The 239,454-nt window shown below is 46.2% G+C and overlaps 4 protein-coding genes and 1 long non-coding RNA gene across 6 annotated transcripts in view; 2 read left to right on the forward strand and 3 right to left on the reverse strand.

Moving 5' to 3' along the window:
* Nucleotides 1-13,203: 13,203 nt before the first annotated feature.
* On the reverse strand, nt 13,204-17,629 carry LOC125758989 (uncharacterized). Its single transcript, XR_007416539.1, has 3 exons — nt 17,354-17,629; nt 16,524-16,604; nt 13,204-13,582 (listed from the first exon to the last, which is right to left on the reverse strand). It is a non-coding gene; the product is annotated as an uncharacterized LOC125758989 (long non-coding RNA).
* Nucleotides 17,630-25,788: 8,159 nt separating this feature from the next.
* LOC119395912 (uncharacterized) lies at nt 25,789-37,149 on the reverse strand. Its single transcript, XM_037662930.2, has 7 exons — nt 37,020-37,149; nt 35,677-35,722; nt 34,318-34,450; nt 34,003-34,039; nt 28,990-29,120; nt 27,806-27,923; nt 25,789-26,000 (listed from the first exon to the last, which is right to left on the reverse strand). The coding sequence occupies exons 1-7, from the start codon at nt 37,092-37,094 to the stop codon at nt 25,914-25,916; spliced, it is 627 nt and encodes a 208-aa protein (XP_037518858.1). The 5' UTR covers nt 37,095-37,149; the 3' UTR covers nt 25,789-25,913.
* A 7,285-nt stretch (nt 37,150-44,434) lies between these two features.
* LOC119395914 (26S proteasome non-ATPase regulatory subunit 6) lies at nt 44,435-67,348 on the forward strand. The gene is made up of 8 exons (XM_037662931.2): nt 44,435-44,685; nt 45,922-46,127; nt 47,138-47,283; nt 56,105-56,324; nt 59,325-59,433; nt 63,812-63,980; nt 65,436-65,541; nt 67,239-67,348. Exons 1-8 carry the CDS (start codon nt 44,544-44,546, stop codon nt 67,305-67,307), a joined length of 1,167 nt encoding a protein of 388 aa, XP_037518859.1. The 5' UTR covers nt 44,435-44,543; the 3' UTR covers nt 67,308-67,348.
* Nucleotides 67,349-81,929: 14,581 nt separating this feature from the next.
* On the reverse strand, nt 81,930-171,918 carry LOC119395918 (sulfotransferase 1C2). Of its 2 annotated transcripts, none has more exons than XM_037662937.2 (4): nt 171,706-171,918; nt 101,962-102,363; nt 90,090-90,338; nt 81,930-87,573 (listed from the first exon to the last, which is right to left on the reverse strand). In XM_037662937.2, exons 2-4 carry the CDS (start codon nt 102,277-102,279, stop codon nt 87,052-87,054), a joined length of 1,089 nt encoding a protein of 362 aa, XP_037518865.1. In that variant the 5' UTR covers nt 102,280-102,363; nt 171,706-171,918; the 3' UTR covers nt 81,930-87,051. The 2 variants fall into 2 exon arrangements, with proteins under 2 accessions (XP_037518865.1, XP_037518864.1); XM_037662936.2 differs by lacking the exon at nt 171,706-171,918 and adding an exon at nt 130,701-131,038.
* An 11,131-nt stretch (nt 171,919-183,049) lies between these two features.
* Nucleotides 183,050-239,454, forward strand: part of LOC119395915 (thromboxane-A synthase) — a 162,599-nt gene continuing 106,194 nt past the window's right edge. Inside the window, exon 1 of the mRNA XM_049416815.1 lies at nt 183,050-183,137. The gene's annotated coding sequence lies outside the window, so the exon portion shown is untranslated. The remainder of the gene's footprint in view (nt 183,138-239,454) is intronic.

The raw sequence follows: 239,454 nt of genomic DNA on the forward strand, positions 1-239,454 counted from the left end.
TTCGATTTAAAACACTTACGCACTACACTTTCACACCAAAAAGATGACACGCAGTAAAAAACGCGAAAAAAGACAGAAAAATGAGACAAGTTAAAACGGCAAGAAAAAGAAAGTCTGAAGTCGTTCATGGCGACGAGGTGGCTACAGCAGCAATGAAGACTGGGGAACTCCAGGCCCACTGGCAGTTAGGAGTGTAGAGGGTGCCTGCGATGCATTAGGTAGCCAAACGCATGCCCCTCACTCCATCGACAAGCTCCGGATGCTGCAGCTAGAGAAATTCACATAATGTACTACAGGCCACTTAATGCAAGAACACACAGGAAACCAAACTAATGCTCCATCGGTTTCATTCGGATAGGCAGCGATGACAAGGAATTTGTCATTGAGCTGAAGAAAAAATCCAACCATTCTTTGTTATTATACGTTTAAACCAGGGCCCAACCACAAGAAGTCAAATATATTTGAAGAGTTGGTTTCATTTATTTTTGATCCATGAAAATGTGACCCCCAATTGACTCCGCTTCTTCCTAACCTCGGTACAAGCACTTTAAAGTAGCATCGTTAAATCCCCACACTTGAGCCTCCTTTACGTGAAAAAAAAAAAAAAAACTCGGAACTTGGCGAAAAACTCGTAGCACTTCTAGCCACACAACCAAAACCAGCCCGCCGTTGCTGGAACAGCCTGATAGGTGGCTCCGTAAAATTTCCCCTCTTTTTTTTTTTCAGAGTTCTCGCCGCAACGCGGTAAACCAATGCAGCATATATACAGTTCTTTGCCGGTTACAACAATTATACTTATCAAATTTATTCGTTATATCATCACACAAATGAAACACCGTGGTGTGCATGTTAACACAAATGTTTTACGCAACACGTTTCTTCTGTGCAGGTTCGATTCAGCAGAAATGTAGTACGTAAAATGCGCAGGGGAAACAACTGAATGTGCACGTCCATGTACGCTGTAACTACGCTCGCTCCCGCACTATCGTTCACGAAATCAAAAGGTGAAGCTTACTAGATATCAGACGATAGAAGTACAGGCTTCCCCAGTTGATAACGATTTTTTTTTTTTTGGCTACCTGTAAGAACCAAAGCAAAGTAAGCATAACGCGGTAACGGCATGCTCGGCATTGTTCACTCACCTTGCGGCTAGAATTCCACGTTTTCCTTGCTCTTCGCAGCTTCCGATATTCCTCTGCGACGAAAATACTCCCCGGTAGTCACGATCACATTCTTTTCGCAGCATTATAGGTGACAGAACAGAAAACACGGCTCGCAGAGACGATCAGCTGTTTCTCTCGCAACGGCCGCCTTAAGCGACTTGGATTGGATGCAAAAGTGACACCCATGTGGCTACGACTCTCACAATACGTTTGTTTTGCGTTTACTTCGCAATACGCTTCATTGACCTTAGCATCAGAAGCTCATAAAACAAATTTATTTTCATTTACGTACAATTATTCTTTTGTCACACGCTCGCGGACGAAATAAAAGAGTTATACGGCCCTTTGCGGCCCTCAGCAAAAAGTCACTGAAGCCCCTAAATTTCCCCCCCGAAAATACCTAAAAAATACTAGGGATTTCCCAGAATTTTTACGTAAAAAACGCCAACTGCCGCACTTGTCTTTCTCGACAAGCTATGGGCGGCTACGAGCGCTTTTTATTGGCTAAATCGAAAAACGTCGCGGCTTCCGGCGTGGGCGGCGCCTCAAGCGTGACGTAACAGGGAAAACGGAATACGGAACACGGAATAAAAGTACATTATACGGCCGCTAAACATCGCCCAATGTTAGCGGTGTAAGCATTTTTCATGTTGGCTACCATGTGCTGCCGAGCAAAACTAGCGCCGTGGTGTACCCAGAAATTCCCTAGTCCAGTTGACGAGAGCAACGAGAGGCCGAGTTGAAACAAGTACTTGATGGCATCTTGATGGCGTGTCTTCTTTAAAGATTTTGTGTACCTGTGTCATGCCAGCGCCTCCTTGGTCATGCTTTGTTGTGTTCCCTCGCGAGTGTTCGCTTAGAAGTGACTGAGATTGCTAAGACTACCAGCAGCTACTCTGCTGTCAGTTTGGATGAAGCGCGAAAGAAAAGGCACACATATACGCATATACTACCACTCATACAGCGCTACGTGTGGGTGTATGTGTGCCTTTTCTGTCCCTGTCTTTCGCGCTGCTCCCTTAAGTTATGTTGAACCAACTAGCCAACAACTTCACTCTTCGAGGTATCAGCGGTGTTCCGATCGTAAGCGCCTGGTATAACTCGGTGCGCTCCAGAATGAGTGATTTGCCTTGTTAAGCTTCACCGCTGCACAGTGGCGTTATGCGAAGAAAACTTAACGTCATGCTGAGCTCTAGCCCTTCGTGGCCGAGAAGGGTTCGCTGCCGCAAAGTGGTTGATTTAAACATTTACGGCTTCGAAGCAACTTAAGGAATCAGTCATCTTATGGGACTGTCCGAGACGTGTGAATATTAAAGCTTACAGGTGTATTTTCGATTTGTAATAATGAATATATCGAATTATTTCGCGATCTCCTTCGAATCCGATGTGTCCGACGGTCTTGTGAGGTGAAACTTGAGGCACTCGAGAGCGTGCGTTGCGTAAAATGTCTGTGTATGCCCTGCTTTAATTATGTTACCTCCCCAATGGGCAACCAATAACTTTGGGACGTCTATCGGACCACTTACTGGACATTACGTACATCCGGCGGATGCACGACAAATACCGTGGGACGTTCAACGGGACGTCCGCAGGACTATATGGCGCAAAGGAATTGAACATCCCGAGTTAATCCCACCGGGCGTCAAAACCGGATATTCGGACGTGCTTGGACGTATGCAAATTCAGTAAAAATCTTACCCGACGTCCAGAAAACGTCCGTGGAATGACCCATATGCTGGACACATTGAGGCTTTTGGTCATTATCACGTGCAGAGCTGGACTTTCTGTGTATTTTTGGCACGAAGGTGCCCAAAAATCCACAGAAAAAGTACAGCTCTGGACGTGATAATGACCAAAAGCCTCACTATATGACCAAAAGCCTCATTGTAAATACAGCTCAAAAATCGAGACGCAGACAATAGAAGTAAGGACACAAACAAGCGCTTCTTTGTGTCCTTACTTTCTTCTACACACTTATATCCAATTTCCATTTCTATTCACATCGGTTTACTACTGAACAAATAATAAATCTGAACATGCAGAGGATGAACACGTACTTCATAAATGACGTTTAGTGTATGGCGCACAAATAATCATGCTTATCAGAAACAATAAATTATCCAATGATCTTGTAAAAGCGGCTTTATTAATGAATAAAGCGCACCGAATGTGGCACAAAATACGACAGAAGGTGACCGCACAAGGTGAAGCTGATTGACGCAGCAGCAACATAAATTCAAGTTCTGCATGAATGCACTCCAGGTCCCGTCAAAGAACTGCGCTGGCTTTCACACAAGCTGGCGTGGTCTCGGGCCTCATGTCTTGTACAAACAGCGTGAAGAAAAGCTGCATACAAGAAGAAGCAAGCAAGCTAGGTATAATTTACAACAAATAACTGAGTATCAAGTCATTCTAAAGACAGATTTCGAATTACAGATGTGCACAAATGCTGTCATGTATTTATAACGACAATCATAACTACTCACAAAGCGAGGCACCTGTTGTAGAATCGTTGCACTATTTGTCAGCGACAGGCCGGCATGGTTGTAAGCAAGCAAGCAAGCAAGCAAGCAAGCAAACACTCGCTCGCACGCATACACCCATGCATACACCCACCCACACACGAGCTGTAACCCGCAGAAGAACAAGATGACCGACCTGGAATAGGGCGAGTAGTCTGGCTTACGATTCGCAACGGCGCGTCCTCCGTATATAGTTTCGCGTTCGATCAAGATTCAACCACCAGCAAAGAACTGTCAAAAGTTCTAGCAGTAATGACGAAAAGTCAGGCACACTTAATTTCACTTACCGAAAGAAGTAGGTTATCCGAATAGCTGCTTGCTAGCTGCAACGAAGTGGCGAGCAGATCAGGCCATTGTTGTAAGGGACCGTCGGCGAAAACACACAGTAGAGCTTGTTTCACGAATCACTGATGGAAAATATGCGGCAAATGGCATGAGCACAGTTACTTCATGCCAGATAACAGCCAGTGAACCGTACAGAAAAGCTGGCACGCTACACAAAATGCGAAACGATGACAGCCGAGCTGCTGCCAACGCAAACGACGCGACGACGCCAACGGCGTCTCCGCAGTCACCGGCACAGCACGATCGCGAAGGCCACGTTTCAACATGAGTACCGCCGAAGCTGATTGCACGGTGCGCCGCATGGTGCGCCGGGTGCGCTGCGTGCGTGCCTGCGTTTTGCCGGTTTTACTACTGTTGTCTGTCGCTGCTGTGCGAGTGTGCTGTTAGAGGCATCGTTGTGAAACAAATTTATTGGGGGTATGGTTCTGCGTCATTTGTTTGCGTAAAACCGACGGTAACCGCTCTTTTGACATGCCGTTTTTGTATATTGGCCTTCTCGAGAAAACATTCGAAGAATCATTGAGATAGTCGTTGTGCACTCGTACTTTCAGACAAAATGTCTGAAAAATGTCTCGAACTAGGCGTTATGAACTTCTTTGGCAAAATAGACTCTGGGTATGCCGTAGCTGTTGAACATGCTAATAAAAAGTACGCAAGCACATTTGAGGGGCGAATTAATGCTATATTTAAAAAATGCATATATTTTTTGGTCTTCTCGTAAACTAAGACGTTTTTTAGAGGTTTTGTGTTTCGTGGGAAGAAACTGCAGTCACGTTTACGTATGTGCGTCACCCATTCACCTTTCTCCTAAGCACGTAAATAATCGCGAGAAATGCCACGAAGCAATGCACATACATGCTCGCACAATTATCCATGATTATTTCCTCAATCACATATTTTCCGAAAGATAAAATCAGCGGCGGTTTCCATATGTTGCAAAATCAGTTTCACGCATTGTCAGATGAACTAGCGTGTAGCGGTTTGCATCCAAACAGCTTTGAAATGTCCGCACGGCCATCTCCTGTCGACGTCCTCTTGATATCCACGCCTGGATTATTGAAAACGTCCACGTGCTATATATTCTTGGACGTCTGTCGGAAGACCTTTTTTGGACATCCAAAACGCGACGTCCGCTGCACGCCCCGTGAACGCCGTTCTGGGACGCGGACGTTAGGCTCTTCTTCGGACGTCGTCAGGATATTCGTTGTCCATTGGGTCGAGAGTGTTCGCTTGAATTGATACAGATTGCTAAGACTATCAGCAGCGCTAAGAAATCCATCATTTGCGCAAGGAGATTTTAACCTCCTTTTGATCTGCGCATTTATTATTTGACCTGAAATGTAGCAGCTGGTGTTTGAAGTAGACATCCGTAGCGGCGCCTCGTCGCAATTGTGCAGCAAGTTCACTATGCGATAACGATTCAGGCCACCTGATTCATTGGTATTTTGTAATAATCTCTGTTGGCATAATTAAGTTTCTCCATGACACTGGCTTGGTCTGTTCCCTAATGTAGAGGTTTGCTGCATGCAATTCGTTTGCGTGGTAGAAGAATTGAAGAAACCTTTGCTATGCACTTGCGCATTTATTAGACGTGTTGTGCTGGTACTGTGACTGTAGACTGCGTGGGCGCCTTTTTTGTAATTAAAGAAGACAAAGCATCAGGTAACGTATGTGGCAGTTACGATTTCTCTGCTGGTGGGCTTCGCTGCACAACGAATCGTCAATGCACAGTACATGCTTTGTGGCATAACACAACTGCAATGCCATAAAGCTGACTATAGTGAATCTGTCGTCTTGTAGCACGTATATATAATGTAAATTATATATATAGTGCATTGAATACAAGGGGCAGTGCAAACATGGCGTAAACAAGCAGGGTACGAGTCAAAACATGGGCCGTGTGCGCAGCACAGATTTCTTTGCGCTCCACAATGAAGGAATTGCCTTGTAAGTTTTACCGCTACACAGGGGTGTAATGCGACGAAAACTAAATGCCACGCTGTGAAGCTTGCTACCTGTGGCTGTAATTAGTTGCTGGAAAGATGTATCGCCAGGTGCTTCAGTGGCGCAAAGTGTTGTCAGGACGTCCGATACGTACACGTTCACACGGGCAGGTTGATGATAAATAAGTAATGGGAAAACTTTAACGGCTTCACAGCAGATTAGAACGAACAATTGTCTCGAGGGACAGTCTGAGACGCATGAATATTTATTGATATTACTGAGTATGTGCAGCACAATCTTCGTTTCATTGAGCTGCACATACTGAGTATATATCAAGACATGTACCAACTATTAAGCCTCAGACAGGCATTTTATGCATTTTATTTATGGGTATATCGAACTTTTAGCGATGCCCTTTGATATTGATTTTCTGGCGTAAACAAATACTTTTTTTCATTATGTGATATTTAGGAGATGCTGGTGCTTCTGTATAGCACCGGCTACTCCTTTTTACTGATGATAGGATATGTGAAAAGCACAGCAATGAAAAAAAAATATTTCATAAACAACAGCTTGTCAAAAAGAGTTATTCACAATTAATGTGTTTCATATATCGGCTTGACACCGTACGCATGCGATGGGAGCATGCATGCATATGCGACATATATCGGTTGAGGGTGGCTATCCATCCCACGATGTACGTGTTCCGTAGGCACCGGGAACTCCACTGATAGATAATAAGCAATCTGCATCGCTGCCCCTAGTACACACATACTGTACTCCAAGTAGGGAGGCCAGCTTCGGCGTGACGCTCGTTCGCGTGGTGGCTCGATCGCCACAAGCATTCGTTTAAAACAAGCAATAATTTGATTATTCGGCGACTATCACGGAATATTAAAGCTAAACGTCTTTCTAAGCCACCTTTTGGGAAAAGCTGGCTTTTCTGGAACCACAAAACAAGGCCCAAACAGCAGCTCATATGATATATAGCACGCTAGCTGTTCCGATCATGTCTCAAACTTCGTGGTCCAAAAAGAACCAGCTTCGTAAACTAATGCGCTTGATACGCCAGCAAGGTTAACACAAAAATGTAACCTAATGTACTGTGCGGCTATGCCTGCGCAGTGATCTCATTGAGCTGAAACAAAACTGATTCCTCCTACTTGCGAACTGCGTGCCCTTAGTCAAAAGTGGCCCTTCCCAAAGAAAGCAGCAAGTGTGCACCTTTATTCGTGCGTCCATCAAATCAAGCCACCTGCATTTCCATGGTTAAATCGCATGATCAACGTCTCGCACGCACGTAGAGCCACGGGACTAGGCTAGGTACATCTCGCTTGGAATTTCATAGGGACAGCACCAAAAAGTGGTCTGGCAACGCGGGCATGTTTGGTGGCTTTTAGTCGCTCCCTTCTCACCCGCCGCGAAAGCAATGGGAGAGTTTCTCCAGTATGTTTCGCCGCCCGTCGGCGGTAGGGGCGCTGCGACCCTGACCGTGCTAGAGTGCCTCGATGCGCGCGCGGAGCGGAGGCGATCGAGCGCATCGAGGCACTCTAGACCGTGCATCTCCTGCGCCGCGCACTCGGCACAAGATTTTTGCTCGATGTGAAACCGCGAAATGGGGGTTCTCGACGGAGAGGGGGGAGAGGATTTATTCAGGAAGTCGGGGGTAGAGGGAGGATCGTCTCCTTAAAAAAAAACTAATGTTATCAGACGGCTCGCCGCATATAGTGTAGGTATGCATGTGCCCGGGACTGTGGACGAATCGGCTAACGAGGCATAATGCAGGAGGGTAGCGAATTGGGCGAGTTGGAAAATGCTGATTGGTTAGCGCAAACGCAACACGGACGAAAAGAAGAAAAAAACGACGACACAAGCGCTATCTGACAACTGAATGTTTATTGGAAAAATCAAAATATATAATATGTAACAGAAAGAGAAAAAAACAACAAACCGCACATGCGCCAAAGATAATTGACAGATAAAAACGTGTATGCTAACAAACTACGCCTTTCCAGGAAAGACACTTCTCATCAATCAAAAGCGATAGAAGGGCAGCTCACGCAGTTCTCTTCTTAGACATACATATTTGTGATTTTTCCAATAAACATTCAGTTGTTTAGATAGCGCTTGTGTCGTCGTTTTTTCTTTTACGTCCGTGTTGCGTTTGCGCTAACCATCATGAGGCATAACGCAGGAGGCATGAGCACTGGCAACGATCAGAGAGAGAGATAAACAACGGTGCACCTGTTCTGCAAGCAGAGAGCATCAAATACCTTTGGCCCTTGGTCTCGTTGGACAACGAGGCCGCAATTAAGAGAGGTCGCTTACATAAATGACGAGCACGCCTTCCCCTATTTTCTATTTCTTTGTTTTTCCAAATATATTTGGAGTGGTTTTCAGGGCTAAAAGCTGCAGTCTGCAGCTTGACAGCTCTTTGAAACACGTACGTGAGTTGTATCTCTAAGGGTTGAAAATAACTGCGTATAGGGAGAAAGAAAGTAAAAAAAACAAGAGAGGACTCTTGCTGCTGAATAACCCCTACGGACGGCACGCCCCGAGAGTGGTGGTGTGCATTGTCAAGGTGTTAACACCACCTGGAAACATTAATTGCGGGAACCCGAGCTCTTTCGCGTTCCTTTTGTTAGCGTCAGGATGGCTGGGGCGTAAAATAAGACACAATAGAAAACGCAACGCACGACACACAATTAAAAGGGAGAAAGAAGTTTACATTAATTCTCAACAATTGGTTACAACGGAAAACTCATAAAAAAGTCGCATACGCATATTCACTCAAATCGCACTACTAACAAGCACAACCGCTCCCCTCTCGCACCGCTCAAACGCACAACCGCTCATATCGCTCGCACTTTTCAGACTCTCCTCGTCGCTTATTATTATACATACCTCGGATCCTGTGACTCTTACGCTGCGCTGCTGACGACCAACAACAGGCCAGCATCAGCTGTACAAGCTACTGCGAGCACAAGACAGGAACGAACTACACTACCCGAGGCCTGAGTTTCTAGCTCTTTTGGTCAAGATAGTGGTCTTCTTTCGATAAGGCCTCTGAACACCTGCCACGCAGGAATGTGCTAGAAGTTTTGGAAACAGCAGTCCAGCCCTACTTGCAACGCGCTCCATCTTAAGCTGCCCTGAAGGCGTTGACGACAGCCACTCCCGACGATCCGCAGATCTCATAGCCGAAAATTCCCAAGACTTTTCCTCGTCAATCACTTAAACCAACTGACTGACGCAAACGACAAGCCTTCCACTACGCACACAAGCCGACTAGTAAGCATTTTAGGTTGTGAAATTTGTGAAGTCCGGAAAGTTTTCACTTGAAAGGGTTCACTATTTGCGAGTGCTTCCCCCCCCCCCCCCCCCGAGCAATAAATATTTATTTCTAAACCTCAGAATGTCTACACGTTTGATGGCGGAGAGCTGTACTCCCGGCTCTTGCATTTATACGTTATTCGATAAGCTTAAGCTCGATGCACGTTGCGCATATAAGAAGTCAAAATAAACCATTTGTGCGTCATCAACGATTAGGCAGCTTGTTTTTCAACGCGCGGTGAGTGAAGAAGCGCGCCCGAACTCATGTGCCGGCGTTGCGCGCGCTGCACGGGCTATGCACGGAGCGGCGGAGGAGGGTCAGGGTCGCACACAGGCCCCCCTCAAAGCAGCGGCGAGAGGCATGTACTACACCCGATGCGCAGGCCGTAAGAAGCGAGCGCGCGTGCAGTCTAGCCCGGCCGTGCCTGGGCGTACGAGACGTACTAGACCACTGCCTTTTTTTTTTTTTTGTCTCATGGTGTGTTGCTGATAGTCTCTTTTCCAGCGAGAGCCGCGACGCGGCTCTTGGGGTTACGTACGCCTCTCGCCTGCCCGAAGGGGCAGGCTGCGCGCGGCCTAAACACGAGCGTGGCCGCGACAGCGGCCAGTAGCGCGTGACCGTGACCTGACAATCGGCCACTGAGACGTAGCGAAATGGCCGCACTCGCGGAAGCGAGGGCGAAGCCACGAATTAGGTTGCCGCGCCCGAAGGCGCAGAGGGCCTTCACTAGCAACAGGAAAATAATGTACTCACGTTTGTGGGAAAGCACATGACTATGAGTCCCTTAGATTTTTGCCCTGCTCTTCAACGGGAAAATCTGGGATCTTTAGTCTGGATCGTAACGATAGCGTGTGACTAAGTAGTACGTCTGGACGTAACCCTAGCAACAGCCTGAAAAGAAATCGATTGAGAACTTTGCCCACGGGTAGTTTTTTTATGTGTGGATTTTTGCTGTATTTAACACACCTATGCGCCATTTTGGCTAAAATAAAGGTGTCGAATAGTGGTTTCTGCATCGAATTCTTCATTCAGCAGCAATCTTTACCCTTGAAGAAGACAAGACTGCTTGTCAAACGCTGACACCAGCGACACTTCGTGTCCAAGAATTTTTCACCTTTTCAAGCCTCCATCTTCCCCTGAACTTCTGCCGTTTTGGATTATCATACTGGCAGGGTTTTGCAGCGCGCGAACATAGGAAAAAAGGACAGAGTAGACAGAAAGAGTTCTCAATTTGCTGGCTAGAGAAGCTCCAGAAATTAATCCGATGCCACATTATGCAGACTTCCCTTTAGTTATCACTTTTCTAGCCAGCAAGTGAACAGTGAATAGCTAAAACTTTTGATTGTGAAATGCTGGCATGGTACGCTTTGACTAGTGTGTCACTGGAGCCAACATTTCGACAAGACTTGTCTCAAAGTTGCAGCCACGAAGACGACAAGTATGCTTGTCAAAACAGCTCCAGCATCACCCCGTGTACAATAATTTTTCATATCAGCAAAATCGGTGTTCTTTTGTCCAAAGAATTAGTTAATGCTGTTTATTCCGACATGGCACTCGCTTAATGCATTGCGCTCCAGACAACCTAAGCATTTTAAGTTGACTCATTTTCATTAGTAATGTTGCATGGAATGCGTTATACTGTGCTTCCAAAAGTAAATGCAAAATTTCAACAAATGTTGTTGATCATAACCTTTATTGTAGCAATTTCAACCATTATCCTGGCCACTTGGCATAGGAAGAGCAATGGAATTGATGACTTTGTCCAGAAAACCTGCACGCAAAAGGCACAATAAGTACAAGGTGTCTCCATCGAGCAGGCATGTATCACCATTCACCACAATAAAAATCGGAAGGCTGACTTGGCAAAGGCACAAACACAGCAGCAATACTTTGTCGAATTGTCAAACATTTGTAAATGCCAAAAGCAGGGGCGGTTGAACAGCTGATTTTGTCTCACTTAATGAAGTAAATCTAGATATGCTAAAGAATCTAGGGTAGGCAAAATTAACGAGCTCCTCCACAGCACTGTGTGTGACAATCATATTGTGGTTTTGTGAATATCTGGAATTCTAATTTCATCTTGCACACAAAAGGCATATTAAATTTAAAAAATGTTTCAGTCAAGCATGCACATACACCTGCATACCAAAAAAAAAAAACAAACAAGAGGCTATAGTTTGGTCAAAAGACAACAGACGATGCAGCACAGGGTGACAGAGGTTTAGGGAAAAATTCAGCCTAGTTGGCAACATACTAAGAATTTTTTGCACATAAGCAACACGAGGAGAAAAATGGAGAGACACAACACATGCGCTAACTTTAAGCAAAATCGTTTATTGCACACGAGGCAAACATTTATACAGTGTTGGTGCCCTCACACTGCACCAAGAAGCCATACACAGAGATTTGTATTTTTCCGCTTCATTTTACAAGATGTACGTAACACTAATCAACTAACGAACTATTGCACAATCAAGAAAGCAGATTCTTTATCCGACAAGTACAGGGACAGAGTGCTAACACGATTGGTACCCAATTTTTGCAATTCCTGCAGCTAATAGTATTATAAATCTCGTTATTTCAGCTCTGTTGGTTGACAAAACCTTTGTGTTCTGCAAGAAAGGTTCACACATTACAATGCTATCTTAACCTATCATTCATGCAGCTGCTTGTTTGCCCAGCATACTGCTTACTGCAGAAACGAGGTATCAGATAAGCAACAGCTTGTCTACATTCCGCAAACCACATCCTATATCGTTTTTTTTACAAGCAGTTTTCTTCCGTGCTTGACTGCAAATTCTGCAAATTGATTTCAGCTTTCATAGAGCTGGAAAACTATTTGCACATTTGTATGTGACACCAACATTATTATGTAATGCTAAATTTTGTGCAAGTATGGCACATCAGCTATTCTTTTTTGAGCGACATCACTGTTGGAACAGCCAAGTAGAGCAATGGAGCAGTACTTCCTAATTTAAGCCTTTTACGACTTATACTTCTGTTTGTGCGACGCGTTGTGTGTGAACCTTTCCCATGTGCTGTGTGTTCTGTTGAGTTGTTACGCTATCCAACTACAGTTATGGAGAGGATGGCATCACGTGCTAATGTACAAGTAGTTTTTCAGCTCCATGCAAGCTGAAATCGATTTGCAGAATTAGTAGTCACGCACCAAAGAAGACAACTGCTTGCACAAAATGGCATAGGACATGCTGAGAAGCTGTCGTTATCAGATACCTCTTTCATGTGGTAAGTGGTATGTCAGGAAATGGGCCACTGCATGAATGATAGGTTAAGAGAGCACTGTAATCTTGTGAACAAATGCAACGATGGATGGCTGGCGTCACAGTGTAGGGCATGAGAGTATGAACCTTTCTTTCAGGACACAAAGGTTTCATCAGCTAATAGAGTTGAACTAATGAGACTGATGACAGAAGCTGCAAAAACTGTAATAGTGGGTACCAATTGTGTTAGCACTCCACAACTATCCTTCTGGAATAAAGAATTGACTGTATTGAATGTGTAGTAGTTCGCGAAGTGATTATAGTGTGCCATATATTTTGTCAAAATAAAACAGAAAAAGACATATCTCTCTGCATGGCATCTGGGTGAAGTGCTAGGGCACCACCACTGTGTCTATTAGTGCCTTGTGTGCAATAAACCATTTCGTTGAAAGTTAGTGCAGACGTTGTCCTTCCCTTTTCGTCCTTGTGTCGCTTATGTGCTAAAGATTCTTACCAAGTGAGTTGAGGTTACTTATGAGTACAGACGGGAAAAAAGGTATGTTAAAGGAGTACTGACATGAATTTTAAAAATTTTCGGATTCACGCTCTAAATAAAAATACTGGTGTCGAGAAACCTAAAACGAGTATTGTGGTGCCTGGGAATGCATCGTATATATTTTATTTATCGCTACCTTAAAAAGACACTTTTGGTTACGATGTCGAGGGGGCGGCTTCTCGATGATGTTTCATAGCAGTGTGATGTCACGGGGATACAGAAACTCGCGACGTACTTGCGGCAAATCCATCATCTGCCCGTGGTGCACATAAACAACGATAAGTTAATTGTCATCCAGTGACCCTGACAGTGATTTCTACGATATAGGCTGCATGCAGGATGCAGAACTTGCAAAGTCGGGGGAACTGTCTTGACTCATCAGGATAATGTCCATTGCACTGTGGCTGGCTTGCAGATGCTCAGCGACGAAAACTTCAAAGTCAAATTAAAATATTTGATACGCGTTCTCCGACTCCGGTGTGTGGACATCGTTGACACTGCATACCAAGGAAACCAAAAATGTCCCTTTTACGATGTCTCAAAATCGTGTCAGTACTCCTTTAAAATTAAAGCAATTTCAACCACAAAATACACATAAGCGCAGCAGCGAAACATTGGTAAACAGCACTAAACTTGTAACAGCCAAAAGCAGGTGCAACTGAACAGCTGATATTGTCCCGCACAGTGCAATTAAATTTAGGTGTTTTATGGAATCCCGAGTAGGCAAAATCAACGAGTTCCTCCACAACAGTATGTCTCACAATTGTGACCTGGTTATGGAATTATCAGAATGCTAATTTCGTCCTGCATGCAAAACGCACAATGAAGTCAGTCAAACATATGCATGCAGCAGCTTATCCTATGTTTCAGAAATTACGACAAATCGGAACATTTTCCAAGCATGTTTTTTACACTTTCTGCGATGCCGCAATGGTTATTTATACCACCTGCACAAATCCTTATAAGTGAAACACACGGCGTCTTTAGAAATGTTCACGCATCCGAGGGCAAGCTTGTGAAGCATTTGCGCGTTTTCAAAACCTTTAGTACCGATGAAAGTGCCATCTGCATTATACGTTTCGTAGCAAGCCCACTTTTGTAGCTGCCGAGCCATTTGGTCTAGAAAGTCTACATCGTTATCAGTGCCACGGTGCAGTTAATAGGTCCCCAACTGCTGCAAGTTCATAGGTAGAAGGGTATGGCACACCAGCAGGTGTTTCTTGTGTGAGGCGGTACTGGACATAATACACCTATGCTATTTAAAACTCGGCATGCCTTAGTTGGTTACTTGTTTTGTACTGAGCGCACTATGACAGTATGTACTTACAAATGCACATTATCATTTTCATAACCACTGCTATGTTTGTTAGAGCAAGCTTACTCTCTCTTTGCACTTTGAAAGCTCGACACCTTGGCAGACATCGCTTGGTGTTTAGTCAATGAACTTTTTTCCAGACATGCAGCACTGCACTTTCCCCTGATGTTGGACTTTGGCAAGAGGATGCGCCAGCCAGCAAATGTCCACTGGAATGTGAATGCATCGTGCAGAATTTGCACATTTTCTCCAAACTTGTTGACTATCTTCTGTCCTGATCGGTTGGGACATTTTAGTGTGCACACCGTTGAACCTTCGGCAAACATTTCACAAGGATTTAATTGGCTTCAGCCCGTGGCAGGAGCACCAGAAAGATGGTAGACAAGTCTGCTATCTGAAAGGCTATGCCTTACCACCCTGCAACTGCCAAATTAAGCATAGCACACAAACTCAGTGCACTGATTCCAGACAAGGTAATTAAGCAGCCTTTCCCTATACAAATAAACTAGTTAACAACATGAAAAGTAATACCGAAGGATTCCAACGAAAATATGCAGATCTTATGCGAATTTGTCATTTTTTTTTTCGAACGTCGATGAATTTGCATGGAGGTAAAGCATCACCTTCGAGATTGGAGTCCAGGAACTCACTTTCCAGTTTTTTTCTTCCTTCAGAAACTAGGCAACTAACAATGCCAAATGCTACTTTGAAAGATGGTGACGATAATACTGAAACTTTCTGCAGTATTTGAGCACATATGGATCTGCGGTATGTGCAATATCTATCTTATACAGAAACGTACCCATCCCTACAACATGCTTTCAATAACAAACAACGGAAGAAACTGTTGATGTTGTTGATGAGCCTCTAATTCATGATAGAACATAGCATGCAATGGAAGAATTTAGGAAGCTTGTACATTAACTGCTGACCTAAAACAGCCAGAAAATATTCCGGTATGTCGGTGTTTGTCATAAGAGCCATGCTAATACATGGCAATAGCAGATTGTAATGAAACTGGCATGCTTTCATTTGGGCTCTTTGGCTCGCTCTTGCTAGTAATCTTAGCACTGTTAACGATTACAAGAATCTAAAAAGGAAATTTCCTTTTCCTGGAGGGCTATTGAAGACTGAATGACACAGTTATGCCCTGCCTTCTGTATTTTGCGGGCCTCGAAGATTTCGCGTGTCAACTGGTCGTGGTGGCGGAAAAGAATCCTCATTCTAGAAAATTCTGCGGTGTACCCGCAATGTTGGCAGTGCATTGCCAAGTGCGTCGAGCAAACATTACCTCTCGGGGAATTTTGATGCTCCCTCAGTTGCGAGTTTACGCGTCGCCCCAATTGCCCAATGTAAACACTTCCACACGTGAAGGGTATGCTGTACACAATGCCAATGGCACAAAAACATTCGTGTGCTTAATGGAATATGAATCCCTCACCACTGGGCCTTTTTCCGCACTGCTGTGCCGATATCACCAACTTTATTCTTGGCTGCGAACACCACTTCAATGCCATGACGTCGTCATGAGTTTCTTGCCTTGTAAGAGCATGCGCAGTAAGAGTATATTATGATGTTTCTTCAATAAAATTTTCAGTTGAAAGTCAGCACTCGTGCCGTGTCTACTCGTCCTTGGTCTCTGTTATTTCGCACTGTTTTGCCTCTACCAGCAATGAACTGTTACCAACTCGCCCAATTTTCAATCATACTAACCTGTAAACCTTCGGCCTAGATTTCTTTTACTTTGAGCGGTAGTCCTGCCCAGGGTTTTTGAACCACGAGAGCCCTATTGTATGTGTTAGCCTCTTGTAAAGCTACGAACAACGGCTTGAAAATAAAATTTTGAATCACAGCGCAAGTTGCCCTCATTAAAGCCAGACCGATGCAAAAGCTGTGTCCCCTTGAACTTCATGTCTGGCTCCCTGGCAGAGCAGTGGCTGTGCCCATTAAGCTAATCGAAAAGAGCCCATGAGCAGTGAAGTGGGGACACTACGGCTCATTAGTTTTATTAAATGCTTTTTGTTTAACGTTGGCAGATCAATTTTTGTGCACTGATTAGTACACCACTTTGACATATTTCGCAATGGTCAAACGAAGAATATGCACGCACAAAGTTTACTTACATACAGCTCTACAGCTCCAACTTTCTCCATGGGCTCGGATCCAACGCCAAAGCGTTACGACTGCACTCGCAACATGGGCACCTGCGCAAATAAAAGCTTTTTTGCACGGCTGTTGCTAGGGTTACGTCCAGACGTAACTGTAGTCACCGCTATCGTTACGTCCAGACTAAAGTCCCTAGATTTTTCCCTGTTGAAGAGCAGGGAAAATCTAGGGACTCTAGTCATGTGGCTTTCCACAAACGTGAGTACATTATTTTCCTGTTGCTCAGTGAAGGCCCTCTGCGCCCTTCGGGCGCGGCAACCTAATCGTGGCTTCGCCCTCGCTTCGCGAGTGCGGCCATTTCGCTAACGCTCAATGGCCGGTTGGCAGGGTCACGGTCACGCGCTACTGGCCGCTGTCGCGGCCACGCGCTGTTTAGCCCGCGCAGCCTGCCCCTTCGGGGCAGGCGGAGGCGTACGTAACCCAAGAGCCGCGTCGCGCTTCTCTGGCAACAGACTTCAGCAACACCTGAGACAAAAAAAAAAAAAAAAAAAAAAAAAACACAACTTTCAGCAGCAGCGAGGTTCGAACCAACGTCCTCGCAGTTCCGAGCACGACACGCTAGCCGCTGTGCCACTAAGGCCAATCGGTTCGGTAGGTCTAACGGGCTGTATTTGTATTGCCACGCTGGACGTAACTTTTAAGACTCGTTATTCTTACGTCTAGACGTAACTGCAACGGCTCGTACCGTTACGTCTAGACGTAACGCTAGACACTCCCTTTTTGCACACTAATGTACAAGCGAAGACCTAGCTTATTGCATTCGTTCTCATAAGTGTGTGTCACAAACCTTTTACTAGTTCAACTCTAGGGCAAGAAAGTAACTACAAGCGGTATTCAACCGTTTCCATACAATAGCGTGAGACGGAAGCTGCATAAGTTTCTGTCGCACAAATTGAACGGTGTTCCCAGGCTACAAGAAGATACAAAAACTGTCACGATGAAAATAGTTCTAAGTGAGACGCGTACTGCGTGGAGAAATTTCATCGTCGCGCGTACTATTTACTGACAACTGAACATTACCGGGAGGTAACTCATGGGATCCGGACCTACACTCGTCGCGCGTAGAAAACATCGCAGAACAAGGAATGCAAGTACTTACCTTGACGTGAGTTGACGCTGTTTAGGGACAAGTGGAGCTAGGGGCGTTCTCCTCCTCAGTACCTAGGCCAGCGGCCGTCTTCAGGGAGAAAAAGTGCCCAGAAGCGCGTTTCAGGCGCTATCGGATGGCGGCGCGGCGGTCGCTCCCTGTAGTGGCCACGAAAACAAATGTCGCACGCGCGAAGGCGCACGCGAAGCGCGCGCTTCCTCATACGTGCAAGACATCGTTTCGTACAAAATTACTGATAGTTCATCAGAATACTTACAAAACCTCATTCTGTTACCTTTTTTATTGCTAGATGCATGCAAAAGTAAATAAGAACTAAAATTTTTCATATGATGTGTATCATCATCCGTCGGTCAAGCCGGTGCTGGTAACAGCCATGCCACAGTTGGGCTCCAAGCGCTTCCAAGCGCGCGCCGTCTCAAGGTCGATATCAGTCGGGCAGTGTCTCCTTCCACCGGGTGGAAGGAGACGTTAGGTGGGCAAAGCGTTCGGTTCACCCATATAGCCGCTTAAAACCGGCTTGACTTGGCTTGAAGTGTATAAGTAGGTGGCGGCAGAGTAGCGTTCAGGCCCGTTTGTGTGGCTTGCGTTACAGTGTACACTGTACTTGCGTGGTGAGTGTTGGCAGAGGAGGCGCACTACTGTACTGATGTTGATATTGAGCGTGAACTGTGTGCATTAACGAGAACTGTGTGTGTTGTAGAAGTCGTAGCAAATCGTTGCCGCTTTTGTTGCGATGTCCTCCGGTTCAGTGGACCACTGCCAAATCTATAAGCATTGATAACGAGCTGTACGAGCATGAGATAAAGGCCATGTGTTACGTGATTTGTGAAATGTGTCTGTTTGACGCACAGCTTGTACTGTGGCGTACGTGTATGTGTGGTAAGTGCGTGCTCTGCGTGGCCCGTTTGTGTGGCTTGCGTGGTGGGTGCTGGCAGGGGAGGCACGGCACTACGCACTACTGTACTGGTGTTGATATTGAGCGTGAACTGTGCGCATTAACGAGAACCACCTCTGACCGTAGGGACGTGATCGCGTTGTGTATGTTGTAGAAGTCGTAGCAAGTCGTTGCCGCTTTCGTTCCTGCGATGTCCCCCTTGTTCAGTGGACCATTGCCAAATCTATCAGATATGATAACGAGCTGTACGAGTATGAGATAAAGGCCATGAGTTACGTGATTTGTGAATGTCTGTCTGACTCACAGCTTGTACTGTGGCGTACGTGTATGTGTGGTAAGTGCGTGCTTTGCGTGGATCGATCGCTTACAGTTGGAAAGTCATTTGGGCGAAGTGTACTTGAACCATCACTTTTATTTAACGGTGCGGCTAGGGTTACGTCCAGACGTAACTGTAGGGGCGTAGCCAGAAATTTTTTTCGGGGGGGGGTTCAACCATACTTTATGTATGTTCGTGCGTGCGTTTGTATGTGTGCGTGTATATATACGCATGCAAAATTGAAAAATTTCGGGGGGGTTTGAACCTCCCCCCCCCCTTGGCTACGCCCCTGGCCCAGACGTAACTGTCCACGGGCTCCACGGTGCAATTCTGCCTCCGTGGTTACGCGTCCTATGCGCAGACTAAAACAACACCTTGCTGTTTGCAATCTACTGTCCCTGAGAATATTTGACGTAAGTTAGGGGTGGTCACCTTGTGGTCGGTGTGAAAGGTTAGACGTTTACACCTATCCACTGTAACTGTAACGTTCAGCACGGCCTCTCGCTGAATTAAGCAGCCATACATTCAGTATCTATCACTGTCGTATCACCGATTTACCAGCATCACTTATGTATTGAGACGTGCGTGGTTTGTTTTGCCGGACTGTTTCGCGTATCAGCAGCTCTGTTGTCGAGACAGACCAGCTGACGCACTTTAGGAAGACGTTAATTTCGGCCTCCGCCAAAGCCACGCTGCCTTCAGCCATCGTATCGGGTGCTGCCTTTTCCTTAGCTTCGTTGAGGCGGTCAGCCTCAGTTTGGGGCAATCACGGTTAGTGAAATAAAAGTGAAATAACTGCAGGTCTCCATCGAACTTGATGTAAGTACTATTTGCGTGCCCGTGTTGATGTATCACACGTCCACTAGGGTTACGTCCATACAATAACAATCGGTACAGCTGCCCCGCGTGTGTACACATAAATGTCGTCTTTAGAAAACCTCCTTCCGTCCAGTTATGTTGGTGCAGCCTTACTAGGCCTACTCGCAACACATTGATGTGAGGTTGGGCTCACCGTCGCGGCGTTAGCAGTGTAGTATGGATGGGCGGTCGGCCGCCGGCGGCACATATCCAATTAAGTGTTGCACATATCCAAGAAAGCGCGTTGAGTACAGCCCAATGGTGGTATATACGCCCTCCATTGCCACATTAATGCACGAAGCCGTCCTAACGTTCCTATTACGTGTGTGAGAAGTGCAATCCGCCAATCAATGGGGTACTGGCCTTCGGCGACAGTCGTGTTTTCCACTGTGCTCGATGGTTTTTTTTTTTTCTTGCTTTATTTGTACGTGCTTATATAGGTTGTGTTCTGCCCATACTACAATATAAATGGTGTTGTGCGACTGAACCAATATACTTCTTGCTGTAGCGGCTACAAAAAAAAAAAAGCCTGTATTTCTGTGTAATTATTAGTTGAAGTGGAACTCTGTGCACTCTGCTTTTCTGTTTGCATGAATCCGTGTACCTCTCTAGAAGTGCGTGACTTGAGGTCTTTTTTACTGCTAACCGGCCTTTGCAGACTATAGTTCATGCTTGGTATCACAAGGATTTCTAAATCGCCAACACTTCACGAGATTGCGAACAGTCATTTACGAAAAGTCCTTAAAACACAGTTCTCTCCCGACTGATTGGAAAATGGCATTGGTTCCACGCAACGTTATCAATAACTTCCGCCCCATTTCACTCACTTCTGTGTGCTGCAAAATTCTTGAACACGTTTTATATACCGCCATTGTTAAGCATATAGATAGTAATCCTTTATTGAACTCAAACCAGCACGGATTTTGACATGAACTATCGTGCGTCACACAATTCTGGTAGAGTTCACACATGTTTTAGCAGCAGCACTGGACGATAACTCTTCGGTTGATTGTATTTTCCTCGACTTTCAGAAAGCGTTTGACACCGTTTCGCACTACTTATTACTGCAAAAACTGTCCAGCTTTGACATTAATCCCCAAGTTATTGCATGGGTTGCTGAATATTTACGTGAGAGGCGACAATGCGTAGTTGAAACGGCGAACAGTCTGCAATATACGTCAGGGGTGCCTCAGGGATCGGTTCTGGGACCCCTTCTTTTCTTACTTTATATCAATGAGATTAACGAAAACGTACAGTATCTTATTAGGCTATTTGCAGACGACTGCATATTATACCGCAAAATTACCTCTGAAACCGACTGATCAGTGATCCAAAACGACTTATGTGCGATAAACGCATGGTGTGAGCGATGGGAAATGAAACTGAAGCTTAAAAAACGGTGTGCATGAAGTTCACCAGAAAAAAGAAAGTCCAGGTGAATTCGAATACACTATAAACTGCTCACCGGTAAAAATGGTGTGCGAATACAAATACCTAGGCGTTTACTTTTGCCCCTCTTTATCATGGAGTCCGCATGTGGATTATACTGTAGGTAAAGCTTGTCGGAGTTTGGGATTTTTGCGACGAAATACACGTGCATTTCCACAGCAAACCCAGGAGTTATTATATAAAACATACGTAAGATCACTGCTGGAATACGCGTGCTGCGTGTGGGACCCTTCAACAGCATCAAACAAAGAAAGATTAGAAAAAGTTCAGTCCATGGCGGCAAGATATGTGCTTAATATACCCATGTATGACAGACAGTTTAGTGCAACGGAATCTAAGGCGATATTAAAATGGAAGTCTCTGCAGCATGCGAAGAGCGTCATTTCGACTGAAGCTATTACACAGCATATATTATTTTCATACTCGAATTCCCCGTGACGTATACATTAACCGGCCTCACTACACATCAGCACGCAAAGATCACGAACACAAGATAAGAGAATATAAATGCAATACATCGTCCTTCAGCAACTCTTTTTTTCCCAGAACTATCAGTCAGTGGAATCGATTTCCTTCCACAATTGTAGGAATTTCGTCTAATGACGCATTCTTTTCTGCAATAAAAATGATTGAATCTTTTGACCACTGAGCCTTAAAAGAAATCATGCGTACGCCTGGTAATCACCATGATCTATACTGTATCCCATTTGTAAACTGTGTTGTTTTCTTTTAGTGCTTCCTTTGCATCTTGTGCTGTACTATATATTTACCACTGCCGCGCTTTGTTGTAATTACTGTTCGCATTGCCATTAACTATTATCACTGTGCTTTCTGTTTATTTTAGATTGTTTTCCCAATGTATACGACATTTTTGATGCTATAGCTGTGTTCGACGCAGCTGTGTACGTTTGTGTCGGCGTAGAATAATCTACATTTTCATTTGCACCTGCAACTTTCATGTTTGTCCTTCTGTACACCCCCTCCCCCCCACTGTAATGCCTGTATGGGCGCTATGGGTATTAAATAAATAAGATAAAATAATAATTGTGTCTCAAAAATTCTGCATTCACACCTCCATACCGACACGTGCATGCACTCACTTAATAAAAATATAAAACAGCGCTTTTTTAAACACAAGACGAAGGAAAGAAGAGACGTATGTGTCCCTCCATTCCTTCGTCTTGTGTTTAAAAAAGCGCTGCTTTATATTTTTACCATGGAACCTCACCAACTCGCCCAATTTGCGTGTCTTCCTCACTTATTAGTCTGCATACAAGCCTTGGAAATTGAAATGCTTGTTTATATCGTGCAGACATACGTACAAGCATTTGATGCTGTGCTAACACAACGGAATAGGCTGCCCTCTGAGGACGCGCGCAGGACGTTCGCACACTAGCGAACACGGTGTGGCTAGCAGACGACGCATGGAGCCATAATCAGCTGCTAAAGTTACGTCCACCGTGTGATTCACAATGCGCACTTAAGTTTAATAATTATCTTGCCAGTCTCAGTGGTTGGCTCGTGTCACTGGGACGCTGTCGCTTCGCGGTGCGCCGTCGTCGCTCCACTGTTTTGCTCGAGTGGCTCGTGTCACTACAGCAAGAGTACGGAGCGCCAACGACGTGGGCTGGGGCGTCCACCGCTGCCACCAAGGCGATTTCCTTAAACAAAAAATATTACGGCGCCCGTGGAGCACTTAATAAAAAAAAGAGAGAAGGACAACAGCGAGGTTCGAACCAATTCCTCGCAGATCTGAGTACGACACGTACTAGCCCGCTGCGCCACTATAGAGCCGATCGGCTCGGCGCGTCTAATCTCACGCTGGACGTAACTTTAAGACTTGTTATTCTTACGTCCAGACGTAACTGCAACGGCTCCTCTATAGTTACGTCTAGACGTAACGCTAGACACTCCGTTCTTCCTCTCCATCAAGAACCAATTATTACAGACATTCACAAATCGCATAACACATGGCCTTTATCTCACGCTCGTTATCGTTGCTTATAGATTTGGCGGCGGTCCACTGAACACGGGGACATCGCAGAAACAAAAGCGGCAACGACTTGCACATGAATAACTTTCTGCAACACTCTACACAACGCGACCACGTCCCCACAGTTACACCACGGCCAGAGGCGGTTCGCGCGCACACAGTTCACGCTCAAAACCAACACCAGTAGTGCCTTCTCTGCCAACACCCACCACACCACGCAGAAATAAACGGCGGCCTGAACGCTACTCTGCCGCCACCTACTTATACACTTCAAGCCAAGTCAAGCCGGTTTTAAGCGGCTATATGGGTGAACCGAACGCTTTACCCCACCTACCGTCTCCTGCCACCCGCGCGCACGAGACGCGGCCTATCAGTCGCCGCAAACACTCGCGTACCGCGCGCGTTTTGCCGCGCTTGCTTCGTCTGCGCATGCGCGGCCTCCGGAGCGCGTACAGCCAACGTACAGCGCGCGCTCGGCCAGCGTACGTGTGGTTCGGGCTTTAGTCGCTTTAGTTCTCCGGTTTTGGCCGGCGTAGCTTAACCGCGTCGCGCGTGGTCGCGCGTGGTCGCGCGTGCACGCTACGCTGGACTATATCTAGGCCTGTAGCCCTTCTCCCTGCGAAGCAACGACGTGAGGCGCTGCGGCTTTTCTTAAACGTTCTATGACTGCAAGAGGAAACGTTGTCGAAATGCGCCTCGTGGACTAACCCCAACATAACGCAGTTTGCAAAGTGCGACGTAGCGTAGGCAGCGTACGCTTCCGGGCGCCCCATGGGATCACAGCAGATACTACTGCCGCGGTTAAACATAAGATTGCGAAAAAAGGAAGTCCCGAAACGCTTTTATGGCATCTTTATCTCAAACAAGACAATAATAAATTTGGCATGTTGTCATTCATCTACTCTCTAATTCTTTTTCGTAATTTGCCTGCGTGAGCGCAATAGTTTTCAATCGAGCAGCGCGACGGAGCCCGTTTGTCGCAGTCGCCTTCGCTCGAAAGTCGCGTGCTATGCATGCGGTTGGGCCTTTACAAAACCTGATGCGTTGTCGCCTCCGCAACGAAGGGAAAAAAAAAAAAAAAGTTCTCCGCCCGCGTCTTTCTCACTGATCTCCACTCAGTGGTCTTTCTCCTCCCGTGCCATCTCAGGTTTTAGCGGGAGGGCGTCCGCTCTTCGCGCTGCGTCGTCTGCTACCTTACAGCTCCGACTGCCATGACCGATACACTGAAATCTAAGAATCCTCGCATTTCGGGATATAAGTTCGTAGTACTGAGGCGTTGTTAAGATTACACGGGAATTAAATAACGATCGTTATTCTGAAATGTTCGTTAATCTGAAGTTCGTAGTAGTGAAATATTTTTACATTGAAACTATAAGCAGTCGGCACGGGATTTCTTAAAAGTTCGTTAATTTGAAATGTTCGTTAATGTGGTGTTCGTTGTAACGAGATTTGACTGTATTTGGATGGTGCTGCCCCTAAGGTCATTCCAAGCAATGGGTGAATAATTGGACTTCTTCATATATGTACAGTGATGCTGTGAATACCTTTTACCACATATAATCTTCTATGCAAATTACTAGAGAGAGTTTCAATGCTTGTGCAGGTGGACCGAGGTTGCAAATGTGGCTTCAATGGTATGCGTCATGTCGGGTTGCCTGTACTTCATCCTTCCAGGTTGCTAACATAATATTCGACAGAATAGTGCCATAAATGCAACAATTAATGATGAACATACAAGTGCACATAGTCTTAATGCCCTCATGCATTCAAGAAATAATTTAGTGAAATTTTTAACCAATATATGTGTATACAGGCAGACGAAGTGTAAAGAACAAAGCCATTAAGAGTGTTTAGACTAAGCCATGTTCAGAAACAAAAAAAAAACACTCCTTGGGATCTCTTATCGATTGCTAAGACGACTTTGATGGCAAAAGCCTTTATGCATTGAGCTCGCTTTGTTTGCAACTGTTCTCTTCCTTTCACATATGTGTAATACCATTATTAGGTAGGTCATTATTAGTCCTTATCAACTCTTATCTATGTCCTCTTGTCTCCATATGTCTATCTGTATTCCGGCTACTCTATATGCTGATGATGACGTTTGGCGCATGTTTCAATATTGTGCCTCATACATTTGTCAACACCGCCTGGCAGTCGCATTTCGCTTCTAACGAGGCATTCAAGGCCTTTGCCTTATTTCATTCACATGGTTGTTGAAATGACTGCAGCACCATTCTTTTGACACATGGCTGCAGTAAAAGTATTGTTAGGTACCATTGAGCTGCTGACAACTCTTGCCGACATCGTCGGTGTACGAACATCAGCAAAATCTATTTGACGCAAGTTCTTAAGCTTACAGAGGGGGGGACTCTTCCGACCATTTCTATTATCTTCCCCTCTGACTAGAATTAATTTTGCTCCATTAAACCGGCAGTCAGCATGACATGATAAAAACAAGAAAGTTTAAAGTTCAAAACCTTGCCTTTGAAAGAATGTGCGGGATTGATCGTTCTTTCGACTGCAACATATTGGTTCGTTTGGCAGTCCTCGGGATTGTGAAAACTCTACACAAGCACCACAGTGAAGAGTAATGAAAAACAATAGTGACAACCGCAGGAGCAGCCAAAAGCTTTATCTGCATGTTAAAGCGACAAAACGTGAAGGAGGTTGTGAGAGATCCCGCAGCCAAGGCAGTTTGAAGTGCCATTAGATCCAGGCGTGGAGAGCATCAGAATGTCTTGCAGAGTTCCTCTATGGCTTCGCAGAGCCTCTTCACCTTCGGATTGTTCATGTCCTCCGCCCGCACTTCAGTTACCTGCACCCAGAGAAAAGGCAAACGTAGCCATGTGCTTGGTCACTGTGCAGAACTATCCTGTTTGGTCACCGCATACACATTTGAACACTTGGCTCTTTTTCTTACCAGTTCGGCACTGCAGTGGCCAGGAAAAACATCATGCAAGTTGATACATCAATACACAATACATTGATTCACTACCCCCATCACCATATTGTTACCGACGTTCACATTGCTGAATGTAGAGCACACTAGCATGTTTGGTTAATTTGTACCTTCAGCGCTTCGCCAGCAACAATGAAAGACAAATTTTTCAGCTCTCTTGATAACTTTAGCCTCTACACGTGTGTGTTCAGTCAGTAATCATATTATTTCAATAATAAAAAAATACACAGAGCATTACTTACTGCAAAATAAATTGGTACAGCACCGTGTCTGTCACTTTGTCCTCTTTTAAGCACTGTTTGATCCAGTTCCTGCACATGCTTATATAATTACCTTAATTATGAGGACTATGAAAATATTGCAGAAGGAGTCATATCCTGCACACTCTGCCTTTCTTGCAGTCAAGGCTGCAGCACTTGATTAAATATGTCACCTTGTCATGCTTATAAACACTCTATCTTAATCAGCAACTAAAGGTATAGTGAACTTGAATAGAACAAATCACTGGATAAGTCAAATCCTAACATCACAAATATATATCAAAGGAAGTCTGACCGATATCTGTGCCAGGCGGATATTGGATATGGTGAGTATGTATGTGAATATATACTAAATAGCTGCTACTGCAACAATACTTATTGTCGTGTTGCATGTAACTTCATTACAGTGGCATTCAACTGTATAAGTAAATCTAAACTGCTTCACGCCAATATCTGCATGAAACTAATTCTGGGCATAATGAAAGTAATAGAGTCTTTTAGCAAGTTACGGAAATACGGTACGCAAATACGGTAAGGCAGTACGGTAGCGTTCCTCTTTTCCCGCTGGTTGTGCTTTGGCCGCTCAACGACCGGGAAAGGAGGAGCGGTACCCTACTGCCTTACCGTATTTCCGTAACTTGCTAAAAGACTCTAATTTTGTGCCAGATACAGCTTCATTAGAGCAATGTTCAACTGTATTAAAAGGACCTGGCAAAATATTTTAAAATTAAATCAAATTAAATTTTGGAGTTTTATGTGTCAAACCACAATATGATTAAGTTGCAAGCATCCTAAAAAAGTTATTAGTAATTACAGTACGTTTTTAAAAGCTAGCTTCGGTTTCTACTGTACCCTGACGTTGCAACGCGGTATGAGCTTCTCGTCACGTGCTCACGCAAAATATTGTGATGTTTCCACGGCCGCTTTGTTCCTGGCTCTAATGGCGATGCACAGGCGACCATTTTGAATGTTTTGGTACTTGACGTCATCACAACTAGCTAATACAGCTGCATGAAGTCACCAGAGCTGACGTCAGAGTAGTCTCTGTATACAGGAAATTTGCATGGCAGAGTAAACATCCCCTACAAAAATTTGTCTCGTACCCCTTTAACTACATGGGATTTTTCGCATATGGCCCTTTCAAAATGCTGCCATTGGCCGTGACCAAAAGTCGAACCCCGACCCTCAATATTAGTAGTGAAACGTTTTGTCGCTGAGGTAACTTGGCAGTTTTTTTTTCTTTTGCTTAAGCACGTACTATAGACAACGCTGTCACGAGTGCCTGAGCGAAATATTATTGACTAAATAATAATTTTCACTGTTCAGACAACTTACTGTGTTGAAATCTTTACTGAATTGCACACTCTCGTTACACGACATGCTGCCATGCTGCGCACTCACCTCGTCATCTTTGTTGAGTAGTAAATGTACCTGCGGCCGCCCGCTTGTAACAGGGCTGCCTTGTAGAGACATCAGTGTCTCGCCTAAGCGTGGCTCGCGCGCACTGGTTGGCTTCTCTCTGCAGGTGCAAGGAGATGGCCATGGTTAGAGCCCCTAACTCTGTGCCAAGGAAAACTTGAAGTTCTGCAAACTCATATACCAGAGGAATCTGCAAAATTCTGCGACGATATTAAGCGGGCATCAGGTACATGCAGCAGTTTATTTATTAAACACTTTCAGCCTTCAAACATGCTTGCATTGACTTCACACTGAAGGACACTGTTGTGGCTGAGCATCAGGTGATGCTTTGTACTTTCTTCACTAAGAGAATGACGCTTGTGAGACAATTGATGTCACCACCTGATTGATCCTTCTGCGTCAACAGAGGTGATCAGCATTTACATGTATTTAAGGGCAACGGAAGTGTTGGAGTCAGGTTTGCAATCCCTGCCCAGAAAGCCAGAACACCAAAATCTACACCTGACTTTTCTTTTTTTGGTGGAAGAAATAGTGCTAAGCCATGGTACGTAAGCTATTACTTTAAAAATGCAGAATGTGTTTCACTTGCCATGGGTGGCATTTGTGATAATGCTATTGATGATGATCAAACATTGAGGGGCAGCGAGAAGTGATGCCTGGGATCCACTGTTGACGAGATGCAATAAATTCACTTTTTTCAAGTTAAAACAAATTGACTTTGCTTCTTCACTTACCATGAAGGTCAGATAAATGAAGTACTATATCAAGGGCACTGCATTTTTCACTTTCTGAACTTCACAAGCTAGGGTGCCTGTTATACTGAGTTCTTTATTTCTGGTCATGGAAATCTAAAGTACATTACAATCTGGCTTATCGACGGCATGTTAGCACTGAATATAATAACTGAAAAGAAATCAATTAGTTAACAAATAAGTGATTATATACTATGGTACCTCATTGTGCCTATCTGGGCAAATGATGTCATGTTGCAAAAAAATGACTCTTTACCTCATGTGATGTGTTTGCCGAATCATCTCATAAAATGGAGTGCCACATTGACCCTCCCCCCCTGTTTCTTTGTTTCGGCTGAAGTCCGTGCCCCCTTTCAAGTTTCAGGCTTAATTTCACTCATCTAATTTAGCATTTCAGTCAAAAGCTGTACTTGCCGGATGTCAAACTTCGGTCTGACTAACGGGGCCCTTCCAGTGGCACGGAGTTGTGAGAGTGGAGTTCGCATCCTCCCGCCGTGAAGCACCTGCAGAGGCTTGCTGGAAATCGGGCAGTCGTGGTGTCCCACCTGCAAGCATGAGCACATAGGTCAGAGAAACGCTGTAATGTTTGGTTGCTGAGCCGTGACAAAGTATTGATTGATTGATTGATTGATTGATTGATTGATTTGGTGAATTGTTGGATGGTCCTGTAGCTGTCCCATATTTTGAAACCTGTATATTTTATATGCTGTAATGAACATGCTATGTAATAAAAACAGACTGATTGTGTGAGCAAGTGACAGGTGATATTTTATGTCTGAAAACTAGGGGTGAGCGAATATTCAAAATTTCGAATATTTTTCGAATAGTGTTTGCTATTCGACTCGATTCGCACTGGAATTTTACTATTCGAACTATTCGAACTTCCCCCCAAAAATACAGTCAACGTCCTATTGAAAGCAGGGTGTCTACCGAGTTGACCCCCCAAAAATACAGTCAACGTCCTATTGAAAGCAGGGTGTCTACCGAGTTGACATTTCTAAATTCCCTGAGTTTTCCAGGTTTTCCCTGAGTGTTTTTGCTGAAATTCCCTGAGTGAAACAGAACTTTTTTTTATGTCAAGATGGGTAGAGACCATATCGCTCGGTGATGTCACTCTCTAATACGCATTTTAGAAAATGAAAACGACTTAATCCCATTTGAATAGTACATAGAACAGATAAACCTCAATATAGCGAAGTTGGTAAAAGTGGCAACTCACTTCGTTATATCGAAACTTCGTTAAAGTGAAATTCGACCTTTCATGCAAGGCATAGTTACTGAAGGATTAATCTTAAACTGAAAAGGCCACAAGAATGCTTGACTAATCATGAAAAAACTTTTCTTTTTTATTTTTTGCGTGAAAAAAAATCAATTTTGTTGAGCCTGAGATGCAGCAATCACAGTTAGATGCCTTGCCAGAGTGTCACATGTAAAGACGAAACAAATGCGGGTTTAATGCACTGTGGAATTGCGCTTGTTCTGCTGCTGCGGGTTGTTGTCAAATCCTCGCGCGTTGCCCAGAGCAATGCAACACCTTTGCTATCATGTTGCCCAACCGAACTATTTGCTCTCCACGAACGCACAACATCGAAAACCATCCCACGTTAGAAAAAAAGAGCCAGTTTCACTGCGAGAGCAAAATAGTAAATCCGATAGCAACGAAGAGGAATTTTATATGAATATAGGCTAACAGCTCGCTCCTTCAGGAAACGTAGCCGCTGCCCTAAGAGAAGTGCCCTATCTATGATCTATGGCTCAGGGGCGGATTCAGGTACATAATGGGGGGGGGGGGGGTTACAAAGGCTGAAGCCAACGCTCAGCAGTGCATTTTGGTGGGTCACGCATATTTACAACAGCCCAGAGGGGATTATGGCGGTGCCTAAGAAGCCTTCGTTGGAAATGTGCATAGGGAAGCAGGAAAGGGTAGAGCAATGAGAGGTAGAGAGCAGGGACAAGATTCTCTTTACCCCTTTTGGACAGTGGCAGGCAAAGCAACCTGACAAAGGGGGCAAACTCGACAAGCAAGCCTGACAAAGGAGGTGGACGACAGGCACTGAAGGGAGGGAGCGGAGGCTGGCTTGGGGGGGGGGGGGGGGCGAACGCCGCTACCGCCCCCCCCCCCCGGGATCTGCCACTGCTATGGCTTCAACGGAAGTTTTGCAATTAGAGCACAACACCTACAAAGGTATGAGCCGTATGCTGATCCCCACTAAAGATACCGCGGCGCACGCGACCATGCCCGCTGGTACAAAGTACGCACTTCCTGTCGGACTCACGCAGCCAGCGCCCCCCCCCCCCCCCCCCTTCCCAACGCGCCGGCTCCTATCTATGTGCCCATCGCGCGAATGAGACGGTCGGCTCGTTTCATCTCTGCTTAAGCCCCGTTCGTCGGCAGCGCTCGCGCACTTTCACTCGCACATGGAGCATGCGACGCGCGGGGTGATGTAATCGCGATTTGGACTTGATAGGGAAGATCATGGCGAAGGCAAAAAATTCGCGTCTATCGCAAAAAAGAAAAAGCAACATAGCTGCGGGCTAAGACCGCATGAAAGCACGGCAACAGCCTGAATTACGGCACATCCGATTATGGTGGTAACGTTACTGTTTTCCGACATCGCGCGCCGAATCGAGCAAATGGGACCCGTGCTGGTGTAGCGAATTTCGGTCGCCGCTATGCCTTGGCTCTGAAAAGTTTTGTAATTCGGCTTTGTAGCAAACATCCACGTGGTGTGGCTGGTAATTGCGAGCTGCAGCCCCCCAAAATATCGGTCGACTGCCTAGAACTTGTTTCAGCAGTGCCCTCATCGGGAAAAAAAGAAATAAAAAAGCTTTCACTTGCTGTGAATGGGCCCGTTAGTTACGCTAGCTCTCGCCTTGAAATTTATTATATTCTTCACGGAGTCCTAAATAGCATCTTTGAAGCTCGGAATCAGAGCGAGTGAGCTCTCCGATAACAGCCAACAAGCGTCTTTTTTCTCGCCGATCGGGATGGCTTGCCAGATGCGAGCCTTGTCGAAGACATCCGCTTCCTGCGCGATCGCGATCGCTTGCAAGATAACTCAAGCTCGTTACATCTACTGCTACCGCTTCTACAACTAATCATGCTTGTTACTTGATACGCGGCGATAACAAAAACACCATATCGGGCGCTAACGCACAGCACGCGCGAGAAAGATTACAGAACTACACCGCGTACTCCCAGAACATCCTGACAACATTGCGCGATACGATGTGTCGTGGTTCGCGGTTCCCGCATGCCACGCATTAGCCGGATTCTCTCCCACTTCACCGCTCCGAAGGCGATGACAGCATCAAGGTGCGCCACTTCCCCGCAGCCGCAGCGGCCGTTTGATTTGAAAAATGCGTTCACAAAATATCGAGCAAGCGCTACCGCTACTTTCGTCGCCTTTCAATAAAGATACTGTGGATTTTCCCTGATGGGAGCACAATTTCCCTGAGTTTTCCCTGAGAATTTCCAGACTACCCAAAATCCCTGAGAATTCCCGGTTTTCCCGGTCGGTAGACACCCTGGAAAGTGACCCCTTCAGATTTTTAATATGCTTCACCTCATTACACTCCCGTATTGCGGCAAAGCTGCCTTTCAAGCTCCGTTACGGTCAAATTTTGCCAAGACACAGTCAACGTCCGATTGGAAGTGGTCCCTAAATTTTCAATATGCTTCACCTCTTCACACCCCGTTATTGCGGCAAAGCTACTTTTCAAGCTCCGCTACGGTCGCAAATGTATTAACTAAAAAAAACGCTGGTTCCAACATGGAGATGAAAGATGTGGCAGAGGTGGGGGCTCAATTAATGCTGTTTTGGACCTGAAATTTGGGCAGGAAGTCCGAAAAATCGGAAGCCGAAGCTTTTTAGCACCCAAAATTTCAGATGTTCTTATATATTGACGTCTACGAGGCAGATTTGGAACTCCGGACTTGAAGGGAACACACCCTTGTCCGCCACATCAGTTGGGCTTCCACAGAAGTTGAAAGAGGAGGAGAGGCTGAGGAAATGGCATCTTTGCCTATCACGTGTAAAGTGTTGTCCGCAACACTTTGGTTGCACCAAATCATGTACTTAAATACACTTCCGCCTCTACATTGCCTCATTCTTGATAAGACAACTATGAAACACCACCCCGCCAGCACTTCATCTACCTAGCAAAAAGAAACACTTTCATGTTGCTATCTCATAAGAATATGCTTAGGAATCCTTTCTAACTGCAATTTCGCTTCGAAGTATTCGAAAAATATTCTAGAATCGAGAAATATTCGAAAAATATTCGATTTGATTCGCACTCACACTCCAATATTCGAATTCGCTTCGCACCCAAAATTTTGCTATTCGCACAGCTCTACTGAAAACAATGCAGGCGTCTTTAAGGGCACACTAAATGCATTCCCGTTCAGGGAGGAGGTGGTGTGGGGGAGAGGGATTGATTTGGATTGTGCCAGGTGTGCGCAGACTCTTATGATTTCCTCTGAAATTATGAATTTTCTTGGCTTAAAAGAAGTGCTGCAATGTTTCTGGATAGGTATTTTAACAATGCACAACAACGCTTATATTTGCTTTAACACAGTAGACTGTCATTAAAATGAACCTGAACGGACCAGGAAAGTGTGCGTTCAATAACAGGACTTCTGTTTACCAAGAGGTAAACAGGAGTGCAAACAAAACCAATCAGTTGCTCTGTTTCAGTAGAAATTCTGTTCAACAGATTTCTTTTTACTGAGAGTCCACAGTGTAGTGCTCCTTTAAAATACAACTCATTACAGGGCTCCAGGTTAATTTTGATATCCTGTGATCGTTGAACATGCACCGGAATGTTTGGCAAGCGAACGTTTTCGCATTGCGCCTCTGGTCGACTGCAGTCACAAGACAAATGTGCCACACTCAATTACCTGTCAATCATTTAAGATGTGTCTAGTAAAAGGGGCACCATCGACAGAGGTGCAATGTGCGGAGGTACTTAGGCAAATGCATCATTAAGATGAAGTGCATCATTAAGACTGTCACAACCAAATACAGGAGACTATAAATGCAATATGCTAGCTTGGAAGTGTTATGGAGTAAAAAATATAGTGCCAACAATAGTGCTAGTACTAGCCAATGTAATGTTAATATGCTTCAAATAGCACTGGCATATGAGGGATGTATAAATTGCAGATCTTCTAGCATTCATTGGCAGCATTAGATACTAACATTTTTGTTTGCACCTGACACATTATTTTCGAGCCAAATGATAACGGCTGCTTCACACAGGACCAGACGGACACGGCACTTGCAATTAACGCCACATTATTGCGGCAATTTTGCGTGCACGCTACAATTTACAATTGCGTGATGTACAAATGCACACAGACGATGCATGTATGCCACACCTGCCACTGGTCGCACAGCATTTTCAAAAGAATACAGCACTTACCTTCTTTTTAGTTTCATTGGCGGGAACCTGACCTTTCCTGTAAAAAGTGGGAGGACAGTAGTTGCAGCACTACAGCAGTTGATCACACAAAAGCTTAACCCATTTAATTTGACGCAGTAATGAAAGAGGCAAGTTAAGTTCTCAATAGAAAGTCAAATAACAACACATTGCTGGTATATATCAAATATTAAAGTATATTTTGACACGCTAACTTAGGTCACAAGCCAAGAAAATATATTTGGGAGGTAAAGGGTACCGCACCAAAGATTGCAGTAACTATTGCTTAGCAGAGGAGGATCGATTGTGTTGCCTTACGGCAGCTTCTCCGAAGTTGACGGTTCATCAAGGGAGCTGTTAGTGACAGGCAAGGAGGAAGCAGTAGCGGAAGCAGACATGGCAGAAGTAGCGAGTGACGCAGAGGCCAAGGACACTTCCGAAGTGGGAATAGCTGTTGTGAACAGAGAAGGCAGCAGTAGTTGGACAGATGAATGCAGTGAAACACCTAAAACCGTTCGGTATTGCTTATTTTTTAACACGTTGGTTGCTTGTAGCATGCTTAATGCATTTGCCTCCCTAAAATGTGCATAATACTTTTATTGCATTGCTTGTGCTTTTTGGCACTGTTAAATACATCATCACAGAAATACGTATGATATGTTTTGTCCTTATACTACACTCTGCATGCTTGTAACCATGTTCTTATGTGACAAATCAATGCAGTTACACTTTGAGTACCCTATCTCCTTCACGGTGCAAATTATGATGGACTGTCTGCAAATGTGTCAAATTTGCACAGCCTAACTCCAAGCTTAAAACGTACTTGTGGGCTAGTTGGTTGGTCATATTCACGATAAACGGCAGCGCATGCTGGGTTAAGACAGAAACACAAAACACGAAAAACTCCAAGGCCCTCGATATTATATTTGAAGGAAGAAAAAAAGATATGTTGTTTTGTTTAAGTTGCAGCAATTAATTTTAATTAGCACATAATTAAATATCTAAATATTCTGCAGTCAGTCATGTTCCATTTTTGCATAAAGATAATCAAATCTTAGGCTCAAGACACATGCGCAATTTGTTTTTGGTTGCGTTCATTTTGAGCAAAGAAGAATAATACGTTTGACGCTGGTGGAATGCAACACGTCGAATGACCCATTGAACATTGCAACCTTTGTGTTATATAGTGTGGCATGAAAGAAGTATGCATACAGTGGTGGCCTGATGGTTTGCGCATGAGGCAGCTGCTTTCAAGGATAGAGGTATCAAAGGTTCAATACGTCGACTGGGTGCCTAGGCTTCCTTTATGGATAGCTTTCTTCGCGACCTATTCGGAATATCTAACCACATGATAACGTTTGCTGTCGGGCTAGTTGGTGCATTGCTGAACTTCAATTGATGGCGCAAATGTTAAGACAGGAGCGAAGAAGACACGTAAGACAATAATTAAAAGAACAAAATTTAGTTGCGAGTGTGCGCTTGTTCGTGTCTTACGTGTATTCTTCACTCCTGTCTTAACATTTGCGCCATCAATTGAAGTTCAGCTAACCACATGACTTTTTGTATCCTTCGTGCTAACGCCAACAGAAATTTTCTCGTTTAATGAGGCACCTAAGGCTTTTGCTTGATCTGTGCTTACATAAATAGAAAACTACACATTGCCTCTTGCACACTTACGTATGCTGGTGTCCCACACATCGCGGAATGGCCTGTTCAGGACTTCCTGGAGAGACAAAAAAGATATTGTATTGATTTTTTTAATACTAATTCAAACTCGGGAAATGCTGGAATGTACCATATTTACACGATTGTCAGTTGACTCAAATGTAGTTCGACTGCCTTAACATCGCACGAGAAAAAAAATTTAAGTTAGTTTCGCACTCGTAGTGCCAAGCCTGAAGGAAGTGTAGAGCTGGACGGCCTTCTTTGTTTCTCTTTATTTTTCTTTTTTTTGTTCTCTCTTCTCTCTATATTTTTCTGTCTGCTTTGTCTCTGCTTATTTCTATTTCTTTCTCTCTCTCTCTATATATATATATATTTCTATTTCTCACTCCTTTCTTTTTCTCTATTTCTCGCATCCTCTTTCCTTCTATCTATTTGTCTATTATACAGTATTTCTCTCTCTTTGTTTGATTCTCTCTCTTTCTGTTTTGCTTCCCTTTCTATTTGTGTTTCTCTTTCTTCCTATGCTATGGTTTGCTCTTTCCCTTTCTCTTTTCCCTGTGTGGGCAAGTGGCGGCATCTTGCGGTGACCACAATAACTATGCAGCTCACGATGCTCAAATCAGCCAATTGCCATGGACCTTGGGTTTATGGTGAGGTCATTTGGGTTTATGGCATCATTTGTCGAGAGAAGAGGGAACGTTTTCTAGCCGACTCTGAGAATTAATTGCAAATTCCAGGCCGGGTGCCGCGCTATATAATATTTTGCTTGCATGTTCTCAGGAGCCTAGACTATCAATAAGCAGCATTTTCTGACCACGCTGAAGAAGTGTTGCGGGGCCCCTTTAAATATCACCAAGTTGCTGCAAACACCTGGTGACGCAATTGGTGGATGAATACCAGCCAGACTTTACGTCCAATGCTAATTGTGCATGGGCAGCCTCATCTTATCTTTCCTTCCACTTTAGCTGGCACTAACTTTCGTTCAAGTGAACTGGAAGCTAGCATGACACGACCAAATAAGAAAGCTTGAGTTTCATTGCCTTTGTTTCGAAAGCGCATTTAGGAATGATTTTTCTTATGACCGAGACATCCGGTCGTTTGGCAATTCACGGGATTCTCGAAACTCGTCTTCAGTACCATAGCTCGAAGGTACCCAGCTCTTTTTTTTTCGTATTTCCACAAGGTTCACGGATGGCACCCACACATTATTACGAGAAAAGCTCATAGTGTTAACCAGATGTATTTTAGTTTTGAGTCTGACATCTTTCATGAATTCAGAAAATCTGCTCCCATTGCTCATATTGTTGAAGAAGAAAGAAAATGATGCTGCTGAGCACTAGCACCCGACTTTTCACCTCGGGCACGGTCCGTATGATGTTGTCAAACCACATGTCGATGTTCCTGCAGATCCGGTCGGTCTTTTCTTGCATCTCTGCGCGCGACAATTCTACGGTTACCTCCAGCTCTTCCACTAGCACCTGCAGGTACCTGCAGTCAACAAGAGTCAGGATGTGGGGAAATTAAGAGTATTAATTGGTGCGGGGCATCGTTATTTTACAAGGTAGTAGCTATACCATGGACAACTATTTTCTTACGTTTATATATATGTACAGTATGGTCCACTTTTATTTTGCTGGCCCTCTAACAAGAAGTGGACAGGGAAACATTGTTCATACACTGCACGAGTCTGTCAAAAAGAGGCTGAACTGTCGACCACCAGTAGATTTATGCAAACCTACGCTACTATGATTTTGCAGGAGAGTGAAATCCAAACATGCCCTACACGCAAGTGTTCCCTTTAACAGTCTCGTCTTACATGTTCAAAGTACTGCTACGGGAATTATGTGTGGTGGGGATGCAAACTGTTTCAGGGGTAGTTGTCATGGGTAAAACGAACAAGATAACTAAGCACCAGTAAGTGTAAGCAGGGCTGGGCAAAGATACTTTGAAACTGTATCGCAATGCAGGATGTTCAGGCAACAAATGTTTGAGATACAGATACAAGGTACTACTGCAATTATTGTATATGATATGATACTTTCCAAATGTATCTTAAGATACATTAGATACATTTGCAAATTTGTTATTATCTATTTAATATAGCGGCAAATGCGTAAGCACAGAAGTATTTGCTTAGAAATGTCTTAACTGCGACCAACTTTGTTTAATTTGAACGAAATGTCTGCTAGTATGTCAAGTATAATTGGTATTTCTTGCTCAAAGTATATACGTTCCTCATTCCGAATCAACTTTTATTGGCGTTTGTTTAGGTGCTTAACATGGAAGCTGTTTATTAGGGATGGGCGAATATTTGGGCGTTTCGAATATTCAAACGAATATTACAGTATTCGAATACGCTTCGATACGAATTTAGATTATTCGAAATTTCGAAGCATTCGAAATGAACGAATAGTATGTGTATACATTTGACCGCACATAACCCCCTGTAAAGGTGGTTTCACTGCAGCGTCTAGTTGCTGTGCCGTGAAACAACCCATCCAGGGGAAATCTGCATTGCCGCGAAGCCACACTTCAAGGTCCATTGTACATATTTTTTTATGTTTTAAAGCGTGTTATATGGGCTTATATGCACTAAGTATAGTCATTTTTAAGTTGTAACGTATTGCACCACTTTTAACTTGCACCCTACTGCTTCCACTTCATTTCAGACAAAAAAAAGTGACATTCACTCATACCTAGTTCCAATCCTTAAAAATATTGTGCAAGGGTCATGACAAAAATGCTCATTTTTCTTAATAATATGTGGTAAATACTATTCCAACTATTCAATTCAAAATTATTCGACCAAATCACTATTCGCTTCGGATTCGCTTCAAACCTCCAATTCACTGACTAAAGTGCGTTGGCGGGCTAGTTGGTTGTTCATGCTTAGTTTCTACAGCGCGACTCGCGTGTGTCTATATAAGCGTCACGTGCATATGAAAAATAAACATTCCAGTTGAAAGTCAGCGCTGCGTGTGTGTTTGCGTGTTCCTTCTCCGTCCGCGTCCAGTCGCGCTGTAGAAACTAAGCTCCAATTGACTATTCGCCCATCCCTACTGTTTATACATTGCGCTGTCAGCGATTTTTACTCATCGTTTGAGTAACTGATTGGAGTAGCTGCCCTGCTTACCGACCAGCTCGTGGGTTGCGATCTAACTACAAGAACTTCAATAAGAAGCCTCCGAACGATGGCCCCAGTAACGATGTGAAGCTTTACCTTGTTCGCAAATGTACTACCATTTACGCAATTCTGGATTATGGGGCAGGTGTACAGCAGCAACAACGATGGTAGCGACATATTTTGTGATGCATCGTGTATATGTAGACGACATAAAACTGCAATGACTTTTCATAATATTCTACTCATCTGCTAGCATAAAGCATTCGTTAGCGACATACTAATGTGCAATCTTTTAAAATTTTTCTCATATGAGAGAACGTGTGCAGCCCAGAAATATGTCTCAGATGTATTGTGTAGTAACACAAAGTGTCGCATGCAACCACCGCTATTCACACTGTTGCCACTTATAGCTCTGATTACCTGGTGATTACTAACAGTAAAAAATATAGGGAGGCCTAAAAAAAAAAGGAAACACATATATCTAAGTAAAATAGAAAGGCTTTTTCATAGCGAACAATCACAGTGAATAAATATAGAAGCATAATACAGGCAGCACCTTTAATAGATATCACAATGAAGCATGAAGTATCGTGAACTCATCCGTTAAGTTACGACAAAAATTTGATTGCCTATAGAAAATAGCCTAAACGGCTCGTTGGGATGCTTATGAGAAAAATGGAGGATTTAGTATAGCAATGCTTGTCGAAAACTCTTCGTAACATATTTAAGATGGCTCTTAATAATTTCCATCTTTATTATGCATACTCAATTTCGTTATTTTACCAAGTAGTAAGCAGAATTTGTTATAATCCAGGTATGCCCAGATTATTATAGATTCATCCTCAACATTGCGTTGACATAGCAGTAAACTAAAGTGTAATGTAAATATGTAAACAGCAGTCGAAATGCACCATGCAAGAGAAACTGATAACCACACTATAGCGGTATCAGAATTTGTGTTACAGACGCTTCACACTTTGGAGTGCGCAGCACAGAACAGTGGCTACGAGCAAGTGTCGTGGCACTAAGACAGCTAAGAAGAAAACAAAAGGTCAGCTGGGCATTGACTTTCACGCACTTGTATTTTTTTGAGACAGTACGAGTGCCACCACGCGACTCTGCTTCACCAACAGGGGCGCGCAAACCTCGTTGCCTGCCCTCGCTGGAAGACTCTGGTGGAAAGATAAAAGAATGTCACTGCCTTTAGCTATATTCAGGTGGCTTAGTGACGCGCAGTATCAGCTTGATAGATGGAGTTCAGCCAATGTTTATTAAGGCGAAAGCCCTCATCAAACGCAAAAATTGACCATCAGCGTTAGCGTCGACACGAGTGATGCAGAAAATCCTCACGTGGTGATGTCATCGGGACGTCACAGATCACCGAAATTTTTATGTCATCATGACGTCACATGATAACATCACCACATCACATCATCGCTTGGTCAAAGGTGTGTCGATCGAGGACGCAGGGCAAACCCGGTGAGGTGCAGAAAGCTTTTGGAAGGGGCTGGGACGATCAGTACAGCGATTGAGAACAAAAAAAAAAGATGGCTTTCGCCTTCGAGTCGTCTTAGACGAATGCATAAGGAACCCTGCGAGCTTTTGTTTTACATGGTGGTGTTGCGATCGCTGTATCTTGTATCTTTAAGATACTCGATACATTCTTTAATGTATCGGAAATCCAGACACTGATACATATCTTGTGAGACATATCGCGATACAGATGCAAGATGCAAGATACTCAAACAGTATCTAAGATAGTATCTAAGATTCATGTATCTTCGATACTGCTCAGCACGGAGTGTAAAAAAGTGTGCAAGAATTGAAATAAGGAAAGAAATACGAAAGAAGCCTTCTCAAGCAAAAAATCACAAAGTGTAATTTTTTCAGGGTCAGGGTGAGGGGCTCCATAGCATTGATGCCCTTCCCTTCCTTTCATCATCATCATCATCATCAGCCTGTCTACGCCCACTGCAGGGCAAAGGCCTCTCCCATGTTCCGCCAATCAGCCCGGTCCTGTGCTTGCTGCTGCCACGTTATACACGCAAACCTCTTAATCTCATCTGCCCACCTAACTTTCCGTCTCCCTCTTGTGCTGTTGCCTTTTCTTGGAACCCAATCAGCTTACGTGCTACATGCATGCCCATGCTCATGCCCATTTCTTCTTGATTTTGGCTAAGATGTCCTTAACACCCATTTGTTTCCTGACCCACTGTGCTCTCTTCCTGTCCCTTAAATGGACACTAAAGAGCAATACGATTTTTCTCGCATTAGTAATGTAGTCTTCCACGATACCAAAAACACCACGCTTTCTGCGCGAAGACGCTTAATAAGCGAGAAAACGCGCAAAAAGAAAATACAGGTGGCGACGCCACCTTGGAATTCCCGCACCATTTGCCGTGACGTCACATATTTTTGACGGCGCCTGCTTGGGCCTACGTAGTTCCTAATCGGTTAAATCGAAGTACATTGTCCTCCGAGAGGGCCAGAAACTTGACATAACGAGTTTGTGGAAATTTCGTCGAGCCAGTGGCGCCAAAATACGTTAAATGCTCTTTGAAGTCTTTTACGTCACGAATTACAAAGTTCCGCGCAAAATTTCAAAATGAAACTTTGAACTTGGTTTTCTTCTCTAATAATAAACCTATGGTGGTGAAATAAACTATCAAAGAGTTCTCCGAGCACACTTTGTCAATCTAAACCAATTCATTGTTTCTCTTTAGTGTCCCTTTAAGGTCACACCTATCATTTTCCTTTCCATTGTCGTCCTGATCAATATAAGCTGAACCCTCTTTGTAAGCCTCCAGGTTTCTTCTGCGTAGGTAAGTACCGGTAAGATACAGCTGTTATATACCTTCCTCTTGAGTGATAGCGGTAAACTTCCTTTAGGTGTTCACAAACCTATTTGCAAAGTTTTCGCGAAGCCATTCAAGCTTTTGTGTTAAACCTATGGCAAGCAAAGCCTAAATACTAATGTGGAAGGTTTTCAGAGCTCTTCATCGCCATTTCAACTGAGATACACGAGTAAGCTTTGTACTGATGTTCTATTTGCAAAATAAAAGAAGTTCAAAGACCAAGTTTGCACCCCTCCTTACCTACCTATCAGGTGAAGTCACGTGGCCCCCAAGTGTGCAAGCCTGTGAACAAAGTTGAGAATCCTGATCGTACTGGTAATGAGTCTTACTCGCCTAATTGTCTTGCTGCTCACTGCAGGTCCATCAGGTTGCGGTGACTGGCACTTGACACTTTGCTTGCTATGTCGAGTCTTTCGGGCCATCCTCTAAATCAGCAGTGACAAACAGTGAAAAGGTCTGGGTCAAAAGTAGCAGCTGCACATTCAAACGTTGATATACATGGAACAGATATACAAGTCCATAATGAATATTAACTGGCATAGCTTAACATGAAATTAATATTCAATACATTGCTATGTATAAGTTAGCTTGATGCGAGTTTGCTTGAACTGCCAGAAGCGTCACAGCACTCTAATATTTAATTCAGTAGTGTCATATGTATTCTACATTGGTGACAGTGTCTTTCTTTCTAACCTCTATAGACTTGTTGTAGCTACACAGCACTTACAGGTGCATGTTTAACTAATAAATGTGAGAACATGTGCTGTCTTGGTTGACAGCGAGAACTCTTCTAGGCGACAGTGAAAATTAAAGTTTAATGCCTGGAAAAAACGAAGCCTATATATGCAATTGTGCTGTAGTTCATTCGAAGTCGTGTATTCTAAAAGCCCATTTCCACACTGCCAATGGAAAAAAGCTAGCTGCAGTTGCGAGGCTGTATTTCGTAAAGCCTTCTATCCCATGAAACACAAAACCTCTATAAAACGTTTTATAGAGGTTTCGTGGTTTGTGACACCTGAAAGCAGATGCCGCTGGTATAGTCTGATGGCGATGTTACGTGGTTGTATGAAGTGCCAATTAAAAATGCTTAGCGTATACTTCCTTGATCCACTAAAAATTTTAAACAAAGTTGTCCTCTTATCAATATAAGCCCTGTTCATAATTGATTACATTATTTCACTGCGACGTGCACATCCAAAGTACTATATTTTAATTTTCTTTTACTTATTTATTGTTTTTTTAGGCAGGTAGGTGCCGGCAGAGCAAGTCACGATGCAGCGGTTGAATAGAATTGCTTTTAATCCTCGACATCTTGTGCACTGTTTGTGAGGAAAATTTTTAGCGATAGGCGACGCGGACACAGAGGGGCACAGGGAACACGATGCGTTTGTGACATTGAGCGCGTATTACACATTCAAAAACGCAACGCTCATTGCTGTCAGGACCGTCACAGATGACGAACAAGCAGTGCTGAGGGCTCGTATGCGCGCCCTGTAAGCACAGAGTCAAAAGGAATCTTCTGTTTTCTGCAGCTGCTGCGGGCACAATTGAACGAACGCGCGCTGCAAGTGCTGCAAGCGCACGCTGCAAAAGCAGCAAAAACGAAACTAAGGACCTGCCGACGAAACTGACATTGATGTCGATGCAAGAACGGTTCTGCGCAGTCATAGCGCAGTGTCAGGCGCGACGATAAACGCAAGAATACAGAGATGAAGATTAAATAAAGGCGGAATGTGGCCTAAGCATTGTGATTTTGCTTTCGTTCCCGTTAATACGCAACACGCGCGGCTCAGCAGTGCGGACCCTACCGCTCAGTTAGTTTCGGTTGCCCATTTTGGGAGGCTTTGCGATCGTTGCGCCCCGCTCTGAGGGTTGTGCGGCCATATACGCCCAAATTAATGAAATTCACAATTGCCGCGGCAGCAGTGGTCGAGTATAAATTTATTCGTCCCCCTCCCCCTCGATAGGTGTTCCGAAACTGTTTATGCTTACCGCTTTCTGTGCATGCATCCACTGAAGACGTACGTGGTAGCTAGTGCGAGATCGTGCAGCTGAGTCCCACCGAATCGCGACCAGCCGCAACCACAGGCCAGTGGCCGCAACCTCGATCCTCAGGACGTGCTTGCCCTGTGAACCGTCGAGTCGCGAGCACTGAACCGGCTGGTACTGGCTGTACTGTTTGAATAACGCGGGGCTCGCGCCGCGCGGGCACGCGGAAGACGGTGCACCACCATGTTCACCTTCAAACAAAAATAATAAAAAAAGTTTCGTCAAGGCTTTGGCTGTAGTTATCGACGCGCAGCGTTGGTGGTTACGGAAGTGCATCCTTATTTAATCACTTACTTCAAACACAAATACCAAGTCTCGACTCAGTTGACAGCAAGTGTTCTCTGTGACTTGAACGCACGAAGACAAGGAAATTTAACCACGGAGCGGTTATTTGTAGTGTTAATGAAGATGCATAAACGACAACAAAAGGAAATTGAGATGGACAACGGTATCTGCCACGAGCACGACGCGATTTCCACATCTTTGTGCTCAGCGGAGTTCCTTTAGCTTGCTTCAACATGCACCGTCGGGATGTCACGATGGAAAGTGCTTTTAAACAGTGGCGACAGTGATTCCACAGTATCTAGCGCAGAATTTAGGGAAAAGCAAGGGTAATGCTCATCGCTTCGACGATTGCTCCATACTAAAGTCATGCTAAAGTTGCTAAAATCCGCTTTTTTCTAAAAATACACTTCAAGTAACTCCAGGAAAGCAGGGGGCAGCACCTACCTGCTTAACACAACGACTTCATGATAGCCGGCTTACTCATTTCTCCTGGTGCAGCGGCTTCCGTAAAGTTCGTCGCGTATTTTTGTTGTGCGAGGTGGTTGCCGGAGAAATTTTGATTCATCATGCCGCTGGAGAATCTGGAAGAAGAGAGCTTGGAGAAGAATCCCAACCTCGAGTTGGCGCAGATCAAGTTTGTGCTCGCCCATCATGAGCCCAGCAATGACAAGCTGAAGCAAGATCTCATGTCCGCGATCACTGAGCACAGTAAGCAATGAGCTACTCACAACTCGCGATGGTACAGCATCGCACTTCATTTTCGCTCGCCAAACCTCTGTTTATCTCCCAAGAAAGTTAACTGTAAACAATGTGTGAGCTCTAACGATACTGTTAACGATTATTACGACTGATTATTATAAGTCTCGCGCCGCGCTGTGGCTAAAGTTGAGGACGTGCTTCCTTTTTATTAGGAATAGAACTGTAGAAACAAACGTTTTGTCGAAGATCAACCGCAGCTTCATAACACTTAACTGCGTTTAATGCAAACGCCTGGTTCCAGCTTAGTTTTGGCTTCTAGTCAGTGATATTTGTCGTTAACGCAGGCACCGAGAGAGACGGCAAGGCGCAATGACTCAGCTTTAAAGTAAAGCCTGTGCAAACACTACATGTGGCCTCAACATTGGTTGCTATGTTATTTATAACGTACATTTTATTGTGAGGTTTTATTTTAAAACCATGTAGCCGCGCCGACCAACCTGTTACCCACGTGCGCCCCCATAGCACTGTCACTCGCAACATTGCCGCAAGTTTGTTTGATACAGAATTAAGAACTAATTATGCACAACGCCAAAAGCGTATTCAAGCACTTCAGCGTTGCCGTTCGTCATGCTGGGAAGCAGTGCGCGAAAAAAGGATAATGTTTGGAAGAGTTCAGTTTGTTGGTAACCTTTATGGGAACTTGTCATCATCGCTTGATCACATTACTTTTAGTGTAGTGTTTAGGATGGCGACCTAATGACTTTGTCCCAAAAGAAGTCATCAGCATTGTTCCCAAGGCGTGTGTGACATCCTGAGAAGACGACTAAACAAAAAGTTACATGGATTGAAGTAGAATGTACGCTGCTCATAAAACGAAACACAGCGTACAAACTTTCAGCTGGTATATGCATGCGCTTGCGATTACCATGCCATGTCACTATGTATCTGGGCAATGAAGATGCAGCTGACGGTGATGTAAGTTAAGTGTAGTAGTCAATATACTATTCTAATTTGATTCAAACTGAAGATGGTGAAAACGAAAGCATGCGAATTACTTAACCTTAAAATGGTCCATTTAATCCTGTGAGCGCTGTAGAGTGGTAATGACTGTGCAAGGGTAAAGCATAGGATCAGTGTTGTACAGTTCTAAGAGTGCTTATATTTGGCTGTGGACCAAGGCTGCGGCACAAATCAGATGGCAACTACGAGTACGTGTTGACTTTAGTGTCGCATGTTTACCTGCAGACATGGCACCTTTCTATGAGGAGACATGTGCTGAGCTGGGCTGGCCCGTGGACCAGCGTTTCTTGAACAACATGAAGACGGCCAATGCGGCCGAGATTGAAAAGCTCGACTCGGCTATCGAGGATGCTGAGAAGAACTTGAGTGAGATGGAGGTCCGTGAAGCACACTTGGCCAAGGCTGAGTACCTGAGCCGCATTGGGGACAAGGTATGTGCCTAGTGTTGCGCTGTATTGCTGGCTGCTAGACATTTCCTTTTTCAGAAGCTTCTCACTGCTAGTGCAGTTGAAGAGACGTACTTTATGAACTCAATATTCGTTATTTTCATGTTACTGTTGGGACTTAAATAATGTTTGAAATGTGTCTCACACACCATTAATTGTATAGCATTGCATTTACATCAATTCCGTTTCAGCGAAACACTTGAAGATGTTTCGTAGGTAAGTACTTGTAAGTCCTGCCCTAATCCTTGTTTCAGCGGTATCCAGAAAACTGAAAAATGTTCTCACGAGAAACTGCTGGGCACATACATATAGTTTTGTAGTTTCAGCAAACAGTTTAAGAAGGAAAGCTTGGGCCTTCAGTTTCTTTGACCAACTTCCTTCCAATAAGTAAATTAGGATGACCTGTTCTTTCCAAGCCAATTTAGTAAGTTTTATTATATTTCTAAAGGGCAGCTGTGACAGATACATGATTTAAGGCATGCAGCATGGAATGGTATATACAGAAGTTCACAGTGATCTGATATTAGTAAATCTAAATGTGGCAAATATAGAGTTGATGTTTACGCTGATTATGTAGCAGTTAAATCAGTGGATATACGAATGCAATATTAACAAAGAAAAAAAATATTCAAGTACGACCAACTCGGGTTGCTGTCTCTGTATGCGCATTAGCATCACAGGATTGAAATTGAATGAATACAGTGCTGCTGTTATAACAGTGGATAGTGGACATTAACCAACACTTACCATCATTTAACCAAAACATGGCAACACTACCTGACAATAACCTTTAGTAAGTAGGACCTCATCAGTCATAAATCACAAGCCATTGGGGGGGGGGGGGGGTTACACTGCACATTTACTATGAGCAACAGCAAGCACTGATAAGAAGCTCAACCTTTCCCATAGCAGCTGGTCCTCTGGTAGACTTCAGTATAAAGAAGCTTCTTCCGTGGAGCGGCTCTCCATGTGTCGAACGCGCTTTCTCTTTGCAGGAGGCAGCGCTGACGCAGTTGCGCAAGACCTATGACAAGACTGTATCGCTGGGCCACCGGCTAGATCTGCTGTTCCACCTGATCCGTCTTGGGCTGTTCTACCTGGACCACGACCTCATCACCCGCAACATCGATAAAGCAAAGAGGCAAGCTCTGTCGCATTCCTCACATCCTTCGGGTCAGTTTTGTCCAATGTGTTTTTTCTGTCGCACCAACTGAACCATCATTAAAAGGGGAGGCCACTTTTTAAAAACATTTCTTTAAATTCTTGGTCAATTTTGTTGAAGCTTGGTGAGTGCATGTATATTTGTGTGCCAGTTTCAAATATGTAGTTATTCTATATGTAGTTTCTTTAGGACATCAGACATTTCATTCGTTTTCTTTTTAGTGACGTTTTTCCTAAACTTAGGGAGTTACAAAGTAAATCGGCATGTCACAGTAATTTGAAACGAGAACTGCATGCAATGAATTAAGAATGGGGGTTCTAAACTCATCTGAACAAAAGTGATGGTTTGTTGAACATTCGTAAGGGACATCCAAACTTGCCGTTGGCTCACTCGTGAATGTTCAACATGCCATAACTTTTGTTAAAACGGGTTTAGGACATCGTTCTTGTTTTATTGTATACCATTCCACATTATCGTGATGTGCCGATTTAAATTGTAATTCTCTCAACTTAGGAAAAATGTGCTCCGAACAAGGCACACGAAATGTTTGGTATTTTAAAAACTGCATGCTATACCAGAAAAAATCATTGTATACTTGAAATCAAAACACAAACGTATATAGATGTTGCTAGAAACTCATAAACTAATGAGCTTTTTCTGAGAAATCTGTGTGGTTTTTTATATGCCTCCGTGCTATGAACAGGTGCTTGTCAATTTTTTTCTTTCATAACCCTTCCACCACCTTGTAGGATTCCGCTGAATTGATTTCCAGTCAGTAGCTATGCTTGAAGTTTATGCGCAACCAACTAGCTGCAGTCTTCATTCTTCTACATGCTCCTTGTCTGAAAACACATCATTAAAGTTTCTGGATGTTGCTCATGAACGCTGCAATAACAGGGCTCGTGACATACAGGGTGACTTAGAGGTTACAGGAAAGTACAGATGTAATCATTTTGAATGCATGGCCCATGGCAAGATGCGGATGCGACAGAAAGCATGCTTTCTTTTTAATACCGCAATATTTATAGCCAGAGTATAATTACGTGCATCACTGACAACTAGCGCCCTTTTGGCTCCTGCACGCCTGTAGCGGTAGCTTTTGCAGCATCCATTGATTGTTCACTAAGACTTAGTTTTATAATAAGAAATTTACTGGATTGAAACAGATGGCATGTCCTGTCTAGTGATATTTTTTTTTATATCATCCTGTTGTGCCTGTCAAATCAGGGCTGGTATAATGCAACTTCGTTCCACTTTGTTTTTAGCGCGAATTTGGCATTAGCCTTTCCTAATTGGCTGAAAATTTTCGGCTCTCGTTAATTTGACTCTCGTTAATTCGGGAAATCGGTTAATTCGGACACGTCATCTGGTCCCTGTAAATATACGCATCACTCTATGAGACTGGGCGCTCGTTATTTCGGACAGATTTGACCGCAGATCGGATAATTCGGCGACTTTCGGGCCGCTGGCGAGGCTCGAAAACGAAAAAAGAACAATTCGGAACAGAAGTGAAGCTCAAACGCAGCATCGCCATGGACATCAATTGTCGACTTGGCTTGACTTGAGACTGGTTGAACGCCTTTTCTTCGCGTGTGTTGTTGGCGGTGCCATTTTATTGCTTTGTTCCCGTTGGTGTGCTGCATCGTTGAACGTCGTTTTATCGAGGAACGATTCAGTACGGCTCCTTTAGCTTGATTGCTTTTGTGCTGACTTTTCGTGTGAACGCACTCTCCGCCGATGGCAACGCCGGCGAAGCGGCCCAAGTACGTGGTGAAGGACTTCACCACCAAAGTAGAAATTTTGCGTGCCCTGAAAAATGGGCTCTGCTGACAAGAAGTTGCTCCTGTGCCATGACGCCGGCAAACAATGCGACGTGAGTCTCCCGAGCGCAGTTAGCATTCTTGCGTATGTGTGGCAGAACACCCCTGCGCACGCTATTGCCAACTGTTTCAGGCACAGTGGCTTTGTTGTACCCGACTCCAGCGATGCTGAAGTGTCGCCGGACGACGGTGCCGACGACGGGCAGGATTTCGGAAGTGTTATGCCTGATGCAGTGACACTCGACGATTATATCGGCATTGATGATGGCGTTGCCACTGCCGGCTGTCTGACTGATGAGCAAATCGTCAAGGAAGCGATGCATGGCAACGAATCCGAGAACGAAGAGCCTGAAGAGGAGCAGCCACACCATGAGCCACACAGGACCCCTCGTACTGTGAAGGAAGTCGCGGAGGCCCTCGTCGTCCTTGGAGAATTTTGTTTTGGCACTGCAGACAGCATGCGAGCTGCTGAGCACCTTGAAGGGCTCAGAAAAATTGTGTCCGCGTGAATTTCTGCTCGAAAACAGACACGCATCCGCGATTACTTTGTAAAGTAAAGGTCTGTTGGAAAAACTCTTGCATTTATTCTGTTTATTTCGACCATTCGATAATTCGGACATTCGGTTAATTCGGACATTTTTTCCGGTCCCTAGAAATCCGAATTAACGAGCTTTTACTGCACGTTCCCGCAAAAGACAATTATTCGGCAGCAATGTTCAGCACCGCGGGAAACTGCAGTCGTATGACACATTCTGCAGCCAGAAACTCTCATTCAGGTGTACAATAAAGGCCCTCTCATGTACTTGTGAAGCGCCAAGTGGCAGACTGCCGCCACACGGTGACGGCGGCTTCCCCGAAGTGCCTAATTTTCCCACTCAGCGCCTTCTCTGCTTTGCTCGATTGTCCCATCTTTGCCTTCTCCGAATTGCTCGATCGCCCCGTCAGCCATTATCTCAGCTCTTTGTCAACCACACCGACTCGAAGGCAGGTGGCCATGCTGGCCATCAAAATCTTCAGACGGCTTTAAGAAAAAACGAGTCATTTCTGCACAATTTCGCTGAGCACTGCAAATCCTTCATCTGGAGCATGGTACGTAGACATGCACTCGTTCCACACACTTTTGTTCAGTCTCCATGACTACAACAACAGCCGGGAGAAAGAACACCGAGGAGCTAACAATGCGGCACAAAGAAAGGATGCTGTCGTTCCTCCAGTCTGCCACTGTTCGGTACAAGACCTATGGAAAGGCACACGACGCACCACATAACCATAGCAACGCCACCATTGTGCCCAGTGGATATGGCCAGTGAGACGTCATTTCCTCTGCATCACGATTGTTACATGCACTACGCAGAGTTGAGCTTGTTAATCTGTTAGCGGTGTGGTAGTTTTCTTCACGAATGGGGCGAGCCGCGCGTGATCTTGGGAATGTACAGACGGGTCCACTGTTAAAGGTAACATTTACGTGCACGGCATGTTTGGATTCCGCTCTCTTGCAAAAACATAGTGGCTTATATTTGCATAAAACAACTAGTGGTCGACAGTTCTGCCTCTTTTTGACAGATTCGTGCAGTGCATGAACAATGTTTCCCTGTCCACTTGCTGTTAGAGGGCCGGCAAAATGAAAGGTGCTCATTGGAGTGTTCCCTTTAACAATGGACCATACTGTACATGACTGTATCCCAAAAGTGTCTGCTCGAGAATATCACTTCTGCTCTTCGGCAAACCTAGCCGCATATTTCCAAGCGGCAATGCAGAAAGAACCTAGGCTCACGTGGCACGAAGTTTCATTTGCTGCCATGGCGGTAGCGTTTCTTTACATTTACGCTGATTGTCCCTGCGTTCGATCTTGCAATCTTCAGGTTGTCTCGGGATTTCAACACACGTGACGTTGACGTTGTTCCCTGTCAGGACCAAAACTAGCTGGCTTACCTCTGGCTGCCAGCGAGCTGCCAGAAGTTCGGCAGTGGAAGAGTTCCACTACGTTTTTTAAGAAATAAATGTTTTTTGCCCATGCACCGCAGTATGGGCTTGTCAATTTTTACTGGATTCGGATCGCGCGTTTATTTTTCGCGCTTTTTTTTTCTGAAACGTATCAACGAGGTTTTACTGTATAAAATTGTTCGAATTAAGCAGAGTTTGAACTACCAGGCGGGCGGTAGCATGAACGGACATCGCGCCACACTGTGTGTTCGGAAACCAAAGAAGCCACCTCTGGACTCGTTATTGTGAATTAGGTGCTACTGCATGTTTGTGGCAGGTGATTTCGTAAATTGAGTTCATGGAGCTCTAACAAAGAACAGAATTAATTGACCAGTCCTGCAGTGATATGCCAGAAACAAGGACTGACATGCATGTGAGCAGTGAGCCTTAATGTGAAATATATGACACTACTTACGCCCCAAAACAAGTTTATTTAGATGGCAGAGTTGACGCCGTCAAAATTCAAAGTAATCAGTAATTTGCATTTGCTTGTGCTTCTTCTGTCGCGATTCCGTGAGCATCGTTCGCAGCTTTCCCAAGAGCTGCAGCGTAGCGCCGTAATCCTCATCTGCTGAGAAATCCTGTTGTTTCGTTATTTTGCATCTCTAGCAAATTTGGTTTGGTTTGGTTTTGTAACACATTGTGATCACTCTGGGCCGACTTCTGCGAGGAGCGATGAAAACCAGGGGCTCCCAGTTCGAATTAACCGTTGTGGATACCGACACGTTCGAATTACTAGGAGTTTTCCCCCACAGATATACACAGCTCTGTGCCGAGACCAGGGCGTCGGTTCGAATGAACTGTAAGTTCGAATTAACCGAGTTCAAAATGACGAGCTTTTACTGTACTTTCAAGGACCCAGTTCATTCCTGATTGTGCCCTTGAGAGTACGTAAGCGAAATGAGTTGAAGCTTTTTTTACAGCGAAAGCTGTTATGAGATCATTTCACCGGCCGTTTTTGGCGCCGTAGTTGTCCGCCGCCGCCGCCGCCGGTGTCCGTAACCAGTATCGCTCGAAATAAGAAAAAAAACGAAATAAGAAAAAAACTCCAGGATGGAACGAGGTTCGAACCTGGGCCCTCTGCGTGGGAGCCCAGTATTCAACCTCTGAGCCATGCCGGTGCTTGAAACTGCTTTGCAGAAAGGTCCTATACAGGCTTCACGTCGGAAAGGAACCACATTAGCATATGCAATATAGCGTGGTAGAAGAGTAAAATAAGCACCAAGCGTCGCACAACGCGAATTCTGTAACCAGGCGTCACACAATGCGAATTGCGCAACGAGTAGGTTGTTGAATGCTTCCAACCCATTACAAAGGACTCTGCCATAATTCTTCATCGTCATCAGGCACAGCATCAACAAAGTGCGCATAATGCCTTACATGCGTATAGTAGGTACCAACGCTGTCCGTAGAATGACGAAAAATGGCACAGTGCCTGCTGCCCTACTTCTCAAAAATTACAATGATTTATAGCGTAGTGGGTTCCTCACAAGTGCACTTGTATTGGTTGCCAAGGAAGCCCATAAGCGCATGATCCACTTCCTCGGGGTCTCAGTAAAACTACACTGATTTATAGCGTAGTGGGTTCCTCGCAAGTGCACTTGTATTGGTTGCCAAGGAAGCCCATAAGCGCACGATCCATTTCCTCGGGGTCTCAGTAAAGTCCTTCGCCCCCCCCCCCCCCCCCCCCCGTTTCTCTCCCACGTCAACGTATGTTATACAGCATGACGGGAGAGGGAAATAGTGACCGGGCGTCACCCAATGCCAATTACATAACTGGTGGGCCGTTTAAAGATTCCAACCCATTACAAAGGGCTGAGCCATAATTCTTCATCGTCATCAGTCGTCGCGTCAACAAAGTGCACATGATGCCTTACTGACGTGTAGCTGGTGCCTCGCTTCTCCGCAGAATGACGAATAATGGCTTAGTAGGTGCTTCCCAACTTCACAAAAATTGTGATTTATGGCGTAGTGGGTACCTTTCTAGTGTACTTGTTTTGTAGCCCCAAGAGAGCTTAACGGGCTCTAGAAACGCTGCTCTTCCAGCTTTCGCTGTGACTGTGCTGCGGTTGCAGCGCAGGCCTGGCGTTTTTTTTTCTTTTGAAACTAGACAGTTCTTTGTGTTTTTTTTCCCCTCCTTTTCTATGCAACAACCCAAGTGGGCAGTGTAAGGGAACAATGAATGAATAAATACAGACATTGCCCATTCAACTGTCCCTCCGCATGTAGAAGATCGATTGCTGTAACTAAATCCAGTGATTCCACTCCTGCGCCAACTGCGCCAAAGTGTGCCAAATAGGATTTACTGCGCCATCCTGATAATATCGACGGAAATTGCGCCAAACTGCGCAAGAGTCTTGGGTTTGGGGTCGATCACCGGCAATCGCACCGCCAGCGTGTCAAAACATGTGCAGCTTGACCTTGGGGCCGCTGAAGTCACAATCACAGACCAAGAATTATTCCGCTGAATAGCTCGCGCGTGCGTCCCGAGTATTAGCCATGGCGCCGTGCTCGTTGCCGACGCAGCTTCTGTTGTGCATGTCGGCTCGACGGCAAAACGCACTCTCTGCAGAGGCTCGTGAAGTCTAGGCCAATCGGTAGCGAGAAAGTGTGGCGGCGATTCATCGGTGGATGTTGTCTGTCCCAGAAACGCTGCAGAAACGTTCTTCTGTTTCTGGACATCGCAGAATAAAAAGTGCACTTTATCCATGGATCTTCATCCAGAAGAGCTTTTTCGTAATTCCAAGCTTCCACCAGCACATCCGGGTTCGTAATCGCTCTTGCGGTAAATACGCCCTAGCAGCCTCTGCCCTTTCGAGATCGTGAGTGATAGGGTAAGTCCCAATTCAAGTTTTTTTATTGATTTAAAAAGATTAATTTAATTAATAAAAGCATGCCTCCTGGTCGAAGCAGCCGTAATTCAGTTTTAATACGCTCAGCTGTCTGTAGTGGGCCCGTCGCTGACGGCCCTGACGTCGGAATGCTCAATGTGAAGCGGCTACGCCATGTTACACCTCCTCCCCTCGCTTTCCAGGATCAATAGCTGACGGTGAAAAAAAAACACAGTTTCGCTTAAGGGCGAAGCAATGAATTCGATACCAACTAATTGTTCTGTTATACAAAGTAAGGCTAGCAGCTGACTCTTTTGGATCTGATCTCGCGTAACTCAACAAAACGCTGGTTTAATTGAATATGACCGCTCCAGGGACCGGAGCGCTTTTCTTGCTGTCAGTTCTTTAAACACGAAGTAAGCGTTCAGAACACAGCAAGTTGACGAGCCGTCTCCTGCTGCCTCGAGACAGCGCGCGTGCCAGAGACCTTCGAGCGACGCTGGCGTACCTATATGCTCCTTACGAAAAACGGGCGGGCGGGTCGTTTTTCTCTCTGTTTGATGAGCAATCGACGGCAGGCCTCGCACGCGTGGTAATGTTATCGCATATGCGCCCTCTGTGCGACGGAGACGGCCGACTCATTATCATCTCCGCTTCAGCCGCGTTCACAGCCATAGCTCGCGATCTTTTACTCGCGGGTGGAACATAGGATGCGCGGGCTGATGTTATCAATTTGGAATTTATAGGGAACATGACGGCGACGGCAAAACCTGTCGAGGGTGTCCGTATAATTGCTATCGCAATAACGACAAGAAATGAGGAGCCATTCCACTTTGTGAGGTCGATGACCAGCGACGATTTAGTGTACGGGACAGTGGCGACATGCCGGAGGCCAGTTTGTTTTATACAAGGCCAGGCTGTTAGCGTTCAAACGCAATAGTAATGTGAAAGCCTTAGATGCCTCATCAAACACGAAAATTGACCGTCGGCGGTGTCAACAGGAGTGATGCGAAAAAAAATCATCACGTGATGACTTCATCATGACATCATTGGTCGCTAAAACTTGTCACGTTATACACCGTGAAGTCACATGATGATGTCATCACATGACATCGTCGCTTCGCACTGTCTCAATGATCGGTGCGCCGATCATGGAGGCAGTGCAAAACCACGTTAGGTACAGAAAGCTTTGAGAGAGGGCCGGGTTGGGATCACTACATCGAGTAAGAAGAAAAAGAAGATGGTTTTCATCTTCGAGTCGTCTTAGGCGAATACATAAGGGACCCTGTGAGTTATTTTTTTTTTCCTTTTTGCACTGCTCCCTAGAGGGCACTAGGGGTTTTTTGGCGTACAATCGGAATGCCCTAGCTATATACAGCTTTGCTGTAGAAAGAGAGCGAAGTTTGTTAAATCTTGTAGTCCCCCATTAAGCGCACTTTCGGACACTCTCACTGAAGCTTTACTTTGAAGCGGATCTCCATCTTCCTGGCAACCCGGTGCAAGCGCAAAAGATAGCCTAGAAGCATTGTGAGAACACTCTTGCTACAGCACAGCGGCCTCAAGAAGAGGAAGGGAGTGTCGGAGGAAGTTGGCTTTTTGAGGCTAGCTAAGTGAGTCATGTCACACTCAGAAATACAGTGGATTGAGAAAGAAAAAGAACGTGGCTTTCGCCTTGTATTCATCTTAGGGGAATGCATTAGGGACATTGTAGCTATTTATAGCATTGAGGCACTGTTGTACGTCGCGGCATTTGTCTACCACGTCTGCTGATAACCACATATACGTATTTAGAGTATTAATTTTATTGATCCAATAATCCGTTTATTTGATAGTTTCAAAAATAATAGCTGCAGAGATTATTCTAGAACGCTGAATTGCACGACGCCCGTATTTTTGTGTTATCGAGTGAAATATGGAGTGCTCCTGAGATGATTTTCCCTGTGAGGTTCGGAATGCATTGAAATATTTCTAGCTCTTCATAAGAGCCCGATAATAATTATTCAAGTGCTTGAACGTAAATGTAACTTGCTTCTCCAGCATACTCCAGGATGTGAAATAGCTGCTCCAGATTGCTCCAAGGTGAAAACTTTGCTGCTCCAAAAATTGCTCCAAATCAGGAGTCCTCAGTAGCATCGTTGTAATTCTCTTCAAATCTTCTCTATGCAGCCTGATCGAGGAAGGAGGTGACTGGGATCGTAGGAACCGTCTCAAGGTGTACCAGGGTCTGTACAGCCTGGCAGTGCGGGACTTCAAGGCAGCTGCAGCCTCCTTCCTGGACACGGTGTCCACCTTCACCTGCTACGAGCTGATGGATTACCAGCGGTTTGTTACCTACACCGTGCTCGCCAGCATCATCGCCCTGCCACGCGTCGAGCTCCGCGAGAAGGTATGCAAATTGTTACACTAGCCAAAGTATTGATCCAAGATGTAAGAAACTTAGACATGAGGCAGTGCCTGTATAGTATACAGTAGACTCCTGTTAAGATGAACTCTAAGGGAGTGCGGTCATTTGTTTGTCTTATCAGGAGTTCGGCTTATCAGAAGTGCCTCTGAAAAAGGCATGCTAACATGCCAAGTGCATCCGAATATGTTGCTTGAAAGCACTGAATGGAGTAGATTTACAATGGGGAGGAAATCACAAGAAAAAGCTTTTATTAGGCCCGTATAGATAGGAATGATGTGCACATCTAACGCGCACCTAATTTCGCGGTTTCAAAATAAAAATGCACATGAATATGTTGCTACCACATTTTAACGATAAAACTGTGACACAGCCCTATGTTGACGATTGGAAAAAAGAAAGAAGTGACAGACAAGCACAACTTGCGTTCATAGAAAGGAAAATTTATTCTTCTGGCAGTTCATTCTCTTCTGTGATCCTGTTTTACTGGTTCTAAGGTCACTTCTAGAGAGGCCTCGATCGTGTGTTGTTACCATGACAATGTCAACATAGTACACTGAGCTGCTTAAAGAAAGTCCACAAGCTTTTCCTCGAGGTCTCTACATGTTTCTGTTTTCGGCCTGTAGTAACTTTTCCTTATCGACGTGCGACTGAAGATTTCCCTTCGCGCTACTCACGGTCACAAGCCTTGGGCGCACGAAAAAGATGTGACGCAGCTATACTCAGTGTGCAAAATAAGCTTCCTTCGTCATGCGCTTTCGCAATGAAAACGGAGCATGACAATTTGCACTTCACTGGGGACAGATACGACGTGCACAGGTCCTATGCAAACGAATGCTACCAACGCAAACTGACGGCAAAATGTGCTCGGTCGCCGTTGTGTGACAGTGATGACAATGCGCCTGACTCCTCTGACAGGAGTGCTAGTGCTGTAGACGTTGTTTCGGTTTCCTACTCGATTCTAATGCGCAGCCAATTTTTTGTTCCAGTTGTTGCTTTCATTTTCTCTCTCCTGCCTCCGTGCCCACTTGCGTTTGCCTCTCAGTCCACAGCGGTTTAGATGGCCCCTTACTACTTTGTACGTACTCCAGCTGGGGAACAGAGGAACATGGGGAGAATACAAAAGGATGCAATGGCTTGGGGTCCCTACTTGTAAAGCCCCTCAACTCTTTTTGTTGCTTTTACTGATAAGCCCATCACCTCACCCACAGGCTGGGGGGGAGATACTGGCTTTATCCGCTGACTTTGCTTTTTTACCTATCTCGCCCCCTCCCTCCGCGTCGCGATTTGCTTCACGTCATTGAGCCTGGAAATGTTTTTCCTTTTCTTTTCCTTCGCCCCACCAAGGCTGCAGTGTTCATTGCGTAGAATCACCAGAAAGTTTGTCTCAAAGGGCCCCTAAACCACCTCCGATACTTTAAACATTTCATTAAACATTGTGTGCAGAATGCCGTCACGATCAACGTTGCCACACGTGGCAGCGCTACAAACCGTGGGCACACCTCAAATTCCAAGAAACAATCCCGTCTCCTCTCCGGGCCTTTCCAGCCTTCCCTAGTGACGTGTGTGACGTGAACATGTTGAATCTGTGATGCGGTCTGCAAGTGATGCTGCGATTGGTCAAACAACAACCCACGACTGCTGGTTAATCTGCAAGCAGCTGCCCGTGCTCCTTTGTTCTTCGTGTTGCCCGCATGCACGCGCTTGTGCATCAGCAACTGCGGCCCGTAACGCAAGTGCCAAATCGCTAGCGTACCTGCACAGTCGCACCTAGTGTTCTGATAAGCTGTGCGGACTGCATCTGAGAGTGTTTTGCAATGGCTTTCATGCGTCAGTGTGTAGTGCTTGGCTACAAAAGCGACAACTGGAAAAACGAAAAGACATGACACGGTGTTGCCGTATGGGTCCATCATGTTAGCGATCTTTTGAAGGTGTGCGTGCAACACAGGGTCCATACCGCCACAATTCAATTCGTAGGAGCACGGGCCGGCACGGCAACAAAAGTGAGAATTCGTGTCACCTGAGTTCGTCTTAACGGGAGTGTACTGTACTCTAAAGATACCATTTTCAAATAATTATTTTTATTTGTGGTTTCTTGTTTTCCAAGACCTTTGAGTACCAAGGTGTAGAAATCATAACTGCATGATTAGTATTGAGCATAGGCATGCATACGGGGTAGGGTCAGAGGTGGCAGTGATGTTCTCTTCCTGACAGGTCGTGTAGGGGGGGACGGGGGGAAATGCACAAATTTGGTTTTGTAAGTTAACATTTTGTCAGCAGCACGTGACACCTCGCATATACCGGTTTACATATAGATGAAGAGCCCTGAAAGACGTTCTAGATAAAATGTGCAAACAAGGTTGCTTTTCGTGAGCCTGGCTGTGTGCCTGACTGCATTGCATACCAGCTTAGGTATATGCGCCTTGCTCTATAGTCGGATACAACTTAAGAAGTCAGGAGAGGCCCTGCCCAGACGACCGAAGCACGGCAGCCGGTCGCCTCCGCGACTAAAGAAATAGTCCTGCTCATGCACGCGCCAATGTTCTCCAAAGGCAAAGCCACCGGCCGTCCCGCTCATGACGTCACTCCCGAGTGCACGCCTATTGGTGCAGGCTTACGTTCGTCCACCTTTCAGCAGGAAATGCCGCTGACTTCTAAAGTTGTATCCGACTATAGTTTCTGTGCATAGTATTGCGACTGTGGCAGAATACGCTAGTTTAAATCCTCATTTCACTGGAAATAAGTTCTGTAGATTGTTAAAATGAGCTTTCTTGTTCCTTGGAGGGAAAGGGGGAGCACATAAACATTTTATAAACATCGTCTCAAGTTACACCTGGGGTCAGGAAAAGAACACCAGGCGCTTCTGAGTGACAAGACGCACTCGTGGGGCATCGTGCCAGTGTATGCCTACTATAATAAACAGTTCATCAGTTTAATCTCAGAAAATCATTCCTCTACGATAGCAATGTTGTCTTGGCTGTGCAGGTTGTCAAGGGTTCCGAGATCCTTGAAGTCCTGCATGGTGTTCCTGACATCAGCGAGTATCTGTTCTCCCTCTACCGGTGTCAATATGCAATCTTCTTCAGGAAGCTCGGTGAGTCTATCTTTGAGTTTTGCTCTTTCAAGTGTATCCCTTTGCGACATGAGTTATGATCGACTGTCTGTAAATGCGTGGAATTTGCATAATTTGATGCCAACGTTTTGGAGACCAAATTTACAGCAAGTGGAAGTGTACAATGAATTATAGTGCATTATGCAGTTGAACCCCTTTATAACAGTCACCGATGTAAGAGACAGTTGGGTATAAGAGACACCAGTGTGCCTATAGTGAAAATAAGTGTTGATCAGAAAATCGTAAGGTGGTACCCTGCTTATCAGAGACATCTCATATAAGGGACAAGAACTGCTTCTTGGTGCGTGTCTCTTACAAAGGGCTTCAACTGTACAGCAATTAAATGTAATTACAACATAAATAAGTATTTAATTATTAAACAGTCAGTCATGCAGTATTTATTTGTAAACCGAATTCAATGACCCATTCAAGTTACGTGCGATAGTTATCTGCTGGCAGCAAGCATTCCTGAAAAGGTAAAAAAAATATATTTTGTAATTCCTGCTGACACACCCAATGTCTCGTTAAACGCAGTACTGCCTTCACCGCCCTAAGGGATCGTGTGTAGCAAAAATATATCAACCAGAAGTGATATAAAGGAACATTAGGAAACAGGTATGTTTAATTTACAATTAGCTCAGTGTTCCTGGACTCTTCCTTGTTTATTGTGCACAGAAATGCAAAAGTAAGTCACGTCTCCAATAGGCTTGTGGGAATAGTAAATTTTAGGTTCGAAGTGAATAGTGATTTGGTTGAATAATTTTGAATCGAATTTGAATAGTATATGTCACATATTATAAAGAAAAATGAGCATGTTTGGCATGACCCAACTAACCTGCAGAATATTTCTTTTTTTTAAATTGAAACAACTCCTGCGCAAATGTAATTCTTCTTGGTTTAAAGGAAGTGGAAGCAACTTTTGAATAGTAGCAGGATTTGACTTTCAGTAGAATGCAAGTGATAACCTGTAAAATAAGTTACGTTTTAAAATTTACTATACATACAGCATACAAGCTGGTATAACGAAAAACCATGAATCGATGTGAGGGTAATGTTCTTTAGCCTTGAAGTGGGGCTTTGCGGCAGGGCGGATTTTTCCTGGAAAGGTGTATTCACGGTATAGCACCCCTCCAGTGCAGTGAAACCACCTTTACAGGGGGGTTACATGCGGACAATATACACCTATTCATTCATTTCGAATAGTTAGAAATTTCCAATAATTTAAATTTGACTCGAAGCGAATTCAAATATTCACATAAGCCTAGTCTCCAAATGAGAATACTGTGTCGGAAAGGGATATTTTTGCTTGGTCTCGGCGGATGCACTCGCACCCAGTAAGCCGCAAATGCTATTGCATCATTTGATTACTGCTTTTCAAATACAGGAACAAAGAAGGAAAACACGGACTGACAGCTTGGGTGGTGTCATCAATCAGACCTTCTTTCTTCATCTCTGTCTTTCACGAGCAGTAACCATGTCATGAAGAAAATACAGTAAAAGCTTGTTAATTCGACTCTCGTTAATTTGGAAAATTGGTTGATTCGGACAAGTCATCTGGTCCCTGTAAATATACGCATCACTCTATGAGACTGGGCGCTCGTTATTTCGGACAGATTTGACCGCAAATCGGATAATTCGGCGACTTTCGGGCTGCTGGCGAGGCTCGAAAACGAAAAAAGAACAATTCGGAACAAAAGTGAAGCTCAAACGCAGCATCGCCATGGACATCAACTGCCGACTTGGCTTGACTTGAGACTCGTTGAACGCCTTTTCTTCGAGTGTGTTGTTGGCGGTGCCATTTTATTGCTTTGTTCCCGTTGGTGTGCTGCATCGTTGAACGCCGTTTTATCGAGGAACAATTCAGTACGAGTTTTTTAGCTTGATTGCTTTTGTGCTGACTTTTCGTGTGAACGCACTCTCCGCCGATGGCAACGCCGGCGAAGCGGCCCAAGTACGAGGCCAAGGACTTCACCACCAAAGTAAAAATTTTGCGTGCCTTGAAAAATGGGCTCTGCCGACAAGAAGTTGCTCCTGTGCCATGACGTTGGCAAACAATACGACGTGAGTCTCCCGAGCGCAGTTAGCATTCTTGCGTATTTGTGGCAGAACACGCCTGCGCACGCCATTGCCAACTCTTTCAGGCAAAGTGGCTTTGTTGTACCCGACTCCAGCGATGCCGAAGTGTCGCCGGACGACGGTGCCGACGATGGGCAGGATTTCGGAAGTGTTATGCCTGATGCAGTGACGCTAGAGGATTATATCGGCATTGATGATGGCGTTGCCACTGCCGGCTGTCTGACTGATGAGAAAATCGTCAAGGAAGTTATGCATGGCAACGAATTCGAGAACGAAGAGCCTGAAGAGGAGCAGCCACACTACGAGCCACACAGGCCCCCTCGCACTGTGAAGGAAGCCACGAAGGCCCTCGTCGTCCTTGAAGAATTTTGTTTTAGCACTGCAGACAGCATGCGAGCTGCTGAGCACCTTGAAGGGCTCAGAAAAATTGTGCCCGCGCAAATTTCTGCTCGAAAACAGACACGCATCCGCGATTACTTTATAAAGTAAAGGTATGTTGAAAAAACTCTTGCGTTTATTGTGTTTATTTCGACCATTCGATAATTCGGACATTCGGTTAATTCGGACATTTTTTCCGGTCCCTAGAAATCCGAATTAACGAGCTTTTACTGTATCAACTTAGTCTAATTAAATTTATTCTGAAGCATAGATTACATTTTTTTCTTTCAGTTCGTATGATGATTTACTGAACATAAGAGTGTAGGAAGCCCAGAGACACAGCTGCCTTGTTTTTTATGTACCGTATTTACTCGATCTAACGCTCACCTTTTTTCCGGTAAAACGAGTCCAAAAATCGCATGCGCGTTAGATTCAAGTACCGAAAAAAAAAAAAAAGAAACTCGGTTATCGTATTGCCATCGGCATTTCAACATGGCCGCCTCCTACGAGCCTTGGCCATTTCTGCCATTATTGTTTCAGTTCGTACGTGTGCTGAGGAGATTGTCATCCCGTTCTGCGTTCGCATCGACGGCATAGAAGTGCCGACTCCAAATACTCGACGAGTGCACCACGGTGCAGCATTTAAAAGAATAGTTATTACATGTGCTGAGACGGGCGGAAATCGGGCCGCATCGCGGTCGTTCGGAGTTCCCGCAACGTGCGTGCGAGACTGGCGCAAATAGAAGCAGATTTTTTACAGCAAAGCTTCACGAAAAGGTTTCAGTGGACCAAGGCAGGGCTGGTTTCCCGAAATCGAACAGCATTGACAGCGACAAGGAGTTGTCCGACAGCGACGAGGACTGATCCATTACGCGACTCGTATCGCCGCTGTAGTGGTGACAGTTTTAGCGTCAAGGCCTGCTTTTTGACTTTGTGTTTTACTTTTTTGAAACTTTAGTTCTTTAAAACCCAAATACTTGTTCTTCTGAATGCGCAAAGTTTCACTCCTACGGACTTTTTTGTTCTTTTCTCTCACGAAAAAATGGGTGCGCGTTACAATCGATGCATGGCAACGAATCCGAGATTTTTTTTTTTTTTTTTTTGTCGCGGAAAACGGGTGCGCGTTACAATCGAGGGTGCGGTAGAATCGAGTAAATACGGTACTGCTGTGCAGGTTCGTTTTATATTTAGTCTGGCATCTGCAGAAGTCTATGTGTTTAACTTCATTCAACATTGCCTGTTTCAGACACCAGGATCTTATCACATTAAATTTGGTCATCGCACTCGTTACCTTTGACTGCATAATTTACATGCACGTCGGCAAACATTCTAAATTTGCATGTAATGACAGTTGAATTAGTATAATCAATAGGAAGCAGAAACAAGAGGGACACCGGACAGATCTAGATTAGGTACACTTGAGGTATCTGCAGCATATTTAGAAGAGTGACTGTCAAAGACTACAGATACAAATAATGATAATTGTTAGGGTTTAACATCCCAAAACCTTGATAAGATTATGAGAGACTTCTTAGTAGAGGGCCCCAGAAATATTGACCACCTGGGGTTCTTTTAACATGCACCTGAATCTAAGTAGTACTACATGGGCCACCATGGCCGGGATTCAATCCCACGACCTTTGGATCAGCAGTTGAGCGCCATAAACACTTGACCACCGTGGCGGGTGTACAGATACAAAGTGCTACAACCATCCTCACAGCACTGAAAAATGTGCTAGGTTGGGACAGCAGCGTGACAGGGAGGCCTTTCCTTGGTACACAGTAGCTGGGACACCTTGTATACAATGCAGTCCCTTAGTCCTGTTTCTTTTCAAACACAACCTCTGTAAAGACTTGTGTATTTTTCGTAGCCAAGCTCACTGCTCCACTTGCTGTGTGTGTTTCAGCGCACGTAGAACAGCTTCTCCAGCGTGACCGGCTGTGGGCTCCACACGTGCGCTTCTACGTGCGCGAAATGCGCATCCTGGCCTACAGTCAGCTGCTGGAGTCCTACCGCAGCCTGACCCTGCAGTACATGGCCAATGCCTTTGGCGTTACCGTCGCCTTCATTGACCAGTGAGTATCCGTGTTCTGTCACCAATGCAGGGCGTCAAAGTACTGAATTGACGTGGAAGATACGCTTAACAGTGATGCGACTTCATTCTCAGAGATTATTCTTTTAATGTGCGCTACACTGCTGGCAAAGCAGTAATCTGCCAAGGCAGTAATCTGCTAAATGATATCACTGATCTTAAGCGTAGGCCTACTGCTATATAACTACTACAATTCTTGTGCAATCAAATTTTTTTTTTGAGAACTGTGATTTTTTTTTTCTTTTTTTTCCCATATGTTTATGAAATGAACCTAGTGTGCAGAACATTTTTCAATTATTTCACATGTTGTTACTGGGGTTAGATAGGTCGTGTGGTTTGTAAAAGATTGTGTAGTGCATACCTGGTGATAATAGCTTAACAAATGTTTTCCAAAGGCTGTTTCAGTGGTATGTGTATTCTGAGCTGATTTAAAATGTGTAGAGTACCCACGGATTCAAACGAGACATCAATTTTTTTTAGTATAATGACTGGTATTCGGAATCGCTCGATATAACCTTGTCATGACGCGACGAATTTGGTCTCTAAAAGTAATTTTGGCTCTGATCTATGCGTTAGAGTCGAAATTATGCCTATATGGCCAGAATTGAAGGTGATGGAAGCGAAAGTGTGTGTGTTACTTAGCCCTAAAATTGCCCTCTTTCAATCTGTTAGTGCTGTACTTGTCCCCCCAAGTTGCTGCAAATTTGTTTTCTCAAGCTCCTATAAGACGGCATATTAAATGCCGCTAACTGCGACTAAATCAAGATTTCGCTGCTCCAATAACTGCTCCGAATTCATTTTCAGCTGTCTTAACCCTGTTATAATTAAAATTCATCCCAATGCTACTTCATTGTAACACGAGAAAATATACACGTGTTTCAGTGGAAGCAAAAAACTGAAACGGAAAAGCTTGTGACATTGAGGCTTAGCTGTATTACGATTTGAACATTGAGGGTATGGTTTGGTCTTGTGCAGCACTGCCTGTGTAAAAAGGCCAGAAGTGAACACTTTGCAGTGAGTGCTTCAGCTGCTGTAGCTCAAATATCCTGACCACTGTTTACTTTAATTCAGGCAAAGCTGCGTCTAATATTTTCTCATTCTTGTATTGCCTGCTCTGTGAACCCGTTCTGGTTGGTTAGCGGCTATTCTGTTGTGCTGCTAAGCGCGATGGCACAGGTTCAATACTTGGCCTTGGCGGTTACATTTGTCAGGGTTGGGAGGGGGCTAAAACCTAAAACTGCCCATGTGTACCTAAATTTCAGTGCACGTTAAAGAACCCCATATGGTGAAGATTTTGCCAGAGCACACCCCTTTTGGTGTGCCTCTTAATCATACCTTGGATTGGCACAGAAAACCACGAAACTAGCTTTTTTTTCGTTTGTTTGCATTATGTGTGTCCACATAGTGTATTGTAACAAAGTAACGTTTTTCATCGCAGGGAGCTGGCTCGGTACATTGCCGCTGGGCGACTGCACTGCAAGATTGACAAGGTGGGCGAGGTGGTTGAGACCAATCGGCCAGACAGCAAGAATTACCAGTACCAGGTGAGATCGATTTGCCTGGCATCACTGTGCACCTTGAACGGGCGCTAAGGAGAGATGAATTTAGGCTGATTACTTGCCATTTGAAAATGCTGTATGTGTTGAAATTTACCAAAACATGTTGACTGGAATAGGAAAATCCAAGGTTCAGAATTAAAGAAATCTGTGCCAGGACCTCATTGTCATAGACCAGTGTGATGTGACAAATTTCAAAGTTTTTTTGTGCATTTTGTTTGCGCGTGAGCTATCGGGGCTAAGTAAGTGTTTTTGAGTCTTACTTAGTCCACTCTTCTGGGCGTCTTAGAGTACAGTGTAGTTACCTGCTGCCAAGAAATTGGCTAGGCAAAAATAGACACAGTCGACAAGTCCACAATGTTCATGAAAAGTTGGTGTGCGTATGTTAAAGGTGTACTGACTCAAAAATTTGACATCTTGATTTTTCTTTCGCAATGAATCGCTAACAATCGAGTTAATGCGGCTGGAAACGTCATTTGCTCGAGTGCACAATATTTAATTATTTGGAGACTTTTGTAGTGCCCAGTCGCAGTTTCGGTTTCAAAGAGCACCGAGTGAAGCGGGGCACAGAGTGGTTTTTATCTTAACATCGCTGGCTATGGTGGGCGCACAAAACTTTCGAGGAAGGCTCCTTGGGGGCTGCTACAATCCCCTCTGGGATGTTGTAAGTACACTCAAACCTCGATATAACGAACACGGATATAACGAATTATCGGTTATAACGAAGTAAATGAAAAATAGTCTAGTCATAGCTACAGTGTTACAAATAAACGTTTATAACGAATTTTCGCATATAACGAAGTTATTTTCTACAGATGTGACTTTGTTATAATGAGGTTTGAGTGTATGCATGACTGCCCCAAAAATGCACTGGGAGGCAAGGATGTCAGTCTTTGCACTCCCATGCATGTCCGTAAAGGAGGGAGTCCTTGCAAGGATTATGGCAGCCAGCACAAACTCGTGATGCAAGTGATTGTTGGTTGTTGGCGTTACTGTACTGAGGAGGGGTGTTTCACGTGCAGTTGCACGACACGCAATTTAGAATTACTTTTAAAATATGTCTAGGCTACATTAGCCATTGATATTTCCTAGATGATGCGTGTGTGTCCACATAAATTGATCCCACTGGTTATCTCGCCTTCAAAGTTTTGTGTCAGTACTCCTTTAAGGTTGTGAAGTTAGTATTTCTTTATATTTTTTTCTTAACCGTAAAGCCACCTCTCAATGTAGGTGGGGCCTGTTCATGACTGTAGAAGCACAGTTTACTAGTACAGCCAACATTGCATGGCATTATCGCTTTATTGCCCCCTTAAATCCCTGACATATGTGTCAGTTCAGAAATCCTTTTGTTTGTTTCTCTGTAATTTAAACCGAGCAGTTTTTCGACATTGCCTGTGCTTCTGTTCCATCTCGAGCTGTGTCTCTTGTACAGAGCTTCTTCACGGGCTGGAAAATGCTGTTGTGCACAGCTGAGCCAAATGTTATTTGGAGTTTCAATAGCAACTGCATATATTTACACATACACAACTACAGTATGAGCTTTATACAAGAGGCTGGAAAGTTCTCTCTGTAGGCATTCTCTGAGGCATAAGTTGAGACACTGGTTGTGTCTTGATTTCTTTATTTTTTGATGACTTACAGTGTGCAAAGGAAGTATCAATGCTTTTTTTCATCTCTCTCTGCAGGCTTGCATCAAGCAAGGAGACATCTTGTTGAACAGGATACAGAAGCTGAGTCGCGTAATTAATATCTAAGCTTAGCCCGCAGAGGCAAATAAATGCGTTTTTGACGTCCATATTTGCTCCAAATGTTATTACACGTGTGAAGTGAGCACAAACATGTATACTGCCACACAATTTGCCTGAAACTGTGTCATTTTGCAGCATTGTCACAAAAGGGCATACAATGTCACGTATTTGAGCCTCACTAATGTGCAAGTGAGTTCATTGTTAGGCATGCCAACCTACAAAGTTTTCAGTAACAGTGAATTGCTGGTAGTGCCAGAATTTTACTAGTAGTATGTGACCTTGCTACAGATGTCTAGTGCCACTGGGGATGATTAAAGGGGCCCTCGGCACTTTTTGAGCACGGTCAAAAAATGCTGCCAGTCAATAGTTGAGGCTCCTGAGAACATGTCAGCCAAGCATTATAGCGCAGCACATGGCCTGGAACTTACAATTAATTTTCAAAGTTCGCTAGAAATCGCTTGCTCCTCTCTCGAAAAATGATGCCTTAATCGAATGTCACGGTCGGATAAACACAATCCATGACCATTGGCTGATTTGAGCATTGCGAGCTGCCGAGTTACCGCGGCCACCGCGGGATGGCACGATGTTTCTGTGCTGCACTCTATAGTGCTAGATAGTGCTCGTGATCACACCGAGAGTAAGCTGTGCGTTCAAGGAAGAAAAAGGTGCCCAAGGTCATAAAGGGCACTGATGAACCCTTGCCATCCCCCCTGCATAGCTGTCAGTGTGCTCGCTGGTACGAAAAGAGAGAGAAAGCTCTTAAAGCGTGCAACAAATCCCTGTAACTCCGCTTGTACTTGACAGATTCCAAAAATTTTTATGACAGTCTATTCTTGAGGCAGTAAACTTCTTTAAGGGGGGACACTGGTCTTTGAAGATGTAAAATCATGAAAAAGTCAGTTTTTTGAAAACAGCGTTTTTGTAACATACTGACGAGCCGTTTTGGAGGGGCTGGAAGACGTGTCAGCTGTAGTCGCAGAATTGCGTTGTTTAGTAGATGCAGGAGAGCGCGCGTGCGGGGCGGCAGGCGGGTTGTCTGCCTTCACAGCCATGACTGCCGTCCATAGGCATGATGAGGAGCTCCAGCTGCTACACAAGCTCGGCACATCTCTCATCTTGGCTGATGTCTTGTTGCCTGACTGTGACGTGCCTCTCAAGTGTGACACGTCGACATGATGGATCTCCCATTCCGTTGAGCGGTCTTTGATGCCCTGCATTCTTTGGCTTACCGTGGCATTTGCGCCACACAGCAACTCGTCACTTCTCGTTATGTGTGGCCGAACATTAACATAGACGTTCATCGTTGGTCGCATGTGTGCCTCAGGTGCCAGCAGTCTAATGTGCAAAACGCACAACCACAAAAACAGGCTGTATTCAAAATGAAAAAAAAAAAGCCCAAAAATGGAGCTTTTCATGCTATGAGGCTGTTGATTGATGTATGCTGCAGCAGTAGTCAGGCAGGTTGTATCCCTGGTGGCTACCAATCATCTAACAAAAAAATTTTAACATCGTGTTGCATAATGTTCAAAATCGGCATTATATTTGTTTTTCTGCATTTTCTCAAAACCTGAATTTTTTACTCTTTGCAACCTTTCGAGAGCAGTTTTCCAGTAATCAAAGCACCTAGAATCGTAATTCTTATTGCATTACTGAGTTACATGAATATTGCCCACAAGGGTAGGAGCAGATTTTTGTATTTCAGTTTTAATGTTTTTTTAATTGTCCATGCATTAAACAATTGATTAGCCCCACATTTCAAACAGAAAGCTTTGATATGCTGTGTAATTGTCAATAGTTTGCATATCAAAAAAGTATTCCTACCACTGTGAAGCTTATGTCCCCTAGTATACGGCTATGTGCCAAAGCAAGATTTCGATGAGTAGTTCTTGCTAAATTGTTCCCAAAAACAATGCTAATTAATTTTTAATTAACTTTGGAACTAATGGATTTATACTTGAAAAGTAATTGCATATTTGGAATAGCAAAGACGACTAAACAGTACTGCAGTTTCATTAAATTTGGTAAACGGGATCTTGATGATTTTTAAAAACCCACTTCCCCACTTGATGAAGTCATTTGATGATTACTTGGGGAAGTGTTTAAGGGTCCCTTTATGATTTGAAAGAATACATTCTGTGGTCTTTGAATGTTTATCGTATGTAGGTCAGGTGACAGCAAACACAGGTTAAGCTCTGGGATGCGAAATCCTTCATTTTTAAGCACTAGAACGTCGTAAGTGGCTTCACAATACAGTCAGCTTGTTAAACGGAACCTGAAGGGACCAAGAAAATATGTTCCATTTAACAGGAGTTTAATTTACTAAGAGATGAACGGGGTTGCATTATTCAGGTACAAGACCATTCATAGCCAGAGCAGTTGTTTCACTTAAGCAGCAATTCCGTTTAATAAGAGCTTTTCGTTTACTGAGAGACTACTGTATAATCACAGGCTGTGTGCACAAAGAACCCCTTTTTACCCTTGTCAGAAGGAAGGATTACGGTGAGTAACGTTTCTTTTCAAAGCATAAGTACTTGCATTGCTGCGAGTTACATTGCAGTGCAGTGTTAGCACTTTCTGGTTTTCTCTCTACCTGACTCAAAAATTGTTACTTAAAAAATGAGTAGGAATCAATAAGTGTATGCAACTGCCTTGCATACGCTAGACATTAAGTTGCATGAGATCGCATTAACATACTGGCACAGTGTGAGTCGTCGCTCGGCTTGCCTTGCTGCTGTTACTGAACCAATTTTGACTCATCTCATGGCTTGACTTGCGTAGACCAGTACTGACTATACAGTATTGACTTGTACGTTGTGTCTTCACATATAGCCAACGTTTCCTCTAGCTGGCGCGAGGCAGCAGTTGGAAGGCAAAGCTGTTGATACTTAGGTACAATACACTTCCAGTTGTTTTGCATGGTAAAGTAACCCTACAAGGCAGCGTGAATCATCATCCATGCAAGGTGCTACATGTGGCATGCACAACAACCTTGTGTGTGATAAACTCCATCGTGGACACTCAAAATCCGCCATCTTGTCAAATTTCGTAATGGCGACATTTTAAGCAAATCCTAGAGGCCGTAACAGCCCTCCGGGCCAATCAGAGTTGACCAATGGCGGAATTCGACAATGTCCACAACAGCACCCCGGGCGAGCCTATTTGCACCTCAACAACTGTGGGTCACGTGACCCGAGCATCACGTACGCATGACATACCACCACTGTACAATTTGAACCGAGGGCCTGGCATTCGAATTCCGATTCTTGTATTTGCAGACCTAGAGCATACAAAGTTACCAAAAAGAGGTTGGACCCATAGCCGAAGTGTAGTTCTGGGTATTACAGTAAAAGCTCGCTGTAATTCGGATTTCACGGGACCGAAAACACTTTGAATTAACCGAACACCGAATTATCGAAAGTATGAAGAAAACAATTAACAAATGGCTGTTTCATCAATGCACTTTCATTTTCTTGAGGAATACGTAAATCCAGTAATTATTTTGCATAAGAGCAGTGAAAAAGCCGCAATTTTCGTCATTTGCGTCTTCGTTCACGATGTGAACGCGGCTCAAATGAAGCCGAAACTTGCCTGAAGCCATACCTTATTACTTACAAAGTTTTTGTGAATGGCGACCACGTCTTTCTGAAAGCCCTCGACCATTTCGGCTGTCCGCGAACGCTGTTTTCGCTGCTTCGCGTCGCATATTTGCGGCGCTTAGTACTTGTTGCGCTCCGAGGATCGTCCGAATTAACCGGATTGCGGCCAAATATGGCTGAATTAGTTAAACTAGAGTTTGATGCCATTTGCCATTGAACAAAGTATATATGTCTTACCAGGACAGGGGCGTAGCCATGGGGGGGGGGGTTCAAACCTCCCCCCCCCCGAAATTTTTCAGTTTTGCTTGCGTATGTATACACGCACACATACAAACGCACGCACGAACATACATAAAGTATGGTTGAACCCCCCCCCCCCCCCCGAAAAAAATTTCTGGCTACGCCCCTGTACCAGGACCAGATGAACACGTTCGCATTGTCCGATTTTCCGAATTAACGAGCTTTTACTGTACTTTTTTTGCAAAGTGACTGGTTGGCCCGCGTCACTGGGGTGAGGGATGGTGTTCTGCTCACGTGTGTGATCCCTACCTGTTGATCTGGAAATAGACTCTCCCAAACTACACTTTTAATTCCACAGTGATTCCACTCCTGCGCCAACTGCGCCAAAGTGCGCCAAATTGTATTTACTGCGCCATCCTGATAATATCGACGAAATTTGCCAAAGTCTCGGGTTTGGAGGCGTCTATCACCATTCACCAGCAATCGAACCGCCGGCGCGTCAGAACATGTGCAGCTCGATCTTGGGGCTGCCAATAAAGTCGCGCAATCATGAACCAAGAATTATTCCGCTGAATAAATAGCGCTCGCGCGTGCGTTCCGAGTAAGCCACGATGCCATGCACGGTGCTGACGGAGCTTCTGTTCTGCAAGTCGGCTCGACAGCAAAACGCGCTCTCTGCAGAGGCTCGTGACGCCTAGGCCTATCGGTAGCGAGAAAGTGCGACGGCGATTCATCGGCGGACGTCGTCTGTTCCAGAAACGCTGCTGATAGCTCGTTTCAAGCGTCGCATGGCACGTAAGGAAAGTAATGTTCAGTAATAACTACATGAGTGCAGCTAAAATGTCTGTCACTTCTGTTTCCGGACATCGCGGAATGAAATCAGGGATCGCTCGCAGTAGATATATGGGACAGTATCGAATTTTCCTTGCTTCGCGTTTATGGAAGAGCACGCGAACGGTGGAAACGCGTTGACATGTTTCCTCAGATATACTTTATCCGTGGATCTTCATCCAGAACAGCTTTTTCGTATTTCCTTCCGCCAGCACGTCCGAGTTTGTAATCACTCTGCGGTAAATACCCCCTAAAAGGCGCTGCCCTTTCGAGCTCGCGTGCTAGGGTTCCAATTCGAATTTTTTGCTTGCTTTTTTAAAAATGTCATCTCATTAGTAAAATATCTCCTGGTCGGAGCAGCCGCAAATGCGCAGCTGTCAGTAGCGGGCCCGCCGCTGACGGCCCACAGTGAAGCGGCTACGCCATGTTACACGTCCGCCCCTCGCTCTCGGGGGTCAATAGCTGACGGTTAAAAAAAACTCACTTTCGCTTAAGAGCGAAGCAATGAATGCGATACCAAAAAATTGTATTGTGAAACGAAGTAAGACTAGCCGCCAACTCTTTTGGATCCGATCTCGCGTAACTGAACAAAACGCTGGTTTAAGCGAATATGGCCCCTCCAGGAACCGAAGCGTTTTCTTGCTCTGAGTTCTCTAAACACGAAGTAAGCGTTGAGAGCACAGCAAGTTTACGAGCCGTCTCCTGATGCCTCGAGATAGCGCGCGCGCAAGCGACTGCGCCCTTCGAACGATGCGGTACCCCCCCCCCCCTACCGCTCCCCTGGCGTCCCTTCATGCTCCTTACGAAAGACGGGCGGGGCGTTTCCCCTCTGATGAGCAATCGACGACAGGCCCGCACGCGGGAAGATGTTATCTCATGCGCTGTCCGTGCGGCGGGGACAGACGGCCGGCTAGTTTAATCTTCGCTTCAGCCGCGTTCGTCGCCAGCGCTCGCGAGCTTTTACCCGCGGCTAGAATGCGCGTGGTGATGTTATTAATTTGTACTTTATACGGAAAATTAAGGCAACGGCGACGGCAAAAATCCGCCGAGAGTGTCCATATAATTGCTATCGCAAGGGTCAATGTACGGGGTAGATTTCGCCCCCCCCCCCTAGGTGATTAGGGGAGGGGGCAGCCGCCCCCCCCTGCCCCCCCTGTGCGTACGCCTATGCTCCTGAGATGATTTTTTTTCCTTGAGATTTGCAATGAATCAAATATTTCTAGCCTTCATAAGAGCCCCATAATAATACTCAGGTGCTTAAATGTTAATGTAATATGCTTCTGTATTGCCCTCCAGGATGTAAAATTCGCTGCTCCAAAGTGCTCCCAGTTAAATTATCTGCTCCAAAGTGCTCCAAGATGAAAATTTTGCTGCTCCAAAGTGCTCCAAAACGGAAATTTTGCTGCTCCAAAAATTGCTCCAAATCAGAAGTCCTCGGTAGCATCACTGAATTCCACCATTGTTGCAGCAGCCTGCTTCCGCTTCCTATCTGTGCTTGACCTACTTTCCTGCCCTGTCAGGGGTGGCCAATTAACACCGCCAATCACCAGGAATGTGACTGCATACGTTGAGGAAGGGCTGCATTCCCTCGTTATATAACCAACCTCTTGACTCTAACTTGCACTTTCTGTATCACATTGGGCCAATCCCTTGGAGAAGTGATAAGTAGCGAGGGTTCCAAACAGCAACACTGGTCGTAACACTAGCTACGTGGTGGTGTGTTTGGGCTAACTTTGTTGCATTATTCATCCATTGAATGGCACGTACTCGTCACTGGTAGAAAACAGCACAGAAGAGTCCCGTTGATAATCCAAAAGGGACTGAGGAAATCTGTTTGTTTTGTCAAACGATACCTGTACTGTTAATTTCAGGGACATTAAAATGCTTGAAAATGAGAACAACAAAGATCTGTGCTGAACGAGTGTCGGGCTGCATGTCTTGTTTCATAAAGTTGTTGTTACTTGGCGCTGCCTTCAAACCAATCTTGGCCATCAAATACCAACTATCTCGCAGTGAAATGTGGAATAATTTTGATCACCTGGAGGTATTTAATGTGCACTTATATCTAAGTACACACGTGGGAACTTATGCATTTCGCCGCTATGAAACATTGCCGCTGTGGCCAGTTATTGAACCCTCGTGTTAGCGCAACACCTAAGCTATCACGGAGGGTTCGTAAGCGCCGAAAAAAACAGTCAAGCGGAATTATTCACAATTACACTGAAGTGCATTGCTCTACGCGATAAAAATATAGCTGATTGTAATGCGGTACACAGAAATAGGTTCCACTGAAACTTCAAGAATTGTCTGATGATGCATTCTCTCTGCCCGCTAAATTCACGTATTGCTCCCTGATCGGTCAGCGTAGTTTAGTGACGTCACAGCGTTGGCTTAACGCGTAATGATGCCTACATTAATTGGCAATTTTTATATCATTGCTTTTATGACCGCATACATACAAGGAATATCAATTCCGCGGAATCCCGCAACGTGGCGGAATGTTTACGAAAGGAACGTTTGGCATCCACACTTTTGCAGCACAAAGCTGAAGCAGGCAGCTTTTTACTTAGTGAGGAATCGGCATGGATTTTCTTGTAGTTTTTTGCTACAAATGCCCCCCCCCCCTGATCACCAAGGCGGGGGCTCAAAGTCTGCGCGATACGTTTACTCAGTTATGGCCACGAAGGTTTTGAACCATAATGGCGGCCGAAGGCCCCTAATGTTGCATTCCAAGAATTGTTTACTTATCGTCTTTACTGCCGGTTAACTAGGGACTAAAGGCGGGCCATTGTGAGAAACACGTCACCGCTCCATCTTTTTTTTTATCCGCTGTGCAGCGTGTTGTCTTTTGGGCTCGTCCAACGCGGGGGGGGGGGGGGGGGGGGGGGGAGGGGATGCTACAACGAAACTTTGCACCTCCTAATGGGGAACCCTGCGCACGCCTATGGTCATAGGCGTGCGCACAGGGGGGGGGGGGAAGGGGGGCGGTAGCCCCCCCTAATCCCCTAAGAGGGAGGCGCAAAATCTGCCCCATACATTGACTTAAAAAGGGGGGGGCGCTGCGACGACCCTTTGCCCCCCCCCCTAATGGGGAACTTTGCGCACGCCTATGCCTATGGTACAGTGTACTAGAAGGCGGGGGGAGGGGCCTGGGCACCCCCCCCCCCTGGCTACGGGCCTGGGCAGCGTGTTTCTTTTGTATTTCTTAACGAGAAAAGCGAATGCGTTTGGACAGAATTCCGACAGTATGGATAGCAAGCACTTGTCTATAATTACACAGTCCGCTAAAATAGCCCGCAAAGCCCGCCTAGCGTAGCCGCGAGTTGCGAGGTTCCCTTATTCCAGGAACCCTCCTGCCACAATCGCATCCATTAGGAATTCCAAGGATATGAAGCCTTACTCTTTTTTTTTTTTGTAGCGATACCCTCCCCTGGATTCGAACCACCGCCCTTTCGGTCTCGAGCTTAACGCCTTAGCGACTCGCTCCTGGAACGGCACAACGAACAGCGCTTGCAAGTTGGTCTGTACATTATTGCCGCGCATAATCTTAAAATTAATGCTAGGGTTGTATGTCCAAGCCTAGCTGCAAGTGCCACTTCAAAAATATTTTGGTGTAATTAATGACGAAAGCTTAATGCTATATCCTTTATAACTCTTGTATTTTTCGACTTTTCGACATATCCACGCATTACGATAAAAGAAATCATAGATACATGTTTTACCAAAAAGGCAAGTCAAAAGCCTCAACTCTACGTGGAAGGTACCCCTATAATAAATTTGAGGAAAATCGAAGAAAAGATTGGAAAATAGAGAAACTAAATAGCGCCATTTCGTCGAAATCCGGCGAAATTCCGAAAAATCGAGTGAGCGAGTGAGAACCTTTTGTGGTCCAAAAGTGGCAGAAGCTGAACGCGATTGGCTAAGCTAGCGGGACCTCCGAAAAAATCGAAAAGTACGACATTTGCAAAGGAAGTAAGCTTAATATTTAGGCCGGAAATGGACTCAAAATTGATTTCATCCAAATTAATAATAATAACTGTTGGGATTTAACGTCCCACACCACGATTTCATTATGAGAGACACCGTAGGGGAGGGCTCCGGAAATTTCGACCACCAGGGGTTCTTTAACGTGCACCTAAATCTAAGCACTTCATCCAAGTTCGGCGAAACTTTGAAAAATCGAAAAATACGAGACTTCCAAAAGCTATAGGCTTACTCTTTCAGCCGAAAATGGTCCCAGGTCGATATCATCTGATTATGACGAAACCTTGAGAAATCGAAAAATTCAAGACTTCCGAAGGCCATAGGCTTACTATTCAGGCCGAATGTGGTCCCAGATCGATTTCATCCAAATTCGACGAAACTTTGAAAAATCGTAAAATACTAGACGTCCAAAGGCTTAATATTTAGCCGAAAGTGGACCCAAAATCGTTTTCATTCAATATCGACTAAACTTTGAAAAATAAAAAAATGCAAGACTTCCAAAGGCTATTAGACCGAATGGCAATTTAGGCCGAATTTACTATTGAGGCCGAATGTGGTCCCAGATCGATTTCATCCAAATTCGACGAAACTTTCAAAACTCGAAAAATGCAAGACTTTCAAAGGATCTAGGCTTACTGTTTAGGCCGATATGGTCCCAGATCGATTTGATCGAAATTCAAGGAAACTTTGAAAAATCGAAAAAATACAAGACTGCCAAAATATGGCCGCGAGATCGAGCAGAGTCGGTACCTAGCGGCGAGCGAACGAAACCCCGTGGTGCGGATGGCTCCTTGCGTCGTCTGCTAGCCACACCATGTTCGCATGTGTGCGTACTTCATGCACGCCCTCAGATTACAGCTTATTCCATTGTGCTAGCACAGTATCAAATGCTTGTACGTAAGCCTACACGATATACATAAGCATTTCGCCTTACGAGATTTGTACGTGCCCTAATAAGTGAGTACATGCCCGTGTCGGTATGGCGCTATAGGTCTAACCATCGTACCGTCCATTCGCCAAAATCATTTCAATGTTGGTACCACATTCTCGTTCAAGCACATCACATAGTGCGTTTGGCGTCGTCCTAAATGAAACAAAAAAACTAAATGTCGAGGTGTGAATGCAAAATTTCGGCGACACCATCTCGTGATGTGTTGGCGATTTGGAAATCGTTGTGATACCGCAAAGCATGAATTAGCGTCTGCAGATGATGGTTAGCGGTAAAAAAGACCTGAAGCCACGCATTTCTACAGCAGCACGCGTATTCATGCAAACAGAAAAGCAGAGTGCACAAAGTTCTATTTTATCTAATTGCGCAGAAATACAGGCTCTCTTTCTTTGTAGCCGCTAGAGCAAGAAGTGCATACTTCGTTGGCTGAGTCGCGCAGCACTGTTTATATTGTGGTATATGCAAAGAATTTAAACACGTGCAAATAAACCAAGAAAAAACATCGAGCACAGTGAAAACACGTGACCGAAGGCCAGTACCCCATTGATTGGCGGATTGCACTTCTCTCTCACTTAATAGGTAGGTTAGGACGGTTTCATGCATTCATGTGGCAATGGAGGGCGTATACATCATCGTTACGCTGTAGTCAACGCGCTTTATTCGCCGACAATCGACTCAAACCGCCTACGGCGAAGCGCCGCTGCGTGCGTTTGTATACGCGCCGCCGATCGCCTATCCACACAAACGCGGCGACGGTGCTGCCACCTACAGCCCGATCTCGCGTAGAATAGGCTTACTATTTAGGCCGCATGTGGTTCCAGATCGATTTCATCCAAATTCGAGGAAACTTTCAAAGATCGAAAAATGCAAGAGTTCCAAAGGCTATCTATTTATGCCGAATGTGGTCCCAGACCGATTTCATCCAAATTCGAGGATACTTTCAAAAATCGAAAAATGCAAGACTTCCAAAGGCTGTAGGCTTACTACTTAGGCCGAATGTGGTCCCAGATCGATTTCATCCAAATTCGACGAAACTTTCAAAAATCGAGAAATACAAGACTTCCAAAGGCTTACTATTTAGGCTGAATATGGTCCCAGATTCATTTCAACCAAATTCGACGAAATTTTCAAAAAACAAAAAATACACGACTTCCAAAGGCTTACTATTTGATGAATGTGGTCCCAGATCGATTTCAACCAAATTCGACGAAACTTTCAAAAATCGAAAAATACAAGACTTCCAAAGGCTTTCCATTTAGGCCGAATGTCAGATCGATTTCATCCAAATTCGAGGAAAATTTGAAAAATCGATAAATACAAGATTTCCAAAGGCTATGGGCTTAATATTTAGGCCGAAAGTGGTCCCAGATCGATTTTATCTGATTACAACGAAACTTTGAAAAATCGAAAAATATAAGACTTCCAAGGGTATTTGGACCCAAGATCGATTTCATCGAAATTCGATGAAACTTAGAAAAGTCGAAAAATACAAGACTTCCAAAGGCTTAGTATTTAGCCGAAAGTGGACCCAAAATCGATTTCATCCAAATTTGACGAAACTTTGAAAAATCGAAAAATATAAGACTAAATCGAAAATACAAGACTTCCAAGGCTACTATTTAGTACGAAATCGGTCCCAGGTAGATTTCATCCAAATTCGACGAAACTTTGAGAAATCGAAAATACAAGACTTCCAAAGGCGTACTGTTTATCCCGAAAAAGGTCCCAGATAGATTTCATTCAAATTCGACGACACTCAAAAATCGAAAAATACAAGACTTTCAGAGTCTATAGGCTTACTGTTCAGGCCGAAAGTGGATCCAAAATCGATTTCATCCAAATTCGACGACACGTTGAAAAATAAAAAAAATACAATACTTCCAGAGGCTATAGGATTTCCTTGAGGGCGAAAATGGTCAAAATTTGACGAAAAATTGAAAAGCAAAAATAAAAATAAAAATACAATGTTCGCATGATTAACCTTTGTGTCCTAAAATGGAGGGAAAATCGATTTATCCAAATTCGATGAAGGCGTGCAAAATTGCAAACTACAAGATTTAGGAAGGCTATAATCTTACCAATTAGGACCGAAAATAGACACACAATCAATTTCATACAAATTGGATGAAACTTTGAAAAGTCTAAAATAACCAGACTTCCAAAGGCTATAGGCTTACTATTAGGCCGAAAGTGATCCCGAAATCAATTGATCAAAATCCGACGAAACATTGAAAAGTAAAAAAAAATTAAAAAGAATATTTCCCGAGACTAACTTTGGTGTTGTAAAACAGAGGGAAAATCGATTTCATCCATATTCGATGAAGATTTGAAAATTGGGATGACACTTTGAAAAGTGTAAAATTACCAGACTTCCAAAGGGTATAGGCTTACTATTTAGGACGAAAGTGGAGCCAAACTCGATTTCATCCAAATTCGACGAAACGTTGAAAAATCGAAAAATACAAGACTCCCAAAAGCTATTGGCTTACTCTTTCATCCGAAAATGGTCCTAGATCGATATCATCTGATTAAGACGAAAACTTGAGAAATTGAAAAATTCAAGACTTCCGAAGGCGGTATGGCGCTATAGGTCTAACCATCGTACCGGCCATTCGCCAAAATCATTTCAATGTGGGTACCACATTCTCGTTCAAGCACATCACATTTATGCCGAATGTGGTCCCAGACCGATTTCATCCCAATTCGAGGATACTTTCAAAAATCGAAGAATGCAAGACTTCCAAAGCTTACTATTTGCTGAATGTGGTCCCAGATCAATTTCAACCAAATTCGACGAAACTTTCAAAAATCAAAAAAATACAAGACTTCCAAAGGCTATGGGCTTACTATTTAGGCCGAGAGTAGTCCTAGATCGATTTCATCTGATTACAACGAAACTTTCAAAACTCGAAAAATATAAGACTTCCAAGGGTATTTGGACCCAAGATCGATTTCATCGAAATTCGATGAAAAGTCGAAAAATACAAGACTTTCAAAGGCTATAGACCTCTTCACTGGAGAGAAAAAAAAACGCCGCCATGCTGGGCTGCGCGCGGGAGTACAAAGGCCGAGGTCACAGCCTCCACATTGCATTTTTGGGGGGTCACGCCTATTTAGCGTAGCCCAGAGAGGATTATGGCGGCGCCCAGGGAGCCGTCTGTGAAAAGGTCTATAGGCTTAGTATTTAGCCGAAAGTGGACCCAAAATCAATTTCATACAAATTTGACGAAACTGAAAAATCGAAAAATATAAGACTAAATCGAAAATACAAGACTTCCAAGGCTACTATTTAGTACGAAATCGGTCGCAGGTAGATTTCATCCAAATTCGACGAAACTTTGAGAAATCGAAAATACAAGACTTCCAAAGGCGTACTGTTTATCCCGAAGTGGTCCCAGATCGATTTCATTAAATTCGACGGAACTGAAAAATCGAAAAATACAAGACTTCCAGAGTCTATGGCTTACTGTTCAGGCCGAAAGTGGATCCAAAATCGATTTCATCCAAATTCGACGAAACGTTGAAAAATCGAAAAATACAAGACTTCCAGAGGCTATAGGATTTCCTTTAGGGCGAAAATGGTCAAAATTTGACGAAAAATTGAAAAGCAAAAATAAAAATAAAAATACAATAGGTCGCATGATTAACCTTTGTGTCCTAAAATGGAGGGAAAATCGATTTATCCAAATTCGATGAAGGCGTGCAAAATTGCAAACTACAAGATTTAGGAAGGCTATAATCTTACCAATTAGGACCGAAAATAGGCACACAATCAATTTCATACAAATTGGATGAAACTTTGAAAAGTCTAAAATTACCAGACTTCCAAAGGCTATAGGCTTACTATTAGGCCGAAAGTGATCCCGAAATCAAATTGACCAAAATCCGACGAAACATTGAAAAGTAAAAAAAAAATAAAAAGAATATTTCCCGATACTAGCTTTGGTGTTGTAAAACAGAGGGAAAATTGATTTCATCCATATTCGATGAAGACTTGAAAAATTGGATGACACTTTGAAAAGTGTAAAATTACCAGACTTCCAAAGGCCGAAAATGGTCCCAAAATCAAATTGATCAAAATCCGGCGAAACATTGAAAAGTAAAAAAAAAAAACAAGGTTTCCCGATACTAACGTTTGTGTTGTAAAACAGAGGGAAAATCGATTTCATACAAATTCGATGAAGACTTTCAAAACTTTCCTTTTTGGTCAGAAGTACGCCCCGATTCTCAAAGATACTGTGCAGCACGAACAAACGACTACAAGAGAGACATAAAAACGGTACGAGCGCTGACGTTACGGCGAATGTACTTTTTCTTTGAGAAAAATGTGGCGCGTATATGACTGCGCACACCACCTGACATCACCTGACATCACCTGACATCACATCACCTGACATCACTTGACATCACCTGACAGTCAGCCGAAATCTGGCAAGAAATCAACGTCCTTCTTCAATTGAGATAGTCATAGCGTTCTGACTTTACATGTACAAAGGTTAGTCAAATATGCTTAAAATTTCTTGTAAAGCATTTTTATGTTCACCGGCAATCTTTTTTTTTAAAATAACACAAGCATAGTCGAGCAATCGGATTTTTACTTCATTGTGAATGGTTTTCAGCAAATCGTCGACCTAAATAGATAACGGTAGATGATCGGGGATTCTTTATTTACTTTACATTTTCAAGCCCAGCATAATAAACATTTGCGGCACGTCAGAAGTAACCCGTAGCATTTCAGAAAGCTCGTGCTCTACAGTGCTTTTTGAAACGATAGGCAGTTTTTGCTGTTATATTTCGTTTCAGCTCATTGGAAGGGCTTCCGATTTTAGAGCTGCGTTTACAGTGAATGGCGCTGTCGTTAACTGTCAAAAAATTCGATATGACGTTTGAAAGATAAATCTCAACTTGCAAGGGGTGAACCCCCCTTCCCCCCACCACTGATTTGCGCCACCAGCCGTCATTGCAGTGCTGATTTAGGCAGGAAAACGAGGGAATTACTCGCGAGATTTGCGTGAAGAAGAAACAAACTCCCATTTGTGCGTCTCTTTATTTAAACACTAACAAAACATGATGGATTCAACTATGTACGATGAAGGGCGACCTTTGTGAATAAACTGAATTAGGCGTGCGTCTGCTAAATCACACAAAGAGCAACTGTTCTATTGCACGCTTTGTTGATGGAGGCGATCCGTATACCTGCGAGGAAAATGAAAAAGAAAGAAACCATAAAATTAAAGAAAAAAAAACGGCCTTGAACGATCTGCAGGTAGTTGAACAATAAGAAAGGCGCAAGCTCATAGAAGCTGCAACTGGTGTAGATTGCTAATATTAAAGGCGTCTGCCAAAATAGGTTGATGATGCATGTGCCATTGAGTACGACGTCATCGGAACATGATGGAGTGACGCTGCTGCGATGTGTTTGTCGTTTTGTCCACAGCGTCGTGAACGTTGCACTTGCCGCAACCTGTTAAGGCTCCGACGCGCATGCGCCTTTGTGCTTAGTGAGTTCGATTTTGCTTCGCTGGCTTACACAGTTCGAAACAGTGCATACATGTCAGCGTGCTAACTGACTGTCAAACTCACCCACGCGCGTACCATTTTACGAAAGTTCGCAAAAGAACGTTAACCACGTTAACGTTCTGCGTGCGTTTTAGAGTGGCGGTCGTAAGCTGTCGGTTGTGACACAATCTCCTGTTATTGCCACTGAATTTAAGTTAAATAGAAAATGTGTCTCCGATCGATCGGAGACGCTGTGACGACTTGGAAACGCTGTGTCACCGGTGCGGTCTTTCAGACTGATCGGCTTATAGCGCTCCGGCAACGGTATGAAGCTTTGAAAGGCAGCTTTCAAGGTGAGTTTAAAGAATTTGTGATGCCTGAAATTTACATTAAATCAGGCTTCTTTATAACGCGGTTATAGTGACACCAGCGCTAAATATGTAGTGATAGCGAAGGGCTAACCTTCTGCCAGTGCAAGCCTACAGCGTACGGGACTGCAACTTGAAGGATAAGAAAGTGTAAGAAGTTGTAATGACTGAGCAACAAGCGAGTAACCGAAAATTGACGCGTGATATGAGAGCAACAATGGAGGTCTTATGTTCTAGTTATGTGTGCAAAAAAAGGAATGGAGACGGCCGGTACAAATGGACCATCTCCCCGAAGGGAACCCTGATGGGATGCGAAGCAGCAGCGTTGCGCGCGGGTGGCGTCACGGATTGAACGGTGCTAACGCGGGTGCTGCGGTGAGCGCTGGAAGATTCGTTTGAAGCGAAACTCGGTGTAGCGTTTACTGGTGTAAACGTTTGTTTGAAACGCAGACACGGGAGGCGAGCGGGCGTTGGAGCCGGCAGCTGCGGGCGCTCCGGCGGGTGAGGGAGAGAGTGACATGCGCGCGCACCTGCGAGGGAAGCGTGCGAGGGGAGCGTGACGTCAACGCCCAGCTGCGGCGTGACCTACTTGGTACTGCTCCAACACCTGCGCCGAGGGAAGCGCGTTGCCTCGCGTTTGTGCGGACGGAGGGACAGCGTTACACAGGCTAGTCAAAGAGCTGCTTCGCATCTAAAACAGATTGGGTGCCAAGGCAAGGAGAAAACACAGCCGATGACGGCCATTCAGTTATGTGGTGCTGAAAGTGACAAATTCGCCGCCATTGTTATAAGGTATATAGACTACTGATGCAAGGCAGGAGTAATTGGAGGAAGCTAGAAGAAGACTTCGTCCCGCGTTACACGTGAAATAGGCTGCTGCTAAATAGCACGCCGCTCTGATAATGGCGTTTCGTAATCTATAGCACTTCCTTCGGTATATTTTACTGTGTATTGTATTGTTTTATTGTACAATCGATAAAATTGATTGAGTGACTGATCGATTCATTGGTTAGTTGATTGGTTGGTTGGCTGCCTTAAACACTACCTTCGCAACGCTACTGGATCTCTTTTAAGGCAATCAGCTGAAGGAGCTGCACAGAAACAATCGCCGGCGCTTGCAATAGTGCGATGAAAGTTATTATTATTATTATTATTATTATTATTATTATTATTATTATTATTATTATTATTATTATTATTATTATTATTATTATTGCTACTACTACTACTGCTACTATTGACTGACTTCACACGCGCTTGCAACTGTAAGTGGTCTAAGGTAACACGGGTATGTTGCGTGCGCAAGGGTGAGGGGGGAAGAGTCGCGGTTCCGTTGTGCCTGCATGGATATCTCTCCCTCTGTATAAGCTATAAATATATATTCGCGGAAGCAGCAACTAATGCGAACGACTTCAGCTTATGTAAACAATGACTTATAATATGTATACGCAGTCAGGTAGATGTGATTAAACATTATTCGATTCATTCGGCGGGTTGGTCCTATTCACTGAGCTTAAGAGGTATTCGGCTCTTAGTTGCGCGCATTCCTGCAGAATGTGCATGATTGACTCGATATTTAAGATCATACGTTAAGGTGCACATAACAACTTGTATCTTTCTGTCATGACTTTTATTTTCCATCTTTGTACGTTTTAACAGTAGCATTGTAATCGCAGTAATCCTTCTGCAAATACTTCGTAAGGGTAGGGACTGCTTCAGCTCCTTTTAGTTTAACATCAAGAACTGTGGTATCAGTGAGGGAGAGTTAGCAGTATGTGTTTGACTAGATGGTTAAGCCCGCACCGTGGAGCTTTTTTTTCCGGGATATTCGTCTGTTGAGAGACAAATTCTTACAGCCACTTGCGTAAGGAATTTCTGCAGTCAAACAAAATCAACGCAAATATACGTAGCAAAAGCTGGAAAAAAAATGGCATTACATGCTAACAGTAACATCATGACATGGAGGGGCAGCGCATGGAATGTTCACTTATATTGGCTAACACGGGTACGTCCACCCAACGCTATGTTAGCGCTCTCGTGTGCATGTGTATGTGTACACTTCACGAATTCGTAGTGTGCGGTTGTGCGGTTGCGGAAAAAAAAACATACAATTTCACAATTACAGTGCGCGTGGTCACAGTTATACGCTACATGAAGAAAAATGACATAAAAGAATCGGAACCTTACAATGCGTTAATTTCGTATATCTTTCCAGTTTTAGTAAACCATTCCATCCTCTTACAAGCAATGCTGGCAAGGGCGATAGCAAAGTCGCAGTCGCTGAACTACACCCCAAACGTTTTTGACTAAAACCACTGGACTAAAAGCATCTAGGCTTTTGACGCTATCCGCACTAATGTAAAGGAGGTAGTCGCCATGTCATTCCAGGAATAGTGGATAAATGCTACTGAGTAACTTGGGAATGGATGTTGCCTCGTGAAGCCGCTATTATGTTTGTTGCATACGAGCCACTGCTTCGGAGATCAACCAGCAAATGAACCATCTTCAAGAACTGCTGCAAGATGAACGCTGGTCTCATGCATAAGCGTTCATAGCGCGCACTCCTTCGTGCAGCTAGTCTTAAGCTTCTGGTAAGATGAAAATGAAATGACATGGTTTCATTTCGCAAAGTCGCGATCTGCCTATATGATGGTTATGAGCTATGCTGCAGTATTAATTTGAGCGCTACTATATATAGTTTCGTAAGCACACGCACTCGAAACTCGGTACACCTGCGAGCACTCTCACAATTTGCACTAACGGAACGTAGCCGCCGAATTCGAGTCGAACTCGCGAACTTCCCAGTGCAGTACGCTGCAGCGCAGCCCTGATTTAGGTCACACCACAAAAGTGAACTGACAAATACGGAACCTTCTGGATCAACCTCTCTCATCCGAGTGGTTATAAAGCTACACAATTACACAATGATTGATCAATTATTGATCGAATGATGCTAATGACTGATCCAAAGTCACTGCCACCGAACACATGTTGCCGTCCAGTGCGGTAGCAGACTGTCATCGACGCCCTGTCAACTCCACAAATACTTAAACGCATGGTCACGATACGCAACAACGGTCAACGCTTACAAAGTGCTACGGCACGTACACTTGGGGCTTTTTGCTAGCTTCTTTGGTAAAAACGAGCCTACATTACGCGTGCTTAGATGCACAAGGCTGAGCAGATGCTAAAGCATGCTTTCGCTCATACACAAACGATGCATTCTCAACTCGACAGCGATGTCTTAATCGACTATTACTAAGTCAGACGCACTAAATTTCAAGACCACACCGCTGTCCAGTTTTCTCGCACGTTTCTTGGGGGAAGTCCGGTATTAATGGGATGACTACACAGGTGTATATGTTCCTGCATGCAAACCTGTAAAACGCGTACACTGTACAGTGTAATCAGAACGACTTCGGTGTTCCGAGAACCCGCTAACATTACGCCACAGTGACGTATGTAATAAAGCACACGGAGACGCCTTGCATGCGTAGTATGTAGCGCGGTCGCTTGTAATTCTTTTTAACCACGTCGAACGTGAGTCAATTCAGTGTTCATTCAGGTTTAGTTGGCGACCGCTGTGTCCATACAAGTTCAGCGATCCCAGTGATCCACATCCTTGGGTCCCTTGTCCAAGCGGCAACTCCAATGATGGCTTCACCGTCGTGAACAGCACCGACCGTCGATCACTTGCAGTTTCGCTCCAAGCTAACTTCCTCCTCAAAGAAAGTCATTGGCCCTGCTATATAGATAGTCATTCTTAATCGTATCTAGAGCACAGCGACGGCGATGACTTATTCGTTTACAGCAGGACCAGACACGCTAAAGCGTAATACACTATACATCTATATGCCCGACTTCGCTTCCTCGAGTCGTTTCGAAAATCCCAAGAAAGCCTACGCGTGCGAAAAATATTAAGGGAATGGTAGAAGACAAATGCTTTGTCGAAACGTCGTGGACCTCATTCACACAAAAGAGTTCTGACACTACATCCGTTTGCAAGAGCAGCTGCCAGCCATTCAAGATGTCGAACACATCATCAAACAACGCAGCAGGTCAATAGCAAGCAGCTCTTACGAACAAAAATATTCGTGACATTGGCCCCAGGAAACGAGGCCGACACTTCGACAGCTCCGCAAGCTCTACAGGCGGATTTTCTTCAACGAATAGGAGGAACGCTTGAAGTCCTACATAATGTGTCAAGAACAGAGATTAGGAGGCTTCTTCGGTGGTCTCGCAATGGCTGTACGTCCGGGTGTACTGGCCCACGCGGCCACCACTCAGAAATCGCTGTCGTCCTCCTCATCCAAGTCGATCCAGAGTTTCCAGAGACCCGAGTCCTTGGAGCGCTCCCGGAGGATTCGCTCCAGTTGTCGCTCCTGGCCGGCGTTGAGCGTGGAGCGCCAGTCACCCACGGTTCCGCGGCGCGCGAATGTCCGCGTGCGCAGGGCGGGCGCCTGCACCACCACGTCATCGACGATGTCCTCCTCTTCGTCCTCGTTCTTCTTGTCATCGTCGCCCTTGGCGGCCTCCTGGAAGCGGTGCACGGTGCGCGTCGCGTGCTCCTTCATGAAGTCGTACGAGCTGTGGTGGACGATCATGTCGAGCGCGCTCTCGTCCAGCGCCACGGACTCGAGCCACTCGTCACCAAGGAACTGAGCCAGCCTCTCAATCACCTCGTGCGGGGCCCGCTTGATGTCCTCGTACAGCAGGAACATCACGTTCGGCTCGTCGCGCCGCTCGTACCAGCCGCACACGTGGTCGAAGTAGTCGCCCCAGATCATGTCGCCGCTCACGAACTCCTGCGTTGAATATACGTATAGAAGAGAACATGCTGTTCTATATACAGGCGTTCGGCAACGACGCGAATGGTAAACAGTGAACGGTAGTGTCCTGGCCTACCGTATCTACTCGCCTACTACCAGCAGTGGTCGACACTCCCTGTTGTTGGCTAAATGATGACTACTGTAAGCTTATGTGTTGGCTAAATGAGTGTCGATGTTGCCCGAACAATTACTGAATATGGATGAATGATCGCTGATGTCCCGTTAGTGTTGGACAGTGTGGGCTGATGATGGCTACCCGCCGTTGTGACAATATAAATGCAGGGTCCTTTATAGCAAAATTCGACCCAATGATTGAGTTGTCCACAAAAAAAAAGGATCTAAAATGGCTGAGTCAGTTAAGATTCATATTTAAAGCAGCGCAAAAGACGGAAGCGCAAGACAAAGCGCCTTTGTCTTGCGGGTTCTTTTATTTGTCTTGTACTTCCATCGTTTGCACTGCTCTAAATATATAAAAGATAGGTTCGTTTGGCCGCGTACATGAAGGAGAAAGGATTGATTGATGCGGCAGATTGTCGGCACTCCCTCTAATGCTTTTTCAGAAATAAAGACATTGAATTCCTCACAAGGTGATGCAAGAATGCATGTCCCGTGCTGTGGCAGAGTGCACACACACATATATATATATATATATATATATATATATATATATATATTAATGAGAACTAACAGACAATAACGCCAAGGAAAGTATAGGGGATGTTTTTAGTAATAAATGTATATAAATGTACATATACCCCATAAAGTGGACGGGGGGATGGCCGCCGCGGTAGCTCAGTTGGTAGAGCATCGGACGCGTTATTCGAAGGTCGCAGGTTCGGTCCCTGCCCGCGGCAAGCCATCTTTTCGTCCACTTTTCTTTCTTCACAATTACCTTACATTTATTACTAAAAACATCCCCTATACTTTCCTTGGCATTATTGTCTGTTAGTTCTCATTAATATTATGTATAACGAAAAAAACGAGCCCTTGAAATGAACACTTCTTTCCTTCATATATATATATATATATATATATATATATATATATATATATATATATATATATGCCTTGGAACTCTACAGTGCGTCGTCCTCTCCAGCACCTTCTAGTGGATCACCCTCTTCGTCTTCTTCCGAAGAGAACACAGCTCGTGCTGAGAGCGGCCCCGCCCTGACTCGCTGTCGATCGTCGCCGAATGCCCGCCAATAATATATATATATATATATATATAGTATGTCCGAAATTGACTATTGGTATCTTTATTCACGCAAGGGCTGCTAAAGCCACAAAGCGCCAGGACAGAAGTCTCGTACCTTTGCTGTTACATTTTTAAACACAGATTTAGAATAGATGTTGCAAGGAAGGCACGAATTTGATCCACATATTTCTTTGTCCACTATTTCCAAGATAATTTATTGGTTTTGAAATGCATAGGTAATCTATAATCTTGCATGCCACATGATTAAGCAGAGCTCTTATCCTTCACTGCGCACTTATTTGTCCATGCAAGAAGTGTGGGGGTTCAGGCATGTTCTTGCGCACCGTGCACAGTCGATCTCACTTGTGAGGATGATACCCTAGGGCGGGATGGTAGATTGTAGTTCCACAAGATATTTAAGAACTTCCTTAAATTTAAGAAGTAGGTCTTCTGATGAAAACAACCTGGGGTGGAGGGTATATGCTGCGTTTTTTTTTAAATATGAATCTATTGCCCTTGAATTAGGACATTTAATCGGGAAACGCCGAACGCTTAGGCTCGTTACGCATGTCGGTAGGATGTCCAAAATTTACGGACGTGCCAGCTCGTTGACAAGTTAGCTTGAATAACTGAGAAGAACGTGGTGTACGCCAATTGGTGATTCATGATTAGCAAATGTAACCGCAAAACCACAACACGAAGCGGTACTGACAACAGTTCGTTTAATGAAACAACGCTGCATGAGCTTATATATCAGAAATACGTGTGCAATGTGCATGTAGACCAGAAGTTGTTGTTCTAACGCGCGCATGTGTTTCTGATGTACATAAGCTCGGCGTTGTTTTATGTGGACGTTATTAAAATGCGCGAAGAGACAAGGACACAAGACAAGAACACCACGAGCGCAGTCTCCGACTTCAGTATCTCGGCTGTTCTGCAGACGTGGCCCCCGGATGGAACCAGATGACTAAATAGTGGTTGCACTTGCCTGAAGCGCAGGATAGAACCACAGCAAGTGCAAGCACTATTTTGTCATCCGGTTCCGCCCTGTGGCCACGTCCGAAGAATGGCCAATATATTGAAGTCCGAGTGTTTCTTATACGCGCGTCTTCGTCTTTTCACGCAATTTAACGACGTCTGAAAGCTGTGAACCAACTAGCCCGCCAGAACGTCTTACTGAAGTCGTTTCATTAAACGAAGAGTTGTCAGTACCGCTTCGTCTTGCCTCTTTCCGTGTCCCGTGCATTTATGTGGTCGCCTTTGCTGACTGTGGCTTGAATAAGTGCGGAATCACCTGAAAGGCGGCGTCCATGGACTTCTGCTTGAGGAAGAGCTGTCGGTTGAGGAATATTGAGACGAAGCAGTCCTTGGGATTCCGCGCCACGTAGATGTACTTGGCCTGTTCGGACCAAGGCATCAGCTGGACGGGCAGGTGGGACTTGATGGCGTTTGGACGTGGCATGCGCCGCACCGCCTCCGCGCCCACCAGCTCCAAGTGCGGCGTCGCCTTGTTCCACTGCACGTAGTCGCCAGACGGGTGGCCCTGCGACAGACATGTTTTTATGTCGAGGTGGACCACTAACGAATCAACGAATGAACGAAGCCCTTTATTCCGGCAAAGGAATTCTCCCGGCGAAGGTGGAGCGAGCCCTCAGTCCAGGGCCCCTGTGAGCTAGTGGTACATAAGCAACGGTCCACTAACGAATGAGCTGTCGGATAATGTGGCAGTGTCCACACTGCCCCATTTATCACGTCTTTCTAAGTTGCCCGGACAAACCCAAGCCTCCGTGGCTAGGGTAAGAACGCCAGGAGCAATGGTAGGCTGCTCTGCGCAGTTCGCAACCGAGCTACAGCTTCGGACAGTGGGCTGGGTCACAGGGGTCGCCAAAGCACAAAAGTGTCCGACCATCTAAGCGGCCCGAGCGCCCATCGTATCGTCCCTTTCCAACCCCATCACACAATTCTTTCGGGAATCAATAAAGTTGATTACCTACCTACCTTTCTGAACAATCCATCTGATTTTCCTTCGCGGGCTCGTACTACAAGAAAGTGGAGGACAGTTTCTTTTTTTCTTTCATAACTGTTGCATGGAGTCAGTACCGCGCAATACTGGAGTAGAATGTGAGGCTGCAATTTGAACGCGGTAGCGTGAAAAGCCCATTTCCAAGAAATTCCGGTGTCAGCGTCGGCGTCGGTGACGAAGTCGTTGCTTGTGAGCGAAAAATCATCATCTTGTCCGTGACCGAAAAATGGAGAAAGATGCAAATAAAATAAATAATAAAAACCTTAGGGCTCGCGTGAGAATCGAACCCAGGCCGCCAGCGCGGCAAGCAGGTGTTGTGCCACTGAGCCACGCTATTTCTCTTTTTTTTTCTTTCATGGTACTTATTACAAATGTGCGTAGTTATCATACATAGCAAACAAAATACTGAAGGCGGCCTCTACCAGCCTACAAGCGTTACACAGAAGTCTTAAAAGCTATACATTTCATGAAGAGTGGATACCAGTCCGGCTGAAACTTTAATTGTTGATAAAAGTCTTTTAGCTGAAGAGCCATTTGAATGAAATGCAACCGTGATGATACCATGGGTTCTGCATGCCTGTCTAACATGCGAGTTTTCCATAAACTGTGAATACCCATGCTATGAATACCCATGGGTAATAGCATGTCAACAGGCATAGAATGGCTTTTGGGTGGCACGAGATAACGTATGCTGTACGAATTTAAATCGAGCTGTTTTTTAAAAGTCCTTTGTAGAACGTCCCAAAAGAGTATGGCGTCTTTGCAACGGATGAAGCAATGTTCTGTAGTTTCCGGAACTTCACAGAGGCGACAATTTACTGAAGATACAAAGATGCCTTTGCTGCTTAACCAGGTCTTCACAGGCAGCGTCTGTGTTTGCACTTTGTAGAAAAATGTCTTGGATATTAGTGAAATCTAATATGGCATTATATAGATCTTTTCGTGAACTAGAGAATAAATAGTCATTAGAGAATCTTACTGTCAAAAACCGCGCTGATTCATGCACTTCACGCATGAATCCTTGCAAATAGGGAGGCGAGGCACAATTAGTAGATACCACTAAATTTGGTAAAACATCGACGAGGTTCACTTGTAAGAATGTTCGAAGCAGCGGATGATCGCAGTCCTGAAAATAGAAAAAAAAAACGAGACATCAATTGCCTAATAAAGAGATGCACCAACCCAAGACCACCTGCACAAACTGGTCTAAGAACATTGTCACGCCTCATCGGCTCGTAACTTGATGACCCCATAAAGGTAGCAAAGATGAGGTGAAACTTCTGAATGTAAACCCTTGAACAATGTAGTATTTGCAGTACGTAGAATAATTTTGTTGCCAGGAATAGATTGCATGCTTTAACTCTGCCAAAAATTGAGAGGTTATGGGGAATAAATGTCTGGGCGTAATGCTTTAGGCTGGGTACACGTTCTTTCCAATAATGTGCGCTTGACTTATATGGCATCCAGTGGAACGCCAAGGTATTTCGGTGGCACACAGGACCATGCAATACCCTCGAAATCAGTTGGTTTATAAGCCCACGGGCCAAACCACAGTCCTAAACTTTTAGCAAAGTTCATTCGTGCACCAGAAATGATTCCGAATTCCCGAATAGTGGACACCACTGTTTTTATACTGGAAATGTCTGTACAAAAGAACGCCAGGTCATCCGCATACGCTAATACTTTCACCTCATTTCCATAAACACTGAAACCATAAATATTGCAAGATCGAATCACGCTTAAGCACAATCGTTCCAAATAGAGGGGAAAAAGCAGTGGTGACAACGGACAGCCTTGCTTCACAGAAGAGTGAATCAACACAGGTTTTGACAGGTGGCCATTTCTTGAAACTGCTTCGAAAAAAAAAAAAACACTATATGAATGTCATGTAGTGGAAAGAGTCTCCTTAACGCATGTAATATTGCGCGGAAGAAGCGTAGAATCGCGCCAGGTGTCAAAACATGTGAATTGTGCAACGAGTGGATGTTTTAAAGGCCCACCACTTACAAAGCGCTCAGACATATTTAATCATCATCATCAGCAGCAGCAAAAGCATAGGCAAAGTGGGCAGCTGTGTATATAGGTTCGCGTGTTGCCTTACGGACGCGTAGTGGGCCCTTCGCTGATTCGCAAAAGGAAGAATTATGGAGCAGTGGACACTTCACAACTGTACTTGCAGTAGGCATTCTAGGATACTTTGAAACGAACAATGTTACGCGCACAGTCGTTCGTTTCCTTACGGCACGGTTGAGGCATGCACGGAGAACCGAAGCTGGGCTAGCAATTGAGGAGGCGATGCGCTCGGGGCCCGATTACGCTGTCGCGTTCTACTCTTGAAGGCAGAGCTCAAGCGTCCTCCGAGTCTTTTCTGTCGTTTTGCACGAACCCACACTTGAAGGAGCACGTCAAGTCTACAGGCGGTCGCGAGAGGCCTGTCGACTTTACGCGCACTGTAGCTACGCCTTCAACGATGAAACTAGAATTATACGAGTAAAATGTTTCAAAACTGCTACGGCTCCGCAAAGAAGGACTTATTGACTGTAGCATCATTCAGACGCCTTCCCGATCAGAGTTATTCCATGCTAAAAGCTATGTTTTGTGTGCCTGGACGAGAACATAAATAAAAAAGGAACATATCTAATCGACGATTTTTGCTGTACAATGAAGTTCTCTGTCGAGACGTTAGCAGACTGCGGGAAGCTCACGATACCTTAAGGTGATAAATTCGCAGCCGTAACTGTGCGAATAAAAACCACAAATAATTCCATGTTGTTACGTGACTCAGGCTCCAAGCTTAAACAACACCTCCCATGGGCCTAATTACGGCATGTCGCAGTATTCAGGACATTTTCATAACTGAGCGAAAATACCTTCCGAACCAAGACGATATATATAATATGAGGAACTAAATTGCAGCACTCTAATTTGTTGAATTATATTTTGTAATTGCTTTTTCTTTTTCTAGATATCGCGAAATTGAGAATTAAGACGGCTGTAGATAAGACGAAAGAAAATAAAGCGGTATTCAGCACAATTATACACGTGGACGAATTTTCGTTGGCAGTCACAGACGGACTTACTGACTTAAAAACCCTGACTTGCAAAGCTGACTTACAAGCGTTGACTTACAAGCGTGGACTTAAAAACGTAAAAGATACGAAACGGCCTCGGCACGATGTGCATGGTTGGATGAACGCTTTGTGAACGAAGGTGACCTACATTTTAGCGGTAATAAATACGATAGTCAGGTGAACTGGCATCCGTGGAATCCTGCCGTACACGCATCGCATTGAGGCTGACGCATAAAACAGGTGCGGAGTTCTGTGCGCACGACAAAAACAGCTGTACACGTCGTTCATGGAAACCGCCTGGACGTAGTCGTAAACGTGCGTAGTCTATGACAGACGATGAAGGGAGCGGCGTCGCTTAGTTTGGGGAATGTCACCCTGCATTGCATTCCAATTCTCTTCCGGACGAGCACCAATCTGGATTCCTCGTTCGCTGCAACTCGTTATATAAGGTCCTCCTCTCAACTGCGCTGAAGCTTCTACTAAGTGGATTCGACAGGGGCAAATAGCAAACGCACGGTGTCGGAACGAAATGTTTTAGGGGCGAAGCTCCTCTTAGTCTAACCTTGTCACGTCTCCGTTGTCCGGCGTAACCACCTTTGCAAACTGCCCACTCCTTCGTCTTTGCAAACATCCCACTACGACCCATCACCGATCCTTTGCAAACTGCCCACTACTTCGTCTTTGCAAACATCCCACTACGACCCATCACCGATCCATCACTTCACCGACCATAAAGCCGTTATAATGAAGGGGGAACGGAAGCCACGTCTAGCTACCACTTACGATTAATAAAATTTCTTGTATAAATATATACAGTGTTTGTCACGTCTTTGATGATGTACTGGGCTATCGCTTTGATTACTGCTGGGCGAAATCACTGAAGATTTCACGGTGTAACCATGATTGCTTCAGGAGCTTCGCCCAAGCTCTTCATCATTCACCCGTGGATATGCTATGAATTTTTTTGTTTCGGTTTTAGTTTCGTTCCACCGGAAAAAAGTTCCGTTCCGTTTCTGTTCCGAAACAGAAAAAAATGTCCCGTAACGGTTCGTAACGGTTTTTTTATGCAAAAATTTGAAGTTAAGGTGATCATAAAAAAAAAACATTGGATTTGTGATATAGTTACTTGCCCTCCTCTTAATTAAGAAAGTGGGACAGAGGTAAAACACGTTCCTTCCACGTTCTTCAGAGGAGTGGAAGTCCCTGTACCACGAATTCCTACCAACTAGCACAAACCAGTACTATACCCTTCAAAGCCATAGTATTTATTTTCTCAAAATTCAATTACGACTTTTTTAGCGGGCTCAATGCTTTGTGTCAAGGGAGTGAGCACGATCTCAAAAGCAGCACGTCATTGAGCGCGTTCTCTGTGCGAGACCGCTGATATGATTAAAAAAAATCGCGAGGCCTGCGCGAAACAAGCAGCACAGTCACAGCGTACGTAAGCTGGAACAGCGGCCTTTCTAGAGCCCGTTCTATACTCTCTTGGGGAAACTAATACAAGTACACATGCAAGGTACCCACTATATGCCACAAATCATCATAATTTTTCTGAAATAGCGAAGCACCCACGATGCCATTTTTCCTCATTCTTCGGAGAATCGCGGCACCTGCTACACATATGTGAGGCATTATGTGCACTTTGTGCTGTGGCTAACGACGATGAAGAATTATGGCTGAGCCCTTTGTAACGGGTTGAAAGCATTCAACGACTGACTCCTGGAGCAATTCGCATTGTGTTACGTCAGGTTGCTTATTACTCTTCTGCCACGCTATATAACATGTGTTTAACACGATTCTTTGCCCGACATGGCGCCTGTATAGAGTATTTTTGCGGATAAGTTACAAGCACAAGCGTGACACTGTGGTGGAATACTCGAGTGGCACGCAGAGGGCGCGGGTTATAATCCCATCCGATCCTTGAAATTTGTTTCTAATTTCATTTTGTCTCATTTCACGCGATAGCGGTTACGGACAGCGGCGGCGGCGGGCAACTATGGCGCCAAAATCGGCTGTTGTGATCTCACAACATCTTTCGCTGTAACAGCTTTCGCTGCCGACAATGCCCTCTCCACGCTGGCCTGCGTGACAGGCGGGCAAAAGTCCGCTTGCGTTAATATAAACATCTCTGGTTGCGACCTGTTTTCGTTTTCCGCAAAATTTCAAGAAATCTTTGTTTTGGAATTCCTGCCTGAGGTACGCGCAAATACTGTACTCTGAGATGTGCGTAATTGCTCACGCTGCATGACCTCAGTTGTTCCGGATTACCAAGTTTTCTCGTGAACCGAAAAACGATGTTAGAAATTTCGGTTTCACTCCGGAACAAAATAATAGATAAAGTTTCGGTTACGTTTCCGTTCCGGTCAAAAATATCGTTTTTGTTTCGTTTTTTGTTTTTCGTTCCGTTCCGACACCCTGAGCAAACGGTGTCATTTTGCAATACAACGGACGTCACATGGCAGTATACCACGCAGATACACATACTACTTGCGTGTTTGTGTGCATGTGTGCGCATGCGCGCGCGAAGCATGCATGAACGCACGCGCAGAGAGAGAGAGAGATGGGAATAGAGAAGTAGAGAACGATTGCAGGCTCTTTTCTGTTACACTTCCCCCATTGTTTAGTAGCTTGTCCTCGTAGAAATATCCACGTAAAACGTGCTGTCAAGTATAAGGAAGGTGATGGTAACATAATTAATCTTGTGTAACTATATAACGTATTAACGCGAATCGTATAGGCATTTTGCTTTTGCAAGCCGTGAAACCGAAAAGCAAGATAAGAACGATCGTGCCGCAGAGATAACGACGAGGTCTTAGCCGAACTGCAGCCGTTTTCATAGCGGCAGCTACAAACTAATCTATTTATTGCCCTCTTTCTTCACCCTTTACCTTTCTCGCCACCAGTGCTGGGCCGACGCCACCTATTTTCTAGGTGGCTCTGGCTGGGCAGTATCGGAGAAGCATATATCTTAGATACTATCTTAGATACTCTTTGAGTATCTTGTATCTGTATCACGATACGTCTCGCAAGGTGCGTATCAGTATCTGTATTTACGATAAATTAAAAAAAATGTATCGTGTATCTTACGATACAAGGTACATCGATCAACCACCGTGTGAAACAATAAACATTGGCCGAACTCAGCTTCTCAAGCTGATCCTGCGCCGCTAAGCCACATGAATAAAACTGAAGGCAGTTACATTTTATTATCTTTCCGCCAGAGTCCTCCAGCGAGGGCAGGCGATGAGCTGTGAGCGTCCCTATTGGTGGAGACGAGTCACGTGGTGGCGCTCGCGCCTTCTTGAAAAATAGAAGCGCGCGAACGTCTGCGCCCAGATGACCTTTTGTTTTCTCTTTTCTTCTTTTTTAGCTGTGTCGCCGCCATGACACTTGCTCTTAGCCACTGTCCTCAACCGCGTACTCCAATGCGTGGGGTGTCTATTGCGCAGATGACCATGCCGCTATAGTGTGGTTATCAAAGTCTTGCGTGCTACTTCGTTACGAAGTATGAAGAATGTAAGAATGGGGTTGCTTTGCGTCTCGTGGCTTTCATGGAACGGTGATTTGAAGGATCTCGTGGATTTAAGCTTAACTTTCACGCTATGAGACTGACTTATATGCGAATAAGATTCCAACAATTGCAGAGCCACCGGCAGCGATGCTATAGATCTAATAGAACATGCATTTACCTATAAGAGAAGATATCTTGGCGTACCGTGTGTGTTAAAGCGAAGCTTGTATTGACTAACCTGTGAAGCTAGTGCTCCAAAAAAACTCTTCTCACCCACAGCTGAGGCGCATGAAAAAATAATAAATCAAATAAAATAAATTTTCTTTCCAGGGCTGGGGTTTTAACCCGCTTATACTTATTCATCGTGATTGTTCGATACGGAAGAGCCTTTTTTTCTATTTTACTTGTGTGTTTTCTTTCTTCCTAAATTTTTTACTGTTAGTAATCAGCAGGCACTCGGACCTATGGGTGGAAGCAGCGTGAATAGCGGCAGTTGCCTGCGACGCTTTGTGCAACCGCGCAGTATGTCTCAGACGTTTCAGGGCCGCACATGTTCTCTCGAAAGAGAAAATTGTTAGGAGATAGCACGTTAGTGCGTATGGCCATAACGAACGCTTTATGATAGCAGATAAGTAGAATATGACAAGTCATTGAAGTTTCACGTCCTCTACACTCTCGATCAGGTCCCGCTTAAGGTGCTAGATATCGCCAGGAAACCGGACATTTTTCGTTAGGTTTCCTGGATATAACAGGCGTTTAATCTGGACCTGATTAAGAGTACACATACGCGATGCATAAAAAAAGATTCGGCTACCAGCGTTTTTGCCGCTGTACACCTGCCCGGTGATCCAGTATTGCGTAAACGGCAGTACGTTTACGGATAAGGTAAAACTCCTTCCGGTATTCGGGACATGGTTCGGAGGCTTTTTATTGCAGTTCTTGTAATTAGACCGCAACCCGCTACCTGGTTGGTAATCAGAGCAGCGACTATCATCACTTATTAAAGCGGCAAGCAAGAACCACTGACAGCGCAGTGTATAAAAAGCTCTCATGTTAAGCAGCCAAAGCAACCCCGGTAAGTTGATTCGTAGTGAAATAGATACACTTTGACCAAGAAATACAAACCTTCGAGATACGAACAGACATATCATTCATATAAAACAAAGTTGGTCGTGTTTAAAAAAAAATTTTCAAGTAAACATTTCTGCACATACGCGTTTCCTGCTACGTTATATAGATCTATAATAACAAATTTCCACGATGGCTCCGTAGGCATTGACGCGCTTTGATAATGCAGCGGAAGCAAGCTCCGCACCACAAGACCGCTGTCTGAAGCAAGCGGATGACCCGGCACTCTGGTGGCATAACGCAAGTGAACTCGAAGAAACTCCTGCTGCAGAAGCACTGCAGCTGATAGGCGTCTGCTTTCGGCAAGGGTTCCAATACTTGATGTGTTTTTTTTGGTAGGCCAAGGCACACTCTCAGGGCTTTCGCTTGAGCTCCAGTCAGCGCTTGTATGTTGGAAAATTCCTTCGTGGTCAATAATCACTTTTGTGCCTGGGTTCAAGAACAAGAGACGTACACCCGGACCAGCACTAACATATTTCACCCTACAGCACGTGGAAAATAATTACAGGGCTCACCGTCATATTTACACTGATGGCTCTGTTACACCTACATCGTCTGCAATTGGTGTCTGGATTCCATCTGCCAATGTCACCATCTCTGCCACTCTCAGTCACCGCACTTCATCTACAGCGACTGAACTGGCTGCACTACGGGCTGCTTTTATTTACATTGTAGATCAGACAGCTGAGTCTTGGGTCATCTTCACCGACTCAAGAGCGGCGCTGCAGTCTCTGAAGTCTCCACGCACGCAAGACCAACTCGTCATGGAGATCAAATATCTATGCAACAAAGCCTGTGACCTCCATCACCGCATTGCTCTGCAGTGGATACCTGCCCACTGTGGAATACAAGGCAATGTCCAGGCTGATGACGCTGCCAAAGCTGGACATGACGCCTCGAGAGAAATCATCAAGATACCTTTCTCAAGAAAAGATGCCGCGACAATCGTATCGGCACACGCTTGGCGGCTCCAGCGATCCCTCTTGACAGATGCTAATTACCAGTATGGACCACTTTACAAGATCGACCCATCGTGTAACTTTGACGTGCCGCGAGACCTAAACAGGCAAGATGAAACACGCTTGCGCCGCATCAGACTGAACGTCGCATACACCAACTACTTCAGGAGCAAGATTAAGCTGTCGGACTCACCAATGTGCGTCCAATGCAACGTCCAAGAAGATCTACATCATGTTCTTTGTGAATGCAAGCGATACGCATCAGAGAGACAGTCTCCGAAGGCAGCCTTGCATCTTCAACGGGGATCGTGCTTAGAGTTGCGACATGTTCTGGGCCCATGGCAAAGCAGCACCTGTGCGCTACGTGCCACGAAAGCGCTGTTGAATTTCTTGCGGGCCACGAGCCTGAACGAAACTTTGTAAACTTGTGTGACTGTATGTGTTATGTGGTTATCACTGTATATATCATAATCGTCACCCAGCACCTGGAGTAGCATGTCAGGCGAACAGCCAGGCAAACATCTCCAGCTTCATTAAAATGTTTATCTCTCTCTCAATAACAAATTTGCGAACCTGTCGAATGTAGCTTAAAGCCGCGTTCAGACTGCAGTCGCATCTGTCATAAGTGTCGTATCGCGTAACTGCTGTAACGTCCGTTTACGTTGCTAGCAACCACGAGTGTTCACATTGAGCCCTTCGGTAATATACGTCTTTTACGACGGGCCAATTACCGCTCTGATTTTACAACATGGCGCCGTTGGTCGTAGAAAATGGGTCTTTGACGCACTTCATCGTTGCACAATGAAGGCCTTTCCGCACTAGTCGTGGAACTTGCCGCGAGAACACAAAACAACGAACACGGGCAAACCAGCTCCACAGACACGCTGCTGCATGCCAAGACGCGCATGAAGACGCGGAATCTGGGGAGACCGGAAGCCCCGTGAGCGGAAAGTGATAACCGAAACTGCTTTGCCCATTGGTCGTGCCGTAACGGTCGCATCAGTAGTGGTCGTAAAAGTCGCGGACCCGCCAACATTTATGCCCAAAGCGTTACGTGCTTTACGCTAAATACAACAACGTCTGAACAAGCTCATTACGTTGATTACGTTTACGGCCGCGATCCTTATCGACGATCCGTACGTTGCGCACGTAGTCTGAACACGGCTTAACGGCGGCAGTATCTTGCATCCGTATCTCAAAATGGCACTGTAAAAATGGTCACAAGCGTTCACAAGCGTTCACACAGGCCCGTAGTCCTTAAAGAGCACAAAAGTGCTTTAACTGCCTTGTGGGCAGACGAGCGATGGGGACGGTGCTCCAGAAGCATCTGCACGGAGAGCGACCGATCGTCCAATCGTCGCATCGCATCAGAAAGAGTTCGTCTTTCAGAGGCAAATCGAGGGCAGCGACATAGCAGATGATCGATGTCTTCCTCAGTACTGCAGACCTCGCATGCCGCACTGTCGGTGACTCCAATTATTGTTGTGTATGCCTTCGTGAAGGCAACTCCCAACCAAAGCCGACAAAGAAGCGAATAGGACGCTCGCCTTCAGATGAGCCGTGAAATGCTTTCGTAGAGTCAATGTGCAATGCATTCAGATGACTGCACAGCATCGCCCACTGAGCATGCAGAGACTACTTGAAAGAGAGACAGAGATAACTTCACTGAGTCCAGCGGTTTTGGAACTAGGTTCCCGCTTAAACGGCGACCAGTAGCCCTCGGGCCCTGGCGGCGTCTTCAGCCAGCTGGAAAGCCCAGAGTTGGACTCCCGGATTTGAGCTGAGTGGTACGGCCTCTGACTACTCCTGATTAACTATCATGCGGCCCTGTCGAGTCACCTGAGGGCAAGCCCACAGGAAGTGCCTCAGGTTAGCCCGTTTCCCGCATGACTGGAACTTTCCTTCATATTGGTCTGGGCAATAATTGCTGTAGAACACTAGATTTGGATAGGTGTTGGTTTGGAGGAGGCGCCAGGCCACCGTCTGCGGATTATTAAGACGAAAGCCTTAGATAACTAATCAAATTAGAAAATTAACCATCAGCGTCGGCGTCCAGCGGCGTCGGGGACAACGCGAGTGATGCGAGAGATCGCCATCACGTGATGACGCCACCATATGACGTCACGTGACGTGACGTCACACGATGATGTCATCAACTGACAATCATAGCTTGGTCAAAACTAGGCCGATCACGGAAGCAGTGTAAAACCAAGTGACGTGCCTCCGATCCTGGAGGCAGTGCAAAACCACGTAAGGTGCAGAAAGTTTTCGGAGGGTGGCAGGGCAGGATCAGTACATTGACTGAGAACAAAAAGAACAAGATGGCGTTCGCCTTCGAGTCGTCTTAGGTGAATACGTGAGATACCTTGTGAGTTTTTGAGTTTCAGGTGGGCAGGGGGATAGCGAGCCCTCGCCTATATATGCTACAAGTCCAACCTTGCACCATGCATATATTATACTATAGTAATGCGTACCTTGTTGAAGATGAGGTGCACGATGTGCTGGACGAAGGCGGCCCCGCACTTGGAGTAAGAGACGACGAACACGTCGTCGTCACGCGGCTCGTAATCCATCGCGGACTCGACCAGCGTGCGCGAGAACTCGCGCGGCAGCTTCAGTCCCCGCACCCGGAAGGTCTCGTCGTCGCCCACCGTGGTCGAGTCGACGACGGCCGGCGCGATGCCGCGTCGGTCTCCTTCACCGACGGCCGAAGCCCCGGCGGCCTTGCGGGCGGCCGCGCACGCCGACATCTGGGGCGTCAGCGACTGCGACCGCCGCTCCGAGTGCGGCATGTCACGCCGGATACGGGACGCACCCGCTGCTGTACGGCTTCGGCGAGGTCAGGTACGGACAGTGCTCGGGGTTTACACGCACACCTGTGTAATCAATGGAAACAATCGTGGTTCACTTGGTTGCACCTGTGATCGCAGTGGAAGAAAATAGCCTTATTGCATCATCATCATCATCATCATCATAAACATCATATGTTTTGTCCAATGCAGGAAGAAGGCCTCTCCTAATGAGCTCCAGTTTTGCCCTATCCTGCGTGAGCGGATTCTATTTTATGCCTGCATAGTTATTAAGTTAATCGTCCCACCTAACTGTTCTATTCTGTTTTGACTGGCTCACTGTTGAGAGGTTGAGGCTACTCCATTTCCATCCACATCTCCATATCACATCGGCTACTCTATTTCTATAAGTTCTGCAGCGAAAAAGAAAACAAGTGCTTACCCAAAAACAAAAATTAACAAGTAGAAGAAAAAGACATAGCAAAGTAAAACAAGTGAAAAAGTAACATGGTAATGTGCGGTTCACTTGCAGGAGTTCACATTGCAACAGAACGTTCAGACGCACACATTTCTATCCACTCTCTGCCCACGCTATACGGACCTAACTCTTTGCTGTCCTCGGCTGCGTCTCCCATCCCTTGGTGCGACTTCCGTCGCTCCAAGTGGTCTTCACCTTTTAACTTCACCAGATAAGCTTGACTTTTTCAGTCCTCGAGACCTGTCATTTCTCCCTTTCTCGTTTCGCTTAATTCTTAATGACTTCAATTACATCACAATAATATCTGGGGTTTAACGTCCCAAAACCACGATATGATTATGAGAGACGCCGCGCAGTGGAGGGCTCCGGAAATTTCGAACACCTGGGGTTCTTTAACGCGCACCTAAATCTAAGTAGTACACGGGCCTCAAACATTTTCGCCTCCATCGAAAATGCAGTCGCCGCGGCCGGGATTCGATCCCGCGACCTTCGGGTCAGCAGTCGAGTGCCATAATCACTAGGCCACCGTGACGGGGCGACTTCAATTACAATATTTCTCTCATCTCCTCTGCGAAAAGCAGCCAGACATTGCGCGAATCCATGCAGCCGTTGCCTGACCACTCCATGTTTTACGTATGCCTCTTTGACTTGCATTAAATAAAGCCTATTCGAAGAGTGAATAATAGGACTTCATCAATATTATTTTTCTTGGTCCGTCTCCTTACTTTCCGCGGACAGCTCTCTCGCATAGTAAACTATACATATATATATATATATATATATATATATATATATATATATATATATATATATATATATATATATATATATATATATATATATATATATATATATATATATATATATATATATTGCCTTTGTAGCCGTTAAGTGTAGTGTTTCAATTAGTATATAAACGTTATGCAAGTTCCACGACGCCCAACGTCAAAAGGTCATGATTTTCGTGTCGAAGGAGTGAGTGCACGCATTTCAAAAATAAAAAAAGTATGCGAATGTAAAACGAAATATACATAACCGAGCTCTTGACCTCGATACATTGACGGCATCTTGGATGTTTATTCCATGCCCTTACCAATACCACGGCTATTTCACGTGAAAACATCGTTTAGGGATCTAAACTTAACCGTAATACACTAGAAAGATGCTGTTGAATATTTGTACAAGCAAGCAGTTGGTAAACGTCAGTTCGCTAAAGGAGTTCACCCGAGAACCTTGTTCCGTACTTTTGTATCGCTGTTTATTGTATTTCGCCTCGGGACATTGCACCTGCTCAAGATGCAATCACCACAAAACGAACGCGAAAAAAAATAATAAATAAACGTCAAAGACACTGCTACTATGGTTTTTAGCTATATGCGCACTCGAGTGATCGCAAGCGGATTGGGAGAAGATGGCGCAAGCTGACATGATAGAGATATGACGCTCGTAAAAGAAGGTTTTACCTTAACGCACCGTAAAAAAACCCACGAACTCCGATCCTCAGAATTTTCGCTCGCTGTGACATTTGCCCATTTAATTATTAACAAAGTACAGTTGCAAATAGACCAGTGCAATGATCTGTACCGTGTTACAATGCATCACTGAACTCAGCTACGATCAACCACTAAGGCCTCCCTCTTCATCAGACTTGGCAGTAATCAAATTACAATAAAGAAATTACAGTAATTAAATTATTTTTGCTGTAACGAGTAGTGTAGTGAATTATTTCAAGCGAGCTAGTTCAAGAAAGTTACTGATTACTTTCCCAATTACTTTTGACTATAATAGAACATGTCAGCTTCCCTTATGGTATATAAAGTTGACCAAAAAGGGAAATAAAAATAGCAAGGGCAGCCTAATCTGAGTGCTAAACATCAAGCGCGCATACAAGGCAGCTGCTTCTGCGATGCAACAAGGACCTTTGAGCTCTCAATGCGCTGTAAGTAAAGTGTGCATGAGTTAGTACATGAATGATAAACTTTCGTTAAAGTATTCCAAGGTAAGTTTGTAAGTACTTTTCAAAAGTCCTAATATTGTAATGTCATGACTTTCGGAGAACTGTAATTTGCAACGCAATTTAAGTGCATTTAAAGAAATTCTAGAAAACTATTAGGGATGCAACTTAATTACTTTCTAGGAGCAATCTTGCCATATCTGCTGTTCAGTGTGGATATACGCGAGTGATGTGCAGCCGTACAAGCTAATTATGATGAAAGCAACAACGAAGGATAATGATGACTGGCTGCTAATTTGCGAGCACGCGCACTGGCGCTCTTTCGCCGTCTGGCCAGGCAGCACGTTACAGCGCTCGAAGGATACACGTTTCATCGCTTATCTCCCAAAGGCAACGGCGGAGGCCCATTTCACAAGCGCGGCAGCGGTAGCCGGAAGAGTCAACGCGACGACGACGGTGCAAGGCGTCGTTCTGCAAGACACTCGGCGAGAATCTTGTCTCTTTTTTTTTCGATCCGAATGCACGTGGCTTACACGAGGATTCTGGAAACAAGCAAACTCCTTTCTGCGGAGAAAAAGAAAGAGAGAAGCAGGAACGTCTTCCTCAATCTCTGTGTCTCTCTTGCATACTTAATGGACAGCGGGGAAAAGAAATAATATACGAGACACTTGAAGAGCACGGGACAAGCGCTGACTGCCAACTGAACCACTTTCACGATGTCTATTAAGTATGCAAACATACCAACTTGACCAGCTCCCCCCCCTCTCTCTCTTTCCTTCTCCCTCTCTCTCTTGCATAGAGTGAGGTGGTGGCGGCAATCCGGTATTACAAAGGCCGTAAAGCGAGAATTGGAAAGGTCGTTATATAAGACTGGTGAACGGAAAATAAAAGTTAGAAAACCTATCTACCACACGCGCACGTCACTGTGTGAAGCAAAAAAAAAAAGCAATAATCTTACGGCTATGAAGGGAACTATAAGTTCCTTACATTCGAGAATTCAAACAAGGCAGAAGTAGTCCAGGGAGAGATGAAGACTCGAAGAGATGAAAAGTTCGTGAACGCGGGGTGTCGCTAGAGCCAACGTTTAGAGAAGCGGTTTTGTCTTCTTCAAGGCCTTGAAGAAAACAAGACCCCTTGTCGAGGCGTTGGTTCCAGCAGCAACCCCTGTTCAGGAAGGAATATCCATCTTTACATTCGCAAAGTCACTCGCCACGGTGGTCTAGTGGTTATGGTGCTCGACTGCTGACCCGAAGGTCGTGGAATCGAACCCCGGTGGTGGGAGCGGCGTTTTCGATGGAAACGAAAATGCTTGAGGCCCGTGTACTTAGTTTTAGGTGCACGTTAAAGAACCCCAGGTGGTTCTTTAACGTTAAAAAAAAAACACTTTCTGGTTGCATTATGTCAAGCAATCGTTCACACTGGAGAACCGAAAGCGAGTAACGGTTGCCGTCGTCGTTCTATTGCGTAGGGGTTCAAAATATATTCTTCTTGGAATCATCGTTGGCGCCCGAATGTACTACACGCTTGGTCAAAAGTTCCAAGAATACGTGTTGACCTTCGGGTGGTTGGCGGAGGCTCCCGAAGTAGTATTGAGTCTCGGAAGCCGTTTGAAGGTGACAAGCTGCGCGAATTTTCTTCTTGCAAACCTTGCAACATTTATCACGGAATATAAGCTTGTCAATACAGGGCACGAAGTGAACTCGTTCGAACACGCCGCGGCCTGGTAACTTTTGACAGGTGTGAAACGAGTTTGAAAAGGCGAGCACAGTTCCCCCACTTACGGCATTTCTCTCCTGGCTTCTCGTCAAAAGATTAGAAATGCATTCGGTCCTGACCCCCTTCTTTGTTTCTTTTCTGACACCGTTCACTCGCCCCCTACTCAGAGCGCGGCCTTGCCTCATGCAGCACTGCACACGTAACCGCTCCGGCGGCCGCAAGCAGCAGGCGCGCCGCAGGAGGATGCATCCGCTACTCCCTTCGCACGCGGTGGCGACATGTCGCTTTAATGCAGCTGTCCCACAGCGCCGAGAGGGCTGGGCACTGCTGCAGATGTCGCGATGCAGAAGTCGCTTTTTTCTTTCTCTTGCTCTCACCGTGGTGCTTTCTAATTTCTTTTTCTTTTTTTTCAGGCCCAGCGACCTGTGTTTTCTTCTTTCATTCTTTCGTGTGCTGCTCTACGCAATCCGACAGTCTTTATTTCGTGACCGAAGTGCATGAGCCCCTCGCAAGCCATTATGCTTAATCGTGCGACCTCTATGCGGGGCAGCAAATGAACGTCGCTGAAAGCAGTGCCCCCAAGGCGAATGAAATCACGCTTGCTCCAGTGTTGACCTCCTCTTTAGTGTGGAAGAGCACGTCCTTGGAGCAGTTTATGCCACGGGGTGGCGCTACGTTTAAGGTACTGGTAAGAAGCCTAAACGAGCCGCGAGCCAATGCAAGTTTTCTATAGGAGCTATAGCGCCATGATAGATTAATATTGGTAGCTGGAGGAGGCAAAAGGGCTGTGCGGCCAGATCCCTCGATCGGTCTGTATTTAAAGGTAAGTTGCGGGATCTAACAGCCGAAAGCTCTACGGTACGTTACGAGGGCGTTGCAGCGGAGTGCTTCGGCATAAATTTGAGCCGGAAAGTATTCTTCAAGATGGTACCAAAGCACGGCAGACGGGCGTTCTTTATCTCCACCTCCGTTGGAATGCGGCTGGGAATCGAACCTGCGACCCAGCGCTCAACAGCTCGGCACAATTAACCACTGAGCTCCAGTGATTAAGAAGTATGAGCGTTCTGAAAAGAAAATACCAAAAGGAAAACGGACCTAAGAGATAACTGACACAAGTACAGTCTGTCATCCATCTATGCATATAGTCACGGGGACTTAATACAGGAGGTGCCACCATGGGATATGTTTTAACGCGGTGCACAGAATCTTCTGCTCTACCATCTTTGGCCAGGCTACCGGGAACCTATGAACTGCAGCACGGTGGAATTGATAGAACATATTCTACCAGTCTTCACAGCGTACAGCGATGGATGGGGTATATACAATAAAAAAATGTGGCCGCAATCTGTGACGTTCCTTTCGCATATGAAATTCCTCGCAACCTTCATAAGTGTGACGTCAGGCACTCGATTTCGCTATTCATAAACGCCGACTCAACTGAAGCACGGCCGGACTATAGAAAGGCGCGCGAGCGTTCCGACGGAACATGCGCGCGCCTTTCCAGTCCGGCCGTGGTTGAAGTTGTGCATCACCGTGTTCTCATATGTGCCCATGCATCCGCACCTGCAGTGAAGCCGCTTGCTGTGGACGACACAGTGGGCTCACGACTCCAGGTTTTAGAAAGTGCGAACACGCCAGTTTCCGTGAGCAGAGCGTCTTTTTCGAGCTCGTGCACGTGCGCGTGCACAGACTGTACGCTGAGAGCGGTGAGCGTGAGGTGATTGTTGTAGTTCTGGCATCGAATGAAGGTGGTAGGCCGGTCCAAGACAGTGTCCAGATACCTGTTTGCTAGCCGGGTCATGTCGTCGACAGACTGTCTGTCGATGGAGTCGGCGACATGCCGGATACTGAAGTCACCTTTTGCGTTGGTGAGGTATAGGCTGTCGGGGCTGGTAGCCCTGGAAAATGCTATGTAGACCAACTTCAGTGGTTGACGCTTATCGTACCCGTAAACTACCTGGGCGTATGTGGCCCTTTTTGACGTGTATATAGTCATGGCGTTTGCTTGCGCAAGGGGAAACTGTGCCCTCTTACACGATATATTTTTCTGAGTGTCCCAAGGGCACTCATTTCAATTATATTGAGGGGTATGCGGTAGTGATATGTTTCGTCCTGGCTGGGACGACAATGCCTACCGTGGACGTTGCAAATTCAAGCCACATTCACAAGAGGTTGCCGTGTTCGTCGCGCTCGATGTACCACAAGGTGTCCATGTTTCCATTAACGAGGCCGTCGCTTACGTCGATGTCGGCCGTGATCATGTACGGCTTGCCGATGCTCAGGTAAATTGAGGCCGGTAGGCCACCCATGTCTCTTGCACTCATCTTCCACCTCGGTCAGGGCATCCCTGTGTACCTGCTCGTTCTTATAGTCAGTTATGTTATCGCATTCGGGGTGACACAACCCGTTGTCCGCAGCGTCGAGGCAACGTGCGTTATGGCGGTCGACGTCCGCATTGCTGTAGTATAGCCGTATGCCGTCAGGACACTTAGCGGCGGCTTCTTCGCGTATCACAAGGCGGCTCTCAATCTGATGTAATACTCGGTCAGCATGAGGCCATCGCCCAGACTCATAAGAAATGAAGAGAACACTGCATTATTCTGGTGTACCACGTGGGCAAGTGGATGGCAGTCGAGCGTCTTCCAGGGAAGTTCTGCCTTCAGCTCCCTCACTTGCCTTGCGTTTCAATGTGTATGTTCGCGGTTACTGTGTTGATTGAGACTGTGAATCACCTGTGGCACATACCCGCGTAATATGAACTGTGGTATGCGGGTATGTGGCGCACAGTATGGGGGTCTGTTGAATTTTACAGCGAAAGCTGTTATGAGATCATTTCACCGGCCGTTTTGGCGCCGTAGTTGTCCGCCTCCGCCGCCGCCGGTGTCCGTAACCAGTATCGCTCGAAATAAGAAAAAAGAAACGAAATAAGAAAAAAATTCCAGGATGGAACGAGTTTCGAACCTGGGCCCTCTGCGTGGGAGCCCAGTATTCAACCTCTGAGCCACGCCGGTGCTTGAAACTGCCTTGCAAAAAGGTCCTATACGGGTGGGTGGGTGGGTGGGTGGGTGGGTGGGTGGGTAGGCAGGCAGGCAGGCAGGCAGGCAGGCAGGCAGGCAGGCAGGCAGGCAGATAGATAGATAGATAGATAGATAGATAGATAGATAGATAGATAGATAGATAGATAGATAGATAGATAGATAGATAGATAGATAGATAGATAGATAGATAGATAGATAGATAGATAGATAGATAGATAGATAGATAGATAGAAACGGCCAAAATGCCTGAGCTTCGCTAAGAAATGCTTCGCATTTAAAAAATATCGTGCTGTATACTGGGCCGGATATATTTTACTCTAACGTACTCGCCTAGAACGGTGCAGCGTATTGAGATCAGTAATAAAATATGCGGTCGTTTTCGCGGTAAAAAAGCTTGTGAAGGTTGACAAATTGTAAGAACCCATTCCTCCCCGCATTTGCCTGCCGACGCTACTGAGACCAGTTATCAAACGCTTCACAGACGTTTTGGTCTGCTCCACAGAAACGATAATTCTATATTGCCTTTTTGTGACACCATGCTTCGCGCAGCAAGAAGATTGTGATAAAATGATCTGCGGAAGAGATAAAAAGCCACTGCTATTTTCAGGAAAACCTAGGACGATCGCCAAAACACCCGGGTCACTTGACACGGCATGGCCTATATTAAAAAAACAAAACAAAGAAAAAACAATGAACAAAGGACTCAAAAGCAGAGTGAAGGTATCAATCGCTGTAATTTGGTTTTGTTTATATTGTTTTCATCTCTTGTAACCTTTCCCTAAGACCTTTCTCTCTCCGTTACGACACAGTGTAGCGCGAAATCGTCGAGGAGAAAGCATATCTGCCCATATAGGGCCGAAGTCCTACAGAAGATCGAGGTTTTTAGGAGATGAAAAAAAAAAAACCTTCAACGGGGGGTGAGGCTGGAGGCAACGTTCGGACAGGTCGTCTTCTATTCTTCACATAAAAAGGGGTCCTGCCGTGAAAAAGACAAGAGAACTTGTCGATACGTTGGCTTTAGCGACACCCCCTAGTCAACGATTTTTCATATCTGCCCATATAGATATACACCTCTTATCATATCTGTCATACCTCTAGACTGACCGCTATACCGGGTGTTTCAAGAAATGTGTCCAAAATCCTAAAAAAAAAAAAACAAAAATCAGGAAAATGCGATGTTTCCTCGCTGCCTTCACAAATGCTTTTCCTGTAGCGGCAGGCATCTTAGGATGACTAAAGACATCGTTCGGGACAGTAATTACAATAGTTAATTGATTAACTTTTTAATTAGTGGAGTTAGGCGGTTATGTCAAATGGGAGAATTGAAGTTCTTCGTGCGAAGAACCCATCGCAGCTTTGAGATATAGAAAAAGCGGCCTTTAGTAATTGTTGTAGGCGTGATGAAATTCAACCAAATTCAACGGCGAAACCGAAACCGAAGCACCGATGAGCGCAACAAGCAGACGACCCGAATGGCGTCACTGTTCAAGACAACGATTAAAGATGTGTAGGACCGTATGACGCTCACTCGTTTTGGACGTCTCAGGAGAATATGGCAGTAACGCCCTCCCGAATTTCGGTTTCGGTTTCGCCGCGGAACTTGGGTGAACTTCATTACTTCGTAGGCGACAGCCATCTTGTTCCTATTTTTCTGCTCATTCGATTGTAAGACCCCCCACCCCTCTTCGTAAGATTTCTGCGCCTAACGTGGTTCTGCACCGCCTCCGGGATCGAAGGCATTGGAAACTTTCTGCACCTCACGTGGTTTTGCAGTGCCTCCGTAATCGGCCCGCCATTGACCAGGCGACGGTGTCATGGGATGATAGCATCATGTGCGTCACGTTATGCGATGTCACAGTGACGTCATGTTGACTCCATGGCGCGACATTTTTTGCATCGTTCGTGCTGACGCTTACGGTCACTTTTCGCGTTTGATGAGGCATCTAAGGCATTCGCCTTAATAATTGAAATGCGATCTTCGAATGTATTGTAGACTCGGCCATTAACAGCGTGCGCTGCCGCGGGTCTACACCATGACGTAAACTTCACCGCGCTTAGGAGCGCTTTATGTTCACTGTCGAATAAGACCTCGGGGTGCGGGTAATGCGCGCGTAAATACGGCACGATTGTACGTGGAAGCGGCGGATCGCGTGTATAGCGTCGCCAGCTGTAGGGTCGCACGATAGCAGGCAAGGATGGTTTCCCGTGAAAACAAGGCGGTTATTTTGAAATAGCTTGTTTCAGCAGCGTGCGACCTCGACGCTAAAGAGGAAAGAAAGTGCTTTGTTTCCTTGGTGTCATTATCGCCCTCTCTTTCGCTCCCTAAGCTACAAAGGCACTCTTATGAAGGCGATAAAAGAACGCGTGCGCCAACCCTGGTGCTTCTTTCTTTCTTTCTTTCTTTCTTTCTTTCTTTCTTTCTTTCTTTCTTTCTTTCTTTCTTTCTTTCTTTCTTTCTTTCTTTCTTTCTTTCTTTCTTTCTTTCTTTCTTTCTTTCTTTCTTTCTTTCTTTCTTTTATTGTGTCTTATTTTTCGCATTAAAATGGGAACGGAAGCGAAAGGAAAAGCTTCTCGATGAGCCGTTCAAGCTCTCTAAATAGTATCCGCTGGACTGCTTAAGTTTTCGAAGAAGAAAGCGTTTACAGGATATGTCCAGTGTATCATCTCAGCATACAAATCACGCCGTGTGCAGATGCTGTTTGGTCTCGGGCGATGCTGTTGTCGGCGCTAAGAACAGACGATGGTCAACACAACTGAAGAGCTCCGAGGCCACGTTAAACTAAATGTTGGCCAGTTGCTTTACGATTTTTTAAGGAAGCAACTCTACGCGTTACATTCGAATGGTATATTCAGAACACTCTAACGATTTCTTGTGCGAAGACATGAAGTTCGTAAATTTAAATTTTCCAATGCAAAATTAACTTTCCTACGCCGTGAAATATGTCAGGCGCTTATATTGTTGCATTGGATATAACAACATTCACTGTTCCGGGTATTCTCATATCCGACGCGACAACGTCCGTGGTTCCGGATATTGTCACACTGCGCATTGCTCTGTCTGGCAGTCACTCTGAGAGGAATGGACCACTGTAATCGAAAAACAGCAGCTATTAAGCGACCGCGGACGCCGTATTTTCGGTCCCTACTGTACCCTGACGTCGCAACACGGTATGAGAATCTCGTCACGTGCTCGCACAATATATAGTGACGTTTCCACGGCCGCTCCACACCGTGACTCCGTTGGTGACGCACAAGCGGCCATTTTGGAAGTTTTGATGACGCACAAGCGGCCATCTTGAAAGTTTTGGTACCTAACGTCATCACAACTAGCCAAATTACTGCGTGAAGTCACCAGAATTTGAACTGTAGCCTGACGTCAAGCTAGCGTCGATGTCAGTAGGCGCGCCATAGAAAAGTTAACTTTAATATCAAAATAAAATATCTTATCAGCATTTGCTGAGAGCCAATCACTTGCTCAGAGCCGTCTCTGCATACAGGAGATTTGTATGGCTGAGTAAACTCGCCTTCGAAAAAAAGCTGTCAGTACCCCTTTAACACGACAGACGTTATTTTTAAATCATTTGTTTGGAGGTGATGTTATACCCCTGTCACACTGGAGGTGCAAATGTCATTAGGTTCGAAGATCATTCGGTGCACCCAGGGCTGGGCAAAGATACTTTGAAATTGTATCGCGATACGATACAAGATACTCAGGCAAGAAGTATTGGAGATACAGATACAAGATACTGCTGCAAAAATTGTATCCGATACGATACTTGGCAATTGTATCTTAAGATACTTCGATACATTCTCAGATTTGTTATTATAGATCCATATAATGTAGCAGCAAACGCCTATGCACGAAAATGTCTGCTTCAAAATTTCTTAAGAGTGGCCTATTTTGTTTCACTTGAATGAAATGTCTGTTAGTATCTCAAAAGTTTTGCCCTTCTTGCTCAAAGTACATTAGTTTCCTTCCAAATTAATTTATTGGGGTTTGGTTTAGCTTCTTCACAGGACAATTCTTTGTACATTTCGCTGACAGCGCTACTTGCATTGCACAGCTTGCCGACCATCTAGCAGGTTGCCATATAATCACAACAACTTCAATGAGAAGCCTTCGCACGAAGGCGCAAATACCGGTGTGGACTTTTACTTTGTCCGTAAAAGACAGCTTGCAGAATGCCGTATATCCGGACAGGTGTACGGCAGCAACAACGCTGGTAGCGATTTTTGTTTTGTTTTTTTTTGGAGTGGGGGGGGGGGGGGGGGGCGCATGGTGTATACTAGGGGTTTGAGCCATTTCGCTAGCGGCCCGGCCCGCACACATGACCGTCTTCGTCTCATTTGTTGTTATTTTCTAAATAAGTATGTTCGTGATCTGCACAGACATGACTGGTCTCAAGCATTCCTTTCTTGAGGAACATGTGGTCACCATGTGCTAAAACATAACCGTGGAACAAAAACTCTATATTTCAGAATCCGCGTCCAGATATCAGTCATTCTGTACATCCCTATCGATGTTTCTCGAATCCTGACTCTAAATCCCCTTCAGAAATGACCTATATATGAGATACGGGAAAGGCTTCCTCTCAAACGTCATTTTGTTGAAACTCTCTCCCAGCACCTTCACTGCGCAGGCCCTTGCAACTAAATTTCGCGACTGCGGTCCGCTGGCTATAAGCTCAGTTTGAGACCCCTGGTGTATACGTAGATGACCTAAAACTGCAATGAATTCTCATATTCTACTTATCTGCTGGCGTAAAGGAACCTATACTCACTCACGTGCAATCTTTTTAGCAATTTTCTTCAACGAGAGAACATGTGCAACACAGATACGTCTCAGACGTATTGTATATTTCCATAAAGCGTCGCAGCACACCGCCGCTATTCGCGCTATTGCCACTTATAGCTCCCGTTACGTGGCGATTAGTAATGCGAAAAATATTCAAGAAAGCCTGAAACAGGAAAACAAATATAAGTAAAAGAGAGAGGTGGTTGTGTATCAAACATTCACATTGAATTTGTACAGAAACACAATACAGACGGCGCCCCTTAATAGCTACGAGCATGAAGTATTGTCAACTTACCTGTTGAGACAATGGCAAATTCAGTGCCTATGGAAAATTGCCTAAAACGGCTCGTTGGGACGTTCATGAGCAAAACTGAGCATTCAGCAAAACAAAGTTTCTCGAATCCCCTTCCTAACATCTTTAAGATGGCTCCTAATGATTGCCATTATTATAACGCAAACTCAATTTCGCTATTTTCTTAAGCGGTAAGCAGAATGTTTTGTACTGTTTACTCAAGGCACGCCCACATAATTATATATTTGTTTTCACAATCGCCTTGGCAACGTGGTAAATGTGTAAACAGTAGTGGAAATAAAGTAGACAGAAGAATAATAAAGCAGAGATCTTATTTTGGCAGCGCGTTGCAAAAGACATACTGCAGTGACCAGACCGGAAAAACAGTGCAGAGACTTAGGTAATGTAAGGGATGTAAAGTGACAGCTAAGAAAGCACTTGTGCTAATAATCAAATTATGATTTCATAAATTCTTTGAATAAATGTAGCAAGAAGTGAAAAATACGGTACGCCAAGATAGTTTCTGTTAGGTAACCGCTTGCTCTTTTAGATCAGTACCAGTGGTGCTAACGTTGTTAGATTCTTATTTGCATATAAGTTAATTCATGGCATGCAAGTCAAACTTACATCCACGAGATCATTCAAATCGCTGATATGCAAAATCCACACGGCGCAAAGGAACCCCATTCTTGCACGCATCACATTTCGTTACGGAGCAAGACTCAAGAGAATCTTCAATAACGACGCTGTAGCAACACAAGAATTTGCGCAATAGACGCGGCGCAGGACAGTGGCTAAGAGCAAGTGTCGCGGCATTGGCGCAACTAAAAAGAAAAGAAATCGAGCAAACAAAAGGTACGTGGGCTGGACGTAGACGTCCGCGCGCTTGTCTTCCTCATCTTCTGCCCGCACTGGGGTACTCTGGCGGAAAAATAAAATTGCGTCACTGCCCTAAGACTTATTCAGATGGCTTAGTGGCACCAGTACCAGCTTGAGAAGCGGAGCTTGGCCAGCGATTATTGTTTCGCACGGCTGTGTTGCAATAGAAGTATCTTGTATCTTAAGATACACGATACATTATCGAATGTATCGGAAATACAGATACAGATACTCGTCTTCCGAGAAGTATCGCGATACAGATACAAGATACTCATAGAGTATCTAAGATAGTATCTAAGATACATGTATCTTCGATACTGCCCAGCACTGGGTGCACCGAATGTCATTCGATCCGTGGTGGTGCTACACTGGAAAAACTAATGTCATTCGTTCATGATATCAATGTCGATAATCGAAAAAAAGAAGGCCGGAAAAGTTGAGGACGGTAAATGTAGTGGTAGAAAAGAGAAGTTATTTATTTTAGAATGTATGTCGGGAGTCGCGTCACTAAATAAACACATAGAGAAATGTTATTTTGTATAATATCCGGCCAAAACAAGCCAGGACGACGCTTAGCCAGTAGCCACAGCCAATAGAACACAACAAACATGGTCGACATGGCAGTGCCGCTGCACGACGACGCCAAGCTGCAGCATGTAAAGCGTTTAGTTGCTCTGTATTTGGCGTTGCGCGAAAAGCGTGTGAGCCAAAAGACTGGAGCGAGAAATAGATGAAGAGTGCAAACGCAGCGATGACATTCTGCAACGCATTCAAGCAAACGCGTTCTCGATCGCGGCAGTGGTCGCCACTGCATCCGCCGAGCTTGCGCAGCTCTTCCACGATCCGGGCATACACTTTACTATTCCTCTTGGCTTTGCGCAAGTCACTTAAATTGTCTTCCCAAAGCCTAATTAAAGCGTAAGTCGCCGACTCTGTCCAGTGCGCTCCTGGAGCTGATGATTCCATTGCTGCATGCACACGTGCGCACAGGCGTCTGTTTGTTTACATGGCAGCATGGCCGACAGCGCCGGGAGGCGAGCCAGACGCCACTGAGGTGGAGAGTAAAAACATTTCGCAAAAGCGTTCCGTACACATGTGCGTTTTAAAATGATAGATGCCTTACAAAACGCAAAATTAATAGCGTGTTAGCATGAATGTTTCCGAACTTGAGACTGCGGATTGACACATTCTAAGTAGTCTCTGGGGTGGAGAGTACACATTCGGTCCGAGTGCGACGGCGAATGTGTTTCTCGAACTCATTCGATTTTTTAAGTCACTCGATCCTAATGACATTAAATATCGCTGTGTAGCAGCCGCATAATGTCATTAGATGCGAATGTCATTCCATTCGAATGACATTAAAACGTCCAGTGTGACAGGGGTATTAGACATGCCCTACAGCATCAATCAGCGACAATAAAGCTGCGGGCCGCAACTTATAACGAAGGGGCGCATCTCACCGGAAGCACACCGGATTTTGGTGAACTTTCGCCACCAACGGGCAGCTTCAAATCGTCTACATCCATTGACGGATGGATGGGAAAACCTTATTTAGGTCCTTCGGAACGCGCTCTAGCACGTAGCGGGCCGCTCCCACGTCGGAACAGAAATACCAAGTCTCTTTTGCGTCGCGGGCCCGTTGGACTGCCCATAGCTGCTCTCGAGTCCGGGGCTAGTAAAAGCATGCAGCCTCCCAGTTGGACGGCGTGATGCCTTCACAGCCGTATAACCCGGGGCTTTTGTAGAATATTTGTAGAATAAAGCAATGTGATAAGTAACCAGAAATCTTCTTTGAGGTGCGCTGGATGCCGGACAAAGTGATTTTCATAATAGCGTGCAGGTGGTGGCTCGAATCGGGCTAACCTTCACTCAGTGATGGTAGATCGGGAAAAACATTATTGCCGATATATCATGCATACTCGCCAGTGTTTAGGACATTGGAACGACAACGTGTAAGTCTGGACAATATTGTCCGGCGCGTAGCATTGGCCGTCCAATATTGTTTAACCAGTCAGATTGACTGGACAATATATCCGATCTACTGCCATTACTTGACCAATATTGTTTTACCAACGGATAAGCAGGCCCAATATTGCCATTCATACGGCCTGGCTCTGCCGATATCGTATGTACATCGGCAACCATGGGTCGTTGTTGCCGACCTCAAAGAATGGCACGACCAATATTGTATGTTGGCTGGCAAAGATGGACCACTATTGGCATCCTTGTAGGCTGGCTTGCCAACATTGGTTTTATAGTGGCTTGTATGGTCCATCATTGGGCCATGGTTTGCCAACGTATAAACAATATTGGGCCAATGTGCTGTGCTGCCTGGGCTGTGACACTGATCGGTTGTGAAAGTGGCCTTCCACACGAGTTTTCTTTCTCAAGATATGAAGGAAGTGCGTCGTGCTTGCAATACCTCATAGAACGAAGCAACGTCTTCTTACCACGTCCGCCAAAGAAATTCAGTGCTCAAGTCGGAATAAAGTCTAACATGGACTACAGATACCACCAGCAGCACGGGTGATTCATTGCTGCCACCTACCACCTGGATTATGTCCATTTTAGTACGTCGTACTGAAGCGGACATAAGCTCGCCTTAAGCTCGAGGGCCACTTACATGTGAACAAGGCTTCCGTACGGAAGCCGAAACGTCTTTTAATGTTCTAAAACCATTTTACCTTTGGTCGACGTTTCTGGTACTTTTTTTTCTTCATCATGCCTCCTCCCGACCAGACGAATCATCACCGAACTATCGATTTCTTGAACATAGACATAACCATCGCTACTGATCGCATTCATTCGTTCGGCCCTTGTCTCCCAATGTGCAAATGTGCACACGATGATATACATAAACGCACGTGATCGCGCTTAATTACCTTGCGCAGAAAACGATACCGTTCAATCACGGAGACCTTACCTCACTCGACATTGCACGCATGCCACGCAAGCAAACAGCTGCCCGTGGGGATTACTCAGCGGGAGGATTCGTGGAACGCACATGTCGCGATGTCCCCGTTCCAATTGTTACCGCACATTGCACTGTACAGGTGACGTACTGAAGCTTATCTGCGCGAGCGCGTACAAAAATCCCGAGGAGGACAGATGAATGGCAGCCGGTCTCTCTGTCCGGAATGCGCCGTAAAGCCAGAAAGCGTGATAGACACGACAGGCCGCTTGCGATTCCACGACCTTATTCCTCATTCGTTGTTAGCTTGCCGGCTTGCACGAAATTACGACGTTAAAAACAATTAAAAACAGGGCTAATTGGAAACATGGATCACTGTCCACAGACTTACTTATACGACAGGCCAATTCCAACGAACATGATATAGTACGAGAAAAAAAAAGAAGACAACGAGAGACACTCCGTAACACAAAAGCAAAAACAATCAATAATAGTCTGATCTACGAGACACTTGAAGAGCTCACTAAGGCTCACTAAGGCAAATCAAAAGCGTCATGAAATAATGTTCCAGTGGATACGGGGACATCGCCACTTTCCTGGCAACACAGCAGCTGATGAAGCCGCACGACAAGCACATCGCAAAGATGATATGGTTTCTATTCCAATATCGAAAAACTAATTGCGCGGCATTTTAAAGGCGAAATCTTTCAATATGTGTACGTGGTTTGACCAGAATTCTAAAAGCTGTGATTTATATCATGTAGATCCACTTATTGAATTTCAAATTCAGTTATCTTTAGACAGAAGTGTGGAAACCCTCATTTACCGATTAAGGCTAAGCACTGCTTACACCAAGCATTTTTTACACAGAATTGGCCGCGCTGAAACTCTTGAATGTTATTGTGGATTCTTAGATGAAGACATATATTACCTCCTTCTACAATGCCCACAGCACGACGCACCAAGACGCCGACTTAAATCATCGTTAATGACATTAGTCCACAGACCACTAAGTTTAAGGAATCTTTTGAGCCCGTGGCCAACAAGAGGTTTACAGAAGTGTGCTTTAAAAGCATTGAACATTTTTCTTGAAGGCAGTGGTATCCTTGGTCTTTGCTAGCGCATTTAAGCTTTGTTTTGTCTCAACGGCCCAGTGTATATTTATCTGCTTGTTGACTATTTTTGTCCTGGTTATGCTATGCAACGGTTGCTCTTCATTTTTTTAACATCATCGTGTGTACACATGCATATACGTGATCGTTGAATATGTTGTTTTGACTGTTATGTTATGTCTTGACTGTTACGCTAATTTGTATATTGTATGTACTGCGGGTTAGTTGTGCTTAGAAATTTGCACCCTACGTGCTCTATGTTAGACACCCCTGAGAGCTGACGAGTAATCGGTGCCTTATTTGTGCGCCAAGATCACCTTATATCATGTCAATAAAAGAAATGATGAAAAAATCTGGAGCACTTCCCCTATCGGGAAAATGGGGGCAAGCGAAGCTTGGCGTGAGCGTGCCTGACTTTCCTTCTTTCTTTCTTTCTTTCTTTCTTTCTTTCTTTCTTTCTTTCTTTCTTTCTTTCTTTCTTTCTTTCTTTCTTTCTTTCTTTCTTTCTTTCTTTCTTTCTTTCTTTCTTTCTTTCTTTCTTTCTTTCTTTCTTTCTTTCTTTCTTTCTTTCTTTCTTTCTTTCTTTCTTTCTTTCTTTCTTTCTTTCTTTCTTTCTTTCTTTCTTTCACATTGCGCAATTCTCCCTCTTAACTGTTTCCCTCCTCCACGCCGGGTATTGGACCTTCATAGACGCGATCAGCAGCGCAACACTTCAGCAGCTACAGGCAACAACGGCGGTCGTGCGTTCACATCCAGGTAACAATGAAATGTTGCAATGTTAAATCGCAAGTGACCTCGATAAAAGATTAGACCGCAGTATCAGAAACGGCTGATCGCCTACGGGCCCGCGATCGAGAGAGCATCGATTATCGGAAAACGGCGCGTACAAATACGCGCATGGCCGGCGCATCTTCGAGGGCCGCACTTCTGGACACTCGCCCGCATGCGCCGGGTTTCTCACGCATAATGCCGCCGCCGCCACTGATTCTGTAACTGATAACAAACGTCGCTTGAAAACGGCAAAGATGAAAGTTATCCGATGAATTTTTAAAATGAGCGTACGTAGTTGGAAACTTGCGCCAGCGAACGCGAGCAAAATTGTAGGTTTAAGCGTGAAATGCCTTGTTTATGCGCAGCATATGAGTGCATTCGCATGAACAAAGTCTTCTTTGTGTGTTTTGATATGTCTCATGCAAACGTTCGTTTGCGCGGATGGCGTGACAGCTGGCCCAGTCAGAGGAGAGACGGAGTACCTGCACGGACTCCATTCGTGTACGATCCGAGATAACAACAACTGCGGCCACGAATCCACGAGGTGAAAGAGGGTGCCTTCCTCCTCCCGCCTTTTTCTTTTATTCAGCCTAGAAGCGCGACGCACGGAATAACCTAACCAAAGCACACGTGTTAACCTATAACGAATGCACCGATTGTAAGCTAACCAAAATAAAAGTCGTTTTTGCTCAAACGGCGGCGAAATTCAGAACGGTATGGTGTTATGTGTGGCCTGGGGCATTATTCTTTCGATCGTGGATTATTGTGCTTGAACATTTTGAAGTTTCGCATACAACCGTATGACATTTTCAGTGTGTGATGCACATAAAAAAAAAGAAGACAGTGTGATGGCAAAGTCGCTGCGCATCTTAGAAACAAGCTCAGTGTTATAGTATCGCACACAGGCGCGTCTTGGCTGCTGACCCAAAGTCGCGGCTTCGATCCCGGCCGCTGCGGTCGCATTTCGGTGCAGGCGAAGCGCTAGAGGCTAGTGTAATTAAAAAAAAACATGGCTGATCCCTCCGCCATAGGAATCGGTATAACACGAAAGTGAAACATGTCTTCACAGAAGTAGTGCTTATTGTGTAGCGATATAATAGAGCTTGTACAATGTCTATTCGTGTTTGGCAGCTATAGCACCGTTTGACGTGGATGCACCCATGTTGACAGCATGTCTCTATCGCGACGACTAACGCCCATGATCATGATTAAACCGTTGTGGTGCTGACGGTGTGAACATATATTTGGACACAGCGAATCGTGAATCCCGCGTAAGGATGATATCAACAAGCTCATAATCAACACTGGTACCCGGTATGCACTTCTTCAAAGCGTCGTCAATTAAGGAGAGAAACGGCACGGTGTGCGCTTTCTAATAATGGGTAGCCGACGCCTATGCTCATGCATACATAACACACACTGCGCTTCAGCAACACGGGAGGTAGAGGTTCGTAGCCTGAGCCGCAAACGCGTGCATCCCGCTGACCTCTGTCTCGCAGGCGCTACTCTCGCTCCACCAAGGCACGACATTCGCCTGTCGAAATCGCGTCCTTTCTGCAACACATATTGCAGCAGTTTTGTTAGTCGGTGCTCTCGCAATTGAAGCAGTCGGCGGCGGAGAAATCCCGTTGGTGCATGTGGAAGTTGCACTACTCCGATGAGCCGACGCACGCTAACACGAAGCCAAAGGCAAAGAACGTAACTGCGTCAAGGGTGCCTCGGCGACGCCAGCGCGGCCAGTCTACCTCTCTGGTATCGAGACGCTTTAACCATGACCTCCGATATCGCGAGCAATCTCGGAGTAAGCGCTAGTAAGTGTCGATCGTGAAGCATTACATCTTTTCACATCTCACAGGCGGCGGTACTGCCCCGCTCCGCCCGCCGCGAAAGAGAAAGTGTGAAAGATATAAGGCGCGTTCGCGCCGTGTTTAGCATCTTCCGAGTCGGTAGGGCGTCGGGCGCTTGCCGTCGCGGCCGCAACATCGTGGGTTCGATTCCCAGCGGGATATCTTTTTCTTGGTTTTTTTTTCTTTCTCACCCGTTGGCGTCCATTTTATCAACGTCATATCCGTGACGGATGTACTTGGTGGACCCCGGCATAAAACACTTTCGTGTTAAAAAACAAAATTATGACGCTAATATGAAGCTGCCGCCTAATGTTATTGTACATTAAGACAATCGCACGCATCATATTCCAGTGGGACGGGTTAACTGCCATTTGTGACTATATCGAATGCCTAACCGTACGCATAAAGAAACAATGAAAAACATGACATACCTTCCTGCTACAGAGAAGACACTGCAATATCAAATCAAGACCACGCTGGAGGAATATTGCGATCTGCCCACAAAAGCGGCCGATGCGTTTTAGTTGTCGCTTTCAAGTATAACTGACACTTCCTGCGACGGTGGACGCGGCCGCATGAAGCTTCCCTGAGAAACCTTACGCTGTTGGCAAACTCTCGTCTGGGTTACCTGACCTTGCCAATATGTGGGAACCGAGGCTGGCTTTCAGTTCGGCCCTCAATGCACGAACAACAAGGATGCGGCCAAGCAGTGCGAAGCCGAGTGCGGCTTGGCGCCGTCGCCTTTTACAAAACCGTATTCTGCCTCATATGGTCGACAGCGCACCGCGCTTGACACCTGTTGCTGTAACAAGACAATCGGCGCGTTGTGTTTTTTGCCACCTCGCTGCGCAAAGCAGAGAGTCGAGTATTTTTTAACAGTGTTGGTCAGTCTATAAGCAAAAGGTCCCAAACAAAGAGCCGAGCTTTCGAGGAATACGTCCTTGACCTGGTAGTCTTCGCTAACGAGTAAAAAAAGAAAAAAAAATACAAAAAAGGAAAGAAAGAAGGGAAAAGCCTCGAAGGGTTCCTTATGTACTCGCCTAAGACGACCTGAAGGAGGAAGCCATCCACTGTGGCCTTTTTTGCCGTGCACTTCATGTTACACTAAAGCTGCTTTATATCGCACTAACGCTAAGAAAGAAAGGAAGGAATAAATTGAGTGCAGGTGTGCGCATATTTTCATTTGGCGATATATATATATATATATATATATATATATATATATATATATATATATATATATATATAATTATATATATATATATATATATATACTCAGGCAAAGAATTTGAGAGGCACCCATGTACGCGCAGTTACAAACCGCTCTGTAATTTTAGGTTCTTTTTTTACATTTTTTGAAATACTTCTTTTAAGTCGTGATATTTTTATTTTCTCTTCATATTTTTATTATTTGTCTTTTTTTCATTTCCTATTATACTTTTCTGCTTCGGCGGCGCGAACTGTAACTACATGCAACGTTTTATCTGTATGTCTTATTTTATATTTCCTATTTTTTCTTTCTTTTTCTTCCTTCCACTTCTTGATGTTTATTTTTTATTGATCTTTATTTTTTGTTTCGGCGGCGAAGGTTTCGGAGTAATCCAGCATGTGTCTCTGCAGAAGAAGAAGAGCATCGCGTGGCTCAAGGCGCGCTAAATTGGCGCCTAAGGCGAGGTTGAACAAGGGACGACACTCATCGCATGAACGGGCGCCCTAAAAGAAGCCCGAGCCTCCACGTTTTTTATTACAACGTGTTTCCTTCACATTATAGAAACGGCGCGTCGACGCTGGCGGCCTTGAACGGTTGGCGGAAAGGGACGCAGAACGTTCGCCACGCTATCGTGCGGAAGAGCTGTCTTCCGGGTAGATAGCGCTCGGTATAGGTTGCTGGCACGCAACAGCCGCCAGGAAGACGCGCGCATAAGGTCAAGAAAGCGAATGCCGCGAACGATGTCATATTCAACAACAAAGCAAAAAGAAGAGCAAGACGAGGGCACATTAGATACTCTCGTTGCCCGAGCATCGTCCCCCATAACGTTACAAACACAAATACCATATCGACAAAATGCCATTTAGGACGACGGGATAGGTCGACCTGGCGTACAGGACGCTAACAAACCATTTACGTTAAAAGAACGCTAAAGAGAAAAACGATTTTTTTTAGTATTAGTAAATTACTGTTTTACAACACCGAAAGCAACACTCTTACTGTGGGAAAGACCTTGAGGAAGACGCTTGAGGTGAGAGAAGACGCAAAAAAAAAAAAGAAAATACGGGTGGCGACGCCACCTTAGAGTTCCCGCACGAGCTCGCCGTGACGTCATAGATTTTGACGACATCTGGTAGGTCCTATACGTAGTCATTTATCGGCATGAATTGTTTAGTTTGTGTTGTGAGAGACTCAAAGCATTAACATACCAAGTTTGACAAAATTTCATTGAACCAATGTGGTCAAAACATGAAAAAAAAAACAGACCGAAATTCGTGACGTCACACTGACGCTCACGTGCGGAAGTTTCGGCGCAATATTGAAACATGAAACTTTGACATTCATTTCTTTTAATAATTATCGTACGGTGGCGAAATTAATGACAATACATATCTGAACGAATAATTTATCGGTCAAAACCGGTTTATTGTTTCCCTTTGGTGTCCTTTTAACAACAGCCATCAAGCAACTGCCCGTTCAAGTTCAGAAAGCTTCACCGTTTGGAATCGTATGCGCTTTCAGAAGAAACAAAACGCGAATGCGACAGGCGCTGTGTAGTGCTGACCACATTTAGAACGAGCGAGCACTAGCAAAGAAACAACACACGGTCATCATACATGTGGGAGGTTCACCGCTTCAGCCGCTCACCAAATCTCCAGCACGCAGTGAAAGTGAACGACAGCTCAAACTCTTGCTACCGCGTCGCTTGCTTTTTTTTACATTTTAAAGAAGTTTTATTACTTCATAGCAATGCTTCCTGTTGTGAGTTCTGTATGTTCTAGTGGTTGAATGTTATGACTCCACAGCTCCCAATCTTGTTTTACGCCAGCAATTCCAGCAGTTCAAATGTTTATTATGTTCATTTTGTAAGGTTGGTAGTGACCGTGATACGAACACTTAAAAAAAGAGGACGTGTGAAGCGCGTTTATTCTTAGCCATTGTCCACGCAGCTCTGTGTACTTCGTGGGAACTTCTTTAAATGTCAGACGATGAGAGCCGCGTGCAAAACGTATTCGCGCCGCTCTCACATGTTACGACGGCACAAGTCATGAATAAACATAACGACTTCGGTAAGCATTTCTCCCTGTTAGGCCAACCGGGGTACACAGAATTTTACGCACACTTCGACGTGGGAGCGGCCCGCGACGTGCTAGGGCGCGTTCCGAGGAACCGAAATAAAGTTTATTCATCCATCCAGCCATCCATTCGTCTTAATACTTCGCGCGATGAAAACACTTTAGGCAAATGAATCAAATACAGCATCTGTAGCGATGAGGAACGAACGCTACAGTGGGTCACCCTGTCTAGTAACGCCTGTGTGTCACTCTGTACCACGCCTTGCTATTGGACGCTGCTCGTGCTCGGAGTCCGTTAATTGAGCTGTTGGTTGAACGCGCAATAAACGCTTTTACGCAGCCGTTGTTTTGCACATGGTTACCACATGCAACACTGAATCTCCGCACGCTTCTCACGCTATTCATGCTGTCGCCTATATTCGCATTTCACAAGACATGCTTCATCAGCAATGACGTGGATGACTTGCAAGCATTGTACGAGTACACGGTGAACAGAGTGTTAGGACAACGCTTCTCCTTCTTCGTGTCTCGTGCGATCGGCTGTTCATGTTACTCAGTAATGAGTAGAAAATTAGTCAAATTCTTTACTCTACCACAATCTGTGATGACTGCTAAACGTAAGCGCAGAATTCAACCGTTAAATTTAAGCTAATATAACGACACTTCCCTGGCTGCCTCTTTGATTGTTCTTAAATATGAAGATTCGTACACTGTATACGGTTTTGAGGAATGAATTTTACTTATTTGAAAGCTCTACCTATACCGGCCGGGTATCTGCCTTCCAGTGCTTTGAAGCCTAAACGCCAGGCCGCGCTTGTGTCTCCGTTTCAGTGCGGTATTGTAGATATACGTATACACTTCTAGATATACGTATATACACAGTGTAGATATACGTATAGAAGCAGCCCTGTGCTACGCTGCATTAACGCAGTTGTTTCTTTGTATAGGCATGAGATTTTGGAGCAGCGAAATTTTATCCTTTGCTATATGGACTTGCGTCACTTATTATGCATGCTCCTCTGGTTTTGCATAACCTGGCATTGAAGTCTATACGATGTCTGCTTTACACGGATTGCTGTTCACTTCGCCGCCACGCACTGGTGGCTCTTGAATTTTGTACACATGTAGATATATAGGACAAAGCTAAACTAAACCTGGAATCAATGCATATTAACGTTATAAATGTTAACTAGCGCATCAACGATACGCACAAAGGCAAGACGTTTGACTTAAAGCGGTTATTCGAACTGACACGAACACGTTAATATGCAATGAGGGGGAAAAAGCTTATTCCTCCTTCTTGCATATTGCTCCTTCCTCATTTCATTAATATGCAATGAGGAAAAAAAAAGTGTTTAATATTATACTACGTGTTCTGCTTTAAAAAGAGGCCTTGGGCAGGACATGATTGATTTCGCGAGGCCGTAGTGGCAGTGAAACGCGTCCGTTCTTCTTTCTCGTAGAGTACATATCGCTGGCCGCGAACACTTAACCGGTCTCCTTTGTACTTGCACGCTGACATTGCGAACGGCGCGCGTGGAAAACGGCATCGCACGCAAAACGAAGGTAACCGCGGGTGTGCTCAGCTTCCGCCATAGAGCGAATGCTTACGCAAATAACCTTTTTTCTTCCTCGACGTCCAGACGACGAACAGACAGTCGTCACCCCTGATTAATGAAATCCTGCTCTCGTATAATCAAGCTAGATGTAACGACGCGCTCCCGTATGGAGGCAGCCCTCAGAAATGGTTTCTTTCTCGTGAATACGCATAGCGGATCACGACGTCTCGCGGTGGTCATTTAGTAGGATCTTTGTATGATCGTACAGAAATACATAACGTAGGTCGCGGAATATTACGCTGCACGGTCGTAACAATGAGGGGGGAGGGGCGGACACTAACAGAGGTGCAGAAAAACGCAACAAGTGCAGGCGCTCACCTTTTCTGGTTGTGTTTTTCTGAGCCTCCGTTAGTGTCCCCACTTTTACGCCCATGCAGCGCAATATTCCGCAACCTATGTTAAACTCGTATCAACTAGCCTAAAGGAGTGCTTTATTGAGAAATCAATAAGCGCTTCGTAAGGTTGTTAGTATTGCGGATTGATCTGCTACTAATGAGAGAAAAAAAAATTTTTTTAACAGCAAGTGGTTCCTTGTATCTCGTATCCGAAACTGTCGTCATCATAAACGGGTATGCGCCGCAGAAATTGGGTAAATCCCTCTACTCACCACTGGTTCACTAAAAATGAAGACAAAAGACTATCGTCGTCAGACGAGTATGTGCCACTGTGCGGCCTATCAGAAGACTATCATCATCATAAACGGGTATGTGCCGCAGAAATTTGTTAAATCGGACGCCTCACCACTGGTTCACTATAAAGGAAGAAGGCAACATTTAGCCCAGCAAACAGCTGCGAAGCGACGGCGGCGAGCCGAAGACCCCGAGTACTTACAACGAGAGAATACTAGGGAACGGGAAAGGCAACGGCGGCTGCGAGAAGACCCCGAAGCGATGCAAGGCCTCCGCCAACGACGACGTGCCCGTAGATCTATGAGAGGTGCGCACACTCGGTTTCAGTGCGAGGTTCTGTCTCTGCAGTTTGGACATCCGTGTCGTGTCTGTGCCTGCCTGTGGTTTAACTCGACCCTCTCTGCGCTGATAATCAACGGACAAGCAACCTAGCATAATCTAGCTAAAGCCTAGCAACGACCTAGAAGCAAGCTAGAAAGAACCCTCATCACCTAGCTAAGGCCTAGAAACAACCTAGAAGCAACAAAATCAGTCTGCACAACCGTCCAGTTTCGCGGTTTCAAGCTTTGCGCGGTTTAGTGCAAGCTTCGCCAATGTTTTTTTTTGTTTTTTTTTTTGCTTAAATATTGCAATAGTATCCAGGGAACACGAACTCATTCTGCTCCTTCTCGGTGATGGAAGCAGGTGCACACCATTTAATACGGCCGCATTTGCATCTTCGGAAATGCAGCCGCATTTTAATATGGTCGAAACGCTACAAAAAGGAACAAAAAAGAAAAGAAAGGAAACACCCGTGGGCACTTTAACGTGCATTTCGAGGCTCGTTAGAGTGCCCCACGTTGCCAGCAAATTAACTCGCGGTCTCCCACTACGGCATGGCTCATAATCGTGTCGTGGTTCCGGCACTCAAAATTCAGATTTTCATTAACCTTTAAAATAGAAACAAGGCCGACCAAAGTGGAATAAAGTGCGGTCAAGGCCGTGGAAGTGGGTAGCGGTAGCCAAAGAGCTCGTCTCGCGCTAAAAAACTATGTTCTGCGTACCACAATTGCTGTTTCATGACGCTGAGAACTATACTATACCACTGTACGGCAACCTTTGCGGCAGCAGTGGCGTAGTGAAATTCACCGCTGTATCAGCCCGCTGGAGGTAAGCGGCGATGAATTTCTGTAGCATGAACGACATAATATGGAGGAATGTAGGAGGTAAAGTGCGCCTCCGCATAGATATGCACTAGCAGCACAAATGACTGAAGAACACCTGACGGAAATTGGAAAAAAGAAATGATGATTTACTTTGTTGCTCTGTTCCAGCACAGGTGCGCCTAATGCCCTGGTGATAATAATTCTTGGTGTGTCGCGTCCCAAAACCACGATATTATTACGAGCGACGCCATATGGGAGGGCTCTGGAAATTTTGACCATCCGGTGTTCTTTAACATGCACCTAAATATATTGTACACGGGCCTCTAGCATTTCGCCTCCATCGAAATGCGGCCGCCGCAGCCGAGATTCGATCCCGCGACCTTCGTGTCAGCAGTCGAGCACCATGACCTGTAGACTACCATGGTGGTTAATGCCTTGTTGAAGCGATATCCTTTAGTTCTTTCATGCATACCGTACGCTCAATCGAAAGAAGGCTAGAGTATTCAGACCGCAACGGTTGATATGAAATTTCACCGTGTGAACACAGAAAAGTAAATCTGGGCACAGGAAATTAGACAAGACAAGCATGTGCGCAGTCGCCGATATGATGTTGCATAAAGAAAATAGAAAGAAAGGACAACGATGACCTTGACGTAGTTCATGGTTTTTACCTTGTTAGAGCGACTGATTCCAGTTGCAGCCATCTTATCACTGCGCACGCATTTCTTTCTCAGCCAGAAGTCCAGAAGTTCAATAAAGACTGCTTAGCCACATGAAATCCTTGCGGTGCCGTCAGAGGGTCGACAGTGAGACCGGTTAGAGATTAGCGTACTTTAACGGGGATCAGCAAACGCACAGGGCGACTCGGCGATGGGATGGCCCTGCCCTTATTGTGTCAGACCGGCCCAACAGCACGAAGGGCCATCCGAATGCATTCGCCTGCAGCCGCGTCGAAACACAAAACGCACGTCGGCGCACGGTGATTGCGTATACGCATGCCTTTGTTTTTTAGGGGCGAAGCTCCTTAAGGCGGCACCCGTTCGTCCCTCGTCGTGCTCGTAGTAGTGAGTAACAAGTCTTACCCTTTTGACCTCCAAGGTGGTGCCGGTGGGAGATTTCTCCTGTGCGTTGTTGAACAATAAAAAATTCGCAGCGTGCGCGTTAACTAAAAGCCGAATTCTTCTGTCTCTGTAGAAGTGTAAGTGTTAGCTGAAAGCCGACTTCTTCTGTCTCTCATTCCCATTAGCAGCCATTGTTTACCTCCAAGGTAGTGCCTGGTGAGATTTCTCCTGTGCGTGATTAAACAATAAAAATTTTGTTCAAAACGCCGTTGATTGATGAAATAAACCAACGAAAGACGCCAGATGTTTTGTAAAAACAAAACGAAAGAACGCCAGATGTTTCTAAAGCAAAACGAAAAAGACGCCAGCTGCTTAACGAAAGACGCAAGGTGTTTTCTAAAGCAATGGTTTTCTAAACAATGAAAATTCACAGCGTACATGTAAAATTAAAGTGAGCTGCAAGTCGTCATAACTCATCGAACCTTTAGTGTAAACGCGCCCGATCTCACGTCGGTGATGATGTACTGGGCAGAATTCACGGAAGATTCACGGTTTACCGATGAACCTCCGCAGCTTCGCCCACTCATCATCATTCACTCCGTGGATATGCTGTGATTTTTTTTTCCCCTCGTTCAGCGAAGCAAAATAAAATTGTTGCGAAACACGTGGGGCGAGGGAAAGCAGGAACACGATAAAGAAAAAAAGAAAGCAACTAGTTATTTTGAAACAAATCGCTCAGGACTAGCGTGCGCGCGAACAAAGTAGAGCCACAATGTTTGCTCCCGCAACGCGGAAAGCGAAATTTATAGCGGAACAAGAGCAAACATGGGAACAACGTCTTAGGAAGGAAAAACCAGCGAAACGAGGAGTCGTTGCGAGCGAGTGTACGCACCTGTGAGTGCCGGAGTTCAAGGCCACAGCCGGAGCACCGCAGCTCGTCGTCCACCGAAACGGTCAGCTGATCTCTCCGTCGCACAACCGTCGCCCTCGGCCCAAAAAAGGTCGGCTAGGAAGGCTCTTTTCAGGCGGTTTACACAGGCGACGCTTTGGCAGGATGCCCCACCCCTGCTGGCTCTCCCTCCCCACGAGCCGGCTGCGCAGCACGAATCGCACTCGCGTCTTCCACCCCAGAACAGCGGACGTACGACCGGCAGCACGTAGCTACATCCACTCGCTCAAGCAAGCTGTGCGCGTGTGTCGTGCGCGCTCTCTACGGAGTCCTCGCGGGCGCTTGCGTCCGTATACGCGGCGGCGGCGGCGGCGACGGAGGCGACGCGCAACGCGCGCAGCGGCAAACCGTCGCGCCGCTGCCAGCCATTGTCTTGTTGCGAAGTTCCCTGACAGAGACGGCGACCACGAGGACGACGGCGGCTGGTTAGGCTTGGGCTCGTGCCTGTTCGCGACACCCGCAGGTCGGCGGAGGTGATTAATGCGCCTTTCCCTGCCGCCTCCTCAGTCCGTTGTTTGCTTCTCTTTCCTCGTGCCGAGGTCCCCGGTGAGCTTCTACTACTTCAACCGGCAATCTCTGCCAAGAAGGCGCGCTCATTAGTGGCCGCTAGTGTTGCCGCCGGCGCTGCGAAGACGCAGGATGCCTATACATTTTTTGAGAAGACGGTTTGTTCCTTGATTGACGCCCCGCGACCGCGCTCGGGGGCGAATGACGCAGCAGCGTGTGCCGCCCGTTATTACAGAGAGAGAAAGAAACGAATTGCAGAGAGACGTTCGCAGAACAAACGAACAGTGATGACGTCGATGGGCCATGACCGTTAAAGTAAACCTCGTTACTGAACCGAACATGTCGCGTGCCACCGACGGTTTTGCCACACAGTGCGACAATATCGGCTCTCAGCCCAGTCTCCGGAAGCCCAGTCACTCGGGCGTGAGTACGTTACGTGGTAAAGAAGTCTCGTCCTCGTAAGGGTAATCGGTCGAAGTATCATTTTGAACCTTGGCATAGGTCGGAGGAGCCCTGCGACTCCTTCCTCGCCCACCTAACTGATTATTTCTTTTCCCTCTTCCCTCCATTTCTCTTCGCCATTGAAAGCAGGATCGGTTAGATCCAAACTACTTGCCCAGTAGACGTTGGGTCATACATCCCGAAAATTTTCGTTACGGGCTCTATCCGCTAGAGTTTTCAGGAGTCTGCAACTGTTAAAAACATTTACATCTAGCACTGAGGGTAGTTATTACAACGAGCATTGATGGTAGTTATTTAGAAAATCTACTTGTACTCCTTCACTAGAGGGTTTCGTACGCTTGTTCTTTGTGGCCCATCTTCTGTAGCACTTAATAGGTGCTGACGATGAACGCACCCAATTAAGCATCTCGCTACATCATTGGAAGTGCCGATGCTGCCACCCTTGCAAAGCTGTGTAGGCATTCTATACGCGGCACAGCGTGACGACGGCCCGAGTGTCTCAAGTTTCTCGAGCAGGTTTTAGAGGGGCCATTAAGTTTGAATATACAACTGAGCGCAATAACCATTTGAGGACTTTCGCAAGAGATTGTAGCCCAATTATTCGTCAAAAACTCAGAAAGAGGAAACCATAAAAGTCGCGAATGAATAAACCACAACCGCTAAAGCAAGCACCCGCGGCTTCTCCGGTTGCAGTGCTGCACAAAACACAGGCTTTCACACTGGTTGAATTTGACAAAACTGCATTCGCCATTATCTGCTAGGACTACACGTCATCGCAATAAGAGCACACCTGAAGTGTAAAGGGTTCGCACAAGCAGCAGGTTACAGGGACATATACCATGCTCAGAATTCTTGCCCCTTCCGCCGATTGCTGAGCTCTGCCGCACGGCGCCAGCCCTACCCGACGGGAAGAATTCTCAATTATATTTTTTTTTTTCGATACACAGACCGATTTTCAACAAGTTGCAGTTGGCAAATTTGAGCGACTGCACCCTTCTAATCAAAGTCACAGTTTCGCCGCAACGGCGAAGCAATGATTGCGATAGCAATAAATTGTAATGTAACGCGCAGAACGGAAAGCAGCTCGAAATTGCCAGCGCATCGCTCGAGCCCGAAGGACGCACGAAAAGAACGCACACAGGACGAGCGCGAACTAATGCGTCACAGCTCGACACTTGAAGCGCACTGCTCAACCATAAAGCAGGACGCACGAAACAAACGAACAGGCACACGCAAGACGAGCGCGAACTAATTGTCACAGTTGTTACTTCTGTTTGAACAGCGCGCTCCTTTCGCAAACGCGGCCGCTGCAGCGAGCGTAAGCGAGCGAAGCACCCCACCGGCCGCCCCTTCTTTCCTTGAGATAAGCGCACGAAAGCGACGACGCCCTGTAGCAACGTTACTAGAACAAACTCAGTTTCAAAGCTCCGTATCTCCGCCAGCGGAGGAGGGTGGTCCGAACGGCGGTCGCGAGAACTAGCGGCGCTGCAGTTCCGTCTTGCGCCACTATCGGCGCGTCGTCTGCTGCCACCAACCTGGTTCTAGAAACGTTGGCTGCCACGGCATAACGCTGCGGTCCGCCGCGCAGTTGCGCAACTTTCTTATTGTACTAGTTAGGTGGATATGCATAAGGTCGTCTGTATGCATTGGCCCGTGTGCGTTGTTCATTGATTGGCTAAGAATCGATGTTCGGTTTATGTTGCCATGCCCACTTCTTGTTTTATTTTGATGTATTCGGGTTTGACCAGCAAGGACGGTTATGAACGCTCGACGCTGTCCGCGAAACAGTGTTCGAGAAGCTTCGCGATTGTAATAAATCGTTTTGGTAACTTTGCGCGCTGCACGAGAATGTTCCAGCTTTGTCGAGAGATAACGCCGCCACCAGCGATATCGGTGGAAAGTTCGATAGCGCCTGTATAAAAGCCGACGCGCTTGACCGCTTGTCAGTTGATCGACGGTCGACGCTCTGTTCGCCGCTATCAGTGTATTGCTGTAGTTTGTCTTTCTGTTTCCCGGCCACAAGTTCGGCCAAAAAAAAAGAGTTTCATCTCGGACCTGCTGACTGCTGCCTTCGTCGACGTCACGACCCTGTGACAATATTTGAGCTGTCTACAGTGCGCTTAACTTCAAAGCATAGGAGTTTCTAAGCGAATGAGGGTTTCAAGAGTAATTTTTATAACTACCACCACAATTTTAGCCGCTGCCGTCTTATCTAGACCAAGAACAACCCAACACGTTTGTAAAAGCTTTTATAGTGCACAAAGAAGCGTACTTACTCGAGATACAAAAAGTTTCTAGAAAAACAGTACTCATGTTTCTACAATTTATTGAAAAAAAAACTTTCTCGAAAAACATCACCAATGCTTTGCAAGGTTTACAAGACACGTTTTCGCGACTGTTAAAGGAATACTGACCGAAAATCGGAAAAGTTGTCAAGAACTCGGTAAATGAAATCTCAGTGTGCAATTACATCGAATAGATGTCGTCTTTGAGCAATTTTTTCAGCGGATAGTTGTATTTTCGGTGTCTCATCTTTCTACGTCGCATCCTTCTACGGTGCCTTAAACAATTAGAACAGATCGGCCGTGATGTGAGCATCGAGCAGTTATTCGCGCGTACTCTGTCGTTAGAAGAGTCGTCAGTATTCAACTTGGCCCTCAAGAGCTCGGAATATCAGCATCAACTTTGGGCTGTCCAGAGAGCTTGCGATGCGGCGGTTAGGCTAGGTCTAACTGTCCCCACGTGGGAGAGGCCCGCGGTGTCACCCTAAGGCGTGGCACTTCTCCGGATCTTTAAATAAAGTTCTCCGTACCGTACCGTACCGAGCAGATGTTCCATGCCCGCAAAACTTTACACTGTACGACAGCCGTTTGCGTTTCGTGCTGTAGCCGTTCACTACGCAGTTAAACTGCTCGTCAACTACAATTATCTTTTGCACATTAAGTCTCCGTTCCCGAAGCAAAGTGTGGGATTGGGCTAGTTGGTATTCCATTATTAAACTGCTCAGCGCAAAGAATTTGACACGGTACACATAGAAAAGACGAGGACCAGCGCTGGTCCTCGTCTTTTCTATGTGTATCGTGTCAAATTTTTCCGCTGAGCAGCCCGTTCCCGAGCCGGCGAGTGTAAAATATTCCGCCCATCTTGTTCGATACCTCGTCGTAAAATCTCTCGAAAATCCACTGCTTTGAAGGCATAGCGAAAGCTGACAACTAATCGAATGTCAGTGTGATGCAACTCTCAGTCTCGGTAGCGTATATAGGTAATCGCCTGCCTTTCGGTTTGCTGTGCTATTTCTGGCGGCTCCTACAAATTGGGCACTGGGCTTTCGCGGGACGCCGTGCGTTTTGGGGGGATTTGCGCCTAAACCCCGAACATTTTGGCTTTGAAATGTGGTGTGGAAGTGCTGGGGACAAGCGCGGCACGGCACCTGGCCCGAGTTCCCACTTTCCACGTGGGGTCACAACTTCTTGTCCAGCAACGACACGACGAAAGTGGTTTACAATGCCGTCACTCTCAAAATGAACGTCACAGATCTTGCATTTCGCAGTAAGCTTTCTATCTTTGCAATGCAAAGCTAGAATGGCGTAGGGTCTTTTGCAGGTCCGAAGAAGTGTCGTGAAGCGGAGTCGTCATTGCGGTAGCCGCTCTTGCAGCCCGGCGCAAAGTAAGTCGGCATACCGCACTGTGAATCTGTTCGCCCTCGTTACGCTTCATACATCATGCACGTGTCTTCGTACAAGACGCTAAGCCTGGTCAAGAACAGTCGCAAAAATGACGAGCTAACAAAGCGCAGACGACGCTGTAACCCACGTGCGCTCGTATATCGGCGGCGCCGATCACAACAAGCGCCAGCCGCGGGAGCTAGACGTGACTGCAGCGCCACTAGTTCTCACGACCGCCACGCGGACCGCCTCTCCGGCGGAGCTTTTAAACTGAGTTTGTTCTAGTAACGTTGCCGTAGAGCGAATAGCAACGGTGTTCGCAGGGGCGGGGTGACGATCTTTAAAGCGCGCAACACGCGCGCACGTCGCGCCATCTATGTGGCCACTAAGAAAGCATGCTGAATTGCATGGTGTATATAAATAGCCCGCGGTTAGGAGGCTGAGAGACGGTGCTGTCGTGGCCTAACGTCTAACGCGGCAGGCTGCAAAGCGAGAGGTCGGTCACCCGTTCGATTCCGCGCGTCGGAAAGAATTTCTTAATTATTTTTCTTTGTGGCCTTTCTATATATATACATACTTATACATATACGGTGAATGACGGCGACGGGGACGGACATTTTCCAGCCGAGACTGTCCATATAATTGCAATCGCAATAATATAAGCATTTACACGGCGTTCATGAAGTCACAAACGGTAGACAGCGACTCGTCGGTACTCGACAAGCCAGAATTGGTGATTAGCTGGTGTACTGCGTCGAAGTTCTGTAGTTGGCGGAAGGTGAAATGCCCGAAATGTCTGGGCATGACCGATAAAGGGTGCGCCGAGCCATCGTTGCCAATTACGCCATCACTGATTTTCCGGCGAAATTTCGGCGTGGAAAGGATTTCCTGCGGTCGTGTGATCAGCTTCAGTAAATGATGTATGACCCGGTAGCCACATTCCGCGCTGTTCTTGAAGAGTCACATGAGTAGGATTTGGGGACATGTGTACTTAGCGCCATCTCTCGTCGATGACAGCAGTGGCCTGCCGGAACTGAATGGGAAATAGGCAAAAAAAAATCATATGTGACGAAAGAAGCTAGTTATCAAAAACGACTCCCGGTTCTATACAGCAGAGACTTATTTGAGCATTCTCTTAAAATTACAGTGTCGCACTACAAACCGCGCGTCTTCCCAGAGTGTTTAATATTTTACAATGGGGCCCCATGTGTTTCTAATGGGCGGCGTTCAATTGTCTTGACAAGCCATACGCTATGTTGTGCGATACTGCAATTTCGCCAAAATGTTCCAGTAGGTCTCTGCTGTACAGAATCCGGAGTCGTTTTTGATAGCTAGCGTTTTTCAAGATATATTATTTGTTTTCGCCTATTTCCCATTAAGTTATGGCAAGATACCGTTGGTGCCGCCGAGAGATGGCGCCACGTACAGAAGTCCCCAAATCCTGAGAGTGCATGTGTTTTCCCGTTGTGTTCACAATGACATACCGAGTGTACGGATAGAGTTACTGTAAATGGCTCCTTTAGTCTCGTAAAGGGGCCAAATACAGTAACTCTACGTACAGGGTGTTGTTGATGCCGCGTGGTGGCTGGCTTCACATTCAGAATCGCATGCTCACTCTGACGAAATGCGTACGATGAGTTGCTGACAGGTGCTCTACGAGCGCTGCACCAACGCGCCGATGCAGCGGGATAAGGTACACGACAGTCGCCCCATTAAGGACGCGACGTAGACATTACGCTCCTCTTCCTTCTTAACCATGCAGAAGGGCATGTGTTCCGGCGCGTTCCGATGCAAAAGAGGCTGCGTTGAGACAGAACGCATTTCGCTGTCTCCAAAGGGTCCGACGCAGGGGACGTACAGAAAAGCACCACACGGTTACGCGCGTCACGGTTAACGAGTGATGGATGACTATGCGCAAGAGGTGCGGGCAGCAGGGACGGCTTGCAACAGTGCGTGGCTTCTACAACGCTCCGGTTGGAAACGAAAGACAAGAAAAACGAAAAAAGAAAGCTCGAGTGACTGTCGACGGAAACAAACGTATTGATCAGCGTTGGGAACGGTTCCTTTGTCTTCTTCGTACATATTTCTCGTGCCCCAAGGAACGATGAAGCGTGGCAACGGTAAGATAAGGGACACCCCCCGCGTGGCCTTGCCTGTGCCTTGAAGAGCACGCCGTCTGAAAGACGTGCTCTTCGAGCGGCTCCGTCGAGACAAACAAGGTTTTAACCTTGTGCAAAGCACTTCCGCACTGCTTGAGACGACTCGCGCTGTCTGTCTGTTTGTTTGTTTGCTTGTTTGTTTGTTTGTTTGCTTGCTTGCTTGCTTGCTTGCTTGCTTGCTTGCTTGCTTGCATGCTGCACGCACGATTCGTTGGTGTAGAGGGCGTTCGCGCTCTTTCCTCGCAAAGTCTGACTTCGCGCGAGGTGGTCGCTCTTCTATGATCCACGAACGGGAGGCTGCATGCGTCCCATGCCGGCCGCCTTCCGCGGACAATGGCTCGTGTTGAAAAGAAACGGTGACGCAGGCCACGACCAGCCTTGAGCCTCATTCCGAGCCCTCTGAGGACTCGAACACCCAGGCACGTCGTGTCACTCGCGGGGGGGAGTTTGATAAATGGACGCGGATTATGCTTACCCTTCGGTTGTAGCCAGAAGCAATAAGAGTGAGACGACCAGGCGAGGAGTCAGAAATGTGCACATTTAAAGGCTGTGTCTGCGATGCGTGCTCTACGGGGAAGACACGCGCTGACAGATCACCGACAACCCGCCATCACGAGCTAGTCTTTCGCTTCGCCTCCACTAGGCGGCAGCACTTACAACACCTCCAAGACGTGTTCGACGGGATCTTTTAAGCGCAAAACTACACACAGGGACAGCAAGAAAGAAAGACACTACACAAGCGCTACACACAAGCGCTATACCAACTAGCCCGTTACACTTGTTTATTATGTTTTTTAAGAGCCGATAAATATTTCTCACTCTCGTCACCTATTCAAGCGAGCTGGAATGATCAGATTACAGGAAGTATTCGCATGACGTTACACACATCATAGTTATGACGCATTAAATGCTTCCACTACTGCTTCAGGAGCGGGTCGAGATAACTCCTAGCCTTTTACCGGGCTGGCTGAAGTACACTATGACAGCTCGGTGATGTCGGTGCATACTATTTTACAGCGGGGCTGTTAAAGGGACCGACAACTGATTTTTCTCGACCCAGTTTTTTACGGTGCGACAGGAAGCTTACCCTTCGTAGCCTTTGTAGCTGCAGTGGTTTATCCTAAAAGCACGTGGTTATTTTATAAGCAGTATTTTCCGATCTGAAAGGCTCCAAACACGCTTGAAGGCTTGCTCCAGCAACGCTGAGAATTGATAACGATGCCGCTAGTCCTTGTGAAACCTGTCGTTGTTCTGCTTTCGCAGGAGTTACTGTAGCTGTGCTTAACCACCGTTATTTTGAGCTTGCAAACCATTTTTGATAATAGCAAGCTGTTACAATGAGATGATGTGGCTTTATACATCTTCTCGGTATTTGTACAGCGTTGTGTGAGCCTGCTCCCAAGGTTGCCTGCGCCTGTGACATGGGTGGTTTGTCCCGGCATGGGATCATTAGGCCAAGCGAAGGCAGCGCCACTTTGTTGCATACAACTAACGCAGGCCTATATGTACATTTTTATGGAGTAATATCTTTTAATATAAAGAAATGAACAATATTTCAGTACTAACAGAAAAGTCATCGAACGCATACAGCAACCAATGGTCACGTGACCGCCTTCATCGGACCGTTTGTGATATTGCCGCCAGAGGCGCCAAAGGTCATTTTTCGCGACTTTCAATGAAGAAATAAAAATATAAATCCACCTCTCACGAGATAAACAGGGTTAATTTGAGTCAATGCGACGGACAATCTTTCCATCAGTGCAGTCATCTCATTTCATGTTCTGAGCAGTTGTCGGTCCCTTTAAGCTTTTCGTTATGGCGTTTCGCGACGACAGAAAATGAACTGGCACGCGTTACATTCGTCCTCTGCTTCATCTTCTGGTTCGCTGCCAGAACGCGTGCGCCGATTTGTCCGGCGTGCGACGCAATAACTCTGATGGGTGAGAGAACGAGTACAGAGAGAGAGAGAGAGAGAGACGGAGAAAGAGATAGAATTAAAGAGAAAGAGAGAAATTCTTGGCGAAACAACTTCTTGACGCCAAACTAACGGTCCGCTATACTCAGTAAAGTCTATTTCTTCTTCTCCTTCTTGACGAGGTGGGATTCAAATCGGGTCAATCAGCAAATTGGAATCAATTATTGCTCAAACGATATGAGCAAGCCTTTGCTGTTGAATCACTGAAAATCACCGAGGAAAAGTTATCAGGCCAGGTGCGTTCACTGAGGAACGCGGTGTACCTGCACAACCACCGCAGCTGTGCTGCAAGCCTGCAACATTATCGTCGTTGTGTGTTTCCGTGTCCTTGTTATGTGTCTTTGCGCTACACCATGGTCATTAGCAAACACCAACCAGCCCAAGAACAAGTCCTTCTGTCATTCGGAACAGTCCTCTCCTCCATTGTTCTCTCTCCATCTCGACTCCAATAAGTGTTTCTAGACCCTACACATAGGCGTTCGCATGAGGGGGCAAGTGGGGCGGGGGGGGGGGGGGGGGGCGCCAATTCTTCCCCGTACATTTACTCACTCGAACCGTTCACGTCATTTTTTTAATGCGTTGGTTCATGGCTACGCATGTTCTTTTTTTCTTTACCATAATAGCGACCAAGTACCCCTGATGTTGCATTCAAAGAACTGTTTACTTCCCGCCTTTAGCCCGGAAAGCAGGGGACCAATGACAGGCCTTTTGGAGGAGCCGGTTGGACTGGACCAACAAGGAGGGAGGGGGCTGCGGTAACCCTACCCCCCCTCGATGGAGAACCCTGAGCACGAATATTGTACATATTCAGACAGAGAATTCTGGAATTGAATACGAACCCAATTGCAACGCATATTCGACTTGTATTTGAAATTCCGTACATTCGCACATACCTTGATGATGAGCGTGGCTATTCGTTGCTGAACGTCGTCTATGGACAATGATTTTGAAGGCGGGCTGCTTAAAAAAGCTTATTTGTAACTTTAACGACCAAATCCCGTTCCGTTGACGAAATTCTTTATAACGGTTGCATGGAAGTGACGCAGTGACAAGGCCAAACCTAGCAGCGTTCTGTTGTTACGCTGTGCAAGCTTCTTGACGTAATGACTTATAAATAGCAATGTCTGCATGATACTTAACGCACGTGCATTCATTCGTTTCGTTTCGCGAGCTAAAATCGTGATCACCCCTTAAGACACACTCTAAGAAAAAAAAAGAGTCAAAATAGAGTCACGGTAGAGTGACTCTCTTCGGGTGTCCTTTTGACCCCTTTTGGAAGGTAGATGAAGAGAAAGAGAGTTAGCATTTCGAGCTGGAGTCACGGGACTCTCCTGAAGCGCGTTTCGATTCCCCCAGTGTGGGTATGAGCCACAGCTCCCAGGTTCTACTCTACTCTACTCTACGTTTCAATTGGCTGTCGTGATGAAGGCGACGTTGTATACGCCATACATATCGCGCGTTTGCCGTTCGGCGCCGTTCTGGCGCGTCTCGCCTCGCTCGCCGACGGAGCCAGCCGGGCTGGCGCCGCGCGTCGGCCTTCTCTCTCAGTCTGCTCGGTCTTTTGGAATGCATCGCGTTGGTTGCGCGGGTTGCGTCAGTTGCAGGGTTGCCAGGTTTGGCTACTTTGCGCCAAATTGGCTACATTTTTTAGGCCGGTGGCGGCAGAAAAATCGTCTTGGCTCCTTTTTGGCTACTTTCTTGTCCCCTCGATTTGAGTAAAATTATCAATATCTGGTGACGTCGCAGCCACTGGCGTTCGAGTGTATGGTACCAAAACATGGCAGCCAAAACGTGCTTCCTGCTCCACTAACCGAATTTTCCATTTTGATTACGCGGATAATGAATTTTAATGAAAAGGATGGCGCTGTGGCTTAAGCAAGCGTAAGGTTCAATGGTCGATCATAACATAAATATATATATATATATAAGAAACTACACGTGTATAACCTTCCAGTCAAGCAGGCGTCGCGCACACTAAACAATGCTTTTGGATGCCTGGCAGGGACTCAGCGGAAAACTGTTGCATGGAGCCTGTTTTTGCAGATCACCCATTGTTGAACGTGGCTTTAAACCGAAATTGCAGATGAACAGGAATTGAAAGGGCTCCGCATCCAGGACTCTGTGCACTCATCGACATTAGAAATAGTATATCCGACATTTCAAGTGAGCACTGAAAAACCAGGACACGAGAGGAAAAGGCGGCAACACAAGCGCTCACTAATAACAGCTGTTAGTGAGCGCTTCTGTTGCCGCTTTTGCCTTTTGTGTCCTGTTTTTTTTTTTCTTTGGTGCTCGCCTTAGAATGTCGTACCAACTCACCCAACAAACAATCCTCCTTGGATATCCGACGAACTGCTTCTATCGTTTCTTAGGCTTAGTACGGACTGCGACTCTGGATTCGTCATCATGGAAGACATTTTTGCGAAAGGGCTTTCATTTATGTTTCAATGCCGTAACTCATGCCGTAGACTCAATTTTATTGCCGCAACTTCTAGTCGTTTCAAGAAAAGTCAAGCAAGACGCGTGGAGAGAGACTCATTTTCTTTCAGCAGCGCGAGCACTATGTCGTCATGCATGAAATGATTGCTAAAGTCAAGAATTTATGCTGAAATCTCCGGAATTATGATTTTGAATTCTTCAGGCAGCACATATTTACAATTTCGCCGGAAGGCTTTTGCATTTAGTCATTTAAATACAAATGTAGAAGTGGATTTCACACATGCGTGGCTGCTTTTGGCTACTTTTACTGCCCTTGGCTCAAGTTGGCTACATTTTGGCTACTTTTTTTCAATTTTCTGGCTATTTTTTGTATTTTCGACCTGGCAACCCTGGTCAGTTGCCTGTCGTGCAGTTTTGTGTTCTAACAAAAATGCGCGTCTTCGGTGGCGTTGACGCCAGGCTCCGTGCTCGAAGTCACGCTTGGAGGGCGGAATTCATGGAGCTGCGGATACGGACAACGTGCGCCCGTTAACGGTGAGTGTACTGCTTTCGTAGATACTAGTTATACAGCTTTAGCTGGGCGTCTGCAGCAGCTCTGCGGAAATTATCTGCCAGCCATTTCCAACAGCAGCCTGCGTCCGCGGGGCTGTTGCCGATGCCCAACTAAAGCTGTCAGTTAACAAGGTTGACACCATTATGCGCGTTGCTGTACAAGCTCCCATTAAATGAGCGATGCAAACAATTACCAAGGGTCATTTTTTGCTGATCGCACATTGTGTCTGCACTGCTTAAGGTGCAAGATGTCGTTTTGAGATGCGCTTTAGTCTACTTCCTAACATTTCCATCATCTTTGAGTGTGCAGCGTGCTTCCGCGCGTGGGAACGTGAAAAAAAAAAGCCCGTCTACAGAACGCCTACACGCACTATATATTATTGTTTTTCTTGGCTCAAAGACGATAGGTGCAGATATAGTAGGATGTTTCCAGCACGTACGCGTTAGTCACTTAAGTTGGACACGCCTCGCCGATAAGGTGAAAAAGCTAGAGACTTTCGACGGCGCGCGTTGTTGCGGCCGCCGCCGTGCACTATTTTCCTTCGTTTCTCTTTGCTGTTTTCGTGGTTTGCCAACATCTGCGATGACGCTATAACAGAATCAAGTGAGTGTACGTGATTGTGGGAGTCATGTGCGCTAATTCTAGCAAATTACATGTCTGATCTCGACGTAGACGGCGTCCGCGCGCGCTGGGTGTCGTTCGGGCGCTCGTACTCGAATGTGTTTGCTGAGTATTTAAGGATGGGTTACGTTTGTAAAACATGCGGTCAGTAACCGCTCACGGCGTGCCCCTGACTGCCGGAATATACTGGCGCAAAGCTGTGATTATTCTTAAACCAAATTTTAAAGCGATTTCTCAGAAAAGAAGTGCTTTCATTCGTGCATAGCCAGTGCCTATTGAGAAACGATGTTCCCGCTGCCTTCTACGTGAAAATTTGTTTTCGTTGGGAAATTATTTCGAACGAAACAATCGTGTCAGATGTGTGTGCAGTAACGGTGTGTTCAACAAATGGTGGTTTTAAATACAAATAAGCAGTGTGTATGTTTTGGTTATTCCCAGAATCCCGGATCATTTCTCCCGCCTCTTCACTCCAGTGACAGCCACACTCGCTGAAATGAAGGTGTCGCTTGGTCTGGCGTCTCACCGCTCGTGATGGGAAAATCAACAGTGGCGTTCGCCCTGTCAACCCAACGAGGCAGTCGGTCCTACATTTCCTTTGGTTGGACAACACGACGTAGGTAAAGAGGTGAGTGGCACCCACGCAAAGGAGCTTAAACGAATTTCGTTTGTTGTTTAAAAGAGACTCGCATGATCTTGTGCTGCAAGTTTGTCGCCAAGTGACGTGTTACAAAAGCTACTATTTGTAAGTTGTGTTTTACCCGATAACGGAAAAAAAATTTGGTTCCTTACCATGCCTGTTTGCATTTGTTGTTTTGCTATGGGCCTTCAGTATGTCCGTATGAACTACTTATTGTGTAGATTTTGCAAACTTTTACTGCAATTTCATTTTCTCATCATAATATCACCTTCTGCTTTTCAGATACCGCTTTTATGGTGCTCACGCTGAACAGGGGCGACAGCATAGCAAGTCACAAGTCTGATGCCTCCAGCCGTCACCACTTTTTGATTTATTCTTAATCACGAGGAATAAATATGGAAACATGATTGCGATTTTTGCTGTTCATTTAGCACCATATGACACTGTGCACATCACAGTCACACATTTTAGTTGGCTATACTCGTACAAGCATGTAAATGAGGAATACCTAAACTTCTTAATTGGAAATCACAGACCATCTTTTCGCGCTTTCTATATTACTTTGCTGCGAAAGGTGTGTTGTTTTGACGAGTTTTATTAAAATAATGCTAAAATTGAACTATTCTTTTTTTCAGTCGCTGGGTAGAACGGCAAGTATTATTGGACTTCCTTAAAATGAATACTCCACTACTTTCAACAGTAGTCGCGCAAAAGTAGAGCAAGGGTCAAATGAGTAGCTTAAAATACTTGTGGAGTCGCTTGACGCTTCGGTGTGGGTCACTTGACACCCGTAGGAGTGTTCCCGGCAAGAGTCGTCTGACTCCCTATAAGTGGTAACGTGATCCTTCGGATAAGAGTCCTGCCACTCTGCCTAGAGGGTCAGGGAACTCTCCTAGAGCGCGCCGACACTCAACCACCAAGAGAGTCGCCTTGACTCTTTAAAGAGCGTCGTATGCGTGGCAGGTCAAAACTCTCCGAAAAGAGTCACGTATACGCATTTTTTTCTTAGAGTGTAGGGGCCACATCTGACTCTGACCGAACCATACTTTCATTTAATTAAAGGTCTGCATCATCGATCCTTGCTAACCTTCAGCGAGCAAACAGGCTCTAAATTTGCATATTCAATTCGGTTTATTCACCACAATTCCGTTACAAAAAGACCGCACACAAGAATTCGTTGTTCGTGAATGGGGGCTTTAATAAGAGTATGGGTACTCGTAAAATTAAGGACTTTATGTGATGCAACAAGAAAAGCTGTCGACTTGACTTTTTGAATAAGCAGAGGGAGAGAGAGAGAGTTAATGAAAAAGAAGAGCTCAGTGGCCTTGGCATGTGGTGACAGTGAATTAATAGTGGCGATCAAGAAAGAGACCAGAAAATGGCAAACTTTAGTTACTTCTGAAAATCCCGAGCCCGCCACAGATGGAGGAAAATTCGCTGACTCGACTACAGTGACTAACGGAACTACGCGCCGTCATGAAGCTTAATTCTTTGCCGTCAGCTACACGCGTCCGACGCCAGGGCTGCCTTGGCGTCGATTGTACTGCGCGCTCGTTTTCTCTCGGCCCCGCAACTCGGCCGTCGCTGGTCCGGCGAAGCGCGTCGAATAAATTATCCCCGAAAACTCACGCGCGCGGAGCGTGGTTCAACTCTCCGCGCGTCGCGGTTTCCGCGGCGCGTTGCCAATCGGCGAGCGTACGCGGCAAGACGTAGATGCAGCTGGCAAACTGGGCAGTCGGGGTCGTTCCGTGAGCAAATTTACATCGCTCCTTGTTTATTGCCACGGGGACGTCCAAAGTCTCGGCGTGTACTATACACATGCCGTAAGCGTATGGCGGCTCCTGGTCACGACGTGTTTGCCCGACCGAAGGAGTTTGTCGGTGGAAAAGACGCGCGGACCGCTGAGGGTCTTTTTTCAGAACGGAATTCCCTTCATTGAAGACGTGGCTGCAGCTCTCCACGCGCTGTCTACTATTCTGTGGATGGGTTTCGGTGCCGCCATATTGGGTTGTTAACCCTGCCGTTTTGTATCTTTAACAACACAACGCTATGGTGGACGCGTGCGCATGAAAACGGTTGGGTTTCGACGTTTCATGACCTTATTAATTGACGTCGCGATACACAAAAATGAGAAAACATTCGTTTAACAACCCAAGGTCACGTCTTACGTAAAATTGTCTACGGGTTCCCGCGATGCGTAAGCTAGTCGTACAGCGAGCATGGCCGCATATTTCCGGCATTGTCCCGCCTGCCATTGGTTGAACCTAACCATAATACACCAATGCCTAAACTGGACGGGTAGCGTATAAATATATATATTTCGAAAGATCGGCTGAGTGTCAGTAAGCTTCTGGGTGTGTGCGAATATTCCAAAATTTTCAATAACGAATCGAATAATGTTGTATACGATTCGGTACTCGATTCGAATGGTGCTTATATTCGAAATACCGGATATCTTTTTAATAATCAGCGTTGGCGGGAAAACTCTGAAAAAAAAAAACGGCTTTTGTCTCTGCTGTGTGGGAACTTACCATAGTTTACATAATTGTGGTACTTTTGCCGGATAAAAGTAATCGTAATGTTGCTTTGTGAATATTCGTGCAATTTGTGAACATTTCTTTCAAGTACAATGTTGTGATATTACAGAGCTGTTTTTAAAATGGTCGCCTTAATATTCGAAAACTATTCTAATACTATTTCATTCTTATTCTGTTCAGTTCAAAAATTCGCTGTTCGCCCAGCCCTATAAGTTTTTAATAAATTTCGCAAAGTCGAAATCGCATACTTTCTTTTAATAACGCGCGCGTTTAATGCACCTAGTCGCAAATTCTCTGCTATGTTTCGGTCAGGACCCAAAACAGTGCTACACATGTCACGTGGCTGTGACGTTGAAGAAAGCAGCCGCGGTAAAGATAAAAAGCTTTATTGGGCGAATTTGTGCCCAGCAAAAGAAGCAACAATAAAAATGCAGCGAAAGCGGCAAGCACAGACGTCAGTCGTCGGCAATCTCCTCGTCTGCGAAATTCGTCCGCTTTTATACATGCCTTATCGAACCTTCCAGCGTTATCGCTGGTTCTCGTGTGAGCTCTAGAATAAGCTCGTTTACTCGTGTCCTGCGCGTAATCTTAAAGGGACACTAAAGAAAAACAATGAATTGGGTTTTATTAATAAATTGTGCTCTGAGAACTCTAATGCCGTTAATCTCACCATCATACGTTTATTAATAGAGGAGAAAACCAAGTGCAAAGATTCACTTTTAAATTTCGCGCCGAAATCTTCCCGCGTGACGTCATGGATTTCAAAGTGGTTTCATCGTATTTTGGCGCCATTGGCTCTACAAAATTACCCCAAATTTGGTATATTAAGTCTATGGCCCCCTCAGAGGGAATGTACTTCGTTTTTGCGGATCAGGAAATACGTTGTCCCTAGAAGGCGCCGTCAAAACATGTGACGTCACGGCGAATGGTGCGGAAACTTCAAGGTGGCGTCGCCACCCATATTTTGTTTTTGCGCGTTTTCTCTCTTACTAAGCGTCTTCTCTCGGCAAGCGTGGTGTTTTTGGTATCGTGAAAGAGTACTTTACTAATATGAAAAAAAAAATCGTTTTGCTCTTTAGCGTCCCTTTAACAGATCAGTTTGAAACAATCGCGAAGTTTCCAAACATCGCGGCGCCGCCTGCGGTTAGCGCTGGTAACAGGTTTATGCGGTTGAAACCAGATCACATCAAAATAACAAAATAAAGGAGCATGGCAATAATTCGTAAGTATTTTTACATATTCTCGAATAATATACAGTATCTAACGATAATTATTAGAGACCGGATTTTAGGCAAATGCCTATTTTGCTCCTTGCGTTCCTATCGCGCCATTTTGATATATGAGCATGAATTAGAGGCTAAGGAGGACTTTTACAGTGTTTTTATAGTGCCTATAAATGCCTATTTTTGGCGTTCGTGCCTAAATGCTTACAGATGCCTATAAATGCCTATTTTCAAAACTGGCGCCTATATGAACACTATATTTAACCTCAAGTTTCGCTTTCCGGTGCAGTTTGAGCCTGTTATTCATGTTACCGCGCAACATTGACTGTTCGGAACCCTATGCTGTTCAACCTAGTCGTCTAGTTCAACCAACTCCCGGAAGCAACCGCTAGCAGCAGTGAAATGGGACGCACGGGCGAACATATGCCGCCGCGCTGACATGGCGCGAGCGGTCGGCGAATGCGAAATTGCGGAGAGCCGTCAGGGGAGAGTGAAGAGAAAAATAAAAACGAAAAATGCGATGTGCACGCGCCTTTTTAGTTTGTAACTTACTTTTTAACCCTTTACCTACCGAAGGCGGGCTGAGCTCGCTTACGAAGGTTGTACCGCTCCTACTGAAGACTAGCTGGGCTCGTCCACGGTGAAAGCAGCGTTTGAAGGCAGCGAAACTAAGCTACCCTGATTCATCTTGCCGAGTTCTCTCTGGCTTAAAAAGATGGTAGATTCTTGTAACCGCCATTAGAAAATGACGTCCTCCTCTGGGTCGCGCGTGCCGGCAGAAGCTTTTTTCAGAAAAAAAAAAGAAAAAGAAAACGCGTGGTCGCCGAGGTTTTGTGGAATGAATAATTTCAGTTCTCCTGTGAGTAAATAGTGACTCCACAGAGCCGCATATATTTTTCTAAGTCATCGGATTCGGACGAAGATCGCGTCCCAACGTTTCGGCAGTAGACGCCGATAGGTGTAAACAAACCACCAATGACGCATGCAAAGCTTCTTTTCAGGGGCTCCCTTGTCCCTGGGCATTTATTTTAAATTTCAGTGACATTTTCTGCATCGAAGACAGGAGAGGTTGGGGCACTTTTCGTGGTGTAGCCATCCCCTTAATATTTTCAAAAAAGTTATTTTGCTTGTCTTTAGCGAATAAAGCGCCTTTAAATGGTTTTTCTAGTTGTTTCAAGACAAGTATAATCAAATGAGCTAAGAAAAACATCCGTATTTTTGTATCGTTTTTGGCCAAAGAACACGATAGGGAAAGGGTTAAGGTGTTCAACACCAGGGTAGAAACTGGATCTACGCGATTCGACCCGGCCTGTAGGAAGAATTTCTTCAGGTCTTTTAGCGACCTGGATGTCTGCTCCTGCTCCACCATTGCCGGAAAGAAAGGCGCAGAGTTGTATGTTGATTTGACAGTGGACACTACTAGACTCACCACGCTACAGAATAAGCGGAGCTACTGTGTTCTGCAAAGCTTGCGTGACAAAGGACAATTGAACTGCTACGTTCAACTTTGGTGCCTGTCTGCAACCTAAAACATAACATTTCTTGTTTTCCTGTCGTAAATAGAAGTCGCGCACGTCTTCCTTTGAAATTATTTGCATTTGTGTAAACATTTATTGTGCCTATATTTACGACTTTGGAAGCCTAAAACGTTGTTTCCCCTGCCTATTTTTGGCGCCTAAAACGCGTTTTTTTAATGCCTAAAAATCCGGCCTCTAATAATTATAAATGGTCGGATTGAATCGCTTAGTCATCTAGTCAACCAATAAATTTACGAAAGCCGTTCTTTTTTTCTTAATTAAGATATATGATGTTTAGAAAAAGCCGGCGGCCTTTTTAACGGCGCCGGCTATAATTTTACCTGAAGATGAGAAATAATTAAGGCCACAGACACATGGGAAATAGCATGAAGTAGCACTCAAACACAAGATCACCTTATACGAACCAGACAAACATTTAGTATTGTGTTATAAAAAAAAAGAACACAAGATCAAGAAATCCATTCATTTAACAACACTGAATTCACCACGAAGCGCATTCAGGCGGACACAAAACACGTTTACAGGAAGACCCGCGAAACCAGGAAGGAAATTGGATCCCCGTAGTGTTGCTTGACGGAGGCACCTGCCGACAGCATACCCTTGGTTTCCTATACATCTAGGAATGTGTAATATCTTTGTGTATTCGCCATTAGGTGAAGTTGTGAGTACTGCCGATTATTCGTGCAGCTCACACGACTAGAGGGGGAAGCAACACAAAAATAGAACGCATCATGCCTGAGAGCTGACTTCTGCGAAGAAGATTGACAACACAGGCAGACAGCGGGCGAAGAAATGGCGTACGGAAGGCGCGAATGACGGCGATTGAGAAACGCGGATGCAAACAAGGTTCTCCAAGCATTTCCTCTGTGGATGCGATAATGCATCTGACGAGACTTCGTGACGATGGACCTACTGGAACACAAAGCGACTTCGTAGACGGAAAAGGCAATTCTGATTGTTAAGGATGATTGCAAATCGCGAGCACGTGTGAGACGCACAGTTTTCTCGATGTTACGTCTATGCGTGACCGTTATACAACGATATTACGTCTATGCGTGACGCCACTTCTGTTGCCTTACATTCACACATACATACAGTACCCACAGATTGAAATAGGAGACTTTAAGGCTAAGTAATGAACATGTTTTCGTTTCTAGTGTCTTCAGTTTGGGTCATATCGGCGTAATTTTGACTCGAACGCGTAGATCAGAGCCAACATTATCTTTAGAGACCAGATTTGTCGCGACATGACATGGCTATCTCGAACAATTGCGTATACAAATCGTTATACTAGAAAATTTGATGTCGCGTTTGAATCCGTGTGTACATACATACATACATACATACATACATACATACATACATACATACATACATACATACATACATACGTACGTACGTACATACATACATACATACATACATACATACATACATACATACATACATACATACATACATACATACATACATACATACATACATACATACATACATACATACATACACATACATACATACATACATACATTGAACAAGATTGATAATAAATTAGCAAGTGGCTCGAGCTTTCGGACCGACCACGCTAAAATCTAAAAAAGTTCCTTTTGCAAGTTTGCGTGCGACTCTTTTATCTTTGCAGCGAACGATTTTTACTATAGTCGCCTACAACCTCAGAAACATTGACAATCCATTTATACAACGCCAAGCAGAGAACAGGCGAAAGCGTTTACTCCCACGAGACACTCATTAAATTACTTTGACATTCTCAGTCAATAATAATAATAATAATAATAATAATAATAATAATAATAATAATAATAATAATAATAATAATAATAATAATAATAATAATAATAATAATAATAATAATAATCAAACGTTTATTTAATGTGCCCAGGAACAACCGTAAGGTCTTTGTACTGGCGCACGAAAAAAAAAAACAAAAAAAACAAAGGAAATATTCATAATAAAATATCAGGGATAAAAAACGTTACAAAATTGCACATATACAACTATGCGCAGGCAGAAAAAAAAATATCAACAGTGTACAAGGCTATGTAAGTACAGTGCAAAGCTCGGAGCAGAACAACGACTGGGAGCTGTGAAAAACATCGAGCTCCAAAAAGTAAGCATTGTAAAGACGTTGTATTCTGCCAATGGTCGAATGTTCACAGAGGCAGGCGGTTACATGAAAAGGTCTATTCTCTCTGGTCAGCTTACGTGGAATTCGGAAATTAAGACAGTTGAGCAGTACAGGGCAGGATATGATACCATGCACAAGCTTGTAAAGAAATAACAGATCAGCGCGATTTCGTCGGCAGCAAAGTGATGGCAGTGATAATAATCCAGCAGCGTTAGAACGAGATCCAGAGTCATTTCTAGCGAAACGATGGTTGTAAATGCTTAGGAATTTTTTATGGACTCGCTCAAAGGCGTTGCTGCTGGAATTAGGAATGCCATTCCAGATCACAGATGCATACTCTAGTTGAGGAAGACATAGCGCGGTGTACAATTTTCGGAAGGGCACAGGAGAACGGAATTCTCTAGACATTCTGCAAACACAGCCTAGGGTGCGAAGACCCCGCAAAGCAACACGCTTAGCGTGAGCAGAAAAGTGTAAGGTGCTATCAAAAAGAACACCTAGATCATTGATCTCACATACCTTACACAACGACACAGAATTGACAGAATATGAAAATGGCACACTAGATGTTTTTCGAGTGAAACTCATTACCTTGGTTTTTGAAATATTTAGGGAGAGGTTATTGCTCCTGCACCATTCAGAAAAAGAACACAAATCAGATTGCAGCAAGCGACAATCGATAACTGAATGAATTTCCTTAAATATCTTTATGTCATCGGCATACAAAAGGAAAGAAGAATTCCGAATGACAGAAGAAACATCATTAACATAAATTAAAAAGAGGAGTGGGCCCAGTACCGACCCTTGAGGAACCCCACTAGTAGCTTTATACAAAGAGGACGTTTGGCCATTAACGGCAACGTAACATAATCTATCAAGAAGATAGCTATGGAGGAGATTCACAATTGAAGAATCAACATCAAAGTGTGCAAGTTTATCCACAAGCAGCGAATGGCTGACAACATCAAAAGCTTTGCTAAGGTCACAGTAAATAGCGTCAACCTGTCCTCTCTGCGAAATAGGCGTGGAGACTTGCATCATGAAACTGGCAAGATTAGTGACAGTTGAGCGGCCAGCGAGAAACCCATGCTGATTCACAATCAATGAATTTTTTACATCAAAGACAATATTTTGTGAAGAGCAAGCTCAAAGATTTTGGATGCGGCACAAAGAAGGGAAATAGGGCGGTAGTTCGAGACGTCACTTTTACAGCCAGACTTAAACACTGGGAAAACACGAGCAGTTTTCCACATGCTAGGAAACGTTGAAGCATGCAGACACTTATTAAATATGGTAGTCAATACTGGGACAAGTATACTGCCATAGGCTTTTAGTATGGCAGAGGGGATGCCATCTGGGCCAGCTGAAAAGGATGGTTTCAAGCGCTTAATGCATTCTGAAATGGAATCTTCATCTAGCGACACAGCATCAGCTGCGCCAACTGCCTTAACCTGTCGACCGTTACTAGCTACAGAGGCTGGAGACTTATAGACAGATGAAAAATGCATGGCAAAACAGTCAGCAACGGCTTGAACTTCTACTCCATTTGGGTCCAGTATCCTGAAGGACTCGCCACTTTTGCTCGACCGTTTGCGCACATACTTCCAAAACTCAGCCGGCCTGTCAGACGCGCTTTTTTCTAAAAATGAAATATATAGACTGTGATCCCGTTTATAAAGGCGTTTACAAAGAGTGCGAAAACGACAGAATTCTTCCTTCAAATGAGTTGATGCAGAACGTTTATACTTCCTGTGTGCACGATCTTTATGTTTCAGTGCACTTATAAGTTCTGATGAGAACCAGGAGGGATATTTACAATGATGAGGTGTATACTGGGGAATGAACTTGCGCATGCTGGTCAAGATAAGCTCCGTGAACTGATCGACTTGATCATCAACATTGGGTTTGTCAGTTACCAGTGACCAATCTGTGGTGGACAAATCATGGTACAAGCCAACGTAGTCACCTCGCTTGAAGGCAAATCTGGGCGTTTTGTCGATCTTTCTGGGAAAGCTTGGTTTTTCTGGTGAAATACAGAGTGTTAGTTTGAGTGGTGGGTGAAATTTGTCAGGACGAACAAGAGAGATGAGAGAGAGTGATACTTCGATAGGTTTATTATTAGAAATACACAGATCTAAGACGTTACCACAGGAATTGGCAATACTATTGTGCTGCTGTAGGGAATTAAAAGCGAGAAAATCTAACAATACGCTGCATTTGTTCTTTAAGAAATGATGATAATGAGAAAATTTAAGTGTGGTCCAGTCAATTCCTGGTGTGTTAAAATCGCCAAGTACAAGAATTTTGTGCTTCTTATGTGAAATAACCACATTTTCAATAGAAGAGACGATCTGATTAAAAGCAATTGGTGAAACGCTAGGCGATACATAGAAACATCCAATCAACAATTTTTCACGGTGCTCAAGACTAATTTCGATCCAAATTGATTCAGAAATTGTTTCTATGTCCTTGCGTCTAACAGATCTTAGAGAACTGTCTATAGCCATCAATACACCCCCACTTTTTTGTTTAGTTGCACAGAAGTCCCGATCACTGCGGAAGGTGGTGTAGTTCGACGGAAGATAGTCACAGGAAGGAATTTCACTGCACAGCCACGTTTCAGAAATCGCAATAAGGTCAAAAGAAGACGAAACAACATTAGCAAAGAATTCGCGCGTCTTAGTGCGAAGACCACGAGCGTTCTGATAAAATATATCCAAATTACACGGCACCGTTGCTTACGGGTGCGCACTCTGAGGGATGGAGCATGTCGTCGTGGAGAATCCCACGGAATGGTTTGAAAATGCAACCGCACGGCCACATTGACGGGTCATTCAGACGTTTCGATGTATCTTCGTCAACTGTAACGCAGAACGAGGAGTAAGAAGGATATTTTGTTTTGAGCCGCCGGCAGGAAATGGCAGAAAGGTCAACAGACTCAATAATAATAATAATAATAATAATAATAATAATAATAATAATAATAATAATAATAATAATAATAATAATAATAATAATAATAATAATAATAATAATAATAATAATAATGGAACGAGGTTTATTGGCGACAAGTAGCACTTGAGAAGCAGGCTCACGGACGCTGAAGGCGGGCGGCGAAAACCAACACAAGAATCACAGTCCAAACGCCAACAGCTCGCGCTCGGCTCTTTCAGCTAAGGTCGTGGCCCACTGCCGCATATGATCTTCTTCTTCCCTACAATTACCCCGGCGACAAAGAGGAGCCATCCTGGCGAGTCAAGGTGACGAGAGGAGGAGCGGGTCGTGATATGGCTTGAGGCGACTCACGTGGACAGTCTCGCGACCAAGGCGGCGCCTGTCTGGAGATGGGTTGACCGGCTCGATCACGTACGTCACAAGAGATCGACGTTCCACGACGCGATAAGGACCGTGATACTTGGGGGCAAACTTGGACGACAGGCCAGGGGAGTGAAAGGGCAGTCGAAGCCAGACGAGCGAGCCTACGGCGAAAGTCTGGACTTGCTGGTCGCGGTCATGGCGTTCTTTGTCTTGGGCTTGCTTGTCCGAGGTGAATGAGCGGGCCAACTGACGACACTCTTCAGCGTGCTGTACAATTTCAGAAACAGGGCTGAATTCGGAGGCGTCCGGGCGATACGGCAAAATAGTGTCAAGGGTGGCGCATGGTTCACGACCATATAAAAGAAAGAAAGGCGAGAAGCCTGTGGTTGACTGCGTGGCGGTATTATATGCATAGGTCACGAATGGGAGAACGACGTCCCAGTTAGACTGGTCCGAATTGACATACATCGCGAGCATGTCTCCCAGCGTTCGATTGAAGCGCTCAGTTAGACCGTTGGTCTGCGGGTGGTAGGCTGTAGAGGTGCGGTGAACCGTGCGGCAAGCGCGAAGGAGTTCTTGAAGAACTTCGGATAAAAACACACGCCCTCTATCGCTGAGTAGTTCGCGTGGTGCACCGTGACGGAGGACGAAGCGACGTAAGACAAAATTGGCAACGTCACGAGCACTAGCAGAAGGTAGCGGCGCTGTCTCAGCGTATCTAGTAAGATGGTCGACGGCGACAATCACCCATCGATTGCCAGCAGCAGTGTACGGAAGGGGTCCATACAGATCAATTCCAACACGGTCGAAAGGGCGTGCAGGACACGGTAGAGGCTGCAGTAATCCGGGTGAATGGGCAAATGTCTTCCGTCGTTGGCATAATTGACAGGACCGAATGTATTTCTGGACGAAGGTGTACATAGCACGCCAGTAGTAACGCTGGCGGAGCCGGTGATACGTTTTCAACACGCCAGCGTGAGCATGTTGCGGGTCGGCATGAAAATACGCACATAGGTTAGATCGCATGTGGCTTGGTATAACCAAGAGCCATTTACGACCATCCGCTTGGTAGTTTCTGCGGTATAATAGCGCGTCCCGTATCTCAAAATGTGAGGCTTGGCGGCGAAGGGCACGAGGGTATGCAGACGCTGAAGTGTCGGAAAGGATGTTAAGCAGCGAGGCAATCCATGGGTCTTTTCGCTGCTCAAGTGACATGTTCGGCACAGAAATGGCAGAGATGGAAAAGTCGGCGTCTGAGTGCGTGTCTGTGTTGGATCTCACTGGTGATCGGGACAGTGCGTCCGCGTCAGAATGTTTTCGTCCCGATCGGTAGATGACGCGAATGTCAAATTCTTGTAGGCGAAGAGCCCAACGCCCAAGGCGACCTGAAGGATCCTTTAGCGAAGCCAACCAACAGAGTGCGTGATGGTCGGTTACGACGTCGAAACTCTGTCCGTACAAGTATGGACGAAACTTGCTTAACGCCCACACAATTGCGAGGCACTCTTTCTCGGTGACTGAGTAGTTAACTTCCGCTTTTGTGAGTGCGCGGCTAGCATATGCGACGACGTACTCTGGAATGCCGGGCTTACGTTGCGCGAGTACCGCGCCAAGACCAGCGCCACTAGCGTCTGTGTGCACTTCAGTCGGAGCAGTTGGGTCATAATGGCGCAGAATGGGTGGTGACGTAAGCAGGCGGCGCAGTGTACGGAAGGCTTCGTCACATGCTGTGGTCCAGTTAGAAAGATTAGCGGGGCCAGCCAGTTGTTGCGTAAGTGGTGCTATTATCGATGCAAAGTTACGGACGAAACGACGAAAATATGAGCACAAGCCGATGAAGCTCCGAAGTTCTTTGAGTGAAGTCGGCTTCGGAAACTCGGCTACTGCACGAGTTTGTCCGGGTCCGGGAGGATTCCATCCTTTGACACAACATGGCCAAGTATAGTGAGTTGGCGAGCTCCGAAGCGGCACTTCTTCAGATTAAGCTGAAGGTTTGCCTTAGTAAGGCACTGAAGAATGGTGCGCAAACGGTCGATGTGTGTAGGAAAATCTGGGGAAAAGACGACGACATCATCAAGGTAGCATAAGCATATCTGCCATTTTAGGCCGCGTAAAATGCTGTCCATCATCCGTTCAAAAGTTGCAGGTGCATTGCACAGACCGAATGGCATTACCGTGAATTCGTATAGGCCGTCTGGCGTAACGAACGCTGTCTTGGGTCGGTCACACTCTGCCATCGGGACCTGCCAGTAACCCGAACGTAAGTCCAGTGAAGAAAAGAATTCGGCACCTTGTAGGCAATCGATGGCGTCGTCGATGCGAGGAAGAGGGTAGACATCTTTCCGCGTAATTTTGTTCAGTCGTCGGTAGTCCACACAAAACCTAATCGAACCATCCTTTTTCCGAACTAGTACAACAGGGGAAGACCAGGGGCTGGAAGAAGGCGTGATGACACCGCGCTGAAGCATGTCATCGACTTGCTCCGCAATTATAGTACGTTCCTTCGGTGATACCCGGTAGGGCCGTTGACGCAAAGGAGGGTGAGTTCCAGTGTGGATTGTATGAGCAACTGTGTTCGTTTGACTCAGTGCCTTCTGCGGAAGGTCGAACGAATCTCGAAATTCATGCAGAAGGCTGATAAGCTGTTCGCGTTGATCCGGAGGAAGCTTGCTGTCGATGGAGCGGTTGAATATATCGGAGGAGATGTCATCCGGCGTAAAACGAGGTGTGACAGCGTTCAATTGAAGTTTTGAGCCAGTTTCGTGGGATTCAATGGGCACTATACAATTGTCGTCTACAGGGTGAACGTGACCAAGCGTCTCGTGAGTATGTACGGTGAGGGGGCATAAGCTGGGGTTGCAAACGACAATTCCAGTTGCATCTTGGTGAGGTGGCAGAAGAGCATATGGCAGAGACGTACCGTGGCGGCGAATGAAAACGTCGGAAGGCGCGAACACAACGGTGGAGCCAGAAAATTCAGTGCGATAGACAGGGACAATGACGGCACTGAGAGGAGGAACGTCAGTGTCGGTGGCAACACGAAGCTTGCCAATGTGAGGTCGTTCGGTGTCAGTGGACGGGGCATCGGAAAACACCGAAAGTTCCACCTGAGCGCGAGCGCAGTCAATGACGGCGTGGTGGCGCGACAAGAAATCCCATCCGAGTATCACGTCGTGAGAACACGTGGCCAACACGAGAAACTCTATGTCATACAATACGTCTTGAATGATGACTCTGGCCGTACATGCTCCAACCGGTCGAACTTGTTGCGCACTCGCTGTACTCAGCGAAAACTCGGAAGGCGGCGTCGTTACTTTTCGTATAGAGCGGCAAAGTTTTCGGCTCATCACAGATATGGCAGCACCGGTGTCAACAAGCGCGAGAGTTCGTAAACCTTCGACAAACACTTCTATAACATTGGCGGGGGACAGGCGAGGACTTGTACAATGTGACGACGACGCAGCTCGTGCCTCCGGAGCTGCGGCAGTCAGTTTTCCGTCTCCAGGGGGTTCGGTCGGCGACGCAGGGGTGACAGAGAACGGCGCCGTGGTGAGGGTGAGCGACGGGGAGCGAATGATCGGTACGCGTGAGCAGGTTGGCTGTCTCGGTCGGCTGGTAGCGGGTCACGTTCAGCTGGTAGTCGGTCACGTTGAGGGGGCAGTTCTCGTTGCGCGTCGTACGGGGCCCGGAAAGAGTAGTTGGAATATCTCGGTACAGGCGGGGTTGCTGCGAAGCGCCGGCGACAGAAGCGCGCGACATGGCCTGGGTACCCGCATGCGTAGCAGATTGGGCGATTGTCAAGTGTGCGCCAGGGGTTTCCGTTATAGCACTGCTGTGTACCAGGAAATGACGTCGTTGGCGCTGGCACAGGTTGGGCAGTCGACACAGGTAGAGGTAGAGGTCGCGGTGGAGTAGCAGCCACGGCCGCATAACTCAGTGGCGCGGCGACAGGTGTTGGCTGAGAGGCGCACGGCAGTGCCTCGGAGACCTGCTCCTGTATAACCTGTCGGATGGCGGGCGCGACACGCTCAGTAGCGTGTTCAGTTGTTGGTAAGTACGACAAGCACGACAGTTGTCGAGCCACTTCCTCGCGCACATATCGTTTGATTTCCGACAGCAGAGTGTTGTGCTCACCACCGATGGTCAACGCCGCGAGAGTGTTGTCTGTAGCCGCTGCTCGCCGCGCCAAGACCCGTTGTTTCCGCAGTTCGTCGAAACTCTGGCAGAGAGTGGCGACTTCGGACACGGTCCGCGGGTCCTTGGCCAGCAACATCTGAAAGGCGTCGTCGTCTATCCCCTTCAAGATGTGTTTGATCTTGTCTCCTTCACTCATCGATGGGTTAAGGCGCTTGCACAAGTCCAGCACGTCTTCGATGTAACTTGTGAAGCCTTCTCCCTGCAGCTGTGCACGACCTCGAAGGCGCTGTTCAGCACGGAGCTTCCGTACCTCGGGACGACCGAACACATCGGCAATGCGTTGCTTGAAGGCACTCCAAGTGGCGAATTCCGACTGGTGGTTGTGAAACCAGAGGCTTGCGACCTCTTTCAAGTAGAAGGACACATATTGAAGTTTCGACGGATCGTCCCACTTGTTGCTCGCGCCCACCTTTTCGAATGTCGACAGCCAATCTTCAACGTCTTGTTCATCGGTGCCGTCAAAGAAAGGTGGATCGCGCAGGCGTAGCGCAGTGGGCACGATGACCATCGGAGGTTGGGCCGTGCCTTGCTGGGTGGTTTCGTCGGCCATTTCTGGGGGAGCGGGCAGTCTCCTGTTTCGGAGTTCCAGGTTGAGTACCCAGCACCTCCACCACTCTGGAACGAGGTTTATTGGCGACAAGTAGCACTTGAGAAGCAGGCTCACGGACGCTGAAGGCGGGCGGCGAAAACCAACACAAGAATCACAGTCCAAACGCCAACAGCTCGCGCTCGGCTCTTTCAGCTAAGGTCGTAGCCCACTGCCGCATATGATCTTCTTCTTCCCTACAATAATAATAATAATCAATCAATCATTTATTTAACGTGCCCAGGAACAACCGTGAGGTCTTTGTGCAGGCGCACGCAAAAAAAAAATCAATAAAAATAAACAATACAATACAGACAGCCTTCAGAAATAAAAAGAGCAAAAACACGTAGACAAAGAGAAAGTAACACAAAAGGGGAGGAGTAAAATAAGACAATATGAAAAATATTGAAGGGGAATAAAAAATTAGATTGCACATACACAACTATGCGGAAAGACCGAGAAGGGAAGACTTTGTACATTGTGCCATACTATGTCAAAACAGTGCAAAGCTCGGATAAAAACAATGATTGTGGACTATGAAAAACGTCAAGATCAAGAAAGTTAATATTATAAAGACTTTGTATTCTGTGAACGGTAGAGTGTTGGAAGAAGCAGGCGGGTACATGAAACGGTCTGTTAATAATAATAATAATAATAATAATAATAATAATAATAATAATAATAATAATAATAATAATAATAATAATAATAATAATAATAATAATAATAATAATAATAATAATAATCAATCAAACAATCAATCAATCATTTATTTAATGTGCCCAGGAACAACCGTAAGGTCTTTGTGCAGGCGCACGCAAAAAAAAAATAAAAATAAACTATACAATACAGACAGTCTTCAGAAATAAAAAGAGCAAATACACGTAGACAAAGAGAAATGAACACAAAAGGGGAGGAGTAAAATAAGACAACACGAGAAATATTGAAGGGGAATGAAAAATTAGATTGCATATATACAACTATGCGGAAAGACGGAGAAGGGAAGACTTTGTACATTGTGCCATACTATGTCAAAACAGTACAAAGCTCGGATAAAAACAATGATTGTGGACTATGAAAAATGTCAAGATCAAGAAAATTAACATTATAGAGACTTTGTATTCTGTGAACGGTAGAGTGTTGGAAGAAGCAGGCGGGTACATGAAACGGTCTGTTCTCTCTGGTTAACTTATGCGGAATTCGAAAATTAACACAATTGAGAAGTACAGGGCAGGATATGATACCGTGGACTAGCTTGTAAAGAAACAAGAGATCAGAACGATTTCGTCGGCAGTGAAGTGATGGCAATGATAATAATTCAGCAGTATTTGAACGAGATTTTTTAGCAAAGCGATGGTTATATATGCTAAGGAATTTTTTCTGGACTCGTTCAATGGTGTTACCGCTGGATTGAGCAATGCCATTCCATATCACGGACGCATACTCCAGTTGAGGAAGACATAGCGCGGTGTACAATTTTCGGAAGGGCATAGGAGAACGGAATTCTCTAGACATTCTGCAAACACAGCCTAGTGTGCGAAGACCCCGCAAAGCAACACGCTTAGCGTGAGCAGAAAGTTTAACGTGCTATCAACAACAACACCAAGATCACTGATCTCATAAACCTTGCATAAGGACACAGAATTGACAGAGTATTGAAATGACACGCTAGATGTTTTGCGAGTGATAGACATGAATTTTGTCTTCGAGGCATTCAGAGAAAGGTTATTAGCGTTGCACCATTCGGAAAAAGAGCGCAAATCTGACTGCAGCAAGCGACAGTCGTTAACTGAATGAATTTCCTTAAAAATCTTGATGTCATCGGCATACAAGAGGAACGAAGAATTACGAATGGCAAAAGAAACGTCATTAACGTAAATTAAAAATAGGAGTGGGCCTAATACTGACCCTTGAGGGACCCCACTAGTCACTTTATACGAAGAAGACGTTTGGCCATTTACCGCTGCATAACAATATCTATTGAGCAGATAGCTCTGCAGGAGATTCACAACCGACATGTCAACATCAAATTGCGCAAGTTTAACCATAATCAGTGTGTGGCTGACTACGTCAAAAGCCTTGCTCAGGTCACAGTAGAGTACGTGAACCTGTCCTCTCTGAGAAATAGGTGTGGAGATCTGCGTCATGAAACTAGCAATAATAATAATAATAATAATAATAATAATAATAATAATAATAATAATAATAATAATAATAATAATAATATAATAATAATAATAATAATAATAATAATAATAATAATAATAATAATAATAATAATTATTTAACGTGCCCAGGAACAACCGTGAGGTCTTTGTGCAGGCGCACGCAAAAAAAAAAACAATAAAAGCAAACAATACAATACAGACAGTCTTCAGAAATAAAAAGAGCAAAAACACGTAGACAAAGAGAAATGAACACAGAAGGGGAGGAGTAAAATAAGACAATATGAGAAATATTGAAGGGGAATAAAAAATTAGATTGCACATATACAACTATGCGGAAAGACGGAGAAGGGAAGACTTTGTACATTGTGCCATACTATGTCAAAACGGTGCAAAGCTCGGATAAAAACAATGATTGTGGACTATGAAAAACGTCAAGATCAAGAAAATTAATATTATAAAGACTTTGTATTCTGTGAATGGTAGAGTGTTGGAAGAAGCAGGCGGGTACATGAACGGTCTGTTCTCTCTGGTTAACTTACGCGGAATTCGAAATTAACACAATTGAGAAGTACAGGGCAGGATATGATACTGTGGACTAGCTTGTAAAGAAATAAGAGATCAGAACGATTTCGTCGGCAGTGAAGTCAAGGCAGTGATAATGATTCAGCAGTATTTGAACGAGATCCAGAGTCATTTTTAGCAAAGCGATGGTTATATATGCTGAGGAATTTTTTCTGGACTCGTTCAGTGGTGTTACCGCTGGATTGAGCAATGCCATTCCACATCACGGACGCATACTCAAGTTGCGGAAGACATATTGCCGTGTACAATTTGTGTAGGGCCATGGGAGACCTGAATTCTCGAGATATTCTACAAACACATCCGAGAGAACGAAGGCCCCGCATAGCAGCACGCTTAACGTGAGAAGAAAAGTTTAACGTGCTGTCAACAACAACACCAAGATCACTGATTTCATAAACCTTGCATAACGGCACAGAATTGACAGAGTATTGAAATGACACGCTAGATGTTTTGCGAGTGACAGACATGAATTTTGTCTTTGAGGTATTCAGAGAAAGGTTATTGCCGTTGCACCATTCGGAAAAGAACACAAATCTGACAGCAGCAAGCGACAGTCGTTAACTGAATGAATTTCCTTAAATATCTTGACGTTATCGGCATACAAGAGGAAAGAAGAATTACGAATGGCAAAAGAAACATCATTAACGTAAATTAAGAATAGGAGTGGGCAACGTAAATTAAAAATAGGAGTGGGCCTAATACCTACCCTTCAGGGACCCCACTAGTCACTTTATACAAAGAAGAGGTTTGGCCATTTACGGCAACATAACAATGACCTATTGAGCAGATAGCTGTACAGGAGATTCACCACCGACAAGTCGACGTCAAAGTTCGCAAGTTTAACCATAATCAGTGTGTGGCTGACTACGTCAAAAGCCTTGCTCAGGTCACAGTAGATTACGTCAACCTCTCCTCTCTGAGAAATAGGTGTGGAGATCTGCGTCATGAAACTAGCAAGATTTGTGGTAGTTGAGCGGCCAGCAAGAAAACCATGTTGATTTGGAATCAATGAGTTTTTCACACTAAAAGACAATATTTTGTGAAGAGCCAGTTCGAAGATCTTTGATGTGGCATATAGTAGAGAAATCCGGCGATAATGAGATACATCTGTCTTAGAGCCCGACTTAAATACTGGGAAAACACGAGCAATTTTCCACATGGTAGGAAATGTGGAAGTGTCCAGGCAGTTATTAAATATCGTAGTCAGTACTGGGACAAATATACTACCATAAGCTTTTAGTATGGCGGAGGGGATGCCATCTGGGCCACATGATAAGGATGGTTTTAAGCGCTTAATGCATTTGCTGATAAGATTTTCATCCAGCGACAAAGCACTGGATGCGCTAACTGCCTTGGGCTGTTGTCTGATATCAGTGCTAGAGTCTGAGGCCTTATAAACGGATGAGAAATGTGTAGCAAAACAGACAGCGACGGCATGCACTTCTACCCCATTTGAGTCTAGTAGTCTGAAGGACTCTCCGCTTTAGCTAGACCGTTTACGTACATACTTCCAAAACTCAGCCGGCCTGTCATGGGCGCTTTTTTCTAAGAATTCAATATACGAACTATGATCCTGTTTATATAGGCGTTTAGAGAGAGTTCGAAATATAATCAATCAATCAATCAATCAATCAATCAATCAATCAATCAATCAATCAATCAATCAATCAATCAATCAATCAATCAATCAATCAATCAATCAATCAATCAATCAATCAATCAATCAATCAATCAATCAATCAATCATTTATTTAACGTGCCCAGGAACAACCGTGAGGTCTATGTGCAGGCGCACGCAAATAAAAAAAATCAATAAAAATAAACAATACAATACACAGTCTTCAGAAATAAAAAGAGCAAAAACACGTAGACAAAGAGAAATGAACACAAAAGGGGAGGAGTAAAATAAGACAATATGAGAAATATTGAAGGGAAATAAAAAATTAGATTGCACATATACAACTATGCGGAAAGACGGAGAAGGGAAGACTTTGTACATTGTGCCATACCAGGCACGTAGGCAAGGGGGGGGGGCGGGGGGCCCGGGCCCCCCCGAAATTCGTCCGGCCTTCTATATTCCCGGGCAACTTTTGTTTTATTTTTGCCATGGAAATACTTTCTTTCGAAGAATTAGGCCTTGCCCCCCCCCCTGAAAAAAAATCCTGGCTACGTGCCTGTGCCATACTATGTGAAAACAGTGCAAAGCTCGGATAAAAACAATGATTGTGGACTATGAAAAACGTCAAGATCAAGAAAATTAATATTATAAAGACTTTGTATTCTGTGAACGGTAGAGTGTTGGAAGAAGCAGGCGGGTACATAATAATAATAATAATAATAATAATAATAATAATAATAATAATAATAATAATAATAATAATAATAATAATAATAATAATAATAATAATCAATCAATCAATCATTTATTTAACGTGCCCAGGAACAACCGTGAGGTCTTTGTGCAGGCGCACGCAAAAAAAAATCAATAAAAATAAACAATACAATACACAGTCTTCAGAAATAAAAAGAGCAAAAACACGTAGACAAAGAGAAATGAACACAAAAGGGGAGGAGTAAAATAAGACAATATGAGAAATATTGAAGGGAAATAAAAAATTAGATTGCACATATACAACTATGCGGAAAGACGGAGAAGGGAAGACTTTGTACATTGTGCCATACTATGTGAAAACAGTGCAAAGCTCGGATAAAAACAATGCTTGTGGACTTTGAAAAACGTCAAGATGAAGAAAATTAATATTATAAAGACTTTGTATTCTGTGAACGGTAGAGTGTTGGAAGAAGCAGGCGGGTACATGAAACGGTCTGTTCTCTCTGGTTAACTTAGGCGGAATTCGAAAATTAACACAATTGAGAAGTACAGGGCAGGATATGATACCGTGGACTAGCTTGTAGAGAAATAAGAGATCAGAACGATTTCGTCGGCAGTGAAGTAATGGCAGTGATAATGATTCAGCAGTACTTGAACGAGATCCAGAGTCATTTTTAGCAAAGCGATGGTTATATATGCTGAGGAATTTTTTCTGGACTCGTTCAATGGTGTTACCGCTGGATTGAGCAATGCCATTCCATGTCACGGACGCATACTCAAGTTGCGGAAGACATATTGCCGTGTACAATTTGTGTAGGGCCATGGGAGACCTGAATTCTCGAGATATTCTACAAACACATCCGAGAGAACGAAGGCCCCGCATAGCAGCACGCTTAACGTGAGAAGAAAAGTTTAACGCGCTGTCAACAACAACACCAAGATCACTGATTTCATAAACCTTGCATAACGACACAGAATTGACAAAGTATTGAAATGATACGCTAGATGTTTTGCGAGTGATAGATATGAATTTTGTCTTTGAGGTATTTAGAGAAAGGTTATTGCCGTTGCACCATTCGGAAAAAGAACACAAATCTGACTGCAGCAAGCGACAGTCGTTAACTGAATGAATTTCCTTAAATATCTTGATGTCATCGGCATACAAGAGAAAAGAAGAATTACGAATGGCAAAAGAAACATCATTAACGTAAATTAAAAATAGGAGTGGGCCTAATACCGACCCTTGAGGGACCCCACTAGTCACTTTATACAAAGAAGAGGTTTGGCCATTTACGGTAACATAACAAGATCTATTGAGCAGATAGCTGTGCAAGAGATTCACAATCGACAAGTCAACATCAAAGTGTGCAAGTTTATCCACAAGCAGCGAATGGCTGACAACATCAAAAGCTTTGCTAAGGTCACAGTAAATAGCGTCAACCTGTCCTCTCTGCGAAATAGGCGTGGAGACTTGCATCATGAAACTGGCAAGATTAGTGACAGTTGAGCGGCCAGCGAGAAACCCATGCTGATTCACAATCAATGAATTTTTTACATCAAAAGACAATATTTTGTGAAGAGCCAGTTCGAAGATCTTTGATGTGGCACATAGTAGAGAAATCGGGCGATAATTAGAAACATCTGTCTTAGAGCCCGACTTAAATACCGGGAAAACACGAGCAGTTTTCCACATGCTAGGAAATGTGGAAGTGTCCAGGCAGTTATTAAATATCGTAGTCAGTACTGGGACAAATATAGTACCATATGCTTTTAGTATGGCGGAGGGGATGCCATCTGGGCCACATGATAAGGATGGTTTTAAGCGCTTAATGCATTCGCTGATACGATTTTCATCCAGCGACAAAGCACTGGATGAGCTAACTGCCTTGGGCTGTTGTCTGATATCAGTGCTGGAGTCTGAGGCCTTATAAACGGATGAGAAATGTGTGGCAAAACAGTAAGCGACGGCATGCACTTCTACCCCATTTGAGTCTAGTAATCTGAAGGACTCTCCGCTTTTGCTAGACCGTTTACGTACATACTTCCAAAACTCAGCCGGCCTGTCAGAGGCGCTTTTTTCTAAGAATTCAATGTACGAACTATGATCCCGTTTATATAGGCGTTTAGAGAGAGTTCGAAAAAAGCTGAACTCTTCCTTCCACTCGCTGGATGGAGAACATTTAGATTTCCTGTGTGCGTGATCTTTATGCTTCAGTGCACTGATAAGTTCAGATGAGAACCAGTGGGGGTATTTACGTTGTTTAGGTGTATACTGGGGAATAAAATTAAGCATGCTGCTCAGTACAAGCTCCGTAAACCGATCAACCTGGTCATCAACATTAGGTTTGTCAGTAACCTGTGACCACTCAACGGTGGACAAGTGATGATAGAGGCCCGTGTAATCACCTCGCTTGAACGCAAATCTTGGAGATTTGTTTACGTAACTGCTGTAGCTCGTTGTTTCGGCTGATGCAGATAATCTTACGTTAAGTGGTGGGTGGAATTTGTCCGGACGTACAAGAGAGATGTTGGAGCGGGAAACTTCAAGGGGTTGATCGTTTGACACACACAGGTCTAAGACGTTGCCACTGGAATTGACGACTGAATTATGTTGCACTAGGGAATTAAACGCCAGAAAGTCCAAGAGCAGGCTGCACTTTTTCTCTGTGAAATGATTGTAATGAGAAAAGGTAAGCGTGCTCCAGTCAATTCCAGGTGCATTGAAATCCCCAAGAACAATAATTCTGTGCCCACTATGGGAAGATATCACAAGTTCAATAGAAGACATGACATCGTGAAACGAGGCAGGGGAAATGCTGGGCGGTAAATAGAAGCATCCAATCAACAATTTTTCACGGCGCTCAAGGTTGATTTCTAGCCAGATCGATTCTTCGATAGTTTCTAGGTCTTTCCGTCTAACGGATTTAAGTGAATTGTCAATGGCAATCAGCACGCCACCGCCTTTCTGTTTGGTTTCACTGAAATCTCGGTCACGGCGGAAGGTGGTGTAGGTCGGGGGAAAAAAGTCCGATGAGGGAATTTCAGTGCCGAGCCAGGTCTCAGAAATAGCGATAATAGGAAAAGAAGACGAAAGAACATTAGAGAAAAACTCGAGTGTCTTGGTACGCAGACCCCGAGCATTTTGGTAGAATATGTCTACGTTACACGGCACTTTCGATTCCAGGCACTAGCTCAGAGGGATGAAGCATGTCATTGCGCAGCTCCCCACGAAATGGCTTGAAGAGGCATCCGAGGGGCCACATCGAAGGGTCATTCAGGCGTTGTAGCGTGTCCTCGTCAACTTCGATATAGAATGAAGAATATGACTGGAATCTTGTTTGGAGTCGCCGGCAGGAAATGGGAGACATATCGAATGAAGCAATATGTTTTTTGATGTCAGCAGCAGTGGTGTCCGGGCTCAGCTTCGTAACAAAAATGGCCTTTGGCCGTTGTGGCCGTTGTGGCCGCTGAGCTACAGATATAGTGGATGTCTTCAATGCTCCAAACGAGGCGGGTTTCTTCTTTCTTACACCCTCAGTTACCGCTGCTGAAGAGGCTGTCGCAGGCATCACACTGACACGCTCGGACGTGTCTACGTCACCTGGCGGCGAATTCGAAGATGAAAGAATTTTGGACAGAGGTAATAATAATAAAACTCACAGGGTCTCTTACGTATTCACTTAACACGACTGGAAGGCGAAAGCCATCTTTTTCCTCTCAGTCGATGTATTCGTCCTGCCCTGCCCCCCCCCCCCCCCCCGCTTCGAAAGCTTTCTACACCTAACGTGCACTGCCTCCAAGATCGTAGGCACCTCAGCAGGTTTTTCCATTTCCTCCGTGATCGGTCCACCTACTATGACCACGCTACGATGTCATGTGATGAAGTCATCATGTGTTTTATGTCACGTGACATCACAGTGACGTCACCATGACGTCATAGTGACATCACAAATTTCGGCGATCTGGGACGTCATCGTGACGTCATATGGTGACGTCATCACGTGCTGAGTTTTTGCATCATTCCTCCCCGACGCCGCCGACGCGGGACGCCGACGCCGACGGTCAAATTTCGCGTTTGATGAGGCATCCAAGGATTTGGCCTTATTAACAATATGTGGGGTTTCACGCTCCAAAACCACCATATTATTATGAGAGCCGCCGTAGTACTCTAGTACACTCTAGCCGTAGTGCAGGGCCCCAGAAATTTCCATCAACTAAAATCGCTCAGAACTGCGGCGCGCGTGCCATTCTAATGTGCGTGCGCGAGTGATTTTCGTGCGAACCACAACTGTTATTCCTGTGCTGATGTGCAGAACACTTATCTTGAAATTAAAAGTTCGGCGTCCCTGCTTCAAATATTACGTTTGGCTGGCAGTGATACAAGAATTTTTGATGAAATTTGCCACGGAAGTTCGAGTTTCTCATCTAAAGTCAGCGACAGCAACGTGTGTCTGCATGGTAATATTAGCTATATGAAACGTGTTAGAAGTGCTTGACATTACAAAACTAACTAAATTGTATGTTTTGTCATTCTTGTAAAATTATGTCTAGCAAGAAGCAAATGTTATGTTGCATTGTTATTGATGTTAACCGCCTGTGACATAATAAGGTTTCCTAAACATCAATAATTACGCACGCGAGACATTGCTTGGAGCATTTTGTACAGTGTGTCACAACATATTGGTCATGTATTCCGAATTACCGCTATGTCCACTACGAGGTGGTGATGTATTTCGTGGCACATCGTTGCGCAAATGTATATATATATATATATACTCCTGTACACATATGTTCATCACGTGATTCTTTGTACACAATGTAAGTAAACTTTTTCTAAACAGCGCAGGACATTGTACTCGTAGTCTTTTACCTTTTTTTCTAAGCATCACCTGTCTGTCCAAGCTTGTGTGAGCATTTGTGAGGGTTTTCAGCACGTTCTTGTATGAGTTGCCTGTAAAATGTACGTGCGTATCGATGAGCAATGTTGTATCACAATGTGTTAGTGTATAACCTTGACACGTACACACTGTGTTCCTGCTTTGGTTGTTGTGTTTGACTTTGTGTACGACAGGTTACCTGTACGATAAAACGTCCATTTGTGGAAGGAGCACCTACGCATATTGCCTTAGGGTTGAACGGCGACATCTGTGGGCGGGCCGTATATTTATTCTCAGTTGGAAACCCCGACTGTAGTGGCGCCATAGCTGACACCTTAATTCTACATACCTGCAGTGTGCAACATATTGACATTTCTCCAGCAGTCACTTGTATCCGGAGCGCTTCCAAAGCGGGAACCACACATTAAAGCATTGTCCGCCACGGTGGTACTGTGGCTACGGTGCTCGGCTGCTGACCGCGATGGTCGCGGGTTCGATCCCGACCGCGGTGGTCCCATTTCGATGGGACCATCTATCCCATTTCGTGCCACATAATCGTGTCGTGGTTTTGGCACGTAAAACACCAGATAATATTATCACATGAAGGCGATCCGTTTAACAGTACGGCCCGCTTCGCATCGTGCAAAGAAGGCGAGTTGCAGTACCGCACGTCGCGCTGCCTCATTGGGCGCCGCCACAGTGAGGCTTTGCTGTCTGGTAAAACATAGATTTACCGTATATACCTAAAGGTAGCATATACAGTAACTTTACAGTAAATGAGTGAGCGCTTAACCTCTATTTACGCATTCCGAAAATGAAAGTTCATATTGCCGAATGACACAATCTTAATTCGAAGAAAAAAAAAAGAGCGTACTTCCTTGAAAATATTTTCACATTTTTCATGCTTATGTGTTGCTGTTAAATCTCAAAGAAAAAAAAATATAACGCCGATATATGAAACTTACACTTTTCACGGTATACAAAATGTTCCGTTGCCGAACTTGTTCCCCGCGTGGTTGAACGATATCTTCGTGCCGCACATTTAGCACATCCGCAGGGAATGTCACATTCCCAAAGCGCAGCACGACAAAGCATTCCCAGCGCTGATGTTCGCGACAAGGAGGCTTTCATGAACGGAGTTGTTCTCTCTTCCTCTAGCGTACGTACACAACTATGCACATTCACCGATACTCATTTTAAAAGAGCGCTCTAACGTCCACAAACACGCGTACAGCTCGTGAGCTTAATTCAAAAGGAGTAAAGCGACCCCACCGCACGCACACATCAAACATACCGTTGATCTATAAGCAGCACTTATATAGCGATCTCGCCGTCGGACGCCAGGGAAACGAACACTGAAAGAAACTGGTAGATGCCCCATGAAGAGCGTATACAGTTACGTCCCAGTCGTACACTCTAAGAAAAAAAAGAGAGTATTTTGACTCCTTTCGGGGAGTCTTGACTTGTCACGTATATGACTCTCTTTAAAGAGACACGTGAACGTTTTTGTACTCTATACTCTCTTCTGAGAGTCGTCCACAAGACAGTTAACATGCCTCTTTAAAGAGAGTCATATAATATGACTCTGGGAGTTAACGTGCCTAGTCATATAATATGACTCTCAAGAGAGTTCACGTGCCTCTTTAAAGAGATACATATATGTGGCAAGTGAAGACTCCCCGAAAGGAGTCACACGTACTCTTTTTTCTTTTTTCCCTTAGAGTGTACACTGAAAGTGCTGCGACCCGATGCGCGACGGCGCGGCCTGGTGACGGCGGCTGTGACAAGCGAATGGTATGCAAGAATCGGTGTAGCTAAAAGCAAGAAGCGGAACTCATTAGGCATGCTCTCAGAGAGACACAAGGGCTGACTGATTCTTCACGCTCCAAGGAGTTTCTTCAGTGTCAAGGTAAGCCTAACCTGGTGTGAACGTGCAGGACGACGCCCGTGTTGCCACCGCACGCAGTTCACGCGCTAGAAAGTTCCCGCGCGACTAGACGCGTACGCAATTAAACTTTCAGACATTTTTTTTTCCTTTCCGTTCTACCTTATCGCGAAATAGAAAGTTTCGAACAATGCCTCCGTTAAACTTTTTGTATCAATATTACGTGTTTTTCTTTCTTCTAGGACAAGGAACATACACAAGACAATGCCTCAACCTGAACGAATGCACGCGCCAACTCCAAGAACCGTGGAACTATTCAACTACATTAAGGTGCACGGATAAAAGAGAGAGAGAGATAATAACTTGCGGTGGCTTCCGTACATGAGGCTTTCTCCGTAATGGACTTCCCGCCTGAGTGCATTACGCATAATCGTAAAACATCAACTAAACCAACAGAGGCTCCCTTCAAGGAAAGAAAAAAAAAAAGATGCGAGTGTAATCGAGTGTGGACACGAATACGGGAAATTAAGTAATCACGTACCTCAATTCTTGTACCTTTGCGCCCGGCAACGGCTCCTCGGAAGACTTAAGGACATTTAACGACAGCGTGAACGGAAAGTGAGCCCAGAAAAACAGGAAACAAGGTGAGGAAAGAAAAAAAAAACAGAACAAAACAAGATCACCACACGAGGAACCACCGAGGTGCGCGTGAGCGCGCTTAAAGATCGCGCACAATCTGCCGCGTCTTGCGAGAAGTCGTCTACTCTCTCCTCAGGCGGTCGCCATGTTGGAAGAGACGTCGGCGCTTACGTCCCCGCCCCGTCGTCGCGCGTCGCTTCCTCATTACGCGCCGGAGGGCGGCCCGGAAAAGAAAAAAAAATAAAGGAACAGAAAGCGTCGCACAATGGCAGCCACAATGGAGGCGTCGGCGACGTGAGAATAAGGAAATAAAAGCCGTCGCGAGACGCGCGTATGATGTCCCCCTTTTGGTCCGCGTGTCGCAGTCACTCAGCTCGGCGTCCGAGCGAGCTGTCGTCTTGATGACTACGACTTATAGGAAGGACGGGTCGTCCGCGGGAGTCCAATAATACAGAAAGCGTACACAGAACACCGCGCATGCGCGTGTCCTCGCGGGCGTACACCGCACGAGTCACTGTCTGGTGCGACATTATGCCCGGCTCAACAGTTATCGCCTGCAGCGATGAGCACTGGATAAAATAAGTCAGGCAGAACCAAACGACTCGCGTTTTTGTCTATAATATGCGAGGGCGTCATTGCGCGGAGATTGAATGAATGCAGTGTTGCTGTTAAAACAGCGAATATCCTACACTAGCCGACATTATGTGACCTTAAGCAGCATTATTCCGAAATTGTCATCATTTACCAGACAGTAGGCAGCTGTTAGGCAACACGTGGCAAAACTAACCGATATTTATAAGTAGTAAGCCAGCATTAGCCGCCATCTAGCCAACGCTAACCGACTTTAACTACAATTTAGCCAACACTAGCCTGCTAAGGAACACTGGTAGAGAACGAGTAAATATGGTAGGGTCCTGACACCGGTCGCCGTTCCTCACAAATCGCGAGCAGGGGGTGGGAGGTGTTACGCCATGGTATGCTTTGCCAAATAAATCACTGGCGCAAAAGCTTCGTTGCTCGGGCCCTCTGATGAAGCCTGTGCAGCAACGGTCATTGTGACGTGGTTCGCGCAGGGCATCAAAGTGCGAATATAATACTAAGGCACGAAGAAGGGAACGTTCTTACACGTAGTCGATGTCAAGTGAACGGTTCAAGGCAACTTGAATGCTTTCAGGGATCACAGCTGCCCACAGTAACTTAGTCGAGGATGACCATGCATTCACGGATATGGCGTGCGCTAGCTGCATGATTGTAGAACTGTTTCACGCAGAAAAAAAAAAAAAAAGATTAGACTAACATTTTGTACAGTGAAAGTGAAATGTGGTAACTGAAGTATGAATGATGGTAGTAATTGGTATCTACATAGATACAAAATGAGAACGAACGTTTGCTCGACGCTGAAGGTGTCCGATTCAGTAATATTCTCAGGAAGAACCTTCATAGCCAGCTTCCAGCATTTTCTTTTTCAATATTTTCTTAATACGTCGTAACATTGTACTGTGAATGTGAAAGCAGTGCTCTATAAATGCCGAGCAATGCGGCAGTATATCTGAGAAAAAGTTCTTGAGCTGCATTTTGGTCAAAGGACAGTCGGTTTCAACAGATAAAAGATCCTATTAATGATATAAGTGATCCGTAATAGCTGAATGTGTCCGCTTTGCACTGTCCTTTTCACTCTCCTCGATGAACACTACAGATCGCGACAGGCCGTGCTACCGCCTAACAAATGAATTCAAGCTGCGAGCATGCTCTCCGTGAAGTTATTTTATTCTTTATGTTCTCTTTAGAACGGCAGACAAATAATTACACCATCTCCCTCTAAAGGGAACCCTGTGTGGATGCGAAGCAGCGGGGAGGTGGTTCGCTTGAGCGGGAGATGGTGTAATTTTTTTTCTTGCGTTCTCGAGCCTGTGTCTTCCTCTGGCGTAGAATCAGCACTGTCTTCCAGTCTCCATCCAGCTCCTGCTGCGTGGAACTGCCGGCGTCTGAGGTATTCGACTCTCGCAAAGTCGCAAAGTAATGGGCGTCTGCCGCTCTGCAGTCCATGTCATTGCTGTCGTCGTGGGATTCTTCAGGGAGGGAAGGAGAGCACGAGTGCCCCACGTCTACAGCCACAGAAGCAGAGGCGGCCATCGGCCGCTCCTGCCATGTCAAGACGCCGGAGGCGTCGCTGCTGCCTACTCGTCGCAGGAGAGAATGAGGCGCGCGAGAGGGGGAATGGAGAGGGGAGTGAAGAGGGAGAGGAGAGGAGGTGTGTGGAGAAGGTATGCGCATGCGCAGTAAGGGTGGTCACGCCGCACACCACCACCGGATTGAACTCCGCCATAAGGTGCTTCGCATCTAAAAGTCACAGTTTCGCCGCAACGGCGAAGCAATGAATGCGATAGCAACAAAGTGGAATGTAACGCGAAGAACGGAAAGCAGCACGAAATTGCCAGCGCGTCGCTCGAGCCCAAAGGACGCACGACAAGAACGCACACAGGACGAGCGCGAACTATCATGCGTCACAACTCGATACTTGAAGCGCACTGCTGAAACATAAATCAGGACGCACGAAACGACCGAACAGGTACACACAGGACGAGCGCGAACTAAATGTCGCAGTTTTTAATTATTTACTTATTTCTGTTTGAACAGCGCGCTCCTTTCGCAAACGCGGCCGCTGCAGCGAGCGAAGTCACCTTCGTTGCGCTCATCGCGCCATCTCGCTGGCAATGAAGGAACGTTTATAAGCGCCTGCCGTCTCAGAGTCCGGTCAGCGGTAAAGGGCGTGTATATAACGCTCACCGTTAGCTTCCTAGAGGATCGGCGTTTCGTGGCGTAGTGGCTAGCGCCACGGGCTGCGGAGCGAGAGGTCCCTGGTTCGGTTCCGCACTTCAGAAGTATATTTCTGAATTATTTTTCTTTGGGACTTTTATATATATATATATATATATATATATATATATATATATATATATATATATATATATATATACATACTTATACATATACGGTGAATGACGGCGGCGGCGACGGGGACGGACAAAAACCAGTCGAGACTGCCCGTATAATTGCTATCGCAATAAAAAGGATGACGTAAAAGGCTTGAATATTGATGAAGGCAATTTCGAATAGGACAAGGGACAGACTTGACTTTAATCCACCCATGGAGTAAACTGGCTGCGGGAAAGGTCACATTACGGTAGCTCACCTTCATGGGATCAAACAAATAGTTGAGAAATCTGCTGAATGCGAAATGTCCTTTAGAAGGAATTCATATGTTACGAAAAGGCATTCGACTTGCTAGAGAAACCAGCAGTATTTGAGTAATAGCGTCGGCAGAGCGCACCTCAAACACACCTGAATAGCTTATAGTCAATATCTGTAGGGATTCTACAGCTATCTTCCCGGAAATCCGCATCGAGAATGGGGTCCGACAAGGAGACGCAATCTCCGTTGTTTTTGATTGAATGTTAGAATAAGTACTTAAACGACTAGATGGGGAATAAATAGGAATAAAGGTTAACGGAGAACATCTGAGCTGCTCACGGGTTGCAGACGACATCTTACTCTTCAGCAATGACGGCGACGAACTGAATTGCAAAGAAAAAAAAAGAAAATGATTGCAGATTTAAACCAAGAAAAGCTTCATGCAGCGTTGAAGATGAATATGCAGAAGACAAAGATTACGCTCGGTGACCCGGCGAAAGAGCGAGTATTCAGTGCACTTCAGACAACCGGACCGGAGCCTACTCAAGCAAAAGAAATTAATCGAATAATAAGGATGGGCCGGTGCGGATACGGCAGACATTCTCAACTCATGACCGGCAACGCACCACTGTCACTAAAGCGGAAAGTGTACAGCCATCGCATTTTGCCTGTCTTAACATACGGGGCAGAATCTTGGAGAAAAATTAGAGCATATCCACGGGTGAACGATGAAGAGCTTGGGCGAAGCTCCTGAAGCAATCATGGTCACGGGATCCGCTTCTCGTTGAGCCCGTTTCGCAGCGGCGTCCTTGGCGCGCACCGTCTCGCAAGAAGTCCGTGCCCTCGTTTTGGGAACGAAGTTGTAAAGGGCTTGACAGTTTTCTCTTCTCATGTGTTTTTCTACGTGCGGAAATGACATAATCTCCTTTAAGATCAGCATGCGCTCGCTTCTGAACCAGGATGTCAGTGAAAGTTTTAACGAAAGGCCTACTGTAACGGCGTTAGCGTTAGTTTTTGCCACCCCACCCTAACCAAGTTGCACCACTGGCCTTTGTCGCGTTTTAGATATTCGTCCCGTCGAATTATTCGAAACTTCTAATACTAACTATTTGAAAGTCGAATCGAATTATTCGATTAGGTACTATTCGATTCGAATTCGAAACTCGAATATTCGCACCCCCCTACAGATAACCGATGGTGGTCAGCTAGAGCGACGGAATGGATATTATTACATGAGAAGGACGGCCGAGGACGACAAAGGGCTAGGTGGAGAGGCGAAAGGAAGAAATTGGTCGTGTTCCATGGGAACTGCAAGTGCCGGTACTCCTCAGAGCTGTTTCACTGTTTTTTTTTAAATAACAGGCGTTTAAATCTCTCTCCTGTAATGAAAGAAAAAAGGGTGCTACATGTAACACCGGACCATCTAAAAACACCGTAGCGAGTGAGTCAGCTGCTTCATTTAGAAAGGTTCCAGCATGCCCGGGGACCCATACCAACCGAACTTCTGATATGCTACATGGTGCAAGGCTCGAAAATATCCTGAGTAGATGTGATTATTTTGCGAACGTTAAATGTGTTCAAACAGACAAGGCATCTGTAATAATGATAACTCGTGATTTTTGAGAAGTTAGTTTTTTGACAGCCAATGTGGTTCCGGCACGTAAAACACCTGAAGTTTTATTGCCTTCTTTTTCAAGGTTCCCGTTGAAGATTGTCACAAAAGTGTACAGACTTGTTTATTTGCTCGCTGTGTGACCTCTCTTTGCCGCTTGTAGAATGTCATTAATGTAGTACGACATAACAGCATCAACAGCACTCACGTGCGGTCATTGATTTCGTAGTATGCCGTTCGCGCAGGCTGAAGAAGAAAAGAAAGCAGATTCAAAAGTCATCGCGTTGTGTGTTAAGACGATACTTTGAAGGCGCATCATGAACCCTCCGGCACCCACGGTAAGCGTTTATGAAAAATATTGGCCGCGTATGTGCGTGCTTCGCTGCAAATGTCGTCTAAAGACGATAGAAGAGGCGCTGCGTGAAACATGGACGCCATCTGGCAAAACGTCAGGAAACATGAGTGCTGTGTTGCGGGCTGGTAGTCCCGGCGCAGCAGCAGGCGAAGGCCGGCGGTTTCCAACGCGACCGGCGGGGACGCCAGCCTGCCCGAACACCCGGTTTGACGCGAAGCGCCATAGCAGAAGAAACGTCCGCACTCAACGAGTACTCTCCACACACTCTTTTATTTACACGCCGCCTGGGTAAAACAGGAATGCCAGAGCGGCGCCCCATAGCATTCGTACAGTGCAATACTGAATCGAAACCGAAACACAACAATGAGCTCGTGTAGAGGGCACGGAGGAAGGCAAGTTTCAGCGCAGTCGCATTTTCAGCTTAGCTTAAGAAACTAGGGTCTCTAGAATTACGTGTTTGTATTTTCTATTAAAGGAACACACCACCTAATACTTACCTAGTGATGTTGCGCCTCAGATATGCGTAATGTTTGCTTTTCGATCAACAGTGTACACAAGTATGAACCTAGTCAGCCGTTCAAGATGGCTGGCCCTTGGGCAAGTGGTTCAACTTTGGCCGGGTGGCTGAATCGAGTGACGTGCCGACAAACAGAAAGACAGGCCAAAATTTCTGCGTTTAAGTTCCCCAAGAAAGACTATCGTCTTTAAAATGCCCCCCCCCCCCTTCCCCGAAGGGAATCGTGAGGAAATGCGAATGCATTTCTTGCGCCGAGAGTACACGGCGTAGTAATCGCTTCACTCCATTTATATATACGTGCGAGCGAGCGGACGGGAGAGTGGGGACAGGGAAGAGAGAGAGAGCGAACGGCGAGAGAAGGCGCGGCGAAGCACTGCACCTACCCTCTCCTACACTCTCTCCACACACGCGGGAGCTCCGCCGAGCTCCCGCGATGCGAGCGCCCTCACACGCCAGAGCGCGCTCCTCCTCTCCACTCACTCTTCGCTACTCCGCCCGCACCACCTGCTCTGGTTGCTAGGGGCGAGGATAAGCTCGCGCGCCAGCAGCTGTTGCTATGGGAGAGGTAGTGAGAGCGGAGAGATAACACCTGCCGGCGCGCGGACACCGACAGACGCCTGACATGCCCCGACTAAGAAATGCATTCGCATTTAAAACCGGCCAGCTCACCTGGCCCTTAGCGTCATTCCATTGGTGAAGACCGTTGTGACTGAGGTCGTCATCAGTCAGTAGAGCGAGATCGTAAGTGTTGATGGAGCGATATGGCATGCTAGCACAGGGAGCTCCTCCTGTCAAGTTATTCACGCTCAGCCGTCATAACACCATATTTTGTTCTTATTAATTACATGAGCAGCAGTCTGCATGTTAATCGCCTCATGAACCATTTATAATGTGCATATATTAATCTTATGCCTCCAATATGCCTCTGTAAAAATGATGAAAAATTTTTAAACAGGGGGTTCGCTGGAGCCGAAGTTCTGACTGGCGGACCTGTCTTCTTCAAGGCTGCAGTGGCAGCCTTGAAGATGACAGGCCCGCTGAGAAATTCATCGTCTGAATGTCGCGATCAAGCCTAAAAAAACTTCCAATGTCTAACTAAAATTACTTATGTCACCTGGTGGGGCCCTTTAAAGAAGAAATTACACCATCTCCCGCTAAAGGGTACCATGAGGCGATGCGAAGCCGGGGCACTTGCACGATCGCGTTCCGTTGGCGTTCGTTGGGCATGCTACTGACCTCGCATCGTGGAACGCGAAGAGGAACGTTACGCGCGTCGTGTCTTCCCTCTAGATGGCCGTTAATTCTCACAGGGCTAGCGGGGAACGCGGTCGACAGACGCACGAGAGGGGGGAGCGTAGGAGAGGAGAGGGGGAGGGGACGCGCATGCGCTGGCGCTCATCGCGGCGTTGCGCAGGAGAGAATGAGGCGCGCGAGAGGGGGCAGTGGAGAGGGTGAGGGGGAGAGAGCAGGGGGAGAGGGGTGTGGAGAAGAGGTGTGTGGAGAGGATTTGCGCATGCGCAGTAAGGGTGGTCACGCAGCACACCACCACCACCGGATTGAATTCCGCCATAAGATGCTTCGCATCTAAAAAACAATTCTTCGTCCTCTCTGTGTTTCGCCCCAAAAAGGGAGCCCGACCGGAGAAAGCTGCAAGTTCTAGTGGCACCGCGGCAACGCCCGAACAAGTCGACCAGCCTGGAAAATATGCTGTTGTGGGCCTGGTAAGAACATCTCGTACAAGTTTAGGCGAATTCACTGAAGACCAGCTCCAACATCCATGTCTCTTCTTAGTCTTATACTGACGCATTTTACTGCGTCTTTCCCTTTTCTGGATAATCATCCAGTGCTCGGAATTTTTACGTGCAGTAGCGAAAACGCAGAATATTGAGCTTTCTTCTTATTGCACGTGTTTCATGGTAATGTGAGGAGAAAAATCGCAATCGAGATTGGTAACCCTGCAAAGGAGAGCGCTTCGAGCTTCGAAGACGACGGGACAAACAATGACTAATGACTCGAGGCCGGATTTTTAGGAACTAAAAAAGCTCGTTTTACGCGCCAAAAATAGGCAGGCAAAACAATGTTTTAGGCTTGCAAAATCTTAAATATAGGCACAATACATTTTCACATAAATGCAAATAATTTCAAATGCAGACGTGCGTGACCTCCATCTACGACAGGAAAACAATAATGTTATTGCCTGAGATGGCACAAAGGCGCCAACAGTTGAACATAGCCGTGCAATTGTGCTTTCGCCCGCACGGTTCGCCCCTGTACTGCACGATGAGTCGTGTCGACTGTCGAATCAACACACTCCTGAGTGTCGCTCCGGCGTGACTGAGAAGTGCAGAGCAGGAGCAGACAGCCAGATTGCTAAATGACCAGAAGGGAGGGCTTCCTCCTATTAGACGGGTCGCATTGCCTAGAGCCAATTTCTCCCCTGGCAGTGAACCACTGGCGTAGCCAGGCTGGGGGAGGGGGGGTTCAAGCTTCCCCCTCCCCCGAAACTTTTCAGTTTTGCGTGTGTGTGTATATACACGCACACATACAAACGCATACACGAACACATATCAAGTATGGTTGTCCCCCAGTCCCCTCCTCCCCCCCCCCCGCCTGAAAAAAAATTATGGCTACGCTACTGCAGTGAACACCTTAAAAAGTAAATTCCAAACAAAACAAAAGCTGTGTGCACATCACATTTTCCTTTCTTTTTTTGCTCTTCATTCTCCTTTCCGCTGACGGCTCTTCGCATTCGCCAACCGCTCGTGCCATGTCAGCGCAGCGGCGAATGCTCGCCGGCGTGTCCCGCTTCACTGCTGCTAGCGGTTGTTGGATGGTTGAACTGGAGGACTAAGTTGAACCCCATAGTTCCTAACAGTCGATTTTACGCGGTAACATGAATAACGGTCTCAAACAGCATCCGGGAGCGAAACTTGAGGTTAAATAGCGTTCATATAAGCGCAAATTTTGAAAATAGGCATTTATAGGCATTTGTAAGCATTTAGGCACGAACGCCAAAAATTGGCATTTATAGGCACTATAGAAACGCTATAAAAGCCCTTCTTAACTTATAATTCATGCTCATATATCAAAATGGCGCGATAGGAGCGCAAGGAACAAAATAGGCATTTGCGTAAGATCTGGTCTCTACTAATGACCCCTAAACTGCAGTGCGGTGCTCGCGAAAGGATCTGTTAGTTGAGAGCACGAGTCTCAAACATGGGTCCGCGAACTCACTCAATGGTCGACTAACTCAGACTCGGATCGAGCCGTGAGTCTGAGTGAGTAATATTTTGGTGAAGTTGAGTCCGAGTGAGTCCGGTTGAGAAAAATTTTAGTGAGTTCGGTAGACGGAAGTCTTGGTGAGTGAGTCCGAGTGAGCCCTAAGCGCAAGATATATTTCTTGAGTTTGAGTGAGTCTGAGTAAGTTCCACACTTCTTTGCCGACCTATGGTTCTATATACACAAATTAAGCATTACTATCAGCCTTATATCGGCTCACGTTTACACTCCCGCCGATTCACACATACTTCAAAGCTCCAGCGTTCATACGCCAGCTCAATATTTATTAATCAGATGCGTGAGTTACGTAAAAGAGGTAAAGGGGGGGGGGGGGTTGAACCCCCTTCCCCACCCGCCGCACACTCTTTCACAGGAAGTTATTGATACAAATATCTCATGTGAGTCACCACTTTCAATAAAAATGTCCTTATTGGATTGCAATCACTCATAACTCGAAGTTCGAGATTAAAAGGCGCCAAGTAGATCACCAAATACGCCAGATATTGGTGTTAAAGAGCATTGACACAATGGTCAAAAAGACAATTATACGCTAACGGACTCATCAGTCGACTCACTGAGATTCGGATAGAGCCGTGAGTCCGAGTGAGCCAGGCTGAGAAAAATTTCAGTGAGCCTGAGTCCTAATGAGTCCATTTGATGAAAATTTTGTTGAGTCTGAGTGCGAGTAAACTCTGAGGGCAAAATATCTTTCATGAATGAGTCTCAGTGAGCTCCAGATGTTTGCCAACCTATGGTCTCAAATGCAAAGTACAATGCCGCAAAGGATAGACAGACAGACAGACAGACAGACAGACAGACAGACAGACAGACAGACAGACAGACAGACAGACATAGATAGATAGATAGATAGATAGATAGATAGATAGATAGATAGATAGATAGATAGATAGATAGATAGATAGACAGACAGACAGACAGACAGACAGACAGACAGACAGACAGACAGACAGACAGACAGACAGACATAGATAGATAGATAGATAGATAGATAGATAGATAGATAGATAGATAGATAGATAGATAGATAGATAGATAGATAGATAGATAGATAGATAGATAGATAGATAGATAGATAGATAGATAGATAGATAGATAGATAGATAGATAGATAGATAGATAGATAGATAGATAGATAGGATTTAAGCACCAAGAATACCTGAATGCAAAGTTCAAATCGCTGGAGTGAACGACAACGCACAGACTCGCGGCCGCACATACATGCACGCGCGTTATGCAGTGAAGTAAACTTCTCATTTTGGCAGCATATTTATTGCGGGGAAGCCAAATTTACGTTTACGCACTGCGTGTAAAGGGCCAGAAAGGTCGGCGGTTTTGCCGCCATAGCTTCAATGAACTGCCATTCCCTCCAGCAGTAGACATTCGCGACAGGGCACATGACGCTGGCATGTCTCGTTGGCCCCACAAATTTTCGCAACTCTTTCTTGCTCTTTCGGAGGAGGAAAGTTTATGCTGGAATAGACGCGAGCCGTTTGGACTTGCTTAGGAAAGGGAAATCCGCAGGTCGTTTTCATGACGACGCCCGAACGCTAGCATCGCTTCGATGCTCTTGCGAGCGAAGTTCGCTTCACCGCAGAACGCATGCTTTGTGCGTCCGCACTGTGCAGCCAGCGTAGAGAGCGGAGCGATGTCACGGCTGTGCACCTGCGCCCGTTCACTGTGATCTACAGTCGCGCAGACTGCGTTGAAGCTCATAGGAGCGCATCGACGCGTTCCCATGTGCTTGCAAAGAATGAATGAACTTCTACAGCCAACCATAGAAAAGTCAAGGTTAGTTGGCCGTCGCAACCGACGTTACTAGACCTTACTAGTCTAGTAACGGTACTAGTCTAGTAACGACCAACGTTACTAGTATAGTAACGTTGGTTACAACCCCCTTCCCTTCACTAATGCTGCGCACCTGACATCTACGTTTTTAGGACTGTAGTGCGTTTTAAAACAAACAAACAAACAAACAAACAAACAAACAAACAAACAAACAAACACAAACAAGTTACGTGATGGATTGCATTGGCTGGCCACTCGGCTCTTGCGGCCAACTCGACGTGAGCGGCTTACTGAAGTAGGGAATCACAGCTCAAAAAAAAAAAAAAGAAAGGTGGGGAAATGGTTCCTTCTCGACAATATGATAACATTGGACTTGGTGCTAATTTGTCCTCTTGAAGTAGCCTTCGAATTGAACTCTCCGACATCCCGAAGGTCGACTGATTGCCCGGTGAATTTATTTCATAGTCTGGAGAAAAAACATTGGGATTTGTGCAAGACGTGATTCCCGTCGCACCCAAAAAGCCGCCCGGTGAGAACAAGGCCGAGGCTGAGGAGCATGAGGGGCAGCAGCAGGTAAGAAATTCCGCATTTTTCTTGTATCTTTTCTTTTTCTTCAGCGGTTTCTTCAGCGTCACGGTATCACTCAGGTTACGGACGAAAACGCAGACGGGATTCGTGAAAATGTTACAACGCCCTTGCGCACAATTAAGCATTCGTCGTAACATCGCACATTATTAAATGTGCACTGATATGGTATTATAATAATGTACACTGTGCTTAAGTCGAGGATAACTTGGCACGTAACGCCTTTTCGCACAGCGTAAGCACTCTATCTTGGGCGCTTTGTTGACGTCAACCATGCACGGCCTACAAATCTTTGTTGTACAAGTCTTTGGTCGTGCCACAAGCTTTTCTTCGTGTTTATTCATTCGTTTGTTAGTTTGTTTTTTCGCGTTCATGTCTTAGCAACGCCTCTTCCGGAATTTATTTTCTTGTACATCTGAGCTACTCCATTTGAACTGTCCTACACCTAAGCCTTAGATCACTTTAGTCCTTTCGCTACGTGCGTCAATCGTCGCGTTCCTGGTGGTGGTGGTGGTGGTGGTGGTGGTGGAGGGGGGGGGAGGTTAGGGTTTAGTCGATTGAAAAATGTGCGAAGGGCGCGTTAGCTACACAACACACGTCAGGCACGGCGCATATATACGAATGCATCATGACGCTGACGCAAACGCGTCATAACGCATAGTGGCCGGCGTAAGTTCAGTAGAGCATCGTGCGAGGAAAACGCCCACGCCATCTGTGCCAGGAGAGCGAGGGGCAGCACTAACGACGTAATAATCACAACAGGTCTAACTAAACGGTAGAGCTAACGATTTTACGAGTGAACGTGCGTACGCGGACATGGCACTCCTTAACGAGCCATAGGCGGCGTAAACCTTTCCCCTTGTTCGCCGCCTTGTTGCCCGTTCCTATAACCACGCGCATATTGTACACTGCTTTATAATAGAATAATTTGACCTGTGGGAGTGAAGACTGCTTGCGTCTGTGCCTAATGGACAAGCGTTTTTCAACGCATTTCTTTCGAGTTCTTGGGATTCATCGCAGCGAATTAGTTGCGTGCATTCGTTGTGCCTCATTGCTACGTCGACTTTGAGCTTTCGCCCCATTTTACTCGTGCTTGTAATAATGCAGCCGACACAGGGATAACATTGCGAAAGAAAGACGAGCTAATCGGCGGGGACTCATCATGAAAGAGCGTATGGCGAATAAGAATAAAAAACATTGGGCGATTTGGATTACGTTAATGGGTTACCGCGCAAAAGGACGCAAAAGAACGCAAAAGGACGCAAGTGGACGCAAAAGGACGCAAGTGGACGCAAAAGGACGAAAGGTCCGCGTCCTTTTGAGCTGTAAGCCATGAACGTATGGCATGTAAACGCGGCCACTATAGAAGAGAAATCGGACAATACGAAGAGGGGTGTTAATTCGAGACTCGGTATAAGCTGCTAAAACAACGCTATAAGCCACAAGCTACGTGCTTTTTTGTTGCTTTAAGCTACAAAAACAAGCGCAACGAAAACCAAGACGGATGCTGAAGGCGCAGTCGACCCTAAAGGCCCGAACACACGTACGCGTTGCAGCGCGTCAACGCGTGATTTTTTGACGCGGCGTCGCGCCCTCTCCCTATGGGGAGAGAGGGCGCGCGGCTACGCGAAGCTGCGCGCCCTCCCTCTCCACAGGGAGAGGGCGCGACGCCGCGTCAAAAAGTCACGCGTTGACGCGCTGCCACGCGTACGTGTGTTCGGGCCTTAACGTGCCTGCGCCAGCTCGCAGTGTCATACGCTGCGTTCTAAGCGAACCGATGGCAACAAGCTTGAAAAGCCTGCCATGCGTTGAAGCCTTGTTTATACGAGGAAAATGTTTTTGAGGACCCTGACGCCGACAAAACACGTGCTCATGATGAGCGTCAGGCGAGATGAATAAGTTTGGCCTTCATTTTTTTGCACAACTAAGCAACTCCTCTAGGACAAATCAATGAATAAAGGGTTTTGAAACGTCCTTCATCGGCGTAATTGAATTTAACATCACTCTTTAGTTCCCACCGAAAGATAATTTTATTAGTTTAGGGTAATAGCACTGCAAAACTCTTCTTCGTTAATTTTGTGTTAAGTTTTTAATCACTGCGTGAGAAAACGAACGTCACACTTGGCGTTTTAATATTTTTGTAAGATTTCAGTGACAGTGCATCAGTGTGACATCACACACTTCAAAGTGTTTTCTCGTGTTTGGTTTATTGTGGACATTGAAATTTCAATAACGTGCTACGTTCGATATCTGGCTCTTTCAGATTACAATACTGTCGACCTTTACATATAAAGAAATAATTATCTACATAGAAGAGGAGGCGCCATCAAAGCACATGATGTCACGGCGAGCTCGTCATGACGTCACTTCGTCACGTGGTAAAGATGCTTCATGACCAGCCGACGTCACTTCGAGAGGGCGTATCCACCCTTCTCTTGTTTTTGCGACTTTTTCTCCTTTAACAAATCATTGCGCGCAGTCACAGTGACTTTCTCTCTCTCTTTCTTTTCGTTTTGGAGAATAGTAATTTTCAAATACAGCCCAAACACACTGAAGAAGAATGGCGATGTGGACGGGTTGGTTAACGTACATTTTGCAGAATCTGTGACGCAAGCACCGAAGTGCTGAAAGAAGAACTGACATTCGGGCGAGTTGGATTCCGTTAAACATATTGAGTGGATCCAGCGCGATAAAACGAGACAGATGTGAAGGGACACGAGCACCAGCGCTGTTCTCACAACTAACTTTATTAGCGCAGAAACACATGTTTTAAAGCGCAACCTACAGCCACGTGACCACACGCCGATGACATCCAACTGAGGATAAACGCCTCTGTCTCGTTGTATCGCGCTGAGTCAACTCAAAGGAGATGCAGTGAAAGAAGGAAGGCGAAGAGGCAGCGCTCGTGTGCGTTCCTCTTTGCATTCCTTCGCCATCTGTCGGATGTATCGCAACTCATTTTGCGTGCCATGTCGTACCGCGCATCTCCCGCCTTACACAAAATACGATTCGGCGCCTCTCCCTTCTAGTTTCACCACCTCGATAATGCCCACTGGTGGTGACACCGAGCTAAAGGTGACATATGCGCGGTAATCTATGCAGGCGTATCTCAGTGAATGGCCTCTGGTAACGCGTTTTATTAGTGAATGACTACTAGGGGGCTTCTTTTCAGGAGAGTGCGAAGGCTGGCAGCGCAACGGGAGGTCAAAGCGGAAGGTCGAGCAGTCGACCAAGCATAAAGAGCAGGCGAAAGGTGTGAGATTGCTTCGTCAGCAGTTCGCTCGATTCTGTTGAAAGTGTTTCCAGTCCGCAGACAGACTCCGAAAGCTCATTCAGTGATTTAGCTTGTCGTTACCGCAAGTGTGGTCATCGAAGTTAAACACACGCGCGCACGCACAAACACACACACAAACACACACACATACACATACACACGCACACACACAAACACACACAAACACACACACATACACATACACACGCACACACACATACACACACACACACACACATGTCCAGCGCAGGAGAACCGGAGCCCTAAGTCGGCAGTAAGCTCAGTTCGTCAGTATTGGTGATGACTCATCACAAAGATGAGCGGGCAGACCAACCCCCAGCATAGGCGTTCGCAGGGTTCCCAATCAGGGGGGGGGGGCGAAGGTTCATCGCAGCGCCCCCCCCCCATCCTACTAAGTCAATGTATGGGGCAGATTTTGCGCCCCCCCCTCCTCTTTGGTGACTAGAAGGATCAATGTACGGGGCAGATTACGCCCCCCCTCCCTCACAGGTGACTAGGGGGGGGGCGCCCCTCCCTGCCCCCCTGTTCGCACGCCTATGACCCCCAGTAGTCCTAGTACACGAACACGCGTGCGACGTTCGAAATTCTTCCGGGAGCACTCTTGTCGCGCATACTGCACATTGCGCATGCCGTCCTTCATTCTAACAGTGCAAAGCGATAGGCCGGTACGCGGGCAGGATGAGACGCGAAATTCGGGAATCCTTCGAAATTCATGAAAGGCACCAGGATTGCGTAAGTTCTCCCCATGGAGGAAGAAATACTAAGGAGAGGCCTTATCGTATTTCAATGCATTGCGAAAAGTGTGGCGGAAGTGACGTCAGATTTATGGGGCAAACAAACCGGTATGGGGCAAACAAAACAGCAGACGCCCCGCGGCGTGCTCTCCGCGGTGGTATAGCGGTGGTTAGCGTCTGCGCAGATTTGTAGTCCCGGCGTAAACTTTACGCGTATTGTGCGGTTCGCACGCAGTAAAATGTTGCAAGCAGACGTTTACCAAGCTGTTCGTGCGTGGCAGGCCCGAGCGCTGCGTGCTGAAATTCTTCGTGGAGCGTTTTTGTGCAACAGTACAGAATACCGGCACGTGCCGTGATCAAAAACGTTCATCCCCTGCATCATCGTATTCGAACTCACCTAGCAGCGACTTACGCGTTCTGCTGGGCGTTAGGCCTTCCTTTTCTCGTTGCCCGATTTCCCGATCTGTTGCAGGATTAGCGGTTCTTTGTTCGTGTATATGGAGTGAGCGTAGTAGCAATTGGGCGCAACGCCAACCTATAGTTGACGTAACTTCACGTCGAAAAGAGGACACCGCTGTATTGTATACGCGATTTTGTAATTTGAGTTTGTAATTCCAGTAAGCACACAACAGCGAGCACGTAGCGAACGCACACAGCACAATACCTACATCACGTAGTCCGATAAGAACAACATAAATTTATTGCCCTTTCGTTGAATGACACAGCCTCAAAAACGTACGATGCCTTCGGCGCATGTTATGTACGGCGCGTCAGACGCCAAAAACAAAAGTTCACGTGTGTTCTGAGTTGACACATTGAGTAAGAAGCAACAGAGCGCACATCCGAGAGCTTCGCATGCAAATACTATGCATTAGCGATCAGCAATGAAGCGAACGTGTACGTACACATGAAAAGTGACACCCGGTACTTTCCGCAGTACATGCGATTTGCACCGGGTATACGCAACCATACGCAGCAGCTGGGCATTGCGTAGCTTTCCTAAAGAACACACACAAGGAGCAGCATGCGTGAATCGACTGCGCCGCGACGCCGCTTGCGCGGCGAAAAAAAGAAAAAGCTCGAATCGCGCATGCGCTTGCAAACGACACGGCGGAAATCGCGAAATGTTTCGAGGCTCCTTCGCTAGGAGGCGATGCGGTTGTTTGCGATGTAAAGCCCCTTGATGTTGGAAAATAGCGACGCTCCTTTATCCACGCCGGCTCATCCTCGCCGCGCCGTCAACCTCCTCTTTTTTCACCCTCTCTTTCGCGGAGCCGGCGCATCCGCAACGCTGAATGGCTGCGACGCGCGATAGCTCCCAGTCAGGTGACCCTGACGTCACGAGAAGCGAGCGCAAGCAAACTTCGCGCGCTTTCATCTGCTCACGCCCGCCATGAACCCTCCAGGCGTCAACCCTCCAGGCGTGTGTGTACGGGTGTGTGCAGGTGTATGCGTGTTTGTATGTGCGCATATGTGCGCCTGCGTTTGTATGTGCGTGTGCGCACATGTTAACGTGTGAGTGCATGTGCGTGCGTTTGTGTATTCGCGGTGTTTGTGCGTGTACGCACGCATGTGTATGCGTGCGCCTGCGCGTGCGTGTCTGTATACTCTAAACAGAGCAGCAAGTTGGGCTAGTTGGTTGATGTTCATTCTTCAAAGGTATACTGCGCTAAAAGGAACAAGGACACAGAAAAGGGGGGACAACACATGCGCAGTTGTGAGTCTGCGCATGTGTTGTCCCCCCTTTTCTGTGTCCTTGTTCCTTTTAGCGCAGTATACCTTTGAAGTCTGTATACTCTGTATCACTTGTGCATGCGCATGCGTTTCTGTATCACTGTGTATGTGCGCGTGTGTCTGTATCGCGTGTGTATGTATGTGCCTGCGTCTCTTTATCGCGTGTGTATTTATGCGCTTGCGTGTCTGCATCGCGTGTGTATGTGTGTGCGTGCGTGTCTGCATAGCGTGTGTATGTATGTGCGTGCGTGTCTGCATTGCGTGTGTATGTATGTGCGTGCGTGTCTGTATCGCGTGTGTATGTATGTATGTGCTTGCGTGTCTGTATCGCGTGTGTATGTATGTATGAACGTGCGTGTCTGTATCGCGTGTGTATGTATTATGAGCGTGCGTGTCTGTATCGCGTGTGTATGTATTTATGTGCGTGCGTGTCTGTATCGCGTGTGTATGTATGTATGAGCGTGCGTGTCTGTATCGCGTGTGTATGTAGGTAAGCGTGCGTGCCTGTATCGCGTGTGTATGTAGGTATGAGCGTTCGTGCCTGTATCGCGTGTGTATGTATGTGCGTGCGTGTCTGTATCGCGTGTGTATGTATGTATGAGCGTGCGTGTCTGTATCGCGTGTGTATGTATGTGCGTGCGTGTCGGTATCACGTGTGTATGTATGTGCGTGCGCGTCTATATCGCGTGTGTATATATGTATGAGCGTGCGTGTCTGTATCGCGTGTGTATGTATGTATGAGCGTGCGTGTCTGTATCGCGTGTGTATGTATGTATGTGCGTGTCTGTATCGCGTCTATATGCGCGTGTATATGTATGTATGTGCGTGCGTGTCTATATCACGTGTGTATGCGCATGTGTATGTAAGTGCGTGCGTGTCTGTTCGCATGTCCACGCACGTGTGTCTATAACACGTGTGTACGCGCGTGTGTATGTATGTGCGTATCTATATTGCATGTGTATGAGCGTGCCTGCCTGTATCCCGTGCGTATGATCTTGTGTATCTATGTGTGTGCGTGTCTGTATCGCGTGTGTATGCATGTCCGTGTGTGTACGTATGTGCGTGTCTTTATCACGTGTGTATAGGCGTGTGTGTGTGCCTGCGTGCATGCATCGTGTGCGTGCGTGCGTGTCTGACAGCGGCATTGACACAAAAAGGCTTCGGGCTCACTCATTTGGCCCAATTTAAGTAAACCACCACATTCCTTTTTGGGTGCCTTCTTTTAGCTCATCAAGACCACAATTATGAAAAAAATTCTCGCCTACACTTTATGCTGGTTAGATTATATGCGTTAATACACCGTGTTAAGGACAGCCCAGGCGGCGACGGGAAGGTAAACCGCTCAGCCGCCAGTTGATATACTCATTTTTTTTCGAAGCGCTTATTTGTATATACCGAAGCGTCTTTAAAAATATATTTGTCACTTTGTTCCATCGGAAGCCCGCTTTCGTCATGACTATTGCTTAAGAAACAGGTTCTCATTTGACGCTTCAAGGGGCCGATTAAACAAGCGCGCGCAGTGATTTTAATGCGGCTGCGGCGAGCCAGTGGAGGGTTCAGCGTGCCGTGCGCAGCGCGCCGGCCAGGGGACGGGAGAAATCCGAGGAGAATTGAGGAGGAAAACGCGCGCGCGGAGGAGAGTGTCGCTACTTTCTAGATCAAGGGGCTTTATTGCGATGTGGAGGCTTCACGAATGTGACGTCAGGGCCTCTCCTTATTTTTCCTTGCTCCATGGTTCTCACACTGTGGCTCCTTCACGGAAAGAAATGTATTTCCTCGGGTGCTGAGTGCGAGTGTGCTGGTGACGAATCTGGTTGTGGGGGCGTTTCGCTTTGCTGTTTCTGTGTAGTCACATATGTTGTCGTATTCATTACCTGTCAAGCGATAATAAATTGAGTTGTTAGTAAGCGCTGTGTATGGCGTGCTTCTTTTCGTTCCGTCTTGGCGCGCTGTTCTTCAAGCTCAGTACGTAGCGACTGGCCCGCTTACAATCAGTGTTGTAGTCCCAAAGGTGGCGAGGACCCGCTTTCACAGATTCGCTGTCGTTTGTATAACAGATGCTCAGATTGGCATGCATCTGCGAATAACCTTTTATTGGCTGAAATGTACTCATGAAGAATGGGACTAGGAGATGTGCATGAAAAGATACCGGGTCCTAAATATACCTGCGCTGATATTATCGCAACAACGACTAACGAAAGATAAAAAACGGCGCGTCGTCTGCTACAGCACTTCCGGTTCTAGGAACCGTCAAGGCTTAGCTCGTCGCTGCTTCAAGTTGTGTGTGGTTCAGTGTAATCGGAGAGGAGGCAAGATAACTGGTAACAACCACGTCGCAGAAAGTACACGTTTTCTCCCCGATTACACTGAACGGCACACACCTTGAAACAGCGAAGAGCTAGGCATCGAACCGGAAGACGTCATTTTGCTATCCACCTATTTTGTTCTCCTTCTCTGCAGACACTTACTGACCTCTTGGGATACCTCATGCCACGTCATTCAAGTGCTGCCTGACTTCAGTGGTTACTGGGAACCAGCAGGGTAAGTCTCCCGCTAAGGACGTCCTCTATTCATTGCACTCAGGAGCATAGGCTCTTAGGTGATGTTGTTGGCAGCGTCTCGTGCACCGCTCTTAGGTGCACGAGACGATCCCACACAGAAGTGGCTCCTGCACCGCGCGGAAGTGACGTAACCTCATTAAAATAAACTTAAAACAACTTACTTGGAAAGATTATTACTTTATATTGTGTTGAACCTAGAAAAATATTAAACAAAAGGTGTTTGATGAGTTAGTTAATCTACATTTGTTCATTAATGACGTATCGCAAACGTCTTAAATCCAGGGGGCGCTGCGAAGGGTAACAGTTTTCTCACTGTGATGTGCGGATTGTTTCGTTCTGCATTCTCTAGTTTGCAATGTCAAAACGTGGTGTCGTCGAAGATGAGAGCGTCCTTGCAGCCGAGTACCTCATTTTGCTTGTCGCGAAGGGTAAGGTTGACGATGAAATAAATGTCATTGCACAGTTCGTGTGAACGTCCGGACCCACAAATCCCAGTGCGGCTGCGAATGTTTTTACCGAGCCTGTGATCTGCGATGGCCAATGCTCCTGCACTGCAGGCTTTTCGCAAAGTGCGAACACGTATCGGCCGTTATCATCCGTTGCTAGGTAACTCATGCTGTGCGGTCACCAGCCGTGTTATTCAGCAAGGCAGACAAACTGTTCGGCACTGTTATGTAGGTAGCTGGGTTAACGCAGTCGGCTATTGCCACTGAGCATCGTTTATCAAGTGCTGATCGCCTAAAGTACAGTGTAGCCTTGAGAATCACGGCGACACGTCAGCATTTTGAAGCGACTTAATCTGCCGATTAATTCGTGAGGTGGTGACGGTACACTGAGCGACATAAGAAGCTTTCGTGTTGCATATTCGGCATGGCTACAAGAAGCGAAGAGAAACAGTGACTGTTAGCTGCTAAAATGATGGCAGGAAACTTTTTTCATCATTACTTTGTTATGGTTATCATCTGCCAGTCGTGCCTTGTACTCCGAACACACGCGCTGCGGTAGCGCCAGCCGGAACAAAATTCTAGCGCTACGGTGACGCCGGCCGAAAGCACAGATTCGCCCAGCGACAGCCAAAGCATGTTGAAGTTCGACTGTACCGAAAACCACGCTTTACGCTGTTCGCGTTTCTTTCCATCGCGATAACACATCACCACGAGCCGGCCCAGTGACTCAGTTCTGAGACCACGTCTGTAACAGTGCGTCTTCCTGTCATCAGAGCCTTGATAAACCGTGCAAATCAACATTCTGGACGCAGGTGCCGGAGGAACCAATGCAGCCATCTGCATCTGAATTTTGCGTGTCCTCGTGCGTTCGCCGAGAAAGTGCATTGATTCTTAAAACACCGTATCATAGTAAACAGAGCCAATTCTGCGACGGTCATCAAACAACGAATATCACAGGGCCTCTAGACACGACCACCAGCAGCGCAGTAGCAGAAAGTGCGGCTGACGGAAGACCGATGGGGAGGCATACTCGCTTGCCGACTCGGCGAATTCATGGCATATAATTCAAACGGCGCGCCTAACCGAAAAACGCATGACGTCACTTCCGTGCGGTGCAGGAGTCGTTTCTGTGTGGGAGCGGCTCGTGTACCGCGTGGCGCAACAGTCTGCCGATTTTTTTTTCTTTTTTTTTTTGGGGGGGGGGGGGGGTGGAGCCAATCCCCCTGCTCCCTTCCTGCGCACGCCCATGGCAACGTTGGCCTATGCTAACGAGCCAATGTTGGTGTAACCACCACAGTAACTAACCAAAGCGGCATTAATAATGCCGCTTATATAATATGACTGCAGAAGTTTAAAAGAACTGTTTCTCTGTGCTCGTAACGTTTCGATCGGTAATAAGCACAGCCTTGCGCACGTCGAGGAGGGCGGACGCCCCTCCTAATAATCTACGTGGGTTGCTAAGGTTGTCCCCACATCTTTACATAGTCGGACCTGTGCCGCCATTGTTTAAAGTGCAGGCTACGCAGGCTGTTGGCGATAATGGCGGTTGAAGACCACGCATGTTACTTCCAACATTGATTTCCACTAGGAGGAGCTGGATGGCGCATCGAGCGCGCGGGCGTGAAGCCACCGGAAGCCGCCGTTTTTGTCCCGGAAGCCACCGCCACAACCAGTCAATTGCTACCGGCGCGAGAGCTTTTCTGTTCATTTTTAAAGAGATGCCTGCCTGTAGCGCAGTAAACTGTACGAATCGACCGGAAAAGTCGTCAGGGATGACATTTTACACTTAAGTACCTCAAAGTTGTATCACGTTTTACGTATTTTGTACGTTTGTACGTTGCAGCACTCCCCTATTAGGACGGTGTCGGCACGGCGTCTGTGATCTTTCGTGCAGCGCTCATCGGCGTCTAAAGTGAGGCGTAATCGCAGAGTTTGTTGTACGCCCTAGCTGTACGTTGCAGCACACCGAAAAAAAAAACAAGAAAAAGAACGATTATAACAACAGCTGCCACTCGCTAATACTTGAACTGCGCGCCTAAGACGGACAGAAGACGCCAGCTTCCGGGAAAAACAGGGGACTTTTCGGTGGCTTCACAAGCGCCCGCCTCGCAGAGCGGGGATGCGCCGTCCAGCCTTTTTAATGGAGGTCAGGGCTTCCAACCAGCACTCCCGGAATGTCAGTGACCAAAGGCAGGCTATTGTGAAAAGCACGTCATCGCTTTGTTTTTAAGGCGAAAGCCTTAGATGCCGCATCAAACGCGAAAATTGACCAGCGTCCCCCGTCGGCGACGTCCACACGAGTGATGCAAAAAAAAAAAAAAAATCATCCCAGATCGCGAAAATATGTGACGTCACATAACGTGACGTCACATAGTGTGCCATCACATGACAACCTAGCTTGGTCAAAGGTGGACCGATCGCGGAGGCAAAGCAAAATCAGACGAGGTGCCTCGGAGGCAGTGCAAAAGCACGTTAGCTCTATAAAGCTTTCAGTGGGTGTCGAGGCCAGATCAAAACATCGATTGAGAAGAAAAAGAAGGCTTTTGTCTTCGAGTCTCCTTAGGTGTGATGCATAAGGCACCCTGCGATTTTTTTATATTTTCGCATCCATTGCAAAACTTGTTTTCTTTCGGACTCTACCAACGGCGGAGAGGGGAGGGGGGGGTGTAGCACTGCGGTAGAACTTTGCACCCCATAGTGGGGTACCTTGCGCAGGTCTATGGTAACGAGAACCGACTTGATAAGTTTCTGAGTTCACCTAAGTTGAATTAGGAACTCAGGATGTTGCAATCTTATGTGAAGCTTCGTCGAAGTCTTCGAATTGGACAACGCCTTAACTGGACGATGTATCTTCGGCAGGCTCCGATGACTGCCGAGCTGCTCACGCCCTACGAGCAAAATGTGAACCATTGCGCGGACTTTATACGAGCTAATCAGCGATTCGCGTGGTGGCGAAAATCGGTAAGCTCGAAAACAAACAAACAAACAAACAAACAAACAAACAAACAAACAGAAATCGCAGTATATTCAGACGAGTCCGGCGTATAGGGAAGCATAGTGTCCAGCGTGCAGGACGGGTCGCGTCCGTATAAAAGAAAGAAAGGTGAGAAACCGGTGGTCGCGTGCGTTGCGGTGTTGTACGCGTACGTGACGAACGGCAGGACGGTGTCCCAGTTGGTCTGGTCTGATGCCGTGTACATTGTCAACATATCACCGAGTGTGCGATTAAATCGTTCCGTGAGGCCATTCGTCTGCGGATGATATGCGGTGGTCATTCGATGAACGATGTTGCACTGGACGAGCAAGGCCTGAATAGCGTCAGACAGGAAAACACGCCCTCTGTCGCTCAAAAGTTCCCGGGGAGCACCGTGGCGAAGGACAAAGTTGCGTAAGATAAAAAACGCAACCTCTCTTGCGGTAGCCGTTGGAAGTGCTGCAGTCTCTGCGTAACGGGTGAGGTGGTCCACGCCAACGATGATCCACCGATTCCCAGAGGAAGTCGGGGGAAGCGGGCCATATAAGTCGATGCCGACGCGGTCGAATGGACGTCCCGGACAAGGTAGAGGCTGAAGTGGACCGGTTGGGCGTTGAGGTGGAGCTTTACGCTGCTGACAAGCAGTACAAGCACGTACGTACTTGCGCACGAACGTGTACATGCCGCGCCAGTAGTATCGCTGACGCAAGCGGTTGTAAGTCTTCAGAGCGCCAGCGTGAGCGCTTTGCAGGTCGTTGTGAAAAGCAGTGCAGACTTCTGTGCGCATGTGGCGCGGGATCACTAGCAACCACCTCCGACCGTCAGGTGCGTAATTACGCCGATAGAGGAGGCCGTCGCGGAGTGCGAAATGCGTGGCTTGACGACGGAGAGTTCTTGACGCTGGATGAACCAATGAACCAGTCAGAAAGTCGACGAGTTCGGAGATCCACGCATCCTTGCGTTGCTCCGACGGCATGTCTGCGAAGTCAAGGGGCGTCAAGACATCTGACGTGTCTGACGGCGAAGCTGTGTCGGACGGTAACGGTGAGCGGGATAGCGCATCAGCGTCCGAGTGCTTGCGGCCGGATCTGTACACAACACGAATGTCGTATTCCTGCAGCCGAAGCGCCCAACGACCGAGGCGGCCTGAAGGATCTTTCAGAGATGAGAGCCAACAGAGCGCGTGATGGTCCGTGACTACTTCGAAGGGGCGGCCATAAAGGTATGGACGGAACTTGGTCAAAGCCCAGATTATGGCGAGGCACTCTTTTTCAGTGACCGAGTAGTTGCACTCCGCTTTCTTCAGGGTTCGACTCGCGTAAGCAACAACGTACTCGTCGTATCCTGGTTTTCGTTGAGCCAGTACAGCACCAAGACCGACACCGCTGGCGTCAGTATGGACCTCCGTAGGCACATTAGGGTCAAAGTGACGGAGTATCGGAGGTGACGTTAATAAGCGCCGTAGCGTCATGAAAGCTTCATCGCACTCTGGTGACCAAGCCGACAGGCCGTTAGAGGCTGTCAGTAGGTTGGTAAGAGGTGCGATGATAGAAGCGAAGTCGCGCACAAATCGACGAAAATATGAGCACAGCCCAATAAAGCTTCGGAGCGTCTTGATGGAATTGGGCTTGGGGTACTCGGCCACGGCACGAAGTTTAGCGGGATCCGGAAGAACGCCTTCCTTGCAGACGACGTGACCTAGTATGGTGAGTTGGCGCGCAGCAAAATGGCACTTCTTGATGTTAAGTTGAAGGCCAGCAGAGGCGAGGCACGTGAGAATAGCGCGAAGACGAACTAGATGAGTCGGAAAATCGCGGGAAAATACAACAATGTCGTCAAGGTAGCACAGGCAGGTATTCCACTTGTGGCCACGAAGGATGTTATCCATCATTCGTTCGAAGGTAGCTGGGGCGTTGCAGAGTCCGAAGGGCATCACCTTGAACTCATAAAGCCCATCGGGAGTAACGAACGCAGTCTTCGGGCGGTCAGGGTCAGCGAGTGGAACTTGCCAATAGCCCGATCGTAAATCCAAGGACGAGAAATATTCTGCTCCTTGCAAGCAATCGAGGGCATCGTCGATGCGTGGCAACGGGTATACATCCTTCCGAGTTATCTTATTCAGGCGGCGGTAGTCGACGCAGAATCTGATAGAGCCATCCTTTTTGCGCACAAGCACGACAGGGGACGACCAGGGGCTCTCAGATGGCTGAATGACTCCGCGCGTGAGCATATCATCGACTTGTTCATTGATAACACGGCGCTCTTCCGCCGAAACGCGATATGGTCGTTGGCGTAAAGGGGCATGACCACCGGTGTCGATGTGGTGCGTGACGCTCGTTGTGCGACCCAGAGATGGCTGACCGCAGTCGAAGGATGAGCGGAACTCTTCTAGAAGGGCCAATAGTTCGCGTCGATGGTCCAATGATAGATCCGGGGACAAAGAAGGGTGAAAAATGTCTGACTTCGGAGGTGCCGCAACAGGGGCTGTCATGGCATTCAGCTGATGGTGAAGTGGGGCTTCAGCGAACTCCAGAAAGCGAAGCAGGTCAACGGCATGTATGCTTCCCAAGCATTCCCCGCGAAGTAGACGAACGGGCGAGGTGCGCAAGTTGGCAATCGGCATGATGGTAGCGCCGGATTCGACGGTGAGTACGGCAAACGGCAGTCGTAGGGCGTGGCGGCGGAGAAACAGCTCTGACGGGGCGAACAGGACAGCGCCGTCAGGGGCGGCCGGACAAGTCAAGGCGACAAGGGTGGACGTGTTTGGGGCTACGTCAGCGTCGGCAGCAATGACAAGTTTACATGCGTCAGATATGGTAGGCCCCGAAACAGAAGATTGCAGCGGCGTAAGGGCGACTTCTGCTCGGGCGCAATCTATGATGGCGCGATGACGTGAAAGGAAGTCCCAGCCGAGGATAACGTCGTGAGAGCAGGACGGCAGCACGAAAAACTCAATGACGTAAAGTTCGCCTTGAATATTAACGCGCGCGGTGCACACGGCTGAAGGTGCTATGAACTGCGAGTTCGCAGTGCGGAGCATGAGTCCTGAGAGCGACGTGGTCACTTTTTTTAACTGGCGGCAGAGGCTCTCGCAGATTACGGAAACGGCGGCCCCGGTATCAATTAGCGCTTGGGCCGTGGTCCCTTCAACATTGACGTCGATAACGTTTTGCGGCGAAAAAGACGGAGGCCTTGGGCAGTTCGCTTCGCATGCAGTTCTTGCCTCCGGAACTGCAGCGATCAGTTTCCCTCTTGCGCAGCAGGTCGGCGACGCATAGGTGACAGGGAGCGTCGTCGAGGGGACGGTGACCGGTGGGTCGCGTTGGGTCGTTGATCACGGGCATACTCCGGTGGCGACCGGGACGACGACGCGACCGGCCTGCCGTCGGCGTCGAAGTGAGGAGGGGCGTAGTTTGGGGGCGACCTGGACGACGACGCAACTGGCATGCCCACGGCGTCGAATGTTGGAGGAACCAGGCGACAATGGCGAGCGACGTGGCCGGCGAGGCCACAGGAGAAACAGATGGGCCGATTGTCCGGGGTTCGCCACGCGTCGGAGCGGCGGAAAGACGGAGCCGAGGGGTTTGGGATGGGCGGCGACGAAGCATACGCGGATGTTGGCAAGACACGGGGCGGCGTAAGTGGCCGAGGTGGAGCGTAAGGCATAGATTGGTGATACGCGGTGGTCGCCAAGGCATGGGACGGCATCAGTGGTCGAGGTGGAGCAGAGGGCATAGGCTGTTGAGGGGGCCGAGCAGCAACGGCGGCGTAGGTAAGCGGCGCAGTGACGGGCGGTTGTTGGAACATGGGTGGGAGAGCCTCAGAAACTTGCGTCCGAATGGCTTGTTGAATGCCCGGAGCCAGAGGATGCGCCGGCTCGTGAGTGAGCGGCAGTAAGGACAGCTGGCGTGCGACTTCTTCACGGATGAAGTCTTTGATCGTGGGCTGGAGAGTCGGCTGAGTGGCCGGAGGGACGGCTAGCTGCAAGCTGGAGAGCGTGTCGGGGGTCGGGAGGGCCTGACGGGCGATCGCGCGCTGCCTGCGCAATTCGTCGAAACTCTGACAGAGGGAAACTAGCGCAGCGATTGTGGTGGGATTCCGCGCGAGCAGCAGCTGGAAGGCGCCGTCCTCGATGCCCTTCAAGATGTGGTTGATTTTGGCCTCCTCAGGCATAGCGGGGTCGACGCGGGTGCACAAATGGAGGACATCCTCGATGTAACCCGTGTAGGTCTCACCCGGTTGTTGTGCACGCTGACGCAAGCGCTGCTCGGCGAGAAGCTTGCGAGCCGCAGGCCATCCAAAGACGTCCTTGATAGCAGTCTTGAAAGCTGACCAAGATGGAAGCTCGGCCTCGTGGTTGTGATACCACAGTTGGGCTATGTCGGCAAGGTAGAATTGCACATACCCAAGCTTCATTGGATCGTCCCATCTGTTGCTGGCGCCGACTTTGTCATACCTCGACAGCCACTCGTCCACGTCCGATTCACCGGAGCCCGAGAAGATGGGGGGGTCCCGCTGAGGATACACGGCGCCACAAGTGACGTGGACAGCCGAAGGGCCAGGCTGGGAAGGAGACTCGGTGGCCATGTTGGTATCACGAAGGGGGGGAAGCTTACGGGAGCGAAGATCCAGGGTCGTAGGGGAAACCCACGTACCTCCACCAAATGTCACGTGGTTTATTCACGTACAGACGTGAAGGAACGATGAGGAACGTCGAGGAACGTCGAGGGTCCAAAATCCAAGCAAGCGCAAGCTCGGGTCGCGTGGCTACCACTCACGATGTGGCTTGCTTTCTTGGCTGCTTCGTCGTCGTCTCGTACTCTTCACTACAAAACAAAACAAACAAACAAACAAACAAACAAAATGAATGTTACAGTAGAAATTGATCCGCTCGAATTATCATTGTCAATGCGAATAGCACAACGTCGACTCGGCGACACTCCGTCACCTTTGGAAAAGCGCGCCAGACGACTCAGCGCGCTGGCTTGAACGAAATAAAAGTTCCGGCAGCGTGTTACAATCTGTAACACTTGAAGGCGAAGCATGATGCACATTTATTTATTTATTTATTTATTTATTTATTTATTTATTTATTTATTTATTTATTTATTTATTTATTTATTTATTTATTTGTTCAGTACTGTGGGCCTTTTCAGGCTATACAGGAGAGGGCGTACAAATAAAATGGACTTCATATTAGGAAAATTTAAAGGGAAAATCCGCAAGTACAAGGTAACCATAACAGCGACAACAGCAAAGAATGAAAAAGCAATAGATGAACCATGCATATCAGTATTTTAAGGGTTCAAAAAAGAAAAAAAAATAGAACTAGCATACATGTTCAAGACAAATAAGAATGTAGCAGTAACAAGGTTATGCCCTAGGAACAAGATAACGTAAAATACACACAGGTGAAAACTGTTGAACACGTGTAATAATGTTCAAGTACATGCGCGATACATTGAAGACATTTGGGTCCCGTAGCCGAGGAAGCCCGGTGCAGGTGACGGACAGGGGAGAAGGCGCCGGTGGGTTTTCGTTGTCAGTCATGATCGACGGAAGCGTCCGGCTTCGCAGCTCCAGGGTGTAGCAACGGGAACGAACAACACCCTCCACCAAATGTGAAGAGGTTTATTGGTTGTTCAAGCACGTAATGGTTGTTGGCGGCAAGGCAGCGAGAAGAAGCGTCCAGAGGCACAGCAGCGATCCGGAACACGAGCCGAGCGAGCCGAGCATTGGCGATGCTGCTGGATGGAGGCGCATGCTGGAGAGCATGTGTCGTGCGCGAGGTTGAGGCACGAGATTGCTTCTACAGCTGCATGCCGTGTGATACCGCGCGCTGATCGCAGTTGCGGATGTTACAGTACAGAATTAACGTAATAATTGCGCGCAGTGTGGATCTATGGACGATTGAAATTTCGCTCATTTATTTGGTGTGGAACTGCGCACGGGGTTTTAGGCGCGAAGCACCTTATGGTCAAGGCATGTCCCGTGTCCGACGAGGCGGCGGCGTGTCTCAGTTTTGCATGGACTCCGCTAAGGGCGCTGCGGTGCGCAATGGCATATCATAATTGCGACAAGACAATATAAAACACCAAGAAGCACAAACCCTTTATACCAGTCGGCGATTTCAACGTAGAAATGATAAGTCTTAGGACCTAGCTTTGTCGTCGACGCTCACTGTCCGCTGTAATGGTGGTTAGAAAACCGTTGCTGTAGTCGAAACATATGTGTGTATGTGAATTAAAAAAAGGTTTACAATAGACGAACAACAATCGTAATTTTGACGAAACAATATAAAACACATACAAACAAAAACCCTTTATACTGGTCGACGACTTCAACGTACACATTATGGACCTTAGGACCGAGCTTTGTCATCGGCTCTTCATGTCACTTTAAATACACGAGAGGACGCTGTGGTGCAAATGCGTATATAAGCGCGTTCCAGACCGCACGTTCTCTTTCTGCCATGGATGAAAATGAACGTAAACTTGAACGCCGTTGACTGCCGTCTCAGACAGATTATTCAAAGACTGGACGAACCGTTTGGGGGACTGGATACGATTCTTTTCGGCGATTTGCGTCAATTGCCGCCTGTTAGAGACAGTGAAGTGTACAAGAGATGCCGGGAAGTCAGGGACTCTTTGGGAGTACGATAAAGTGGTATTACATGGTACACTGAACACACGTGTTGTCACTCATTTGCATGCTCGAGTGGGCAATGTACGGGAGATTCACGGTTACCCGAATGATCCCCCGGTGCTTCGCCCACTCACCATCATTCACTTCGTAGATATGCTGTGATTTTTTTTGTAACGTGGAGAGGTGGGAGGTGTACCTTCTTCGGGCATGTTACAAGACGTTGGCAGCCTTGGACGTGGGGGATGTAGTTACGTATCACTCTCGGCGTTCCGTATCAGCAATATAACGATGCCAATCTTAACCAATACGGAGGCAAGCACCTTACGTCGAGGTAACATTTCACACTCCCGCAGGCCCACGTGGGAGGTGGAATTTCGGGAGAACTTCGAGACGGCAGGATCCAACGGCACGACGTCGTACAGGTTCACCGTGACCAACGTACGCTTCTTCGTCACCTTCTTCGAGCTGGTGCGCGCTCTCGGCGAGTCGCACGTGGCTTACTACGTGGCAGGGGCGTAGCCAGAGTGGGGGGGTTCATACCCCCCCCCCCCCGAAATTTTTCAATTTCAATTTTCAATTTCAACACGCACACATACAAACGCACACACAAACATACATAAAGTATGGTTGAACCCCCCCCCCCCCCCCCCGAAAAAAATTTCTGGCTACGCCCCTGCTACGTGGGCTGGGTCGCCGTCTAGGCTGCATCCCTGTTGACCAGCCCGAGATCATCCGCTACTACTACTCATCACACGGGCACGCGGCGCGCGATCACCTGCTCTTCTGCGTGGCACTCGCTCACTGGTACATGGGGCTTGCCTTCTACGCCAGCTACATTCAAGACGAAGCGACGCCCGAAGTGATCGAGGACGTCAATGTCCTGCTGAAGAACGTGCGCGCCTCCTTCCGGGAAGGGTACGCGGCATCGCCGATGTGGAAGCAGTTTGTCGAACGTAGCACGCAGTCGCGCGCCGGGAACGGCTCTTCGTCGTCCATAGGCCCACCGCTGAACTAGACGATCTCTTCAAACGCTTCCCCGACAAGAACTCCAGCATTTTCGGCAACATGGAGGGCACGGTGGCCGCGCGGCGCGACGACGCGCGATACGCGCATGGCACTATTCTTTTGGAGGGGCGCAGTCCGCTACCACTATTTCGTGAATGCAGTGTCGGTGGCGGCGCCGCAGCGTTTCGAGCTCTTGCCCGTCGCGTTGGAGCCCTTGTTTTACGGCGTGCAAGCGCCGCCGGCGGTCAAGTACGCTGCCCTGGGCTCCGAGATCGCCGTCGCTATCGCTGGACTCGTGTTCCGCGACCTCCGCGAGGCTGACAACGGCACGCGGGCCGCGGTCGAGTCGCAGGCCCTGTGCCTGCTGAACGCCTCGTTGGCTGGCACGCGACACGCGTCGCCTCCGCCCGGGTGGCCGCACATGACGAGGCTCGAGCTGGCCGAGAGTGTGATGTCTCTGGATGCGGCTTTCAGGGCCTTCTTCGATGTCGCCGACGGCGGCCACCAGGCGAAGCTGGAAGTCTACAATTCGCTGTCGGGCAACATGATGATGTTCGTTCTGGTGTATGGCTAAATGCGGCACCTCGGACGGCAAATACAGGTGCCGCGACCCGCTCAGGCTGTTCCGGTACTTTGCACAGTCATTCCACTGTGGAGTGGAAACGGCCATGGCCACCGTGTAGGACTGCTTCTGAAGGTTGTTGCGACGGTTGTGTTTGCTTGCCAGACTTAGCCTTGTTTGTAATATATAGACGGTATAACAGAGTATCTACTGTCGTCTTTAACCTCAGACTGGATCCTTGTGAAAGTTTATGTGGTTAGTCAGCTCTCGTTACAGATCGCATTAGTTGAAGTCCTGTACCACCGGGAGAAAACTGATCATTCTTTAGCCATTATATTGCATCGTGAGCATTAAACTACCGTAACACCGTACTTTAGCCAGCAACCGGACGATACATACGTTTACTAAGGAGTGCCTAATCGACGAGCAGTGTGTTCAGCTGTGAACAAGCGGCTTACTTCTTACGTAGAAAGATTCGTTTGTAAGCGAAGCAAAGCCATCAATATTTAGTTGAACGCAGCACACATTATGTAGTATAGTATGCAAATGAGCTTACCGACAACTGCGTGCTCATGGTCATCATCATAACCTTTATCACGATGTCGTATCAGCAGCGGCCTATTGTAACTCTCATACGAGGCGAAGACCATTTCCAGTGTTCTCCTATAACTCCGGCCTGCAGAAGTTCGTATCACCGTATGTTGGCAAAGTTCCTAATTCTCTGTCGAAAATCTTAGTTGTGTTGAATTTAGTGGTACAAAAGCCAGTAAGGCTATGCTGTGCGAGCCACGCTGGTGTAAAATTTCGCTAGTTGACGCGGCATACACTTCACACTTCAAGCGTATTTAAAGTTAAAGTTCATTGCAGTAAGACTGTTATATACTGAAGCCATACGCATTTAATTATTTGATGCATCGAAAAGTTCCAACACCCCCTTAGAAAAAAAAACACCCGCTTACATATCTCACGCAATGGTATGGCACTGTATACTAGAGCACTGCACGGGCCCGGGCCGATCAGAAAGCCCGGGCCCGGCCCGGCCCGCGGGCCGGGCCGTCTGAAGCGTTTTCCGGCGGGCTCGGGCTGGGCCCGGGCTTGAGGCTGCGGGCCGGGCCGGGCTCGGGCCCACTCATAAGACCTAAGTCGGGCCTTCGAGCACACGCGAACGTTGTGCACTGCATTGTCTTAGGCATTGTGTGCCACGCTGAAGTGATACGTGAAAAGAGCTGGCTCTTAGTAGAGCTTAGAAGGGCGAAACCTTTTATCTGGAATAGCATCAAGTATGGTGTGCAGCAGCTTGATTATGTAATTATATTGTACATGGCGATTACGTTTCCGTGGCGACGTTAGAATATGAACGATTTATATTTCATCTGCTTTTGGTGGCTGTTCACCATACATAACGTTAACGTTTTTATCTTGCTGCAACAAATGATTAATTAGGAGCCTCTTTTAAAAAATTGTGTAAATAATGTTTCCAACGCGAGCGTAGAAAAGAGCATTAAAGAAAATGTCCCGAGTTTGCTTCCTTCTGCTTTTTCATGTTAGCTGTGCACTTTAATAACTTTTGTTGCTATGCGTCATTTTCACTATACTGTTATTGTAGTGACTTGCTATGTGCCATATAGGCAACATTTCATTTATATTCCTTTATACTCCTTGGTATTACGTGTCAAAACCACGATATGATTACGAGGCACGCCGTAGTTGGGACCGGATTAATTTCGACCACCTCGAGTTCTTTAACGTACACCTAAAGGTAAGTACACGGGTGTTCTTGCATTTCGCCTCCATCAAAATGCGGCCGCCGTGGCCGCGGGAATCGCACCCACGTCCTAGGACTTAACAGCGAAACAGGTTAACCGCTGAGCTACCACCGCGGGCAAAGGGACATTTCGATGCACGTAAACACCGGAGTTTCCGTCCGATCGCCCGCTACAAAGCACAAGGCATCATTAATAATCATCATCAACAACTAATATCCTCTAGCGGGCCCAGGCCGGACCTAGTCATAAACCAGGTTTAGTAATGAACGCCCGGGCCGGGCCCGGGCTTGGAACCACTAGAGTTACTGTATATGCTACCTTTAGGTAGCAGAGTTGCGCATCTGTCTTCCAAACGCCGCTAGCAACCATGCATTGCGGAGAAGCTGACGCTCGGGCTAACTGTATTTATCGACGCCGCCGCGGCAGCGAACTGAATTAACACTTTTCATCGACAGTGAATGTTTATCGCCGGTCTTCTACCCGACTGACATGTTAATCGGCGACGCGGTAGGCATGTTGCCTGCAAAAACGAAGTGCGACTTCACCGCATAGCTGTGGTTGCTAGGTGGACCTATGCGCAACTCTGCTACCTGAAGGTAGCATATACAGTAACTCTAGGAACCACGGGCCCAGGCCAGGCTCGGTTTGGGTTCGGTCATGTACGCCCGGGCCCGGGCTTGGAAACACGGGCCCGGGCGGGGCTCGAGCTTCATAGAGCGGGCCCGTGCCCGAAAAAGCGGGCCGGACCCGAAAAGCGGGCCCGGCCCGAAAAATCAGGCCCGTGCAATGCTCTACTGTATACGATTACGTAAAACTCCCATTAAAGGCCACATTCCATAAGGCATATGGAACGCTTATATTATTATCTTCCAGTTCATGTTGGAAAAAACGTATGGGCTACCAAATCCGATAATATCTACCGAACGCTTATCACTTGTCTTCTCACTTATCTTGGAATAAGCATATATGCATGTAACTCGTGAAGGCAACGGTGTGTTTAACTTATTGTAACTTGAAATCTCCCCCAAAAAGTCCGAAAGAAACTCTGTACGTCGCGAATGTGCGATCAATCCTTGATTATGTCTGTGCGGCATGGAATCCCTATGCCAAACACTTATCTGTAAACTTGAACGCATACAAAACCGCGCTGCGCGCTTTTTCGGTTGTAAATATCATCATAACATAATAGCATAACTCTCAACAAGCGCACACTAACATTCAAACCTTTTACGCAGCCAAGAAAATTACCGCGATGCTTTTTTTTTCATTCGAATTTTCATGATAAAGCTCGCGTTAATAAAAGTTTACACATGGAGCCCACACTACACATCGCACATATCGCAAGACACATCGCACATCGCAAGACAGGTGCTACACATCGCAAGACAGGTGCTACATATCCGGGAGGGTGCACGATTGGCTTTGTCGTTAGAGCATGCTTTAAATTTCATTTGAGCGCAATGAAAACAAAGTGAACAGAGCGTTCTGTTCTCGGTCTCCTCTGCTTTTATTGCTCTCCCTATCGAAACTGAACTTATGTTGCAAATCACTTTCCTCGCTACAATACCTGATACAAAACGCTCTTGGTCATCCCCATTGTATTTGCAGAAAAAAAAAATTGGGGGACCCTTAAGCTTCGCCTTTAAGAGTTGAACGCGATAGCGAAATCCGGCCCCTTGTGCGCACTTCAACCACTAAGTGCATACTTATTAATGTGTATTGTTACAAACACACACGCACGCACGCGCGCGAATTTTACAGGCTTTCGATCTAAAGCAAGAGTCGCATGGCCTCCAAGATATACGCCGCGCGCCGGCCCTCTCGGATGCCATGAAAAGTCGAGACATATTTCTCACAATGCCTCACAGATGGCAGCACATTATCTAGCGTTTGCTGCGTTGGCTTGATATGTTTTCCTCTAGATGAGCTGTTTGAAAGTTCGTGTGTGTATTTAGCGGCGATGGCTGCACTATCCCGGCGTTTTTCGACGTAGTTTGATGGCCTCGCGAATGCGCCTACCGTATGGGCTCGTTTTCGTCGTGACACCTGCCGAACAAAATGCGTCGAGACTCCTTTCACTACATGACATTTATGTAGTGTTTTTGTCCGTAGCAGCTGTAAGCAACATCGTGGCTTTGTGGTAAGACACCTGCTTATCACGCGAACGGCCCGGGTTCGATCCTCATTGGGACCGAAGATTTTATCGTTTATTTTATTTGCTACTTTCTCGATTTTTCGCTCACGGATGATTTTTCGCTCACAACCAACGGTGCCGACGCCGACAGCGGAATTTCTGCGACACGAGCTCTCTAACGCTACCGCGTTAAAATGGGTGCAGTATACTATACTGCCGAACAAACACTCATTGTGCCCAGTACGTCCGCTCAAGTGTTTCCACCGTGAGCCCCTTTTTACAAGAAATTACGGTAGGTTAAAGTATAATTGTTAGCGAAACATGCGCCAACAAAGCGTAGATATTTGCCACTTAAGACACCTTGCTGTCGATTTCATGTTCGGGCAACACCACCTAGATTACTGGCTCGGGCCTCAGTCGGGCCTGATCTGTGGTCGGGCCGGGCCGGGCCGGGTAGGTGAAATTTTTTCTCGGGTTCGGGCCGGGCCCGGGTCTCGCTTTGAGTCACCGGGCCGGGTTCGGGCGGGTAAACTTGAACGAGTTCCGGGCCCGGGCCGAAAATCACGGCCCGTGCAGTGCTCTATCGCCAACTTTCAAATGCAGCCTGTAATCCAAGAACTGTTGGCCACGTACTTCACGGACCACAAGATTGTAATATACAAAGAAAAACAAATCCCATAGAGGACATTGTATAATAACTCTGTATATATACTTCATCAATGTGTGTATAATTGTAAATTGTCTATATAGTTCATCAAAACTTACTTAATTGTACGGAAGATTCACGGGTTTACCCGATCTTCTCCGAGCCAGCTCCTCAATCATCATTCACTTCGTGGATATGGTGTGATTTTTTGTTTTGAGGCTACAAATTCAAGTTTATGTGCATTCTTGCGAACGTGATCATTAAGGGTTTACTCAAATTAGGACGTGTTAAGATAGGCAACAGCATATGCGTAACTCGAAGGTTCTGGGTTTAGGATCTCACCGACGGTAAGGGTGACTTTTCGTCTGCTTTAATCCATTTATATATGTGACAAATACTACACTACAGTTAAAAACAACAACAAATAATGCCGCCTACGTTTTCCTTCGCTTTCCTCATCCGTTGGCTTAATTTGGTCCTGTGTAACAAAGAAACGAGCCTCTCGAAAAAAGCTCGCGTCTTTCGTTCTAGCATAGGCATTAACAATGCGTCCTAGAATACGCATTAATAGCATTCAAGAATTTTCCTCAATATACTCACTGTTGTGCATAACTGAGCGTATCAAAGTTCAATTTAAGTAATTTTCGTTGGCCCGTCCGCCAACGTCGCGGCCTTTCTTTTAAAGCCCGAACATAAGCAAGGAACGAGTTGCCCGAACACTTGCAAAATATTCTGCCGTGGTAAACTTCTACAACCTTTTTGGAAAGCTTCTATTAACAAATTAACAAGTCCTCCGTTCGCACTGTGCAAGTATTGAAATCCGTCTCCATTTCTGAGCTTTTATATAAACTGTCATTACGATATGGTGCAGTTTCAGAGTCGTGAAACAAAGTGTTCGCATCCGGCAGTCAATATTACTCGACCTTGTCAGGTGGATTTTTAGTGCACTCGTTTTAACTTCCGGAGAGGTGATAAACGTCAGCGACAGCATTTCCGACAGCGGTACACGTCGCTTATCCGGCGATCTGGTGAACGCGTGCCAAGGATGACATGTCGTCCGTGGGTCGGCGCACTTTTGAACCAGTGACGCGGCTAGCATAGGGGGCGCCAGTGTTCAAGTCGCACTCGCCTGCATCAGTCAAGAGATGCACCCTCAGCGTTTCGCTCACCCTTACTAGTTTCAGCAGACGCTTTCGCCGTAACGGTCGAGCGGTCATCAACAAGGGGGTCATAAAGCATCACGGACGTGGACCATTATTCGAACGCTTTGTTCCATCGGAGAGGAACTTTCGAAAGGTACGTCTCCGCCAAAATGTTCTGGATTTAGCGCTTGAAACTGTGTGCCGCAGAGCCTGCATTCCAGGGGCATCGCAAGTCGTTGTAGTGGCTGGCGATGGTGAACCGTGACGATAATTTTCGGGGTTTTGGCGTACCAAAACCCCAATATGATTACGAGGCACGTCGTGGTAGAGGGCTCTGGAAATTTCGACTGGCTGGTGTTCTTTAACGTGCACTGACATTGCCAGGGAAACAATGATGGGGATGCTGTCACTTTATAACTACAGGAGGTTGCTCTAAGTATGGCTACAATTGCTTTATGGCGAACATTGCAGAGGAAAGGATAATTGAAAGGAACACGACAACGCGCTGACATCATCGAGCATCTGTGATGTTCTTGTCGCTCGTGGTACGTTTGTGGGTCACTTGTGGATCACTTCAAGACAGAAGTTCAGGGAAAGATGGACGTTTGAAGCGGAGGGGAATCTTTGAACAGGGATCTATCGCTGGAGTCAAGGGTTTGACAAGACGACTTGTCTTGATCGAAGCAGCAACTGCCTACCTTAGCAGCGTTCCTCACTCCCCCTTAACGTTAACGATGGAGGAGAAAAAGAGTAAGCGTCTGCGCACGAGCAATCGTTGAACACGGACTCCCTTCTCATTTGCTATTACCGGTGCAGTCGTTTGCGCTGTTCACCGTGTCATTTTATGACTAATGGACTGCCCGGGCATGTGTGGTTGAGTGTCTGTAGACGTCCTATAATGTGCGACTACACCTCGGCTCCATTTCCTTGCAAAACCGCGATGCTGCATCTGCCCACACTATCTGCAATGCTTTCGAGAGCTCAAGCTCGGTGTCGCGTTTGTCGCGACGGGTACTCTGTTCGGAGCAATGGGAGGCACTCACTGCAAGCTAATAAACACTGCGAGGATGAGATTGGGTAGCACAGAGGGCGCGGAGGACAGCTGAGACCGTTGGAGCCCTGGACAAAGGGTCTCATCCCTGCTCCTCTCAGTCAAGAATACCAAAGAAAGCTGACGATGACTGACTACCACAAGATACCTTGTAAATATAGACCATAGATGTAAATAATTTGTAAAGACCAAGCTGTAAATAGAGGCTAATAGACGTACGTTACTACTTTTTAGAGCGACAGCAGCTGTGCACTAAAGAGGAGAAAGAATATTCCAGCTTCATTCTCAAATTTAATTTTTAAATGGCAAGCCCAGCGCTGCGGAGGCGACCGTGTTGCATAGGTAACAAACGAACATTTACATAAATCTGCACACTCTCTGCCTGATCTACTCCACGGCGTATAGACATGTGTCTGTGGTGTGGAGCCACACCAACGCTTCTTTTACATCACGTGAGAGTGCACAGAGCACGGAGAAGAGCACGACACACATGTCACATACGGAACGGATGGGAGGCGCTGCTGTCTAGCCCGACCCTAGAGGATCAGCCACGACTGATCCAAAGAGCTCAACGGATGGCCCGTGCAAGTGGAGCCTTGGAATAGGGCACCACCCTGCCGGACAAACTCCGTTTCAAGCCGTCGTCGTCGTCTCATGTTGCTTGGCGTCACGCAGGCAAAACCATGTTTAGTATAGCCATCTGTAGCAAACGGGCGGAAAAGCGAAGCGAGGGTGACGAGGAGGGAAAAGGGGAAGCGAGGGAGAAGAGGAAGGGAGTATGCCTGTTATCATATGCTGTCATCTCATGTCGTCGCTTAGCGTTACGCAGGCAAAACCATGCATAGCATAGCCACGTATAACAAGCGAGCGGAAAAGGGAAGTGAGGGTTAGGGGCAGTGATATGAGGGTGATGAGGAAGGAGGGCATAGAGTAAAGCATAGCACAGCCATGTATGGCTTCACGCAGGCAAAAAAAACCATGTTAGCGTAGCCATGGATAGTGTGGTATGGTATAGTAAAGGCGCGGGAAAGGGAATTGAGGGTGAGCAGGAGTGATGTAAGGGTGAGGAGGAGGGAGAGGGCAGACCATAGCATAGACGTGTATTGTACAGTATAACAAGTGGATGGGGAAGGGAAGTGAGGGTGAGGAGGAAAATGTGAGGATGAGGAGGATACAAAGAAGGAGAGGAGAGAGCAAAGCATATCATAGCCGTGTATGGTATCGTATAGCGAGGGGGCGGGAAAGGAAAGTGAGGGTAAGGAGAGCTGTGAGAGTGGGGAGGAAGGAAAGGAGGAGGGGTAGGGTACAGCATAGCATAGCCGTGTGCAGTATAGTATAGCAAAAGGGTGTAAAAGGAAAGCGAGGGTGAGGAGGAGAGATGTGCGGGTGAGGTGGAGGGGAGAGGGCGCCACTGCATCACAAATGAAGGTTTCCTTTCCCACCATAGACGCCGAGCAGGCTGCACGGTTTGAACGCCAGCGCTTGCTTGTCCGTGAACGCAAGTGCCGCTGAAGGGCAGGCGAATCACATATCCGCAGTTCCTACACCGTTCCCAATGAGTGCAACTGCATACATATTTTTTTTGGAACGCCACTAGCTACACACGTCAGTCAATAGAAGCTTTTCTTCAAGATATCGACGATTTAGAGTACTATGTACTCCACTAATGCAGAGTTGTGCGCTGTTGCCAAAAGAGAGGATCAGGAAGGGAATGGTGATGATATGAACAGAACACAGGGAATTTTGTTAAGTACTCACAACAACGGTTCACATGACCGTAACCGCATGAGGTAACAATGTACATTGGGCACCTATACACACAAGAATACACAGCTACCGTCTGTCCGATCGGACTATGTGTAACCATGGCAGCTTAACACCAGGAAATCGTCAGAAAAAAATTGGCAGCGTATCTGCGTGCTTCGCTGCAAATGACGTCGAAAGACGATAGTCTTCTGCCGGCCGTTTCTGCGCAGCCTAAGAAACACTAGAGTCTTTAGAATTACGTATCTATGCATTATCTAGTAAAGGAACACACCACCTAATACTTACGTATTGATGTTGCGCCTCAGATATGCGTAATATTTGCTTTTTGATCGAAAATGTTCACAAGTGAGAACGCAGCTACCAGTTCAAGATGGCTGGGCGCTCAGCAAGTGCTTAAAGTTTGGCCGGGTGGCTGAATCGTGTGACCGACAGAGAGACAGACAGACCAAAATTTTTGCGTTTAGGTTCCCCAAGAAACACTATCGTTTAAAAAATTACACCATCTCCCACTAAAGGGAACCATGTGGGGTTCCGACATAAGGTTCCGTTCATCACGGGCACCTTGCCCCGATGTTGACGCGTCCTTTTAAGTGGAGCACACCATGTGATTCCTGAGAGAGTGTAAGGGGAAGAGGCCACAGCGTCTTACCCTGCCCGTTACACAGGCCCGAACGCGCTAGCGCGTGCCAGCGCGTTCTGACTAGGATAAAACGCGCTGGTTCATCGCGTGTCTGCAGAATATCGTTCCCCGACGCCATCACATGATTGGTGAGAGAGTTTAAGGGGGAGAGGCCGCAGCGTCTTACCCAGCCCACTTACACAGGCCCGAACGCGCTAGCGCGTGCCAGTACACATGTTTCCCGAGAGTGTAAGGGGGAGAGGCCACAGCGTCTTACCCAGCCCCTTACACAGGCCCGAACGTGCTAGCGCGTGCCAGCACACACGGTTCCCGAGCGGACGGTCGCCGATGGAGGGACGGACACAGCCCCGAGCAAAAGCTGCTTCGCATCTAAAAGGAAAGGAAACCAGACTAGACTTACGTACACTCGCAATCACTTGGAACTGCTGCTGCATGTACACTAGACCATGTGAAGGACACAAGTGGTGGTGGTGGAAACATTTATTCAGCTATATACAGTGAGAGGTGAGGACGGGGTGAGCCGGATGGGCCCGCCCTTCACAAACACTAGGAGGGATCCCTAGTCCGGTATCCCTGTAGCTGCCGCGGCGGCCCGGGCTCTAGCCACCAATGCCTGTTGGGCTTGGAGGTCGGAGCAGCCGAGCAGGGCAGCTTCCCTGTCCTCTCGGGTGGGTTGGGATTGGGGTGGGTAAATGGGATTGGAGGGACATTACCACACCATGTGATAGGTGTCAGAAGACTTCTCCGCACAGTGCGGGCACACGCCCGAGAAAGCCGTATTGAAATGTTTTAATACTGCCGGGCAAAGCACATTATTGGTGAAAAGGCGGAGAAGCCAGCGCTCCTGCGCCTTGGTGAGGCCTTTGCAAACGGGGGGATAGAGGCCATGCGAGGATTGATAAAGAGAGGTGATCTCTCTAAAGGTGGTGGCCGGATTGAAATCGGGTTCCGGAGCTGGCTGCGGATGAGGCGATGCCCGGTGAGTAAGCGCACGGGCGGCAGCATCGACTGTCTCGTTTCCCTCAAGACCCGCATGAGCCGGAGCCCACACGATGGTATGACGGGTTGGATACCCTGTATACACGCAAGCGTGGGGGATTTCTAATGCGCGGTATGGAATATGCCCTTGCTCAATATTGCGGCAGGCGCCCCTGGAGTCAGAGATAATGACCCGGGACTCTGGATCTGTGGCGGCCAGTGGAATGGCGATCTCCTCCGCAAATGTAATGTTTGGGGCACGGAAAGTAAGGCCCTGAACTGTAGTGTTTCGGTTGATGATGGCCGCCGTGTACCTACCCCCATGGTGCGGGCTGGCAGCATACACATGGAAGACACCTGGCTTATCGCCGTATAGTTGAGAGACTGCCTCCGCCCGCTCAAGACGGCGACCATTATGGGTGCCTCTAGTCATGTTGTGCGGAAGGGGTCGCACATGAAGAGCGAAGCGCCAAGCTTCGGGGATGCGGATCTGTTCTTTCGTCTGTGCAACGGGGGATATATGTAAGCGGGTCAGAAAGCGGCTCCCCGCAGGTGTTTTGCCAAGGCGCAAGTATTGATTGTTAAGATGAGCTTCTCGAAACTCCCCAAATGTGTTTGTCATCCCCAAACCGAGGAGACGCTGGTTGGACGTCGTTATGGGGAGATCGAGTGCTCTCTTGTAAACCGTACGGAGAACTACATCCAAGGTATTCTCACCGCATTTGTGGAGGTGGAGGTAGGGAGCCGAATATAAAATTCGGCTGGTGACGAACGCATTAGCCACCCGCAGGGCATCTTTGCACCGTAGTCCCCCCCTTTTATTGGATACCCGACGAACCATCCGGCCCACCTGGTCACCCACCATACCTATCGTGTGTAGGGTAGTGTCAATTTTGCGCCTTTGATGAATGAATAGCCCCAGTACGCGGATTTCCTCGCGTTCGGGTATCGGTCCGCTAAGTAGGGAGAGGGATATTTCGTTTGTGCGCTTCGAGTTGAGGTGAAGGTGCACTAATTCCGATTTACTCGGGGAGCATTCAAGACCACAGCGACGAGCGTATTCGTCGACAATAGCTGCCGCTTGTTGCAGATTGGTCTCGATCTCTCCAACCAATCGTTGTGTTGCCTAGATGGTAATGTCGTCCGCATACAGTGCGTGCTGCACACCGGCGACCTCAGCCAACTGGGTAGGGAGCTTCATCATGGCCAGATTAGATAATTATGGGGCAAAACCGTTCCATCTGGGGTCCCTCGTGTGCCTAACTGATATGGCCCATGTTCTGTGTCTTGTAGCCGGATATAGGATTGCCGATTTGTGAGTAATTGTTTGACATAACGGAAGGTATTACGCCCAGAGCCCGTTTGCGACAAGTTGGATAGGATGATCTCGTGGGTCACACTGTCGAAAGCACCCCGCAGGTCAAGCGCGAGAACCACTTTATCATTGCCGGGGTGCTCGACAGGGTCCAGGATCTCCTTGTGAAGTTGCAGCGGGACATCTTGTGCGGACCGGTGTGGGCGGACACCGTAGATGGTGTCTGCAAAAGTAGTTTGACCATTGTCTCCATCAGCTTCCCCACACACAAAGTGAGGGAGATGGGCCGGAGGTTGTCGGTGTTGATGGCTTTACCCGGTTTTGGAATGAAAGTTACTACTGCCGTTTTCCAATCGATGGGAAGGGGTGTGCCTCCAAGCCAGATAATGTTGAAGTAATCGAGAAGCATGTCGTAGGCGGGATCGGGGAGGTTGGCAAGAAGCTTCAAAGAACTTCAAAGGACTTCGTCATATAGGCGCTTCATTGCAGACGCGTTCTACCGTATATGTGTAAAGAAGCTCCCGTTCGAAACTTTAGATTTCAATGTACATACAATTGGAAGGGTCGCAAGAAGTTTGCAAGAACGCGCTCTTCTTTATGCTGAAACTCAAAGGAATTCCTCCGTTACTGGTCGGCGGAAGTGACGCATGAAAAATAAAGCAATAAAGCGCACACTTCTCGGCGCGGCCTCCGAGAAAAGGTAGCGTCCGCGGCTGCTCGGAGAGGAATATCCGAGAGGAGGCGCACTGGAAACTGCATCATGGTGCTGGTTCAAGCCTACTACAAAAAATAAATGCCGTGGTTGAACACGGTTAAGCCAAGCTTGCCGAGCGATAGGAACAACTACCGCGAAAAGCGTGCTGCGGCGGTGTCCCGCGCGCCGGCGCCCCCACCCAGCAAGAAGCGGCACGCTCTCCACATTTCTCTTCGTGTTGCCGGCGCGGGTGTCACATGACAGCAGTTGAGCTCTCGAGGCGCCTAAGGCAGCCTAAGGTCCCTAGAAAGAGGCGCCGGTAGAGTAGCGCCGGCTTACGGCTCTCGCCGACCGACGCAGAGGGGTGCCGGAGAGAGAACAAACCGAAGCTCGTCGCTGTCGTCTTTCTGCATCCTTCTCCCGACGTTTAGCTCGCCGAAATACTAGTTCTACACACGTTTCAGCCTGCGCATTCGCGCGCTTGTACTGGCGTTTCAGCTTTAAATCATTAGCAGGCCGAACGACATCCGCAGGATGGTCCCACGCAGTTTTCCGCCGATGCCGTTGCGTCCACGCAAACTTCGGCACAGATGGGCCAGCGTCCTCGCTCCCTCCTTCCATCGCACGGCCATGGCACAACGGCTGAACTGGCACTGGCCCGGCGTGGCAGAGAAAGCGTTAAGTCACGTGGTTAGTCAGTTGGACACGGCTGGCGAGGCGGCGGTAGTCATCCTAGCAGCGGTCGGAGCAGCGGCGGCGCGCGGCTTGTCACGGTGTATCCGTTCTTCGATTCAAGGCCACGCGAAGATACACGGCGAAACTCGCTCCACTAGGCCAGAAAAGCTTTAGCTTTAAAATATAATATGGGTGTGCCCCGCCGTCCCCCCTGCGTAGAGAATATATAAACAAAAAAAAACGTGGTTGATCTCTCCGTCATAGGAATCGAAATAACATGAAAGTACACCGTGCCTTGCAGAAGTAACAGAATGTTTACTGTACATTGATATAAGAGAGTTTGCACAATGTATATTGATGTCTGGCAGCTATAGCACCGTTTAACGTGGATGTACGCACTTTGATGATTGGTGGTACATCTCCATCCCGACGACTAACGTCCATGCTAAATGATTAAACAATCCCTTGTGGTAGCTGTAGTAGTTAACGGTGAAAGCGTAATCAAAGAACGAGATGTGATAGCCAGAAGAGCGTCGCATATTGGACGCAGAACTTGGTCGCCATCCCGCGGCATGTTAAATATGATTGAACACCACGGCCGGACTAGAGGAAAACGCAAAGCGCGTCGTGCCGCCCCGGTAGCCCGGCCGCGATTTTTCTCGCGGCGAACGCGTGAGCGGGGAACGCGGTGTTCCCCGCTCAGGTGAGGCAGGCGCGCGTCGCAGAGCTATTTTTGGTTTGGATTAACGTGATGATATGAGCGAGGCCGACGCTTTTACGACGCCACCTCGCGTTGTGTTAATTCACTGACAAAATTGAACTTATATTGAAAACGCGCCGAATGGGACGGACGTATAACGGGTTTCAGGTGCTAATCGCGGAGGCCGCAGTAATGACGAATTACTTTACTTTACCGCTCCCAGAGGGCAACATCACCCCGCCGACCGGGAGAGTGGTAGATATAAAAGGCGCGTTTGTAAAGCATCTCGAGTCTGTGACCGTGGCGCAGTGGATAGCGTGCCGGGCATCTGTCGTTGCGGACCCGAGCGGTCGTGGTTTGATGCCCGTTGAATTTTTCTTTGCCGTGTGATCGTGTATATTTTTTCGACGTCATTTCCGTGACGGAAATACGTCACTGAAGTCTTGGTGGACCCCGGAATAAAACGCTTTCGTGTTAATATAACTTGTAGTTTAATTTTTGACTACAGAGGGAGTGCATGCTTGCACATCAGTAGTGTGCCTCGATGTGTGCGCCCTGTTGCCATTCTTTGAAGGGGCTGATGCCGCCGCGACGCCATTTTTTGCGCCGCGTCTCGCGCCTCTCAGCGCAGCCGCCGTAGAGTGGTGAGGAGCCGGTAAGACGCCGTGGGCTCAAATATGTTCGCGTCTTTCTGCCAGCGTCTCAGCAGCGCAGCCATGGCGAGTCAGCGTGGCACGCGCGCTATTTGACAGAGGAAATCCAGGAGCTCTTGACTAATTTGGACCCCGAATAAAATGTATTAGTGTCTCAGTGACTCGGAAATAATGGGTAAATATTTATTAAAAGTTACTTATTTTGTTAATAATTCACTGCTTGTAATCAGTGCTACTTTTATTTTGATGAGATAATACCCGATAAAAATGCTTACATGTCCTTAATAGCATCCCACTGCATTGCTAATAGAAAATGTACGCATAACGTGCACAAGAAAAAAGAAACCGCCGTGGAATGTGAAGCAAGGCCAAAAATACCGGCAGAGAAAGGGTTAAAAAACTTGACCAAATTGAAATTCCCTTGCCGTTGATTGGCCTGCGTGATTCTGCTCGAAGAACGAACACGTGTGAGGGTGTACGTTGTTGTCGAAGCTGTAGCATCCGGCACCTTGGCATCATTCAAGAGTTAATAAACACCTTACGTTTCCGTAGCCCCCCGTTAATAATAGAACTGCCGGAAATCAAGCTGTGTTCAGGAACAGGCAACATCCCCTTTGTTTAACATTGTAGAAACGTCATAACGCGTATGATTAGTACGTGGCTGCGGCGTCGACAGGAAGTAACCCCTTTTCATCACATCCGCACTTATGAAAACAAATTTATGCTCATGTGCATCAGCCATTTACGTAGCACGTGTTGGAGGGCATTAACAGTTAATGCCGACTTAACGAGGTTGTCGTTAGTCAGGAGAGAAAGATAAGTAAATTATAAGGGAAAGACAGGGGGTTTAACCAAGGCTTTGGATGAATGGCCACCTTGCACTGGAAAAAGGAAAGTGGGTGGTAAAGGTTGACAGAAAAAGTGCAGTTTCTGTCGATAACGTATACACAGTAACAGTTCTGTGCTGTATTGCGGGCATTCAGTCATTCTGGTAGCTTTCAGAAATCGCAGCAGCGCTATTGTTGCCTTCACTGTTTGCGGTGAGACCATGGTCCCAAGAATTTTTAAATGCGAAGTATACTTCGGCGAACCAAACTCACTTTGACTGACCGACCGACCGACCGACCGACTGCTGAACATGAGGGACATGTGATGACAAGAATAACATGACATGCCTGTCGAATGCGTCATGAAACCATTTCCCCACGTCACGTGTGGCGCATACCCGCACTCCAGGGGTCGTGTTATGCGGGCACGCACCACACGTGAACCAGAGTCTATATGAACCCAGTAACATCGAAAATAGACATAGAAAACTCCATAAGACATTTTGCGTGATGTAAACAAGAGAAAGACATACCGGTCGTTATAGTAGGGGTTTCAATGTAGCCGACAAACGCTGACAAACGTGTGCAATTATCCTCAGGCAGCAACCACGTGGTACAGACCGTAGATAAACGCGTTACATCAATGATTGCCTAAGATCAGCTGCGGTGATATTGTGTAACGTCTTTTGTGGCTGCAATGTTGGCTATCCGTATATAGCGATGTAATAAACAGTACATATGTACTCCTATGACTCAGTAAGCTATTATAGTCTAGCGTTGCTCTTACTCGCAGGAATACTCCGACGATACTTCGCTTCGATAGAAGAGACTTCTGTGCTAGAACGTGAGTAGCGATATTACGTCGAACCATGCATACGCTACCCTTTGCATGCCAGTGTAGTCCAGGTGCCTGCTAAGCCCACGATAGGCACACAATCACTGAATTTATACAAAGATGTCGATCCACATAGTAAGGCATGGCTCAACGCCAAAAAAATGCGGCGTAGGCAGCTACTCGCTAACTGCTTCACATGAAATCGATTCCCACAATTAGAGCGATCTGCAGTGATTTTTATTGCGATAGCAATTATATGGACAGTCTCGACGGGTTTTTGCTGTCGCTGTCGCCGTCATGTACTTCCGGTATGAAGTCCAATCGATAAAGCCCCCCCGCGCATCGTATGTTCAACCGCGGCTAAAAGCGCACCAGCGGGGGCGACGAACGCGGCCGAAGCAGAGATCGAACGAGCCGTCCCGTTTCCGTCGCTCGAAGGGTGCATGCGATAACATCACCCCGCTCGAGAGGCCTGCCGTCGAACAGGGCTGGGCAAAGATACTTTGAAATTGTATCGCGATACGATACAAGATACTCAGGCAAGAAGTATTGGAGATACAGATACAAGATACAGCCGCAAAAAATTTATCCGATACGATACTTGGCAATTGTATCTTATGATACTTCGATACATTCTCAAATTTGTTATTATAGATCCATATGATGTAGCAGCAAACGCCTATGCACGAAAATGCCTGCTTCAAAATTTCTTAACTGTGACCTATTTTGTTTCACTTGAATAAAATGTTAGTATCTCAAAAGTTTTGCCCTTCTTGCTCAAAGTACATTAGTTTCCTTCCAAAATAACTTATTGGGGTTTGTTTTAGCTTCTTCACAGGACAACTCTTTGTACACTTCGCTGACAGCGGTACTTGCTTTGCACAGCTTGCTGACCATCTAGCAGGTTGCCATATAATCACAATAACTTCAATAAGAAGCCTTCTCACGACGGCGCAAATACCGGTGTGGACTTTCACCATGTCCGTAAAAGACAGCTTGCACAATACCGTATTCAGAACAGGTGTACAGCAGCAACAACTCTGGCAGAGACATTATTTTTCTTTTTTGTTGGGGGGGGGGGGACGCATGGTGTATACTAGGGGTTTGAGACCTTTCGCTAGCCGCCCGGCCCGCACACATGACCGTCTTCGTCTCATTTGTTTTTATTTTCTAAATAAGAATGTTCGTGAGCTGCACAGACATGACTGATTTCATGCATTCCTTTCGTGAGGAACATGTGGTCACTGTGTGCTAAAACATAACTGTGGAACAAAAACTCTATCTTTCAGAATCCGCGTCCAGATATCCGTCATTCTGTACATCGGTATCGATGTTTCTCGAATCCTGACTCCAAATCCCCTTCAGAAATGACCTATTTATGAGGTATGGGAAAGGTTTCCTTTCAAACGTCATTTTGTTGAAACTCTCTGCCACCATCTTCACTGTCCCGGCCCTTGCAACTAAATTTCGCGACTGCGGCCCGCTGGCTATAAGCTCAGTTTGAGACCCCTGGTGTATACGTAGATGACGTAAAACTGCAATGAACTGTCATATATTCTACTTATCTGCTGGCCTAAAGGATTCTTTGTTGATATACCCACCAACGTGCAATCCTTTCAGCAATTTTTCTTCAACGAGAGAACATGTGCAACACAGAAACGTCTCAGACGTATCGTATAGTTCCGTAAAGTGTCGCAGGACACCGCCGCTATTCGCGCAGTTGCCACTTAGAGCTCCCATTACGTGGCGATTAGTAATACGAAAAATATATAAGAAGGCCTCAGACAGGAAAACAATTACAAGCAAAATAGAGGGGTGGTTGTGTATCAAACATTCACATTGAATGAGTACAGAAACACAATACAGAGGGCGCCCTTAATAGCTATGAGCATGCCGAATCGTCAACGTACCTGATGAGACAGGTACGTTGAAGAAAATTCGGTGCCTATGGAAAATTGTCCGAAACGGCTCGTTGGGACGCTCATGAGCAAAACAGAGCATTCAGTAAAACAAAGTTTCTCTAATCCCCTTCCTAACATCTTTAAGGTGACTCCTAATGATTTGCATTATTACAATGCAAACTCAATTTCGCTATTTTCCTAAGCGGTAAGCAGAATGTTTTGTACTGTTTACTCAAGGTACGCCCACATAATTATATATTTGTTTTCAAAATCGCCTTGGCAACGTGTCAATGTGTAAACAGTAGTGGAAATAAAGTAGACAAAAGAACGAAGCAGAGATCTTACTTTGGGAGCGCGTTACAAAAGACATACCGCAGTGACCTGACCGGAAAAACAGTGCAGAGAGAGAGAGAGAGAGATACGAAGAGGAAAGGCAGGGAGGTTAACCAAGCTTTGGCTCGGTTGGCTACCCTGCACTTGGGGTGGGGTAAGGGGAAATAATAGAAAAGAAAGGGTAAAGAAGAAAGAAGAAGAGCAAGAAGAGCAGAGATTTAGGTAATGTAAGGGATGTAAAATGACAGCTAAGAAAGCACCTGTGCTAATAATCAAATTATGATTTCACAAATTCTTTGAATAAATGTAGCAAGAAGTAAAAAATACGGTACGCCAAGATATTTTCTGTTAGGTAAACGCTTGCTGTTTTGGATCTAGCATCAGTGCCAGTGGTTGTAACGTTGTTAGATTATTTGCATATAAGTTAATTCATGGCATGCAAGTCAAACTTACATCCACGAGATCCTTCAAATCGCTGATATGTAAAATCTACGCGGCGAAAAGGAACCCCATTCTTGCACGCATCACATTCCTTTACGGAGCAAGACGCAAGACGAATATAATCTTCAAGAACGACACTGTAGCAACATCAGAATTTGCCCGATAGATGCGGCGCAGAACAGTGGCTAAGAGCAAGTGTCGCGGCATTGGCGCAACTAAAAAGAAAAGAAATCGAGCAAACAAAAGGTACGTGGGCTGGGCGTAGACATCCGCGCGCTTGTCTTCCTCATCTTCTGCTCTCACTGGGGTACTCTCGTGGAAAAATAAAATTGCGTCACTGCCGTAAGACTTATTCAGATGGCTTAGTGGCACCAGTACCAGCGATTATTGTTTCGTTGCGATAGAAGTATCTTGTATCTTAAGATACACGATACATTATCGAATGTATCGGAAATACAGATACAGATACTCGTCTTGCGAGAAGTATCGCGATGCAAATACAAGATACCCATAGAGTATCTAAGATAGTATCTAAGATACATGTATCTTCGATACTGCCCAGCACTGCCGTCGAAGCAGACAGGAAACGCCCCACCCATATTTAACGAACATGAAAAAAGACGCGAAGACGCGAGGGGGCCGGGGGGGGGGGCACAGTCGCGCGAGGAGCAACTTTGAACTTTGAATCTAAGGGCGCGGTCGCGATCGCTGGCGCGCGCGCTATCTCGAAAGCCATCACTGCGGGCGGCTCGCATACCCTTCTACGTGCTGCGCTCTCACCGCGAAGTGACTATGCGGACTCAGCATCTCTCCCTGGAGCGGCCGTATTCTCTTACACCATCGTTTTGTAGTTACACGAGATCGGATACAAAACTGTTAGCTGCCAGCCTCACTTCGTGTAACATTACAATTTGTTGCTATCGCATTAATTAGTTCGCCGTTGCGGTGAAACTGACTTTTTTTCATTTCTGCGAACATTTTTTAAAATTTTGCGCTCCATCTACCTCCCAGTGATCCTAGGCTGCGTTTCTCATGATAAAGGCATACAAACAATTCTTTTTTCGATCGTGTGCTTGATGGCAGCTGCGTCGGCGAGGTTGCCGCTGGAAATGCCGCAAATTCAGAACGACCTAGCAGCAGTCGTGGTCGACAAAGGGCGCAACATCATCCTTTTATTTAGCTATGTTTTACGATATCCATGGATGTTCGTTCCCGAGTTTAACGCATCCGGTGCTAAAGTTAAGCAGACAATATATCTCGTATCCAAAACTGAATGATGCTGAGCGATACTTCGCATGTAGCACCCGAAAGTTCATCGTGAGCAAAATACAGTGCTCTTATAATCTTGGTCTCGGATTCATGCCACTACAACATTTTCTGTAGCGACATCGTTTTGAGCACATATCAGATAGTCAGCGTCTCCAGTTTGTTTCAAGCGATACTATTCTGCTCGTCTGGTCGGTAAAAAAACGGAAACCCCGCACCTGGTAGGAACCTTGTAAAGACCACGTTATTACAGCGAAAGCTGTTATGAGATCATTTCACCGGCCGTTTTTGGCGCCGTAGTTCACCGCCACCGGTGTCCGTAACCAGTATCGCTCGAAATAAAAAAAAAACGAAATAAGAAAAAAATTCCAGGATGGAACGAGGTTCGAACCTGAGCCCTCTGCGTGGGAGCCCAGTATTCAACCTCTGAGCCATGCAGGTCTTTTTTTTTTCTTTCTTCCATGGTATTTATTCAACACAGACATGGCACTTGAACGCAATTCAATACAAAAAACTACTATGTTGATTATGCTCTTATCGCGACACAATGACTAACAGACGGCATTATCGAATTCGGAATCATCTCTATAGCGAATACATCAAGTAACGCTATAGCAACGGCTTTTCCCAATTATATGCTAGAACAGCGGTAAGGATAGGCACCTCACCAATACCGGATACCATTCTGGCAGACTTTCGATTTGCTCGTATACATCTCTTAGCTGAGTGACCATCCTAATGAAACGGGCTGTTGAGGAAATTATCGGCTCTGCGTTTCTCTGCAACATGCGCGTCTTCCACAGACTATGCATTCCAATGAGAAGAAGCATGTCAAATGGTACGTCATTACAACTCGCTGGCAAGAGATATCGCACGGAATGTGAATTTAGCACAAAGTCTTTTTGAAGAGTTCGTTGGAGCACATCCCAAAATAAGATTGCATCTCTGCAGCTTATAAAACAGTGTTCAATTGTTTCTGGCACATCACACAGAGGACAATCAACGGACGACACAAAAATGTCTCTTGAACGAAGCCAAGTCTTCACAGGCAAAGTCTCTGAATGTAATTTAAAAAAGAACGTTTTTTGTCGATGGTGTCAGCGGCATTTTACGTACTGAATCTAAGACATCATGTCCTGGCAGTCCCAAGTATTTTGCACGATAAAGTGGTGGCGGAAACAGCATCGCTATTAAATCTCTGTAAAGATTTTTGCGTGATATACAGTACAAATATTCATTTGAAAACCTAACTGTTAAAAAACGAACAGAGAAATAAACTTCTCGCGTAAATCCTCATAAACATGGTCGTGGTGAAGACGGATGAAACTACTAGATCAGGTAGCACATTTACCAGGTTTACCTGCAAGAATGCTCGAATAATAGGATGGGAAGCGTCGCGGAAAAAGAAGTAGCGAGATACAATTTGCCACACGTACAGATGTACTAGACCTAGCCCACCTGCACTAACTGGTCTGAATAGATTGTCTCGTCTCATGGATCCATATGTTGATGACCATATAAATGTTGCAAATTTACGATGAAAGCTCTGAATATGCGCTCTAGCACAATGCAGCACTTGTAGTACATAGAAAAGTTTTGTAGCCAAAAACTTGTTGCACGTTTCCGCTTTACCAAAAATTGAAAGGTTATGTGGTATAAAAGATTTAGCATAACGCTCAAGGCCTGCCACCCTATCTTTCCAGTACTGTGCGCTTGACTTGTGTGCACTTAGTGGAACACCAAGATATTTTGGTGGCACCACAGACCACTCAATACCGGCAAACTGATCAGGTGTAGATCCCCATGACCCAAACCACAAACCTGAACTCTTAGAATAGTTTACCTGTGCGCCTGAGATGCTACCAAATTGCTCTACTGCATCAAGAATCCTTTTAATAGTGGGTTTGTCAGTACAAAAAAAAAAAAGGCAATGTCGTCTGCATATGCTTAACTTCATTCTCAAGCAGCCTGAAGCCATGAATATTGTGAGACTGAATAATATGCAAGCACATCGGTTCTAAGTATAGAGAAAAAAGGAGCGGCGACATAGGACATCCCTGCTTAACAGAAGAGCTGATAGATATAGGCTGCGAGAGATGACCGTTCACTATTAGGCGGGTAGAGCAATTATTATAACAAAGTGTCACTCCTTTTAACAATGTTGAGCCCACATTAGCTTGCTGTAAAAGGGAAAACAGAAACGAGTGAGAAACACGATCAAATGCCTTTGCGAGGTCAACTTGCACTAATGCAAGTTGGTCAAAAGAATTTGAGCAAAAATCTAGAATAGTACGAGCGATGTGGATGTTAGTCTGTATAGAACGGCCTTTCAGTCCACATGTTTGATGGAGTCCAACAACAATCGACATTACAAACTGCAACCTATTAGCTAAAATCTTGGCAAAAATCTTATAGTCTACGTTACATAACGTTATGGGCCTGTAGCCATCAGCATGACGTAATTTTTTTTATCAGCACTCTTTGGGATCAAAATCGTGTGACTCTTTGTGAACGACTGTGGAAAAGCCTCGATCTCTAACGCCTCTGAGAAAATTCTCATTAGAATGGGACATAGACGTCCTTTAAATGCCTTATAAAATTCACCTGATAATTCATCCGGGCCTGGTGTTTTCGATAAAGGCAATTGATCGATGGCAAGTTCTAGCTCTTTCTGAGTAACACGGCCGCTTACAAGTGAACAATCTTCATCTGTTAATGGCTTAATGAGGGACACGAATTGATCGAGAAGTTGAACATTCTGAGCAGAAGTACTAGCACTAAACAATGTTCGGTAGCTGTTCTCAAATTCTGCCATGATATCATCTGGATTGGTCACCAAAGTACCATTAGAGTATACTTCCCATATCATTTTTGACATGGCGTTTCGATGCTCGTCAAGCAGAGCCTGAGGAGTTGGTTTCTCGGAATGTAGTGCTCGATTATTGCGCGAGCGAATACGCGCACCTCTGTAGCGTTCTGCATTAAAATGTTGAATTTCACATTTGATACTAGCAATTTCTTCAACACATGAACCAGGTGCTTCACACTCTATCTCATAAAGGCTTCTGAGGCTATTCTCTAGCATCTTTTCTTCGTTTTTCTTATAGAACGATTTTACAGAACTTTGTTCTATAGCGAGTGCGCGCACCTCTTGCTTGAACAACTCCCAAGCAGCAAATAAAGGTAAGTCAGCGTTAAAACAAGTGGTCATAGTTTTACACACCTGAGTAGTAAATGCTTTGTCGCTTAAGAGGGTGGAGTTAAATTTCCAAAGAGCCCAACGAGGACGGAACTTTACGTTGGAATTTTTACCTAGTTGAGCAATGACGATGCAATGGTCTGAAAACGATACGGGTTCAGTAACACATGACCACCCACGCGAAAGAATGGTTGAAGAGATGTAAATTCTATCGAGACGTGCATGAGAAAGTCCTTGAATGTGCGTGTACGAACAACTCCCTCTGTGTGAGGCTCCAATATCCACAAGTCCCGCAATTTCAGTAATCTCAGCCAACACCTCACTGCTTTGCAAAAAGGCCCTATACAGGCTTCATGTCGGGAAGGAACCACATTAGCATATGCAATATAGCGTGGTGGAAGAGTAAAATAAGCACCAAGCGTCGCACAACGCGAATTCTGTAACCAGGCGTCACACAATGCGAATTGCGCAACGAGTAGGTTGTTGAATGCTTCCAATCCATTACAAAGGGCTCTGCCATAATTCTTCGTGGTCATCAGGCACAGCATCAACAAAGTGCCCATAATGCCTTACATGCGTTTAGCAGGTACCACGGCTCTCCGTAGAATGACGGAAAATGGCACAGTGCCTGGTGCCCTACTTCTCAAAAATTACAATGAATTATAGCGTAGTGGGTTCCTCGCAAGTGCACGTGTATTGGTTGCCAAGGAAGCCCATAAGCGCATGATCCATTTCCTCGGGGTCTCAGTAAAATTACATTGATTTATAGCGTAGTGGGTTCGTCGCAAGTGCACTTGTAATGGTTGCCAAGGAAGCCCATAAGCGCATGATCCATTTCCTCGGGATGGATGGATGGATGGATAAACTTTATTTCGGTCCCTCGGAACGCGCCCTAGCACGTTGTGGGGCGCTCCCACGTCGGAACAGAAAGACCAAGTCTCTCTGCTGCGTCGCGGGCCCGTTGGACTGCCCATAGTTGTGCTTCGAGTCCGGAGCTTGTAATAGCTTCTTCCCATTTTGACGGCGTGATGACTTCGCCGCCGTGTAACGCGGCGAAGTCATCACCTCGGGGTCTCAGTAAAATTACAATGATTTAGAGCGTAGTGGGTTCCTCGCAAGTGCACTTGTATTGGTTTCCAAGGAAGCCCATAAGCGCATGATCAATTTCCTCGGCGTCTCAGTAAAGTTCTTCGCCACCTCCTCTCGCTCTCCCACGTCAACGTATGTTATACAGCATGACGGGAGAGGGAAATAGCGACCGGGTGTCACCCAATGCAAATTACATAACTGGTGGGCCGTTTAAAGCTTCGAACCCATTAAAAAGGGCTGAGACGTAAGTCTTCATCGTCATCAGTCGTCGCGTCAACAAAGTGCACATAATGCCTTACAGACGTGTAGCTGATGCCTCGCTTCTCCGCAGAATGACGAATAATGGCTTAGTAGGTGCTTCCCAACTTCACAAAAATTGTGATTTATGGCGTAGTGGGTACCTTTCTAGTGTACTTGTATTGTCGCCCCAAGAGTGTTTACAACGGGCTCTAGAAACGCCGCTCTTCCAGCTTTCGCTGTGACTGTGCTGCGGTTTCAGCGCAGGCCTGGCGTTTTTGATGACACGCTCTCTATACCTACCAAGGGCGTAGCCAGAAATTTTTTTCGGGGGGGGGGGTTCAACCATACTTTATGTATGTTCGTGCGTGCGTTTGTATGTGTGCGTGCCTATATACGCAAGCAAAACTGAAAAATTTCGGGGGGGGGGGGGGTTTGAACCCCCCCAACCCCCCCCTTGGCTACGCCCCTGATACCTACCCCGTGTCGCCCATGAAGTACATTAGAAAATGTTTACGACTATTTGAGCGCGTTGTACGCACATTAGATGGGACTGTTGTATATAGCACAGACGTTTAAGCGGAGCTTGGCATAGTCACCGTCATCTGGTGGAAGCTTTCTTTTTGGGCATCCTCGAGAAATGTAAGTTGAGAAAACATATTCTTCTGATATTTACGTTCTTTAATGGCGGATTTATTATACAGTAGTCGGTAACAGCAATAGTTCCTAGTGCCCCTCGTACAGTAAGCAAGAATTACTTAGGCAAGACATGTTCACATTATTTTTACAGCATGTTGCAGAAGCTTTTTGCAACCTTAAAGAAGAGTTGCCGATTTGCCACTTGGGTAGCAAACGCGCTTATCTTTTAAGGCTTGTTCACACCTGCGACTATAGTCCATTTCGTGCAACAATTTGCGACTGGCGATGAAAAAGCGATTCATGGTGACCGATGTTCACACCCGAGTGCGGCCTATAGCCGTCGCCACACAGAATTCACGTCTGCTCGCATATAGCTCGCACTGTCACTGCCCCGTAAAGTGAGCTCACGTCCTGTTCCTGCGCATGTGACTGATTCAGAGCTTTACGACGGCAGTCGCTCGACCGAAAAGTCTAGCAGCGAGCAATTGAGCCAAAGCAGTCGCTTTGCAACCAAAGCGGTCATTTGCGACCTGTTGCTTTGTGACTAGCTTGGTCGCGCGACCGTTGCTATAGTCGGAGGTGTGAACGAGCCTTCAGGACGCATTCCGCAGTCACACTCCTGCTGTAAAAACAGGAAGAATTTGCTTGGGGTGATCCACAAGAGCAGGCATTCAAGAAGTCGGTGCTCTCATCTCGTCCCGTCCTTGGAGTCTACGACCCATCAAAAGAAGCAGTCGTCACGGCCAACGCATCATCCTTCGGACTGAGAGCATTAATCCCGCAGAAGCAAACGAATGGCAAGTTTTCTGTGATTGCTTATGCCTCGAGGTTACTCTCAGAAAACGAGAAGCGCTACGCTCAGAGTGAAAGAGAGGCTCTTGCTTTAGCCTGAGCATGCGATAAATTCAGCGATTACCTTGTTGGCAAAACGTTCAAGCTGGAGACGGATCACAAGCCGTTGGTTCCAATCTTCACTTCGAAGAGTCTTGATGACTTGACGCCCAGATTACAGCGTGTCACTTGTCCCGTTAATGGGGACGGCAATCGCCGGGCGGATTCTAAGGGCTGGCGTCACGGCCCTCCGAAAACGCACCACGAAAGCGCGGACAATTTAGAGTTGGTCCTTTGGTGCGCCAGCGAACGCCGGTTGTGGTCCAAAGACCGAGTCAGAGCCGAGAGTCGATAACACAAACGAAAGCGAAATATATTCTCAGTTAAGGCAATACAACATATGCAGCTTTTCTGGACACCAGCGGCCTAGTTCGCATGAACGACACCACGTGGCGTATCGACCTTAAAGAATTCAAAAGTCCCGCCATGACGTATGCAGTGACGCGGCACTAAATAAAATAGAATCAAAAGAAACAGTACACACGGCCCGAGACTCGCTTCACCTCGGTGCGCAGAAAAGAGAGCGCTGTTTGTCGGCGTTATCTCGACGGCGACGACTGGCAATGAATTGGCAGTTTTTCTAGACGTGTCATGCCAAATGTATGGCCGTTATAGACGCGCCCACAATGCATGAAGAGAATCGTGTTTTTATTTATTTGTTTGTTTGTTTGTTTGTTTAGTTTCTTGCGCTGCCGTACCGGTGGGATATTGGAGCAGCATGCTGCTTTCCGAGTTTCTTTTTTCAGCTAGCGGGAACCATTATGTTTGGGTACAAACAGGATACTGTGGTTGCATAATAAACCGAATTTCCTTTCGTGTACCACTTGGGTGATGCTCGTTTGCTCCTTGCGTTACCTCAAATTAGAACTGGATAAGTTTGAGAACGCTAGGAATGAGAGTAAAAAAAAGGAAGTTAAAGATTGTTTTTATTTGTTTTCATTTAGTTCTTATTGAAATGTGGCTACCACCGCAAGCTTGGCGCCGTCTAAGCGGGTGTGCAGAAATGATACAGTCGTTGAAAGATGATCTTGTACACTGGAAAATGTGAAATTGGTTAGTTTTTTTGTTGGGAATGAACGTATAGTAGAACATATACGACTGACGTGTTGTGTAATAATCTCTAGATCTGCCGTCTATCGAGCTAAAAAAGGCACTTATCTATCCTAATTGCATTTCTTCTTTTTCTTTCTTTTTTTCCCTTTTTTTCTCACGGTCGACTGACTCATATGCTGGATGTGATTGTCTTGAATCCTGTTGGCGCAGATACACCAATAGGTTACTCTAATGGGCTGGAAGTTCTCCTGAAGATCTACTTTCATGTTCTGTAGGCGTAGTCTCGTTCAACTTTGCACTACAGCAAGCACAAAGTCGATCATGAATCACCTACTGGCCCAATCGCCCACTTTGATCAGCGCAAAGAAATTCAGAAGAGCGAATTTTGGCGTTTTTGCGCTGACAACAACGATTGTTAATGCATCATAATACAGTAACTATTCCTACAATCTCTCAAAATCACTTCTTTATTCTGTATCACTCCTGATGTAGAATACAAAATGCATTTGACTTGCTCAACAACGGGTCACAAGACACATATCAGAGAAAAGCGAACCCGTTAATTCCCCCTCCTTTCGTTCACCCAGCATGTGCAAATTTCTTCAGTTGTGAGTGGAGCTCCTTCTGTTGCCACGAAGATGTGCAGGCATTCCAAAGGAAATCTTAAACCTTTCTTTCCAGGAGGTTCCCTTAAGAGAACGATGGTGTTTATGCGCACAGGAATTTTGATAAGTAGTTTTTCGCTCGTAGCTATGACTGAAAAATACCAGTCTTCAACCAGATAAAGCCTAGCGAAATCTGCTTTTTCCCTTAAAGGAGTCCTGACACAAAAATTTTCGCCCCGCGTTTTTTTGCTGCATTGTGTTGCTGGGGGCCTGTCAGTCATAACACGGCACATCGTTTGCTGCAGCGCGTGGCAGATAATTAATTACAAGCTCCTCATTACCGACACAGCCTCAGTTTCGGTTTGACAGAGCTCCAAAAACGACAAGCCGCCGGGTGCAACTATCACCACCTAGCGAGTGAAACGTGCGGTCACGTGAGCACAACGAACAGTGACGCATTTCCGCGTGGTCTGTCGTCGTTGGGCTCATAGTCGTCTGATGGCGATGATTTTCTTGCGGCGGGGATGGAAGGAATTTTCGACGTGGCGAATCACTTCAGGTTTGACCCGCTGGCGAGGAGCGATTCGTCGGGAAGCGCTTCAAAACAGAAATGGCGGCTAGACGTCATCATAACTTGTACCGGCTGCAACGGTTACGTAGGGGAAGTAGGGGGGTCACCTCGGGTCACCTCCGAGGGTGTAAATGCACCAGGTGCGGCCTCTAATGCTGGGTCGCGCTCGCGAACTTTGAAATTCACATAAAATACCGTCCAAGCTTTATTCGCTGTCGATATTTTGCAGATGGTACACGCACGTACACGGGAATCGATCCAGCAGGCTATCTCGGCCGCGAAATTTTGTGTCAGTACCCCTTTAATATCTACTGCTTTTCAAGCAGTAGTCTTCTTCCTCTGAAAGCCGAACGGAAAATGACCCATGTCGAATAGAATGATTACAGCTCCGCTCGAGGGTCTTCAAAACCGGAGCTTTCTTTAGATAAGTATCTTAAGGCGGAGCTCAATCCGGTGGTGGTGGTGGTGTGCGGCGTGACCACCCTTACTGCGCATGCGCATACCCTCCCCACACACCTCCTCTCCACTCCCCCTGTCCTCTACCCCTCTCCCCTTTCCTCTCTCCACTCACCCTCTCCCCTTCCCTCTCCCCTCCCCTCTCGCCTTCCCCTCTCCCCTTCCGCTCTCCCTTTCCACTCTTCCTCTGAAACGCGGGCTAGACATGCCGAAATTCTCTCCTGCGCAACGCCGCGATGAGCTCGAGCGCATGCGCGTCCCCTCCCCTTCTCTCTCCTCTCCTACGCTGCCCCCCTCTCGCCCGCCTGTCAACCGCGTTCCCCGCTCGCCCTGTGAGAATTAACGGCCAGGCTAGATGGAAGATACGACGCGCGTAGCGTCCCTCTTCGCGTTCCACGACGCGAGGTCGTAGCATGCCCAACGAACGCCAACGGAACGCGATCATGCAAGTGCTCCGGCTTCGCATCGGCTCATAGTCCCCTTTAGCGGGAGATGGTGTAAGTTTTTGTACTTCATGATGCAAAACATCAGCCGCGTATTGAATCCTGGAATCTTCTGGCTTGATAGGAATGTCAAAGCTGCGAAGACATTCCTGGTTGGGATTCTTTTTTGGCTGAAACGTGTAGGCCCACCTTGAAAGTCCCTTCCACTGTATCGGGTAGTTTTGTCTCTATTGTAGATAAGGAAATCATAGTAAAATAGATAGTAAGAAATATATAATTCAATATTGAATTTTACTGCAACATAAAGGTTGCAATAGAAATAGGCGCGAAAGCGACTAAGAAAAATTAATAATATTTCAGAAGACACGATAACTGGCATGCAGCCTCGACTTTAATAATAGGGATATCTGCACAAAGGTGTGAAGTCTGGTTAATGTGCATCGATAACACAGTGCTATCATAGATGCACGCGTTTTAGAAAACATGCTTAAAACGTACTTGTGGGCTAGTTGGTTGGTCATATTCACGATAAACGGCAGCGCACACCGGGTTAAGACAGATACACAAAACACAAAAAAAGGACGACACAAGCGCTGACGTCCTTTTTTTCGTGTTTTGTGTATCTGTCTTAACCCCGTGTGCGCTGCCGTTTATCGTGAATTAGAAAACATCCTCTAGACATGGTATTCCCTCTCAGCTTTGCCTGAGTGGAAATAGGTCAAAGAATTGAATTCCTGTCAATCTGATAACATGTTATTTTTTTTCTTAGATTAGGCCCTAAATCTGCCCTAAATGGTGGCTCTGCGCTGTACAGCGCACACGTGTGCTGTACAGCACAGAGCCACCATTTAGGGCAGATTTTGTAGTGACGCGGAAATTACCTCCTTGATAGTCAGAAAGTTCAATTATGTATACACAATAACCTTCTCAATATTTACTTATGGACAAATATTTGGGATCGTGGAACATGAGGTGAGCATGAGTGAGGTCACGCCTTTTTAGAGTAAATACTCTATCACTATATATACTCGCGATGTGCTTTCTTAAAGGAACTGACAACCGACCGAAATGTGTCACAAGACCCTGGCTGTGAATTACAGTGACATAAACGAGCTTTTTTTTCACTATATGATTAGGATTTGTAGTGTTGAATTGCGCTTTGAAAGTCACAAGGGCATGTCGCGTTGCCTGACGGGCAAGCCTTCATAGTGCACGAATGAGATGTGCAGAATGCTGTACGCAGTCCGCTGCTATTTACTAAAAAAAATGCGTTTAAAATAATCCGCGCGTTATTAGGCATTCTCGATTTATTCTCACGGTGCTTATAAAAGAGTAAAAGGAGTTGACGTTGAGAGGTGGCGTTGCCTTCGCGAATACTAGTGAACGCATGCCGAGCAGCGGTGTATGCGCGCGGCGCTTTCTACATTGAATGAACTTCCAGATAGCACACATCAAAAACCGGAAAAAATGCATTCCGTAACGTTTGGGCTGTGGCATGGGCTTCGCAAGACACTGAACTACGTAGGCGGTGTCACGGCTGAACGTTAGTAAAGGCATCTTTTCTTTTTTTAGTGAGTGCTACCCGCAAGGCATTCTCCACACACAGACACACACACACACACACACATATATATATATATATATATATATATATATATATCGAGAAAAGATGTTTCTGGGTCCAGGTAAATGAACGCAGTAAAACAGACACGCGTACGAAGCGATTTATTGACGTTTCGGCCGCGGGTCCGGCCTTCATCAGAAACGGCGTATGCGCGCGTTGGTAATTTCTGATGAGTCTTCTGATGAAGGCCGGACCCGCGGCCGAAACGTCAATAAATCGCTTCGTACGCGTGTCTGTTTTACTGCGTATAAATAAATAAATAAATAAATATATATATATATATATATATATATATATATATATATATATATATATATATATATATATATATATATATATATGTATGCATATATATATATATATATATATATATATATATATATATATATATGTATGCATATATATATATATATATATATATATATATATATATATATATATATATATAGTGCATTACCGACACTGTAGTCATAAACCTGAGGCGAACAAGCAAGGCGAGCTTGATCTGTTCATTAGTTTGATGAACCGTAATTAGGCTTGGCTCGGGAACACAGTGCGGAGGGCAATATAGTAAGCGTCGAATACTTGGCTCATTGAATCGGTAAGCAGAACTGTAAAGCGAAAAGCACGCTTGTTAGTTTTGAAGTCTTCTTCCTCGCTGTTTTCATTCACTCTGTTGTACATTGCTGCTAACATGGGTACCTGTTAAGGGAAAGTCATCAGTAAAGACAACATGCATGTGTCCATGCCTGGACTTCCCTCTTAGTTACTCCCTCTTATTACACTTTCAACGGCGTGAAGTGGCGTTGCGGCAACAAAGGCAGTGTGTAATCGGCAAATATTCCCTATGAAATTACCTATGCTTTTCAGGAAAGCAGCGTACACTAAAGAACGTGTTGAAAGGGTGTCGTTTCGCCTCACAAAAACAGTCCTGATATCGTGCATGCCTCTCGATTGCATTATCGCCGCGCGCCCGCCACTTCCAGGTCACGAATGGCATGCACGTGAGACAGCATTCTTCATAGCAAAGTGGCGAGTGCCGAGAATTCAAGAAAGGAAACGCAAGCCAGCAGCAAAGCAGCCGGTTGAAGATCTCTCCGTCGTTGCTATGGCAACGGCGCGCGCGGCCGCGCTCGCTTGCGAGTCTGCTTGCCTACCGTTTCGCCGTCTGTTCCGTGCACACCGGTCTCCGCCGCCAGTCAGTGAGGGGGGGGGGGGGGAGGGCTTGGGTAAAGGGAGGGGGCACTTGCTGAAGGCCTTGGCAGTTTGAGAGAAACACCTATTCTCATTATTCTTGTCGGTAAAACACCGCCTCCGTCAAACTTTTGGGAGGGGAGGCGGGCCCTTGGGGCATACCCCCTAGCTACGGGCCTGGCCTCTGGACTCCTAGGTGGCCCCGGTCGGTCTACGAAACTTCTTCCGAAGTACCATGGCCCGTACCGTGTTGTCTAGCAAGCCTCGTACTTCATATACGCCGTCAAGTCGCTTGAGACTTATTGTAATCAATGTCCGGGCATGAGATTGTGCATATGGACCTGCTAAAGCCTCACTGTCACTGTGCAGCTGTCCGTAATTAGCCAGGGACGCCTCTTTTTCGGAGGGGAAGTAAATGTAATGCAAAAGAGCAGCACTACTTGCAGAAGCAGAGAACGCTGCTCCCGCAGAAAAAAGGCGACGATTAAACAATACAAGCTTTGCGTTGGTTCTAGTATTACTGGTTGCGTTTCTGCGTCGTCTCTAATAGTAGAGTACTTCTTTAAAACGCTTCATTATATTACAAATGGCTGCCCTCATGCTTGCCTTGGTTTCGTTTTGTATTGCCCTCTTATGGTTGAGGTTAACTAAAATCTGGGTTCCTTTTCTTCGTTATTAAGTAATGGGTTGCGTGGTAATAAAAAATAAAACATTAGAAGTTTACTTGCTCGATTTCCGAAAGCGAAACCGAAACTGCAGCAAATATCTTGGTTGCAATGCTCCAGCGAAAAAACAAGCAACTAAATCTTCAGCAGCGTTGTACTAGTAATAATAATTGCTGGAGTTCTACGTGCCCAAACCACAATATGTTTACGAGGCATGCCGTAGAGGAGGGCTGAGGAAATTTAGACCACTTCAAGTTCGTAACGTGCATCTAAAACCAAGTACACGAGCCTCTAGCATTTTCGCCTTGTTCAAAAATGCTGGAGCCGCCGTCAAACATGTGCCCTTTGGGTCAGCAGCCGAACACCGTAACCGTTGTACCACCGCGGCAAACATAAGCAATTCTGAGAGAGACAAAAAAAAAGAAGAAAAAAAACCGCATTGGGATTCGAACCAAGGCCCCAGCGATTGCGCGCAAACAGCTAGGACGGATGATCAACCCATTCAGCCACAGCGCACGGCGGCTAGCCTGTGATACGATAGCTATCATAAAGATACTACGGTCAAACTCTCCTTGCAACGATCCTTGCAAGTGTCCCCACCTGCCAAAGAGCAGGAACGGAATGTAAAAGTGAAAACAGCTGCTTTCTGTTTGCAAAAATGCGCTGTAGACCATAATTCGATGTTTCACAGCGCAAGGAACGAGGACGACATTAGAAAACACACACAGAGCTGAACTTACAACTGACTATGTTTCAAACTTACAGCAATATATATGCGCTCTTAACCAGGAAAGAAAAAAGAATAGAGTAAATGAAGCATACAAAAAATTCCAGAAAAAATTGTAGAAGCCCAAACAATTTTGAAACGTGATAAAAAGTGCACGAGTGCAGCTTCGCTTGCTCTTTCGAGCAACGAAAGTGAATTTCTCGTGATCGTAAAATATATGTGATATTGATGATGGGTTGTTGTTTCCTGCGACTACAATTTTTTGTACACCAGGCCTGCAATTGTCGCGTGACCAAAATCACGTAACATCGCACATCTACTTTGTGACTACAATCACGTAACAACTAGCCACGTGACTAAAATTCACGTAAAATCAAGTAATTAGTCTCGCCACTAAAATCCCGTAACGTCACGTAACTATTGACGTGACGTGTTGGCGCCAAAAACTTCGGAACAACAGGGTGGCATGGGGAAACCTCAGCGTCTGCACTGGACTCTAATAAAGATGTACTTTCTCTCTCACGTCACTAAAATCCCATCACGTAACTACTAGTGACGCGACATTTCCCCTTCAGAACCACGCAACAAGTGCGTAGTCTGGGGAACCGACCGAAACCTGAGAAGAATAGATTATCCAAGCCTAGCCATGTCCAATAATACTATACTAGCAAACACTTTGCACCTCTAGCAATAGCTTGGTATTAGCAAAACCTTAGAAGAAGCTAGGTCGAACGCTAGCTCCGCTTTCGGTTCCAGCCTTGCGCAACCAGTACATGCTGCGCACATTTTCATTTACAGATGTTTAAAATGGCATCTTATTGCGGTACGTTGAGGTGGGCTGCGAGTGCGTGCGAAAAGCTGCTGAATCACATGATTTTCGTTTTGTAACTGGGAGCACCAGTCCCTGGACTTCCCGAAAGCTTTCATCTACACACGTCATACAGGAGCGTCGGCAGGGTTTTGTCTTGGGGGGTGCAAAGCAGTGTTGCATTGCGGCTGGGAGAGGGGGAGAGTACTGGTGTAGCTTGGGTGGGGGAAAGTGCTGGTGTGACTTGAGGGGGGCAAGGGCCCCTTTTGCACCCCCCTGCCGACGCCCATGACGTCATATCACACGGACCTATCCGATGCAGCGCACAATGCTTTGTGATGTAAAAAGAGAAGGCATGCTGGGTTTTTTCTGTTCACGTAGGGCGATAGATATGATAAGAGATGAATAAAAAATTCGGCAGATCCCACGCACTGTGGGAATCGATGTGATGCGAAGCAGCCAGCAAAGAGCTGCATACATCGCCTTGTTTGTCTTTGAGCCAAATGAAATCATTCATGCCATGGAATCTAGTGCACCATATATCACATGTTTGCCATGCACGCATGCATGCACAATCTAGTTTACACCATGCCAATGAAACGCATATTCTGGTATATAAATGCATGACCTGTCGTTTATGTTCATCACGCACTCGTGTCATGCCATACCAATTTTGGTATATATCACGTTAAGAAAACGGCCGGAAGCGCACCATGACAGTGGCATGTAAATCATACCGTACATGACATGCATAACATGATTCGCATGTTAAGACCTCTCATTTATGTTCGTAATACAGTCACATCGCGCAATACCAATTTTGGTGTATATCAAAGGAGCGAAATGGCCGCGAGTTCACCATGAGTAGAGTATGTAAATCATGCCATACATGACGTGAATATTATGGTTTTTCATCTTACCACCTGTCACTAATGTTCATCATACAGTCTCATCGCGCTATATCAGTTTTGGTGTATATCAAGCTATCGAAACGTCCGCGAATGCACCATGAGCGTGGCATGTAAGTCATGACATACATGGCATGCATGTCATAGTTTTCATGTTACCACCTGTTATTCACGTTTTTCATACAGTCACATCGCGCAATACCAATTTTGGTGCATATCAATCTAGCGAAACGGCCACGACTGCGCCATGAGCATGGCATGTAAATCATCTCGTACATTTTATGCATGTCATGATTGTCATGTTACCACCTTTCACTTACGCTCGTCATGCAGCTGCGTTGCGCAATACCAATTTTGGTGTATGTCAAGCAAGCGAAACGGCACGAGTGCGTCATGAGCATGACATGTAAATCATGTCGTGCATGTCATGCATGTCATGATTTTCATGTTACCACGTCTCATTTACCTTCGTCATACAGTCGCTTCGCGCAATCCCAATTTTGGTGTACATCAAGCTAGCGAAGCGGCCGCGAATGCATCATGAGCGTGGCAATTAAATCATGACATACATGACATGCATGTCATGGTTTTCATCTTACCAACTGGCATTCATGTTCTTCATACAGTCACATCGCGCAATACCAATTTTGGTGTATATCAATCTACTGAAACTGCCGCTAGCGCATCATGAGCGTGGCATGTAAATCAGGTCGTACATGACTTGCATGTCATTATTTTCATGCTACCACCTCGCACTTACGTTCGTCATACTGTCGTGTCGCGTAACACCAATTTTGGTGTATATCACGCAAGCGAAACGGACGCGAATGCACCATGAGCGTGGCATGTAAATCATGACATACATGTCATGGATGTCATGGTTTTCACGCTACCACCTGTTATTCATGTTGTTCATAAAGTCACATCGCACAGTACCAATTTTGGTGCATATCAATCTAGCGAAACGGCCGCGAGTGCGCCATGAGCGTGGCATGTAAATCATCTCATACATGACATGCATATCATGATTTTCATGTTACCACGTGTCAGTTATGTTCGTCGTACAGAAATGTCTCGTCATACCAGTTTTCGTATGTATCCCTTCATTTAAACGGCCGCGAGTGCCCGAGACCCTGTCATGTAAATCAAGCTGCACATGACATGCGCGTCATGATTTGCATGTTAGGACCTGTCATTATGTTCGTGATGAACTCTTGTCACGCCGTACCAATTTTGGTATATCTGAAATTAACGGGACGGCCGCAAGAGCCCAAAGGCCGTTGAATGTAAATCATGCTGTTCATGACATGCGTGTCATGATTTTCATGATATGACCTGTCATTTATGTTCGTAATAAGGCCATGTTATGACACACCAATTTTGGTATACATCCGATTAACGAAACGGCCAGGAGAGCACAAAGTCGTAGGCGGCTAGATAGATAGATAGATAGATACGCTGAAAGTCGCAGAAGTT

The sequence above is a fragment of the Rhipicephalus sanguineus genome, chromosome 6 (genome assembly GCF_013339695.2).
Source record: "Rhipicephalus sanguineus isolate Rsan-2018 chromosome 6, BIME_Rsan_1.4, whole genome shotgun sequence".
Classification (NCBI taxonomy): Eukaryota; Metazoa; Arthropoda; class Arachnida; order Ixodida; family Ixodidae; genus Rhipicephalus; species Rhipicephalus sanguineus.

Coding starts and splice junctions, on each gene's coding strand:
- LOC119395912 (XM_037662930.2), bottom strand. CDS start 37,094: ATGCAAGAAAAGACCGACCGGATCTGCAGGAACATCGACATGTGGTTT. Junction 34,040..34,317: donor TCAACTTCGGAGAAGCTGCC/GTAAGGCAACAC, acceptor CACTTTTTACAG/GAAAGGTCAGGTTCCCGCCA. Junction 29,121..34,002: donor CCAATGAAACTAAAAAGAAG/GTAAGTGCTGTA, acceptor TCATGCTTGCAG/GTGGGACACCACGACTGCCC.
- LOC119395914 (XM_037662931.2), top strand. CDS start 44,544: ATGCCGCTGGAGAATCTGGAAGAAGAGAGCTTGGAGAAGAATCCCAAC. Junction 44,686..45,921: donor GTCCGCGATCACTGAGCACA/GTAAGCAATGAG, acceptor GTTTACCTGCAG/ACATGGCACCTTTCTATGAG. Junction 47,284..56,104: donor AACATCGATAAAGCAAAGAG/GCAAGCTCTGTC, acceptor TTCTCTATGCAG/CCTGATCGAGGAAGGAGGTG.
- LOC119395918 (XM_037662937.2), bottom strand. CDS start 102,279: ATGCCGCACTCGGAGCGGCGGTCGCAGTCGCTGACGCCCCAGATGTCG. Junction 90,339..101,961: donor TGCACCTCATCTTCAACAAG/GTACGCATTACT, acceptor TGTCTGTCGCAG/GGCCACCCGTCTGGCGACTA. Junction 87,574..90,089: donor CCATGGACGCCGCCTTTCAG/GTGATTCCGCAC, acceptor TATTCAACGCAG/GAGTTCGTGAGCGGCGACAT.